The sequence below is a fragment of the Ambystoma mexicanum genome, chromosome 2q, assembly GCF_040938575.1.
Source record: "Ambystoma mexicanum isolate Mex_15411 chromosome 2q, UKY_AmexF1_1, whole genome shotgun sequence".
Taxonomy (NCBI): domain Eukaryota; kingdom Metazoa; phylum Chordata; class Amphibia; order Caudata; family Ambystomatidae; genus Ambystoma; species Ambystoma mexicanum.
In genome coordinates, this window is record NC_090924.1 from 1440823670 (window position 1) to 1441112027 (window position 288358).

At 48.1% G+C, this 288358-nt stretch overlaps 1 protein-coding gene and 1 non-coding gene across 4 annotated transcripts; one reads left to right on the top strand and one right to left on the bottom strand.

Annotated features, from left to right (window-relative positions):
* Positions 1–100221: 100221 nt before the first annotated feature.
* On the bottom strand, positions 100222–228674 carry LOC138570249 (zinc finger protein 850-like). 3 transcript variants are annotated; one of them, XM_069649000.1, is made up of 4 exons: positions 228287–228674; positions 209557–209629; positions 145793–146072; positions 100222–121316 (listed from the first exon to the last, which is right to left on the bottom strand). In XM_069649000.1, exon 4 carries the CDS (start codon positions 120427–120429, stop codon positions 117961–117963), a length of 2469 nt encoding a protein of 822 aa, XP_069505101.1. In that variant the 5' UTR covers positions 120430–121316; positions 145793–146072; positions 209557–209629; positions 228287–228674; the 3' UTR covers positions 100222–117960. The 3 variants fall into 3 exon arrangements, with proteins under 3 accessions (XP_069505101.1, XP_069505100.1, XP_069505102.1); XM_069648999.1 differs by having other exon boundaries at positions 145793–146749; XM_069649001.1 differs by lacking the exon at positions 145793–146072.
* Positions 228675–231833: 3159 nt separating this feature from the next.
* On the top strand, positions 231834–231984 carry LOC138570651 (5.8S ribosomal RNA). The gene has a single exon (XR_011303687.1). It is a non-coding gene; the product is annotated as a 5.8S ribosomal RNA (ribosomal RNA).
* Positions 231985–288358: the final 56374 nt, after the last annotated feature.

Below are 288358 nucleotides of genomic sequence, written 5' to 3' on the forward strand. Positions count from 1 at the left end.
AGCATCGAGGTAGTGCATCAGGTCACCACTGGGGTGCAATGGCGTGATGACAAGAAGGGCTTGGGTTGGGTGTGACCTGGATGTCAGAATGATGGCGAACGTGTCATAGCGATGTTAGTGTACATGCAAAACAGCCCCACACATCAGTAAAACATGACCTATCCCAAAATGCAGTCACTGAGTAAGTCACCCCAATAGGGTACTACTATAGCAGTAATGACCTAGGAGTAATACTCTTAAAACCAATGCACGTTAGGTTCATATGATTTTAAGTTTAAGATATGATGTGAAACATTTAGAAAACTATACACATGGAAAATATTAACGTCAGCCAATAAAAAAAAAACACTACTGTTTTTATTTTAAAAAGTGACACATAACAAAACCGCTTCTTTTACGTTAGCTTTACTGTTTAGAAAGCAAACGCACACACTGCATTGGGTTCTCAAAGGGTGACTCCTGTGGGTGTGCTGGCTTAACTATGCCAGTGGTTGCTGGGGAGTAACAGCATGCATATCCCAGGTTACACAGAAAGTGGGTAAAACATAGAGCAAGAGTTAGTGGCCAAAAGCGTTAAAACAGCACAGGTCAAAAAGAAAAGAAAGCCACTGCAATGACTCGGAGCCCGGCTGAGCTGTTCCTTTCCTCTTTTTCAGCTTCCACAATCGCCAAGTTAATGTTTTACAAATGTAAATGCAGACGAAGGAGAAAATCCAGACACTTGCAGTTCCCTTCCAATGAGAGGAGCCGTGGCCCAACAAGCACAGTAGAGCTCTGGTTCTCCATAGAGGACACGGACATCTAGGGATGTTCTAGTTGCTTCGTTATTGAAGTTCCAGTACATTATATTAGGTTTAACTTGTCAAGTACATCTGAGCTTGAGCCAACATGCACCGGCATCCTCCCAGGTAGGCTACATCTCTCCGACTGACTCACTCAGAACTCTCAACCATACATCAACATTCTCACAAGCAGCATTCTATGTCACTCACCCAACATTCTACTCATACTAACAAAAGCAACAGAGAAACCAAATCACTACAATCACACGTTCCAAGTCCTCACAGGCGCTCCACCCACTGTGCCGTTGCATAGGGTTTCCACAAAAAAGCGCACAGAAACCCACACAAAGGCGGCTATAGAGGGTTGGAGTGCTACGACCACTGCTTGTAGGTGCACTGCTACAGGGCCCCTCTTCCAGGACCTCTGTGAACTATAGTATTCGGATTTACATGTTTTATGTTATAATTAGCTTTGTGTACAGTATTCTGTTACTAGGGTGACCAGATTTTCCAGACAGAAAACCGCAACAGCCAATAACACAAAAGGACGACCCCACCCGTGGCTCCCCCTCCCTGCCCCATGGGCCATCTCACAGTATCTGCACAATCATTGGGAGTTTTGACTGTTGATAAAAGCACATGACTAACAAAGGAGCTGCTGTTCTCTCTGACATTTCATGCCTCACTATTTGCTTCTCAGCCAGTCTGTGGAAGCGGTTCATACCCATGGGTGTTTCCATCCTGGAAGGCTTGGGGTTCGACCCCATTCTCATATGAAAAAATACCCAAAAATATCATAATGTATGTTTAGTTCATAACTGTTGCCGATTAAAAAAACCGGACTGTCATCCCCCCTGCCCAAAAGCAGAAAAGCATTTTTAAATCAACCCAGACAGAGGGCTCCATTCTGGAACGACTTGGTACCCCTTGTGTGGACGCTGCAGAACTTTAATATACTCACTTTCAGGTTTTCACTGCAAGTATGCTCACTCCAATGGCAGCACGTATTTCTTATGCACAGAGCCCTTATATTTGCTGCATAATCAGCTAACTCTAAGTGTGCATATGGGCTGAATAACACTATTTGTCTGGGAGGATAGCTCACAAGTTAATCACTCGTCTCAGACATGAAGCCAACTTGCACCTCACAACTCAAATCCTGCCAGGGTCTATCCAGTCCTTCATTCTTTGGTGGTTCATTAATCAGGCAATAACACCTATTATCGCAGTGCTTTGAAGGAGGAGGAATCTGGTATGTAAAGCTATATAAAACATGATATTATTATTTGTCAACCCTCAGTTGAAAAAATACTTAAGACGACAAGACAGTATAACAGTGTATTTTATTTTATTTATATCGCGCCGCAGCAGCCCGGGGGTATCGTGGCGCTGTTACAGAGGATTCAGCTTGACAAGACAACAATAAGACAATGAGTATGTGGGACATAATGCTGCTCAGGTTACATTTAGCGACGTGTGGTTGACATATAACAGGTCATGTATTAACAGAATAGTGAGGTTTTTAGCATTTTGCGCAAGGCAGGGTATGAGGTCTCATTTCTTAAGGCTGTGGGCAGGGAGTTCCAATTTTTGGGCGCCAAGTGTTGGAAACTGGCACCTCCAGCTTTGGTTCTCTTACAAGTTGGTACATAGATCTGGTTGGTCAGGTGAGATCTAGTGGGTCTGTTGGAGAGGTTACGAGTGATTCTTTCTGAAAGGTAGGGTGGGGCATTGGAGGAGAGGAACCTGTGTGTTATGGCCAGTGTTTTGAAAAGTAGAGGTTCTTTTACCTGCAACCAGTGTGCCTCTTTTCTGGCCTGTGAAATGTGTTCCCTTTTGGGAATACTCAGGGCTGCCCTAAGGGCGTTGTTCTGTGTGGCTTGAAGTTTGTTGATGTTTTTTGCAGAGGTGCCCAGGAATAAGGAATTGCAGTAATCTACTTTGGCTCTAGCTATGGATAGGCAGTTTTTGGTCGAAAGGTAGAGCCTGACAGCATTAATCATCTTGGTAGTGAGTTCTGCCGATGGCGCTATAGCATTGACCTGGCGTGACATGGATAGGGATGAGTCGAGGTATATTCCTAGGGTCTCCACCGCTGCTGAGACGGTGATAGTAGAATTGTCGATGATGAAGATTTGTATTGTGGTGGGAGCTTGCTGAGTGTGTCTGTTGAGCCTACTATGAGGATCTCTGTTTTGTCCCCGTTTAGGCAGAGAACGTTGGCCGCCATCCATGTCTGAAAGGCAGAGCTGATCTTGGTTAAGGCTGCAGCGTCTTTTTTCGTATTCGCCTGTTAGAGGGAGTAGTACCAGACTGTCATCAGCGTAGTTGGTATATGCTATGTCGTGTCAGTCCAAATCATTGAAGAGCGGGAGGGTGAAGATATTGTACAGCGTGGGGGCTGTGCAAGAGCCCTGTGGGACGCCGCAGTGGATGGTAGTGGGAAACGCGCATGCTGAGCCGGAGAAGACTTTCATGAGCTTACCATTTAGGAAGGATGCTATCCAGGAGATTGCCTCTGCAACAAGGTCAAAGGCAGCGGACAGGTCTAGGAGGAGGAGAAGTGCTAGCTTGCCTTGGTCCATGATGTCGCCAAGTTGTATTTTCAAGTCGAGTAGGGCGGACTCCATTCTGTGTCCTGGACAGAAGCTGATTGTCTTTTACCTAAGATATGATTTTCTTCTAAGTATTGCTGGATTTGCGAATATGCAACCTTGTCCAGTATCTTAAGCAGGAAGGGGACAGTGGTGATGGGCCATTAGTTATTGGCTATTTCCGGGTCCAGCATGTTTTCTTTTAGAAGGGGGCGCACCCAGGCTTCTAGACTTGAGGAATAGTACGAGTATTTCTGCACAGTCTTCGATTAGCTTTGCCGGGCAGGCGTCTCCTTTGCAGTTGGAAGGTTTAATTTTTTTCATAATGTCTATCACTTCAAGTTCTGTGATTTCCCTAAATTTAAAGAGCGGTATTGGGTCTTTGTCACCCAATTTCTTAGGACTGGGTAGGTCACAGATGTTGTGGTTGAGCGCTTGCTCTGTGTTGCATGTTCTGTTGATATGTTGTGAGAGATTCTTATGGTGCTCGTGAATTTTCTTTTGCAAGAGTTCGATTTTGTTTAGTAGTTTGTATTGTGTTGCACCATTTTTGATCTTTGATGATGTCAAGTGATTTGGTGGCTGGGGTAGACAGTTCTTAGAAGATTGCGAGTAATTCTTTGGATTCTGAGGTGGCATTCGTGATTTTGTCATTGTAGGAGGCAGATTTAGCTGTGATTATAGCTTTCTTATATAGTGTGGCAGATGCTTTGTAGGATGATAGCGTGGCTGCGCTAGGGGTATTTTGCCATAGTTCAGAGCTTTGCGTTTTTGGGTGCAGAGTTCTTGTAGTTCAGGGGTGAACCAAGTGATGGAATGTTTCACCTTTTTAGCTTTTTGTTGTTTTAGAGGTGCAATAATGTCGATAGCGGTGCTAATCGCGGATTTGAAGATGTCCGCCAGTACTGATGGGTCTGAGGATGTGGAGATGTTGGAGGTGAGACTGTCTAGGTGGGGTAGGATCCTTTCTTTGGTGATGTTTTTTGCACTTCTCGCTGGGGCCGGGGGAATGGGGGTGGGATTTTTGGTGCTGGTTGCAACAGTAGGGATGAAGAAGTTTATGAGGAGGTGGTCAGATTAGGGTGTGGGTGTGATGGAGCTAATGTCAATGTTGCAGTTGTGGTCAGCAACCCAGTCGAGGGTATGACCTTTGCAGTGTGTGGGTGCTAAGACTTTTTGAACGAATCCTAGTGCTTGTAGAGCTTGCGCCAGAGCTTTGGCGGGTCTATCCTTCCTGTCGTTGAGACCTAGGTTTAAGTCGCCTATGAGGGTCGATTTGGTTGAGGATTTTAGGTTTTCAGCTAGGAGGCGAGTGGTGTTTGCATGAAAGTCTTGTAGTGGGCCTGGTGAGCGGTAAGCAAGGTTGATGGTGATGGTGTTGTTTGGTGAGAGGGCGATCTTTACTCCAAGGGAGTCGGTGTTCCCTCCTAGATTGGTGGGGGTTTGTCTGATCTCTAAGTGGTATTTCACTATGAGTGCTACGCCTCCGCCTATGGTGGTGAGTCGGTCTTGTCTAATGATGGAGTATCCTGATGGGATGGCAAGTGGCAGTGCTGGCCTGGCTCTGCTATGACGCCAGGTCTCAGTGATGGCAAGGATATCTAGGTCTAGTTTGCAGATGAGTTTGTGGGTTTTGGTGGCATGTGCAGGGATAGCGTGGTACATGAGGGGCCACTTGCTCTTGGGATAGGAGCCCTATTAAGAGCGGCTACTCTTGGAAGTCATAACTGACTGCAACACCCACATGATGGAGCCCCACATCCACATCAGCCAGTTACTGTTTTTTATCCAATCAGTAGCAAGCAACTATACTTCACATTCTGGGACTTGTAGTTGAAATGTTCCGATTACCACCTGCCAAAACCACGGGTCACAGCAAACAGAATTCTGCCAAACACACACTGCCTCGGCCGCTCTTACCCTACTCTGGCTACCTGCCACCCGACAGAAAGGTACACCCAACACAGAAGGAAAAACAGCAGCACCCACGCACATACAGTGCCTGTCCTACTAACGCAGGCAGCATGCAGAAAGAAAGGTAAACAATGCATGACAATGATACGGACGGTGACCAACTTTAAACAGAGAGAGGACAGCTTGTTTCGGCACGAAGAAGAAAGTGTGTGTGGGTGTTGGCGCCTGCAATTCGTACCGTGAGCAAACAATTGATCTAATATGTGAAGGAGCAAAATAAACTAGGGCAAACAAATCCAGCACATCAATACATACAATTAAACTAGGTCATACGGTTCAATTAGCGCATAACATTCAAAGCAAAATACATTGTTAAAGTAGGGCAAACCATTCATACAGCGAGTCAATATTTAATCTACGGTACTATTGAAATTGTGTGAATGTGAGTGTTCAATTGCGTGAGTGCTCAAATATGCGAGTGTGCAATTGTACGTGTGCCTGTGTGCAAATATGCGAGTGTGCAAAAATACAAATGTGCAATGTGTGAGTGCACAATTTATGAGTGAGCATGTATGAACAGTTACCCAGATGAGTACACAATAGCATGCAGTCCCCAAATTGGAGCGGGAGGTATAACTCAAATGAATACAATGCCGTGAGCGGGCGGGAAAGACCACTTACCGCAAACCACGTACTCCAGGCACAAGGCGTGAGCAGGACCCTACGTGCACACAGAAGCCCTAATGTTAATGCATGCAATTGCCCCATATCAGCTGAGTATAATAGATCCCAATGTTAGGGCTGGGTTTTCTTCTTGAGACTTTTTGTGCCAAGATATCTGAATATAATAATGGTCTTGTTAAGGATTTTAAAGGGGCGTCACACTCCAGACAATGACTGTTTCTACTGGCCAGGGATGCAGCGCACAATTTAAACACTTTCACTTTATTTATTACGAATTCAGTTTGAGAAGGCACCCAACCTGTCTCACACACCCCTTTACAAGTACCCTTGGTCGCAATGGACCATGACCCAGGCCGATGTGTAATAACAGAATATTTATTTATTTTAATTTTGAATAAAAAGCAAACACATTCAACATAGGGCAGCAATCACCAGTGTGATGATAATTACACTGTAAAATGATAGAGCACACTTAGTTTGACCTTTTAACATAAGATGCACAATGCACAATTGAATTAAAGCAAGATTCCTCTTCGGGTAGTATTTTCAGATAGCACCACAGTTAATGTTTTCCCCTGCAACACTCCCTCAAACCCCTGTTAACCAGATTTTGTGTGGGTACAAAGGAGTAGGAAGGAGTCAGGTATACTAGGCAACAAACAGAATGAAAGTCCGACCTTCCAACTCTCAATGGGAGGCAAAATCGGATTTATAACCCTTGAAATTGAGCAAAATAGCACTCAGAATGACTAATTATTTGTTTCACATCTGCGGTTGAATGAATAAGGCAAAAATGAGTATGGCTGAATCAAAGTAGTAAGAAAACTAGCAAACTACAAGGCAAGGTACTAACAATGGGCATACAGTGTAGAAAACCGACTTTGAAAGGAAAAAATAGTGCAGCAAAATCACACGTGGGGATATTACAATTGATTCATTTCACGATTTTGAAATAGCAAAACGGTTTGGAATTTGGGCTATACAGGCAAAATCGGAATTCGGTTTTGATGCTAAAGTACAAAGGAACCTCACAGGTATGACATGAAAGTGGAAGGGTGATTCTGGATGGATGACAGTATGGGATTCTTAAAGGGAAAGGAAAAATCAGCTTTTTAAAATGAAAGCAACTGCACAGGGAAAATTGGTTTGAAAAGGAAAATGACAAGTTTTACTGAGACTATATTTTAGTGGCTAGAAAAGAGGAACGCTGCACGCGAAACAGGTTACTTTGCAATTGCAACCCCTTTGTTAGGCAGAAACCTGTGCAGTTCCCTTAGGAACCACTGCAAAATGTTTAAGACTACAGGAGTTAGCAGTAAACCCAATTGGTAGCAGTCTGCACCACCCAGATTTACCTGGTGGCTGTGGCTGAGCAGTCAGACTTCTCTCAAGAAGAGTTAGGCAGTATACAGAGCATACACAATAGGGTAGGTAAATACAGTAGAACAAGCAAACACTGACCAGAGCTTTGGCGTAAAAGATATATAATTATTTATTTAAAAACACATCTATAAAAACACACTGGCACTAATATCAAGCAATTTCAAAACACAGTTACTAAAGTATATACACTCCCTTCGCAGAATATTAGACAAGTCTTAAGTAAAGCACCACTTATTTTCAGACAGCGGTGAGCGCTTAACGCAGAGGGCACTCTAATACTTCGGGTACAAGGGAGGGAAAGGCAGAGCATAAATTGAAACAGATCCCAACACTTTCAAAAGAACACAGCAAGAGAGGAAGGCAGAATAAAACTGAAGTTAGAGTTTCAGAAAGCCGGACCCGCTTTAAGAGGATCAGAACGAAATGTGTCCAAGGTCGCACGGTTGAAAAGTGCACAATAGTCTCGAAAAGGTTCAGAAAGGAGTTGGACCAAAAGAAAGGGACCAGTTAGATGGTCAAGAGACCAGCCCAGTCTAGAAGGTTAAGGATTTACTGTCACCTTGTAGCAATCTATAGAAAGGGAGGCCAGGCGGACACAGTACCTTGAAATGGTGAGAACACTCCAGCGGGGGCAGTTGTTCCTGGCAGCGGTTGCGAGTCGGTGCTTCGTCCGGCAGAAGAGAAGATCTCGTCGGGGAGGAAAGCAGAAGGTCGTTGTACTGCCAGGGAACAAACCAGCCGCGGAGTTTCTCGATTCAAAGGAGTGGTCCTTTTATTCGCGGTTCAGTGGTAAGTGGCTATCCGGTTGCCGGGGTGCTTAGCACAGGTGATTCGACCACTAGACGTCCTGGTAGGCGAAAAGGAAAGCGAACTGGTTGTCCCCACCAGCTCAAAGGGAAGAGACTCTCCGGCAAGAAGATCTCCTCTGTCGTCGGGAAGTGGTGAGACGGTTCAGCAGGGCTCCATCAGTGGTGTCGTCGTTGCAGGTCGGCTCAGCTTCTCCCTCTTCGGATTTTCAGGTCCTGTTGCGATTTCTGAAGTTCCAGTCCCCAAAGCCCTGCTTTTATGCAAGAAACCCCCATTCATTCAGCCTAGCTGTCAATCAAACATGCTAAGTGGTGAGCCGGCCAGCTCACCACTTGGGCCAATCACACAAGAGTGCGACTCGAGTTGCCAAGGCTGTTACGCTCACCTGGTGTCCACGGGGGCGTTGATCTGGACCGGCCTGATGTTACTTCTTCCAATGATACATGGAGCGCCGAGATGACGGAGTGGACTGGGCCACCCAGCTTGGTCTGTGTGGCTCGTATGAATACTCTTCTGTAATGCAGAAAGGGGGATTAACCACCTGTGAGGTTTAAGCTTAACCCCACCTTCTCCCCATGAATTACTTTGGGACTCCTTTAGATTCTCACCTGATAATCTGGAAAGATGAACTCTCCATCCTGCTTCAAGTGCAGGGGCGCGTAGATGACCAGTTGCCTCACTGGTGTGGGAAGTTGGCGAGTTGCAGACGGTGTTGACTCCGTAGAGGTAATAGTTATTAAAGAGTTCAAAATGTCTGGAATTCACTCTGTCCAATTCCCCCAGGTTGCCCTTATGGATCTGGAAAGAGTTCACGTGGCAACCAGAGATGCGCAGGTAAGTGTTTATAAAAGCTGTTTCGGAATAAAGAGGGAAGCTTGCTCTAATCTGTGGTCTTTTCCTTTTCAGGCATCCATTCAGAGGAAGATCCGTGGATGAAGCGTTTACCGCAACCGGGTAAGTCTGTAGCGGAATGTTTCCCCATAGGGGCCGGGGTGCGGCGGATATGCAGAAGAGGTTGCGCCGACCCGAGATTAGGTGAGTATCCCCGGTGATCTCAAGTAAGTCTTAATATTTGCCTTTGTTGTCTTAGATAACTCTCTGTTGCTCACCTTATTGTTATTATGTCCATAGGTGATGAAGAGCGGCCGTGAACTGAAGATGCGCGTGATGGAATGCTGAAAATGGCAACAGGTGAGTTCAGCGCGGCGTTGCAGGAGATGCGGCAAGAGCGTCTAATGGATTCTTTCTTCCAGGTCCAAGTCGGGAAGATGCAGGATTCAGGTGAGTATGAATAAAACTCTTGCTCTAACCTTTCCTTCTGCTTTCCTTGCAGGGTTCAGGAGCTCCGGAGTGTAGACGGGCGTGGCAGAAGACTGGAAGCTGCTGCAGGCACGGTGAGCGTTACGCTGCTACTGCAGAATAACGCGAAGCACGTGTGGCTGTCCGGGCGTGGCCTAAATAGCTTTGGAAGAAGTCCCAGGTAAGTATTCTTCCACTGCCCCACCGAGGTAAGAAAATAGTCCCTGCATTAAAATAGTCCCTCCTAAGCCTCATTTGGCTTAGGTCTTCATGCAGCATGGTCTGCATCAGGTGAGTAAGCAGCATGGTCTGCTTTGGGTAAGTTATCATAAATGAGCCTGGCGCCTATGGCCCCAGGACCGACTTTGTCCTTATGAGCCTGGCGCCAAAGGCGCCAGGAGGGCACCCAAACAGCCCCTAACTGGGGCTTTTGGGCATGCTCCAAATGGCGTGATGCCTGCTTCCGGGGCTGCTGGGCATGGTCTGGTTTCCCGGGGGCAGGCATCATGACAAAGGCAACTCAGCCCAGGGTGCCTAAACCCCCTCCCACGCCCCTTGTGGTACCCAGACAGAGTGGCACCATTTTTGGAGGCTTCTGTGGAGAAGCCCGCCAAAAAGTGGAACAAAGGGCTCGACTTGGGTTGGAGTCACAGAAGAGAACACAAACGCCATTTTTTGAATCGAGTTCTGGCATAAATTACCAACCAGTGAATTAATATTAAATAAATAACCCAGCGGTATGTTCGAGGCTATAGGAATTTAAATAATTAAAGTTGGTAGCCTCGTACAATGGGAAAATCCCATAGAGGTATATTCGCGGTCGAATATAAAAAGTAGTATCCACTGCCACCAGCCAAAACTCGACCAGGGGGGACGGAGACGTGCCCCCTCGAATAACAGACCCCGGGGCAATCGAATTGCCCCGACCAGTACGTCCACAATATGATGGTTTGTACTGGTTTCTGTTCATCATTTGGGACTAGTAAAGCCAATGGTGACTTTACATGCCCTGGGAGACAGTAGTCAGTCCCAGGGTATGGAGTCTATGGTGGGGTGTCACTATGACACCCCTGTGTCACTGCACTGAGGGTGCTGTGTAACACACATAGTAAAAACACATGAGACCCTATGGAGTAAAAGACCCCATAGCCCATACAACACATTAAAAGTCAAAGGAACCCCTCAAATCTTGTCCAAGAGTGTGAGGAAAAGAGTCTCACTCTTGGCAGGAGAAAAAAACAAACTCCAGAAATCCAGCAAAGCTGCTGGGGGACTCACTAGGTTAGGAAATTCAGCCTAAACAGAGAATTCTCCAGAACACCCTTCACGTAGTTTGTCTCTTTAGATGGGAATTTAATTAATTTATTCCAAATAGTGCTAAGGACTTATACAACAGACTGAAATGATTGGGAAAGAACAGTGCTAACACATGGAGATCACTACAGAATTTCCTAAGAACAGGGTACACAGAAGATTCTGACAATTCTAAGCATTTTGCTAGGGCAGTTATAGGATTTCTATGGGATTGGACCTAATACAAGGTAACAAAGCAAGGAAAGGGAAATACTCACAAGAGGCACTTGAATAGGGTAGCTTGAACAGCGAACCGGGTTTCTGGGCAGCCAGGCAAGATCTGTCACTGCGCAGCAGGCTCTACTAGAAGGGACAGCTGGGCCTAGTCTGGTCACTGGGTAGCGAGGTGCATCAGCTGGGCTCTCCTGGAAAGGGACAGCTGGGCCTAGTCTGGTCTCTTGGACAGCGGGGTGCATCAGCTGGGCTCTCCTGGAAAGGGACAACTGGGCCTAGACTGGTCTCTTGGACAGCGGGGTGCATCAGCTGGGCTCTCCTGGAAAGGGACAGCTGGGCCTAGACTGGTCTCTTGGACAGCGGGGTGCATCAGCTGGGCTCTCCTGGAAAGGGACAGCTGGGCCTAGTCTGGTCTCTTGGACAGCGGGGTGCATCAGCTGGGCTCTCCTGGAAAGGGACAGCTGGGCCTAGTCTGGTCTCTTGGACAGCGGGGTGCATCAGCTGGGCTCTCCTGGAAAGGGACAGCTGGGCCTAGTCTGGTCTCTTGGACAGCGGGGTGCATCAGCTGGGCTCTCCTGGAAAGGGACAGCTGGGCCTAGACTGGTCTCTTGGACAGCGGGGTGCATCAGCTGGGCTCTCCTGGAAAGGGACAGCTGGGCCTAGTCTGGTCTCTTGGACAGCGGGGTGCATCAGCTGGGCTCTCCTGGAAAGGGACAGCTGGGCCTAGTCTGGTCTCTTGGACAGCGGGGTGCATCAGCTGGGCTCTCCTGGAAAGGGACAGCTGGGCCTAGTCTGGTCTCTTGGACAGCGGGGTGCATCAGCTGGGCTCTCCTGGAAAGGGACAGCTGGGCCTAGTCTGGTCTCTTGGCAGCGGGGTGCATCAGCTGGGCTCTCCTGGAAAGGGACAGCTGGGCCTAGACTGGTCTCTTGGACAGCGGGGTGCATCAGCTGGGCTCTCCTGGAAAGGGACAGCTGGGCCTAGACTGGTTTCTTGGACAGCGGGGTGCATCAGCTGGGCTCTCCTGGAAAGGGACAGCTGGGCCTAGACTGGTCTCTTGGACAGCGGGGTGCATCAGCTGGGCTCTCCTGGAAAGGGACAGCTGGGCCTAGACTGGTCTCTTGGCAGCGGGGTGCATCAGCTGGGCTCTCCTGGAAAGGGACAGCTGGGCCTAGTCTGGTCTCTTGGACAGCGGGGTGCATCAGCTGGGCTCTCCTGGAAAGGGACAGCTGGGCCTAGTCTGGTCTCTTGGACAGCGGGGTGCATCAGCTGGGCTCTCCTGGAAAGGGACAGCTGGGCCTAGTCTGGTCTCTTGGACAGCGGGGTGCATCAGCTGGGCTCTCCTGGAAAGGGACAGCTGGGCCTAGTCTGGTCTCTTGGACAGCGGGGTGCATCAGCTGGGCTCTCCTGGAAAGGGACAGCTGGGCCTAGTCTGGTCTCTTGGACAGCGGGGTGCATCAGCTGGGCTCTCCTGGAAAGGGACAGCTGGGCCTAGTCTGGTCTGTTGGACAGCGGGGTGCATCAGCTGGGCTCTCCTGGAAAGGGACAGCTGGGCCTAGACTGGTCTCTTGGACAGCGGGGTGCATCAGCTGGGCTCTCCTGGAAAGGGACAGCTGGGCCTAGTCTGGTCTCTTGGACAGCGGGGTGCATCAGCTGGGCTCTCCTGGAAAGGGACAGCTGGGCCTAGTCTGGTCTCTTGGACAGCGGAGTGCATCAGCTGGGCTCTCCTGGAAAGGGACAGCTGGGCCTAGTCTGGTCTCTTGGACAGCGGGGTGCATCAGCTGGGCTCTCCTGGAAAGGGACAGCTGGGCCTAGACTGGTCTCTTGGACAGCGGGGTGCATCAGCTGGGCTCTCCTGGAAAGGGACAGCTGGGCCTAGTCTGGTCTCTTGGACAGCGGGGTGCATCAGCTGGGCTCTCCTGGAAAGGGACAGCTGGGCCTAGTCTGGTCTCTTGGACAGCGGGGTGCATCAGCTGGGCTCTCCTGGAAAGGGACAGCTGGGCCTAGACTGGTCTCTTGGACAGCGGGGTGCATCAGCTGGGCTCTCCTGGAAAGGGACAGCTGGGCCTAGTCTGGTCTCTTGGACAGCGGGGTGCATCAGCTGGGCTCTCCTGGAAAGGGACAGCTGGGCCTAGTCTGGTCTCTTGGACAGCGTGGTGCATCAGCTGGGCTCTCCTGGAAAGGGACAGCTGGGCCTAGTCTGGTCTCTTGGACAGCGGGGTGCATCAGCTGGGCTCTCCTGGAAAGGGACAGCTGGGCCTAGTCTGGTCTCTTGGCAGCGGGGTGCATCAGCTGGGCTCTCCTGGAAAGGGACAGCTGGGCCTAGACTGGTCTCTTGGACAGCGGGGTGCATCAGCTGGGCTCTCCTGGAAAGGGACAGCTGGGCCTAGACTGGTCTCTTGGACAGCGGGGTGCATCAGCTGGGCTCTCCTGGAAAGGGACAGCTGGGCCTAGACTGGTCTCTTGGACAGCGGGGTGCATCAGCTGGGCTCTCCTGGAAAGGGACAGCTGGGCCTAGACTGGTCTCTTGGCAGCGGGGTGCATCAGCTGGGCTCTCCTGGAAAGGGACAGCTGGGCCTAGTCTGGTCTCTTGGACAGCGGGGTGCATCAGCTGGGCTCTCCTGGAAAGGGACAGCTGGGCCTAGTCTGGTCTCTTGGACAGCGGGGTGCATCAGCTGGGCTCTCCTGGAAAGGGACAGCTGGGCCTAGTCTGGTCTCTTGGACAGCGGGGTGCATCAGCTGGGCTCTCCTGGAAAGGGACAGCTGGGCCTAGTCTGGTCTCTTGGACAGCGGGGTGCATCAGCTGGGCTCTCCTGGAAAGGGACAGCTGGGCCTAGACTGGTCTCTTGGACAGCGGGGTGCATCAGCTGGGCTCTCCTGGAAAGGGACAGCTGGGCCTAGTCTGGTCTCTTGGACAGCGGGGTGCATCAGCTGGGCTCTCCTGGAAAGGGACAGCTGGGCCTAGACTGGTCTCTTGGACAGCGGGGTGCATCAGCTGGGCTCTCCTTGAATGATTGGGATTGTGTGGGGTTCTGCCTGGCACTGGAATCTGGGCTCTTACAGGATGAATGGGGAATGTCTGGATCTCTGGATGCTGATTTATGAATGCTGGATTTTCTTGAATGCCGCTCTGTCGGATTTTCTGGAAGGTCTCTCTTGAGATTTGAATGTCTGCACCTTTATAGGCCGGATGACAGATTATTTTTACTATGTGGGCAGAACTAAGCTAGACATGCCTCCTAAATCAGATAGGTCAGCCTAAGGAAGTCGCCTCCTACCAGTAGGCAGATTGGACTGAAGGGAGTGACTCAGTTTTATGGTGGGTGTTTTTTTAAAATGTGCTTTGTTCTACCAAAGTTACTTTTGCCAAAATCAGTTATGGAACAAAACACTCATATTTACAAATGTCATCATCAGGAAAATTATACGGGCAGATTCCATATTTTACAAGACACATGCTGATCCAAATCCCCAGACGGCGCATTGCTGTTTAGTCATTCTGGCAATGTTTCGCCAATTCCATGGAAAGTATTTCACCTAAAATTCTACAATTGCATATATGTATACATATTGTCACAGGGCTTGTTCTCCTTAATTTTCAAAACTGTACCATGTATGCTTTTCCCATAAAGGACATTTCACGGGCGTTTGCGTCCCCAACATGCTAGAAAAAGCTACAATGTCTTACTTTAATGGCACAATCCTGACATTTGAACGGTCATAATTTCACTGTTTAAATGTCTTTTAATATGTCTTTTGATTACTGAAATAAATGCCATGATCTAAACAGTCTCTGAAATCATATGGGCTGGCTTTGTTTTCCAAATATAGGCAGTCTTTCCAACCCCCAGCCAATGTCAGGCTCTGCTCAGCTTAGCCCAGGGTTGCCATGGATTCGCCTTTCAAGTCCTTCAGTTTGAGTTGAGGGGCGGTGTCACCAGGCATTCACACCTGTGTGCCAGGGCATTCCATTGTCTCATGCTGAAGCAATGCTGCACCGTCTGGCGAGGTCGCTAGATTCTCCAACTTAGCCCATTCATAGTTTGTGGGGGAAATTCCTGTTCCAGGAGGGTTTAGTGCCTTTGAATTTCCTGCCCAGGCCCCTTTTTTCTGCTGTTTTCAAACGCACACATTTTTTTCCCCTACTTTCTGTCATAGAAACCAATTCTTTTTGGTCCTAAATATCATGTATATTTTAATGCAAAACCCCATCTCCCATCACATTTCTATGCAAGCACAGGGCCTCATTTTAACATTTCACTTTCAAAAGGCATTTTCTTGTTTGACAAAAGTACCCTTTTACACGTGGGTTAATTTTTCTTGGATGTTACTTTACAAATGTGGTTTTTCCTCATCTTTATTATGAACGTTATTTATAGCCCTAGTCAATTTCTAATACACAGAAATCTGTTCAACACAAGGGTTCTTTGAAACTGACATCCTGCAAAAGGAGAAAGAGAGCTTTTCATGAAGAGTTTGTACCATGTTAGATTGTTGCAAAAGTAAAGCACTTGCCGTACGGCCTGGAGTGAATTTATCTGCTATTTCACAGATTTTCCTTGACACATGCCTTTCAGGGAGGACTGCCCTCCTTTTCTGGAGTATAGCCTGAAGATAGATGGGCATGAATATGTCTTACTGGAACCCACTGTGTAATTGTCATGATTCCTGCCCCTCATGTCCCCAGCCCTCCAAGATGTCAGGCTGGAGCCAGGCCACAATCACCTACATGGCCCTCAAGGGCCTCTCCATCCCTCCAAAGACCTACGTGGAGTCAGACTTGGCGCTTGTGGCACCAGACTCACTCACTCACTCCCATAGATAACATTGGGGATTGGACTTGTAGTGCATTGATGGGGACAAGATGGATGCCCCCACACATTTCGGTTCCCAGAACTGCATGTGCAGTCTAGTCTTTTGGGTGTGGTTCAGCCCAGAGGCACCTTGGATACCCAGAGACTATTTAAGCCACACCCAGGCTGAGAAACATGCTTTGCGTATTCTTCACCTGCAGCGTGACACTGACCGTGTTCGAATCGGTCTCCAGTAGGCCTGCATCTTTCTTGTGCGCTCAGCTCCTGCAAGAACAAGAACACGGTTATGAACATCCTTATCTTGCGGCGCTTCTGCCCATCAGTCATTGCTCCTTCTGTTCTGCGGGCATCTTCGGCGGTGTCATTCCCATCCCAGCACGCCGCTTCCTAAGGAAAAGGGAAAAGAACAGCAAAAGGCATTAGTAAGCATTCTGCAAATCTTCGCTTATTTTTAAATACTGTACGAGCTTCAAACGCTTACCTGAATCCCAGCCGCTCTGGGGGAACTCTGTCTCCGGAACTTCTCATCAATCTGCAAGAGGGAAAAGACACTCCAGGTTAGTGTGGAAACATCTAGAGGCGCCGCATACTGCGCTTACCCACCCCATTTTTTCTTCATAACCGGCATCCATGCTGAAAACATTGCGGCACCTAAAAGACACAGAAAGAGAACTCAGTTCAATGCAAATATGAAAGGGGTGCATCGCGCTCTCACTCACCTTCAGCGCTACTCATCTCAGCAGCATGCCGCCATCCCTGGATGCTGCCATCATCTAAGGAAGGAAAGGAACGAAGTTAGAGAACTGTTCAAAAGACTAATTATACTTACCTGTCGGACTCTTGCCAGTGAAATAACTAGGCAGCAACAAGCCCGCATCAATCAACGCGCCCCTGTGCTGAAGGCAGGACAGAGAGCACACTATCCAAGAAAACAAGATGAGCTGTGGATCAAAGGGAAGGGTTGGACCCCGGGGAAGAAGGGGTTCAAGCACACAGAGACAATAGGGAGTTAAACTCTACCAATCCTGTGTTTCAGACCCAGTCTCCAGCCGAATAGCCTCCAGGGAAGGGTTCGAGGTCGTAAAAGGTCAGAACAGGCTGAGTGACGTCCCCGTGGATACCAGGTGAGCGTTACAGTAATGTTGAAAACATGGAAATGGCATCTGTGCAAAGCCATTTTAAACGCAGAACATTTCCTTTGTTCTAGTTGGAAGTTATAAGCTGGCAGCATAGCAGCTCTGCACTAGGCTGCTTTTGAATAATTCCTTTTGATGCACATGAAGAAAATAACTTGCAGCAAATCTCGGGGTGTTCCGTTTCATCTCGCCACATATGTGCCCGGCAAAGACAGCGCAGCCGTTATTCGTGTAACCGCAAACGCAGTTTTGATGCAAGGGAATAGCGCTCAGCAGAGCCAGCGCAGCCATTCTGCTTGTAACTGCTGAAAATGCAGTTTGGTAATGTAGTGCTGGGGCCTCCCTCTGGAACAGCCTCCCTGCCACTCTAAAACGTGAGGAGAACCATCTCCAGTTCCAGAAGCACCTCAAGACCTTCCTCTTTTCTTCTGCCTTTGCTTCCCCTCTCCCTTGCTGATCTGTTCTCTCTTGGCACTGTGCACCTGGCAACCCTCTGTCCTCGGGCCCAGGTACCTGCTCACCCTGCCACCCTCCGCACTGCCTCCGGGCCACCCCTTGAACTGGGGTCTGTATCTGTACCCATACAGCCCCCCCGTTTTCTTTTTGCACTTATCAGACCTACCCTGTCTGCTGCCTTAAACCTAGCACTTGCAAATTGCTGGCTGCACTACCACTGTTTGTTGCCTTTATTATTTATTTATTGTTATTTATCTGTTTGTCCTCTGTTTTGAACTTTCCACTTTTCCTCCCTTCCATGCACATTTCTCCGCCCCCTCTCCAATGCATTTGTGCGTTCTCAATGTCACTGGGCCGAGTAAGATCGCTGTTTTGCTCTCCCCTGTTCCCCTCCCTTGCCTTGTTGCACTCTGAAACACTTGTGTACGAGAGCGATAGAAATAAAATATCAATATCAATAGGGGAGTTCTGCTGGGCTGGTAAATGTACCCCACAGTCTCAACCTTGCTCTTCTTTTAAGTGACCTTTTTTGGCATGAGGTGAGCCGGAGAGTGCAGAAGACGTACCACAGCAATTCTCTTTGGAGGGTGTGAAAAGATCCAAATGTCAGTGCATATTTGCTCATGCTATGCATGCATGCACAATCAACCACAGGCAGCACAAAATCCATAACACATGCGAACACCAAAGCTGATTTAAAACACCTAAAATGTCAGGAAGTTGCAGCTCAGTCTGTATATGTAACTGAAGTTGCTATCTCACCTGTAATCACTTTATATGCTGCACAATTTCACAGTAATACACATTTTAGCAGACACCCACAATGCTGCAGTAATGCACATTTCCCCAGTGCGAACAACGCAGCAGTAATGCATGGAATTTGCTCAATGGTCAACCTTTTGCAATAATGCACATATGAACTCAATGTTTACAATGCACAAGGCTTTTTTCGACATACATGCAGGCACACAGACGGGTACAGAAGCAGACCAGCACACACGTCAGCAGGCAGTGATGGTCAAACTCTCGCTGAGGCAAGCATTCAGAGTCAGACACACAGTGAGGAAGGCAAACATGCTCACATAACCCCCTCATCGGAGCTGCCCGAGTGCCTGCACCTAGAGCCAGAGAGGACACCAATCACAGTACCCAGCATTGCCTTGCACTAGAACAGGAAGACACTTTCCTCAGCTTCCTACACTGCCATATACTTGAGCCTGAGAACAGCTGCATTGCCACCTTGCACTGTCCTGCATCTGTAGCCTGAGGACAGCTGCATTGCTACCTTGCACTACTCTCATCGGTAGCCTGTGTCCGTACCCATGATTGCCCTGCACCTGGAACAGGAGGACATCTGCCTTAGCATCCTGCCTTGCCATATCATTGTGCCCTAGGACAGCTGCAATGCTACCTTGCATTGCCCTGCATCTGTAGACTGTGTCTGTACCCAGCATTTCCCTGCACATGGAACAGGGACACAGCTGCCTTAGCATCCTGCATTGCCATATCCTTGAGCCTGATGACAGTTACTAAGCATTAACCAAGAACTTGTCAAAATACCAAGTGCAGTATTGGACTTGAGAGCCTGGAGTCACTCTCCCAATAGCCCCCTCCTATGCCCAGCCTCTGGATCATCGAAGAAGCCCACTCAATTATACAACTGTGACCTAGATCCCCTTGAAGTGTAGCACTGCCATGCACTTCATCTCAGAAGCATGCATTACCCTGAATCATTGAGTGTTAAAGTCTCTTCACCAATCACCACCCTGTAGTTCGAGCCTTTCATCGCAGGCGGCAGGCAGTATTATTGCCTTGAGGAGGGAGGCCGCAGCCAGGCCGGCCTGAGGCTCTGAACTAAAAAATATACTTGTTGTCGTATCTGGTCCTGTCCCTGGTCCGGAAAGAATCCGAAGATAGATGATAGATCAGATCACAGGCAGCACTGCAGCAGTGGCCGTGATGGTCATGCGGTCACTCAGTCTCACGTTCACTCAGTCTCTGCTGCTGCTGCTGCCTGCTGGCCTGTGCTGCTGCGGTGCCCTGCCTGGGCTGCACCTTGCTCCGCACAGCACAGACTGCCTGCAGTGCCCACCCAGGCCCAGTGAGTGCCACCACACTGCCTGCTGCTGCTGCAGCGCGCAATGCTGCCTCTGTGCCTTGGACGGTGGACACACTGTGCGATGTGACTCTGACTGTCTCTGACCCCTTGTCCTCGAGTCGTTGTCGACTGTGAAAAATTCATGGTGCCCGGCATTGAGCAAGAGGCCCATATATTCCTCCTAGCCTCCTACCTCCTCGACTCACACCTTACACGTGAGTGACGTCAGTACATCATGGAATTAACCCTCCTCCGGCTCCTCTGACCTCCTGGCAGTTGGCGCTGTGGAGTCTGTGACGGGCGCAGATGCCTGCATAATCATTTTTATTGGTTATCCCTTGTACTTCCTGCAAAGTTGAAAGCAAAAACTACCTTTCTCTCACCTCTCCCTCCGTTTCCTCCTACCTCTCCCTCCGTTTCCTCCTACCCCTCCCTCCTCCTACTCTGAACCTTCTTTCCGACTCGAGTGATGAGTCTTTGATAAATTGTTATGCGATGCGGCCCAGCAACCCCCCACCCCTGGAAACCCTGCCCAGCGGCAGTGGGTTCCTGGGCCGGCCGGCGGTGTCTGTGTAACATTTAGCAACATAACATTAGCATTTAGCAGAAAGCTGCAAGGCAGGCAGCATAAGCATAGATAGCACAGGTAGCACTTTTTGTCAATTATCTCGAGACAATTGACTAAAGTGCTACCTGACTGCCCGCTGGCACTTACGGCCGCCTGGCCCAGGCTGACTGGCGCCACGCCAGCCCGGGCTCCAAAATGCCTGACATTTATTTCCCAGGGGCAGGGCCTGCGCTGCAGTTAGCGGGGGGCCTTGCAAGGCGAGCCCGGAGCTCTCCCCCCCACCCCCAACAGTGGCCGCGGCCCGAATGAATGAAGCTGAAGAAGCATGATGATGAAATTTGAAAAAGAATTCAATCAAAGCGAGGTAACAACGTGTTAACACACATTGTTACCTTGCTTTTATGCTGCCTGCAACACACATTTATTTTCAAGTACAACAGCAAAAAGAACTTCCCAGGGTGGCTAGAATAAAAACAGGCCCTCAAGGTCGTTGGGCCACCGGCCAAAAGGCCGATAATGCCAGACCAACACTGCTTGGAAGCGTGGATAATGTACAGGCATCAAACTTTAAACAAGGAGGTGCCAATCTGAAAAATCTGTTTACACAAAGCCTCCAGTTAAAAGGAGGTTCTAAAAGCCAAAATAAGAAACTGCAATCAACTACAAATATCTGGAAACCTACAGGACTAAAAACGCAGGACCTTTTGAACGAAAGGCGCTTCTTTTATCAGAAACAAAAATCAGGGTATGGGAGAAATAGTGAAGATATCCCGCATACTAAACTATTTGGTACAACCAACGGCCATTTGGAGAGCAAAGTCTCTCATCAACTTTTATTGGAAACCTCTCTGGTCGTGGAAATGGCAGGTGACGTCTTTTGGAGGCAGTCATCAGGAGCACTTAATGGAATTGCACAGTTATCAGAGCCAATAGCACAGATATCAGAGTCAGGCATTACCTATGGAGTCCACACAGAACGGCATAAAAGGAGCTCATATAAATGCCCAATCTATGGTGGCCCATGCCACAGAAATAGCCGAGCTCATCTTAACAGAAAAAATGGACTTCCTTGCCATTACTGAATCCTGGCTTCACTCAGCAGCTGGCACAGCAATCATGTTAGCCATTCCCGAGGATTACACTCTTCTAAGATTAGATCGCATTACCTCCCGAGGCGGTGGCATTGCCATAATTGCAAAATCTAGTCTAGCATTGAGACTCACCCCCCCCCCACTAAAGGTAGACTCGTGCGAATCCCTCACTGCTAAACTGACCATCTCAGACACCCAGACTTTATCCATTCACCTTATTTACAGACCCCCGTGCCCACTCGGCTCTTTTGAAGATCTGACCAACATCCTCTCTGACAACCTCAAAAACTCCTCACTATGCCTCCTCCTAGGAGACTTTAACCTTGGATTTAAAGACCCTTCAGATACCAACACCACACAGATCAATCATTCCCTCGAGGAATTAGGGTATACCCAAAAGGTAACAGGTGCGATCCATACCAAAGACTGGATAGCAGAGCACAACTGCCAGACCTCCATCACCTCCATAGCACCGCAGCCTTGGTCCGACCATTGCCTGATCTCCTTCTCCCTAGAAGCTGCAGCTCCCTCACTCGCCGATATCATAGCTCCCGCCACTCACACCAGAAACAAAACGAACATTACAGCTGATAAACTCACTCCCCTGATTCTTCCCACCCTGAACTCTCTACCTGTTCATACAAACCCATTTACCTTGGTAGAAGAATACAACAAAGTAATGCTATCTGCGCTAGATGCCATAGCACCTTTGAAAATCAGAAAGAGCAAACCGAAAAAAACATGTTAATACATGGTTCTCTCCTCACCTAAAAGCAATCAGACTACAGAAACACAAGAGCGAACAAATCTGGAGACCAGAGCCGTCTGACACTAATATAAACAATTTTAATAAATTAGCCTCCCTCTGCAAAAAAGAAATCATGCTTGCCAAACAAGAGTCATACAACATGCGCCTCTCCCAAGCCAACTCTAACACCAAAGAATTGTTCACAATCCTCAAAGAAATAGAAACGCCCATCCAAGCTCCTGACACCTGCCTCAGGGATAAATACTGGTGTACCAGCATACAGAGCGCCTTATTTAACAAGATATATAAACGCTTCCTTTTCTACCGGCATCATTCCTAACAACCTGAAACAGTCGCGGGTCCTACCACTTCTCAAAAAACAATCTCTTGACCCGTCTATACTTACTAATTACCGCCCCATCACCACAGTCCCATTCCTGCTAAAAATCCTAGATAAAATGGCGTATCTCCAAATCCAGCAATTTCTGGATGGCAACCACCTTTTAGGAGTACATCAGTCAGGTTTCAGACCTTTACACGGAACGGAAACTGCGCCTATCAACCTTAAAGCACAAATGGATACCCTGAGAGACAATGGCAAGACAGCTCTACTACTGCTACTTGATCTCTCAGCGGCGTTCGACTTGGTCGACCACAGGATTCTCTGCAAACACTTGGACTCCGCTGCTCACTTCTCACAAGAAGCCATAGGTTGGATTCAGTCCTTCCTGGACAACAGAACAATGCGGGTCTTCTCACCCTTAGTAGCTGCTGACCCTATAACTATTACCTGCGGTGTGCCCCAGGGCTCCTGCGCTCACACACGTTGTACAACATATTTACAAAGCCCCTTTTTGATGATCTAGATGGCCTGGGTATCACCTACACTAACTACGCAGATGATACTCAGATCCTCATCCCGTTGACAGGAGATTATAACAAGGATTTGGCCTTTGTGAACAGAGTGTACCTCATCATCCAGGCATGGATGGCATCCCATGGTCTATGACTGAATGATGACAAAACAGAATTCCTCATCCTTGGCACCCCTGATAACCTTAATAAATTAGGCCACCATTATTTAAACTTCAAAATTGACAATAACATCATTACAGTAGCCAAGGAAGTCAAAACACTTGGTTCTACTTAGACTCCACCATAACCGTCAAAACAAGTGAACTCCATGGCCTCAACTACTGCTTACACTTGCAAGCTGCCAAACCATTCCTCTAATCCAATAACTGCATCCCCCTAGCAAGACTAGATTACTGCAATGCCTTATATGTATGTTCAGATTCTGCAAAATAATGCCTTGAGAGCAGTCCTCAGTATTCCCAAGAAAGCCCATATCTCCGACCTCAGGAGATCCAACAATTGGCTCTCTACTAAAAACAAAATTCATCTTAAAACAGCATCCCTGACACACAAATGCCTACACCAAGCTGCCCCACAATACCTCATCGCCAGATTCTCGAGACAATCCTCGAACCTCCCTGCGAGAACAGCCAACGCCAATCTCTACAGATGCCTAGATTTAAACATACGAAGACTGGTGGAAGTAGCTTCCCGTTCAAAGCTGCCCAATATTGGAACTCGCTCCCACCTACCTTTAGGGATGACTTACCTTATCCACGCTTTAGATCCAAGCTTATCCAGTGGATCAAGGAACACAACATCTGATTCTCTACCACACTTTCTCCACATCCTTTCCCCTGTTTGCACATATTGTATATAACTGTCTCTCATTATAAATATTATTTATAACTGTTTTTGATGCTTTTTGCTATAATGTGTACATAGTGTATGATATTTCACAGAAATGTAACCAAAGCTGAACAACCCTCTTCATGCCTCTTGCGCCCTGATACACTTCGGTCTGGTGTGCGTTATAAATAAACAAACAAACAAACAGATTCCTTTTACCTCAGACCAACCCCATCCAAAAGATCGGTAGAACGAAGATGGACCCAGAGTCTGTTGGAACAGACCAACAAAGTCGCCCGAGAATCCCCCACCAACGACATTTTCAAGAACCCAACAAGGAGTCCATACAAGAGGGAGACGGGACTCAATAGAAGATTCCCATGAGGCAGGAGGGATAATAATTGACATCGCCGCAAAATCAACTCGAACTGACGAAACGAACCCTGTAAGAGAACAAGTGGGCTGCTCTCAAGGAACATCGAGAGAAGTTGACTTTCTAGTAACCTCAACATCAATATTGGCACCATTCATGAAATTGTATGAGCAAATGGGAGATCAATTAAAAGATCAAAATATGATGCTAGTAATGCTTCAATGAAAGATGGTGTACGCAGAGGGGTTTGTGACAGGAATTCATCACGATATAGACAATAGTACAGCGAGAGTATCCACCCTATTCCACACCATACTTGATTATTAAGGAGAAGCAAACCAGAAGAATGCCCCGAGCTTTTGACCTGGCAGAGATGCAGACGTCAGAAGCTATGGTCACAAAGCACTTATCCCCTATGGTGACGCAAACTGAAATTGAGGGAGCCTCACTCGGACCCGCAGGAAATCTGGTGGAGCCGGGTACCCAGGAGGCTCTAACACGAGATCCTCAAGCACCGACAAATGCTAAACTACATAAACAAGATGTCACATCCCAGTCTACCACTGTAGATGAGAACGGGAACACCCGTGATCTCATTGAGATACCATCAATTACAGAGAACAGAGGAGTAATAGAGTCCTTAGAACTAACAGGCAACCTGAATGCAACCTGAATACAAGAAATAAAATAAAAGAAGTAACCAACACCAAACACCCCCAGAAAATGTGTGAAATCTTCACTAAATTAAAAATGTCGCAAAAAGAAAGAACAATACTGGGGGTCAGAGATATACAGGAGGAACAGAGAACTAAGAAAAGAGGGATGCGGGACCAGATAAATCCTGTGAAGAAAACCAAGAATCAACCCTCTCAATTGAGACAGAAGTCGAATCGAAGGAGGGTGTTTATCATAAACATCACTTTCCCAAAACAAAATGTTGGTATGAGATCTACGAGTGTAAACAAATTGAAAATGATGGAAATCACCAAACTGGTACACATTGAACAAACGGTAAGGGAGATGGATACTCCGCAAATGAATGGTCGACCTGCTGGATCTATCAACATACACAATCTCGGAGTACGATGAGGTCACAGCTATATGTTCTGAGACCAAAGAGCCCACAAATGACCGAGAGACGTCGGACAGTGACTCGAATACGACAGGGGTCCGAGAGCCAAGATTGACCAAGAAATCAGAAGGTCTAAAAGATCTAAAACAACCACAAAAACACAGTTCTCATACAAACTCTTGTGTGAGTTCGCAGGATGATGCAGTACTTGAAATTTCAAAGGAAATATCTGTTCCTCCAAGAACTAAGGGTGTGCGACTCTGCGATGATGAAGATCCAAGTCTGACGATAACAGAACAGGAATACCAGAAGACCCTGGCTGGATTTGGTCTTGTAAACGTAAGGAAGACGACCACAAAGTTGAACAAAGTTGACAAACAAAGAAGGCGCCCATCTAAATTGGCATATGAAATTTGTAATAAAGACTCAGGATCGAGTAAAACCCAAATCAAAATGGCACCTAGAAGGATCAGGTACGAATCGGAAGAGAGAATCACTTCAACTAAACATGTTTTATATGTGACATCTCCTTTAAGAATCTCTAGAACGAGGAAGGGAACACCGGAACGCAGAGATGGAACGGAAACTTCATTAAACAAGACCTATGAGAGAACTGATAGAATCAAGAACAGAGATCAAGTGAAGTTCACTCTACGTTTGGTACTAGAGAGAATGATCCCACTGAATGATGGCTTAATTTTGAACAGGGGGTATGGACCAAGGCCGTTAAGCCAGCGGTGCGGGCTGCACTCCCAAACACCACTCGTGGTGTATAGATTCAATGTAGTTCAAACAGAAGGTGACAAACTTCCATTAGTTCACTGCAAAGTACGATAGTTTAATTTTTGATTTTTATCTTCAATATCATTAACTGTACATCTTAAAAAAAGCAGATGCGCAGGGCGAGCTCAAAAAATTGGCCAATGCATTTCAGAACTATATTTCTTCGTCAGGGCCAGCTCTTTCTCAAACTTAATCGGATCCGAATGCCTAAAAAGTTGAGCAATCGAATCTGTTGGGTAACCCACAATCATATAAGCAAAATTAGTTGGTTAAATATACAACAATCATGAAGCAAATCCAATAAATCATAATAGAGCAAGTAAATAAAGCCATCAACATGTACATCATTATGTTTGTAATTTTTGAGTTTTTTCAGTATGTCGGGTATGGGTACATCATGCCCAAAATGGCGGTATGAATGCACAAGTTCAATCACACAATTTGGGATGAACAACAAGGGTTCCAACATATACCAGGAGAAAAGATATTTTTACAAATGAAGGTGCATAAGAATTTCAACACATGCCAGTGGAGAAAAAATAATAATAGCAATAGAGAGTACATACGTATAATCCCATGATATGTGCGTGATGACCGATTGCAGGATCACAGCAAGAGAAGAAAAAGGTAGAAAAAATGACCACAAGAATGCCACATACTCTTCCTCCTTATTAACACCATGTTATATTGAAAAATAACCTACCCTAACCTTGCCGTGGATACAGCATGGGCTGTAAATCTCTACCCAAATCTCCAAAGCAAAAGATTCCTGAACGGCGTTTCTGATCGCGTGCAGACTCTTATCTGGAAGAGACATGCAACGCGGTTAGCAACGTGAGAAAGTAATATATTTACAAATAAGCTCCAGACTCTTATGAGCACCACAGTACTCGGTCATGCTGCTCGACGCACCTTACCCGAGTGCAGGGAGAAAGAAAATCGGCAGAAGATGCCACTAGGACGCGTTTGCCGTCGCCATGGTGTTATTCACTATGTTTGTTACATGTTGCCCAGGCAACGTGTAAAGCCGCGGATACCGCAAAACACCGGCGGCCATATTTGAAAGGCTACCGGCTTGGGTTATTCATACACCGTACCTCGTATAGTATGTGCTTAGTGTCAGCTGTGTCAATTAGTCTATACTGTCTGATTAAATCATGCCAGTTCAGGGTGTAAATTATACGAAAAAATGAACATAATTAAAGATATGAAAAAAAACAAGATAAAGATAAAACATTGCAATGACAATCATAAGAATTGCGCCTATACTATCCCAAAACCGATGGCCACAGAGGGGACCGGCACCGGTGAGACTAAACAAATTGTATAGTTCCCTGTTCAGATTCGTAGACACTCTATGTTGAACAGGGCCATTGTAATTAGGTTACTCCACCACGTCCCTATCTTAAAATCTTAACAAAGGACGATCTTGTGACTATCGAGTTCCTGGAAGAGGAGAGGATGGATAGGGTGTTTCTCTATCCATCGACTCCACTGATAAAACAACTGTTAATGGATGAGGCACGTCAGCTGAGGCCCATAGGATTTAATTTAACGGAACAAAATGTTGAGATCCCAGAGACCCTGCAAATAACAAGTCGAGAGCCAGAATCATCACGAGCTACGAGACGTGAATTAGATAACAAAAAAACACAGCACATTAATCGAGACAGAGACAGAAGATTTAAAACATCACGGGATCCCACCGGGCCAAATGTCAAGGAAAATGGGAAGACATGAAAAGACAAAGAAGGATCGTAAGAAAACTGGAAATGGTTAGCGGGGCTACTGCCCGTTAAAATTAATAACCCATAATGCCAAGGAAAATTGGAAACCAGGCGGTTCACATTGGCAAGCTGGAACACTAGGGGGTTCTCGCATCTGTTTGCTAATGGTGATCTCTCAAGAGGGAACTACGATGCAATTTGTCTACAGTAAACGTTGCTAAGAGAACCCCCAATCTTAGAAGGCTACACAGTTCATCTAAACCCAGCTATAAAAGGAGTTGGAGGTAGACCTCTGTCTGGCCTCTCAATAGCCATTAAGAACTCTCTACATTCCACATTCTAGAAGAGTTTAATCCTAATACATACGTCCAACTGTTGGTGGGCAGGGTATCAAGAGGGCCAGATGAAGTTGAGAAAATACTCTTCTTTATAACCTTGCACTGGGATGCAGCAATTAAGGAACTAAGCAACTTTCCAGAGCAAGTGGTCGGCTTCATTGATAACCAGAGAGAAAAATGAAAAGACCCTAATTTCTTTCTATGTGGAGACTTAAACGCCCAATTGTGTGATAAAAACGGACAGGAAATTGAATAAGATCCAGTAATAACATCAGAATCGAGAAGAAGGGGACAACTGTGGAAAAACACCATTAATTCTAGAGATATACTGATTCTAAATGGCAGTACTGATGGGGATACACCAGGAAACATAACCTCGAAAAGAAATATGGACAGTTAGATCATTGACTACATCTGTGTATCTCGAAATCGGATTATGGCAGCTCAGACCTTGAAAGTTGAAGAGAGGTCTTCGAGTGATCACAATCTCCTAAGCCTGACCTAGGCTTTCTTAAACCAGAACAGGGGACAAAAATATGGTGTTGATCCAGAGGTGAATCCCGGCAGAAATAGACTGAGGATTGGAGTTAATTAAATCTCAGATTTAATGCGAAAGCTCAAATCAGTCATACATCAGACAACCATGCAAAACATCAGACAACCACGCAAAGAAGAAACCAAGCAGTAGACTACACAGAGCTGTTTAAAGCCTTTGAAATCAAGAAAGGGAATATGGATAAAACTATTATTTGTCATTATCATGTTTTTGATTTAGCAGTCTGGGAAAAAAAAGAGAACCATTAGCCAGCGTATACACAAATAAAAAAATAACAAACTTCTCTTAATGTTATGATGTAGAGCAAGTTAAACAAACAACTACGATAAGAAAGAACAGTGCATGGGATCAACTAGGCATTAACATATCGTTGGTTCAGGAATCTATTAACAAACTAAACAACTTGAGAGCCCCGGGGCCTGACCGTATTACCAATGCCCTTTTAAAGCAAGATACAACGCAATGGTCGGTATTCCTAATGACATTATTTGACTACATCATGAAATTACAAGCAATACTAGCTACATGGAAAACAGCAGTGATTATCCCGATTTATAAAAAGGGCCTTAGATCAAACACAAACAACTACCGTCCAATAGCGTGCTTGACGTGGCCGGCAAGGTCTTTGCTTCACTCACTTTGAAGGACTTGGTGCAGTGGAGTATCAAATGCAACCACAGAGATGACTGGCAAGCCGGGTTTGTTAAGGGTGTAGGAACATCACTAAACATCTTGATTATCGACATCCTTAAGGGCCAAGTGGAGAGAAATAAAGGGAAGAAAATCTGTATGGCATTTATAGACATCACACAGCCCTTTGATACTGTAAACCGACCAAGAGTATGGAATAAATTTCATCAATGGGGATGTCCGAACAACACACTGGAAGTAATTCAAGATCTGTACTCAGACACCTCAATGAAAGTAAGAATGGATAGATCAGGCATCCTGTCAAAGGATATTCCTACCAGCAAGGGGCTAAAACAAGGTTGCCCACTGGCGTCAGAGTTGTTCAACTTGTTTATATCTGACTTTGAAGACACCTTTGAAAACATTTGCTGTTTCCCACCGAAGATAGGGAGAGTTGGAGTAGATAGAGTATTAAATGCTGATGATGTGGTGTTCCTGGACCAGACACCAGTAGGCTTACAGCAACAACTGGAGGTGCTACAGAACTATGTGGAGGTAAATGGCCTCATAATCAATCCATCCAAATCAAGGATCATGATCTTTGAAACACCTACTGGGCAAAGCCATAAAAAAAACCTAACACAAGGCATTTAATGGGTAGAAAAATCCTGCAGGTTAAGAATTTTTTATACTTGGGACTATGCTTAAATACAAGCAGAGGCGATGCCCCAAGATTAGAACTTTTGAGATCTAAAGCTAAAAATCTAACGAGCCAAGGAAGGCTACTGTTGAAAAGATTCTGTGGCTTCTCAACGAGTCTGCTGATCTCGTTCTATCGCATGAAGGCTCTGCCGATTTTGACATATGGAGCGGAAACCTTTTTCACCTTCAAGGTGGACAACTGGTCAAGGATCTAGGGAATATTCTGGAAAAGGGTACTCCATTTACCAAAAAGCACACCTATGCAGGTATTTCGAACGGAACTAGGCTTAACAGTAATGAAGACCATAGTGACCTGGAAATCCCTATCCTTGTACCGGAAATGTATGGATGAATCCAAGGGAGGTGGCTTTGCTGCTCTTAGGGAAGCACTGGCGAAAAACAATGAAGAGACATTGTCAGAATGCAAAGTGATTTGTCAAGCAGATGTTGCTGACCTGGGGGAATCTGACCAAACCCTGTGGGAGAACCCAGACAAAGTAAAATAAAAACTGTACATACAGGACTGAATCACAACCCAGGAGGAAAGAGAGACCTTGAGACTCTATGGGAAACCTTTCCAAGAAGTGAGAAAACTGAATTCACTACCAAAATACCTTGAACTATTCCAAAAGTGCTCTTACAGAGATCAATTTATGAGATTCAGATTGGACCTGTTACCAACCATAGATATACTGATATACTGAGCCGGAGAAGAAACAGTGCGATTGGAACAACTTGTGGACCATGCCAAGAAGAGAATTCCTTTGCTTCCGTTTTGCCCCGTAATGAAGGACAAAAGACAGAGCCTCATGACTGAAGTTACTAAGAAATACAGCTCTAGATCAATGGGAGATTGGTGGCGAGAGCTTTTATTGGGGAATCAAATCCCACTCACCTTGGCATTGGAGAAATTACTGATGCTTTACTTCACCAAACACCAACAGTGGACTTGAAAGAAAGAATGTATAGTTTCATGAAGGAAATGGCAAAAGGTTTTCTGTATTTTAGAACCATATAAAGCCAATAAAATAAAAAATAAATAAATACATTAGAGTCAGAAGGGCTCAGTGGCCCCTGTCATTGCCTTTTTTCTTTACTGTCCATCGTTGATAATCCTGAGTTCAAAGATTACGACTCGCAAGAATGTTTGTTACAGCCATTCTGAACCAAAAATTAGGTACCCGTGGATGTGAATTGATTAAGAATTGTCTGGTGTTATGATTGATCCATTTGAGATCTTCTGCTCTCTCTAGTAACTTCTCTAAGTTACTTCTGGTTTCCTCTGTGGGATCGGTGTCTAGTGGGGCATAGGTGTTGGTGTCATTGAGTTGTCTCACACACTCTAGATCCCAGTCATTACTGTTCAATAGCACAAGGCCTCCTCCTTTGTCAGCTGAACAGATGAAGGAGATGAAACAATTACCATCTGTTCAGCTGACAAAGGAGGAGGCCTTGTGCTATTGAACAGTAATGACTATGATCTAGAGTGTGTGAGACAACTCAATGACACCAACACCTATGCCCCACTAGACACCGATCCCACAGAGGAAACCAGAAGTAACTTAGAGAAGTTACTAGAGAGAGCAGAAGATCTCAAATGGATCAATCATAACACCAGACAATTCTTAATTCACATCCAGGGGTACCTCATTTTTACACTCTACTGAAAACACACAAAGATCTGTCTAAGCCACCAGGAAGACCAATAGTGGCAGGGATGAATAGTATCCTAGAACCTTTAGGGAAATACATTGACTATTTCTTACAACCTATTATCCAAAAAAACAGTACTTACATCAAAGATACTATGCATTTTTTACAACATCTAAGAGGGATACTATTCAATCCCAACAATATCTGTTTCACAATAGACGTCAAGAGTCTCTACACATCTATCCCACATGATTTGGGCAGATCAGTAGTGCAATGGTTACTCCTACGAGAAGAAGACATACCGGCGCAGAAAGAATTCATCATGGCACTCCTAGAGTTCATTGGCAATAATTCATATTTTCAATACAAAAATTCATATTACTTGCAAGTTGCAGGCACATAAATGGGGGCCACCATGGCCCCCCTTATGCGAATTCTTTCATGCACAAGTTCGAGACTGAACATGTACTCCAGAACCACCATTGGCACAGAGATCTAGCTATATGGATCAGATATATTGACAATATTTTTGGGGTCTGGACGAGCACAGAATGTGAACTATTAGCATTTTTCAGCTTCCTGAACAGCATTGATCCGAGGATCCAATTCACACATGAATACTTCCGAAAAACTATACATTTCTTGGATGTCAAAATCAATATTACTGATCACGGATACCAAACCACAATTTTCCGCAAAAACACAGATCGTAATAATCTCCTACAAAGACTGAGCTTTCATCAACCTAGTTTAATAAAAAATCTCCCTTACAGCCAAATGATACAGGTGAAAAGGATTGTCAGCGACCCCACATACTATCAAGAAGCAGTTAAAGAGATGGGTGAAAAATTCATAGAAAGAGGATATTCACAGGAAGAAGTTGAAGCGGCAACTACAAGAACAGCCTCACATAATAGAGAAGATCTGTTAAAACCAAAAGCGAAGACAGAATCAACACCACCTCTAGTATTTGTTTCTAAATACTCTAGACAAAGTAGCCGCATCAAAACCATAATCAAGAAAAACTGGAACACAATAACTTGCGACCAGAGAATAGAACATCTTTTCAAAGAACTCCCTACCTTTGCTTATCAACGCAGCCAAAATCTTAAAGACAGACTAGTCAGCACTAAACCACCACATAAAAAGAAGACTACTCAACGTATTGGAACGTTTCCTTGCTTGAATTGCAGCAACTGTAATTACATCATGAAAGGTGAACACAATCAACCACCCATACTCTGGAGAGAAGATCAAACTTAAAGATTACGCCACATGTGAGACACACAATGTCATCTATGGGATCAAATGCCCATGTGGACTTTTTTACGTTGGCCAAACTCAACGCACAGTGAAAGTTCGGTGGAACGAACATCGATCCTGCATAAGAAATCGCACTGCAAACTCAGCAGTAGCTAAACACTGGCAGGATAAACAACATAACTTGGCCCAGATCAAATTTGTAATTCTAGAAGTGGTCCAAAGACTCAATAAGCATGAGAATCTACAGAAAGGATTGGACCAATGTGAAACATTTTGGATTGATCGATTGAACTCTTTGACTCCCAAAGGGATCAATGAAGAAATAAATTACATGTGTTTCCTTTAAATTTAACATTTTGCAGTCTTCTCCATTTGAATATTTGTGGGTTGGAATCCACAGGACAAAGAACATTTAGTTTTACCGTTGCTATATTTAGCATTACTATCATGTTTGCATTATTATCATATTCCCTTTGTTTATCTGTAAATACCCATCATGGAATATGTTACAATGGTTTTAGCCTCATGTCACTCACTGTGGACAGTCTGGACTGTATCTAGCCTAGAGTTCATTGCTTACTTTGTGGTTATTTACTCAGGCATTTAGAGTTTTTGGCTCGACTGTGCCGCAGTCTTATGAAAACTTCACGATAACATGACACAGGCTCTTTGAGGTTTTGGCTCGACTGCGCTACAGTCTTGTGAAACTTTCAAATGGCTACAATACAGATTGATCAAAGGATCTCCTTTTTATCACCCTAATAGACGTCCATAGGCACCTCGCGCCTCCAACAAAACGCACGACCCACTAGTATGCTGTTTACTGCCGTTGCCAGGGAGACAGTTCCGCCCACCTGTTTCACCACAGCTGGGTGGGGCCCGAGGCGAATGTACAGCAGCAACGCTGCGGCGCTTCGCTTTGCCCCAGTCTCCATGGCAACCCATAAATGCTCCTGGAGTTACTCGCGCTCTCACGGGTGCGTTTCATTTCATGACCACGTCCATGATGAGAAAGGTAAGCGCACGAACATGGTGTAGATCAGAGGACCTATGCAGACCTTTTTCACTTACTCACAAGCTCCTATTCTTATTGACCGGAGTGGCAACTTTACGTGTGTTATATATGCAAGTAGAAGATCCTTTTTGACACATAAGGTACAGCCTCTATCCTTCTGTTTGTATTCTATGCGTCTTTACTTAAATTACTTTACTGACATGAAGTTATTTCTTTTCCATAAACCGATATATTGGGACACACTGATGGACATTTACACGATCGGTATGGAATTTACCATTTCTGTTCATGTATCGAATGTATTGGTATCATGTTGTTGATTTTACATCCTACATGGTAACAACAGTGTATGTTGGTCAGAATTGAATTGGCTGATTATGTACAGCCCTGAAGAAGGTTATTAACCGAAATGCATTGGCATACGTACAAGAAATATTAGCCATGATATTTGCCTGGCCTCATTGAATATGACACAATAATATTCAGTGAGAATAATACAGAGGAATGTGAATAAACAATTCCTTGGTGAAAACCTCAAGTAATGGGATGTTGAATTCTTGATGTTTTGAAACTATATAACTATAACTTTATCTACATGTGCAGCCTAGTTTGGGCCAACTGAGAGCACTGTGTTAATAGGGTGGATTCACTCTATTTTCCTTTGTTTCACTGTCTTTTGGTCCTGATGCCTTAGGACCTTTTTCCACTGGGAGCTCCAGGTCAAAGCAACCTAAGTAAATTTGAAGCAATTTGTATACATTAGTGAAACAAATGAAACAACTGACGGAGTGCCCACCTATTTCTTGCACTCCTGTTATGATTGCCATCCATACAAGAGAGCTACTGCATGCATTCATCATCCTGCAGATCAAGCCCACCCCTCCTTTCTGCTCCATGAATAGCTAGACTTCACCTTCAGTTCTTACCCAACAAACCGCTGCATCCTGTGGTGGTCCCTGGGGATTCTGGGAATCTTCAAGAAGACAGTTGAGGTACCTGTGGTTCAAGACCCTTCTCTCAAATGAAATGGCAGCCTCTTAACCAACACCTTCCCTATGTTCAAGGTTTTATTGCACAGAGCTTCCTGGTACCAAGGCAATGCGCAATGCAGAACCGGTAATCAGGATCGATGGCTCTTCATTTTTCTTTTTTACTTTTTGGCAACTGCAGCTCCCTTGCCCATTTTACCTGGTGCTCAATCTGTGGCCGCAGTCACAGCTTTTGACCAGTGTTCAGCTAATGTGTCCAGGTTCCCACCAAATTGATTAAAATATATTGTGGCTGTTATCAGTGTTGGACTGAAGCATACAATTGTCTAGGACACCAATGAAAGTGTCCCACAGTTGCAAATGGCAATTCATTCCATTTGTGACAGACTGAGCACAAGAGGGGGTGTGGGGGTTTAATAAAATGTTAATAGAAATAGTGTATTATAAAGAATACTTATTCAGTGACACTGATCAAAACTACTAGCCGCATGGTGAAGTAACTTAACAAAAGTGGCCCACACATACATTTTGCGTTTTTGGTTTGGGCATTGCCATGTTGGCCTATAGGTTAGTCAAAGCCTGGCTGTGTTGCCCTCCTTGGAAACGACCTCCACAACACTCTTCAGAGGCTGGCCAAGAAAAGAAAATGGCTTCCCTTTGTTTCCAGCTGCTCATTAACATTCTCTGAGAGATCACTGGCTCTTGCACTGGCAGTGATTCTAGAGGCTTCCATTTGCAAAGGCCTGTGCACAGAGTGTTTTGTGCCAGGATACTTTGTTTCGGTGAACCTTTGTTGCCGGTCCGTCTGATGTCGAGTCTTTCTACCCTGCCAACTGCTTGAAGGCGGTGCCTAACTCCAGTGGCGCAAAACCATTGAACTGAACGGGCTTCAGCCCACCAACCCTCCCATAAATGTGCTGCACAGAGTGTTCTCCTGGGATAGTGTGGTGTACTCGTGAAACTCTCTCCTTCACACTTGCAGATTAATGCATTAACACAGAGGTACATCGCTATCTCACCAGAGAATAAGATTGGAGCAGGAGGAGGCAGTGTTCTGTAATATTTGGTATTCCCATACCGATCCGGTATCCCCTGTCTTCGCACCACAAAATGATTTGCCACTTGGCTTACTTATGACAACTTATTCTAAAGTCACTTGCGTGGTGCCTCCAAGTATCAAAGACTGATGATGCTCCTTGCAATGTGCTTTCTGTGAAATAATTTCTGTTGGTGCAATCCATATGCAAATCATGAGATGTGCATGTATTTTGCACCATAGCGCCTGGACAGAGCTCTAATAGATGAGCTTTACATCAGCGGCAAACTCAAAGACAGCCTTGTGTTTTAATGCAAAGCTTTCTCTCAGAATGAACAGTGTTTTATCTATTACAGCAATGGAGGCCGCTCCTCGGTGCTCTGCTGCTTATGTCTGTGACATCTCGGAAGAGGGGCCGGTGCTCAGGTTTAATGCAGCCAATCAGCGATGAGCCGAACACAGCCGAAGATCAGGGAATACCGGATCGGTATGGGATACCAAATATTACAGAACACTGCCAGGGACTGGGGCAGAACTGGTGGATAGGCAAAGGCCAGTGCAGTGCCAGTCATGCCACTGTCACCAACGGTGGCGTGCCGACACTGGACTCCGCTTGACAGTGCCGGGTAAATAAAGTGCTGCCTAGCCTGCACTGCACTCAAACATGCACAATAGGGCTGGGGACAGCTCCAAGACCCTCACCAGACTCGTCTATACCAGAGAGGCTCACTGTGTACAAAGGTATGGGTGGAAGTTCGCTGTGCACGAAGGTATGGGCGGGAGCTCTCTGTGCACAAAGGTATGGGCGGGAGCTCGCTGTGAACAAAGGTATGGGTGGGAGTTCGCTGTGCACAAAGGTACAGGCGGGAGCTCGGAACTGCACAATACCAGAGAGGGCTCGCTGTGCACGAAGGGATGGGTGGGAGCTCGGAACTGCACTATGCCAGAGAGGGCTTGCTGTGCACGAAGCGATGGGTGGGAGCTCGGAAACTGCACCATGCCAGAGGGCTCACTGTGCATGAAGGTATGGATGGGAGCTCGGAACTGCACTATACCAGAGAGGACTCGCTGTGCACAAAGGTATGGGTGGGAGCTTGGAACTGCACTATGCCAGAGAGGGCCCACTGTGCACAAATGTACGGGTGGGAGCGTGGAACTGCACTATGCCAGAGAGGGCTCACTATGCATGAAGGTACGTATGGGAGCTCGGAGCTGCACTATACCAGAGAGGCCTCACTGTGCACGAAGATATGGGTGGGAGCTCGGAAACTGCACTATACCAGAGAGGCCTCACTGTGCACAATGTATGGGTGGGAGCTCGGACCTGCACTATACCAGACAGGGCTCCCTGTGCATGAAGGTATGGGTGGGAGCTCGGAACTGCACTATACCAGAGAGGGCTCCATGTGCACAAAGGTACGGGTGGGAGCTCAGAACTGCACTATACCAGAGAGGGCTCACTGTGCACAAAGGTACGGTGGGAGATCCGAACTGCACCATACCAGAGAGAGCTCCCTGTGCACGAAGGTATGGGTGAGAGCTCGGAACTGCACCATACTAGAGAGGGCTCCCTGTGCACGAAGGTATGGGTGGGAACTCGGAACTGTACTATACCAGAGAGGGCTCACTGTGCACGAAGGCGTGGGTGGGAGCTCGGAACTGCCCTATACCAGAGAGGTCACACTGTGCACAAAGGTGTGGGTGAGAGCTCCGAACTGCACTATACCAGAGAGGCCTCACTGTGCATGAAGGTATTGGTGTGAGCTCGGAACTGCACTATGCCAGAGAGGGCTTACTGTGCATGAAGGTATGGGTGGGAGCTTGGAACTGCACTATGCCAGAGAGGACTCACTGTGCATGGAGGTATGTGTGGAATCTCGGAACTGCACCATACCAAAGAGGGCTCGCTGTGCATGAAGGCGTGGGTGGGAGCTCGGAACTGCACTATGCCAGAGAGGGCTCGCTGTGCATGAAGGTATGGGTGGGAGCCCGGAACTGCACTTTGCCAGAGAGGGCTCCCTGTGCACAAAGGTACGGGTGGGAGCTCAGAAGTGCACTATACCAGAGAGGGCTCACTGTGCATGAAGGTACGGTGGGAGCTCGGAACTGCACCATACCAGAGAGGGCTCCCTGTGCATGAAGGTATGGGTGGGAGCTTGGAACTGCACCATACCAGAGAGGGCTCGCTGTGCACGAAGGTATGGGTGGGAGCTCGGAACTGCACCATACTAGAGAGGGCTCCCTGTGCACGAAGGTATGGGTGGGAGCTCGGAACTGTACTATACCAGAGAGGGCTCACTGTGCACAATGGCATGGGTGGGAGCTCAGAACTGTACTATACCAGAGAGGGCTCACTGTGCACGAAGGCATGGGTGGGAGCTCGGAACTGCCCTATACCAGAGAGGGCACACTGTGCACAAAGGTGTGGGTGGGAGCTCCGAACTGCACTATACCAGAGAGGCCTCACTGTGCATGAAGGTATGTGCGGAAGCTCGGAACTGCACCATACCAAAGAGGGCTTGCTGTGCATGAAGGCGTGGGTGGGAGCTCGGAACTGCACTAAGCCAGAGAGGGCTCACTGTGCATGAAGGTATGGGTGGGAGCCCGGAACTGCACTATGCCAGAGAGGGCTCGCTGTGCATGAAGGTATGGGTGGGAGCCCGGAACTGCACTATGCCAGAGAGGGCTCACTGTGAATGAAGGTATCCGTGGGAGCCCGGAACTGCACTATGCCAGAGAGGGCTCACTCTGCATGAAGGTATGGGTGGGAGCTTGGAACTGCACTATGCCAGAGAGGGCTCACTGTGCATGAAGGGATGGGTGGGAGCTCAGAACTGCACCATGCCAGAGAGCGCTACCTGTGCATGAAGGCATGGATGGGAGCTCAGAACTGCACCATGCCAGAGAGCGCTACCTGTGCATGAAGGCATGGATGGGAGCTCGGAACTGCACCATGCCAGAGAGGGCTTACTGTGCACAAAGGTATGGGTGGGAGCTCGGAACTGCACTCTGCCAGAGAGGGCTCGATGTGCACGAAGGTATGGGTAGGAACTCGAACCTCCACTATGCCAGAGAGGGCTTACTGTGCACGAAGGTATGGGTGGGAGCGTGGAACTGCACTATGCCAGGGAGGGCTTGCTGTGCACGAAGGTATGGGTGGGAGCTTGGAACTGCAGTATACCAGAGAGGCTCACTGTGCACGAAGGTATGGGTGGGAGCCCGGAACTGCAGGTGTGGTGGAACTTGGAACTGCACTATGCCAGAGAGGGTTTGCTGTGCATGAAGGTGTGGTTGGGAGCTCGGAACTGCACTATATGAGAGAGGGATCACTGTGCATGATGGTATGGGTGGGAGCTCAGAACTGCACTATACCAGAGAGGGCTCACTGGGCACGAAGGTATGGGTGGAGCTCAGAACTGCACTATGCCAGAGAGAGCTCACTGTGTACGAAGGTATGGGTGGGAGCTCGGAACTGCACTATACCAGAGAGGCTCACTGTGCACAAAGGTATGGGTGGGAGCTCGGAACTGCACTATGCCAGAGAGGCCTCACTGTGCATGAAGGTATGGGTGAGAGCGCAGAACTGCACTATGCCAGAGAGCTCACTGTGTACGAAGGTATGGGTGGGAGCTCGGAACTGCACTATACCAGAGAGGCTCACTGTGCACAAAGGTATGGGTGGGAGCTCGGAACTGCACTATGCCAGAGAGGCCTCACTGTGCATGAAAGTATGGGTGAGCGCGCGGAACTGCACTATGCCAGAGAGAGCTCACTGTGTACGAAGGTATGGGTGGGAGCTCGGAACTGCACTATACCAGAGAGGCTCACTGTGCACAAAGGTATGGGTGGGAGCTCGGAACTGCACTATGCCAGAGAGGCCTCACTGTGCATGAAGGTATGGGTGAGAGCGCGGAACTGCACTATGCCAGAGAGGGCTCGCTGTGCACAAAGTTATGGGTGGTAGCTCGGATCTGCATTATACCAGAGAGTGCTCACTGTGCACGAAGGTATGGGTAGGAGCTCGGAACTGCACTATGCCAGAGAGGGCTGACTGTGCACAAAGGTGTGGGTGGGAGCTCAGAACTGCACCATGCCAGGGAGGGCACACTGTGAACTAAGGTGTGGGTGGGAGCTTGGAACTGCACTATTCCAGAGAGGGCTCACTGTGCACAAAGGTGTGGGTGGGAGCTCAGAACTGCACTATTCCAGAGGGGATCACTGTGCACGAAGGTGTGGGTGGGAGCTCTGAACTGCACTATTCCAGAGAGGATCACTGTGCACGAAGATATGGGTGGGCCAGAGCAGGCTCACTGTGCATGCAGGTATGGGTGGGAGATCGGAACTGCACTATACCAGAGAGGACTCACGGTATGGGTGGGAGCTCGGAACTGCACTATACTAGAGAGGCCTCACTGTGCACAAAGGCGTGGGTGGGAGCTCGGAACTGCACTTTGCCAGAGGGGGCTCTGTGTACGAAGGCATGGGTGGGAGCTCAGAACTGCACCATACCAGAGAGGACTCCCTGTGCTTGAAGGTATGGGTGGGAGCTCATGCCAGAGAGGGCACACTGTATGGGTGGGAACTCGGAACTGCACTATACCAGAGAGGCCTCGCTGTGCACGAAGGCGTGGGTGGGAGCTCGGTACTACACTATGCCAGAGAGGGCTCACTGTATGGGTGGGAGCTCGGAACTGCACTAAGCCAGAGAGGGCTCACTGTATGGGTGGGAGCTCGGAACTGCACTATGTCAGAGGACTCACTGTATGGGTGGGAGCTCAGAACTGCACTATATCAGAGAGGCCTCGCTGTGCACGAAGGTGTCGGTGGGAGCTCGGAACTGCACTATGCCAGAGAGGGCTCACTGTATGGGTGGGAGCTCGGAACTGCACTAAGCCAGAGAGGGCTCACTGTATGGGTGGGAGCTCGGAACTGCACTATGTCAGAGGACTCACTGTATGGGTGGGAGCTCAGAACTGCACTATATCAGAGAGGCCTCGCTGTGCACGAAGGTGTCGGTGGGAGCTCGGAACTGCACTATGTCAGAGGACTCACTCTATGGGTGGGAGCTCAGAACTGCACTATATCAGAGAGGCCTCGCTGTGCACGAAGGTGTCGGTGGGAGCTCGGAACTGCACTATGCCAGAGAGGGTTCACTGTATGGGTGGGAGCTCGGAACCGCACTATGCCAGAGAGGACTCACTGTATGGGTGGGAGCTCGGAATTGCACTATGCCAGAGAGGGCTCACTTTATGGGTGGGAGCTCAGAACTGCACTATGCCAGAGAGGACTCACTGTATGCGTGGGAGCTCGGAACTGCACTATACCAGAGAGGCCTTGCTGTGCACGAAGGCGTAGGTGGGAGCTCGGAACTGCACTATGCCAGAGAGGACTCACTGTATGGGTGGGAGCTCGGAACTGCACTATGCCAGAGAGGGCTCGCTGTGCACGAAGGCGTAGGTGGGAGCTCGGAACTGCACTATGCCAGAGAGGGCTCACTGTATGGATGGGAGCTCGGAACAGCACTATGCCAGAGAGGACTCACTGTATGGGTGGGAGCTCGGAACTGCACTATGCCAGAGAGGGCTCACTGTGCATGAAGGTATGGGTGGGAGCTTGGAATTGCACTATACCAGAGAGGACTCACTGTATGGATGGGAGCTCGGAACTGCACTATGCCAGAGAGGACTCACTGTATGGGTGGGAGGTCGGAACTGCACTATGCCAGAGAGGGCTCACTGTATGGGTGGGAGCTCGGAACTGCACTATGTCAGAGGACTCACTGTATGGGTGGGAGCTCAGAACTGCACTATACCAGAGAGGCCTCGCTGTGCACGAAGGTGTCGGTGGGAGCTCGGAACTGCACTATGCCAGAGAGGGCTCACTATATGGGTGGGAGCTCGGAACTGCACTATATCAGAGATGACTCACTGTATGGGTGGGAGCTCGGAACTGCACTATACCAGAGAGGTCTCGCTGTGCACAAATGCGTAGGTGGGAGCTCGGAACTGCACTATGCCAGAGAGGGTTCACTGTATGGGTGGGAGCTCAGAACCGCACTATGCCAGAGAGGGCTCACTTTATGGGTGGGAGCTCGGAACTGCACTATACCAGAGAGGCCTTGCTGTGCACGAAGGCGTAGGTGGGAGCTCGGAACTGCACTATGCCAGAGAGGACTCACTGCATGGGTTGGAGCTCGGAACTGCACTATGCCAGAGAGGGCTCGCTGTGCACGAAGGCGTAGGTGGGAGCTCGGAACTGCACTATGCCAGAGAGGGCTCACTGTATGGATGGGAGCTCGGAACTGCACTATGCCAGAGAGGACTCACTGTATGGGTGGGAGCTCGGAACTGCACTATGCCAGAGAGGGCTCACTGTGCATGAAGGCGTAGGTGGGAGCTCGGAACTGCACTATGCCAGAGAGGGCTCACTGTGCATGAAGGCGTGGGTGGGAGCTCGGAACTGCACTATGCCAGAGAGGGCTCACTGTGCATGAAGGTACGGGTGGGAGCTTGGAATTGCACTATACCAGAGAGGACTCACTGTATGGGTGGGAGCTCGGAACTGCACTATGCCAGAGAGGACTCACTGTATGGGTGGGAGGTCGGAACTGCACTATGCCAGAGGGGGGGGTCACTGTATGGATGGGAGCTCGGAACAACGGGCTGTTATAGTGACACTTTCTATCAGGAAATACCCATTGCAATGAGAGAGGATTATTATTCCTCAAACATGAGATATATTGTGTGCGTGTTTTATACGGCATGTGTCTGCATGGCTTTCTTTTCCGCGGTGCAGCTGGGGCAGCGTGTGTGGCATACTGAGTGCACATGAAGGTCTGTAGTGGGTACGCACATGCTGACACCACACTGGCGCCTCCTTCCGGCTATATGAAGGGCAGCTCAAGCATGTCCTTTAGTGGGTGCGGGGACCATGCCTGCAGCTGGAAAACCCAACCTGCGTATATTTTACCAAACATGTAGCGTTTGATGAAAGTTTTGTTTGTTTTGTTTGAAAATAAACCTTTATAACATTTAAAACAAAGACATTTGACATCCCATTTTTTGGGTTCCAAGTCATAGAGAACCTTGTTGGTCCTTTATACTTTTTCACAGTTCACTGCCAAAAAATGCCATTGCAGAATCAATGTTATCTCCCCATTGTCTTAGTCCTACATTAGAATTTTCTCCATCATTTTCATGACTGCTGGAGCCAGGCCATCTTTTGCCACCAGTGCTCAGCTGATGGTGTCCTGCCAGTTCTTAGGTGACTGCTTAAGTAATCAGTTCTTGGTTCTCACATTCTTCCAGTAGATGAACTATGGATTGACTCGTGCCTTGGGTAGCTGCCTCTGCAATATCTGCAGTGCCTCTGATCCTTGGGTAACTGCCTTTGCAATATATGCAGTGTCCTTGATCCCTGGGTAGCTGCCTCTGCAATATCTGCAGTGCCCCCGATCCTTGGGTAGCTGCCTCTGCAATATCTGCAGTGCCCCCGATCCTTGGGTAGCTGCCTTTGCAATATCTGCAGTGCCCCTGATCATTGGGTAGCTGCCTCTGCAATCTCTGCAGTGACCCTGATCCTTGGGTAGCTGCCTTTGCAATATCTGCAGTGCCACAGATCCTTGGGTAGCTGCCTCTGCAATATCTGCAGTGTCCCAGATCCTTGGGTAGCTGCCTTTGCAATATCTGCAGTGCCTCTGATCCTTGGGTAACTGCCTTTGCAATATATGCAGTGTCCTTGATCCCTGGGTAGCTGCCTCTGCAATATCTGCAGTGCCCCCGATCCTTGGGTAGCTGCCTCTGCAATATCTGCAGTGCCCCCGATCCTTGGGTAGCTGCCTCTGCAATATCTGCAGTGCCCCTGATCATTGGGTAGCTGCCTCTGCAATCTCTGCAGTGACCCTGATCCTTGGGTAGCTGCCTTTGCAATCTCTGCAGTGCCACAGATCCTTGGGTAGCTGCCTCTGCAATATCTGCAGTGCCTCTGATCCTTGGGTAGCTGCCTCTGCAATATCTGCAGTGCCCCCGATCCTTGGGTAGCGGCCTCTGCAATATCTGCAGTGCCCCCGATCCTTGGGTAGCGGCCTCTGCAATATCTGCAGTGCCCCCGATCCTTGGGTAGCGGCCTCTGCAATATCTGCAGTGCCCCTGATCCTTGATTAGCTGCCTTGGGAATAGCAACACCTCCTCCGTGGGGAGCACATTGAGACGTGATCTCAAGAACAGGTCACGGTGGTGTGAAGACGGGGATTTGGAGAGGGACGCAGGGAGATTGTTCAATGCTCTTTTCTCATGGGCTAGGTTTAGAGCACGCTTGTATTTTTGTATTGTATTGTTTATTTATATAGCGCCTATACACAGGACATCATTTCAAAGTGCACAAGGAGGTTGGGAACCAGGGGGAAAAACAACACAGGCGGATTAAGTGCGTAAAGTACATTTAACATTTGAGACACAGCAAAGAGGCCTGACAGCGATTCTGCAGTTTTACCAGTGCAAAAAGGGAGAAGACAAGGGAGGACAGACGGACGATCTTCCGGCACGGTGCATTTGGATTGTGCAGGGGTTCAAGTGCACCTAGTCGGTGGAGACTGGGGCAAGTGCAGAAAGAGCAACTCTCTTGGGTTAGGAGGGAGCGAGCAGAGAGCAAGGTTAGCAGGGTAGAGGGAGAGCGTAGGAAGAGGAGAAGAGAAAGGTCTTGAGGAGTTTGCAGAACTTAAGAAGGTGAGGCTCAAGACGGAGGGTGACAGGGAGGCTATTCCAGAGGGAGGCACCTGCTGAGGATAAAAATCTCCCTCCAAATCTCTGCTTGGAGAAGCGGCTCACTCGCAGAAGGATGGAGGTAGAGGAGCAGAGGGCTCACGAGGGACAGTATTTAGGTAGGCAGTGTTGAAGTTAGGTAGGTCCCAGGCCCCAGAAAGCCTTGTGGAGAATGCTTAGGTTCTTGAACTTGATCCTTGCAGACACGGGAGCTAGTGAAAGGATTTCAGCACCAGAGAGATGCAGTCCCTGGGCTTGAGGCCAAGGTAAGTCTTGCGGTTCCATTCTGGATGAGTTGCAGAGGGCGCAGGGCCGAACAAGGGAGGTTGAGGAAGATGCTGTTACAAAGGTCCAGCCTAGAGAGAACCAAGGCTCTGGAGACAGTGAGCCGCTGGGAGAAAGTGAGAAAAGGTAGAGTACCTAAGAGGAGATGTAGCTGATAGTTAGACTTAGAGATGTCAGTGATGTGAGGGGAGAAGGAGCGATTGGAGTCAAATACAAGCCCAACGTTTTTTGCCTCGCAGGTGGGTGCGGGCGCAGGTCCAAGGGAGGCCGGCCAGAGTGAAAGTGTAAAAACAGGAGCAGGGGTCCCAATGCGAACTATCTCAGTCGTACTGGTGTTGAGGCAGAGATCGTTTGCAGCACACCATGACTGAATAGCGTACAGGCTTCAGATATGAGCGTGGAGGAGGAGGCGGCTGAAGGTAGCCTGAAGGATAGCTGCGTGTCATCCGCATAGCACTGGAAGTTAGAGATGAAAGTGGCAATCACAAGTGCCAAGGCAGCCATATACACGTTGAAGACCCAGGGGGAGACGTTAGATCCCTGTGGAACGCCACAGGTCGAGAGAGCAATAGTCAAGAGCAAGGCTCCAAGTTCCACCTGTGATGGGCGGTCAGAGAGACAGGAGATTAACCCCGCCAGAGCTTGACCTGTGATTCTCAGGGTGTCACGGACACGTGCGATCAAGATGTTATGGTTAACCGTATCAAAACTGTGTCTTTCATTCTGCGTGTCAATCCAATCCTGGACTCGTAACTTTGATTTGATTTTGTCCGGATTATTTATTAATGTGTCGATGGAATCTTCCAGCATCTTTAACCAGCTTTCACATCTTTTGTACACACTCTTCTAAGGCAGTTTGCTGTTCTCACCATCTGGCTTTCCTACTACTTCAATAGGAGGGAGATATCCGGACATTTCGAATTTCCTATATAATTGCAACAATTTCCATAATAATATAGAGCTCAGAGATTGCAGTCCGAGCTCATATCTCAATATTACAACTGGTAGACATAAAGGAAGTCTCAGTACCCACTTCCAAATTACACCTCCTAATCTGTTCCATATTGTCCAGGGTAAATTCAGAACAGATTCAGCTCCGTAGGTTGACACAGGTATGACCTTTCATCACCTGGTGCACTATCCTTGGTGTCCCACCCACAGGGCTCGGCCTTGTCCCCCATGCTTTTTAACATTATATTCAGCCGCTGGTTCACCTCATGCGTTCCTTCGGTTTTTGCTGCTACTCCTACACTGAGGACAGTCAGATTCTGGTCCGACTTGACTGTGACCAAGCCACGGCAGCCGTTGAACTGCGTGTGTGCCTGACGGCAGTGGGAAGCTGGATGAGTGCGAAATGGCTTCAGCTGAATGTGGATAAAACTGACCTTCTGGTGGTGGGTTCCCCTTCTTTGGCTGCTTTGTGGACCTCTTCCTTTTGGCCCTCCACGTTGGGTGATCTTCCCATCCCGGTGATGATGGTCAAGAACCTAGGGATTCTACTGTCATCCACTCTATCGATTACACCTCAGGTTAGTGCGGTGTGTAAATCTAGGCATTTTATGCTGAGAGTTCAGCAGAAAGAGCTCTCCTTTTTACCTGCACATCTACGACCTATGGTTGTGGCTTCATTAATCACTAGTCGTATCGACTATTGTAATGCGCGCTATCTAGCACAGCCTCTGGGCGCTATACATCGCCTCCAACTGCTGCAAAGTTTTGCAGCCAGGGTGGCAACAAATTCCCCCTATGGTCCGCACATAAATCCTGTGCTCCGGGTCCTTCATTGACTCTCGGTTGCACAGAGAATTAAGTTTAAATCCCGGTGCCTAGTCCACCAGGCCCACTATGGATTGGGGGCTGAATATCTCCAAGCTAAATTCTGCCCCTATATTCTGGGACAGGCGCTGCGCTCTAGCAATGCAATTTGGTGGCGATTCCTAAAGTGCGCCTGGGTTGGGGGGGGGGGGGGGGGCGAGCCTTCTCGTTTGCAGTGGCTCGATTGTGGAATGGATTGCCTTCTGACCTAAGAAGCACCACGAACCACCTTCAGTTTAGACGTGCAACAAGGGCATAGGGGCAGGCTGCGTCCTTGCTTTCCTCGCACCAAGATGCCTGTGGGTGAAAGTGCGCAAATAACCTAACATATGACCGTCTGTTTATAAAATGTGATCAGGGGAGTTGGTCTGAATTTTCCACATCTTTTGTTAATAGTTTCGGCTTGTGCTCTTAGGTTCACCATTTTTTCTCTTAGAATGTCCAGCTATGGTTCTTCTGTTAGGCACCTATTTATCAATACTCCTAGATATCGCATTGTATTTGAGTTTTTGGTGTTGGTCTTTCCTATGTACAATGTGAAGACTTTTTTTGGTTTATTTATGAGGAGCACTGAATGTTAAAATGTTTGATGTTGTAACATTCAAACACACTTTTCTTTTTTAGTGTAGTCCCAGAATCCACTTCGGCTTCTATGTAGCCCTATTGATTACCAAATGGTCTGTGTTGGGGAGAATTCTCCAGAATGGCTAATTTCCCTTAACTACTGAATCCCTCAGCAGCTTTGCTGGATTTCTAGGATGTATTTCTTTCACCTGGTAAGAATGTGAGCCCTTTTCTCCCACCCTTACATGTGTTTTGCTGTGTGTGGTTTTATTTTTTTAAATCAAGTTTTTATTGGCATTTTTTTGGTTATTACAATCTGCTTTATCAATATTCTCCTCCAAAACATTTTAACAATAACCCTTATTTCCCCCTCAGCCCCCACCCTAACCCTCAGCTGTTGATCGAGCGTTGGCATCTAGTTTCTCCCACAGGTTGACAGAGAACGTTCATGGTCAAAGACTGACATAAAATTCTTGTGCACAAATGTCTTGGGCTTAGCTTGTTGGTGCCCCTGTGGAGGGGTTGTTTGCCAAATATCTCATGCCTTTAAGGTGTCGACCCATGTGCTCCTTGGTGTCTGGGTAAGTCCCAAGGAGTGCCTCTGTCGCTTCAGGTCGGCGCTCATACTTCTCGAAGAAGGGGAGCCAGAGTTCTTCAATGTTTGACCTTGATTCATCGAGGGCGTGTGTCAGAAACTCCATGTCATAGATAGCCCGAACCTTGGAGACCCAATCTCTCTCCCCCGGCATGTGTGGGTTCTTCCACTTTTGGGCTAGGCAACACCTCGCCGCCACCAGCATAACCTGTAACATGTGGCCCTGGGTCTCCTCATGGTTATCCCCCACATCAATCCCAAAGAGGAGCAGCCAAGGACAGAGGGGCCTGCTGATTCCGTCACCCCCTTTGATCCAAGATAGGGCCTCTCCCCAATATGTTTGTACCTTGGGGCATGCCCACCACATGTGGAAATAGTCACCCTTCATTTTACGGCATTTCCAACAGTGTGGGTCATATCCCGGTCTCATTCTGGCGATCCTTTGGTGGGGATAGTGCCATCTGTGTAGTACGATTAGAGCTTGGTGTCGGTACTGAAGCGAGGTCGTTGAGCGGTGGGCTCGGATGCTCATCTTAGACCACCTCTTATCATCTATTGCCCCTCCCAGGTCCCTCTCCCATTGTGTCCAGGCTGGTGGAGGTTTCTCAGGGGCCGAGAACAGAAGGAGTTTGTAGAGGCGAGATATGACCCCCCTGGAACTCCGGGTGGAAATGAGCATTTTCTCGAAGTCTGTTAGGTCTCTTCTAAGTGTGTCACCCCATGAAGGCTCAGTGAGAACTCCCTTGAGCTGGAGGTAACGGAAGGGTGACAGCTTGCCCAGCCCCAGCGCCTCCTCTAGGTCCATAAAGGATCCCCCCCACCGACAAGTGACCCACCTTGGTGAGTCCTGCTTCGTACCATTGTTGGTAGGCGGCTGGTTCGGCCACCTTGTCTATAAAGGGGGGGGCCCATATGCAACTCAGCGGAGAAGGCCAAGTGGTGAGCCACCTGTAGTAGCCTTCTTGCTTCCAGATCGACCACAAAACCCCCAGCACTGGGTGGTGTAACGCCCGTCTTGGAACATGTGATCTTGGCACCCACAGCCATTCGTCCAGCGTGACCGTGGCGAGTAACCTATTATCCATTGCCACCCACTGCTTTTCTGTCCCTGGGTTGAAGTGGTCCGTAAGAATTCTCAGTTGGGCTACCTTATAATATGTATCAAAGTCTGGGAATCCCACCCCTCTGTCCTCCTTAGACCTTGTTAAGACCTCGTATGAAATCCTGTGCTTCTTGCCCGCCCAGAGGAATCTAAGGAGAGTGCGTTTTATTGGGGTTAGAAAGGTCTTAGGCACCTGGATGGGAAGCATCTGGAACAGGAATAGGAACTTGGGGAGGACTACCATTTTAATCAGGTTGAGACGCGCCATCCACGAAAACCCCGAGCCTCCCATCTCTCTATATCCCTTTTGACTTCTGTCCAGAGTGGTGTGAAATTATTAGAGAAGAGATCCGTGGGGCTGGCTATGACTCGGATTCCCAGGTAACGAAACCCGTCCCTCTGAAGTCTAAAGGGGAGCTCTCCCACATATTCTGTCTCAGTTTCCAATAACTGCCCCCCTATGAAAGCCACCGATTTACCCAGATTAACCTTGAATCCCAAGAGGTCACTGTAGCACACCAAACCTTGCAAGATATGGGTGACCGTTTGTGAGGGTTTAGTGATGTAGAGGAGTGCATCGTCGGCAAATAGGCTTATTTTACAGTGGGAATCCCCTATCCGTACTCCATTGATTGCTTCATCATTCCGAACAGAGACCGCCCAGGGCTCCATGACCAAGGCATATATCAGGGTGGATAGTGGGCAGCCTTGTCTCGTTCCTCTTTCTAGTGGGAAAACCTCCGATTCAGTTCCATTAGCGACCACCTTGGCCGAGGGAGTGGAGTATAGTGCTGACATCCATCCCAGCCACCTTTGTCCATCCCTATCGCAGAGAAGACCTCCCCCATGAATCCCCAACTAACCCTGTCGAAGGCCTTCTCTGCGTCAAGTGATAGCAGTAGGGCACCTTCATCCCTGACCATCTTTGGATTTAGTACATGGAGGGTTTTGCGCATGCTGTCGGAGCCTTATCTATTGAGGATGAATCCTGCCTGGTCTGGGTTGACCAGGCGGTGTAGGCATTTCTCTAATCGGGTGGCCAGGATCCTGGCAAAGATCTTAACATCGAGGTTCAGGAGGGAAATGGGCCTGTATGATCCGCAGTCTGTCAGGTCTCTGCCCGGTTTGGGTATTACTGTGATGAGCGCCTGCAGAAATGTGGGAGGGATTGTGTCTTGATTTCTAATTCGGTTGAACAGTTTAGCTAGGGGCTCCTTGAGGATGGGTTGGTATTGTTTCTAGAAATCCACCGTGTACCCATCTCCACCCGGGGCCTTCCCCACTTTTAATCTCTTAATGGCGGCCTCGACCTCTTCTCCCGTTATATCCCCCTCCAGTTCTTGTAGTTCCACCTCAGTCAGTCGGGGTAATGGGTGTTCCGCTAGGTATGCCTGGATCTCCTCCACTGATTCCCCCCCTGCTTTGTGTAAAGCTTCCTGTAAAAATGTGCTAAGCATCTCACCATTTCCTCCTTTTCGTTGCGCACATTGCCCCCCTCGTCCCTGGTGGGTCCCACCCTTCTCTCCATTCTACATCCCCTGGCTCTACGCGCCAATAGAGTCCCCACTTTGTCCCCCCTTTCGTAGTATCTTTGGCGTGTGTATCTCAATTTCTTAACCACCTTCCCTATGAGGACTGTGTGCAGTGCTTGTCTTTTCTCTTGCATCTCTACCAGGAGGGTCTCCCTGTTTTCCCCGGTGAGGTCGAGCCTTGCACGGAGGGCTTTCAACTCTGCTCGTATCCTGTTTTCAATAAGCCCTCTCTCCCGCTTGTGCCTGGAGCCTTCGGCTATAAGGAGACCTTCGCCTTCGCCGCCTCCCACACCGTCACCATGTCTGTTTCTCCATTGTCATTTATCTGAAAGTAGGCTACCATCTTGCTTCTTAGGTAATCTCTGAATGCTGGGTCCCTCAAGAGTATATCGTTACAGTGCCAACGTGAGGATCTCGGGGACAGGGGCATTGACCAACTTGCCACCAGTAGCTCGTGGTCCGACCATGTTATTGCTTCAACCCTTGGGAGCAAGGCAACCCTCCACCCTCCTCTAAGGTTAGGAGCAGGTTGATTCTCGTGTAGGTGTAATGTGGGGAAGAGAAGAAAGTGTATCCCCCAGGGCCCGGGCAAGCCGCACGCCATACATCCACCCAATAGTGTTCTTTTAGAAGGGTCTGTAGTGCTAGATTGTCTTTGGTGACCCCTTTTGGCCCCACTCCCCTAGCCATCTACCAGTCCAGTTTGGGGTCCATAATGAGATTGAAATCATCACCCAATATCATGGCCCCTTCCGCCCATCACCCCAAAGAGCTGGGACAGGAATCGTATTTGTCCTGAGTTGGGTGCATAGAGGGTGGCCAGAGTGATGCGTTCAAGCTCGCAGATGCCTTTGATCCCCAGGAATCGCCCCCCAAAGCCCCTCTTGGTTTCTATGTTAGTGAGGTGGAATGTCTTGTTCAGAAGTATCCCCACCCCTTCCTTCTTTGAACTCCTGTGAGATGCCCAGAAGTTGCTCCCGATTTCCTTTCCTCTAATGGGCGACTCTTTCCCCTGTTTGTAGTGGGTTTCCTGTAAGAAGAGTACCATTAGCTGTTGTTTGCAGAACATGTTACTGGTCAGGGATCTTTTGTTTTGGGAATTTAAACCCTTGACACTGAGTCTGCCTATCCTTCCTTCAACCATTGTCGTCCTTGGTATCGTTCTCTTTCTGCCCCTTCATTTGGTTTCGTTGTGAAGCACGGAACCCAGGCTCAATCTGGCTGACCCCCCTTCCCTTGACCCCCCCTAGATGTCTCCCTCGTACCCCTTTCATTGATCTTCCCCCACCCTCTCGCCCTCTCCCACCCCAACCCCTGTTTCCACCCCCCCCTTTTCCTCCCCCATTGTAAGGCGTTCGTCTACATCCCCCAACACTTTGTCGGGGTTGGTTAACGAACCACCAAGGTCTCTACCCCAGCCCCGGGTAGATTAAGGTATGTGGGGTTTCCATCCCCTTCATCGTGGGTAAGGTGATCCCACGTTATCCACGACGTGGGTGTCCAAAGCAGGATCTGTAGTTTATAATCCCCTCCCTCTGCTCATATTATAGAACTTATACCTTTTATGTGAGACCGTGAACAACCTGGTCATCTTCCAGGTAACAACAACTGGCCTCATAACCTTGAGTGCCAAACATAGTGCCAACGTGGGGTGTGGCTATAGAACCTCGGGGCCCTGGCCCAAGACAACGTGGGAGCCCTCACTTGGCGCCGTCATCCTGAAAAGGAACTTGACCTGTTCCTGGGAAGTAGTACCGTGGTCCCTTCAAGTGTCCCTCAGAGGCCGTTGATGGATGTCTGATTTTTTGGAACTTGCGGGCACCCTTAACTTTCACTTTACCACTGAGGTTATCCAGTCTCCCAGGACCCCGTGGAGGGTCCCGCAAGTCTCCCTCTCGGGTGCCTGAGTAGCCGGCCCGTTCGCTCACCAGGTCCTCTGTAACACGTTGGATGTCCTCCTCGGAGACCAGGTGATGTCTCTCCCCCATCCATTCGAATGCCAAGTAGAAGGGGTGACCCCAGCAGTATCTGACACCCACTTACCGCACTTCTTCCTCATCAACAAGGTGAGGGCTGAGAGGTCCTGAAAGATAACCTTACAGTTCCCATATTGGATGTTTCCGAGGTTCCTGGCTTTCTCGAGGATCTTGGCTTTGTCCTTGTAGAAGTGCAGCCGGGCCAGCGCCGAGCGAGGACCCTTACCTCTCCCCCTCCAGCACGGTGGACTCTGTCAAGTTTAATCTCCCCATCGGCCTCCGCCCCTAGGAAAATTCATATAATGTCATGCACCTTGCCCTCCAAGCCCTGTGGGCTTTCGCCCTCGGATTCCATCAAACCAAAGATGCGTAGGTTATTTCTCCTCTCTCTATTTTCCATGTCGTCCACCTTGAATCGTAGTTCCTCCTCGCGGTGTTGTACCTCCTGGAACCTCACTTCCATTTGAGTCCCCAGGAGCGCTGTGGAGAGCTGGTTGTTTTCAACTCCTTCGATGCGATCTTCCAGGGTGGTGACTTTTGTGGTGAGGTCCGCCAGCTTGGCCCCATGTCAGTTCTCATTCCTCTGATTTCTTCTAGGATTATTTGGATGTTATTCGGGATGGCCCCAAGATCCGGGGCCAGCACGGATGGGCCCCCGGAGGCCATCCTATCCTCAATAGCCTGGAATCGGTATCTAGAGAGGGTTTCCCTCCAGTTCAAGGGAGTTGTGCCTGGGCTAGGTGGCCGGGGTGGCAGTTGTGGTTCCACGGGGAGCTCCTCAAGGGTGTCTCCTTGGTGTAAGGCGTCGGGGCGCCGCACTCGTGGGGGGCTTCGGGGGTGGTATGACGCGTTTGGCAGGCAGCTAAATGATCTTGTAGTGTTCGCGTTTGGTGTCCCCAGGTGGGGCCTGCGATTTCTTATTATAGCCACTGGTGGGCCCCTAGCGTGTACCTGGGTCGGTGGGGTCCGCAATGTGGATGTGGGGGTTGCCGGTCGCAATCAGGTGGGCCCACCCCACCTGGGTCTGGGCCCGTAGGCACGTTGAAACCCCGCCTCCTGATGATGTCCCAGATATGTCCCCCCCTTATGGTGGTGAGAGGGTCGCGCTCCCGCGACAGCCCCGGTCGGGGGGACTCGGCAGGGTTATGTGGCTTGCTGGCGGTGTTGTGTTGCTCCTGTGGCTGCCCCGCGATCAGTGGGGCATGTGGGGTGGCAGTCCCCTGAGAGTAGAGTCCCAGGTGCAAAACTGTGCGCTGGGGGGTCCTCGTGTGGGCACTTTAAGGGTGTCTGCAGGGCAGCGCCTGCATGGGCTGCAATGTAGCCTTAGCAATCCAATGTCCTGTTGGGGCAGCACCCCCCCTCTCCTCAACTTTCTCCTTAGGGTCATGTGCAGGGGGTGTCTGGGCGCGCTCCCGCGTTGTCCCAGATGGTGATGGGCCCCCTTGTGGGGGGAGCGAGCCCTCAGCTGGTGTGGTGGGGGGAAACGTAGGCCCATTTGCGTGGCACAGAGCGGCGGCGTTGTGGGACGCCGTTCACGGGTCTTCACTGCCACCTCCATAGGACTGTGGATGCAGGTCTCAGGCGGGTGGGGCCCCTCCAGGAGCGGAATGGGCACATACACTGCAAGCTGCTCCAGCTGCTCCAGTTGTTTTCACGCTGCAGGGCCTCTTATCGTTCCGCTCGCGCTGGCTCGGGGGTGCTGGTGACCAATTTGTTTAGAAGCACAGGGGCTCTGCAGTCCTGCAGCGGATGCCGGCATCGCTGTGCGTTGCCTGAGGCGCGCTGGTGGGGGAGGGGGAGCTTCACAGCTCCGTCAATGTTTCTCTGCTTCGGGGCCACCTCCAGGCTTGGGGATTTTTTCCTCTGGTGCGGTGTGGGTTCGCCGATCAGGGTTGTGTGCTCATTAACGGGATGGAGCCCGTTCTCCGTGGTTTCTCCACCGTTTTCCCGGGGCTGGTTGTGGAGCTAAAGGCTCAGGCAGCCATCATGCCTGCGCCTCCTGCTGTGTGTGTTTAACATTTTTGTGTTCATAGACTGTGCAGCCTCACCTACTCCATAGGCATAATCTTTTTACTGTGTGTTACACAGCACCATCAGTGCAGTAACACAGGGTTGTCTTTTTCAGACTTCCCAAACTCAGACTCCATTTTCTGGGACCGACTACTGTCTTTCAGAACATGTAAAGTTGACATTGACTTTATTAGTCTTTTTAAACTCACAGACCCAGTACAAATTATCTTACATAGAGTTCTGGAAAGGGTTAATATTTATCCCTTTTTATCTGTTTCCATGGAACATTGTTTCGTTCCCTTTTCATTAAGACCTGGCTGGTGGCAGTGGTATCTACCCTATTTTTCCTACCGTGGTTATTTTAAATAGCCTTGGTATTGTTTTAGGCTATCTTGGTAGCCTCGAACTTAAACCCGCTGGACTATATACATTTTTATATGGTTTCGGCTGGGTTTATTCGCCATTTCTTTTTGTAAAAGTCTTTCTCGTGTTTTACTCTGCGTTCCAAACCAGGTTTGGTTCCTTTGTTCACCGACCTTTCGCAGGCTTCTGCACAGAAACCCTCTTTAAGCGCCTGAATGTCTGAGGGGGACAGGATGTGAGGGAGGGGTTTGAGACTCCCAGCGCAGGGTCTCCTTGGAGACCCATGTCACACGCTGGTATGATTGGCTGTGGTGACTGTCCCGGCGGGACAGCCACCCTGCTGTTTGATTGACAGCCTGGCTGGGTGAATGGGGGAAAACTGCATAAAAAACAGGTCTCTGGGACTGAGAAGGCCGATTTGCCACTGGATCGAGAGAACCGAAGAGAAGCTGACAGACGAGGACCTCTACCACGACTGAACCTCCCGGTGAAGCCCTGCTGCGGGTCCGAATCTCCAAACTTCGACGACAGGGAAGATCTGCAAGGAATCTTCTCCCCTTGAGCTGGTGGGAACAACCAGTTCACCAAACTGCAAGTCAGGCCTCCCTCCTCTGGTCGAATTTGCTGTACAGAGCTACAGAGAACCGGATAGCCAGGAGGAATGGACCCTGCTTGCATTTTAAGGAGTGCACCTTTTATTCGTTGCTTTGCTCCGCTGCTGGTTTCTTCCTTGGGCAGTGCAGGACCCTCCAGTCTTCCTCCTTCTTGTCAGTCTGACAATCGCTTCAGGAACCATGATCCTGCAGGACCTGACAGGAACGTCTGCCGCACCTACAGCAGTCTTCTGCAGTAAAGGTACTGTGCTAGCCTGGTTGTTCGTTTCGTACAGCCGCGGTGAAAGTGTGTGAAATCATTCACCAATCCGAGGGCTTGTCCTTCTCTATTCTTTAAAGTAACATTTCGTCTGACCAACTTCGTTCTGAACTCGGCAAAGACTTAACCGCGAACTACCCTGAACTGTGATCCTCTGCAAAGACTTTGGTCCATTGACTTTGGCCCTGGTCTCTTGATTTGATTTCCTCACTGAAGTTCCTTTTTCTAGATTGCTCTGCTTACTTACTTGTTGGTGCTGCTCAACTTGTGTCTAACCTTGTCTTTCCCTCCCTTTTAAATTGCTGGAGTACCATTTTGCTCACACTTCATTTTGAGCTTGACTTGTCCAGAATCTATTGGGTGGGGTGTAGTATATTAAGAGTGTGATTTTTCTACTGCTTTACTTTGGTGAATTGTTTTACAACTGATGTGTAAATAAATGTATATTCTTTTACTCAGAAATCTTGAGTGAGTGTTTGTTTGAATCATAGTCATTGCCGTCCTTTGTGTAACTATTGATACTGCTCACTTGCTCTTGAGATAAGTCTGGCTGCTCAGCCATCGCTACCACTTTACTGTGTAGTACAGGCTTGTACCAAAGGTGAATTTGCATACGCTATCGAACGCCTGTTCAGATCTATAAAGGTCATGTAAATGTGTGTTTTTGTTTTGTTCGCTTTTGCTTTCAGCATGTTCAACAGAAAAATATTCAGACTGGTCCCCACACCCTTCACAAAACCCGTCTGCCTGGAAATCAAGCATCCTGCCTTTTTGGCCAAGGTTTGCAGCTCTCCCAGCAGAGGTTGCACAAATATCTTCCCCAAGATGTTAACCAGGATGATGGGGCAGTGGTTTTACGGCTTTACTCTGACACCCCTCTTGTAATTTGGAACAATTAGGGTAGTTCTCCACGAGGCTGGGACACCTCTTGTTCTTGCAACTTGCTTAAACCAGATGTCTGAGAACTCGGCCCAAAGTTCGGGCGCCTCCTTCAAGATGTGATTTGTGAATCCATCTGGACCTGGCACCCTAGAAAGACTTTGTTTATTATGGAGATTAGGTTCTCCTTGTTCCATATTATTCGACAGATATCACTGTCAGATTTGTTTTCCGTTATTTTTGCTGCTTCAACTTGGGAAAACAAGTTTGAATAGTGAGCAACCAAAGATGTTTCAGATACTTGGTTGGTCATGGCTTCTGGTTGAAAATGTCAGTTATTGTTTAACAAGTCCGACAGGCCTCAGGTGTTCTTTTGGCATACCATTCTCAACATGGTTTCCGCATCCTGTTGGGCTTGCAAGGCTCTGGAGGCTTTCATCCAGTTTCTGTACTTTTGTCTTCATTTATCTATTTTGTGTCTATTGGCTTCTCTGCCCTCGTTTTTTTAAACTTCTCAGATCCCACTTTGGGGCTGTCTTTGCCCCAGTTACTTCCAAGTTGTACTTGTGTCTGGGTTTAAACCATCCATCCCCATACCTTGATTTGGTTTGCCTAAAGTCAGTTAAAAGTCAGCCATACTCTAGTCTGTTTTGGGGTTGATTCAGATGGTGATTGAAGTTGGCTATGGTCTCGAGCATGTCCCGTGGCTAATTCTGAGCCAGTTTCTTCCCTGTGCTACCTGAAGTTCATTCCCAATTTTCATAATCTTGGTGGTTGGTTTATTTAAACATTTGATTTCAATAAATCATGATTGGTACCGTTTTCGCAATCACTTCGAAGCTAACCACTCGTTCCCATACATCTAGAGAGACAAAACAATAGTCCAATGTCGCTTTTTGGGATCCCCTTCTCCATGTTGGTTGGGCCGGTACGTCCCCTCTGGTCTGCCCGTTCAACATCCTTACATTTCTGGCTTCCACCACTCTTGTCCATGCAGCAGCAAGTCTTGACAGTTCCAAGATTGATGTACAGGGCCTGAGGACATCTAGGATGGTAATATTTAAATCTCTGCAGATGAATATGTGATGATTGTCAATGTTTATGGTTGTCTCGTCAATCATTTTCATTACCTCATTGATAAATCGCCATTATCAACACTTCAAGGGATTCCAATATAAATATGATAATCACTTCTTTGCCCCCAGTTTCTACTATCAGCACCAGTATGTAAGGATTGTGATTTTGTACATCCATCACTGACAACCCTGTCCCCACCTTTATTAATGTTTATAAACCTAAATGTTGGCGACCTGTTGATCCTTTCGTAGCAGCATTCAAGTGGCAAGTATAGCCTTCACACTGGGATACCATTCTTATCCAGGTTTCATGAAGACACAAGATTCCATAGGCTTCCAATTCCATATTGTTATAAATTAATAAACCCCCTGTTGTTCCAGGAGTCTATTTGTAGATGGGCTCCATTGTCTCTGGTTTGGCATTAGTTCTTTACAGGAGATCCATGTGTGCCTGCTAGCCATGACCAATCTTCAGTCGTCGCCGGTCTACTTCTGCCTTGCTGCGCAGTTATTAGCATGCCTCATTGTGCAGGCGAACAACCAACCACAATTTTGAGGGGCTTAAAAGTGCACAACTCCTGTTCTGACGTATCAGACTTGAACTGCAGTAGACTTTCTTGAGCTTGATAGGGCTCCTTTGTAATTTTGGCGTCTTGTTTAGGTTTCAACATGATCTTCTCTGTCAGAGCCCTCTCTCAATTCAAATTTGTAATCTTTGATTTTGCCCCATTGTTGCGCTCTTTGTTCCCCCTTATTCCGATTTTGCGCCAAAGTCTGAAAGGAGCACTCATACATTGAATCTGATGCATTTGTTGTATTAGGGGTTTCTTCTCTCTCCGTGTGAATTAGGGTAGCCTCTGTGTACAGGGGTAGATGTTTGTTCGTTGAACTTATTGTTATGGAATTCTCATCCTCTTCTTGTAAACATTCCAGTAGATCTGTGAGGTTGGGATCTCTTTCAATGTCTTCCTCACTAGGATCTCGGATCTCTGATGTAATTGTGCTTTTAGGTATCAAAGCTTTTTCAGAATTCATCTTTTTCATCGATACGATCATTTTGGCGCTTGCATTGACATTTTTAGTTCTTGGAGGAGTAGTTAGATTACACATAAAGGCTCTTGAACTATTTGATTTAATTTTTGCGGCCAATGGAATGTTCTTGAACTTTTTCTGGAGTTGTTTGTTTGCGAGTTTGTGTCGAGGTTCTGTCCAGTAATTGATTTTTCCAAAGTAAATAGAGCCTGCGGGCTCTGGCGTGTTACAAATAAATATGGAAAAGATTTTATGGGACACTTTAGGGTCTACTTGTTCTCTTGTTGTGTCCCCCCCCTCCCATCTGGCAGCACTGCGACAGGTCTGATTTCCATCATCTCGCTGGGTCTTCTAATCTCATCTTGAGCCTGGGGATATTGTTGGATAATCACTACATTTTCTTGACTCCGAGTCTCAGGTTGATTTGCCGCATCTGTGGTGTTAACTTGATGTCCTTCCTCTGATAAGTCTGTGATGATTTAAGGGTAAGTTTGTTTTACCCTTGTCTGATTTTTTTGCAACTTCTCTTAATTTTCGACTTGTCAGGGGTTGATCTCCCTTCACAGGCTTGATCCAATTTCAGCTGATGTACCCTCTTTGAAATGTTTCCGCATCCACTTGCAATCGCCTAGAAGTGCTTCCATCATAGTGCTTTTATCAGTGGTCTCTCCTCCAGCCAGATCACTTAGCCTACTTTGCCATTGCGCTGACACTTCAGCCTCTTTGTTTAGACTGGTTTGGACCGGGGCTTTGAACGTCTCTAGAAAAATCCTTTTAGAGTGTAGCATTGCTGTGAGGGTGGATTGGTCTCGTAGTGCCTCATTTAAAGTTTCATGCAATTTGGTGAAGGGTGCTAAGGAATTTGAAAGGGCCGCCAGTATGTTGGTTTGAATAGTGGTCATTGCTTCTACTGATAGGCTTGCCTTCAAATTTGGTCCTGTAGACGCACAGATTCAAGGTTGATGTTCTCAATAGACTCAGTAGATTGGTCAGATGTTGAAGAGTCTGTCACACTTTCTTCTGGTGTTTTATGGTGTTCATACTTTTCACATCTTTCCCATCCATCGTTTGTTCTAGTTGATGGAGTGAGGGCGGGGGCCATAGGCACCTTCCACGGGTCCTTTCCCTTGTAGGTTATATTTGAGGTGTTCTGGTCTGCTTTTTCTGTCTTCTCCAGATCGTGATCATGCTCCACAGTTTCTGGAGCGGCCAATCTCCTCCTCTTTTTTGGTCTTGGTCTTGCTTCACTTTTAGTGGGGTGGTTCATATCGTTTTTAATGGAGGCACTGTTCTGTTTAAGTGCATCAATGTCTCAGTTCCATCTCCCTATTTGAAACAACTGCAGAATCGAATCCGGGTTCGTCATTGGTTGTACATTTTGTGCTTCCATAGAAAGAGAGGAGTTGGGCCCTGCACATTGACTTTTTGTTGCCCTCTCCAGGATCGCTGTACTTGACGCTGATCTTCTGTGTTGTGTTGGCAGCTCATCTTCAAGCACTTCAGTTAGAATTTCTACCCCCAAATTCAGATCTATAGGCTGGGGGATTCTCGCCTTTGTCCCACCTTCCCGTCTTTTTGGTAGTGCTCGCTTTTTTTTCAATTATTGTTTTGTGAGCATTTGATTCACTTAAAGCTGTTGCCACTTCCCACAGCACGATTACCTCCCTATTATCCTGGACAGTCGTCAGATTACAAATGTGGACAGGATGTAGATCTGGAAAAGGGGTATTACCTATCATCGCTGTTTTGTTCCCCATAAATAGCGGTCCACTTCGAGGAGAGTGGGGAGGAGGAGAGGGAGGTAGGCAAAATTACCTCAACGTCACTTTCAGCTGGTGGAGCTGCCCCATCTAGAAGTTTCATTTGATGTCTAGCCCGTGGTCCAGCCCTCGGCATGAGGTTTTCACGAGGGCTGACAACTCAGATGTTATTGCCTAACGGCAGTTCCAACAGTCCCTAGCCCCACAGCAACACCGTAACACTCTGCAAAACACTCCAGTCCCAGTAGAGTAGTGGTAGAGTGGCTCCTCCTCTGCTTCAATAGACAACGTGAAAAGACCCAGCAACCTCTCGCAATTACAGTGTTTCTCAGGTGCCACAGTAACACTCTGCATCACACTCCATCCGTTTGCTGAAGGTTTTCTAATTCAGAAGGGCAGCGAAAAAAGATGTTTTTCTGGTATAATCAATTTTGGGTGGTGGAGATTTGTATCCCTGAAGCGCATCCCCGTACCTCTCAACTCGCACAGTTTTGGCAGCTGCACCCTCCCAGGAATTGGTTCAATCACCCGACAAGCCTTTAATCTGTCTATTCATTTTAATCGGCTCTCACACGTCTAACGAACATTTTGTGATTTCACCCACCCTCAGGACCGGAGAGGTTGAGATGCATACATACCTGAGCACTGAGTCAATATATCATAAGGACTAGGAAGAGAGGCTTTCATGGGCTGTATTGCATCTGCCGCCCTTCCTCCTATTAGATTCCTCCAGCCCAGATCCAACAAACCCTCTGTACGTAATCAATCCTCAAAGGTCCCAAACCCAGTTACACCCAAAAAGCATAACACCCAGAATACTTCCTTCACCGGTCTCAATTTGAATACTCCCTATACTTCTTTCCGTTCCTCTGATTATCATTTTTCGTATTCCCAACCTGATCCGACAAACCACGGATTCCCACAATCCCTTTTGTTCATGTTACGACCCCAGCTATTCCCGTTTTCCCCGCAAATCCTACCGATCCCGTCCCTCTGATTGTCATCTTCCAAAATCCGAACCTACTATGACAGAATGCTACCGTTCCCACAATCCCTTATATTCTGTTCTCCAACCCGGTCATTCTCGTCAATTTAACAAACTCTCCAAAACCTAACCTTCCGAGAGCACCCCAAACACAAATACGAAGGCCATAATTCCATGTATCACCTCTTTCCCTTGTGACTCTGTAGGATGTTTGGAAACTCTACCAACCACTTTTTCAGATACTCCAACCCCTTCCTTTTCCAACATAAACATTGGCTTACGGTCTTGTAATAGAACTGTGTACCTGTCATGTCCCGACTGAATGGTCAGGCAAAATCAGGCAATTAACTAGAACAACACACCTGATGGCCCTTCCTTTCCCCCACAAAGATAAAAGGTGGCGCAGGAACGCGCAGTACTAGCAAGGCGCGACAGCTACCACGTGGCAGTTCAAAAGAAGGAGAAAGGCGGCATGAAGCAAGATGGTGGAGAGGAGAGAAGTGACCTTGCCATTTTCATCCCAGGCCCGCTGAGCCTTCATGGAAGAGAGCCTAACACCATGAACAATAGCACACGTGTCCATCACAGATGTCCACGGTACATGTGGCAAACCTATGCCGATAAGCAGGTGCGACGGAAGCTCCCACGCCCGTGGTACCGACCTTGATGCCAGAGAAGCCAAAAGCCAAGCAGTTTGCCACAGCCGGTGAGTCAAGAGGAGAACTGACAAGAACCGGGCTGTGATGAATGAGAATCTCAAAGTGGCAAGTTTTGAACCAAAGTTGATGAACTTGAATTAACTGTTAAAGGTGTGAAGGGGAGACCAGCTGCAGAGGGAAAGCGGCACCATGTGGGTGCTAACTCAAGAGACTCTGGTGGAGCCCCATATGAAAGAAACTACAAGTACAAGAAGGCATAGGAGGGCCGGCGAAATAGGTCAAAGTGGTCATATAGAGGGTCAAGACAAAAATCCTTGTACAATCAAAAGACTTTGATCTACAAGCACTGTGAAAGAAAGGGAAGTGAATCCCAACAATATTGGACAAATGTGAATGTGAAGTAAAGAGGGGTGCGAGCCCGACCGAGGGAGATCCAGGGGTGAAGCCATCAACCGAGAAGATAAAAAGGAAAGAGGGGTCCGAGCCTGACCAAGGGAGAGCCAGGGGTGAAGCCATCACCCGAGAAGATAAAAAGGCAAGAGGGGTCCGAGCCCGAACGAGGGAGATTCAGGGGTGAAGTTGTCACCCAAAGTTGTTTGATAAAGGAACTATGGTATATTGTGAGAAACAATTGAGAAGGGTTGACGCCTAGAAAAGGGGGGACCCAGGGGTGAACCTATCACCCAGCGAACCTTGGAAAAGGACTTTCATTTGCTAAATACATTTTTGTTTAGTTGTTTGAACACTTTGGATCCTCGAAGGCAAAAGACTTTCAAGTGAAACGAGACTTGGCCATCGAAGGCCCTGATAACTGAAAGCACGAGGGTTGAAAGCTGGGAAAGCCTGAGAGTGTGTTTTGAGAGCTGCCATTGGAACGGTCTTCTCGTGCTGGAGATGCACGAGACTGTACTGTGCTTCAAACTCCCATTTTACCTAGTTTCCAAAACGTGGGAAGGGAGACCCAGACTACTGCATCCTGACATATTATTTGAGAACACTTCCCACACCCCTTTTTGTATTAGTTGTGAGGTTTGGCAATAGGTTTCTTAGTATAGGCCCTTTTTGTTTTGACACAACACTACTAGGACTGCCTTATTTTCATTTGATGTTTGATGCTTGCTCCCATCTTAGATTTAGGTTTAGATTAGGTGTTTTTCCAACCTGCATACAGCATTTCATTGTTCAATAAACACCTTTGAACTTCGGTCTACATTGAAAACTAGAGTCAAGCAATCCATTAACCTTCGATATCACTGCCTGCCAATAACGTGCAACAAGAGAGCATCCCCACAGTTTGTGCCTAATCCCTGCCAGTCCTGTCCCACATCGGGGGCAGTCCTCATTCAGGTTGTTGTTCATAGCATGCAATTTGACCGGGGTCACATAAACCCTATGCAGGATGTTAAATTGGGCCAGTTGTAACTTAGCATTCCTCAAAACCTTCCGCATAAAATTCTGTCCATTCCCCCTCCGAGATCTGACACCCCATATCCCTCTCCCACTTACTCTTGACCACCAGCTCCCTCAAGGGGAATTCTCTCTGTATTGCTGATGAATTCGAGAAACATTGGCCATGCCATCATCCTTTGTGAGCAGCAGCGTTTCCCAAAGAGATTTTGTCAGTGTTATTGGTATGGGCGGCGCTTTTGATGACTTCCACTACAGATGGCTCTGTCAGGGCAGAAATCGGGGCATTAAGAAGCGATGCATGTTGCACGGGTGATCCCATCTGCCCATCGTAAGCCCCTTCTTCTCCAGAGTTAAAGACCATTGTGAACCGTTGTGGTGACATATGCTGATTTTGAATAGATGATCACATGACAATCCCTTAATGCTCAAAGCGCCTCCATGAGCTCTGATGCTTGTGCTGAGTAGCATAGGTAGCCTTTTCATTACTAGTGTTCCATACTCCCCCGCTTCTAAGCACACCACTGCCGCTGCAGTATGTCTTTGTCCTGTGTCCTAGTTGATTGTCGCTGACCCGTCAACAAAGAGAACCTCACCCTCTCTTAGTGGACTATCCTTGGCTTTGGGGATGTCATGGGTGGCGCAGTCATGTTGTTGTAAATCTTCATCTGTGCACAGTTATGATATGATGCTGAAAAAGCGTTTTATCGAGTGTATTGGACATACTTATATGCTGTGTTGGATAAAATGGGTCTAGGTATGGTGTTTATATCCTGGATTAAGTAACTGTGTTCCGGACCTACTGCAGATATAGGTACAAATGGTTTGAGATCTGGCAAATTTCAGTTGAGAGGGGAACTAGGCAGGGGTGTTTTATTTGTAATCGCCATCGAACATCTAGCAATTGCAATTAGACAAGAGAGGGTTATAAAAGGAGTGAGTTTTGGGGGAGTAGAACAGAAGTTATGGCTATATGCTGATGACTTGTTGCTGGTAATGAAAAATTTGGAGAATTTGTTGCCCGCCTTAATGAGGATTCTTTCACATTTTAATACATGTTCAGGATACTAAGTCAACTGGGCATAATCAGAGGTATTACCCTTGACAGTGACTTGTGATAAGCAATGGGTTACTTCACTTGGATTTAGATGGTGCTCAGATAAAATGAGATATTTAGGAGTCTGGCCCAAGGATAGCGGGAATGGTTCACGAAAATATGAAATAATTAAGTAAGGGATTAAGACAGGATTTGGGAAGATGGAAAATATTGAAACTCCCGTTATAGGGAAAAGTGAATGCACTAAAAATGAACTCCACGCCAAAGATAGCATATGGGCTGAGTATGTTACCATTGAAAATAGGCCCAAGATATTGGAAGATATTTACAATACATATTTCTTTATTTTCCACCAGCCCCCTTATCGCCACCATCCTCCCATCTGCATCCACTGTGGACTGTAGTATCTGGAATGGTACATGAGGTGCTACCCAGGTGATCACCCCTCTAGCCTAGGCAGAGTATGTTGCACCCACTACTGTCCCCCTCCACTTCTTCCGGGCCACTTCCAGTTTTTCTCTCGTGAGGTGGGTCTCTTGTATCAGTGCTATAGCTATCTTCTGTCTGCGCAGGTACATCATGACCTTGTTCCTTTTTAGGTAGCTATTGAGCCCCCTGACATTCCAAGTGATTATCTTAAGGTCCCCCATAATCTCTTCCCATCCTGTCCCTCCCTTTGTCTATCTCCAGGCTTGTTCAGAGGCCCTCGCTAGTATATGTAAGCTTGTTCCCCAACCTACCCCAACATGTCCCAACGACCCCACTCACTATGTCCATCCCTCCATCTCCCTTCCCAACCCCAAATCCCCACAACCCCTGCCCCCTCCCAACTGTGGCCCAGCTCCATCCCTGGATCTCAGGCTCCCCCACATATAGCCCCTTTCTCAGCGTTGCCTGTACTTGGGACCCAGTGGGGAGATGCTGCCCTATCGCCGCACCTACTATTACACCTAACGGGGATAGAGTGCATGTACCCTGTGGCTCCGATTTAACTATAATTCGCTGCGCTGTGCATTCCATGTCTAGTCTACTCGCCGCTATATTCCAGTCCTCACTGTCCACTTGGCGAGTGCATATGGCAGGTAGTCCCCATGCTTCCACAACCCAGTCTTAACAATTCCTTCGCCTTTTCAACTGTAATGTCTATCGCCCCCATCATTCGCCCACGTGACGCCGGATCACTTAGCCTGTCCATACACGTTCAGCGGGGACGTGTATGTAGGGTCGATTGCGATGGCGGTCGCTGCAGATGGGGAGTCGTCTTCTCTCTTCTTCGTGTCACTCCGTGCCTCTCGCGGCCTACCACCAGCCGGCACCTCTCCTGCGTGCGGTCTCGCACGGAGGGTCTCCCCCCCTTCGTCTCGTCCTCCCGGCACTCGGTCTCGGAGGCAGAGACCCGGGCCGCAGCTGGCAGCGGGGGTCTGTCTCCCCCGGGGTGTCGCCGGATCACTGGGATGGACGCTGTGGGCCCTTCTCTCTCGCCTCCGGAGACTATGCGCCCTCCAGCGGTGCGTCTCAGATAGGACCGGCGGGCGCCACCATTTTGTTGGGCAGGGGCCTCCTCTCTGTTCGCTTCGAATAACCGTTATCCCCGTCCGATTTTCATGCGGAAACTTTGTCGAGGGTAGGGAAATGGTTCTTCCCGTAGCTACTTCAGGCCTGCTTGTTCAGCTTAAGTCGGCCGAACGATTCGGTCCGTTGTAGGATCTCGGGCAGGAGCGCGAGGAGAGCACGTCGTCACTCCATGCGCGCTGGCCAGGCCCCCGGGCTTCTTTAGAAGGGGGTGCACAAGAGAGTGCTTAAGGGGGAGGGGAAAGTTCCACTGGCAAAAGAGTGATTGCAGAAATCGGCCAGGGTTGGAGTAGGGGTGTCAATGTGGCCCTTGATGGTTCTAGATGAGCAAAGGAGAACCTGCTTTGACAAGACTTTCACAGATTTGCAGCCGCAGACAGGAGGGTGGTCTAGAAACATTGTCAGGGGTGAACAGGGGAAAGGAGGATAAAGGAGGAGGAGAGGTCAGCCCACTCAGAGAGGAAGAGGGTGAGCTGGCCAGACAGCCTGTAGATAGTGGCCACAGTGAGAGAGAGGCCAGGAGAGAGAGCGATCCTGCAGACCAGGTATTCAAAGGAGGATTAGTGCTGCATTGGAATGATAGAAGCAGGGATCCACTCAAGGCTACACCCCCACTGGGACGGTTGGTTCTGGGTTCGGAGAGGATCTTGAAGCCATCCGGAACGAGAGTGTTGAAACTCGTGACAGAGCTAGCCGTGAACCAAGTCTCGGTGAGACCGAGTACATCCAAATAAAGATCTTCCAGGAGATGGCAGATGTCAGAGGAGTGTTTGACAGATGAACGAGAGTTGAGAGTAGCAATGTGGAGCAGGTTGCCACATTTGAAGGACTTCCGGTGAGGGGTACAGGCCAGAGATACACCCTGTGAAAGTGTTGGAGGTGCCCAAGGATGGGCAGAGGAGGAACGAAGAGAAGACAGGGTAATCAGAGAGGGAGAAGAGAGTGCCAGAGGGGTGGCAGAGGAGGGATGCAACAGGGTGGCCATAGAAGCAGCAGGGGGTGCTGAAGAGGTGGCAGAGGAAGAAGGCAGCAGAGGAGCCAGAGAGGAGTAAGGAGGGATAGCAGGAGAGGAAAGGAAATTGATATGGATCAGGAAGCATCTATCAATGGTCTTAATAGAGTGGAAGGGGGCCAGGAGGGCCTCCCACCGGGTGCCACTATTAATGGGAAAGAGGAAAAAGGGGAGAGAACAGAGACCATATGGGGGGTCTATAGGCCTGGAGAGGGAATGACAGAGTATGGCAGTAAGGGTCTGTCTGGAGGAATCACTGGTATAGGTATCAGCAATAGGGAGGCCTGGGTTGGAGACCAGGATGTCCCTTTTGAGCTTCTTCCTGCCAGACTTAGTGAGAGGGTTAGGATAGTCGATAGAAAAGCAGTTACAAAAGATAGGTGAGACAAAGAGCACCATAGGGGGTGCAGGGAGGAAAGGGGGGGATAGGGAGAAGGAAGCCCAGGCAGGTGCAGGGGAGGGGAGAACACACAGGGGGAGCAGACAGGAGGCAGGCACAGGGGGGACACGACAGGGAGGGTGGCACAACAAAGAACAGCATACCTACAAATCAGATACAGTACAGAACCATCAGCAAAGAAAAGAGCACAACAGGGAACCTAGAAGTAGAGAATGCAGATGTAGTATAGAACCAATGCAAAGCAAAAAGCACAACAGTGAACCTGTAAGTAAAGACTGCAGATGCAATACAGGACCAAAAGCAAAACACAGAGGTCAGCAGGGAACCTGGAAGTGAAGAATGCAGGCAATTGCAATGTGATGCCACAAACCATGGTGAGCAACACAATATCAAGAAATGTAGAGAGTAAACACAAAGTCAATACAGTCAACAAGGCACAGAACACAACAGGAACCTTGAAGAAGGATGCAGGCAAAGTAATGCCAGAAAAATAGTGGAGCACGAGACAGTGTCAGAATAGTACACAATAAATCGAAGAGAGAAGGGCTGAGATGTGATAGAAATAAAGGGAAATGCAGGGGGTGGGGCGGAACAGGATACAGGGACCTACAATGTGAGGGAGCGCACATGGCTAGTGAAGCAAGGGAGCGCACACAGCCATGTTGTGAGGGAGAGCATGCACACAAACATTATGAGGGGACCTACGCGTCTAGGTTAGCAAGGGAAGAGCATGCAACCAAGTTGTGTGGGAGCCCATGCATGCGAACAGGATGAGGGGACTTACGATGCGAGGGAGCGCACATGGCTAGGGAAACAAGATGGCGCATGTGGCCTGAAGTTGCAGGGAAAGGTATGCAGCCTGAGTTGGAGGGGGTGCACAAAGTTGGTAGACGCAATTGCGTCGGGGTGGGAGGATCAGTTGCAGGGGGAGCCACGCGTATGCAAGGGGGGGGAAGGGGTGCAAAGTTAGGGGGACTGTGTGGAGTGAAGCAAAGCCAACACTTCCTGAACCTTCCTACTTGCACCCGCAGACAGGAGGGTGGGCTTGTCCACGATCACAGTTTGCACTGCTACCCCATTGCCACCAAAGACCTGCATCGCTCAACACCACAGACTTGTCCTGTGAGGGCTTTGCCATAGAGGGTGTGAAAACACCCAGATTTGACTTTCCCCGAAGTCGATCCCGTTCCATTAAGAACACAGCAGGGTTCACTGTTTTGTAGCTTAGAACATGGGCTTGAGATAATAATCTCGTAAGCCGATGCTCTCTGAATGGTGAGGGTGGACTTCGATCTTTCCAGGATTGCAAAAACTCAGTGCTCCACATACATTGTTACTGAGAACCCCATTACAATTGTGGAGCTTTCCTCGATGGCGAAGGCAACTGCAGCGAGAGCCTGTTCGCATGCGAACTGTCCTTGCATCACTGAGTCTAGTGTACCACTGTAGTAGGCCAGTGGCTTCTGGCCTCTTGTACTCTTCTGTGTCAGGACAGCTGTCATAAGTGTGCCATTTTAGTGTGAAAATATGTAAAATTCCTGCGTGTAGTCTGGGGTGGCAAGAACTGGATCTGTGGAAATCACTTTTTAGGTAATTGAAACTTTGCACCATGTCTGCTGTCCATTCTATTTTATGGCTGCCTTTTTGTGCTTCTTTGAGGCCCTCTAAGCGTGGCCTTGTGTTAGCTGCATAGTCCAGAATACAAGCCCTGCAGTAGTTGCATAACCCCAGGAATGTTTGCATGTCTTTTACTGTTACTGTAACCGGATTAGGCGCGGCACACACTGTCGCGGCACTGTCAGGTATAATTCTCTGGCAGTCTGCTGAAATGAGCTGTCCTAAATAGAGCACTTCAAGCTGACAATATTGGAGGTTGGCCTTATCAACCTTATAACCCTTGCAGGCTAACAGTTTTAGCAGGGTAATAGAGCCTCTGCAGCCGTTCTACTCAGTTTCACTGCTCACCAATACGTTTTCTACGTACTGCATGACCGTGCTGGGTACATGGATGTTACCTAGGTCTTTGTGCAGTATTCTGCTGAATATGCAAAGACTCTCGCAATACCCTTGGGGCAAACGAGTGTGCTCATAGCACTTTCCGCCATGTGCAAATGCTGTGAGATACTGCGAGTCTGGGTGCAATGGTATTGAGAAGAAAGTATTCTTTAAACCGACCACTATAAAGCACGTCGCTCCTTCGGGGATGCTGGACAAGATGGAGGCAGGGTTTGGAACGAGAGGAAATTCCTTCTGAACTACGTCATTGAGGGGGCAGAGATCCTGGATCATTCTCCAACTACCCCCCTTTGCCTTTCTGACAGGGTATATGGCCGTGTTGCATTGTGAGGTAGAGGGCACTATGAACCCTTGGTGTAACCAGGTCTGTATGGTGTCCTTTATCCCCCTCTTCTCCTCTCTCCAGTGGGTACTGTTTCACTTTGGGTTATACTGCTCCATTTTTTAGTGTGATTCTTACTGGGATCACTTCTTTTAGGAGCTCTCCATCGTGTGGGTTAGTTGTCAACAACTGTATAGGCACATGTTGTAAGTCGTCCTGGGTGAATGGGAGCAGTGTGACAACGGCCATGAGGGGGCTCTGCACTCTCCTATACTGCACCATGATACCGCAGGGGATGCAAATCTCAAGTATCATTTCCACGTCATTAGCATGGTGCTCAAAAGCAGGGCTTTGATTAGGCCGGGCTGGGCCCCAGCCGGCTCCGAAATTTCGTTTTGAGGCAGGGCCCTGCCAGGGCCCACTAATCTCCCCTGGCAGCCCCGGCCACTACACGAAAAGTCATTTTTTTTCTACAGCCTGAAGCTCTCGCTCGTGTGCGAGAGCTTCAGGCTTCAGAAAAAAATTCCTTTCAGCCATAATGGTGGCGCCACACCTACGAGGCATCCCTTTAAGCAAATGATGCCCGTGGGCTGGTGCCACCATTATGGAGACAACGTGAGGCCACTGAAAGCAGAGGCCTTGCTTTCTAAATAATGAAGCTCCTGCGGATTTGCGGGGTTTTCATTCTTTAGAAAGCAAGGCCTCTGCTTCCAGTGGCCTCACCCCTTCAGCCTTAATGGTGACGCTGCCCCTCCCCAGCTGGCGAGGGGCAGTGCCACCATTAAGGCTGAATAGGCGAGGCGCTATCCCCTGCCAGGTAAGCCTATGGAAAATAAATGCAGAGATCAGGTGCTGATCTCTACAAAAGGCTGCCTGGCAGGGGTGCCAGTAGCCCATTGAGCTGAGGCACCCCCCGTCGTTAGGCTACGGCCCCTTGATGAGCCCCGGCTCATTTTGTAGTGATATGATATGATATGATATGGTATTTGTAACGCGCCTATACACAAGTGTTTCAAGGCGCGACGAGGCAGGGAGGGAGGGAAACAAGGGGAAGACGGACAAACGATCCTACTAGGCCAGGTGTCATTCAGATCGTGCAAGTGCAGAGGTAAGGGGAAAAGGAGAAAGTGCAGGGGGAGGAGGTGGGGGGAAAAGTGCAGTACAAGGTAAGTGGCGTAATAAAATAATAAATGATAATAAATAAAAAGGGCCAGCTGGTGGCAAGTGCGAGGTAAGTGCAGAGCAAGTGCTGGGTAGGGGGCTGTAGGGATACAGTGACAGTCTCACAGTGCAGGGGGAGCCAGGGGGGCAGTGCAAGTGGAGAGTGGCTGGGCCCTGGACCGAGGTCGCTGAGAGTGGCCCAGATGCAGGTTAAGTGTAGAATTTAGTGGGGAGTTAAGCAGGTTTAGCAGGGGAGAGGGAGAGAGAAGGCAGAAGCGAAGAGGAAGGTTTTGAGGTGCTTCCGGAACCGGAGATGGTTCTCCTCAAGTTTCAGGGAGGCAGGCAGGCTGTTCCAGAGGGAGGCTCCTGCTGCGGAGAGAGATCTACCCCCAGCACGTTGCTTCGAGAAGCGGCTGACCATGAGGGAGTTAGAGATGGATGAGCGAAGGGCTCGTGAAGGAAGATATTTAGGAAGAGAGAGTTGAAGGTATTTAGGCCCCAGGCCCCAGAAGGCCTTGTGGACAATGCAGAGGGTTTTGAACTTAATCCTCGCAGCCACTGGGAGCCAGTGAAGAGATTTCAGTCCTGGAGAGATACGGTCCCTGGGCTTGAGGCCAAGGACAAGTCTCGCAGTTCTGTTCTGGATAAGTTGCAGAGGGCGGAGAGTGGAGGCAGGGAGATTAAGATAGAGGCTGTTACAGTAGTCCAGCCTTGAGAGAACCAGGGCTCGGGAGACAGTGAGCTTCTGGGGGAAGGAGAGGAAGGGAAGAATACCTCTGAGGAGGTGCAGCTGGTAGTGTGATTTCTTAGAGACATCAGATATATGAGGAGAGAAGGAGAGTGTGGAGTCGAAGATGACCCCGAGGTTTTTAGCCTTGCAGGTAGGGGCAGGAAGGGGGCCAAGGGAGGCCGGCCAGAGAGCTGCAGGGAAGGAGGGAGTGGGTGCGCCGATGAGTAGAATCTCAGTCTTACTGGCGTTAAGGCAGAGGTCATTGGCGGCACACCATTCCTGGATAGCAGACAGACAGTCGGAGATGAGGGAAGGAGAGGAGGAGGCCGAGGGTAGCCTGAAAATGAGCTGGGTATCGTCCGCATAGCACTGGAAGTGGGGGCAGAGGGCGGCGATGCGGTGGGCAAGGAGTGCCAGATACTGGTTGAAAAGCCAGGGAGAGAGGTTGGATCCCTGGGGGACACCACAGGTGGAGAAAAAGATGTCAGAGAGGAAGGAGCCCATTTGGACCTGGGAGGGTCGACCGGAGAGGAAAGAGGTCAGCCATGCCAGAGCCTGACCAGTGATACCCAGGTTATCACGGAGACGGTTGAGCAGGATGGCATGGTTGACAGTGTCAAAGGCAGAGGAGAGATCGAGCAGAATGAGAACACAGGGAGTGTTGGAATCGAGGTTCAGGAGCAGGTCCTCACGGATGTTCAGGAGAGCAGTTTCCGTGCTTCTGGCCGCTCTGAAGCCGGATTGATGGTCATGAAGATTACCAACAGATTCAGCATGGAGGTTAAGCTGGGAGATGGCCAGTTTCTCCAGGAGCTTGCCCAGGAAGGGAGTAATGGAGATTGGGCGATAGTTGGCCGGGCAGGAGGGGTCGGAAGAGGGTTTCTTGAGGAGGGGGTGCACAAGGGAGTGCTTGAGGGGGGATGGGAAGACTCCAGAGGCGAATGAGTGGTTGCAAAAGTCAGCCAGGGCAGGAGCCAGGGAGACGATGTGGTCCTTGATGGTTTTGGAGGAACAGGGGTGAACCTGTTTAGACGAGGCTTTCATAGATCGGACTTGTCTGGAAACCTCGTCAACAGAAAAAGGTGGAAATGAAGAGAAGGAGGGCGGAGGGGCGGCTGCAAGAGAGCAAGAGGAAGAGCCGGGAAAAGAGGGAGGGAGGAGAGGGGAGGAGAGTGAGGACAGGATGTCCTGAGTTTTTGAGATGAAGTGAGAGGCCAGTGCAGTGCAGAGGGCCTGGGAGGGGACAGGAGAGGTAGAGACTGCAGCAGGGTTGGCCAGCTCCTTGCAGATTTTAAAGAGTTCGGCCGAGTTGTTTGATGCCTCAGAGATGCGGGCTTGGATAAGGGCTCTCTTCTTAGTGAGAACGGAGAGCCGGTATTGCCTTTGGAGCAGGCGGCAGGCCAGTTTGTCAGAGGATGAACATGAAGCACGCCATTTCCTCTCTGCCACCCTGCACTTGCGTTTTAGGGTGACGAGATCCGAGTCGTACCAGGAATTACATTTGGCTTTGGGCTTCAGGCGGATTCTCATGACGGGGGCAAGGATATCGAGAGTATCAGATATAGAGGAATAGAGCATGGAGAGGGCTGTGTCGGGGTGGGAGTCAGCCGAGGGGGGAGGAGGGGGCGAGAAGGTGGCAGCGAAAGCCTCAACTGACACGCGCTTCATGGGTCGGATGACCGAGAAGGTGGGTGGCAGTGAAGAGGGTGGCTTTGCCTGTGGGGTAGGGAGGGAGAGGAGGGAGGATAGAAGAAAGTGATCGCTCCAGGAGAGAGGAGTGGAGATAGGGAGGGAGAGGGGAAGGTCAGAAGAGATCAGAGCATCAAGAGTGTGCCCTGCAGAGTGAGTAGGACCAGAAGGGAGAATAGAGAGTGAGAGAGAGTTGCAGAGTTCGCGAAAGAGACCAGTGGGGGGACAGGAGGCATCAAGGTGGATGTTGAAGCCACTTAAGGCACTGCTCAAAAGGTTCTGCATCTGTCGATTCATTGAGGGGTACAGTGGGATAAATTAACAATACCGTGCACCACTGGCATCCGTGAGTGTCTGTACCTAAGACCACAAATCTCTTGGCTGATACTAGCAATCCCTGCAGATCTGGGGACAGTATGGTGCCTGCCACTAATTCTGGGGACACTACAGGGTGGAAAAATCAATCAGTTTGCACTCTCCAGCAGGTTTTGTTAATTTGTGGCACTGCTTGCACAAGCACTGTTATGCCGTAGATGAACATATCTGGGTCAACGGGGATGCCCCGCACCACTACGTTACATGCCATGGTGTGCACTACGAGCATCGCCCTCATTGAGCACATGCCTGGTGTGGTGCAGACAATGCTGTTGTCCGTAAATGAGATCGTCATGTTCAACATGCTAAGCAGATCCCTGCCGAGCAAGTGGTCAGGAGAGCTCTCAGAATACAGTAGGGGAGCACGTACTACCCTTCCCCCACCTTTACATCTAAATCCTTTGTATATGGAACTGTTAAAACAGCCCCAGAGAATCCCTGCGTGTCGAGAGTTTTGCCAGATAGCAAGAAGTCACCTTCACTGATACATGATTTCTCAGCACCTGGATCCACCATAAAGATGAATTGTCTGTTTCCTATCTCTGCCCCCAACAAGGGTTCCGCTTCTGGGTTAAGGATCATTGACAGGACTGGCGAGAAGATCACAAGTATCACAACCAGTGGGTGACCAAGACTAGGGGACAGGGGATGCCCAACTCCTGGCCAGAGCAGGACTCCTTGACAGAAATCTGCTCAAACGCATCTATCTTTTTGACAATTAATTATTAAGGGAAACAATTGCAGAACAGAAGATGATATTGAAAATGTTAGAGTATTCAGAGGATCACAAGGGGCGAAGGAGGGAGCACCCAATGATAGTAAAAGTGCCGGGCTGAGTGCAAATGAGAAGGGCTCTACGGAAACGAAGGAGATATAACCTTTAGCCGCCTATCCCACAGTAGGATACACAAACCCAACATATGTGCCAACAGGTATGAATGTATCGACACCAGCGACAGCACCCATTCCCCAATTGCAGGACATGCAAGTGGTCTCTGTGGGCTGTCCTAGTCAGGGTAGGTGTATGTTCCTGGGAACGAGAAAGGGTTTCTACCCACCACTGTAGCCCCTTGAAACAGGGCCACTGTGCCATTGGGCGCGCTACTGAAGGCGTTTGCATTTCCCACCTGCTGCATGTTAGGGTGGGGCTGGTAATGTTGCATTGCCTTTTGGGGGTGTCGTGGCGGGGGAGGGTCTGGGATCAGTGGGGATAACTGAGTGTAAGCTAGGTGAATCTCATATGGTATTGAAGTCATTCTGGGCCGGTACTTGAGTGGCCCCTTAGGGTGGTGGGCCATAGTTCTGCTGGCCATAACTGAACCCCATACCTTGTCTACTCCTGCATTCCCTCAAGAAATTCCCTTACTTTCCCACAGGTCCAGCATTGCCCCGTTCATCCTCCTCTGGGTCCCACTCCCCCAAACCCCTCTCCCCTTAATCCTCAGAACCCACCTCGTCATCACTGCTGTCCTTGCCACTCTGGCCCCTGGAATTGCAGGTTTCCGCCCACCATCCTTGCCCTCCTTCAGCTCACACTGTGGCCATTTTGGAATTTGTAAGGCTAGGGGTATATCCTCCCTCCTCTATCTGGGTGGGCGTTGGTCCGATGCCACCACAGCTACTTTAGCTAATTTATTCTGTACCAGTTTCGCTTCCTCTGCCTGTTGCCTCTGAAGTGTTCCTTTCTCACGCTCTTTTATTCTCCTACAATGATGCACTATAATGCTTTGAATTTCAGGCCACCCCTTCGCCTCGACCCCTAGGATCTCGTCAAATGCCTTTTGTACTTCTTTGTGCAGGCCTTGTTTTACAATAAAATCGAAGAATGGTATTGACTGGTCCCAGGCGTTGCCCGTTTCAGCCCTCCACATCTCTTGGACCTTAAGAATGAATTGCGCTGTATCATCATCGCCCATTGTACATTGCATGATGGACTGCAAATCTGGCATGTCTGAGAACGCTCACTGCAGCCCATCCCAAACATTTGCTCTAATCTGGTTAAACAATGCTCCATCGTTAGCGTCATTGCTCAGTGTTACTCTCGAGAACCCTGCCTTTACCCACACATTGGCAGCCTGATCCCCAATTACTGCCACCAATAGACTTGTCATGTCTCCTATTGCTAAAGGTGCTCCCGCGGAGTTCTTTTCAAAAGCATATATCAATTGCCCCACACCCGCTGTTAGTGCTGGAAGTGTCTTTATTAGGTTATTCTTGTCCATCTGTGCCCACAATGCATATTGTGGTCTCCCGGCCCACTTGTGTATTAGGGGCAATTGCATTTTCAATCTGTTCCTTGCGTCCTTGGTTGCCCTTCCCTTTTTCCTTGCTACTGCAATCTGGCCAAACCTCTCCCTCAACCTGCCGTCCCATAAACTCTCCACCCTTGGGGTGTGTTGAGACGCATGCTCTGCCTTTCTATCTTCATCATCCTCCACCTCATCGAACTTGCTCCACTCGTCTCCATCTCCCCTACTGCACCCAACATTCTCATAACCTAAATTGTCCGTGTCACCATCACGCTGCACACGTACGTCTTTCATGTGTGCGTTTGTCTGTATTGAATAAAAAATCTCCTGACTTCCACTCATCCATCGCCGGTCACACAGGCGAGTCTGCCTTTGTTGCGTCACATACCACCCGTAGTGTAGCTAGTTCTGCTTGTGTTGATGCCAGTGCTATTTCTAGATCTCTTGGGCTAACAATGGCGTGTGCTGTGACCGCTGGAGGGGAGACATTTGGGGAATGGGTGCTGTCGCTGGTGTCGATACATTCATACCTGTTGGCACATATGTTGGGTTTGTGTATCCTACTGTGGGATAGGCGGCTAAAGGTTATATCTCCTTCGTTTCCGTAGAGCCCTTCTCATTTGCACTCAGCCCGGCACTTTTACTATCATTGGGTGCTCCCTCCTTCGCCCCTTGTGATCCTCTGAATACTCTAACATTTTCAATATCATCTTCTGTTCTGCAATTGTTTCCCTTAATAATTAATTGTCAAAAAGATAGATGCGTTTGAGCAGATTTCTGTCAAGGAGTCCTGCTCTGGCCAGGAGTTGGGCATCCCCTGTCCCCTAGTCTTGGTCACCCACTGGTTGTGATACTTGTGATCTTCTCGCAGTACAACGGTAGGGCCTTGCTTATGTGCTCCAGAGGCGTATCCTCCCCCACCATGGTCGCGTCTCCTGCGTGTCTGCTAGTAGAACTACGCCTGTACTAATCCATCACATTTATGCGGTTAAGAAGATGTGGTCAAAAACACAGTTCAACTCCCCCTCCCTTTTTGCCCATATCAAAAAAATAAAAAAAGACTTGCTCTCCATCTTTCTTTTTTCCTTCTTCTACCACCCCCCTGATCCCTTTTCGGACTCCTTTCTCACACAAACCACAATCTCCTTGCACGCACTTAAACAACACAACGCCTCCTCCCTACAAAATAAAAAATACACGAATAAAGCAAACTACAATAACAGGCTAAAATAACAATTGCTACTTCACCCGAGCTCTCTAATGATACTGCGCTCCTATGTATTTCCTCTTTTTGTCTCCATTAAACAATGGTTGTGGCGCCACCTTCTCCCCTCACTCGGGGAGGCTCCCTATTTTCCTGTTTCTTTATTATTCTCCTTAAAATAAGAAAAAATAAAACACACAATAAGCTGTATACATGTCACGCTTCCAATTGCATTCGCCGCGTGTTCACTTTGTTCATACATCTATCCCCAACTTGTTATCCCTTGCTAGACCTGAACGCCTCCGTTCACAGGGTTCCAACACCGGCCCCCACCTCTCCTTGGGGTTGCAGCCCACCCCAAAGAACCAGCAGGATTCTGCAAAGACGACCCCTGCATGGCCACAGGAAAGTATGCGTTTTTGGGGCTGCTCGCTGTCGGTGGGCGCGGCCCTTCCTGAGAGGTTGCCTGGATACCTGCGAAGGCCCAGGGAGTGCTGGGATCCCGCCGGGGCCAACAATTGAAGGCAAGCCCTCTGTACGTACATGCCAAAAAAAAATACAACCCACTAGGGAAAAAAGGCCATGAGATTTCTTGCAAGGATATCAAGTTTTAATCGTACAAAAAGTAAAGGGGCAAGCAAAGGACTCCGCTCCACGATAACGTTCTGCCAGAGTTTGCATGAGCAACACTTTATAAGGGTACACAGCATCATCAGTGACATTATTACATATGGTAGGGCTCAGCGCGGCTGGTTGATTGGACCCTATACATAGGTCTGCTCCATAGGGGAAGCCAGGCTAGGATTGGCTCCATTCTCGTCCATCTGTCTTCCCTCACGCGGTGTCAACTGGGCTCTTTCCCGAGACTGAAGGTCAGGCTTTTCACATGTTACTGTTTCAGGGTTACAATTGTACAATAATGCCACAACATTATTATGACATGCACCTGAGAGACTTGAGCCCTGGCACAGGGGGAGGGGGGAGAACATGATCACGCTGACCCACCCATTTTTCAGTCAGTTCATATCGCACTCTCTGCACCCAAGGCTTCCACCCTCGTTTTGAACTACAATGTATTCCTCCCTGTACCTTGTACTACAAAAGGGTATATTTATGGGATAAGGGCAAATGGTCGTGTTCGCTTAGATATTTTATGGCCATTGGTTTTATTGGTGGTGGTGGTGGTGGTCTGGGGTAACCCACTATCGCGGAATGCATGGTTCTTGGACTGGGTCAGTGGTGGGAGCCATTACTCCTTGTGGGCTGGGTGGGGGTTGGAGGTTTGCTGCTGCCCGGCTGTGATGAATGTGTGCCGCGAGGAGCCTGGTGCTGTCTCATGGCATTGCAGGCTCATATCTCCCTGGGATAACAAGTATTGAAACAGAACAAGTTCATCTGCTCCCTGAGTTGGAGCCTGGTCAGGTTTCTTCGTTGGGCCAACATTTTTCTGCGCCCCCATGCAGGACTGACTGTCTATCATAATGACAACATGGCGTCTCTTTATATGCGCGCACTAAGAATATTGTGTTTTTACTGAGTTTCTTGGCACAGCTCGCCACCCCCTACCCCCAGTGCATCACACGTCCATCTATGGCACTCGCCTCACTCTAAAGAGCCCAGGGGGGTGGGAAAGGCTAATTTCCTTGCCATCACCTGCCAGTCCGATGCCACTCATGTGATCTTTGGCCTATTATCCAACACCTTTATTGTGGCAGCTGATCAGCTTGCCCCCTTAAGAAGTAGAGGCCCCCAGCAGGGGCCACGCAACCATGGTTCACAGAGGATTTTTGAGCTCTGCACCTGATGTGCAGACAGCTTGAGAGTAAATGGAGACCCTCTTATGCTCCGCCGGCAACACTTGTGCTGACCCCGGCCATGTTGCAGTATCTTCTTGCCATTGCTAACACCAAGCAGTTGTACTTTGCTTCTTTGATTGAGACTGCTCTCATGAGACTGCTCTCAATCAGCCTAAAGAATGATTCAAGGTTGTCTGTGGCCTTTCTTCAATTACCCCTGACCTAGCGCCTTCTTCACAGGATCTCTGCGATTCTCGGTCTTCGTTCTTTGGTGATAAAATTAACATCATCAGGTCCAAAATTAGCTCTGGGCTGCCACGTCCACCTGAGCCTTTGTTGTCTTCTGCAGGGCCTTCTGCTGAGGCTTGTTGGTCTACCTCCCTCTTTTCTTCCACTGAGGTAGCGGGTACTATCTCTAGATTTAAGTCTTCCTTTCCCCAAGATCTGATTCCACTTAGTATTATTCAAACTACTGCACTGCGCCCCATTCATCTTCTGACCAGCACAGTGAACATTTCTCTGTCCACTGGTCTGATCTCAGTCCTTCTTAAGCCTGCCACTGTCAACCAACTACTGAAAAAACCCTCACTTGACCCTCTGGCTCCAGCAAATTTCTGGCCTATTTCTCGTCTTCCCTTTGCTATGAAGCTTTTGGAATCTTTGGTCTGTCCTTTGCTTACTACTTTTGTCAAAGAATCTTTTTTTCATTCTTCTCAATCCGGTTGCCGTCCGGGGTGATGCACTGAGCGTGTGCTGGTCTCTGCTGTGGATGATCTAGCACATGTCTATGACAAGGACGGCATCTGCACTCTCCTGCTGCTTGATTTATCGTCCACCTTTGACGCATCGATCATGGAATCCTACTGGGTCGCCTGGAGGGGTCGTTCTCTCGGGCAACGTCCTGGCCTGGTTCACTTCTTTCCTCATGGACCGCCGTCAAACTCGGTCTCTTCCTCCTTTCCTCTCTCAGGCGGCGGACCTCACCTGTGGTGTTCCTCAAGAGTCTGCTATCTCCCCGGTCTTGTTCAAGGTTTACGTTCAACTGCTGATCAAACTGATCTTCTGTCACGGCTTCCTCTGAATTCGTATGCAGACGATACGCAGATCCTGGTTCGCCTTGACCTGTCCATCCCCAAGTCGGCAGCCAGGTTTCATGCCTTCACGCCCCAGTGGTTTCTGCACTTGCACTCCTCCATGGACTATGGCAGCTCCCTTTTTATGGCCCAGCCCACTTACATCTTATAGCGACTTCAGGTTCTATGGCTATATCCTCTCCTCTTTGCTGTCACAACTCCCCTATTCTGATCGAACTTCATTGGCTCCGCGTGATTAAGCGCCTCCATTTGATGTCCGGCTATCTGGCTCATTGTGCGATTTACGGACTTGGTGCTGACTATTTACAGGCAAAATGTAGCCCTATGTCCCAGAAAGGGCCCTGCGTTTTTCCGATGCATGTGTGTAGCCCATTTCTATGGCAAAATAAAGCCACATTGGTGGTAGATATTTTTCTGTGGTAGCGGCTGGGCTTTTGAATTCCCTTCCTCATCCTCTCAGGTCCACAGTCAACCATCTCGCTTTTTGTAAAGCTCTGAAGACTTTTCTTATCTAGTTGGCTCCTCCATATCCACCTGCTAGGTAGCGCCAAGATGCCCTTAGGCGAACGCTGCACTCTACAAATGTCTTTCAAATCATGGTACTCGCCCAACTACTCGCCAATGCTAGTGGGCTAGTAGATTTTGGAAGCCATGCATGGTATACCGCCATTTGGCAAGAAGGTTATACTGTAAAAAAAAATCCATACTGTGTCACCCTGAGTGCACACCATGTGACTAGGCCGATTGGGCGGGTAACATACCAGGTAACTTGCCAATCCAGGAACTGAGAGCCACGTGTTAGAGGGCACAGATAGATTAGGGTGTGGCCAATTGGTCAAGGGACTATAGGGGACTGGTAGTCTGTATATAGGTGGTAGCCAATGAGGAAGGGTGAATAACACTGTATATTGTTTACATCATGAGCAATGATTTCATTTCTTTCCTTAAAAACCTTGTACTTGCAATAAAAACGAACAGAGAGCTGCATACAAAATAAATCTTGTTTTCCTTTCAAAGTGGTGCATCAGGCCTTTTTCCCCTAGAGGAGTGTTTTTATTGTCTGGTGGTCTTGGCTTACAAATTTGATGACCTAGACGTGATCGCAGACCCTCCACGGTGAAGGAGGATTCCTGGCAGCACATCCGGAGAGGCCATGCCCACCTGCAGTGATCAGTCCCCTGTGCACAAACTGGAGAGGTTTACAGGAGCCGTGTTGCCTGAATTCCTGGATGCTCTTTGGAGCGGGGGCTGCTCCTGGATTGTGCAGCCCTTGATGGGACTCGAGACGTAGGAACTCGGGAGAGCATGCAGATGCAAGTGCTCCTTTCCAGGGGAAAAGAATAAGGGGATGGGTTGTGAGAGTGCAATGAGTGGGTGTGTGCTGATGGTGAAGTGAATGTGGAGTGGAAAGACCATGTGGCAGTATATATGTTTTTAGTTATATGGATTGATGGCATGGTATATATTATGAGGTAAAAGGATAATAAGAGAGTAACAGGATCCTCTCCGTTTGGGTGCAGAAAGCAGCGCTGCAGAACAAAGAGTCAAAGAGGAATATGTGTAGAGGCCCAGTATAAAGAGAGGGCCCGGGATCTCTCCACCTGATATAAAGGGGGCGTGAGGATGAATAGTCGTTTTTTGGCGTTTTTATTGTGGTGGTAAGGATCGAAGGGGGGTCCAGCTTTGTTGCATATATATATAACTTTGTGGAATGACAGTAATGCGTGCATGGTTGGTGTGAGAGTGTGTGGACTATAGTAGTGTGCGTGAAGAGTGACAAGTGGGGAAGGGGGGGGACACAAACAGGAAAGGGGTGGGAAACAGGCGTTATGTCAACACTGGATTAATTTAATAAAATACGAGCGAGAAGGGGCCACCAAAATGGACCCATCAACTCCACTGGAGTATATGTGTACGGCTTTGTATCGGGAGAAAATTATGAAATACCATAAGGAGTGGGTGGCTGAGATGAGAAATGTATAAGCCATGACCAGAGCAGGGAACAAATAGGGAGGTTTTGGGCCACATGTATTCATTTTTGGCGGCCAAATATAAGGGGAAGAAATTGAAGACCAGGAAGGGGGCCCTAGATCTGTGGAAGATTTGTAGGATGCAACAGGCCCCATAAAAGTAGAGATGCCTCCATCCACTCATTTTTAGCCCGAGCATCCGGGGGTGCCCTGTCCCTCAGAGCGCAATACCTACAGTGCATGCAGCGGCAGGGTACACAAATACTTTTAACGTACCACTGCCTGCCACGGCCCCTACGCCTTCAGCGCCCACACTATGTGAATATCCCAAACCCTATAGCATCTGCTGCTGCTCAAACTCAAGCAGACAGGGACCCAGAGCTGAGGCCACAGAGGTATTTAGAGGTAGCTTCAAGGAAGACCGGAGAAGAGTTAGCAAGGTTGAGGATGGACAGAGGAGACGGGCAGAGAGCCCCTGTTGCACAGTTGCGGAAGAGGAAGAGTGGGACATTCTACCAGCCCCGCCCATTATATCTCTGCAGTTAGAACGTTTGTTGGGGCCCAGATTGAGATTGTGGCATGGCCGCATGGCGGTAGTAAAAGTGAAATGAGGGGGGAAGAGGAAAGACGACCGGGAGGCCGATAGGGGCACAATTCCTGTTATTACGCAAAGGTCATGGAAGGGCACAATACGTACCCTGGCCACACATGGAGAGGAATAATTTGATTAAGACGTTACTGCCCCTTACCGCAGACATGGGTAAATGGATATACGCCTTTGAAAAACAGCCCGCTGGCATTACACTAGCTGTGGGCGATATGATGAGTTTGTTCACTGCAGTATTAGGAGACCAGGCAGATGACATTTGGGTCAAGGCAGGGTATCCTAGAGTACAAATAGGGGATGACGGCCATGACGGGGCCGGACACGCCAGATCATTCGATATTGGCGCAAACTATGCCCGCGACAGAGTGTTTTGGAGTTTAGGGAAATGGAGGCTGGGGCGCAGGACTACATTACCCAGCCACCTCAGGGCTAAGGTCATGCTCGGCAGCAAAGATAAGCAGGAGGCATGCTTCTGCTGGTGCTTGTGATTGCACCCGGAAGCACTCATGGCATGCTATCAGCCGTCAACCTGCTGCAACTCCCCAGGTAAGCTGAATCTGGATGTTTTGCATTGTGCTGTGTTTAAAAATTGAGCCTTTTATTCCCCCCCCCCTTCTAGGAAAGTTGAATCTGGGTGTTTTGCATTCTGGTAACTGTGGCACTGTTACTAGGTCTCTTTAGGCTCCCTCCCACCCTACATCCCCCCACAAGGCGTGCCATTCACTGTTGAAGGTTACTTGTTCTCCCCGTGTCTTCCTTTGTCGTCACCCTAGCCTCTCCCTCCACTGCGCATCCCGAGTTGTGTGCTACAGGGCTGTGCGTCTCTCGCCCTTCCCTCAGGCCCATCTCTTCCCTCTTTCCTCCTTCGCACCCTCTATGGTGCTCTCCATCTCTCCCATCTTCTCTAACTGGTACTCTATCTCATACCATATCCCCCTCACTAAATCTGGCAGGAAGAAGCTCAAAAGGGATATCCTGGTCTCCAACCAGGCCTCCCTATCGCTGCTACCTACACTCACGCTTCCTCCAGACAGACCCTTACCGACATCCTCTTTGGTCCCTCTCCAGGCCTATTGACCCCCATATATTCTCTGTTCTGTCCCCTTTTTCCCCCTCTCCCATTAATTGTGGCACTCACTGGGAGGTTCTCCTGGCCCCCTTCCATTCCTCCAAGACCATCATTAATGTCTATCTGAATGGCACTGTCTTGGTCCAGGGCGCTCAGCCCAATCTCCTCCTTTTCGATAGGCAATTCCTGTGTCTTATCAACTTCCTTCGTTCTCCTGTGTCTCCTACCTACACCCCTCTGGCTCTTCCGCCACCTCCCTCTTCCGGCACCCCTCTGTATCCTCTCTGTCTACTCTGCCATCTCCTTCTTCCTCCTCTGCCCACTCTCGGGCCCCTCTACCACACCTGCAGGGCGTACCCCTTGCCTGTACCTCTCCATCGCTACTCTCAACTCTCACTGTGCTGTCAAACACACCTCTGACATATGCCTACTCCTTGAAGAACCTGATCTGGATGTAATCGGTCTCACAGAGACATGGTTCACAGCCAACTCTGGCACAAGTCTTGCCACTCTCCTGCCGGATGGTTACAAGACCCTCTATGAACCCAGAACCAACCAACCAGGAAGTGGAGTAGCTCTGATATTTCCGAAGTGGATCTCTGTTCTGTCATTCCTATGTAGGCCTACCCCTCCTTTGAATGCCTGGTCTGCATGCTCTCCATCTCTCCTGGCCTCTCTCTCTTACTGTGACCACCATCTACAGGCCACCTGGCCAGGTTGCCCTCCTCTCTGAGTGAGCCGACCACCACTCCTCTCTCCTTGCCTCTGCCTCTCAACTTTTACTTGGAGACCTCAACATCCATCTGGATGCTTCTAACCCCTTCTCAGGGCTCGTTCACAATCTCTGCGACACCCTTTCTATTCTACCTTCGGGCCCAAATCACACCGCCAGGCACACCACGGATGTTCTCATCTCCTCTGACATTCCCCTCTCAAACCCTTTCACCACTCCTCTCTCCTGGGCCAACTACTTTCTTCTCTCTTCCCATTTGATACACTGTCCCCCAGGTGAAGCCGACCCCAGCACGGCCACCCACCTTCTCGTCCATACGGCCCATGAAGCGGCCCATGAAGATTGCGTCAGTGGAGGCTCTCCCCTCCTTCTACGCCTGCGTCTGACTTCTACTCTGACACAGCCTCTCTCTAACCTATATCTCTATATCACTAACACTCTTGATGGCCTTGCCCCTGTCATGAGGATCGGTTGGAAGTCCACCTCCAAGTGCAAATCTTGGTATGAATCAGACCTTGCCACCCTTAAAAGGCAAGTGCAAGGTGGCCAAGAGGAAGTGGAGGTCATCAGGCGCATCCTCTGACAAACTGGCTTGTCACCTGCTCAAAAGGCAATACAGACTCTCTGTCCTGTCTAAGAAGGAGCCGATATCCAAGCCTGCATCTCTGCGGCCTCAAACAACAAAGCAGAACTCTTCAAAATCTGCAAGAAGCTGGCCAATGATGTTGCACTCTCATCTTCACTGTTACCTCCCAGCACTCCTGCTCGGCACTGGCCTCTCACTTCATCACTAAAACTCAGGACATCCTGTGCTCGCTCTCCTCTTCCTCTACCTCTCTTCGCCCCTCTCTGGCCGCGTCTCCCTTTCCTCCTCCGTTCTCCTCTTTCCCTGTGTTCACTCCTGATGATATTTCTAGACAAGTCCGATGTATGAAAGTATCGTCCAAGCAGGTGCTCCCCTGCTCCTCCAGAACCACATCAACGCTATCGGTCCAGCCTTGGTTGATTTCTGCAACCACTCTTGCCACAGGAACTTTTCCTCACCCCTAAAGAACTCCCTTGAAGAAGCCTTCTGCTGATCCTTCCTCTCAAGCAAATTACCACCCGATCTCTATCACTTCTTTCCTGGGCAAACTCCTTGAAAAGCTGGCCATCTCCCAGCTTGCTCTACACCGGATCTGTTGGTTGTCTCCATGACCATTATCCTGGCCTTGGAGCAACCAGAAGCATGGAAACTGCTCTCCTAAACACTGTGAAGACCTGCTCTCAAATCTGGACTGTAGCCTTCCTTATGTCCTCATCCTCAATCTTTCCTCTGCTTTCAACATCATCAACCATGTCATTCTAATCAATTGTCTCTGTGACAACCTGGGCATCATGTATCAGGGCCTAGCTTGGTTCATTTCCTTCCACTCCGATCGACCCTCCCAGGTCCAACTGGGGTCCTTGCTCTCAACCACCTCTCTCTCCACATGTGGCGTTTCTCATGGCTCCAACCTCTAAACCTGGCTCTTCAACCATAACTTGGCACCTCTGGCCCATCTCATCTCTACCTTCTCTCCTAACTTTCAGTGCTATGCGGAGGACACTCAGATCTCCTACAGGCTAGACTCTGTCTTGTCTCCTCACTCTCTCATTCTTGATTCAGGAATGGTGTGCCTATAGCGATCTCTGCCTGAACGCCAGTAAGACTGAAATCCTTCTCATTGGGACCCCTGCTCCAGCTTTCCGCCTTTCCCTCTGGCTGCCCTCCTTGGGCCCTCACTTGCGCCTTCCTGCTAGGCAAACACCTCCGTGTCATCTTCGACTCCACCCTCTCTTCACATCATGGACGGCTCTAAGAAGTCCGGTATTCTTCCTTTTCTCAGTTTCCCCCAGAAGCTCACTTTCTCCAGAGCCATGGTTCTCTCTAGACTGGACTACTGCAAAAGCCTCTTTCTGAATCTGCCTGCCTCTACTCCTTGCCCTTTGCACCTAATCCAGAACAGGACTGCAAGACTTGTCCTTGGCCCCAAGCCCAGAGATCTTATCTCTCCACCCTGAAATCTCTCCGCTAGCTCCTGTTGGCTGGAAGGATCAAGTTCAAGACCCTCTGCATTGTCCACAAGGTTTTCTGGGACTGGGGACCACACTTCATCCACCTCTCTTCCTAAACACTTTCCTTCTCAAGCCCTGCTCTTCCACCTCAAACGCTCTGCGGGTCAGACGCTTCTCCAGACTAAGAGTTGGTGGCAGATCTCTCTCCTCGGCTGGTGCCTCCCTCTGGAACAGACTCTCTGCCTCTCTCAAACTTGAGCACGACTACCTCAGGTTCCGTGAGCAACGCAAGACCTTTCTTTTTGCATCTGCTTTTTCTCTCTCTCTCCCATGCTGATGTTCTTGCCTGCTGCATTAACTGGTGCCTGGCCTCCTTCTGAACCTTATAGGAGTGGGGCCAAGGCTCCTTCATGACCAATAGCCCTATGCACTGCCTCCTGGCCTACAGCGCACTAGGGACTGTATCTGAAACCCTACAGTCCTCTGCCTTCTTAGAACCAGCCACCCCGGCGGCACTTACTTGAGCTATGCTATTGCACTCTCCCTTTCCCTCCCCCTGGTACTTATCTCTCTTCCCCCTGCGCTTACTCAATCTGAATGACAAAGTCTAGTAAGATCATTTGTTTTGTCCTCCCTAGTCTCCCCTTCCTTGTCTTGTCGTGCCTAGAAACACTTGTGCACAGGTGAGTTATCAATGACTTATCATACCAAGTATTCTTCGTGGATGGGTTAGCGACCATAGACCAGGACACAGGCAAAAGGCACCGATGCACGACCATGGTCCGCTTAGTAGAAAGTATGAGGTATTGGTTCAGAAAACATTGCCCATGCATTACTCTGCCCAAGATGCACAGCTAATTGCCCCAATTGAAGCGCTAGAAGCATCCCACGGGTGCCGAGTGACAATATACTTTGATTCAGCGTACATCACCAGCTCTGTGCATTCAGGATTATCTTGATGGAAGAGGATAGGGTTTCGCAGGGCTGACCGGTTCCCACTAAAACATGTGGCACTAGTAGACAGATTGATGTATGCCTTTCGCAGCCAAAAACTTGTCGCAGTGATCAAGTGCGCCGCCCATACTAATAACACAGACCTAATTTCCCTTGGCAACGAGGTGGCAGGTCAGGCAGCCAAAGCAGCAGCATATCTCCCAGTGCCAGACATTGCAGCCTATCCAGAAGTATTAAGTTTGCAAGTGCAATTAGAGGTTCCATATACTGCTGTACCAGTCACTCAAATGAGTGAAATACAGCGACAGACACCCCAGGAAGAGAAAGAGTTGAGGCAGAAAAGGGGATGTATGCCATTCCCTACTGATCTTATCAGGAGACAAGTCATCACAGGTGAAGTCGTGATTCCCAAAGAGTTGGTTATGGTTGCCTTTGAGCAGCTGCATCACCTAGCACATGTGTCTAAACAGCATATCACTGCAGAAATTCAGGAGGATTGGTTTGTCCCAAACCTGCAGGAATGTTTGTGTAGCCAAGTGTACTACATGGCACCTGTATAACAGGGAGCAAACACCGAGGACACCCAGTGGTACTTTACCCTGCCCAAGTGGACCGTTCCGTGAGCTCCATATAGATTTCGCTGATATGAGGAAACGATCCAACACCTACACATCCCTCATTGTCATTGTGTGCACATACTTCCAGTGGGTTGAGGCAGGGCCATGTGCACATCGAGGTGCTAAATCAGCACCAAATTTCTAGCTCGAGAGGTGTTCCCCCAGTGGGGAGTGTGCGAAGTACTTAAATCTAATAATGGCACTCACTTCTTCAACAAGCTTTTTAAAGAGATCACTGCATTGTTAGGCATAAGATGTACTCCATTTTCCATCCTCAAGCCAACGGTATTGTTAAACGAATTAATGCACTTTTGAAGGGGAAGTTGGCCAAATTGTGTGTGACCTTCAAAAGGAACTGGGTCCACTGTCTTCCCCTAGCCTTGTTCATTTTGAGAAAGCAACCCTGCAATGATCATCGCCTTTCAAGTCAAGAAATTTTGACGTGCAGGAGAATGCACATGAAACTTTCACCTACACATAATGCATCTGGAGTTCACAGATTTACAAGTATTTTGGTGGGGGAGAGGTGAAGGGAGAGATGGGAGGGAGAGAAGTGTAAAGTGTGGTGAGAAAAAGGTCACACAGAGAAAGCTTTGCAGTAAAATGGATGCTTTGAAGTGAATGGACAGGAAGTGGAGAATAGAATGATCAGAAGAGGAAATAGGGTAAGATGAGGATAAGGCATCAGAAGGAAAGGATGAGGAAATGAGGTTGAGAGGGGAACCGGAGATGTGAGAAGGAGGACATGGAATTTGCTGCCATGACGGTATACACTTTACTGAAACTTAAATGTGCTTCCATCTACATGACGTGACATACAATAATTATTGGGCACTCAGATGAGCATCCTCCCATTCCATCAAAAGAGAAGACCCTGCTGCAAGTTAATCTTGCAGAACAAAATAATTAAATAAGCGGATACAGGTTTGATGTAGACACAAATATAGATGGTTCAACTGCAGTGTCTTCTGAAACAATTCCTATTTTTTTATAGATTCATTTACACTTAACTGAATCCCTTCTTGGCACTCCAAATGTTGACACATAAGCACAGTCAGAGAAAATGATTTGCACAGGATCACTCATTAGTTAGGTGGTGAAGATGTGATTTCAACATGGTCCGATATTTAGTTACCCAGTTCTAATTGATACAACTATGCGTTAATGTCTTTCAAGCACTAAAGGTTTACCCAGTTTATAGCAGTGGCTTGAAAAGTCTCAAATATATATTCCGCTTTGTAGTCAGCTGATAGCCATGTTTCAGTGAGGAGAAGCAAGTTGCTGCCTCCTTCACTCAGGAGTTCCATTGTTTCCATTTTGTGCTTTGCTGTTCACCGTCAGCAGTGCAACCGTCAGCAGTGCAACAGGTATATATGTCTTGAAACCAGACTCCCTATTCAGCCGTTCTCAGACATATATACTCAGTGTACTGGTCTTTATTCAATTTTCCTGCTAGGTGTTTTTACACCCGAATCCCTATTCAGCAGTACTTAAACACCTAGCTACTCAAACACCTAGCTGGGAAACAGAAGAGTAGTGCAATGAATATATATGTCTGAGAACCCCCAGACAGGGTTTCAATGTTTAAGAACACCTCGCTGGAAAATAGAACATATATAGTTGGACAACAGGTATATATGTCTGAGTTCCCTGCATAGGGCTTCAGCCAGTCGGGTGGCTGGAAAAGCAGGCGAGAACACACTGCGTACCACACACATTTACCAGGCACCCAAGGCCCTGGAACACTGCCACCGCTACGGAAATGGACAAGGCATTAAGTCCCATTTCCTATGGTGGAGGCCATCTTGTTTTTTGTACAACGACAGCTATCGTGCAATATGTGTGCAGCCCATCTCCTGAAAAAATAAACTATCGCACCCCGAATGAACCTCGGGGTGCGAATAAAAATACCCCCCGACGGGGGACTGACATGGCCAGTAACAGCCCACAGCAATTGCTGAGGCTCTTGCTTCACATGGGCCTGCCTAGGTTCAGGCTAACAGGCTGTTGCCGGCCATGTCCGCCAAACGATGTTGGGGGGGGGGGCAGCCATAGGAACATCTGGCTAGACAACAGAATAAGAACAGTGAAATGCGTATATATGTCTGAGAAGCCCTAGATAGGGCTTAAATGTTGAACACCCAACTGGAAAACAGAATGAAGAACCGTGCAACATGTATGTATGTCTGTCTGAGTACCACTGCATAGAGCTTCAATGTTCAAGAATGCCTACCTGAGAAACAGAATAAAGAGCATTGCAACATGTATATAATACAGGCCCCTGTTTAAAATCTTGGAGGCCCTGGGCATCACCAACTATGCAGATGATACTCAGGTTTTCATCCCCCTTTCGGGTGATTATCTTTCGGACTTGAACACCCTACACTCCATTTACTCAACGATCTGATCTTGGATGGCAGAGAACTGGTTATGTCTCAACAGTGAGAAAACCAAACTTCTGCTAATTGGTTCCCCCTCCACCTTGGGTAAATTGGACAAGCAATACTGCTCCTTCATCATTGATAACATCCCTATCGCTGTCTCACCAGTCATCAAGACACTGGGCGTGCATCTTGAACCCAACCTGACCATGGACAGACAGGTTAATGCAATTGCTTCCTGCTCAGCCTACCACTCCAAACTCCTTAATGCAGCCAGACCCTTCCTCTCCCAACAGATTTACCTCACCATTGCTAGGCTAATCGTTGGTACTAGGCTGGACTACTGTAATGCCCTCTTTGTAGGGACCTCCCGCAAGAATCTGGCCAAACTTCAACTAGCTCAGAATAACGCCTTGAGGACCACAAAGGGCATCTCACGAAGGGACCATATCTCGGAGGTCAGGAGGCAGGTCCATTGGCTACCCGTCAAGGAAAGGATCATCTTCAAAACCCTTGCCTTGACACACAAATGTCTCCACAGCATGGCTCCCCCCTATCTAGCACAAAGAATTATCAGACACACACAATCTAGACCCTCTAGGGTGGCCTATGCTAACAGAATCACCATTCCTCTTAAATGTAGAATGCGGGCGGGTGGCTCCAGCTTCCCATCTATGGCACCCACCTTCTGGAACACTCTCCCGTCCCAGATTAGGGTGATTGACTCTCATGCAGCCTTCTGGAAAACCATTAAAACTAGGCTCTTTGTTTGAACGGGCTTTTTATCTTCTGTATGTATCGCTGTTATTCATCTAAGTAACTGTCATCAAATGTATTGCACAACGAAACATACTGTACCAAGCATTACCCTGTTGGGCCGCATTCTTGTAACCCTGAATCAAGCCTTCTTACGTTCCTCATAGCGCCTCGATGCCTGTGGGCTGCAGCGCGCTTTATAAATCCAAAAATAAAAATGAAAAAAGAAATAAAAATATCAGTCAGTCATTCATGTTTATTTCCAGTAAAAAAAATATCAATAAGGGTTTGGCTGTAGTTCGGTAGTAATTCTGCCAAACCATTTCCACTGCTTGGTCTCCCAGACATACCACAGGATTACAAGTGGTGGGATGCCGGTGTAAATCCCCAAGGTCGGATTGGACTGACCTATAGGGCAACAGGGCAATGCCCGAACCATAGCAGCGGCAGCCCACACTTAGCCCCAGTGGCCCCATCTCTAAATAGCACCTCACAACCTCTCTCAGAGCTTCCGCACTAGGAGCTGCTAACCCACCTCCCCCTTTGTGCATTTTCTTGCAATCAATAACAGATGTTTGTGGGTAGGAAAGGCAGCGCCTGCTTTACTAGGCAGGAGGTAACTTACAGGCAATCCATTTTTATCACACATACTCAGTTCTACACTGAGCATGGGGTCCTTACAATTACTGTAGCCCCACCCTAGGTAACCTGCACTTCTGCATTGCTTGGCCCCTTCTTCCGTTTCCCTGGTCACCCATCCTCTTACGCCCTTGTTAGTTTCCCAGATCTCCCACCCCCTAATGATCTTACATCGTTTTTCCAGTTCATCCCCACCTCTTGTTTATTTCCCACATCTTACACCCCCTTACGCCACTGCTCAGTACTCCGGAACTGTTACACCATACCCAGTTACCTAAGCCTCCCAGCCTCTTACTCACGACTAGGTTTCCGAGGACTCTGGTTCTCTTACCCAAGTCCTTGGTTTCCGATATCATGTGCCCTTATCTTCCATTACTTAGCTTACCTGGTCTCCTGACCACACACTCTCACTTGGTTCCCCCGACCTCATTGGCAGTCTACTCGATTCCCAACCGCTTAAGATGACCAATTTCTATTTTCCAGCCTCTCTGACCTCCTCCATCCCCAACTTCCCTCCCCATGCCCTTTCCTTCATTTTATCTATTTCCTGCCCTCTTCTTCAATTTGTTTTCCCTGTTGTTCACCCCAGGCCCAACTCCCCATAATCCTTGTTTCTCCCTTCTTTACTTGCCCTCACCCGCTAGTGCTACTATCTTTCCCTACTCCTCCTTTCTCCATTCCGTATGCCCTGTGCCTTCCAGAAGTTTAGCCCCCAGAGCTGTTGCTTTAACGTTATGACTGAACAGTCCCTTGTGGTCCCTGGCAGCACTTGTAGCATGGACACACCAGGAACCTCCACTGCGATGGGTCTGCAAACGTATAACGAAACACATGAAAACATAACATCTCTCCAACTTCGTTCCTGGTGTGGGCGGGCAGGTTTCGTTCCTTTCAGCCTTACACTCGTGAAAAGAGGATCAGTTGCTGCAGCAAATCCTATATAAGCCCTACCTAGCCCTGCCCTTTCCGTGTCACCCCCTGCCGCCCCCAAAACCACCCATCTCCTGCCCTGTGGCTACACCCCTTGCCCCACGCCTCCCCTTGCAACGCTTTTGCCGTTGGCCCCCCGGGGTCATCCAGTGCCCTCAGAGGTGGACCGCCAGGGGGGGGGGTGTGCGTCGCTGCTAGCGCCGCGTACACCAAAGCCTCGCGCTGCTCAGTGCATCCACCAGCATAGTAGCGACAGCCCACACTTCGCCCCAGTGGCTCCATCTCCAACTAGCACCTCACTACTTCGCTCTGAGCTCCCGCACTAGGAGCTCGCAACCCGCCTCGCCCTTTGTGCATTATCTTGCAATCAATAACAAGACACATTTTTTTGGTAGGTGGGAAAGGCTGCAGCTGCTTTATTAGGCATGAGGTAATTTACAGGCAATCTTTTTCTACTACGCATACTCAGTTCTACACCGAGCATGGGGTTAGTTACCTGCACTTCTGCCTGGCTTGCCCCCTTCCTCTGTTTCCCAGGTCACCCGTCCTCTTACACCCTTGCTAGTTTCACAGATCTCCACCCCCTAACGTTCTTCCACTGTTTTCCCCAGTCCATCCCTGCTTATTTCCCAGATCTTACACCCCTTACGCCATTGCTCAGTACTCCCAGGGCTCCTGACCTGTAACACCATATCCAGTTACCTAAGCCTCCCAGCCTCTTACACAAGACTAGGTTTCCGAGGACTCTGGTCCTCTTCGCCAAGTCCTTGGTTTCTGATATCATGTCCCCTTCTCTTCAATTACTTAGTTTCCCAGGTCTCCTGATCTCACACACCCTCACTTGGTTTCCCCGACCTCATTGGTGGTCTACTCGATTCCCAACCGCTTAGGTTTACTCATTTCTATTTTCCAGCCCCTCTGACCTCCTCCATCCTAAACTTTCCTCCCATTGCCCTTACATTTTTTTTGGGCCCCCCCCCCGCAACCCCTGTTTTTTTGTGGTAAAAACCACATTTTTTCCATAAACGAAAACCCCCCAAAAAAATGTAATTCAAAAAAAAATTAGATCCTTTTGTTTTCGGTCCTTTGGTGTCGATCCTTTGACCATTCGACCCTTTGTAGTCGACCCTTTGACCGGACACCACTCTACTCTTAAGAGAACATGGGGCAAATAGTAGACCCTACCTGCTTGTCCCGAGCCAGCCATACTCTGTGGCAATGAGCCCTCCTAACCTTACTTGTTTCACACCACCCAGAAAGTCCCTATTCTTGTTGGGAAGCCAACACCGCTTCCCTCATTGTTGTGTACCAGTGACTGTCCTATTCTACCCCACTTGTTCACCTTCCCTCTCATCCTCTGTACTTCCTGACCGACTACCAACCCTGTGCTACTATCCTTCCTAATACTCGCATGACCCCCCCATCAGTGCCTCCTGCCCCCGCATAGCTTTGGCAGCCAGAGCACCCCACTCCCTTGCAAATACTTGCCTTGGGGAGAAAGGGATCCAACTTGTGCGCCCTACACTAAACACTGTATACCCAGACAGCGTACGTTTTTGGCCACCGCGTGAGATGGGAAACATGATTGCTGCCTTTTCTCCTCAGGTACAATAAAGCTGCAGTACCTACATACTCTGTTGGGTGGACACTACCGCCAAGTCATCTGTACGGCCTACCCTTTTGCTGTGCCTTTGGACCCCTGGCCCTTCCCCAACCTTGCTAGTTTCCCTGCACACTTATACCTTTATGCTCGCCATCCCCTTCCGTCTCCAGCCCCAGTTCTGTCACTTTATTTTACCTCACTTTACTTTACATCACTTTACTTTTAATTCACTTTACTCAATTCCCCATTGCCTGGTGTCTCTACGGCTTACCCCTCTTCTCCCCCAGCCCCGAGCTCCTACATATTCCCTGTTCTCAAGTGCCTTACTCTATCCTCTAATTCCTATCCCCAGCTGCTTTGACCTGTACTCATTTTTGCCATTCTCTGGACCGCTTACGGCCTTCCTCTGTTACCTAAGTGCCTGGATATCTTACCCAATGCCTATTTCACCCAGATTCTTGCCCTCTACACCAGTGCTTCACCAGTCCCTGCCCTGACGTGCCCCATGTGCCCTGCCCTTGTCAATTCTCCGGTGGCTTGTAATCTTCCCTCTTGATTGATCACTCCCCCCGTGGCGTTGCCTTCGTCCCCATCGTTCCCCATATCGTTGTCTTCTTCTATGCTTTCCTTGCGTCCCAGGGTATCGGTACCGCTCACCTGATCCTTGTGTTCTAGCCTTACATCCCTCTTCCTGCAGCCTTTCTGGTTTCCCTGGTCCCTACCGCTCTCTTACCCCTTTCCCCGTTTCCTTAGTTTTCAACCTCTTTGTCCTCTACAACCTCCCCCAGCTGACGTACTGTTTTGCCGTGCCTTTTGACCCCTGATCCTACCCAAACTAACTATTTTACTTGCACATTTCTACCTTTTGCTTGCTAGCCCCTTCCACCTCCTGACCTAATTTTGCCAGTTTACCTTTTGCTACATCAGCAGCATTGTTGTGCCCTCACTGATGTTAGTCATCATGTTAGACTTCAGTTCCATCAATGCTGATTCGGTACTGAAAGCTGGCCTAAAACCAGACGGACCATCATTCAGAATCGGGTAGTCTTTTATGTGGCACACAAGTTGTCCATTATCTTCAAAATGAAGGACGAGTTGGAAATCGGCTGATAGTTGGTAGCAATTTTGGGGTCCTGATCCAGGAACCCTTCAATCTAGTGGGGACCCTTCCCTCTTTAAAAGAAGCATTCACAATCCTAGTGATCAAACTAATCAGAAGCTCAGAACAAGCCTTAATGGCTGTAGCTGGAAACTGATCCCCCTTTAGAGATGGATGGCTTGAGTTTGGCAAGAATAGTGTGAAGTTCCTCTTCCTTAATACTCCTAAAGTTGAACTCATGTATAGTCTGAGCCAAGGTAGGATTTTCCCTCAATAGATCCTTAAGGGACTCAATTGGCCGTGTGTTTAAGGTTTGTACAATGCCGGTTTCCATTTTTTCTGTCTTGAATACCATCGCCTCCTGATCTTTACAAATAGCTGCTTGATATTTGACCTCAGATTTCTCCAGTTCCTTAATGATAGCAAACATTTCTTTAGAGTCGTGTTGAGCATTTTCAATACGTGCTCCATAGGAATTGTATGGTGGTCAATTTAAATGCATTGGCCACCCCTGGTAGGCGATCCTATCATCTTCCTCAGACTATTTCCACTATAGAATCTTTTACACTCTTAACATCTTCAGGGCATCCGAGAACCAGATGTTTTTAGGGTGGTTAGTAACCTTCCTGTTTTTTGAGGAGCTATCGCATCCATAGCTTTGGAGAGGGTATCCAAAAGGGAGTCGGTCATAACGTTCACATTCCTGAGAGGCAACATATCCCAGTCCCTCAGTGATTACGGGTTGATCCTCTTCATGCTTCTGGAGATAATCCAGTTTTGTTTTGGTATAATCCTTTTACACTGGCTCAAAATGTCTATACTGAATTCAATGAAGGCGTGCTCCGACCACGGGCATAAGGAAATGTCAGGTATATTGATCTTCAGATTAAGTCAAAAGACCAAATCCAAGGTGTGACCCTTAGAGTGCGTTGGTTTATCTATATGTTGTAGTTCGCCCTAAACTATTCATGAATCTAACAAGTTCCCTAGCCGCGTAGTCTTTAGGGTCATCCTTCCAGAGATTGAAATCACCCATTATCAGCCATTTGGCAGTACCCTTAAGTTGGGACAGAACCAAGCTATTCAACTGCGATACAAAATCTGGCATAATGTTAGGGGGGTATATATCAACATAAGATTCATCGTGGTGGAGGCATCCATTCTAATTTTAAAGCAAAAAGTCTCACACTTACTAGGACCTTGTATATCAACCTTCCATATGTCTAAGGATTTCTTAAATATAATTGCCACTGCTCCTGCCCCCTGGTTCTCCCTGTTGGCACATAAGATAACAATCTTTGGAGGTAGCGAGTGACAGGGAGGGGCTAGCAGCCTCATGCATCCACGTCTCAGTTAGGGCCCAAATATCTAGATCTCGCTCAGATATGTATTCCGCTGTTTCCACAGCGTGTTTAACCATTGATCTAGTGTCAAGTAAAAGAACTCGGAGATTCCTACAATCTCCCATCTGTAGATCATAGACTGTTTTCATTATGAAAGTAACCATTTTTTAATGTTCTTGGCCTTCTGAGCGGTGGGTAGCTCACGGGGGGTGGGAGTGATACTCCCTGACCCAAGACTGATACTTCTGGTGTGTTTCTGGGTCAAATGCACCTTCCATGGTACTAATAGGATCCAGAAGGACTGCAAACTCATTCAGTGCCAGGACATCGACCGTTTCCTGTGTGCTGTCATTTAACGGGGTGGCGATACTCTGATCCTGGGAGTAATTTATCTTACTACCCACACTGAAATTTACCATGCTTCTGAGGTCCGACACCGATTTACAGGGATCAGAAATGGTTCTGGCTGCAGCAATGTACTTTGTGACCCTCTACCAACCTTGCGCGTAAAGCTTTCCTCGTTCTGCCATGACCCCACTGCCTGCCCCACCCCAGACCCCTAGTTACGCCGGCGGGAGCACCACACTCGCCTGTATACGCTTACCTTGGGGAGAAAGGGATCCACCAGAGCGCCCTACAATAAACCCTTGGTACTAACATGACCTCCCCTCCTCTTGAATTTGTGCCTGCCAGGTTCCCCAAGTGTCAGATAGGCCGATACACACACATGGCATCCGTGACCCTGCAGGAGGTTAAGCTGCACAGGTTGCCAACATATTTCTTTTATCAGTGGCAGAGCCTATCATATGCCTGATGGAGCCTTTCCAGCCCCCAGGCTTGCAAAGCACCATTTACCTTGAGTAGGTGGGATGGCAAACCTGTGGATGATATCGGGTGCTGGGAGGATTCAATAATCCACGAATTTAGCTGATTTGCTAGAGGTTTAGGTTCATCATCAGGTCAGAAGAGTCATGGTGGGGTTAGTCATTTGTTGTTTTATTATAGTTGTCAACAAAAACACCAGAGCAATCCCAAAACACTAAGTTGGCAGAAATTGCCAGTTTGTTCAACATAGGTGAGTGCACACAGCCGACGCGTGTTTCGACCTAAGTCCCCATGGCACCCAGCCCCAATGGCACCCTGACTCGGGAGGACCACCCATCAGCTATATCCAGAGCTTTATCTCTACTCAATTCGCCCTGAAAAAGACTCTTCTGACCTAAACCTCTAGCAAATCAGCTAAATTTGTGGATTATTGAATCCTCCCAGCGCCCGATATCATCTACAGGTTTGCCATCCCACCTACTCATTCAGCCAATTGGGAACCCCGGAGTTGGTCCCCAGTCAAACCAGGAGTAAGGCCGCGGGCCAACATACAATTACTTCATAAACAAGGTGTGCAGTAGACTGGGAGTCCCGACCCAGATAACTCCCAACACAGCTGTAACCACCATTTACCTTGCACACCTGTGACGTGCAGGAGTTTTTACCATTGTTGTTGAATGAATATTGCATTACATCCCCCTGCCCCCAAGTAAAATTGTGGCACAGTGTTAAAACAGCTGGCCTCTTTCCTTATCAAAGGACACCACTGGACGCAGTGGCACCTTACAGCTGGATGTACCCATGCAGCACGGCGACCACATTGTGCAAAACAGACCATGGACATGACACCACTTGTTACTGGAGAGGAAAGTTCGCCACGCGAAGGGGTCAATGCAGTGGCCTGGCCAAATGGGGATGCATGTTGTGCCCCCTGCTGCCTGCAAACCATCCCATTTCCTGCCCTGCAGCTCCACCCCTCCAGTTGCAATCCATTTGCTGTTCGCCCCCCCCCCCACCCCTGGGGCATTCCACATAGCTCTCAACTCACACGCTTTTGGCAGGTGTCACCCGCCTTGTAAATGGCAGACTCATTTGCCAAACCTCCTGCACGCCCATTCGTTTCAATGGGCCTCTCACCTGCCAAAATTGAAATCGGGTGTTTTCACCCGCCTTCGCGACACAAATGGTTGAGAGCTATGCATCCCATGCCCTCAGACCTGGACCCCCAGGGGTGGTGTGCGTCGCTGCTGGCTCGGATGACACCAAAGCCTCGCGCTGCTCAGCCCATCCACTGGTAAAAACGCAATATGCTTGTCTGGGCCACATTTTTGGTGCATGTGGGCCAGTTTTGATAAGTTACTTCACCATGCGGCTAGGAGTTTGGACCAGTGTTACTGCATAAATATTCTTTAAAATGCTCAACTTGCATCACATTTCATAAAATCCTCACCCTTGTGTACTACTCAGTCTGTCACAAATGGAATGAATTGCTATTTGCAACTGTGGGACACTTTTTCATTTGTGTTCTCGACAATTGCATGCCCCAGTCCGACAATGATAACCGCTAAAATATATTTATCAATTTGGTGGGACCCTGAACACAATAAATGTACACTGATCAAAACCTGTAAGGGAGCTGCAGTTGGCAAAAAGTACAATAAAAGAAACATGAAGAGCCATCGAGCCGGAATATGGGTTCTGCATTGTGAATTGCCTCTATACCAGGAGGAAATATGCAGTAAACCTTGAACATAGAGAAGGCGTTGGTTAAGAGGCTGCCATTTCATTTGAGAGAGGGGCCAAACAACAGGTACCTCAACTGTCTTCTTGAAGATTCCCATAATCCTCAAGGACCACCACAGGATGCAGCGGTTTGTTGGTTAAGAACTGAAGATGAACTCTAGCTATTCATGGTGCAGAAAGGGAGGACTATCCCTGGGCTGCAGGGTGATGCATTCATGCAGTAGCTCGCTTGTGCAGTGCTGGTGACCATGCAGTGTTTGATGTATTCCACCTACAGAATGGCATGCAAACCCTATGCATTCTTTATACAATTTCCGCTGAAAAGGATAGTGTGAAATGTGCAATTTTTGCTAATTATTTTGACAACATTCTCGTGGTTGGGGAATCCCCCACCAAACCTCACTAAGGTTCTTTTTTCATGCTTGCTTGCAGCAGTTATTTGCATTGTTTGCATATTTGCATAAACCTTCACTCGACCCGATATTAATAAGCGCTATGTATAGCATAAGAGTTCTTCCAGGATGAGCTATGAGTTGGGATGAGGACCGGAGGGGTCAGGAGGTGAAAAAGTAATCCATGTATTCCAGGTTTCTCTCCTAACACAGCTGTCTCGAGCCCTAGCCAGAGGTGGGTCTGGAGAACCTTACTTAAACTTTCTGTGGATGGCATATTAAAGAAGAGTGGCACAAACCTGAACTCTGGTCTTAAGGGACGAAAAGAAAAAATTTGATCAGAGATGGGCCGAACTTTGTATCATGTTCTACGATCCCACAGATGATAGCACATGTCAAACGGAAAAGAGAACACACAACTACTGACAGGAAACTAAGCTTACATGGTTTTTATTAAACAAAAGTAAAATATAAGACTATTGCATAGAAATTGGTTCAGAATGGCTGTAACAAACATTCTTAGGAGTCGTCGTCTTTGAACTCAGGATTATCAACAATGGACAGTAAAGAAAAAGGCAGTCACAGGGGGTCACTGGGCCCTTCTGCCTCTTTTAGCATTTAGGGCTGCCTCCCTTTGCCAAGTGTCCCAAAGGTCCTCCTCTTCAATGGGGCTCGCCTTCTCTCCTCTTCCGAGGCCTAGGGGCTCTCCCCTCATGGATCTTGTGACCTACTCACTCGTCCTCACCTATGGATATAGTGCTGTGTTCACTCTCCCAGGGATATAGTGCCCTGCTCACCAATCCACACCAGTGATATAGTGCCCTGCTCACTCTCCCAGGGATATAGTGCCCTGCTCACTCTCCCAGGGATATAGTGCCCTGTTCACCAATCCACACCCAGTGATATAGTAACCTGCTCACTATCCCAGGGATATAGTGACTGTTCACCAATCCACACTCAGTAATATAGTGCCTGGCTCACTAGCCCAGTGATATAGTGCCCTGCTCACTTTCCCAGGGATATAGTGCCCTGCTCATCAATCCACACCCAGTAATATAGTGCCCTGCTCACTCTCCCAGGGATATAGTGCCCTGCTCACCAATCCACACCCAGTAATATAGTGCCCTGCTCACTCTCCCAGGGATATAGTGCCCTGCTCACCAATCCACACCCAGTGATATAGTGCCCTGCTCACTCTCCCAGGGATATAGTGCCCTGCTCACCAATCCACACCCAGTGATATAGTGCCCTGCTCACTCTCCCAGGGATATAGTGCCCTGCTCACCAATCCACACCCAGCGATATAGTGCCCTGCTCACTCTCCCAGGGATATGGTTCCCTGCTCACTCTCCCAGGGATATAGTGCCCTGTTCACCAATCCACACCAGTGATATAGTGCCCTGCTCATCAATCCACACCCAGTAATATAGTGCCCTGCTCACTCTCCCAGGGATATAGTGCCCTGCTCACCAATCCACACCCAGTAATATAGTGCCCTGCTCACTCTCCCAGGGATATAGTGCCCTGTTCACCAATCCACACCCAGTAATATAGTGCCCTGCTCACTCTCCCAGGGATATAGTGCCCTGCTCACCAATCCACACCCAGTGATATAGTGCCGTGCCCACTCTCCCAGGGATATAGTGCCCTGTTCACCAATCCACACCCAGTGATATAGTAACCTGCTCACTATCCCAGGGATATAGTGACTGTTCACCAATCCACACTCAGTAATATAGTGCCTGGCTCACTAGCCCAGTGATATACTGCCCTGCTCACTCTCCCGGGGATATAATGCCCTCTTCGCCCCCCCCTCATTGGAGCAGATTCCACTGTTAAGATTCAGGGGGGCTCTTCTCCCCCTCACTTGAGTAGACTCCTCTTCTAGTGTTTCAGGAACTCCTCTCCCATTACTGGAACAGACCCCACTTTTGGGATTCAGGGAGTTCCTCTCCCCCCTCAGTAGAGAGGACCTCACTTTGGGGGCACAGGGTGCCCCTTCTCCGCTCAGTGGAGCACACCCCTCTTTCGGGGTTCAGGGAATTCTCTCCGCCTCACTGGAGCAGACCACTCTGGAATATGACATTTCTTGCAACTAATACGAGAAAGCTCTCAACACATTCACAGAGGTGCTGGAAGTAAATTAATTTGTAATAACTGGATATGATTTTAAACAAGTCGGAGAAATACTGAGCACTCAAAAATCATTACATCTCTAATGCAAACATACATGCTGTATAAATCATTGTACATTATATACAAAATCAGATTAAGTTTATTTCAGACATTACCATCATGTATAACATCTTTAACAGCATCTTGAACAGATAACCATTATCTATGGGTAATATTCAAATACAAGATTAAAAAAAACACATTGGTAAAAAATGTTTACAAAAGTTAACAAATGTAGTCTTTTGAAATTCTTGTGAGATAAAACCGGTGTAATAAACTTGCTTCTATCAAGAAGAGAGTCTTCATCCTACACACAATTGCAGAGAAGGGTGCACCAATTTTTCGGGCAAATCCCATTTGAAACTGTAAGTCGATTCTCTGCACCATACTTAAGTACTGACATCTGTACGTAAGCCAATCTAATATGCTATTTCCTGCCACCAAGAGGTACTGAAGTAAATTAATGTGTAATAACTGGATATGTTTTTAAATACATACAATTCAGGGAAAACCTAAGCCCTCAAAAATAGGTACATATTTATAAAAATATGAATAACATCCAAAACCTGTAAATTCAGTTTATCTACAATACTTAGATTTGCTGGGAAAACACCATAGTTCAAATCACACAAAAATTGCAATGTAATTGAGGTCGAATTGAGAATAACACTGTTGAAAGGGATGTCAAAGGCATCGACACATTTCTGAAGCCAGGCAAATTAAAACTGCAACAGAATAAAAATATCTATCTTCAGACAACACCCTGATTGATAAATTAATCCATAAGACCTTTCTCACATTGCCCCAGTAATCATCTACTCGAAGTTCTCATTACATTTGTTTGCACCCTGTCAAAAATAGTTTCCCAATTTTCCTGGATTTCGAACAATTTGATATACATTTTTAAAGAAGATTCAACCAACCACAGTAGGAATCCTCTTTAATACTTAAGAAAATGGGAGACAACTCACTTTCATAGTTTGCATGTACCTTACAACACTTGCCAATTGCACCACTTTGTATCGCCAAATATCCCCATAGTGTGGATTCGTGGTTTAAGAATGTGATAAGCTGAATACATATCTAAGAAGTTATTAAATAAACATTCTATGAAGCATGTGCGCACTTCTGAAACAAGATTGAATACACCAGCCTAGTTTTCTTTTTGTATTTAACATGTTTACGCTCCCTGCTCTGATAGAATTATAAACCCATCTATGCTTCATTAGCCATTGGCATACTAATTCCTATAACGTTCTGTGCATATGCAATGGTTTAACAAAGTGGGTTTTCATTTCCACCACCCACCCGTAAAGCTGTATTAAAAAACGAAATATAATTTTCTTCTCACAGTCAGTGAACTGATGATGTTTTTCTCTTATGTGAGGTATCTGGTGTCAGAATAAGAGTTTAGCTTTTCTGCCATTCAGTGCACCAATAATGTTTTTCTCCTGTGTGGTGTGGGATTTCACATGTGGGTTCAGATTGGTTTTCTGATTGAAGAGGTTTTAATTTTTGTGCGTTTTTTCATGGCGAGTTGGTTGCCTTCTTTTACTGAAGCTTTGCTGATATTCAGTACACTATTATTGGTTCTATGCATTGTGGGTTCGTGCATGGTGAGTTTGGTGCCTTTTCTTGCCAAAACCTTTCTGATCTTAAGTACACTGATAAGCGTTTGCTCCATTGTGGGTTCTTGCATGTTGACTTGGTTGCCTTTTCTGACTGATTCTTTTCTGATATTCTGTGCACTGAAAAGCGTTTTCTCCATTGTGGGGTCTCATGGTGAATTGGCGGTCTTTCTGACGGAAGCTTTTCTGATATTCTGGTCACTGATAAGTGTTTTATCCATTGTGGGGTATCATGTAGAGTTGATTGCATATTCTCACTAAGCTTTTCTGATATTTAATAATAATACATTGTACAGATAATGGATTCCCCACCCCATTGCGACTTCTATATCAATATTGGTAATTTGAATGGGTGCAGAAATCCCATATAAACAAAAATGCTTGAACAAATCAACCACAGTCCATAGAGTAATAAAGTCTCTGAAAAAGGCTTAGCCAAAGTCCATAACTAGTCTCTGCAACATCCAATGAGGTATAGGCAGTCCCTCCAAATAGGAGCTATCACTGAACTACTTCCTCTTTCTTTGCAGCTCACAGCAATAGATAAGTGAAATTTTTCTTACCGTTTCATTACCCGTTACTGTTTATTTGGCATTACTATCCAGAGCCTTCATGCTCCGATTATGATAATAACTTTTTATTAGACACTCAACTGCATCTTATGAAATTATTTCCTCACCATTCGTTTTTCCGCTGTAATTCTTGCGGCCTTATCCGACATCAGCTGCTGTCCTCAGAGGGTGCTGGAGGCCTCGCATTTTACATGTGGACATTGCAGCTGTTCTAATCTGCATTCCTGGGGTACGAGCTGGTGCCGGAGGGCTTGCATTATACATGCTGAGCCCCCGGCTTCTGTTTCACGCTTCCGCGTGATTTTGTCTTCCCCTTCTCTCGAGCCCCTCCTTCCCACACCCGTCTCTTACCTTGGCGCTGGGAAAGAGGAGGCCGCGCATTATGCGTTACCTCAGCTGAGGCCCTCGCTCGTGGCTGCAATATGCCAGCAGAGGGAGCCTTTACTCGTTTGGTCCTTTTCCTCGCCTCCGGTGCTCGGTGACGCATTTCCTTTGATTCAAAAGATTCTAACAGGCAGCGAGCGCCGGAGACACCCGTAAAAGAGGATTTATCTCCAAATGTATTCAATTTCTGCTAACCTTTTTTTTACTATATATATATATATAAATAAAACACGAGAAGGCTTCTTTTATTCCCCTGATAGACAATTATACTGAAACAAGAAAAAACAAACAAAAAAAGGGATTACATATAACAAACAAAAAAAGGGATTACATATAAACAAATTCAGGAATATATATGGCGGCACAATACACCCCCCAAACTGATCCGGAATTTGTGGAGGAGGAGCGATATGAAGAGCAGGATATGGCTTTGGCAGACAGTTTTAAAAGAGTGCTTGGCTCCTCAGTGGAGACTACCATTAAAAAAGCAGTGGCAGACATGCTGCTACCTATCCAACTATGTCTGGACAATATGGAGGCACACCTAAAGGGAGCACCCCTGCAGGGCAAAGAGAGCTCAGAAGAGGAAGAGTGCTGCTGAAGGGGGTAGTACACCGGCTAGAAAGAGAAAAGAGGACTCTCTGACTGCCCAGAGCCAGTCAGAATCAGCCTCAACCTCAGCCACGACCGCCATCATAGATGCCTTCTCAAGGCTCAAGAAAACCTTTTTGACCAGGAAGGAGACTCCTTCCGAACCAAGACCCTCTCACCCGGAGGAGGATAAAGTGGGTGCTAGACCCTCGAGCCCGGAGGAGGATCAACAGGGCACGGATGATGATGAGAATCAAGGACGGGGATCACAACGATGATCAGACTCTCTAATTCACAGAGGATGAGGAGGAACAGGACGCAGGATCAAGACCCAGCACATCTGGAATGCGGCAGCCCCCATTCCCAAATAGCAGCCTGGTGAGCATTATGCTCTTGAATGTTTGTTCCTGAAGAATTGATTAACCCCAGAACATCAGACTGGGCTCCGTCATCCAGGGTTTTGGAGTACATCAAAGACAGGCTCTGCCGGGGGGGGCGCTGTTGAGAAGCCCGAAAATAGCTGCCTAGCTGTGGAGCTCCGTGGAGCGTGGACTCAGATCCGGCCACATTGGCGGACCGCGCTGCTCCAATCACCCTAAATTAACCCAGACTACTGCCGACATCATACTGCCTGTCCCGATCTGATTCCAGCTACAATCGGGCTCTGGGGGACCCGCTGTGCCTTGTTGAAGTTGGGGCCTGATCTTCGGGCGGACCCCGGCGCTGTCGGAGACCTGGCTGGAGCCGCCTCTGCGGGAAGCTGTGCCGCTCGTCAGTGGCGCGCTTGGATTGTGCCTGCCTGCCCCGGACACTCGATCCTTGTGGGCGGCTGTGATTGTGTTACACAACCCCCTCCCCCCCGCCAACTGCTGCACTGGGGGGCTGGGGCCGCGCCTGGTCTGGTGGTCATGACCGCCCCTCCTCCCTGCTGTGCGGTGCTGCGGCCCGGCCCTGCCTCCCGTGTGAAGGTGAGTGACTACTGGCGGAGGACCGCCTCTGGGACCGCCGCGCCTGGTGGTCTGGAACCGCTCTGAGCCCCCACACATTGGACACCGACGGCTGCAGGATCCAGCAGCATACCCCGCGGGCCGAGGTCCGTGCTCGCGGGGCAGGTGAGGAGCTGGGGGGGCTGACCCCCATTGACTCTCCCACATTGGCCATCCACGCGCTGCTGCTCACACGCGGGTGCCCTTCCGGCGCGACGGAGGCGCCACGGCTGCCCCACTGACTGGACCAGGCTGCAGGTCCTGGCACACCCGACCCCTGGGCCCCAACAATGACTGTGGCTTGATTGTGTCTACAGGGCCGCGGGCCCCACTTAGTACATCCACTCTTCCCCAGGACTGCCTACAGCCACACCTTATCTTGGCTACTACGCCTCTGGCTGGTGGGCACCACACTGCTTCGCCTGCCAACAGCCCTGCTATATCCGGCTCAAGGGTCCAATGTCAACCGAAGCCTGATTGTGGTTGCAGGACTGTGGATCCCATCTACGTTTTCATCTGTCAGCTAAGGTGCCCACAATAACACCGCCTCTTTAACACTGTGTTGCTGATCCGGCAGGCACCACACTTCACCAATTACGCCTAACATCGCCCTGGCAGCGCGATGATGCAACTCGTCATTGCCCTGACATCCTTAACGCTGGAGGGCTGCACAAACTACTGACCCCATTGTGTCCATATTGCAGCCTCACCATGACTTAAACCCTGAATACATCCGCTGTGCCACTGGCTACCCCTACTTCTTCTCTACTACACAGTCCTGCGGCCACTGGGCACCAAAACTTGGTGCTACACCCCTGCTCTTTACGCTGCGCCATCCTCGACTGCTTCGGCACCCCCTACCACACTTGTAATGTCTAACAGATCCAGAGGGGCCAATAAGGTGGGCGCCATGGACAAAATTGCAAAGGCTACCCAAGAGCGGACCCGGGATTCGCGACATCCGCCCAGGAGGACCCTGAACCCAAGCCTCTCTCCAGTGCACGGACCCCGACCTCACTGCGATGATGGAATCAATGGCCAAAAATGTTGCCTCTTTCCATGAGAAACTGGATGATATAAACGCCAACGTTGCATCCCTCAAATCACGGGTTGATCAAGCAGGGACTAGGATCACCAAGACGGAAAATCGAATTGGGGCAAATGAGGAGGGGCTGCAGATTCTGCAGGACATGGTGGCCACTCTGACCCGAGATATGAAAATGGTGAAGGCGAAGTGTGGTGACCGCGCAGGAACAACCTTCGCATTGTTGGGGTCCCTGAAAATGCCCTTAAGGGGCGTATGGAAATGGCAGTCGAGAACTTCATTAAAGATCTACTGGGTGATCCCGCCCTGTCCCCATACATCACGGTCGAACGGGCTCACCGGGCCCTATCACCACGCCCCAAACCAGGAGACTTTCCCAGGCCCATCATCGCTAGAATTCTCAACTACAGAGATAGGGACCTTATCCTTCACCTGTCGCGCGAGAAAGGCGACCTGCGCCTTGACTCACACACCATCCGTATATTCCCCGACTTCTCTTTTGGGGTGCAACAGGAGAGGTGTCAGTTCCTAGGAGTCAAGAAACTGTTACGAGAGCGCAACGTCCCTTACGCAATTCTTTTCCTGGCCCGGCTCAAGATTACCTTCAAGGAAAAACAGTACTTTTTCACCGTCCCGGAGGAAGCTGTGAAATTTACAGAGTCACAGATACCACTTCACAATCCAAATGGAGACCCCATGGTCGATGATTGAGCCTCAGCTACCTAGAATTTATGTAATCTGTTCACTACTGCTTGTTCTTCAATGTGCTGATGGTAACAACATCTTACTGGTTCAACTACGCATACACATTTGTCACTTGAGACAATCACACCTGGCAAGCGCCCCACCAGAGGCCATTAACTGTTCCTCACCATACAATGCCTACCTGTTGACACAGGCTCATACTTGCTCTTGAGGCTTAACCAATTGCTCCCATGTCCCTGGGTACTGACCACTCATGATTGGGGCGTTCTGTCCCCGGACCAAGCCCCTCTTACCATGTCCCTGGTGGTGTGGGAAAAATGTGATTACTATGCGTTCCATTGACCAATGTACCGCTTGATACTCTGTGTCATTTGCATTTGTTTAGGTGTCCACCACACGGCAACAGCGCACCCCACTGCGATTGCAATGTTCACTCTTGTTAGATTGATGTTGGGTATTGGCCCCAGTTGGGCCATTAGCTAGGCGGACCCATGTTGGGACTCTCCCGCTGACCCCTGGTTCATGGGGAGTTCTGCTTCTGCAGGGAGGGGGGAGGCTGGGAACACTACCTACCAGGAAGGGGCGGTAGGGTAAGGGGGCAGGACTGGGGTGAGAAATGTTATTGGAAAAGGCAGAGGCAGACTGGCAGATCACATGGCATCGGGGTGCCCCTCAGAGCGGCAGTCCCCGTGGTAAACATATTCTACGACAACAGTGGTGGGATGTACCCTAGACACCTAGAATGCCTACTATGGTGATGTCCTGGAACATTCGGGGCTTGAGTAATTACACTAAGGCCCGTAAAATCATGGTCTACGCTAATCGATATGGATGTAAAATACTACTCTTGCAGGAAACACACTATACGGGCCCTTTGACAAAGTGTATGGCGCCATCTTGGGGTCCCAACAGGTATTCTACCTCATACTCTTCCACTCGGGCCAGAGGGGTGCTGACAATGATTCACAAATCACTCAAATTTGTACTTCACAAGAGCTACATTGACCCGGAGGGTAGATATATTATATTACACTGGGCAATTGCTAATAGAGAATATCTCTTGGTGAACACTTATGGTCCTAATGTAGACTCCCCCGATTTTGTAGACCTGGTGGCATCTATATTGCTGGGCTATGTGGGGGTGCAGATTATCTGGGGAGGGGATACGAATTTCATACTGGACAGAACAGGCACAGCTCCCAGACTACTGTCTGGTCCAGCACGTAGACTGCTAGCACACAGCGCAACGCTCGATATCCGAGATGTATGGAGGACATTACATCCGCAAACACAGGAATATACCCACTACTCTTCAGTGCACGCTAGTTCCTCCAGAATCGACATGTTTCTGCTGTCAAGCGGAATGCTGGGCAGGGTGGAGGAAACACAAATACTTGCTCGCACTCTGTCGGACCATGCCCCAATCATGCTATCCCTGGAACTGGGAATACATGCCCCTACCATTAACACTTGGTGATTCAAGTCTGCCGCCCTGCAGGATATTGTGTTTAAGGCAGACATCCTTGCTGACATCCAGTCCTCCTTTGAGCATAATACACCCCAGTCCACTACCATGGGAGTCCGATGAGATGCCTTCAAAGCCTTTATCAGGGGAATGTCCATATCTAAGGAGGCGGGAGTGCTCCAAACTAGAAGAACAGCCCTCGGCCGCTCTGAAGCCAGACTACGCGAACTAGAGCGGGCAACCCGACATCAGTTGACCCTGCTACCCTCTCCCAAATTAGCGAAGCACTCCAATCATTTAATGAACATGCCACCAGGGAAGTCCCATACTTTAGCCATCCACAAGCTGCGCGGATGTATGGAGAGGGTAATAGACCCAGCAAAACACTGGCTGCTCTGACAAGGGGGAGTGGGGCCAAACTCAGATCACTTGTGTCAAGGATTGCTGGGGTGCAGTACTATGGTCCGACCAGCAGATCGTAGCAGTCTTTACAGACTTCTACACAGAACTATATTCCCAACCCCCCGAACATAGTGAACCCCACATGAGGGACCTCCTCGAACAGATACCCACTACTTGTATTTCCCCCGCAACCAGAGACCAACTAGATTCCCCAATCCTACTAGACGAAATAGTCAAGGCCATATCCAGTCTCCCTAAGGGTAAGGCGCCGGGCCCCGACGGGCTCACGGCAGAATTCTACCAGGAACACGTAGCCATACTGGCCCCTAAACTACTTGAAGTATGGGACGAGTCGCTCTGGTTAACGACCCTTCCCCCCCCATCACTACGCGAGGCCGTCATAATGGTGCTACTCAAACCCGGTAAACCCAGCGATGAGTGCGGATCCTACAGGCACCTCTTGCTAATGAATCTGGACACTAAAATCTTTGCCAAAGTAATAGCTAACCGCTTCCTTCCAGTCATGACATACATGTTCCATGACGACCAATCAGGCTTTGTACCAGGGAGATCCACTTCCTTTAACATCAGTTGGCTGCTCAAAGTGATGGCACGGATTGATCTGGGCATGAATGCAGTTGCAGTCACACTTGATGCCCAGAAGGCATTCGATATGGTGTCCTGGAAGTACATGTGGCTGGTACTGGAAACTATGGGCATCAGGCCTGACATGATCGGATATATTAAGTTACTATATACTTTCCCAGTGGCCAGAGTTTGAGTCAATTCCCTTACGTCGGGCCTGATCCCACTCTTCAGAGGCACCCGAAAGGGCTGCCCGTTCTCCCCAATACTTTTCGGCCCGGTGATAGAGCCAATGGCCGACCACATTAGGGCGCACCACTCACACAGGGGGATACGGTTGAAAGACACTCCTGAGATTATTTCGCTATATGCGGATGACGTATTATTGTTCATCAGAGACCCCGCTATTCACCTCGATCCAATTTTACACGACAACACTCGCATAGGTACACACTCTGGATTCACCATAAATTACACCAAATCTGAGCTCTTTCCCCTCACCAGTTCCACCCAACAACCTGCCACTGAGTATACACTCTGCTGGTCGCCCGATGGGATTAAGTACCTAGGGGTCCAAGTGTCCCTGACCAAGGACACATTGCAAGCAGGCAACTACCTGGCCGCGGCACAGCAGGCTGAAGCCAAAATGGCATGATGGCGCTCCCTTCCACTGTCACTTGCCGGGAAACTCTCACTTATTAAGATGGTACTGCTCCCCAAGCTGCTGTACATATTCAGTAATCTGCCCGTCTGGCCAGGGAAGAAATATTTTACAAGACTGCACAAATTGTGCACACCGTTCTTATGGCACTCTGGCGCTGTGCGCAAAAAATGGTCTGGGTCTGACATGACACTCCCCTACGATAGAGGGGGGGGTTCACTGCCCCTGACCTGCTGCGGTACTGGCTTGTGGCACAAGCGCAATTCACTTCGTATTGGTATCCTGGGCCCCCTCTTCGCCCCCATGTCAAGCTGGAAATTCTGGCGGCAGCAGGCAACAACGTAATGTCATTAATACTACACCAGCAGTATGTACCGGACTCGCCCATTGACCCGGTCCGAACCACTGTGCATGCTTGGGGTCGAATATTTAAGGCTTGTGCCGAACAGCAGCCATACTACAAGTGGCTCCCCGCCTGGAGATTTCCCGGGCTGGAACACACACATGACACAGCCCTGGCGCGACACTGGGAGGCCCTGGGGTACCTCGCTCTAACGGACTTCTACCCGGATGGGCAGTTTATAACTCCAGAGACGTGGAGACCGGGCCATTCAGGTTCGGTATTGGAACTTCTGCAATTCTATAAACTCTGCGCCGCCTTCCGAACTGCTTGGCCTGGTTTTCCTAAAGAGCCCCCGGACTCCCCAGGGATCGCCTACATTGCTAATTCGGGTGGCGCCCGTGGGATGGTCCCTTCACTGTACAAGCTTTTGCTGATGGGTGCCCCACTCCAACCCTCCAGGGCCCGGGATGACTGGGCGACCGAGCCGGATTTGCAGCTCACTGACCACTTATGGGGGAAAATGTGCTCACACACTAACAGAGTCTCCCTCAACTTTCGCTACCGAACCATGCAATACAAATTGTTAAACAGACTGTATTATACCCCGCACAGGATTTCCAGGTTTGCTCGAACCACCCTGCAACCCTGCCCTCGCTGTGGTACAGAGGGCGCTGATCATTTACATATGTTCTGGGAATGCCCGAGGTTGGCAGAATTCTGGGGCAAGATCCTGGAGACACTATCTGAAATCTATGACACTGTTTTTGACCTAGACCCGATGAGTGTTTTGTTCGGGGTGTGGCAGGCTCAGGGGGCCACATTTCTGAATGTGAGCTGCATAGTGGCCAAGAAGTGTGTTCTACAGAACTGGAAGAGCTCTTCTCCCCCCTCATTCCAGAAGTGGTTAAACCTACTCACCTGGTCCTGTAATTGTGAAGAGGAGTTCTTTAGTATGATCCCAGCTCGCTCCCGCCCTAAACACATTTGGACTGCTTTCACCAGTTACCTGCATAGCCTGGACGAGACCTCCTCCGTAGATAGTCCCTCCCAGACCTCTCATGAATGTCCTGACGCGTTATGATACACCGCGATGCCTTATTCCCCACCTGTTGTTACATCATGGTCTTTTTCTACCACTGTATTTATTTATGCATGTATTGAACTCACTGGTTGCTCTGATGTATGTGTATGCTATATGCCTCTGCCAGCAAAAAGAAATGTTTTTTTTTTTTTTTTTTAAAAAGACAGGCTCTGCCAGCCCCTGGATAAAGAGGTCCGGGCCAAGCTAAAAGCGGAATGTCCCCATCCCGAGATCCCAGAGCTGAGCTGGATGCATAAATGATCACCTTCCTGGTTAAGAACAGCAAGGACCCCAAGAAAGGCATCAACAGAGCCTGCAGGTCTTGTCAGGACAAAGTCCTAGACATTACAGGTCCTTTAGCTAAAATCATGGACCTCGCTGAGAAAGCCCTGGACACAGGGAAACCAATTGACCCAACCACCCTATCAGGATGGCCTCAACGAGCCCTCTGCTTGCTCGGTAATGCCAACTGCGCTATTTCAGCCGAACATAGGAAGGGCATCCTTATGAAAATAGACCCTAAACCTGGGGAACTCGCCACTCTGAATCAGGCACAGCCGCACAGGGCTGTTTGGCGGCCCTTCGTTAAGGAAATGTCAACATTTGTCGCACATTCACTGCTTTAGATAAAGCACAAGCCTCAATAAAAAAAAAAAGTTCTCTACTAAGGTTTTTACCTCGGGCTGGACGAGGCAGGGGCCACTCATCCTTCGATAGAATGTCCCATCAATCAAGAGATCAAAATTACTACTGCCAGGACAGAACAGACACCTTTTTCCCTTCCTGAGGAATTGGAAGGGGCCGCGGCTGGAGAAGACGGCAAGATACCCAGCACAACAGGCTCCATGTCAGTGGAAACAAGGCAGCGCCGCAAACGCCCATAGGAGGCAGGATAGCTCTCTTCATGCAAGTGTGGGACTCCTTATCAGGAGATGCCTGGGTCAGAGACACCGCAAGAGGGTTTTGCTTAGAATTTCTTGCCCAGCCTTTTCAAGCGCACCTCGCCGGCACAAATCGCAATGTCGTACGCAGACGCCTTAGCGTTAGACAGCAAAGTCTGCAGTCTACACCTAAAGGACGCCATATGCCCATGCTCAGATCACAGCAGATTCTTCAGCCCAATATTCCTGGTGCGCAGGCAGCAAAAAGTTCACTGTGTAATAAACCACCAACTTCATTGTCTACCGCCATTTCAAAATGGAGGGAATTCACATGCTCAGGGATATTCTGAGACCAGGCAACAGGCTCATTGGCCTAGACCTAAATGATGCATATCTAGCAGTGCCCATCCACCCAGCACATGCGAGTTACCTGAGGTTAACATGGACGAATCAGGACTGGGAATGCACAAGGTTGCCCTTCTGGCTCTCCTCGGCACCTTGGGGCTTCACCAAACTCCTACAGCCGGTCGTAGTACATCTCAGGGAGAAAGGCGTGAGGTTTACCATATACCTCGATGACATCATACTCATGGCACAGACCGAGGACCTGGCAAGTCATCAAGCCCAGCTCACCATAGACCTATTTCACAACCTAGGTTTCCTCATCAACTGGGAGAAATCAATCCTCTCGCCCTCCAAGAGCCTGGAATTTCTGGGGTTCATAGTGGACACTCAGAACTCACAGCTCCGTCTGCCAACTCCCAGGATACACTCTACTCGGTGATCGATCCGCAGTCTCCCTCATAGAAACGCCATCTCCCTCCAGGAGTTGGCGACAGTAATAGGTCTCCGGTCATCATCCATACAGGCAATATTCCCCGGCCTGCTACATTAACGCGAATTACAGAGACTGAAAGGTCAGCATCGGAGACGCAACCTCTCTTTTGCGCCTAGCCCTCTAGCCCGAAGCAAGAACAGAGCTCAACTGGTGGCGCACACACATGGATGCCTGGAACGACAGAGCGATCTTCGGTTCGACTCCCGACATAGTGATAGAATCGGACGCAAGCTGTTTAGGTTGGGGAGCAAGATGCGGCTCCGTGGCCACGGGGGGGACATGGTCTTCCCAGGAGCTAGAGATTCACATACACTGCCTGGAGCTTCTTGCAGGCTCCTTCATAGTGCGATCTTTCGCCAGAGGCAGAGTGAGTTGTTGTATATTACTCAAGATGGACAACATTTCTGCCATGAGATACATCCATCATCTGGGTGGCACCATATCGAAATCTCTAGCAGAACTAGACAAGGATTTTTGCCATTTCTGTCTGGAACACCAGATATTCCTAACAGCGGAATACCTTCCAGGGCTAAGAAACAAGGTGGCAGACTGGCACTCTCGGCACTCGGTAGACTACAGCGACTGGAGACTCGCCAGAGAGATCTTCATGCGCCTTCAGCAAACATGGGGTTCTTTGTCCAGGGACCTTTTTGCTCCTCACCTCAACACCCAGCTCCTGGAATTCTACAGCTGGAGACTGTATCCAGCGGCCACTGCGACAGACGTCTTTTGACAACGGTGGACTGGGGGGGTTGCTTATGCCTTTCCCCCGTTCACTATGATAGCGAGAACCCTGGAGAAGGCCTGCCAGGAGCAAACAGAGCTAGTCCTCATAGCCCCGGTTTGGACCTCTCAGACTTGGCATCCAGTTCTTATGAAACTTTCATCAGATTTTACAATCCTACTACCCCAATCTCTGAATCTGCTGTCGGGTCCGACAGGTCAACGCCACCCCTTCTCCTAAGCGGGTCGTTGACCGTACCAGGGCAAGATGGAGGGTCCCAGCATTTCAAGCAAGGCAGTCAGTCTTATTGAGGAGAGCTGGGCTCCCGCAACTTCCAAGAGATACGCTAACTCTTGGAGCACCCGGACACGCTGGTGCTTGGAGCTGGATCTCCAACCAGTTTCAGCACCTGTAGAAGAGATTCTAAATTTTCTAGCTTCACTAGTAGAGTGCTATCTGGCTTACAGAACAGTGAATGCTCATCTTTCTGCAATTTCAGCCATGCACGATCTTGTGGAAGGCTGCCCAGCAGGGGAACACCATCTCGTATGCAGACTGCTTAAAAGGTATACGTCTAACAGTACCACCTCCGGCCCGCTACAACAAACTGTGGGACGCAAATACGGAACTTAACTTTTTTCTTTCCTGTCCTTGTAAAGAGGAACTATTCCGTACAGCCCTCTCGGGCAAGCTCACTATTCTACTATGCCTAGTCTCCTGCAGAAAAGTATCGGACGATACAGCTCTTGACCTAGCAGGTAGGACTTTCTCTTCAGATGGAATAGGTTTTCACATATCCAGAAGAACCAAGTGCCACTCAAGAGAGATTTCATATCCGGCCTTTAGCGAGCAACTGAAACTATGTCTAGTAAGATACCTGAAGGTCTTCCAAGAGGTGAATTCGCCTCTCAGGTCCAACAGCACAGGGCAGCTCTTGAGGTTTATGGTATTTGCATCTACAATAATGCATTGAAATTACAATCCATCTAAAAAAAATCCAACGAATGTAAATGCATCTAAATGCTGTCTTTTGAATTAAAAGTACATATCCATCGAAAATAGGAATGGACAAGTTTCGATAGATATGTACTTTTAAATGTTAAAGATAGCATTTCGATGCATTTATTTTGCACGTTATAACATTACATGGAGCTGTCCAGTCCAAAATCTTTTAAGTATTTCGGCACTGGCCAGCCTCATGAAACGTTTTAGTGCTTATTGTTTATTGTGGGGGTTCCCCCCCAACCTCCAAGGGCAACCCCCTAACCCAACCCTAAATCTAACCCTTAATCCAACCCTAAATCTAACCCTTAATCTAACCCTAAAACTAATAACCCAACCCAAAATCTAACCCGAAATCTAACCTGAACCCTTAATCTAACCCTAGCCCTAACTCTAAAAATAATCCTACCCCCAACCGTAACCCTAATCCTAAATCAAACCCTTAATGTAACCCTAAATCTAACCCTTAATGTAACCCTTAATCTAACCCTAACCTAACCCTAAATTTAACCCCACCCATAATTATCCATCGAAATTATCCATCGAAATGCATTCAATGAATATGCTTTTCGATGGAAAAGCAATTCAATTAATACATTTCAATGTATATGTATTTGATGAATACATTTTCGATGGAAAGTCCAGCTACCGCTCTTGATAGCACTCTGTAAACCACATAAAGCAGTCTCCACCCCTACCCTAGCTCCCTGGGTACGCTGGACTCTCACATAAGCAGGAATAGATACCAATCCGTTTGGAGCACACTCAGTGAGAGGCACTATGTCCTCCAAGTCCTTTCAAGTTGGAGTCCGATTAGAGGACATTATGAGAATGGCCTACTGGGCAGGAGAGTCCGTTTTCAAACAATTCTACCTAAAACCGGTAGAGTAAACCGCAACTGTAGTGGTAAGTAAGTTTTAAACTAGCATAATGGGAGCCTCCAGTCTTGACATAGAATAAAGATCCAGAATAACTTTTAAGAAAGTCTTGATTCTATTAAAGACACAGAGGCAAGCATTATCCCGCCCAATTAAAGAAATTAAACAGCACAATAACGGGAGGGTGCACAGTTATTCAATCTGCTATTCTGAAAGTTACGATTATTCCTCTTTCATAAAGAACGTAATTTCTTTCCATCCCACACATCCAATAGGGTTATTATGCACACCAGGTAACCCTGTGATGTTTTCTCATTTTCCGAAAGGGACATCGGACAAGCCCTCTTGACCGGAGAGGAGTTTCAACAGGATGTCCACAGCTGCAAAGCACTGCCGCACACACATCCATTATTCGTTCTTCATGGTTCGCAGTGTCGAAAGAGGAAGTGGTTCAGTGATAGCTCCTATTTGGAGGGACTGCCTATACCTCATTGGCTGTTGCAGTCACATGGTGCAGTTACTAGTTATGGACTTTGGCTAAGCCTTATGGGAAACAGAATTTTTTCAGAGACTTTATTACTCTATGGACTGTGTTTGTTTATTATGTTCAAATATTTCTGTTTATATGGGATTTCTGCAACCATTCAAGTTACCAATGTTACCATACCGCACGTGCAAAAATCTTGCTGCTGAGCTTCTATTTGGATTTAAAATAAAAGAAAGACAAGCATAATTCCTGCTCCATATCTTTAATCGAATCAACACTTTCGTAGAAGTTATTCTGGAAAATCTTTATTTTCGCATGTTGAGTTGGCTGTCTTTTCTGATATTTAGTCCACAGTTTTCTCCATTTTGGGTTTTCTCATGGTGAGTGGTTAGCCTTTTCTGACTAAAGTATTATCAGACATTTAGTGAACTGGTAAGTGCTTTTTCCATTGTGGGGTCTCACTGAGTTAGTTGCCGTTTCTTACAGAATCCTTTTTGTTAATTAGTGCACTTCTAAGAGTTTTCTCCATTGTGGTTTCTCTTATGGTGAGCTGGCTATTTTCTAACAGAAGCTTATCTAACAACCAGTGCACTGTTATTTACTTGTCTGTGTTCCTCATGATGCGTCACATTGCCGTTTAGACCGACGTTGTCCTTGCATTCAGTGCCTGATGAGGTTTTTAGTCCCATGTGGGTATCCTTATATTTGCTTAGATCTCTTTTGTCAGTGAAGTCTTTCAGCTATTTAGAACAATGATAAGGTCTTTCCCCAGTGTGGGTTCTCTTATGTACAGTTAGATTGCTCGTAGATTTGAAGGATTTCTGACATTCAGAGCACTGATATGGTTTTTCCCCGGTGTGGGTTCTCTTATGTTGAGTTAGAGTGGTTGTTGAACTGAAGGATTTCTGACATTCAGAGCACTGATGAGGTTTTTCCCCAGTGTGGGTTCTCTTATGTTGAGTTAGATTACCTTTAGAATAGAAGCATTTCTGACACTCAGAGCACTGATGAGGTTTTACCCCAGTGTGGGTTCTCTTATGTTGAGTTAGGGCAATTTTTAGGCTGAAGCTTTTCTGACATTCAGTGCAGTGGTAAGGTTTTTCCCCGGTGTGGGTTCTCTCATGTAGAGTTAGAGTGCTTGTTGAACTGAAGGATTTCTGACATTCAGAGCACTGATATGGTTTTTCCCCAGTGTGGGTTCTCTCATGTGTAGTTAGATTGCCTTTGTAATAGAAGCATTTCTGACACTCAGAGCACTGATAAGGTTTTACCCCAGTGTGGGTTCTCTTATGTTGAGCTAGAGTGCTTGTTGAATTGAAGCATTTCTGACATTCAGAGCACTGATAAGGTTTTTCCCCGGTGTGGATTCTCTCATGTCTAGTTAAATCTGTTTTATAAATGAAGCTTTTCTGACACTCAGAACACTGATGATGTTTTTCACCTGTATGGGTTCTTTTATGCAACGTCAGGCCCATTTTGTGACTGAAGCTTTTCTTGCATTCAGTACACTGATAAGGTTTTTCTCCTGTATGGGTACTTTTATGGTTGGCCAGAGTCCTTTTATCAGAGAAGCTTTTCTGACATACATCGCATTGATAAGGTTTTTCTCCTGTGTGGGTTCTTTTATGGTTGGCCAGAGTCCTTTTATCAGAGACGCTTTTCTGACATACATCACACTGATAAGGTTTTTCTCCTGTGTGCGTTCTCTCATGTATTGTCAGATGGCTTTTACGGTGAAAGCTTTTCTGACATTCAATGCACTGGTATGGTTTGTCTCCTGTGTGGGTTCTCTCATGTTGGGTCAGATGGCTTTTATGACGGAAGCGTTTCTGACATGTTGTGCACCAATAAGGTTTTTCTCCTGTGTGGGTTCTTTCATGTAGTGTCAGATGGCATTTATGACGAAAGCTTTTCTGACATGTAGTGCATTCATAGGGTTTTACACCCGTGTGTGATCTCTCGTGTGCCATTAAATGGACTTTCTGTCTGAAGCTTTTTGGGCATTCTGAGCACGGATATGGTTTTTCCCCCGTGTGTGTCCTTTCATGGATAATTAAACTGCTTTTATCCCTGAAGCCTTTATGACATGTTGTGCACTGATAAGGGTTTCCTCCTTTATGGTTTTTCTCATGTAGTGTCAGTTGGCTTTTAACACTGTAGCTTTTCTGACATTCAGTGCATTGATAGGGTTTTTCACCTGTGTGCCATCTCTCATGTATCATTAGCTGGGATTTTAGATTGAATCTTTTGGGGCATTCTGAGCATTGATATGGTTTTTCCCCAGTGTGTGTCCTTTCATGGATAGCTAACCCGCCTTTATCCCTGAAGCTTTTCTGACATGTTGTGCACTGATAAGGGACTTCTCCTGTGTGGGTTCTCTCATGTTTGGTCAGTTGGCTTTTAACACTGTAGCTTTTCTGACATTCGGGGCATTGATGGGGTTTTTCACCTGTGTGCCACCTCTCATGTAACATTAGCTGGGATTTTAGATTGAATCTTTTGGGGCATTCGGAGCATTGATATGGTTTTTCCCCAGTGTGTGTCCTTTCATGGATAGCTAAACCACCTTTATCCCTGAAGCTTTTCTGACATGTTGTGCACTCATAAGGTTTCTCTTCTTTGTGGGTTCTCTCGTGTAGTGTCAGATGGCTTTTATGACGGAAGCTTTTATGACATGTAGTGCATTCATAGGGTTTTACACCTGTGTGTGATCTCTGATGTGCCATTAAATGTACTTTCTGTCTGAAGCTTTTCGGGCATTCTGAGCACTGATACGGTTTTTCCCCAGTGTGTGTCCTTTCATGGATAGATAAAGCGCCTTTATTCCTGAAGCCTTTCTGACATGTTGTGCACCGATAGGGGTTTCCTCCTTTATGGTTTTTCTCATGTAGTGTCAGTTGGCTTTTAGCACGGTAGCCTTTCTGACATTCAGTGCATTTGTAGGGTCTTTCACCTGTGTGCCATCTCTCATGTTCCGTTAGTTGGCTTTTGTGACTAAAGCTTTTTGGGCATTCTGAGCATTGATATGGTTTTTCCCCAGTGTGTGACCTTTCATGGATAGTTAAAAAGCTTTTATATCTGAAGGTTTTATGACATGTTAGGCACTGATATTTGTTTTTCCCATTGTAGCGTCGCCCAGGTAGATTAAAATTGTTTTTCAAACTTAACCTCGTCTGAAATTCAGGGCATTGATATGTACTTTCTTCCATGTTCAGAATTTAATGCAGCTATTATTTTTTGTTTGAAGCTTTTCTAACAATTTAAAAAAGAAATTTGTATTCTGGTTTAAATTCAAAACTTTCACAAATACAAGCGAGTAATACATTTACTAATATACATTACGATAATATTCTAACAAATGGAGCACTGATAAGGTTAATTTGGGAGGATAATATCAAACAAAATAAACGGTCACCAATTACATGTGCACCTCGATGATCATATCATGTTCAATATTAAACTCTCATATTCTTGGATATATTGCAGCGTACCCAGAATCACTTCTTTCAGGATGTTATAGGTTGTCACAAAGGCAACCGAGGATTTGCTGCACAAATTTCTTGATGCATTTCAGTGTTGCTCTGCTCATGGAGGGCCGAACTGGTTTAGTGACTAAAACATTTCTTACAGTGAGTGACACAAGAAGGATTTTAATTGGCTTTTCCATGCATTGGGTAAAGAAAACTAAATGTAATCTTCAGATTTCTACTCCCATGTACCATCACAAATAATTTACAATGGAGGGATTTTTCAAGGGCAATGCATAGATGTGTGTGTCCTTACACAAACATAGTCTTGTAAATATTTCAACGTGACTGTTGGCCGATTCCTTCTTATAATTAGTGCTTCCATTGGACCTACAGATGATCTACACTTTGCTTATAAGACCTCAGTTTTCATTAATTATCACAGTCTGATTGCTGATATTTTCTCCACTACCAGTTTGTGACCACCTCAGACTTCTAAATATGGATGGTGTAATTCTGAGATCTTTATGACAGATTCACTTCTTTCATGTAAAACCTTTTTATGGTGCTGGTTGCTCAGGAGGTGATCCCCTATAACCTCTCGCTTTTTCCATCCATGCTTTTGTCACCTGTAAAATCAACGAGAGATGCATTTTGTTGATGTAAAATAGGGCATAGAAATTACACATGTGCTACGTCAGTGTAAGGTGGGAGCACTAGCAGAAAAGATGCAGTGAATCAGATTTTGAGTTTCCTATCTGTGCATGGCTTATTATACATGTAGCAGGATTGAGAGCAAATTCAAATGAAGATGGTTTCTAAAAATGTGATTCATTTTTGGATACAGCTAAAACATTCGACCAACTGTGTGAAACTGTAATATGGACGCAAGCATACAATTTGAATACCTCAAACATCCCATCAGAAGGGCCAGAGTAAAACCGTATTCTTTTGCAGCTTTTTTATACACGTTTACATTTAAGGAATTCTTAGAAAATGCATTGTACATAATGAACTCTTAATCTACCAGTTTTAGTGAAAAAACAGAATAAGTGTCATGACTCACCGTCAACCCCCCCTACATAGTGCACTTTCTACCATCGGCAACTTCCATTCTCATTCACAGACATCTGTGCCACATTGACCACATTGAGACCTTCAAGGCAAACCTCCAGCCCGTGAGCATTCTATCCCTATGCCCCCTCCTCAGAGGAGAACAATGTTTGCATCAACAAGAAGACTGCATTCAACAGTCAGCACCCACCTGATGTATCCACACCAAATATGCATAACACATCCCCCAAACACCCCCCCAACGAATTTTGTAGGGCTTCACTGCTATGGTCTGCTTTGATAAATGCCAATCACATCAAGGCATGGATCTTTGATCACCTCCACCAGCCACACAGAGACACCTTGAGTGACCCATCATCACATGATGTTCGACATCTTACCCCACAACATCACATGGTCCTATGGATCGTATGAAACACGGGAAATGGCTGACAAGTAGCATGTAAAGTTATATTATAAAATCCAGTTACGACTTGTAAAAAAAAAAAAATATGTTTAAACTCTTTGTCTCATTTTTTATCATTTGATCATTTTAGATTTCTTCTTACCTTGTTATTAATCATAACATATTTTTCTGCATATTGGACTGGAAGAAGGTGGATGACCTCAGATTATCATCAGGACTGGATATTTCGACAAGGTTCTGGGCCAGTTAATAGCTTGGCAGGTACATCTGCACTGACATTGGACTCATACAGAGATGTCGATCTTAGTGAGACTGTGCTCCGAAGGGGAGCAAAACATCTTCCGAGGGATTGTCAAGCTCACTGTGCATTTGTTCTTAGGATGCAGTTTCCTTCTCATCATCACATGCTTACCTGTAATCGTTGAGTTCTGGTGGGTGGGAGCAAGTTGCTGCCGGAATGTTGGAAGACGGAATAGTATTAGTTTGTCTGTTCTATTGTTTTGCAATGCAATAAACTGTCTTCGTTTAGTTTATTTGCTTGTATAGCGCACCTAACCCATAGGTATCTGGGCGCTTTTGCTTATACATACAGACAGGAAGTACAGTACAAATGTTAGATACATATAGGTAGAACATTACGGTAGAAATGGGTAGGCAGATTACTTGTGTTACAGATCATGATAAAGTGCCTGGCAAAAGATATGAAAAAGGAAGTGAGACAGTTGCAGAGAGGACAAGTGTTACCTTCAAGTAGGTAGTACAATACAGGTGATCCATAGATGGCGGTAGTATAATACGTTAGAAGGAGGTAAACAGTTGACTTGAGTTACATGTCAAGCTGACATACCCGACAGGAGATATCAATACAGAAGTAGATACAGATGCCAAATAGCGGACTGGAGTCGCAGATGCCTAGTGTTACATATCTAGGCAGTGACCCACATGTGCGCATGTGAGGAGATCTGAGGTAGTATGTAGTCCTTAGTTTAGCTGGGAAAAGAGCCAAACTTTAACCTTGTTTCTGAAGGACAAAAAAGGTTCAGCTCTTAACGCAGTAGGCAGGGAGTTTAGGACTTGGATGCTAGGACTGGGATGCTAGACCCACCAGCTTTTTGTAATTTGTATTTAGGAATGTTACGGCAGTGAGAATAGTTGGATCTTGTAGGTCTGGTGGATTGTTTTCTGGTAAATTTGTCAACCAGATAAGTGGGGGCAGAATTAAAGAGGCATTTGTGGGTAATCACTAGTGTTCTGAATGTGATCCTGTCTTGTATTGGGAGCCAGTTAGTGTTACGTCTTACTTGAGTGATGTGGTGGGAGCGGGGAATGTTTAGGGCAGAAATAAGAGCGTTGTTTTGCAACACTTGTAACTTATTCAGATTTCGCTTACCAATTTGAGAGTATAAGTGCTCTAGCCAGGGTGATACAGCTGTTGGTAGAAAAGAAGGGCCTGCACGCATTAATTAATTTGGAGGTATAAACTGTTGCTGAGTCGTTAACCTGTGGGGAGAGGGTGGAATCCAGGTATACTGCTAAAGTTTTGACGTTGTGGGAGATCTCCCATTGATGTTGAAAGAGTTGTATTGTGAATCTAATTTGTTAAGTCGCGGTCTTGATCCGATAGGTAGTCTCTCAGTCTTCTCATCGTTGAGGCATAGACCATGATTGGCCATCCATACCTATATTCTGAGGTAAGTTTCATTCAGTTGTTTGGAGTCTTTGTCATATGAACCTGTGAGAGTGATGAGAATTTGCGTGTCATCCACGTAATTCGTGTAGGAAACAACCAAGTCGTCTAAGTGGTGAAACAGAAGCTTAGTAAAAATATTGTAAAGGGTCAGAGGGAGAAAGGAACCTTGAGAGCATCCACAGGGGATTGAGGCTGGTTCTGCTGAAGCCGTTGATGCGAAAACCATCATGGTTCTGTCTGCTAGGAAGGACTGAATCCAGGCGGCTGCTCTAGGAGAGAAGGAAGCTGCTGTAGTCAAATGTTTAGTTAGGATACTGTGGTGAACTAAATCGAAAGCTGCCGATAAGTCGAGCAAGAGGAGTAGGGCCGGGTTTCCATTATCTTTGGATTCGTCCATATGGATTTTTAAGTCCAGGAGGGCTGTCTCTGTACCGTGTCTAGGTCTAAACACAGATTGTTGGAGGCCTAATAGGTTGTTTACTTCAAGATGGTTTTGAATTTGGGTATACGCCGCTTTCTCTAGTATTTTCAAAAGGAAAGGTACAGTGGTTATGGGTCTGAAGTTAGTGAGGAATACTAGGGCTGAGGTTAGGTTTTTTGAGGAGTGGCATGACCCAGGCGGCTTTGAGATTGTTTGGAACAGTGCACGATTGGAATGAGGCGTTAATGAAAGTTGTGATGAATGGAGCAAATTCCTTCGTCCCCTCTAAATGATAGTTGGTGGGCAGATGTCGCCTTGACATCTGAAGGTTTTAGGCTTGCTATGATGGCTTCTACTTCTTTGGTGGTGACCGGGGTGAATTTGAATAGGCAGCAAGGGGAGAGGGGAGTGATGGGAGTCTCGCAAAAATGTTGAACTTGATGTAAGGCTGAGTTTTTTTGGCTTTAAATTTTGCTTGTAATGGGGCGATTTTGTCTAGTAAGGCTTTATAGATGTTGGCACACCAAGAGGCATCTTTAATGCAGGATTCAGAGCCAGGGAGAGGAGATTCCAACTCGCTCAGGATGGTGAGTAGCTCTTTGGAGCTAGACTTAGTCTTTAGAATTCTATCATTGAAGGTGTCGCTTTTGGTTTTCAAGATAACTGTAGACGTTAGATACCGTAGTAAAGTTTTCCTTGTTTTGGGCAGTAGGTTTATTTTTTTCCAATTAGATTCTGAAAATCTTTTGGATTTTCATAAGGCTTTCGGTTCAAGAGAGAACCACTTGTTTAGGTGCGCTGGTGGTTTTGCTTTTCTCATTTTAAGAGGCGCTATTAAGGCTTGGAGTACGTTGTGGTTATATAAGTCCACCAGAATGGTTGGGTCCTTACCAGAGTTCTCATGAAGGTCCGTGACGGGCTGAAGTAGGTGGAGTAGGTTCTCCAGCGTGAGCAGTCGATTGTTGCGGGTTAAGGCAGGAGGTGCTTGTGAGTCGCTAGGTAGAGGGCGGCTGGTATCCTAGATCATAACCGAGGGTGGCACCTGAACAGGATCCGACAGCCTGCCGGAGGACTGCGACCACTGCATCTTGAGAGCCCACTGCAGAGATCTCATCCGCAGCCTGGCCTCTGGCACCAGGTGAATGCAGGATGCCATGAGGCCGAGCAACCTCAAGAACTCGAACGCCGGGAGACTCTGGGCATGTTGAAACTTGTGCACCATCTGCAGCATGTGATGAGCCCTCACCTGGGGAGGCGAACACTGCCCCAGGAATGTGTCGAGCACTGCTCAGATGTACTGGAGCCACTGGGTAGGTGTCAAGTGGGACTTCTTTAAGGTGAGGGAGAAGCCCAGCTTGTGAAGGGAGTGGCAGGTGACTGACAGATGATCCAGGACTTGCTCGGGAGAGCGCACCCTGATCAACCAATCGTCCAGGTAGGGGTAGACGTCAATCCGCCCTTTCCTGGGATACGCTGCCACCACCACTATCAACTTGGTGAAGACCCTCGGGCGGAGGTCAATCCGAACGGCAGGACCCGAAACTGAACATGCGAGTTGCCAACCGCGAACCTCAGGTACTTCCTGTGCTTGGGATGAAAGTAAGCATCCCTGAGGTCGAGAGACACCAACCAGTCCTGAAGTTGAAGGGCCTGGAGGACTTGAGAGAGAGTAACCATCTTGAACTTGTCCTTCCTGAGGAGCTTGTTCAAACCACGCAAGACCATGATGGGTCTCAATCCCCCGTCCTTTTTCGAGATAAAATAATATGGGGAATACCATCCCTTGTTCCTCTCCACTACAGGCACCAGTTATATGGCGCCTTTCTCCAGCAGGGATAGGATTTCCTGCGCAAGGAGCGGATCCGGACTCTTCAAAGAGAGCTTCCCCGGTGGATATTCGTGAGGCCTCTGCCGGAAATAAAAGACAGTAGCCGTGGGCTATGATCCTCAGAACCCCCACATATGAAGTAATGGCACGTCATTCTACAAGATGCTGCGCCAGCCTTCCCCCAACCGGCCAACCATGGGACATGGCCTCATGACTGAATTGAAGCGGCTGCAGCAGTGTCTGAGGGCAAAGAGGCAACTGCCCGAGCGGCTTTGGCACCTCGAGTACCTTGTTTTCCACCTCTGGTACTCCTACGTTGGCCCCTTTGACTGGCAGCCCCCCTCGATCTACCAAAGGAAGAGTAGTATTGAAAGGAACCTCCCCTCCATTGCGGTCCTCTAGGACAAAGAGGCAGAGTTTGACGTACTGCAGCGCTCAACGACTTCGCTGCAGCTTTGGAGGTCTGCAACCTCTCAAGGCTCTTGTCAGTCTTGCTGCCAAAAAAATGGTCACCATCAAAGGGCATGTTGAGAAGCCGGGACTGTACATCAGGAACAAACCCCAACTTCCGCAACCACGCAAACCTGCGCATCAGGGTGCTCACCGCAATGGGCCGGCTGACACAGTCTGCCACGTCCAGACCCGACTGAACGGATTCACACATGGCATCCTTGCCATCCTGAACGAGGGCAAGAAAACCATCCCGTTCCTCCCCTTAGGGAATATGTTCAGCCGCCAAAGAGAAACAATTCCATAAAGTGTGAGTGAATCTTGCCAAGGCACAAACGGAGTTGGCTGCCTTTAAAGCCATATCCCCAGATGAAAATACTTTCTTCGCCCAACCGTCAAAACGCTTGTCATCTCTATCAGGAGGGATGGTAGGGTACGCCGCCTGCTTCGCTGGGGCCGTAGCCGGCCGCACCACTAAACTCTCCGGAGTGGGGTGCAAAGACAAGTAGGCGGGGTCGCCACTGGCTGGACGGTATTTTTTCAGAAGCAATTTATTCACTGCCGGGATACTCTCCGGAGCAGTCCAAGCCGCTGCCACCCTTCTTTGTAAGGCCATATGAAATGGCAACATCGGGTCAGTGGGTGGACCTTGGTCCAAAATATCTGTCAGGTCATCCTGCAGAAAGTCCACGGGTGGAGCAGACCACCCCAAGTACTCAGTCATCCTCGACATGAGACGCCTGTACGACGACTCGGCATGAGTACCAGGCTCAGGCCTGCCAAATTCAACCTCCGGGGAGGTGTCCAGACCACTGGCGTCATGCAAGGATTGATGCAGGTCTTCCATCTGGCTATGACCAGACAGCAGTTCGTCAGGAACCTCAGGAGGGACAAATCCCTCAACATCAGACCCTTCATCCACCTCTGAGATATAGTCCAGAGGCTGGAACAAATCCCTGTATGAGGGCACAGAAAAAGGTTCAAACACAGGCCTCACTGACTTACTCAGGGCCTTCCTCAGGGTTTCCACCGGTCTCCGGGGTACCTCCGATAAAGACTCCTCAAAAGGCGTCAAGAGCGTTGACGGAATCGGCATCAACGTCGAGCGAGGCGCCGGTGGCTTCGACAACGGCTTCAAGGCCGGAGCCCCGAGCGTGTCCTTTTCGATGGCCTCGGCGCCGACGGCGTCAATGACTTCCTCGGAAGCGGAGCCTCGAGAGAGAGTCCCTTGATGGACATGGCGCTGATGGCGTTGACGTCTTCTTAGAAGACCTCACAGGCTCAGACGGTCTCAAGGGTGTAGAGGACCGGGACCTGGAGCGGGCATGGCTAGAGAGCCACCTTGTCCGATCGGGACCTCGGCGGCTCCCGATGATTTCCTTGCCAGCTTCTCTCGAAGGCGCGGACGGAACGGAGCCCTGCGATTCAAAAATCGCCATCATCTCCTTGTGAAATGCGTCCCATTCCGCCAGAGATGAATGCTTGTTGGGACAAGCTACCTGCCGACTGGCGGAGTCCTCGGATGATGACGTGGAAGGCGACCGGTGACGGTGCTTCCGAGAGTGCCTAGAAGAGGCAGAGGAATGGCAGGAACCAGTCCGGGACCGAGACCCCCTGAACTGACGCTGAGGCGGAGAGTCGCCCCTCGAATTGTCAGTCAAAAGCCCAGTGGATTTCGACTTCCGGGGCTTGGAAACCCTACCTACAGTCAACTTCTTCTTTCGCTCCCGCAAGGCCTTCGACGTCAAAGACTGGCATTCGTTGCAGTCATCGGTGGCGTGGTCCTCGCCGATGCACCAGAGGCAGATGTCGTGCGGGTCCCTAAGTGACATCTTGGAACCGCAGCCGCGGCACTTCGTGAAGCCCGACCTCGGGGTAGAAGACGACGAAGACATGATACTTCACAAGGAAACCAAGTACGAAGAACCGATTCAACAGTAGAAGCGAGGCGTGCCGAGATTCCAAAGCGAACACATTCACGGAAAAAACAGAACTGAGGCTACGGGCGTCGGGCGTCCTACTTATAACGTCGGCTCGACGGAGGCCCTCGAGGGACAGCGTATCGACGTAGGACTCTGATGCCGAAAATTTTCAGAAGCAGCACAGCTGTGGTGATTACCCGTTATAGATGTGGAATACGTCGGAGGACACAATCCCTTCGAAACCAAGCTCTATGAGAGTGTTCTCCAAGGCCTACACAACACTATGGATGAGAACGCCACAGACTAAGTTAAAATCTCCCAATAGCATGATTTTGGAGCCCGGGTTGGTGTTCCAGGTAAGAAGATGTGTGATGTCACCATCAAAGGAGGAAATAGGGCCTGGGGGTCTGTGCACGAGGTGGAGGAGTAAGGTACGTGCTGCTGATAGAGGGAGTTTGACGGAGAGATGTTCTCCCGAAGAGAAAGGTTCATTAGAAAATTCTGTAAGGCTGAGTTGGTTTTTAGCAATAAAGGCTACTCTACCAGAAGTTTTGTCAGTTCTGAAGATTGTGTAATTATCGGGTAAAGCTAGTAATAGAGAGGGGCCTACTGCTGGGTGTAACCAGGTGTCTGTGACTGATAAAAAGTGGAGTAGATGAGGTCTGCTATGTGTAGCGTGTGAGCAACCAAAGACCTGGCGTTAATGAGGGCTCCTTTCATGTGAGGTGCCTCAGCTGGAGGAGTACCTGCGAGTAGAAGTATGGGAGACTGAAGAGGTGAGGTAGTGTTGTGAACATTGTTGACTAATGTTGGTTTTGTAAGTGAAGTCTTGTAAAGTGGGCTAGTCATGTGGGGCGTGCAAGACAGCCATGTGTTCCTAGTGCAAGATCCTAGCCTAACATTTCTGAGGCCAATGGGGCATGGTATGTTAGGAGTGGGCAGAGAATCTTAAGGTAAGATCCATTGAGTACGAGAGGGGGCAGTTGCTACTAGCTGACTTCAATGTTGGAGGTAGGTGGGGTTCGACTAGAGGAGAGAGGAGGAAGGTCGGTGCTATGGAATTAAATAGGGGTAGGAGGGTGGCCATATTGAGAGTAACTGCCCGAAGGCTGGCCATGAGAAACAAGGGGGGTAGATAGCTGGAGGCTGAGGACCTAGTGATAGGCGGCAGTGCAAGTGGGTATTCGTGACTATAGGAAGGACATGAAGCCTGAAGGTAAGTCGTCTGGTTGAGTTGTGCACTGAGGGGAGGGTGTGTCCTAGGCTAAATGCGATGACAGTAGTATAGGCTAAATGATATTCGTAGGTGTAAGCAGGTCAGCAACAGGCTAATCCGTGGAGAGACAGGGAAGCACTATGTGAGTGGTGAGCGGCCGGGCAATCATGCAGGACTGCCTGCTAGGCAAGTTAGACGCTGGGTACAGTGTTACATACACATGTCAGACCAAAACACAATCAAGAAGCGTGCCGATTAGTTCGGTAGACTAAAGTTTACTGGTTTAAGGGCTGGTATACTGTCACCTACCGTCACTTATAATCTGCTGATAAATCCGGGAGACCAAGTGGTGATCATGGTATTACAGTTTGGTGGTATCCTGCCAAGTTTACTGGCAGGATACCACCTACCTTATGAGGCCAAATGACTGTTAGTAGCGTTTTTATTTGAGCCACAGAGGGGACTGTCTAACAATGAAGCTGCAACCTTGGGCACAAGTGGGAAATAAGAGGATTGGCAACAGGCTCAGCAAAGAGGTACACAGGTGTGTAATGTGAAAAGTTATATCTTTAAAGGGCCATGTCTGGTTGCGATTAATACGCATATATGTGCCTGCTATCTACATATATATTACACAACACTGTCAGTGAGTCAGCCAATGCATGCAGTCAGCTATTTGAAAACGGGATATGTAGCCATGAGAGCCATGGCTTCTCACAGCAGTCAGTCAGAAACTCTGGTAGGTAGCTTCTAATAGGCAGAGGGTGGGCGCCTTCGCTGGCAGGGTCCGGACACTGAAGCAGTGTGAATGTGTTATGAGTGAGTGTTTTCCCCTTTCACATCGGCAGAACCTTTCAGGGGTCACTTTTTCCTTCTCAGGGTCACTTGGCAGAGTTTTCATGCTCTCTTTTCCTTATGTTTTTCCTCCTCAGTCACTGCTCGACAAACTGATCAACTCATTGATCCAGGTACCAACCTACAGATGTCTACTACATTGTCCAATCAAACTGACCAGACCCCAGTTTCACAGGGTCATTGAACTCATTTGACTCCAAAAGGAACACTATACCCCAAAAGCCAGTTCCACAACAGTTGCCCCTTCCCCCATACCCATCTCTGGATTTACAATATTTTCCAAACCAACCCTTACTGACAGATCCGCCAGTGTATTCTTCCACTTAAGAACCTGGGGAGATGTCCACCCCAGCATTTTCCCAAACTACTGGGGCCAAATTAAAGAAAATGTGCACAAGTGCAAAGCTGCACCGCAAAGTTTGCCCTATTTTTACTTTTCTGAATTAACACTAGGGAAAACTTTGCCCTGTAGCAAAAATGCTGTTAAAATGTATATTGTTTGCACTAGGGCAATATTTGCCATGGTGCTTATACCATGTCAAACTGCACTTGTCATGGTGCAATGGTTTTCCAATATGTTTCCGAGCTTTTAGAACTGGGGCAAACTTTGCCTTAGTGCAAACATGATGCAACTTTGCACTTGTGCAAAGTTTGTGTAATCTGGCCCCTGCTGCTTCTCCTGTCCCAGTGTCCATTACCTGAGGAGGTACCAACAACAGAAGCGAGGCACCTGTAAATGTTCTCCCATCAAAAAACTACCAGGACTTTCCACCGATAGTCAACATGCACATGCATCATCACCAAAGGATCTGGTAAGGAATTTGCAAACATAAGACAGGAACCAGCGAGATTTGCTGAAAAATTGGAGAGTTTGGCAGATCAACAGGCATGACTATATATTGTACATGCAGCTAGTCTAGAACAAATGTTCACGCTCTATCAAGTTAAATACAAAACAGTACCCTGATATTTTCTCTCATTAGTAGGAATATTTCCACTATGTAAATCATACAACTTTGTTTGATGATTGTTAAGATGATTTGTTTTTCCCTCTCTTTGCAAACTAACTGTTCTATAACCTTATCTCTGAATCCTTTTTTCTCACTGGTCCAACTCTTTTCTACTTGTTTATTTAGAATTGGTCCAATATATATTTATGTTTTAATGTATATGTTTAATCAAAAATGTCTCATTTTTTTTTCAAACCAGATCGACTTTGCTGTATGAATTTGTTTTCTTGTCCTTCTCTAATTGTTTGTATTAATAATAAATGCTGATTTAATTGTAATTTACCCTCTCTGTGTTGTTCCTATAGTGACTCTTCGAGCACAGAACAAATCCCTTTCTTAAACATATTGAAAAACAACAATAAACTAATATTGTTTAATATGTGTATCCCTTTTTGTAAGTTAACCAGCGAAAAATTGCAGATAACTGCTCCTAACAATGTATAGCTGAGGGCAGACCAGACGGGAGGCCAGTGGCTGCCAGAGGATGGGGGCACACTTCCTAGAAACAAGAGGGAGAGTCTTGAATACCATTTATGAAACACCCCTACGAAAGACTAGGCAAAAACACATAATTGTTAATTGTAAGTATACAAAATGGAATCATAGAGGTTTTTTTCAACATTCAGGCATAATAAAACCAGCTGACACTGCAGAAAATGCAGCGGTCAATTCCTTGGTTATGGAACTGCACTCGAAGTTGCAATGTCAGCTCAAAATAAACTTTGTTGGGCTGCTTACAAATCCCTTGTCTGAACTGGCTATGGTAGTGAATCACTACCTTGTGTGCCAGGAACAGAAGGAAAGAAAACACTGAGAACAAGCTCATGGCATTTTATTTGCAGAGTCCTCAGGGGCAAACATTCCAAAAGGGGGTGACTTAAAGAGGGAATACAAGTGGGAGGGTCAGTGCAAGAGGTGATCATTAGGGTAATGGGTTTCAGAGTCCTGCAGCTTGTAAAGTTTGGAAGCAGAAAGGTCACTGTATGAATGAATGCCCCGATCTACCTTAGCAGTATTTTCAGCCCCCTGTGACAGATCGAGGGAATTTGTCCCTACTCCCCAAGAAGGAGCCCGCCTGTGAGGTTAGGGAGGTGAGCCCGCTCCACAGCACCCTCCCTAAGGGTGGAAGCAAGGGGGACCTCACCAGGAGAGACTCCCCCTTAAGGGATAAGGATTCCCGTTCCTGTGAGGAACTGCCTAAAGCTGTGCACACTGTAGCTAGAAATGTTTGAACAACAACACTGGGACGAAGAAAAATGTAAGATGTCATTATCACCCAGAAACAGAATATTTCCCTTTAAATGGAATTATCCAATCCACTATGGCGATGACTTTGAATAGAGAGTACTCAACGAGAGGAGAGAGAGAGAGAGAGAGAGAGAGAGAGAGAGAGAGAGAGAGAGAGAGAGAGAGAGAGAGAGAGAGAGAGAGAGAGAGAGAGAGAGAGAGAGAGAGAGAGAGAGAGAGAGAGAGAGAGAGAGAGAGAGAGAGAGAGAGAGAGAGAGAGAAAAATGGCAACGCAGGCAAGGGACAGCCCCTAGCTGTGTAAAACCTGGAGGAGGCAGAGTAGGCGTGAGCCGTGCATCTTGCAAGTTTCAAGCTGTCACTGTACAGAACAGATACCACTGCATGCACAAAGCAACACGGTGTCCGGTCACTCAGCAGTATACCGGGAAGCCGCAAGGAGAAGAGTAAACCTGAGGAAGAAAACGTTGGCAAAGGCAAGCCAACAGCAATTTAAAGCAAGAGGGAAGCTCCCAGAGAAATCAGAATCCCGAAGACATTCTCCTTCACAGTTGGAGGCAACAGGGATAACGGGAGGCTCAGAGGGAATCATTATACCATGCAAGAAACTCGTCCCAGTAAGATTCACGACAAAAAGTTGAACATGAAACTGATGAACTTAAAGTGTTGTGATATAAAAGAAAAAAGTATTGAAAATCTTGATAGTGAAAGAAAAGGACAGGGCATAACAATATCCTCGGAAAAGGGTCAAGTACCCCGGTAAGGCTATATACAAGGAGGAGAGAAAAGCTAATAGCCCACTTGAAAGAGTTAGAGACTGATCCAAGAAATAACGAGAGACTATTTGAAGATTATATATTAATAAGGAATCCTAAGACTGGTACCAGAAGTACCCTCAGGAGAAGGGAGCCATTCTCATGATCTAAGTTAGTTATCATAGTGGTACGGTCAGTTAGGCTAGTTTGGACAGCAACTTATTCCTTTGGACATTCACAAATGACTGGCAGGCACTTTAGCTAGTAATATAGGTAGGGACCACTGTAACGACTGCAGGGGGGTGTCTGTACTCCTGCTCTCTATATGGCAGAGGAGAGGCACAGAGGACCCCAGCCAAGAGTCTCCATTTGGTAAATGTGGGCGAACAATCAAGACCTAGCTCTCAGGAGGTGATGCAGGCTGATTCTTAAGTACAGTGTAGTCCCCAAGCACCCACAAAGGAATGTCCACACCCTATTTTAGTGATAACAGTCTTTATATAAATAAGGTTCAAGGTTATATACACAATCACCATAACACTCTTTGTGCTCAGGTTAATCTAAAATGCAAATATATACAGTTGTAAGTGGTACCACAATTATACTTGGATTCCTTTAAAATGCATTAACTGTACTCAGTTCAAATGTCATACAAATCAGTTAATAATGTGAACAAACAATAGACATAGGAGGAAAGCAGGTTGGTTAAAACAATAGGCAGAATACTGGGCCCCTGCCACTAGGCACAGTTCTGTATGAGGATCCCCCCACTTGGGCAACCTGTAAATAAAAATATAAAACCAGTCCAATCTATATATTGTGCAATATGAGTCTCATTTCCTTCTAAATAGTTGTACCACCCCAATGTACCTGGAATAGTATATTTTGACGTTGGGTCGTCGACTGATCCTTCTTGAGCGGCTCCCTTTAATGCAGGAGCCATGGATCGTCGAGATCCCCCGAAGAAACGAACAACCAAGTCGAGGCAGCAGCTTCGGTCCTGGCGGTCTGTGGGGACGAGGCGTGCGGTGCACCTCGACGGCGATCGTTCTTTGCCGCAAACAGTCACTGAAGAACTTTGGCCCCGCAAGGGCGTTCAGTCGTCCGGCGTCCCTGCGGTCTTTGGGTGGTGGGAAACCCACCGACGGATGCTCCTTGGCACAGCAGCGACTTTCTCCGGCAGGACAAATCGGTCGACGGTGCAGACAAGAGTGTCCTTGGATTCAAAGTGTCTTAATCAGTTGGAGCGCTAAGGCACCGGTCGTCGGCAGCTTGGTGTCAAGTGGTTCCCGCTTCTGGGCAACACAGCTTCAACGGGCCGCCAGTGGTTATAGCAAACCTGCGAACCCTGGTCAACGACGGTGGACGGCTGTCTGATGCTTCTCTTCGTTCTCTTCGGCAGTCCCCGTTTCCAGTTGGCAGTCTGTCGAGGGTCTGTCTTCCAGGGAGCTACAGCGAAGGTTAGCGGTGCACAATGTTCCCTAGTAGCTCGGGAAGAGGTCTCCTAGCCAGGTTCTCTCTTGGATCAGTTTCAATGGCACGGTAGCGTTCTGATTGCGGTGACGGTAACAGCTTGACTAGGTCTTATGTTGGACACGTACTGCCCTTCTCTTAATGACCATTTGTCATTTAACAGCTGTTATGTGCAGCCCTTTCTCCGGACTGCTCGAGACCGCCCCGTCTCTTTCAGTGTGTCACTCTTGTTTACTGTTACATTACCTTGGCAACGCTGCACTCGTTGGTACCCACACCAAGATGGACGACGCTTTTGGTGCTCTCACGTGCATGTGCGGGGTTACCAAGACGACGCTGTAGTTTTGGGAAGCTCAGTTACTTCGCTCGCACAGCAGCGGCGAGATGTTCATTGCGTGTTCGCATTGGAAGGTATGCATTTTTTGTTTCCCTGAAACCAGTTACACGTTGCAATAACCTGGTCCACGTACCTCGCTTGGTTGAGACTTTAGTATTATATTATTGTACTCGCTTTTATTATATACCATGGACTTTACTGTACAGCTAAACCTTACCGGTATGTGTTGCTGCACTCGTGCAGTGTTCTAAAGCCTCCAATTCCCCTTGTTCATGCGGTTTACTTGCATTTGTTCGCACGGGCTAATGCCTAACGATTTGTCGTAGTCTGTCATTGTTTACTGTCTGTCTGTACTTATATTCTAAATCTCTCTTTCTCTTCACTATGGACTGATTGCCCGTTATTGGTGGGCTTAATAGCTTAACTTTTGTCCTTACCTCCATAGATACCCCAACATACTGTGGTTTTTGGCTATCCGTTGTTTCTTGTCTGGATTACCTGTCTGTTTCCTGGCACTTATATCAGCAAGGTTAGTGACTCTGACTCGTCTCGCTATGTTAATTGACTTCATGTAAATCAGAGAGTTTTTATTGAAATATCTTCTTTCTTTCCTACCCCACAGAGACTGTGCTAGAATCTAATGTTTATGAAAATAAAAATGAAGTCTATCCCCTGAAGATGGTTCCATGAACCGAAACGCGTTTGTCTTATTCGGGTCACACCTGAATATGAGACTTCATTTACGAACTGTTGAATGATCAAATCCATACATCTAGAGTTTGTTTGCACTGTAACTATTATACAGCTTTACAACTGTGTTACTCCTTACAAGCTGTTTTTTGTAAACGCTTGTTGCTCTCACCTTTGTTATATTGAATACCTACAAGTGTCCTTTCCATGTGCAAATAGGGAACACTGATTGTACTACTGTTTGCTTACTAATGTACGACTTGTTGGACTCAGAAGATTAAAATCCATAAGTCAGCTCTAGTGTTTTCGTTCTGATTGTTCTATCGGTTTGACCTCTATGACTGTATATTTTATCCTGAATAATACTGCCAAATGCTCTAAATGACCCTTTCTGTTGCAAATAAGAAGTTCACACGTTGTTAACGCATCGTAAAATTTACGCTTCTTTTGGCACCAAATGTTTAATGAATTTAAATAGAAATAGAGGGATATCTTTTCCCCTATTGAGTGCATCTGGGCTTGCTGTGTAGCAATACACAGCTTTGGATTCTTTTGCTTTCTTCTGTCCCAAGTGGCCTTGTGACGACAGCCCGATTGCACCATAAGACTGATTGTAATACTGAACACTACCCTTTGTTGATACATTTTTTATTTATAAATCCTACTACTTTCAGACTTTTTACTTAACCTGTCTGTGCACCCCTATACTCCTCTTTCAAGGTAACAGCAGTCAACCTTCTTCTTCGGACTCAGCTTCAGCTTCTGAACGATTTCTAGCAGTGAGAGGCCCCCAAATATACTGTTCTGTCTCTCATTCACTCTGCTGGGTCACACAGGCAACCAATCACTCAGAAAGGCATTCAGCAGGCTGGCAGCCAATCAGGCTTACAGTGCATTCAGGCCATTCTCTTTCCTCTCACACACTCACAACAAGGAATATGTATTGGGACAAGCGCCCAGCCATTCAGCACTACACACTGCATTCATACCAGTTTCAGTTGCGGGCAGGGCTGTCTCAGTCTTTGTGTCACTTAACAGAAACTAGACACCCATAACAAGAAGTGCTTATTGGTCATCCACTCCATTCACCCAGGTCCCACCCCAAGGATGTACTCACAGTATACAGTCACTGGGAAGGCTCCAGCCAGTCTGGCCTGGACTTCCCCATAATAACGTATATGGAACTTCCATCCAACAGCCAGTCAGGGGGAAGGGACAGAGGCAGGGCTTCCCAGGACTTTGGGGAAACAAGGTAACAGGCAATAGAAAGAAGAGGCCACAGGGACCATCTTGTTTCCTATCAGGAATCAACTGATTCCAATGGCAGGGCCTGGGTATCCCCAAAATGGAGGATACTCAGAGCACCCGTCAAATTCTGCATGGAGCTGACACCAGCCCATACCCTGCTCTGCGGGTCACACACGTGCCCAAAAACATACACTAGGGGCACAGGGTGTAACCCCACCCATGGGTGCTATAAGGGTATCCCAATGGTCTGTACATCAAACCAAAAAGAGGAAGAGCTGCACTGCCAGGAGTCCCACATGGACTCCCGGGCAGAAAACAATTCAGAACACACATGAAAAAGGACTACAGAACAAGGACACGGAGGCCCTGTCCCTCCGATGCATTTCTAGCATCACAACCACCCATGGTTATTTTTCAATTAATAAAACCATATGAAACATGTCCTAAGAGTATCCGTGCCCTTCTTCCTATTCGACCTACTCCACTCATGGATCATCCTTGTTCCCAACCCAAAATGCACAAGGATTTACACCAATTATGTGGTGGTGCTCATTGCCTCCAAATGAAGACTAGAATTGACACCGCCTGACAGACTCTTGGCATGAATCCACTGGAGTAAAAAGGTCCATATGTACAGTGTAAGGGAGGAAGGGTCTCCCAGGCCCCCTTCATTCCTAATAACGCACATAATATGCTCATTCCGCGGTTGACAGCGCCCCTCTGGCCAAGGTGTGAGGTAGCCATTGAATGACACAACTGTGCATGGGCTATGAGCCACGAGACTCCATTTTGTGTTAACTACCAAGTCCATTTTCTACTAGGCCACATGTGAACGCTGAATGCAAGCCTGCACCTCTCCCCTTCATTCTCCGCGAACAGCCAACACTCCAATCCCACACCTCCTCCCCTCTGCCATCTCCACAGCTGTCCTATTCTCACGGAAGCTTGGGTGCGAAGTGTAGCAAGCTGAACACTGTATCTCTCCTCTTTCTTTTACATCATTGCCCTGTGTGTGACCAGGCCAGAGCCTGGTCCTGGAAAAAACCATCCGTCTCCACAAACCTGCCTCTGCACCAGCAGACCCCTTCTAAAGAAATATAGACCACCAGCCCCCTAACCCCACACCTCTTTTGATGTAATAGTTACATTCCCCTTGCCCATGTGCCACTCTAGTTCACCCCATATCACTAATCCCCTGTGCCCTGTTAGGGGAATTTCTGAGGGTCGGCAGAGCCGTACCTGTGGTCCGCGGACCTCCAGCTCTCGGAAGGCCCCAACTCCTTCCCATGACCCAAAGGAGTAGAGGGTCCACACAAGAGCAATTAGTTATTGCTGTTTATTCAGACAAACAAGCAGGAACAAATACATGGAACCTAAGGTCCAGGAAACTTCTTGGAGACGTCGGGCTCGCAGGCCCTTTTTCTACCCGAGTGACGCAACACTCTGCGTCACCTGAGAAACTCATCCCTGAAACCTATCGCTACTCCGGGTTGGGTCCCCGAGTAGTAGGTCTCGTATAGGAGCATATAGTGAACAAGATTTTATTGGTGGATCAGAGGTCAGGTGTACGCTTGGTTTGTCCCTAAAACTCCCTACTCTAGAAATGATACATGAAGAGGGTTAGTGATTGGTTATGTGTTAATGTTGTCAGTGGTTAGCCCCCCCCCCCCCCCCCCATGTCCTGATTGGTCCATCAGCGAGTCCCCAAGTCTGGGACCACCGATGTTCCCAGCCCGCGATATACCTGGTGGTGTCAACAAAATGTGACTATGTGTTAGTGCGACACAATGACAGGTTCTGCTAATGCCGTTAGAGTGCCTCTTCCCAGCACGGACTGTATATGGATTGTTACAACCTTGTTGCAAGTGTGGTCCTCGACGTGGGACAACTGTGCTTCTCCAGTCTCCGGGCCTTGGCATTTTGTCAGTTCAGCCATGTCACGTGTTAGGAGACCGTTGCAGAGACTGAATTACAATGATTTGTTTTGTATTTTGCTTGGGATAATCATGGCAGCGGCTGGTGTCACCTTGGCTTGGTGAGCGTGGAATGTGGGTTGCAACATTGCGACCTTGACTGTGGTGGCTCCTGCCATGGCTGTTGTGCGTGCTCAGCACCTTGTAGCTCAGGGGTCTCTGTGGCCATCTCTGGCCTGTCAGCTTTCTCCTGCGGCCTACCTCGGCTTAGACTGTGCGCCTAACGTAACATCCATAGTGTAGGGGGTGTGGTGCTTAGCGCAGTCCCTTTTTTGGTCTGTCCATAGGGTCCCGTCCATAGGGTTAGTCGCATGAAGCCTCTGCAAGCATAAACACTAACTCTTCCGGCGTCTTGTGTTTCTGCAAAGCGGTTGCTGGCCTGTGTGGAAAATAATAACGATGCAACACGTGTGTGTGCGTGTGTGCGTGTGCGTGTGTGTGTGTGTGCAGTCCGCTAACTTATAGCACTGTACAATTTCTTCGTGTAGATTGGTGTATGAGTGATCCAGATGTGCAACGGCACATGTGTTTTCCGTCTACCGTGGCTATGTCATCTCTAACGATGGGCAGCTTTGGCTTGCAGGGGCGTTGTTAGTCGAGCTGGTCCATGTAATCGCTTCCAGCTCGGTCTTGGTTCCCGTTGCGTGTCTTGAGCGGAATGTGTCTAGTTGCGGGAAGGCCTGGTTTAGTGGATGGAGCATGTTCATGGTGCGTGTTGGCATTAGGGTCAGTGGGCCGAGGTGCAACCTCGTGCTGCCGGTGGTTCTTTAGTCGTGACGTCATCTTCCGGATTGGAGGCATGGCCTGGGGGAAGGGGCACTCCCATTTCTCCTCTTCAGGCTATATATTCTTCTTGTAAAACACCCGCGTTAGACTCAAAGAGATGCTTGATTAATGTGTTTTTGAAATATTGCGTTAGATAAGGCACCTGGGCCAATATACCCTCACTCTTGGTGGCTCAGGTCAAATGCTTAGATATATATTGTGTATTGAAATATATGTATAATACTAAAATGTGTGCGGCCAAAAGGACAAAGAGTTAGATAGAATGAAATACAGCAACATGGACATCGCCTGACCCTGCACCCCTCCCAGATGAGCCCAGCTGACCTGCGTGCTCCACGAAGTTACTAGTCCGGAGCTGACCAATTCCGGAGCAACACCCCTACACAAAAGATACTGTCCAGTCCCCCTTTCCCAATGAGCACAACTTACTGCATCTACTATAGTACATGTCATAGATGACGTGTTTTTGTAATATAATGTGTTTTCTGTTGTTTGGGCAGAGCATGCTCGGAGTAGCAGAGACCTCTGCGTGCCCCATTTTAACTTTATATAAAGACTTATCTTTTACCTCACTTGCACTTGGTCCTGGTCCTGGTCTCATTCCCTACTGGGGTGTGTCCATTAGTGTCTATTTGGTTATTTCTTTGTAATTGTGGGGAATGGCAGCTTTCATTTGGTGACCCCGACGCAATAGCGTTCCTTCCTTACTTTTGGTATGAGACGTCCCCCAGCCACAGCAGCGAGATCCAGGGCGCCCCCGTCAAGGCTGCCCACCTACGGCAACTGGTACCCTTAGAAGTGCGCACATTAGGACATAAGGTACCACAGGTCCCGGCTTTGTAAATACCCAGCTGTACTGCTCGCCAGAGCTGGGTGTGGCCATTGAGAGTGGGGCGGGACCTTGACAGACTGGGACTGGAGGCTCTCCGATCAATACAGTCTCGCGAGTATCAAGTGCGAGAGATCCTAAAAGAAGGTGGAGGGAAACGGGAAGGGAGTGAGATAGAGGTGTGTTAAGAATATCTGGTGGGGATAGAAGCGTGGGACTTTTCTTTACTGCCCTTTTCTTTCGCATATGGCCATTAGGATTTTATTATAAGAGGTTAAGAGGTGAACAGAGGTACGGGAATCTATCTCGACGATTACAGGGATTAAAAGGTGACAAAGTGAATAAAACACGATTCTCGTATAAGGAGAAGTCGGAGTCGTTTTTAGAAACCTTTTTTTATATTTTTCTTCTTCCTTTCTTGTCTCTGAGAGGGTGATCCAGGAGGGGCCAGGACAGGGGTGAGATTGTGGGTGTAATAAGGGGGAGGTGGGGGGCTATAGGGGACAGGAGGCAGGCAGGGCCTATGTTTTAATGTTCATGTGTCACGTTTTGTTCTTTGTTGCATGATCTATGTTATGTATGTCAAACGGCCAATGTCTTGTTTAATTTTTGGTTTGAAATTGATAAAGTGTGGCATTTGATGGTCTAAGAAAAAGTATCTTGCGAAAAGCATTGCTATAACTCTGTTGAAAAAAGGTTTTTTGTTCTTAAGAAATTGGTTGAAATTGCTATTAGATAGTTCATACTCACACCCCATAGGTCACGATTAAGGCACGATGGGGGCAGAAACACCACTTATGCATATATGTCAAAGCTTACTGGGGTACAGTGAAAAAATTAAAAAATACCACGAACAGTGGCGTACAGAAATGAAAGGGGAAGATATGCCCCAGGTATGGCCTGAAGGTGGGTCTTTTGAAAAGTCAGTACTAGACATGATAGCAACATACTTGACCATTAAACACAAAGGCAAACAGCTCCAAAACAGAAGAGAAGTGTTGGATTTGTGGAGATTATTCAAAGAGATACCCCCAAGTAAGAATAAGGGCCAAGGCACGTCACCCCAGGCATTCAACAGCAGTGAGGGTGAAGGGGAGAGTAAGGAGAAGATAACCGAGCCTACAAGAATATACCCAATGCTAACGAAACCTGCAGAGGGGATATAGTGACCCCATGTATGTACCAAAGCCAAAAACACCCCACGTGTCATCAACTGCCCCACACCCATACGATCCAAAAGGGTCATTTGGGTAGATGTGTACCACTCCGTTAAATATAGAACAGCTCACACAGCACCTAGAAACGCGATTAACTCTGACACAAGCAGAACTGTGACACAAGCAGAACTAACACGGCTCAGAGGGATATGTGAACAGGGTACGCCATTACAGAAGAGCGAGCAGACCCCGTCACCACAGATGCCCCGTACCCCCGTAAACATAGTGGGAGAAGACTGGAAAAAGGGGGAGATTCTATTTCGCATTAATGATGCCCCCGCCAGAATAATACAAGTAGAGCAAGGGGAGGAGCAGGTGAGTACGGGGCAAGAGAGTGGGTCATCTGAAAGGGAGGAGGAATACTGGAGCGATCTAGATGAAAACGAGGAGGGCGATACAGCAGGTGAAGTGTTAGGTGAGGTGTCACTGCTTAGAGGATCAGCACACGGCGAACAAGGGGAAGAGGAAGGATGGCATCAAGGGAGACTAAGAAATAGAACAGGAAGGGTGGTGGCAGCACGAAAAAAGGGAATAAAGATGCATGCAGGAAAAGGGAAGAGTAAGTTACAGATGCCATTGATACATAAGGGACCGGGAAGGCCGCATTATGTCCAGTGGGCACAGATGGACAAAGAAAATCTATTGAAAATATTACGTCCACTTTCAGGGGGAGCAAATAAATGGATATACACATTTGGGAAAAATACCGCCAGGGTCCCCCTAGCAATTGGTGATGTCAAACGTTAGTTGGTTTCTGCAGTGGACGATCAGGCTAATAGGGTGTGGGCGAAGGCGGGGTTCGCTGGGGTCACACTGGATTGTGACCGCCATGATGGAGCATCATTTAACACATTGAGAGCCCGAGTACATTCCCAGACACTCCCGATTTGCAGTTAGTAATGCAGTGCACCATGGGTGAGGACGAAGATGCTGCGACTTACATTCTTCGGGTACAAGATATGTGGAGGACAGAGACAGGCACGGCTTGGGATCAATCCACCTCCCTCCTTTACTTCATAATTAAGAGGGGCCTCACAAAGGAAAGGCACTTGATAACATTGCAGGGATAGACACCAAAAGGGTGGCCAGAAATACAGAGCATCATAGTGCAACACTGTAGGAGGATCAAAGAAAGGGAAAAGGTTGGCAGACGAAGCAAAGTTAGTAAAAATAAAATTGGTGAAGGTCACAGCAGTAGCTGCTGCCCTCCCCGCAGAAAGGCTTGGAGATGGGGAGGAGGGGCCAATAGCAATACAGGCAAGAATGGCGACAAATTGGGCAGTAAACAGACAGGAAAAATGGGCTGGCGAAGAGCAGTATGGAGGGCCACAAATGCAAGGAAGGCCCGGAAGAGGAGGACGAGGTGGGTACAGAGGGTCGAGAGGGGAGTATGGAGGTCAGGGGCCCAGAGGAGGAGGGCAAGGAGTATGTTGGAACTGTGGTAGATGGGTCAAATTTTCAAGAGAATGTTGCAGCCTTCCAATGGCACCTTACCAAAATGAACAACAGTATGGCCACCCCCACCCAGTCAGCCCCTACGGCTTACCAATGGGTGGATATAGACACAAAGAACAAACAGATCCCCGAGATGCATATGAACACAGAGCACCCCCACAGGGTACCCAGAATTACCCACCACCACAGAGTCAAATGACACCCGCACGCGGCAACCCATTCGCCACCACAGCAAATGGCGCACCAACACCATTCAGAGGGACAGCAGTGTTGGGAGACCATGCTTTCCACAATAATGAAACAATGGGACATCCAGCATAGACCAGCCCACAGAGAGCACTTGCGTGTCCAGTACTATCGACGACCCTCCGCGCAGTGAGGAACCACTGGTGGGGGCGGAGATCGGAAACAAACAGTTCATCTTTATGGTGGACCCGGGAGCGGAGAAATTGTGTCTAAAAGAAGGCCGGTTTCTGATTTTGAATTAAAAAAAATGGAGACACAGGGGTTTTCTGGGGCTGTGGTCGGGGTTCCATACACTGAAGATTTGGATGTAATAGTGGAGGGAAAAACAGTGTGGGCACCCCTGTTGTATTATGATGACTCGCCCATACATTTATTGGGGAGGGACCTCCTCAGCAAGCTTAATATGACCATCTCCTTTACGGATAGAGGAATTGTGTGTTTGTGCAAGGGATACAGGTGTTGGCGAGAGTAGTGCCAGAAATAACGCGCCAAGAGTGGCGAGTATCATCAGAATTTGTATATCACCCCATGGCAGCCCCAGAGGTGGTGCCCGGTTCGATAGTGTCCATAGATCTGCATGGTATTCAAGTATCCGCGCGTTAATAGGAATGGACATGGATGAGTTTTGAGTGGCAGACAGTGCTGTGCATATACACCAATGTAGCACTACGTGACATATCAGATGAGGAGCTGTTCACTGACAATGACACTGATGGAGAAATAATAATGGAGATTTCCATCCAATGTGTGATAATGATTCAACGCAAACAAGTGCCGACATCCCTCAGCCATTGTCAGTGCACCGCCAGCATTTTTCGACCAAGACATGAAACAAGTACCTTCCATCCTGTGGACCACAGGGCCCCACGATGAAAGACTCCTGCAGGAAGTAACCCCTGTTAATCTCAAGCTCAAACCAGGTGCAATACTACCCCATGTAAAACAATACCCACTATCAAGAGAGGCTGAGGAGGGGATAAAAAACAATACATGCCCTATTAGAGCAAGGGATAATTGTACCATCAAATTCACCATGTAATACTTGCATTTATCCGATTAAAAAAGTGAAGGGCGGGGCTTGGAGGATGATACTGGACCTAAGGCCTCTTAATGACACCATACAAAAGGAATTTCCACTTGTCTCAAACCCTACATCCATCCTGTTTAGAATACCAAAGTCAGCAACATGTTTTACAGTGGAAAACTTTTTTTCGGTACCTCTGGACCCAGTATCACAATACCTAACAACATTTACCTTGGGGGGAAAGAGATATGAGCATTGCCGGTTGCCCGAGGGATACTGTGAAAGCCCAAGTATCTTTAACAGGATACTAGATGAAGACCTCAGAAACATTGACACCAAGATCACTATTATTCAGTACGTCGATCTGCTAATTTGCAGAGAGAATGAGGAACAGTTCAGGAAGGATTCAATAATATTGCTCACCCTGCTAGCCCACAAGGGGTACAAATTAGACAAACAAATATTGCAGTACTGTTTAACTGAAGTGTTGTATTTGGGACAACACATATCAAAAGATGGTAAGAGAATAATACCAGACAGCAGCAGCAGTGCACGCAGTCAGCAAACCCAGCACAGTAAAGCAAATGCAAAGGTTCCTGGACATGTGCATTTATTGCCAAGCCTGGATATTGGACTATGCGGCATACACGAAACCCCTATTGCATGCACTAAAAGAAGCACACAGAGAAAACAACATTAACATGGACTACTGAAATGAGCACAGCTTTTGACACATTTAAAGACTTGATTTCACAGCACCTGTTCTAGCAACTCCCGATTATGACTGAGTTCTACCTGCTCTCACACTGATGGAATGCTAATGACAGCAGTACTAACACAAAAAATGTCACGAGGCCACAAGCATTTAGCCTACTACAGTGGAACACTTGACACGGTAATGCAGGATTACTGTCAAATCTTGCAGCCCTGGTTCCCTTTTCCAACTCCTCCTCACCTGAATCTCCATCGAATTCTTCTCGGAGATCCGTCTTCTCTTTCTTTCGTGACTTTCTGATTTCTTTACTCCTTTGATGCAAGTACGGGTGTGACTCCCCGGAGGCCACTGTGACCGGATAGGAACCAAATCCCAGGAGCCAACCCGCTGTTCCAGGGAAAAAGCAGTAGGCAGAAAAAACCCTGTGTGAATGGTCTTCTTCAGGTTGGATAGATGAGTAGAATCGAGACCCGTTCCTTCTTCGGTGAAGATGATCGAGGAGCCGGTGGTGCCGAAGGTACTGAGGCACAATAGAAGCACAGGAAACTGGTCAGAAGGTAGAAGAACGCCAAGGCAGCGATACCACGAACTGATGAATAGACTAGAAAGCCTTTAACAAGAGAGAAGATACTCCAGGCGAAAGAAAAGGAGTGAAAAGAAATTAAATGGAAGTCAGAAAGAAAGATAAGCAAGGTAAAGCAGGTAGGAAAAGTACAGGGACTGAGGAGTTAAGAACAACCTCAAAGTGCGATTAACAGGGATCAAACCGTTAGAGAAAAATAAGCTACCCAAAAATAGTACGTTTACCTCTGTGAAAGAATATGAATGCAGAGAGAGGAAAAGCTATAGGAAGCAATAACAGGTAGCGAAATATACAGGAACACAGCGCTGGAAAGGTACGAGAGTACTAAGATACAACGCATCGGAGCACTGGTGTGTTGTGCGTAAATACGTGCTGGCGGCCATCTTGGATAATGCATAGACCGCCACACGAAGTTTCCAGCATCCATGTTAGGTGTACTTCCATCAGTTCCAAACCTTCCAAGGTCGATACATTACAGTTACTTCGCATGCAAATAGGCTCCCGCAGCTATCACGTTCGCGATTGAGACAAGCGCCACAATTGTAATGGGATGCTCAGTGACGTTGTTCGTTGAACATTCATTGTTTGCCATCCTTGAAAGATCAAAATCCACACTGAAAACACAGACAGCAACAGCATATGAGATGATTCTGTCCAGCCCAAACATACACATAGTGTGGTGTAAAACAGTAAACCCAGCAACATTCCTTACAGAAGCCAGCACTATAGAAGATATGCAAAACCATGACTGCGCCACATACAAGGGAAAGGATGATGACATGCCCAAAGCAAACGAGAATGGCCATGAGGAAGGAGAAGTATTTTGTAGACGGGTCAGCATCAATAAATTCAGAGACAGGAGAAAAACACATAGGAGCAGCAGTAGTGCGACTGGAAGAAGGGGAATATGAGACAATAGTGCAAAGGAGGTTAGCAACACACTTTTCAGCACAAGCAGCAGAATTGGTAGCGCTAATTGAGGCCATCACACGGCAAAAGGGTGTGCAGCAACTATTTACACAGATTCAGCTTATATGACCAGAACATTAGACAATGGGGGAGGAGAGGGTTCAGGAGGGCAGATGGGTCCCTGGTACAACATGCTAAAAGAATAGAAGCATTAACAGAACGAACAATGGTGGCCCTGGTTAAATTCCAGACCCACACAAAGAATAATGACGTCATCTCCCCGGGAAATGCGGCAGCGAACGCTGCCACCAAAGAGGCAGCCTACTTAGGAAAGGAGGTACAAGGGGAATTCATAATAAAAGGAAATGTAGAGGAAGAGAAAGGCGATGGTTACAACTCAATGCCAATTTCACAAATAATTGATTTACACAAACGTGCTCCACCTGAGGAACAGGAACTATGGACTAAAAGAGGGTATACCCAGTCATCCACTGACCTCCTCTGGCAGCAAAATTGTACAGGAAAAGTAATAATGCCTGTGGAGTTATTATAGCATCCAGCAGCTGCACTTCCCCGCACACACTGCAAAGCAACACATAGCAGCAGACATACAGGAGAATTGTTTCGTGCCAGGGTTACAGGAACCCTTGGCACAGCTAGCAATAGAATGTACGTGTCAGGCATACAATTCAGGAATGACCGGGAACATTGAGAGGGACACTGCCCCGCCCCATCAGACCACTCCGTGGACTGCATATTGACTATGCAGATATGGTAGAAAGGTGTAATGAAGCACAATATCCGATTGTGGTGGCCTGCCCCTTCTCATGTTGGGTGGAAGCAGGACCGTGGGCCCACCCACATGCGAAATGCACAGCGAAATTCTTAGTGAGAGGTATTTCCCCGGTGGGGGATCTGTGATGTCATACGCTCCGACAATGGGACGCATTTCGTCAAAGTTTTATTCAAAGCGGTGACTGCACTGCTGGGGATTACACACACACTGTGTTTGATTTATCACCCGCAAGCTAACAGGATTCTAGAAAAAAAATCAACGGGCTCCTTAAGAGCAGATTGTCAAAAATGTGTCACATCCTAAAGAAAAATTGGGTGTACTGCTTGCCGTTGGCTCTATTTGAATTGAGAAACCAGCCTAGCAAGGACCACTACTTGTCACCCTACGAGATAGTGACAGGGAGGCACATGCATACCCCAATATCACCACTGAGGAGAATATCAGCTGCACACCGAACAGCCACAGTACTGGGTGAGGAGTTTCAAGATTACCTGAGAAAATTGACTAGAGCAGCAAGGATAATAGCAGAGCAAATAGCCCACCCTTTACATGGGAAAGTGAGAGTGACACAGTAACTCCAGGAGGAGACAGCCCAACCGTACAACTAATGCCTGGGGAGACGGTATATGTGCGCAGTTTCGTACGGCGATGGAATGCTCCACGATTTCATGGCCCATATGATGTACGCCTACTGCAGTGAAAGTAAAAGGGCTGAAATACTGGATCCATCTATTGGACGTGTGAAAAGCACATGATAGTGTTGTAATGGGAGGGGAACAGAATGCTAAGGAAAGAACAACGCAAATGTAGCATTACTGATCAAGCAGTAAATGATATAGCGCTAGATGAAAAACAGAAATGTAAAGAGCAGCGACAAAACTGAAATACAATAAATGAAAAAAGAAAAAAAAAAAAGATGTAAATGGAACAGAGAAACAAATGTATATAAAATTGATCGATGTCCGCACAATGCATAGCTCCAATCTTTATAATTTCAATAATTGTTTCTGGTTCCTTCTCACCCCCCACTCTCTCTCTTTCTCTTTCTCTCCCTCCCTCTCCCTCTCTATCTCTCGCTCTCTTTCGCTCTTGTTATCTTTTACACCAGAGTACAATAACATGAAAATGATTACGTAAAAAAAAAAAAAAAAAAAAAAGTAAAATGTACAGTGGAAATAAAATAGTGTGTGCTTAACCCAACTGTATCTTACTCTGTAGGTTCAGCGATAGCAGAAACGAGGGCCCTCAATGACAACGACTCTACAATAGATAGTAGTAGGAGAAATGTTAGCAATACTAGGATGTACTCTTGAGTGTAGACTTTGTTTTTCTGCAATTTTGTTTTTCACACTATTATTTATATTGGGCCATACCTTGCATATATATTGATATAAAAGAGGGGGAAGGAGGAGTAAAACTGACACAAGAAGGATCCTCTTAATGTGGGACAGTTTCAAATTAATATGGGCCAACAATGTTCCCACAATCCTCACTACCCTACACAAGAATAAAACGGTCAGGGCCCCACTGATGAACTACTCGATAGCTGACTATTATGAGCATGAATTTAACGTGTACGAGATGAATGATCTCAACCCTTATGCATTTACATTGCCATATGATGATCTCTATACAACCACACAAGATACCTTAAGTGGTGATTATGTAAATGATGAAACACAGACCACCACCCCGGCTCATGATAAAACGGACGGACAGCAAAGTGATGGGAGGGGGGCGAGGGTAATAACTGGAATATTCCCAATCCGATACCAGAAACTATTAGACATACAAAGTGGTCCGGGGGGGAGCAGAAGATAGAAAGGGGGGCAGGATGGAAAAGGTATGATGAATATCATGGTCTAGGTTAGGATACAGTAGAAGATCCACGTCACCCAGACATGAGCACAATGGTGAAGCAAGCTACCAACGAAAGCTGGTATGTGTGCTCTTTGATTCCCCAAGCCTCGGGGACCCCTAAAGTGTTGTTAGTACAGGCACAGGAGGCGCCTATTTCGGAGGCCCAGTGTCCGATTCACCTTGCACCTTTTATTGAAGATACTTGACAGAATTGCCTATACACAGATTCAAAAATATCTTGATCTACACAAACTACCAGGGACTAGACAATCGGGCTTCCGTCCCCTACATGGGACAGAAACTGCCCCGATTGATTTAAAGACACAGATTGACGAGCTGAGAGATAAAGGGAACACATCACTGCTCCTATTACTTGATCTCTCAGCGGCATTTGACCTGGTGGATCAGAGGGTCCTCTGCAAACATTTGGACTCAGCACCCCACTTCTCCACTGAGGCTATCAAATGGATAGAATTGTTCCTGAGCGGGAGAACTTGGAGGGTGTTCTCCCCCCTCAGCAGATGCTGACCCCTCACCGATCCTTTGTGGGGCACCCCAGGGCTCTTGTGTTTCCCCTACCCTATACAATATATTCACCAAACCTTTGTTCGATGATCTAGACCTTCTGGGTATCACCTACACCAACTATGCGGATGATACAAAGATTCTCCTCCCACTTTCTGGGGATCACTGCAAGGACTTGGCATTGGTGAATAGGATATACCTCATCATTCAGGCATGGATGGCGACACATGGCCTATGCCTGAATGATGACAAAACGGAGTTGATAATTCTAGGTAATCAGGCCAACATTGTCAAATTAGGTCACAAATAATCCTCTTTCACCATCGATGGAAACGTCATTAAGGTCTCCAAAGAGCTAAAAACCCTGGGCTTCTTCCTTGACTCTACTATGTCATTTGATAAGCAGGTGAAATCCTTGGCCTCTACTACTGCTTATACATGTACGCTTATTAGAGCCGGCAAGCCATTCCTATCAAATGAAAGTTGCATAATCCTGGATAGAGCGTTAATTCTATCTAGGTTGGATTACTGTTATGCTCTTTACAGTGGTGCCAATAAAGCTATCATTCAGACATTATGAATATTGCAAAATAACGCTCTAAGAGCTGCTCTAGGCATGAACAAAAGAGTCCACATTGCCTCAACTAGACACCAATACAAGTGGCTATCCACCTACAATAAAATACAGTTAAGAATGGCCTCCTTGACCCATAAAGCCTTAAATGATGCTACTCCTAGTTATCTAATAGACAAACTAACAAGAAGAACCTCTAGCAGGCCCATAAGAAGCGGTAATGCCAACTGCCTTGTGGTTCCAAGATTTAGGCTCACCAAGATTGGTGGCAACAGTTTTTCTGTTAAGGTTGCCAAACTCTGGAACTCCTTGCCCCATGACTTGAGTAGACCAACCATATTTACAATTTAGAAGCACATTTATTACCCTGCTCAACCCGACTGCAAGATAGGTACGCCCCTTCCTTTTGCTTTAATTGTCGCTGCCCTTCTTGTAATTAAATTTCTGCAACTGTAAAGTATATTCTCTGTATATATGATTTGTATATAATTTGAACTCCTTCCATATCCCTTATTGGGGAGCACTCCTACTTGTACATGTATGTGCTCATACTGTTAATTACTTGTAAATATGTAAGCCATGTATCTTCTTATTGCTGCACCCTGTTACCTCTGGGTTTGGTGCACATTAAAAATAAACAAACAAACTGTGTAGAATTAAAAGCACCAATCATCTCATTACAAATGCTGCAGAATGAAAAAACCTGCTACAACAAGCCACAAGGAGTGATCTGCATCAAAGAAACCTTTTTCATGATCCAAGGGACAATGTTTTCCGACAACAAGTGGCAGGAAGAACAAGTGACGTGCAAGGCAGAGGCTTTGCGAGGACTGTCAGACGAGAAGCTGCAATGGATCGAAAACACATGCACTCCAAACTGGTCTCAGCACAACGCCAAACTAACGTGGTTAACAGCTCTCGAGACACCGATCAAGGTGCAACGCTAAATATCATACGAACTTTGCTTCCACGGAGAAGGGAAAGTGCCCTTAGGAACAAACAAGAACTGTAGCAAAACTTTCATCATTGCAGACATGAAAAAAGGAACAGCAGCTTTAATGGACACTTACTGGGTATGCAGCAAACAGGCGTATTTGCACCTTCCGCAGTCATGGAGGGGCACCTGCGCTCTGGCAACGCTGCACTCAGCCTTGATGGGGATACCAGAAAGCCACATCCGAGGTGAGAGGGTGCCAGCAAAGATGTCCCAGGCAGCCCAGTCAATGACCGAAGAACCCCCTGCATAGGACGTCTTATCAGAAGAGCAGCTACAAAGCACAGTATCCCGAAAACAGAGATCACCAAAATATATCTCCGCAGAATCCTCTGAACTTTTGGTGCAAATACCTGACAAGTTTAAGTTATTTACTTCAGCAGAAACCTTCTTCGCGTCCCTCGTTTCAAGCATCCAAGCTCGAGCAAATGCGAAATGGATACAAATCGTCCGCTGGGAACTTATCCAGCTATTCAACGACACAGAAGAAGGATTCAATGTCATCAAAGTGGAATTGCAAGCCCTGCGGCTGATGACCATGCAGAACTGCTACATCCTGGACCTTCTAACTGCAATGGATGGCGGTATTTGCCGAAAAATTGGGAGTGCATGTTGCACTTTCGTGCCTTCTACCGATGCAGACAATGGGACATTATCACATGCGATAGCAACAGTGCAGCATAATCTCGGAGAAAGAATGAAGGAAGAAGGAGGAGTGAAGTCCAGCACATGGTTCGACAACCTGTTCGAGTGAGTCCCGTCGTGGCTTGGGATGGCCGTGAAGCTGCTGATACCCATCTTCGTCTTTTACTCACTCATTTTGTATGTGTGCCAATTGGGACTTAGGTGCTGCGCGAAATCCATTCCTAACAGTGCAATGATGATGGTGACAATGGGCAACGCAGCAGGGGTAATACAGGCAACACATGAATCCCAAGTTCAAACAGGAGAAGATTCGAAACCAAAATATAGAATGACTGCTATATACAACACTGGATACATGTAGATCCGCTATGACACACCACAATTAAAGAACCCTGTGAATTAGAATGGTACGATGAAGTATGGGTAGATCTGGAGAGGGACGGGGCTGCATATACATGCCCTATACCCCAGATAAATATGCACAAGCAGGGGAGAGCCTTAGGGCGGTGTGTCGGGCCTGGATGCCAAGAAAGGGAACCACGGCTTGGGATGAAGCAATAGCTGAGGAAAACAAACGAAATGTTTGGGAGAGTTGCAATATTCGTTACTTAAGTAACAAAAAGGGGAATGTAAGGGAGGAAGGGTCTCCCAGGCTCTCCTTCATTCCTAATAACGAACATGATATGCTCATTCCGCGGTTGACAGTATACCTCTGGCCAAGGTGTGAGGTAGCCATTGAATGACACAACTGTGCATGGCCTATCAGCCACGAGACTCCATTTTGTGTTAACTAACAAGTCTATTTTCTACTAGGCCACATGTGAACGCTGAATGCAAGCTTGCATCTCTCCCCTTCATTCTCTGTGCTTAGCCTGCATGCCAACCCCCCCACCTCCTCCCCTCTGACATCTCCACGGCTGTCCTGTTCTCACGGAAGCTTGGGCACGAAGTGTAGCGAGCTAAACACTATCTCTCCTCTTCCTTTTACATCATTACCCTGTGTGTGACCGGGCCAGAGCCTGGTCCTGAAAAAAAACATCCATCTCCACAAACCGGCCTCTGCACCAGCAGACCCCTTTAAAGAAATATAGACCACATGCCCCCTAAACCGTCACCTATTCTGATGTAACAGTTACATGCCCCTTGCCCATGTGCCACTCTAGTTCACTACCATATCACTAATCCCCTGTGGCCCTATATTCTTTTTGTACTAACAAAGAGTAAAACACCCGTGTTAGACTCGAAGAGATGCCTGATTAGTGTGTTTTTGAAATATTGTGTTAGATAAGGCACCTGGGCCAATATACCCTCACTCTTGGTGGCTCAGGTCAAATGCTTAGATGATATATATTGTGTATTGAAATATATGTATAATACTAAAATGTGTGTGGGCAAAAGGGCAAAGAGTTAGATAGAATGAAATACAGCAATGTGGACATCGCCTGACCCTGCACCCCTCCCAGATGAGCCCAGCTGACCCGCATGCTCCACGAAGTTACAAGTCCAGAGCTGACCAATCCATGAGCAACACCCCTTCCCAAAAGATACTGTCCAGTCCCCTTTGCCCAATCAGCACAACTTACTGTATCCCCTATAGTACACGTCGTAAATGACGTGTTTTTGTAATGTGCATTTTCTGATGTTTGGACAAAGAGCGCTCTCGGAGGAGCAGAGTTCTCTGCGTGCCCCATTTTAACTTTATATAAAGACTTACCTTTTACTTTACTTGGTCCTGGTCTCATTCCCTACTGGGGCGTGCCCATTAGTGTCTATTTGGTTATTTCATTGTAATTGTGGGGAATGCCAGCTTTCACCAGTCAGTGCATTTTAGAAGAATAGATCTTTTGATGTTTGGTAGACAAAGAAGCAAACAAATAAGCTGTATGATCTGATTGTTTTTCTGTTGTCTATTTGTCTTATACTACATATAAAGCAGTATTTCCAACACACTTGTACAACATCCTATCACTACACTAGTATCCTTTCCCTTCAGACGATTGACAGATTCATTTTTTCTGAGCCACTCTGCCCCCGTTAATTTGTTAGGTGGAAACTTGCACAATGTACTGTACCCCAGATGCAGTATTTCCAGACATGCACAACAACCACTAACAAACTGTAGTAATGCCATGAATAAAGGCCTGACAGTAAATTCAGGGGTGGGGTTGCACTCTGTATGCCATCAGCCCAGGGAGCATATATATACAGATAGGGAAATATCACAGGATAGCACACTTGGCAGGGATGCCCCAGGTCGGGCATGCACTGGGAGCCCCACTTTGAACCAAAGTCCAGCACACCACGAGTTAGGGAGGAGGGAGACAAAGCTCGGCTGCGCCTCTCTGGCAGACCGAAGCAGCTGAGACAGCACTGTGTGGCATAATGACAGAGTTGTCCCAATCCCCAATCCCACAGGCAATTGGGGGTAGAGGGGAAGTGGGTCTGAGCCAGAGAACCCTTCGCATAGCCACGACTGCCCTTTGGCAGGTGGCTAGGAGAACGAGACAACAGAACAGAATGGTGTTCCTGGAAGAACCAATCAAACTAAGTTTCTGCATCCCTGGGAGCTGTCCAGTTTTCAGAGTATCCGCCACAAGGTTTGTGAATGCCGTTATTCGGCAGGTGCCGTGTGAATGTATCCCTTCCCACCAGAAGCAGGGTGTCTCGAGTTTCTTTCGTAATGGTGCTGATGAATGGCAGAATATTGAAGCCCCGGAGGTCAGCACAAATGTTATTTTACTAATTGCAAATTGTACTCGAGAGGTGAGAAGCAACGTGGCACCAGATGGGGAGGCGAGGAGTTGGGATACTGTTGATCTACTTGCTTCATTCACGTGCTACTAAAATATGTTTTTAACTCAGTTCCAGTCCACTGTTGAGTTTGATTTTTTTTTTTAATTCTCTTTATTGAATTTTCCAACAACTTTAAGAATCCCCATAACTCCCCCCCTCCCTCCCATCCCCCCGGTGCTGTTCCAAAGTCTCCGTAGCTCCCTGTCACCACAAAGTGTCTAGTCGGGGTTATTCCAGAACCAAAAGTCTTAAACGTTGCGGGCGCCACCCGATCCTGAAATCATCTCTGAGAAAGGAAAGGACCTCACCCCACTCGCCCGCAAAGTTTTGTATTGTATTGTTCATTGCATAGGAGGCCCATTCCATCGCTACTATCACCCAGACTTTACGCAACCAGTCTTGAAACATTGGTATGTTCGAGCTTTTCCATCTCTGGGCTATGATGGTCATTGCTGCCAGAGTGAGCATCACCCTCGCTCTTTCCCTGCTCCTCGAACCCGCCGGCCCTTCTGCTGGCATCAAGCCTAATAGTGACCATTCCGGGGGTATGCCTCCCTCCGCCCCAAACACTTGTTCCATCGCCTGCTTGATGTCTCCCCAGAACGGGACTATTTTTGGGCATCGCCACCAAATATGTTCTGCAGTGCCCTCCTTGCCGCATCCCCTCCAGCAAGTTCCCGACGAATCCGGGTAGATCCTGCGCAGCCGAGCTGGAGTATAGTGCCACCCATATAATATGTTATACCAGGCCTCCCAGGTTTGAGAGGCTCTCGCTAGTTTAGGGATCTTCCTCCATAGATTTTCCCACTCCGTCTCCTCTATTTCCCTGCCCAGAATTTTTTCCAACCTTCCCATATATGCCCATTGCGGCCTCGGGGTAGCCTCATCCAAGATCTTATAAAGCTGCGAGATAAGGCCTTTCGAGCCGTCGTTGGTCATCAGGAATTTCTCCAAAAGGGTTGGTGGTCTTGTAGCCGCCTCCTTATTTATGGGGTATAGAAGCCAGTGTCGCAGCTGTGAGTATCTCAGCCTTTCACCTTCACCCAGTGCGAAATCCCTTTTACAATCTACAAAAGAACTGATCTCCCCTCCTATAAACATGTCCTTCATCCAGCGGCATCCTCCCTCCCGCCAGTTCCGGAATGCCCCTCTTTCCTACCCTGGGGTAAAGTCTTTATTATTGAAGATGTGTGTGAAGGGGGACGGGTAGGTTGTAATTTCCTTACGTTGGACCTGTCCGTCCCAAATTGTCTGCAACTAGTTTGGTGATCGTGCTCAGGTACATATGGCCCGGACGATGCTGTCTGGGTAGCCACAGAACCTCCCCCAGTTTGTGTCGCGTGACCGCTCTGTCCATCTGAACCCAGTGTTTTCCTTCCCCCTCCCGGAGCCATTCCCTAATCACCCTCATTTGGGCCGCTTCGTAATATTGACTGATGTTGGGAAGAGCTAGTCCCCCCCCCTTTTCTCAGGGCTGTAAGTTGCATCCTACTCACCCTTGCCCTTTTTCCCTCCCATATAAACTCGTTTGTTACCACCTGGAGCTCCTTAAAGAAGCTGGCCGGGACTGCTTGAGGGATAGCTTGGAAGAGGTAGAGCAGCCACGGCAGTGTAACCATTTTAAGTGCCTCTAGCCTCCCCAACCAGGAGATCCGCAAGTTCCGTCTTTTAAGGAGGTCTTTTTTAATTCTTTGCAGGAGTGGGGGGTAGTTTGCTGCATACCATCCTCGTAGAGCCGGAGTGATTCTTACCCCCAGGTAGGTAATTCCCCCCGGTCGCCAGGCGAAGGGCGTCGTCTCCTTTAACTCCTCCCTCTCTACCCTTGCCAACGTCAGGTTCATCAATTCGGAATTATGCATGTTAATGCGTAATCCGGATGCTTCCCCAAAGTCTTCTAGTAGTAGCCTGCATTGCATACTCGACTATGAGATTGGTCAGGGCAAGCAACATGTCGTCCGCGAAGGCCGCCACCTTGTGCTGCCTGCCCCCAAACGGTATTCCCGGTATTCCTTCGGATTCCCGAATTGCCTGCAGGAGGGGCTTCAAGTAAACCACATATAGCAGGGGCGAAAGGGGACATCCCTGTTTTGTACCTCTTTGGAGTTGGAATGATCTAGTTAAAGCCCCATTAACCACCACCCTCGCTCGCGGGCCCTCAGTTCGCCTTGACCATCTGTAAATAAGCGCCTCCTGGCCCCATTTTTTCCATGGTTTTGAAAAGGAAGGACCACTCCACCCGGTCAAATGCCTTTTCAGCGTCTAAGGACAGAAGTACTGCCAGTGTACGAGTCTTTTCCGCCTTTTCCACCAGATGGGCCACCCTTCTAATATTATCCGCCGTCTGCCTCCCCTTCACGAATCCCGCCTGATCCTGATGGATCAGATCCGGGAGAAGCCCCTCGAGCCTATTCGCCAGGATCTTAGTGTAGATTTTTGCGTCTACGTTAATAAGCGCTATTGGCCTGTAGGAGGATCTTTCGAGGGGATCCTTGCCCTCCTTCAGAATCAGGGAAATCTTGGCTTCTTTCATGGGCGTGGTGATTTGCCCACTACCTAAAAAAAAGAGTTGAAAAGGTAGGTCAACTGTGGAACCAGTACTCCCGCAAAGGTCTTATGAAAGGACGCTGTGTACCCATCAGGGCCAGGGACCTTACCTGCGGGCAGCTTCCGAATAACGCCCCCCTCACCTCCTCCTCCGTTATCTTTTGTTGTAAGCCAGTCTGGGCGTCCCCCTCAATTTTACGCATGTTAACCCTTTCCAGGAATTTCTCTTGGGCTTGGCCGCAGGGGTGCTGTGAAGCATACAAGGTCTCGTAAAATTCAGCCATGGCCTCTTGGATATCTTCTATTCGAGTAACCCTTTCCCCCCTATCTGAGTTTAGAGCCGTGATTGTGTTTCTAGAGGCAGCTCCCCGAAGGAGGCGAGCCAGCAGGGTGTCCGCCTTATTCCCTCTTGCATAACCTTTTTGCCTCACGAAAAGCAAGGCCCCCTCTGCTTTTCTGGTCCGAAGGATCCCCAATTGTCCTACTGCTCTCCTGTAGTCCTTCTGGTTAGTCCTGCTGGGGTTCGCCGCTACCCTGCCTCTCACTTCCCCAACTTCCGCTTCAAGGCCTGTAGCGGTTTCTGTCTCTGTGCCTTAACTGCTACAATTTCCCCCCTCAATGTGGCCTTAAACGCATCCCATCTTATATCCTCACCCGTGTCCCCTCTCTTGTTGTTATCAAAGAACTCTCTCATTTTGCCCTCTATCTCCTCCCTTACCACAGGGTCCCTCAGCAGGTGTTCCGGGTATTTCCAACCCCACAGCCCCCTCCTCCTCTTTCCCAGTTCCAGCTGCATCGACAATATTTTATGATCTGCTATTCTCATGGGCCCAACCTCTATCTCTTTGACCTTACCCACCAGATTGGCCGAGATCCAGATGTTGTCAATTCTGGACTGGGTTGAACTTCGGAAAGGAATGTGTAGCCCTCCTCGTCCCCTTTCAATTTCCTCCAGACATGCCTCAACCCTACGCTCTCCACTTTGTCCCGGAGTTCCGCTGAGGCTAACACCCCTCCCCCGCGGCTTTTAGTCCCTCCTGGCCTGTCTTTAACCTTGTTCCATGCTATATTCAGGTCCCCCATTATGATCATCTACCCTCTTGCCCAGTCATCTATTTTCCCCATGAGATCGCAGAGGAAGGAGTCCTGCCCTGTGTTGGGCGCATAAATCACCCCTATTGTGTACGATTCTTCCGCAATTGTGCCTTTTACCACAACAAACCTACCCTCCTTGTCCTTTAGGGTGTCCTCCAAGCGGAAGTTCACCATGCCCCTGATGGCCAGCAACACCCCCCACCCGCCCGATTTCGTGGGACCAGACGCCTGAAACACCTGATCAAACCATCTCAACCTTAAGCGACTCTGGTCCTTGCGAAGCAGATGTGTCCCATGTAATCCCAAAAAGTCTGGTTTTCCCCGCTTCGTAAGTTGCTCCAGCTTTTTCCTTTTCAGCGGGGTATTGAGGCCCCTAACATTATGCGTTACCCACTTGAATTGTGATTAGACACTTGTCCCCGCCGTTCAAGACCCACCAGCAGCTCCCCACCCCGCTCATTTGCCCCATGTCTGTTACCCGGGTGCGTGGATCACTTCTAGTTCGCCCCTCCTGCAGCACCGGAGGATCCCTCCCCCCTTTTTCCCCCGCCCCCCTCCCAACCCCTAATGACCTTAAAACTTGCTCCACCCGCTCCCCCCCCGCCTAGGCTTCCGATCCCATGATGTTTGCTCTTAGCGCCCTCTCTCCTCCTCGTATTCAAAACAGCCTTTGTGTCCACCACCCTCTGAGATTATTCAAATACCCGAATAGTTCTCCTCTGGTCCAGATCACTCCACTGCTGCTAGCTCCACATCAGCTCCCTTCCCGGGGGGCCTCCGCCGCACGGGTCTCCTCCTTTTCCCCTCACCAACCAGTGACCATTCCCATGGCCTGGTTCGGACACCACTTCCCGCCTCCGAGGAGACGCTCGGGCCCGCCACCCTCGATTCCCCAAACAGCTCTTGATCCAGTTCAAGTTCAAGTAGGTCCGCTCCTTCCTGCACCGTGGTCATCCGCTTCTGAGAACCAGCCCAATCGAAGACAAGTCCAAAAGGGAAGGTCCACTTATATCTAATCCCCTTTTCTTTAAGCTTCAGGGTGAGGAGGCTCCATTGTCGCCTCTTGAGCAGGGTACAGTTGGCGAGATCCTGGTACAGTTCAATACTTTGGTCGTTAAAGGATATCGGCTCTTTTTGTCTAGCAGCCTTGACTACTGCCTCTTTTTGAGCATATCTTGTGAACGCCGCTAACACGTCCCGCAGCCTAGACTTCGGGTTCCTATTGAGGAAGCCCACTCTGAACCCTGTCCAACTCAATCTGATCAGGTGAAGGCTCGCCCAGTAGCTCCGCAAAAATTCCTTGAACCGTTTCCTTCAGGTCCCTATCTTGCACCGTCTCCGGCAGGAGCTTCAACCCGATGTTGATCCGCCGAGACCCGTTTTCCATGTCTTCCATTCTTATTTCCAAGTTCTGTGTTGCTGTGTCGAGTCTCCCAATAGCTTCACTGTTCTCTGTGGCCTCTCTGCCTATCTCGTGCAGGCCTTTTTCGACTATGTCCGTTCTCTCCCCCAGTTGACCCACTTCCTGCTCGATTTCGGCCAGCACCTGGTCGATGTCGGACCTCATTAATTGAAATTGCTCTTGAAAGGTCCCCTCCCCCACCCCCCCAAGGATGCTTGGAATGAAAGCAGCTCCCCGTGCAGATCCTGGCGTGAGATCTGTGCGGACGCTTCCAGGGTCTCGGCGTGCTCCTGCTCCATACTCTCCCCCACCCCCCCCGCCCTGTGTGGCCCTGCGTTCCTTGGCTGCGTCCTTGCTTGCCCAGAGGGCCATGATGGGGCCTGAGGCGTCCGCCTGCGACTGACTGCTCTTATTGGCCTTGCTCTTGTTTTTAGCCGGGATGATTGTGGCTTGAAGGCCGGAGGGTCCCCTCTGATCCTGCCCGTGCCTCCGCAGGGAGTTACTCCTGACCAGGCCTGAGTTCCTTGCCTCGCTGTTCCTAACCAGGCCTGAATCCCCAGCCCTGCAGTGCTTAACGTTGCCTTTGGGCCTGTTGGGGTTGCGGGTAGTAGGACAGTACCTCCGTGAGGCCGCGCGGGGTGCCGACGCCAGCCCAGCATAAATGTCCCTCGGGCCCCGCTCCCCTCGCCACTCACCGCACTGCTCTGGTAGTATCCACTCGCCGCCCGGGGCCGTACTCCGCTTCACAGGCCGGCGTTTCTGCCCGGAGCTCGCCGCCGCTCCAAAGTGCCAATAGCAACTCCGCCTGTGTGTCCCGAAGGTGCCTCCTTTCCCGGGGTCTCCTCCTCCTCCTGCCCGATGGTCGGCGGGAGAGCCCGCTGTGCGGCCAAGAGCACGTCCGCTCCCCCGAGGCCGCGCCACTCTGTGCGTTCCCCGGCGTGAGGACGGGGACGGGGCTGCGATCTCTTCCCGCCTGCAGCGCCCCTCTCCTGCCCAGCACAGTAGGCTTGATGCGTCTCCTTTCGCCCGCGGGCCACCGATGCGCGCCGCGGTTTTTTCCCCTTCTCCTGCTGGGTGATGTAGCAGCTACGGGTGATTGAAAGTACGGGGGAGCGCTGGCTGCTGTTTTCCCGAGTTCCTCAGCTCATAAGGGGTGGTGGAACCGCTTAAGTGAGTTGGAGGTTCTGGAGCGCCGACGACACACGTCTACCTGGTGTCGGTGGCCATCTTGGAATCTTCTGTTTGATTTGTGCTCGCCCAGCCATAATAAACACAGTTAATTCTTGCCGACTGTGCTCCTTTTTGAATTACAATTTTATTGCGGGTCTAAGGAGGACCCCTTATGCATTTTTGGAGGCCCCAGCGAGATCCTCAGCCCTACCGGTTAGCTGAGGGTATCCGGGCCGCCATCATGGGGGGCATGGGTCTGGCGACCGCAGACCTGACAAAGGCACATCACAGAGGAAGCCCTGCAGACACCGAGTTCACGAAGGTCGGCCTGGTCCAGAGCACCGCCCACGCTCTGTGGGAGAGGTGAGCCCGTGTTGGACACTCGTTTCCGAGGGGACTCGAGGATCTACAGGACGTGAGAATAACTGTGCAAGAAAGCACTGCATAATGGTTGCATGCCCACGGCACAGGGAGGGATAGATTTGATGGTGTCTAGGACAAATCCTCAAGGAGGGAGGACGATCTGCCTTAGTAGTGTTAGAATTTAATGTGTACCACCCAATAGGGAGTGGACACGAGTGTGGGCATGCTGCATTAGAGCAGGAGAGGTGCGTAGTAAGAGGTGAACCCTGTTAGACAGGAGTTGCGCGCTGCACCGGCAAATGTATAATTGCGTCATTGGGGTAAGAGTTGTACCTTTGGATTTCTTCCATTCTGGGGGTATAGAGAGGGACACGTGTGTGGTAGTTAGTGATGTCTTATAGTGTGGACCCATGGTGGAAGGGTCAACACCAGGAGGTACTTCATGTAAAATAGTGTGCTTGGCATTGTTTTGGTGGGCGTGTATAGACAGTGCGTAGGAGGCACAACGCTTATTTGCTCTAACATAGGAGACGGTGAGCCGGTAGAGAGGGCCGTTGGATACCAACACAGAGTGAGTGGACGGGCCTGTCGAGAGGGCCAGTGTGATGAGTGGAGTGCTTTGGTGGGCCTGTGGAGAAGGCCAGAGTGAATGATGAGAGCGGCATGATAAAGAGTAAGTGTGTGTAGTGCAATGCAAAGGGGTAAAGAGGATACAAGTGGGAAAGGGCAAGAAACAGTAATTGGGATATAGGGAAAGGGCAACAAGGAGTTGGTACGATCTGCGGTGGGATATCAAAACCCCAGGGGGAAATTGTAGGAGGGGATAGTGAGAAAGCAAAGGGGGGAAAAGGACAAAAGACACATGGAGGGAGGAGATGCACGCAAAGGAGGAAAGGAAATATATAGCGTATATAGAAAGGAACACATGACAGCAGGTGGATGCACTATTCAACGAAGCGGAGAGAGTAATAGAAGAGGAGGCACGAAAGAAAAACAATGGGGACAAGGGGGACTGTATCAGGGAGAATACAATTCAAATTGGACTCTGGAGGGGATGAAGGGAAAGAAAAGGGAAGAAGGGGGCGAGGCCGATGCATCCTCAGATAAGGAATTAATAGGGGCAGAATGGAGCGATGGGGACAGTGACAAATTAGTACCTGATAGGGCGAGGAGATGTGGGGGAGGAAAGAGTGAGAGAGACAGGATAGTGATGGAAGCGGAAGGGATTGGTCCTACTCCCTCCACAGCAGAGTGGGGAAGGTAAAACTAGGGCCAACACAGGCTACCAAAGGGGATGAGGGAATAGGATCAGGACAAGGCAAATGCCATTGCTGCAGAAAGGAAGGGGGGACGCACATTATGTACCATGGCAAATGATGGATAAGGACAATCTAATATTCAGCCTGCCCTCCCTCCTGCAGCGGCCAGTAAATGGATACAGGCGCTTGAGAAAAAGATGGCAGGGGTCACATTAGCAATAGGGGACATGAAAAGTGTTTTCGCGGCCATCTCTGGGGAGCAGGCAGACAAAATATGGGAGCAGGCAGGGTACAAAAGGGTGAAATTAAGCACAAAAGCCCACAATGGAGCCTCATTTAATAACTGTTGAAAATGCTTTTGGAAGGTTCTGAGGTGTATGTTTTCGAACAGTTACGACTTGGGGACAGTATTGGCCCATAAAATTAAAAAATTACCATTGCCAGTAGGTGCCACACCTGTGAACACAAGCGACGCAAAGGTCCTGGGATGAGTGGGTACCCTTGTTTTACCACATCCTGATAAAGGGACTCCCGCATAGGTACGGGCATCATTAGATAAAATTGTGGGTATGAAAGCTAAGGGCTGGTCAGAGATACAAGCAACGATAGTTCACTATTGCAAATGAAAATAAGAGTGAGAGGCAGGCATCTGAGAATGCCGCAAAAGAAGAAAACAAATTGGTGCAAAAGAAACTGGCAAAATACACACTAGAAGGAGCTCTGCTTGGGTCCAATGCAGCTGCGGTGGTGCCCGCCTAGCAGGGTGTGTTTCCCATAGGGAACACACCACCACAAGGTGGGGGTACGTGCAGCCACAGTATATATCTCAATGGGGAATACCCTAGCAAGGAAAGAATATGCACATGGGATACTTTCCCATGGGGAGAGGGTACCAACCGCGGAGAAGAGGAGTATATAGAGGGGTAGCATATAAGGTTTTTGGAGAATGCCTTATATGCCAAAACATGGGGCATGTTGTGCGCACTTGTCCCTTTGAACATCAGGCTCAAGCGCAAGCAAACCAACTGGCTCAGCAGCAGGGAGTGATGACAATACTGCCACACTAGCAGCAGGTGCAGCCTCTCCCAGCTTCGATGCCGCAGGGCCATGTACCCAAGCAACAGGGAGCAACACCGGGGAGGGGGGGGTTTGGGGGGGGGTTCAATAGAGGGAGGTGCAGGCACCTCAGTTGTAGCACAGACACTAGTAGTGGCAGCTGAGGGTACGGTGCTACTAGGGCAGAATGTGGTACCCCATTATGCCATAGTAAATGTTGTCAGGGGAACCATTTCCCTTGCCAGGGAAACACGCAACAATAGGGGGGCCCACAGAAAGCTCCAATGCATCCAGTCCTAGCAGTAACCAACGGCCCTGAAGAGGAACCCGAGGTAGCAGTGAAAATAGGACCCAGGGAGGTTTCCTTCCACATAGAATCAGGAGCAACACAATCCTGTATACAAGAGGGGGGTTCCCATTAACAAACAAGGTTATGGGCAAGCAGGGCTTTTCCGGGGTGGTGGTCGCAGTCCCAGTCACAAAAGGTTTGCCACTAACAGGAACACAACACATCATAGCCCCACTATTGTACACCAAAGACACTCCCATCAATACTCTGGGAAGAGATTTACTCAGCAAGTTGAATGCCACAATATAATTCACAGAGAAAGGGATGGTATGCAGAACTCCAGGCATTTATTGCACACGTGTGGTCACGCTCTTACTAGCGCACTCACATAAAGCACATTGCGAGGCCAACCCATGTACCAAGAATGTTTTTGTAGGGAGTGGGGATACTACTAGCATGTGTCCCTCGGAGTAGAAGGGAAGGAGTTCTGATTGGCCTCAGAATTCTTGTTCATCTCACAGTGCCAAAGGGAGGACATGAAAGGCACGACACTCGTGTTACACCTAGAAGAGGTAGTGGCACGCCAAGATATGGTGATCCTATATGGGAAAGAGAATGACAACATGGAGTGGTGCACAGTGCTTTGCATTACCCAACACTAACAATAACAGCTGTTCTCCGATGAGGAGGAAGAGGGAGAGATGGTATTTCAACAGCAAATACCATGCCTAGTGAAAGTAGTGGAGAAGCTAGTACCACTACTGACAACTGGTGAAAAAAGGGAGCGCCCATGCAGACAAAGACCTTAAGAGGGTCCACGAAAAATGATGAACTCAAAGGGCCCCATGATGTAGGGGTACTGAAGGAGGAGAAAATAAAATTGAAGGAGGGAGCACTGCTCCTCTGTGCCAAAGAGTATCCATTATCTAGAGACACGGATGATGGAATATATTCTATCTTGCATGCACTACGGAAGCAGGGAATAATACAGGCATCCTCCTCGCCATGCAACACAGCCATATACCGGATGGGTTTTGGTGCGCTTTATAAATGCAAAAATAAAATATAAGGATGAGTCCTGGAGATTTATACCAGACGTGCGCCCTTTAAATGATGTTGTTGAGGCCGAATTTCCATTAGTATCAAACGCTGCCACAATATTGTGCAACATCCCAACACAGGCAAAGTACTTCACAGTCATCGACTTGTAGACTGCCTCCTTTTCCATTCCATTGCACCCGGTTCTATGACCGGGTATACGTATCAGGGGGACCAGATTTGAGCACACTAGACTGCCCCTGGGGTACTGCGAGTCACCAAGCATTTACAATAGTGATCCAAATGGACCTGAGTAACTTACAGATGACAAGCACTGTGATTCAGTACATTGATGAGCTGCTAATATGTAGTGAGACGGAGGAAGAGTGTAGGGCGGACGCAGTGCACCGGTTGACCTTACTCATAGAAAAGGGATACAAGGTGGACAAGGCAAAACTACAATACTGTCGAGAGAAGATAGTGTACCTGGAGCAGAGAATATCCATTGAGGGGCCCAGGATAACACCACAGCGGGTGGAGGAAATTCATGCAACCGCACCACCATGTACAGTAAAGGAAATGCACACATTTCTCAGGTTATGTAACTACTGCAGGGCATGGGTCTTTCATCACTCAAACTACACCAATCCCTTGCTACAGGCCCTGAAAGAAGCACAGAAGTAGAAGGGGGATGGGGAGGCAGAGTTAAAATGTACTTCAGACATGAAAGCCAGCATTGCAGAACTGAAAGAAGCACTAGCTCATGCCCCAGTATTGGCCACTCCAAAATATAAAGAAATATTCTACCCATTATCGCACTCCAATAGCTCAGTGATGACGGTGGTCCTCACTCAAAAGAAACCATTATTATATGCATGACACTGCAGCACACATGGACTGAATGGATAGCAGACAGTCAGAGATGAGAGAAGAAGTAGAGGTGGCGGAAGGGAGCCTGAAAATGAGTTGAGTGTCGTCCGCCTAGCTCTGAAAGTTGGGGCAGAGAGCAGCAATGCAGTGGGCAAGAAGTGCCAGGTATTGGTTGAACAGCCAGGGAGAGAGGTTAGATCCCTGGGGAACACCACAGGTAGCCATAGAGATAGAGGAGAGGAAAGCCCCAAGTTGGACCTGGGACTGGGAGGGTCGATCAGAGAGGAAAGAAGTTAGCCAAGCCAGGGCCTGATCGGTGATACCCAGGTTATCACAGACGGTTGAGCAGGATGGCATGGTTGACCGTGTCAAAGGCAGAAGAGAGATCAAGTAAGATGAGGACAAAGGGGGTATTGGAGTCAAGGTTGGAGAGCAGGTCTTCACAGATGTTCAGGAGAGCAGTTTCCGTGCTTCTTGCCACTCTGAAGCCAGACTGATGGTCATGGAGACAACCAACACATTCAGTATGAAGATTAAGCTGGGAGATGGTCAGCTTTTCCAGGAATTTGCCCAGGAAAGGAGTGATGGAGATTTGGCGATAGTTAGCTGGGGAGGAAGGGTTGGCAGAGGATTTCTTAAGAAGAGGGTGCACAAGGGAGTACTTCGGGGGAAAAGGAAGACTCCAGTGGCGAAGGAGTGGTTGCAGAAGTTAGCCAGAGCAGGTGCCAGGGTGTCAATGTGGTCCTTGATGGTTTTGGAGGAACAGGGGTGAACCTGTTTTGACAAGACTTTCATATATCGGACTTGTCTGGATACATCGTCTGGGGAGAACAGGGGAAAGGCAGAGAAGGAGGCAGGAGAGGTGGCAGCAAGAAGGGCCAGAGGAAGAGCAGGGAGTAGAAGGTAGAGGGATAGAAGGAAGAGAGAGAGGACACGGTGTCCTGAGTTTTAGAGATGAAATGAGAAGCCAGGGCCGTGCAGAGGGCCTGGGAGGGGACAGGAGAGGTAGAGACTGCAGCAGGATTGCCAAGCTCCTTGCAGATTTTAAAGAGTTTGGACGTAAAGTGGTGAAAAGACGTAGGTTTCACAATGCAATTTTAAATACACTCACAATGCAATTTAAATACCGGAGAAAAAACATCTAAGTCTGAGAGTCCGGTAAAGTGGGGAAAGGCCTAGGTTTCACAATGGAATTTTAAATACATTCACAATGCAATTTAAATACCAGAGAAAAACACACCTCATCAAGCATAGACCCAAACACTGAGAGGAGGCATACAGGAGCAGATGTATTTATTTTTACATTTATAGCAGCGCGCCAAACCCTCAGGCATGTAAGAGGCTATGGCAGTGATTTCAAAAGTATCCAGTAAAGTAGGTGCAGATGGAACAGCGAATTAGTGATTACATGACAGTACTATCAGTGGGGTTAGTATAAATGAATGCAAACAGACCGTGCATTAGGTAGTGCGGGTGAAGACAGAAAAATTAAAATGACACATTGAGTTCATTAGGGCAGTAAACTAGGCTTTCAATGGTAAAATTAAAGATAGCAAAAAGGCAGCAGATTCAAAATGCATTAAGCACATAGAAGATGACCCATGATATATGAATTGCCATCTGTGTCATTTTTGCATTGAAGAAACTAACCCAGATTAGTTAACTAACCATCCCTATTAAATGATACCCCATTAACTAAATAGTCCTCCTGATTAACATTGCAATGCAATCACAGATGGAAAATTCAGTTTTATTTTTTTTCTCTTGTACTGTGGAAAGGAATGTACACTGGAAAAATGTATGGGCTGTCTTTTCCATTCAGAGAGGTTATTGTTCGCGCAGGAAGCAAGAAGAGATGCATATGAGCTCTCGTTAGGGATTGGAGAGAGAGGGGTCAGAATTCTGGAAGTTGTTGAAAATGTAGTTTTGAATGACAGAGAGGTCAATAGAGGTGAGAGAAAGGGTGGGGGTTCTTCTGGTGGCTGGCTGTTGAGGGAAAGATCATAGGGAAGCGCTGAGCTGACCCGACATTGAAGACTGCTGGGACTCCAAGGCCGATTTCGGTGGCGCGAGAAAGCAGTGCGGAAGTTGTAACACTTCAGTACAGATAACCCACGACAGAAAGGGAGTTTTCCAGACAAAGCACATAAACCTCATAGTTCAATGTAGATAGTTGTAAAACATGGAGGAGTGTGGACGATTTACTGCAGTTCCATCAGTTAGTACAGGGGTCATTTTAAAAAGAAAATGTTTGATTTTTTCTTTTACATATGCTCAATGACAAAGGACAGAAGATAAAGTTACAAATATTTTCCATGTACTGCAATGCATGTTTATATTTCTTCTCTTAGGTACCCACGGCAGTGCTGATGCATTGGTAAGAATTGGCAAATGTATTGTGAAATGAATTATGCTTTTATTGTAAGTGACGTGATTTTTTTTTCCAAGACTTTATTAATTTAATACCTTACATAAACAATAAAAACAATACATTAATACAAATGTACAAGGTCATACTCATTCAGATACAAATTCGTAGACATATTTAAAAGGAATAACAAAGAAGGTTAGAACTCAAAGAATAAAATAGAAGGAGAAGGAAACAAATAAAAGTAAGAAAATCCAACATCAAAAGAATACAAGAATCCGAGAATGCGACTAATGAAAAGATCATTAAATGCCCCCAAATCCTCTCATTTGTCAAGCTGTTTCTTTGCAATAAAGGGCATTTTCTCTCTTCTTGACAGAAGAGCCAGACTCTGCAACCAAACGTCAATACTGGGGAAGTGTCACCTTTCCAAAATTTCAAAATTGTTTCTTGGCAAGGAGGAGGGCTCTATATGCCCAGAACATTTTACAAGTAGACAGTCCAACACCTAATGAAATTAAACAAGTGGATATCTGGGTATAGCCAGTTCCATAACTAATTCCATTCTCTGAAAAACACCATCCCAGAATAGCTGCATCTTACCACATTACCATAACATATGGAGCGTAGTTCCCATCTCTCTTTTACAGTTCCAACATGTGTGTACATTACATAACTTGCTCAGTTTCATCTTTCTTGGGGACCAGTACAGATAATGGTAAATTCTTTGTTGCGTGTATCTCAGATCTAAATCCACTTTGTATTTAACTGGACCTGTACAAATGCGGTACCACTCAATATCTGACAATAAGTAACTCAGATCTGAGTCCCAATTACCTCTACCATGTTGTGATGGCAACTGAGACACCGAAGGTGCAATCAATTTATACAAAGTAGATGCACATAAAGGCGTGGCCTTTGAAAGATGTAAAATCGTAGGTGAAGAGTGCAACATCGCATTCAAAAGGCGAAAAAAAGCACAGCGAAAAGTTCCCATACAGCATTATACCGACAAACTTCAGATGCTTTCAGCTTATATTTAAACCACAGAAACTCCAAATCAACCATACTTTGGCCATCATAAACCTGTCCAATTTTCCAGATACCAGCTCTCTGACACGTAATGCATGACAAAACACGGTTATTCTGTTTTATGGCCCGATTCTTCCATAAGCTGGAGTCTGCACACAACAAATATTTCTCATTCCTAATATCAGTACAATTATGCCATTTTCTCACAACATGCTTTACAAAGGTTGGAGTAATGCCAACAGGCAACCTCTTATCCATGAACAAAAGAATATCCAGAGGGATGGGAGAAATTGAGTCCCTCTCAATTTCAGTTTCACCTACATAATTAATGTGACCAGACCACAACCAATGGTGTAACGTGCGCAGAGTAAATGCAGAATGGTAACGTTTTATGTCAGAGTAACCAAAGCCACCCAACTTCACTGATTTCTGGAGGACATCTTTCGGGACACGCGCCCGGTTTCCTTCTCCCCACCCAAACTTATCCAAGGACTTATTAATAATCTTTGAAAGTGGCAGGGGGGGGCATGCTAAAGACATACAAGAATTTTGGAAGGTTGGACATCTTCACTACATTAACTCTTCCCCATAGGGACCGTTTTAGCTTCTCCAATCTACAGCAAAAACTATCTACTTCTGCAATTTTCAGGCGAATATTATGCGCAAGCAAGGACTCAACATCCTATTCACATGGATACCCAAGTATTTAAGATCTAGGTTTCTCTATATTTTGCATTTCTCCAAGTTTTGTGTTTTGTAATCTTCTCTAACTTGAATCCCAAGATGTTGCTGAAATTCACTGTTTAGAATAAATGCTAAAACTTTTTGAAGGTGTCATTTGTCACTAGCATGAGTTCACTGCTCGGCACAATAGAACCTGTTTTTTAGGCTGAATTGGGTAATTTTTGCTCTCAAGGGCTGGTCCCGAGGAAGATTTTCCCCATTTCAAGACAACTCCTAATCATAATGGCGAGAGGTTCAATGAATAAATCAATCAAACAATAACGGTGATAAAGGGCAACCCTGCCTAGTACCTTTCAGGATCAGAAAACACTCAGAGCGACTCCCATTGACAGCTACAGTTGCCTTTGCATCGCTATGTAAGGCTCTAAATAATCTAAGAAAAAGCGGCCCACAATTTATTTTAAGCAAAATCCGACACAGAAAAACCCAGCTTACTCTGTCAAAAGCCTTCTGTGCGTCAATACTTATTGCTGCATATGCCCCCGCAGAGTGTCTTTTAAGATAAATTACATCAAGCAACTCCCGCAAGTTATCACTACTACGCCTACCACACATAAAGCCAGTTTGATTCTCATGAACTAACTTTGGAAGTAGGCTGTTTATCTCCTAGCGAATACTTTTGCCAGGAGTTTCACATTCACGTTTAAAAGTGAAATTGGTCGGTAATTTTTCACATATCGAAGGATTCTTACCTTTTTTAGGAATAACCGTTATTAAAGCGGTTTGCATTTATTCAGCGACTGCCTCTCTATCCAAAATTTCTGCATACAATTTCACAAGGAAAGGTGACAATCTCACTAAATGTTTTGTAAAACTATTGGGAAGCCATCCAGGCCAGGGCATTTACCGCTTGCTGATGTATTGATAGAGTGTCATTTCCTCAATTGTTATAGGTGCATCTAAACCCAATCTATCTTCCTCATTCAGACTCGGCATTTCTAATCTATCAAGGAAAGCATCAACTTCCATCTCAGAACCGTTTTATCATTACAACATAACGAGGCATAATATTGCCTGAATTCCTCGCAAATGTCTACATTCTTCCTCTTCAATGATCGGAGACGCAATTATTCTATTCCAGGCAGGCGTTCTTGCTAGCAAACCGTATTCAGCAAAAACAGAATAATAGGCAAGTTCTTTTTCTTGTAGATAAAGTGACATGATTTTACCATTCATAAAAAGTGGTAAAAACAGAATTGGTGTAAGATTTTCTTATGTCTCTGGTGATTATTCTCTGGCTGAGGGGAGTTAATTAGGAAGCGCTTTAGTGCATGCACCATAGTGATAAAAGGAGAAATAAAAGGAGAAAACAAAAGCAAGTCAGAAAACTGGTGTGTTTGTGTGAGTGTGTTCAGCTGTGCATACTTGGAGCTGGACAGAACCGTTTAACACGATAGGCTGATGTCGTATACAAGTCATCAGCACAATATGTAGTAATATTTTGTTCCTGATAAATGTATAAGGTTCAGGTATACATGCTTACGATCAACCCTAAAACAGAGCATAATTATAAAATGGGGAAGGTTTGTCTCATCATATAGGGCAATGCTATTTATATGCTCACCACTAATTTACCACAACGCAAAGATACCGTCAAATTACGTAATAGTTCTATGACAAAATATCCCTTACATATATGGTGCCTTGGCCCTGTGGGAAAAGACTATAAGGCAGCTACTGGGCGTGGCAAGTGTGTTCCACACAGCATTTAAAGGGAACTAATTCTGTGAGATTAGTGTAGCGCTGCACACGGTCATCATGTCTCAAACTGAAGCCATATTTCCTGAACTGGTGCAATACCTGGAGGCAAAGTTATTGTATTGTATTTATTAAGTTTATATAGCGCGTTACTCCAAAACGCTGCACATTTTAACAGTATACATGTTACAATAACAAATAAACAGTAGAAGCAAATTACAACTTGAATCAGACCAACAAAACAGTATGTAGAGCAACTAGACAGAAGGGAAAAGGGAGAGTAGTCCAGTAGAACTGGGAGGAAGAGGGAGGGATGGGTAGGAGGAGGGGGAGGAAAACGGAAGGGGTAAATGCGTGAGAATGGGGAGGAGGGAAGTGGAGGGAGATGATCATGGGGAAAGAGGGGGGAGAAGTGGGAGGGGTTTCAAGGTGGGGAATGGAGAAGGAGAGATTTATGGGATGTGCGCATAGGGGTGTGGGTCATCAGACAATGTCATCCTTTGGCGTGACCGCATTTGTGGAGAAGTGCAGAAAGAACCATTGAGATTATTTAGAGCTACAGACAAAAATGCAGAAAAAGACGGCTTATTAAGGCCTGCGCCAAGACCTGGTTTCTTTTAAATCGGTCTCTGAGAATGCAGGAGAATGATGCTGGTGTAATTAACAGATTACAGATGAATTTAGATGAGACTGATGAGCAGAAGAAAAATCTAAAATCAGAATTAGAGTCATGCCATAAAGAAATGCAATCTAAATGCAGTGAATTAGAAGACAACTGCCTCAGAGAAAGAAACTATTTGAGGAGAGCGAGCAAGAGCTAAAACAACTGAAAGGGGTGGTATGCGACATCAGGCAAGATAAAGAGGATGTGTATTTGGGAGATGCTAACTCTCCAAAAGCACAATATGGAGAAAGAAAATGAGTTCCAGGCCATTGATCAAGAAATGGCTAAAATGTTACAGGCAAAGGACAAAAGGGACAGGGAATTTAATCAATGCCAAATGCAAATAAGTGAAATGCAGGATGTGATTAATAAGATGGGTGATGAGAATGCTTATCTGTGTCAGGAAACAGACTGACTGAATGAAAAGTGCAAAGAGTTGTAACACTGAATATGTAATTTCAAATCTCAGGCCAAGCAACAAGGCACCACATTCAATGGTATTGAGGTTAGCCCCACTTTTACACAAGGGAATAATATACCGTTGGCTATAACGGTGGTTAGGCTTGGTTGTAATGCATGGGGGGGTTTGACTCACCCACTAGTGGTTGCCATCAGTCCTATACACCTGAGAAAAGGAATGAACAGAATAATGCAACTCCAAATATAGCGCCAAGTAGCCCTATTACAATAATAAAATCAATCAAGGCCTTGATTAAACCATTTAAAAAAGGAGGCGATTGCAGCATAGAGGATCACTTGGAAACAGTGCAGGATATGTTTAAAGCTCTACAAATACTCCGGGAACAATAAAGACAGTATTTTCACCTAACTCTTGATGTTGCTACTGCGAGCATTATCAGGGGTCTAAATGAACATGAAAATATGTCATGGGCAGAATTTGAAAAAGAGGTTAGACATCACTTCTCCTCATACCAGTCATTGCAGGATGCAAAAAAGGCTGCCTATACCATGACAGCGAAGCCAAATGTGTCACCTCGCCAATTTCTCCAAGAATTAAAAAGAGCATTTGGAGAAGTGCCTTTGGAAGTGCTGTCGGCTGTGGAGGCCCCAAATTGCTGTCTTGACGGCGAAAACTTGACTTTCTCCTTTAACGTTGTGGAAGCGGTATAAAATGAACTTAATGGACATAGTTCAAGGTCTTTTCTAAAGCCTCATGTTTACCACTCAAGAATAATAATATATATCCCTGTATTTTACTTTTAGTGTGTTTGGGAAGATAAGCCATGCCCACTTTCCCAGAACCCCTCTTAAGGCACTGGCCGCACGCATTTGGCGTGCGTGCATTTGGAGAAGTGCCTTTGGAAGTGCTGTCGGCTGTCTGCGGGTTAAAATATCTCCCCCCCTCATATCGCATTACAGCTTGTTTTTCTCTATGTGATCATTCGTATCCTCATCTTGTGACTCACTGCTACTTTTGTAGAGCACTATGCTAATCCTTTGATTCAGTGCAGAGCATGTTTGATAAGTTTCACTTTGACGACTAAGAGTGAGGATACGTTTAGCATCAAGCGATCTAGAATATTCTGGTTCAATATTGTGCAAACGACAAACTGTAGCAAATTTTACGAAACGGTGATGACATTACGAACAGGTATGCTGGCGCAGGAGTGCTCTAGAGAGGCTATTAGAACGCCAAAACTGTCCTCTCAAAGGATAAACCTAGCGCGAGCCAGTAAAGCGGCTTCTAATATACGAGCCTGTGCTGTTATGGCGGATATAAGAAAATACTGCGCGTCTGGAGTAAAAGTGGGAGAGGAAGTTCAAAAAATGCTGCCGAGTGGGCCTGGTGGGGATCTAGCCAGGCGGGAACTCCCGTCTTTTAATATAGAGGATGGGGATGACCCTCTGGCTGCTTCCCTACCTGACTAGCTAATTGCAGCTGAAGCTCTTGCTCTGACAGAGCAGGAACAAGATATAATAGGGGAAGGAAATCCCCTGAAAGCTATGGCAATGAACCAAGAGGCCGCAACAAGTATTTATGATGTAAATAAAAAAGTGAGTGATACAACAGCAATAGCCACTATTGAAGGAGGTTGAAATAATAGACGCTAGGAAAATGCTCATGATACCACCGACTAGTTCGCCAAAAATGCAAAGCTAAGAATCTGGAAATAGTGAATGCACCTGGTCAGCGTAATACACAAATATGCCCACGAAGATTCTATCTGTAGTAGAGGTACCTGAGAGTAGTAATGTGCTAACTTATAATATCTTCGATATAAAAAAAACAAAAAATTGACCCTAAGTTCGAAAACAACAATGCAGAAGTCAAAAAAATGTTTCTCTGTACCAAACACTAAGATCACAGGTACTCGACAATTTATTTGTTCTTTAACTACGCCAAAATTTGCCACAGCCCTTGCTCGCACGGCAATTGCTAATAAATATTGCAATGGGATATTTTCAAAAACAGGGCAAGGTCCTCAGAAACAAGCAATGTCAGCAGCATTCGAACCATTGGACGATCTAGTCCTATTGGCCAAGCAACAAAGGCAAGGGGCTGTAGACATCACACAAAGTGATGTAAGCAAGTCGCATTCTATTTCGAAATCGAATAACACTGCTGAAACGCTGTCAAATCAAATATCTAGTGATTTAAAGTTATCTGTTAAAATGACATTGAATGTGCAACCAGGACGGAGTTGCAAGGGGGGACAGGGCAATACAGCAGAGTTGACACAGGAGAAGACAATAACCATGGACAAATGGAAAACAGAAATGGAGCAATCATTAAAAAGAATTATTGCCCAAGCGAATAAACAAGAAAATCATACATCGAATAGTGAATGTATTTCGATGCAAGCACTGATAATGAACAATCATGATTTCCAATCAAAAGTGCAATTTCAATCTAAAGTAAATCAGGCGACTAAAGGCGTTTATCGCACACAACAGAGAGATATGACTTCAAACTTCTTAACAATGCAGTGTTGCCGCCACCCTTATCGTAGTTTCGACCTGAACAGACAATCAGTGATGAACATATTTGCTGATGTTTCAGCCCTTGAGGGAACATGTTCGGGGGACATTGATCAGATAGAGTTTGTACATAAAAGTGATCTCTCCGTAGTAAAACTGTGGATGAAATCAAGTTTTGTTAAAGATGTAGTGTGGCAGGCAAGTGATGAATTATATCAACTAGGCTTTGTGTTGCTAAATCCATCATCTGCTGATCAACAACAGCCACCAACATTGAAAAATCAGTACATCTCAAGAGTCAACCTATACAATAAAAACAGAACACAAATGCACAGGCGGTAATATCGAGAGATGATGGACAAATGTGGGATGTTGGAGAAATGAGAATTAACAAAAATTAACTAGATCATCAGGTGTGAACTTTCTCCCTAGCCTCTTTGAACACACAAGGCTTCAAGCACCTCACTCAGTCTAAAGACAGTATGTTGATAAGGTATGACATAGTAGCGTTTCAGGAAATATGGCTATCTACAGTCCCTATTTGGGACAAACACTCGGTATTATTGGTTCCAGCCATTGTGCCAGTTAGGGAAAGACTAATGGTAGCGCTAAAATCATCTCCTTACATACAGATTGAGCCATGGTACTCCCCTAACAGCTTCCTGTTGATGGTTAAAATAATAATCCAGTTCTCAAATATGGCTTTAATAAATGTTTACTGGTACCATGCTGCGATAAATGATAATGATGTTCTTGATGGTATGGATGATTTACTAAAATGATCAATATTGTACTCGTCCTGTGAGAATGTAATAATTACAGGTGATTTAAACATAACTTGTATAGCTCAAGAGGGAAAGCCTCTAACGCAGGCAGCTGCTAGATGGAACTCCTTTTTGGAGGAACGTCAGTATCTGGGATTAAATGGAACCAAAAAGGGAGATATTCCTCCCAAAACTACCTGGCATAGAAATACTCTAGCAGCGTTGATTGATTACACCTTTGTTGACAGAAATTTGTTTAACTATATAACTGAGTTTCAAATAATATCGCAAAACAAAAGTGACCATGACATACAATCCACTCAATGGTCTTGGTGTGTCCAAACGAAAATCCAAGAAAAATCACTAGCATGTAATATGAATTTAACTTCTGCTCAAAATAGATTCCATTGGACTCCATCTTCCTTGGAAATCTTGAATACAAATGTACAATGGTCACTAAATTACGATCTTTACAATGGCTCTGAGATGCTGACCTCTTATGTCGATGAAATGCAAATGTTTATTGTAAAAAAAAAAATCAGGAAAAAAAATAAATCCATCCAGTAGGTACCTACCTATTGCATACATATGATCATGAGATTGCTCTCCAAAAAACTCAATTTAGAGCTGATAAAAGGAAGCTTCTTAAAGTAAGCTTGCCAGAGTGTTTGGCAAAATTGAAGACTCTGAAGTCTAAATATAAAAACTGGCTGAGATCAAGGCAAGCCTACTATTCTTAGAGAGGCACAGCTCCTCCCTACTGATGAGGTACAACCAGACCGAAACATGTGTCTGGGGATGCTGTTGGTACTCTTGTTCAGAGGAGAATTGCCTAGCATTTCGGTGCTGGACTGCCCCAGGCAGGACAAAGACTGATATGTTTGGGATATTTCTTCTCTGTGAAAGATAGTGAGCTAAAGACTCTGGGTAAGTCTCTCGTAACCAGGACTAATGTCTGGCAGAGAGACTCCCAGGACCCCCCTTGTCAATAAGCCTATACATACCAGCGGGATGCAGAGTCTATGCTGATGAGTTTGTAATCAAAGAACTCAGCTAGAATCTGGGCGCATCTAAAAGACACGCAAAGTAAAACACAGATGATGAATCAAATAAATCCGATTCCACAGGAAGTCTGGGCGTCTTTCTACAAATCCCTATATGCTGACACAAAAAGCAGTATATTGGAGGATACTGTAGAAGAGAGACAAAAAGAAGCTCTAGCCTTTGATGTTGATGACATATCGTTATATATATATCTAAATTATCAACATCTCGTGCACCGGGTCCGGATGGATTATCGAATTTCATGATAAAAAAAAACCTGAGGCGTGGGCCCAAATTCTTGTGCCCATATTCAATCCAATCTTAAGAACTCGGAACATTCCTAGCTCATGGAGAAAATCCATCACTATCCCCATCTATAAAAAAGGGGACAGTGTAAATCCAGCAAACTATAGACTGATATCCCTTTTGGATATCCCGAGTAAGATTTTTGCACAACTCATATTAAGAGATCTTAACAAGTGGCTAGATGAAGTCGGATTGAGGGATCCAAATCTCCAAATAAATAAAAACAAACAAAACAAATCAAACTGGTTTTATGCCAGGCATGGGTATAGTTATTAATCTCCATATCCTGGAAGTCATAAAGGACCAAGAACAGCAGAAGGGACAGTTAGTGTATATGGCCTTTACTGACTTCCAGGCTGCATTTGACTCAGTTTGTAGGAAACTTTTACTAAACAAACGAAGGAATGCAAATTGCCCAAACTATCTGATGCATTGGATAGATGAACTCCACTCTAAAACAACGGTACACATTAGACTAGCCTTAGATGGCACGTTATCAGATCCAATTGAGACCTGCCGAGGTTTAAAGCAGGGGTGTATTCTGGACAGTACACTATTTAGTTTCTTTATGTCAGCTGTGCGTTATGATTTTTTGGACACAAGATCTGATGCTCCACGTATTGGCAGTCATGTGGTCCCCTGGTTGTTTTACACGGATGACCCTGTGTTTTTAGCTAAACCACCAGGGGGCTTGCAAGCTCTCCTATCATGCTTGAATAATTATGCCGAGACAAATTTACTGAAAATCAATCAAGCAAAAACGTGGGATACATAATCTAAAACAGTGGCATATGCAGAATGAAAATATTGAAATTGTATCTGAATATAGGTATTTGGGTCTAACCATTAGTGATGATCCTTGTGAGAAACCATACTTCAGAGAACTGGAGAAAAAAAAATGAATACGGGCATAGCACAGACAAAAATTATACAGGCAAAATTCAGGAAATTCTCGTTGTCACCAGCCATAAGATTAAAGAACAGAAAGTTACCCCAATAGTGACCTATGGGGCAGAATCGAGAGGTATAGTTTCTGAAAGTGTATGGATAAAACTGGAAGGTTGTTTTTGGAAGAAAATATGTGGTCTCCCAATGTCTGTATCAGTCTGCTTAATTAGACATGAAATAGGGCTACTATCTCTGTATGCTATTTAAACATGGAAAGCTTTGGCTTTATATCGGAAATATTTGATGGCCAGTAAACAAAATGGAATTTCAAAATCGTGCGATGGCGAAACTGGTTAAAAGTCATAATGGAAAGTGCTGGTATTGATAGAGATCTTTTAATCACAAATCCTGAGAGAGCTAAAAACAAATTGTGGCTAAGGGATTGGATTGAAACTAGAGATTCATGTATGAAATTAAGAGTATTCAAACAACAACCGTTTGCAATTAAAAAACTGCATATGAGTGAAAGATATCTAATTAAATTTCCTGATTCTAAGAATAGATGTGCATATATGAGAATAAGATTGAACATTTGCCTTACGAATGAAGTTTGTTGTATGAGAAAAAAATACTATAAATTCCAACTGTAGATTTTGTCTTATACCTGCAAAAATTGAGACTTTGAAACATCTGATTTCTGAATGTCCAGCTTTAATCAACCAAAGATGTGCATTGTTTAAACATACGTTTGAGAGCTTCCGTATGATGGATGCGGAAACGCTATGGAATATTCTGTATAATAGTCAATCGGTAAAGATGAATATTGCAATGTTATTATTTGTTGAATCTCTAAATTTGATGAACCACTCTGATATTGTTGATCATAAAATGATACAAAGTATCAAATAAGTATCATACTAAAACAGGAGAATAACATATCTGATAAAAGAAAAGTTGATCTGTGGATGAATTATGTATTCCTGCATTTGTAATCAAGTTGCATTTTGTATTTTATGTCCAATGACTTATATTTTAATATATTTTCTACTGCATATTTCAGTGTAACCATTTTTTATCAATTGAATTAGGTTTTATTTTTGAATGGCTGTATTTTTACATCCATATCAAAATAAATAAAAAAATAAAAATAAAAAAATGTAATAGAAAGAGCATTCTCCCTCTTTGATGCATCTTTTAGTCCTAATTCGACTGAATTTAGGACAGCCTACTTTTATGGCTTACAAAAAGACATTATATGACAGTTACTCTGTGAGGTCAAGTACTGTCAGAGTGGAGAGGTAGATAGAGTCAGAGGCAAAATCAAAATCTAAAAAGACTCCAAACCAATGGTAATGGAGATAAAATCTGCAAAAATGGCACTTGAATCAGCCCAAACTCGGGTCAGAAATAATATGACATCTGATCAAAGAGGCGCGCCACAGAGGCTGCCATCCCAAACACTGATGTTCCAGTCACATGAGCACTATAGAATATTATATTAGTCCTAGGTATATGCAAGACAGACCTTGGGTAGGATACTGGCCCGATATGCCAGGCATGAATAACAATCAAAGGCAAAATCAGGATCAAAGAAACAATGGTCCATACCAGACAGTGGGAGCACAGAGCAGATTTGACCCCATCAATATGGTATATGGCAATAAGGACAGACCACGATATGTGGATCGGTTCATTGAAAATAGAATTCAGAATAGGGAACAGTTCCCACAAAATGAAACATGAACTATGCCCCGTGCCACTATAATCAATCACCACCACCAGTGGATCACAACCAAAGAATGGTCACACAGCGCTCACCACCTCCCATGGATCAAGAGTTCAGAAACAACTCAAATAGAAATCAATCTCCTGAGAGATACCAGAACAGATTCAATTAGGGTGAAAGTAACCAGTATCGGCCTAGGCCGCAAAGAGAAGATTCCAGGGAAATGGACAGATTTCAATTTCTTAAGGCCCAAGTTAAAATGTTGTCTGAACAAATAGGAAAACTCTGTTCAGTGAAAAAACAGCCATCACAAGGAGGGTGCAGAAGGAAGGTCGCAGAAGCGATCTGGTTCCTTCTGACAACAAGTGACTAAGTACTAATAGCCCCTGCAATGATAAAGGTAAAGAATCCCATGAACCAGCTTTGTGTAATGGCCCTGAATTGCTTGCTGATTTAAACATGAAGATGACCACAAATGAGAATAAGGCAGGGGCTGCACACGCACATAAGAAGGAGGTTTGGTTTAATTTAGAGTTGAATCAGACTATAGAAATATGTGCAAATGAAGGACAGGGTAAAGAAAATAAACAAGACATGTCAAAAGAGCAAAAGAGACCGATTTAAAAGAGACTTCACATGCCATGATAAAACACCTGATGAAGGGGTAGGTTTGATTGTTAAAATATCCTCCCTTGATAGCCAAAATGCCTATGAAATGCAGACAGAAAAAAAATAGTGCTCAAAAGGAGGGTACAGCCTAGTCACCTGAAGTGTATTTTGAGCCACACATATTCCAAGACACTAAGCAAACAGGAACCACACAAGATGTAAATAAATATTCTGAGCAAAAAAATGACAAGTTACCACATGATTTTTGTGAGGGTGTTCAGTCAAAGAACTGCAGTGTGAACGCTGATGGTCCCCAAACAGAGGGGCGAACAGTGGCTACACTAAAGATGACTTCTGAACATGGATAGATAAAGATTTTCAAAGTGAAGTGGGCAAAATGGAGGGAAAGATATCTTTTCACTTGCCCCTGTGCTTGGCAAAAAGTGAGAAGGGCCTGAGAAACGCGAGTCCTGAAATCAGCAGAAATTCACACTTTTTGTGTGTATTGGAAAAGGTTGAGGAAATGTATTATGCTCCCATTACTGTTGAAGAGAAGTGCAATGCGTTTGCAATGATTGACACAGGTGCACAGGCCACGATCATGTCCAAAGTGTTGGTAAAAAGTATCGATGAAGGGAGATCCCCACAAAATCACATCAAAGTGAGACTAAATGAAGGCCCAGTACATAATTTCAATGGTGAGGAGATACCTATCGAAGGTGTCACTGAGGTGGACATAAAGATAGGAAAACACAGTATGAGACAGGAAGTATTGATCACATCTATCAGTGGAATCCCATTCTTGATGGGAACAGATTGCCTGAAGAGGTTGTCGACCCTCATTGAAGGGGTAAATGGAGTTCTGTGGTTTCTAACAAAAAAACCATTAAGGCCTATGAAAGTAAAGTCACAAAACAATAGTATGAATGAATGCCATACTGATGCTAAATTAAATGATGCTAGTGTCACCGTCATCCTGATGTGTCAGGGTGAAATGCAAAGTGAAAAAGAGAAGCAATCCCTAGAAATGTATTTGGAGCCTAGAAAGAAATGGCAAACTGAAAAGATGAAAATACATTGCGCTTTTAATTAGAAGAGAAGTGCAAGTGGAATTGTATCCCTGAGGTAACCACAGAAAAACATATTACAACCCTTTCTGAAATACACATGGGAGATGAGCAGCCATGGATCCATATTGGTGTAAATGGTCATTCGGAAATGATAAAAGCCACGTTAGCACTTGAACAGGAAAGGAGTTTTATTAATGAGAAACTACTCCAGTGAATAATGGAAAGGGAGGAGATCCCAAAATTCAGAATTAAAAACCAACACGTTTCTGGGGGCGATGATCCGGAAATTGGGAATAGAATTGTAGGAAGATGCATGCTAAAAATTGCATTGGCACGAAAATTATCTGTCACAGATGTGTGGATAGTGAGTGGCACACAAAATGATTTTTATTTGGGAAATTACATCATGCACAGAATGTGTATGGTGTTGGATTTCCTTAATCAAAAAGTGTGGTCCCGGCTAGGAGGACCTGCACCTGAATTTGAGGACAAGAGACAGGGTTATCATTGTGCGCAGTTGGTGCCGTATGAAATTGAGCTACAGGTGAAGAAGGAGGTTACCATTCCTGCATTCACCAGACAAGTCACCATAACACTAAAACACAGAAATGGACAGCAGATGAAGGATGCTGATGCATTTATGTGCATAAATGAATCCATGAGGCAACAGGGTCTAGAATGTGAATGTACACCAGTGGTGGAGATTGGGGATGGGACCATCAAAATTATGGTAGATAATAAAGGATTTAATATGTATTTAGAAGAGAACTCACGAATGGCAATACAAAAATCACATTATACTGCAGATTTCAACAATACAGTGATTGGGAACATCCGTGAGAGATATGTAAATGCACAGGGACTGTTGCCAGAGTCTCTGGATTCTCAACCTAAAGGGATATGCAAAAGTCAATCGGTGTATCCTTATGATTCCAATGAGACAGTGTGCTGTCACCAAGAGAATTGCATATTATTTGATTTAAGTGAAAATGAAAACAGAAAATCAGCCTATTGAAATGGAGGCTGATATTCCAAAGTATTTAAAGGTGGCAACTCTTTAAAGAAATACAGCCACACGGTTAGAAGAGGGCCCAGAGGATCCTCCATTGGAGGATTTTCCAGGGTTTTCAAAAATGGTAGAGGAACAGATTCAGGCTGCAGGTGCGTGTACCAATGAAGAGGATGGGAATGAGTCAAGAAAAATATTCACGGAATTTAAAGACGTTTCTGCCAAGGACCCTTATGATTGCAGCCTAACTGATTTGCATGTTGCCACATTACCAGAGGGATATGGTAGAGATCTGGTATTTGTGCGTCAATATCGGTTACCACTGGCATGTTTGGAGTCATTAGCGGAGATAATAAACTTAGAATCCAGAGGAATTGTCAGGCTCATTCATAGTGCTTCAAACACTCCCATTCTGGGCATGTTAAAACCAAATGGTTAATGCTGTCTGTGTGCAGACTTGAGAGAATTAAACAAAAGAGAACCGTTGTCCGGTTGGCCGCTCCCATTTATTGATTAAGGCCACGCACAGGTCCATGGGTCAAAGGTGTTTACCACGTTAGACCTTACAGCTGGATACTGGTGTGTGCCACTAGCTGAAGACACACACAATTTGTTGATTTTCATTTGATAAAACTCAATATGTCTGGTCCAGAACACCGTTTAGGTAAGTCAATAGTGGGAGTGAATTTGGTATATTTTTGATAAAAGCACTCCCAGATGCAGCAGAAAGGGGAACAATAGTTTACATGGATGATGTTCTGATTAAAAATAAAAACCTAAGGAGTAATTTTAATGAGATTAGACATGTGCTTGGCCAATTACAGAAAGCGGGAGCCAAAGTGTCCTTACAGAAGGCACAGTGGTGCAAAAAGAGTACATTTCTTAGGCCATGAAGTGACTGAGTATGGATTGAATCCACAAAAGAAAAAGGTGGAAGCAATACAGAAATTGAAAAATCCTACTAACTAGAAAGGGTTGAAGAGTTTGTTAGGGATGACAGGTTATAAACAAGAAGTTTATTCAGAATTACGCTGAGATCATTCAACCTTTAACTAAATTGCTGAAGCAGAGTGTACCATGGAAATGTGAAAAAGAACAATCTGAAGCGGTAGCTAAATTGAAAGAATGTCTCATTAAGGCGCCATGTTTGACCTATCCCATAAAGAATCAGGATTTCTTTGTAGAAATAGGATTCACTGATCAGTGTATGTCAGCTGTGTTATCTCAAAGGCATGATTTAAATCATAACACTATCACCTATGCGAGCAAGGCGGTATCTCAGGTTGAAACTAAATTCAGTGAATGTGAAAAGGCTCTTCTGACCACTGTCTGGGCGTTGCAGCATTTCCATCCATTATTCAGGGAGAAAAAGTAATTACTGAAACAAATCATCAACCGTTGCAATTCTTGCAAAGTAAAAGAATTAGATCAGGTAATCTGGCACAGTCTAGAATTACTTCCTGGACATTGGCATTACAAGGATTCCCTGTGTAAGTAAGATATGGACATAATAAACAGAGCCCAGTTGCCCAAGGGCTAGCAGTACTAGATTATTGTGCAGGCGAATGTACCTCTGATGAGACAGAGGTTGAACCCACTTTGAATGAATTTGAACAATCCCCACACAAAGCTTTTAATGGTAATGTGTGCAAGGATCTGCCAACAGTGTATGTAGATGGATGCGCATATCATGTGGAAAATGATATAGAAAAACAACTGGTGGCAGGATTAGGAAATGTATGGTTGAGGTGAGACGACAATCCCAGTATAGGGATGAGAAATGGAGCCAGGAGCAGCCAAATAGCAGAGTTAGCTGCCATTTAGAAGACCGTTGTTACCACAATTGAAAATAAATTCAAAGAAATTGTCCTGGTGATTGTTTGCGATTATGCACGAAACTATTTTGTGGAGCATTTACCTGGCTGGAAGGAGAAAAGTATGCTCACATATAAAAAAAATAACCCCTTAAACATGGGAAAATGAGCCAGGCTATAGATAAATTAGTATCAGAGAATAATTTAATAATTCACTGGAAGAAAATGCATGTACATTTAAAGACACCAGTGGAGGATAAGGAGGGAAATGACAAAGCTGATCAATTAGCCAAGATTGGGGCTGTAATTGGAGAGTTATTCCCCATTGAACGCCTGATTGGTGAACACAGGTAGATGCGGTTACACGCTCCAAATCTCCAAAAGAGATTGAATGGCCTGTGGTACAATGGAGTTATGATACGCCAGATCAGGACCCGATTAAAGCACAAAAAGAGGACCTGGTGTTAGGTGTATTTTATAATCATTTGGTAGATCCAGGACAAAATCCTCTATCGAAAACGATTGCAAAGGAAAGGAAGAGCTCAGAGTGTTGTTAAAGAACAAAAAGAGAATTAAGCTACAGGATGGTTTGATGATTAGGGAATCTGTAACGGGTCAGGTACAATGGGTGGTACCTCTATAATTCCGAGGGCTCATGTTACACCATGCGCACAACGCAATAACTACAGGACACAAGGGTTCACAAAAAACTTAAGAAATATTGAAGGAAGGAATATGCCTACTGGCCACATATGTACCAAGATGTGGAACTATACACCAGAGGGTGTCTGGTATGTGCACAATTTAAACCTGCTTCACCTATGCATAGAGCTCCATTAATGAAAAGAGGTTTGACCCTTCTATGGTCAGATTTGCAAATTGTCATGATGCCTACCCCCGGGCATCCGGATCAAGCCCATCAGCCCCGGGAGCAGGCATCCAGACATTTACAAAAACCCCAGCAGCCCCAGCTAGGGGCTGTCTGGGTTCAGTCCTGGCGCCGTAGGCACCAGGCTCATAATAAAAATCAGTCCTGGCGCCATAGGCGCCAGGCTCATAGACATTACTTACCTCATGCAGACCATGCTGCAAATAAATCCAAGCCAACGTGAGGCCTGGATGGGACTATTTTTTACTCGGGTGTGGTCCTGGGGAACTTCTTTCCTGGGACTACTTTGGAGGCTATTTAAACCACGCCCGAACAGCAGCACATGCTTCTTGTTATTCTGCATCCAGCAGCGTGACTCTCACCGTGCCTGCAGCCAGCATCCAGTCTTCTGCCAAGCCCGCGTGCCTGCAGCCAGCATCCAGTCTTCTGCCACGCCCGCCTCGAATCCGGAGCTCCTAGAATCAAGAGGAAGAAAAGGTCAAGGTTACAACTTATTTCAAATTCCTCACCTGATACCGGATCCATTTCATCTCCGACCTGGAAAGTACATCAGTCCTGCACGCGTCGCTTCGCCAGCTCCAGCACGGCGCCATTCTCACCAGTTCTCACAGCATCTTTCGATCCGGCACCGTCTCCATCATTTCTTCGCCGTACTCCGGCGCCTAGGGGCACAAGAATAACAAGGTGAGCCAAGGGAATCAAATACCTCTTACCACCATAGACTTACCTGATTTACCACCGGCGGTATTATTCTCCATATCTTCATATGCCGCATCTGTAAAGAGGGAGAAAAACAACACGTTAATGCATGCAATAGTTACCGGACAGCGTTGGGTAACACAGACTCTTACCTGAACGCCAGCAGCAGCTACGAGACCTTCTTCTCACAAACTCAGTTGCAACTTAAGGAAGGAAGGGGACAAGAGTGAACATCGGGCACATTGAACTCTTTGAACTTGATACTTACCAATCCTGCCTGGGACTTCAGAGTCAATGCTTACTGTTATCTACGCACCCCTGCAAGACACGCAGGATGGAGAGCTCATCTTTTACAAACATAAGGTGAGGTTACTAAGGGGATATCGGAGGTGATTAGTGGGGGAGAGCGAGAACAGTTGGGAGGCCATCACTAAAACCCACAGGTGGCTAATCCCTGTCTCCACTTGCAGAAAAATACTTCTTCGGGTCCAGCTAGGCGGGCCAGTCCAGACAGTCATCTCTGCACTACGCATCACGTTGACGGAGACCGCAGCTGTCCGGGTCCGATCGACACCCCTGTGGGGTCCAGGTGAGCGTAACACAAATCGACTATGTTGGGCCCGTAAAAAAAACAGCCAGGGGAAATAAATATTTATTAACTGTGGTATGTCCAATGTCCAAGTGGGTGGAGTGCATTCTCGCACCAGATGGAAGTGCACAAACAGCAGCCACATTATTGGTAAATCACATATTTTCAAGGTTTGGATTACCCCAAAGGATAGAATCAGACAGAGGAAGTAATTTCACTAGTGCCTTGATGAGCAAGGTGTGGCAGATATTGGGGGTAAAGAGGAAACTGCTCCTTTTGGGATCTACGTTTACCTTTAGTATTAATGGCCATTAGATCGACCCCTGCTAAAGCAACAGGCATCAGCCCTCATGAGATATTGATAGGAAGAAAAATGGTGTTGCCACAACACTTATTATACAGGACACACGAGCATACACTTGAGAGTGCATCCACAGTTCACGAATATGTGGAGGAATTGAGGAAGCACAACATCAACATGCATTTGCATTTGTGCAGAGGAATCTGGAGAGAGCCGCTTATTATGATAAAAAAGACATCTGTCAGAGAATACAAAGTGGTTGATCAGGTGTATAAATACCATTTTAGGAAGAAGAAACAAACATTCTAAGTTTCTTGCGACATGCAAGGCCCGTTTGAAATTGTCGATAAAATCTCCCCTGTAGTGTATACAATTATCAAGAAGGAGGGTGAAATGGTGACAGAGCCATTTGTTAATGTCAACCAAATTAAACCCTGCCACCCAAAAATGGAGGTGAAAAGGCTTGAGCGAGTTGAGACTAGTTGAATATAATAGCTGCAATGAAAATAAAGCTGACTGTGTAATTAAGGTAAACACGCCTAGTTGTCAGGAGCAGATTCATTGTACATGTGACACCGTGATATGAGATCATATGTAAGGTAACATACACAGGATTTCACTCTATGAGTAAACAAATATATGGCCTGGTAAGCAAGTAGAAGTGAACAGAGCCATATGTAACGTGTACAATTGTGCATTATTTACACAAAGAAGTGCTGAACCAAACTGAGCCATCATATGGTTGGGTAGTAGGTTTTTCTGCATGGGCTTTAAGTAAATGATGAGATATGGCAAGGGATGGTAGAGATGTGAAATATTATAGAAGAGCAAGTGTTTTCTAAGAAACTTATTGTGATGCATAATGTAAAATGTTGTCTTGTTTTTCCATAATATGTGTTTCATTGCAGGTATCCAAAGTGGCAAATCCAGGGAGCCATGGTGTTTAAGCATTCACACTATATTTTCAGACATTGTAGTAGAAGTGGGATAGGCAATTGTTTTATGCTATGTACTTAACCTGTCTCTTTTTTATTCACTTTAGAAATCACTAATGAATTACGCTGGCTGGGCCGGTTCCTTGGGACGATGGACCATTAGAGGCTACAGGATCGGAGACCACGGCAGAAAGCCGCGGGAAAGCCCCCGGACTGAAGAATGAGGGTGAAAAGTCTACCGAGAAAAAAATGATGACCAGATCTGAGAACTGGATACTTACCGTGCTACTCATAGTGGGCGTATCAGGAATTGAAGTCGCAGGAGCACAGGTCATCGTTAAACCCGGACCGGCATCTGGGATTGCAGTGGAAGAGGCACCTGGATTCATCCTGGGAAACAGAAGGCTGGTGTACCAGAATATATACATGAACATAAACCCTGATGTTGTGGTTGAGAGATGTAATTGCATCAGATCAAATAAGGGAGTGGTTGGAGCTGCGAAAAGAGGATGCCCGGCAATCAGTCAGAGATATTGCCATGCAGTTGGAAAAAGCGTTTGTAAATTCATCTGATGTAAAAAAGAAGGGGGAAGCGGGTGGCAGTTTTGCTTGTGGCCACTGTGGTGATGACTATTATTGGCGTTGTGGTGGGCACGACAAGGTCTACAGCCAATGCAATTTCTGTGGGAACATTAAGTGCCAAGGCGCAGCAATTGACTAATGATTTAGACATAATTCAAAGGACCTTAGATGAAATTAGAGGCGGACTGCATGAACAGGTGAAATTTGTAAATGAGACTGCTATCATATTGAATGAGCAGGCTGAAATAATGCAGCACAGCAGAAATGTTGTGGTTAAGCATGACAGAATATTGAGTGACATAAATCTAATCAATTCTGTTGATAGGCTACTGGAGTAGTACATGGGAGACGTTCAAAATGCGATATCACAATTAATTCAGGGGTTTATACCGTTGTACTTTGTGTTCTCTGAGATCATCAATCAAATGATAGCAAAAAACACGCAAATAGAAGTGGAAATGGTACAAATCAAGATTGCATTCGAGATGGGGAGTGCAATACCATTGTATGTAAATATGGAAAGAATAGAGGTTGGATTTTTTTTATGGATTAAATATATTGCTCCTGAACTCATACCAGACTAAACTGGTACACAATGTGGGATTTTGGCAGAATGACATATGTCAAGATTAAAACCCCCAGAGGTGGTGGCATTTCAGTCCTGGGAACCCGATGTTTACTGGATTTCAAATTTAGATACATGTGTAAAGTTTAAGGAGCAGAATTACATGTGTCCAGGTAAACCATTTGCTCCTGAGACGCAGCAGATGCTATTTGCGGGTTGAAACCTGGGGGTGTCTGGGGGATGTGAAGTGGTCATTAGTAATTTGGGGATTGAGGAACGCAAGCTAGGCTAATTAAAAATAGGTGGTTGTGTAATTTTTCAAAGAAGTACTTACCAATCATCCATCTGAATCATAGATCTTTCATTGTCAAACAATTAAAGTATAGTGTGTTTTACATATCTATTCTGAAGGACACCATTTTGTCAATAGGGGGATTGACTTTATTCCATGTTGCTGATGATTTGTGGGAGGGCAAAGTGGAAAATATCAAGTTTTTTCAGAGGAACTTGTTCCCCATCGACCTAGATGTCGAATTTTTGTTGAACCACAAGGAAATACACATTGTCAGGATGAATTTAAACAATAATAATATTACTGTGAATAGCCTGGGCCGAATGGAAGTAAACACATTCAACTGGGGGACCTGGGTGTAGAGAGGTGTGGTGTTTCTGGCAATATTAATTGTGTTAATGGGGGGATGGCCGATTGCACTTACCATTAAGATGAGGATGTTGGTCATGCTACTGACAACAATGGGAAAGGAGAGGTGCCCTGTGACAAGCATTTTAGCAAATGTAATTATTATTCCTCCTGCTATGCTGTCATGAACGGACACAGCCGCTGGAAAATGAGGGTATGCAAGAGGCTATGGCAGCGATTTCAAAAGTAGCCAGTAAAGTGGGTGCAGGTGGAAACAGCAAATTAGTGATTAGATGACAGTACTTTCAGTGGGGTTAGTATAAATGAATGCAAAAAGAGACAGCGAATTAGGTAGGGCAGGTGAAGGCAGAAACATTAAAATGACACATTGAGCTCATTAGGGCAGTGAACTAGGCTTTCAATGGTAAAAAAATGATTGCAAAAAGCAAAAGATTAAAAATGCATTAAGCACATAGAAGATGACTCATGTTATATGAATTGCCATCTGTGTAATTTTTGCATTGAAGAAACTAACCCAGATTAATTACCTAACCATCCTTATTAAATGATACCCCATTAACTAAATAGTCCTCCTGATTAACATTACAATGCAATCACAGATGTACTGTGGAAAGGAATGTGCACTGCAAAGATGAATGGGCTGTCTTTTCCATTCAGAGAGGTTATTGTTCATGCAGGAATCAAGAAGAGATACATATGAGCTCTCGTTAGGGATTGGACAGAGGCCAGAATTCTGGAAGTTGCTGAAAACGTCTGAAAAATGGCAGAGTTAGTTTTGAATGACACGCAGGGGAGTTAAATAGAGGAGAGAGAAAGGGTGGGTGGTGTTCTGGTGGCTGGCTGTCGAGGGAAAGATCAGAGGGAAGCACTGAGCTGACCCGGCATGGGAGGCTGCTGGGACTCCAAGTCCGCCTTTCGGGGGCACGAGAAAGCAGTGCAGAAGCTGTAACACTTCAGTACAGATAACCCACGAAAGAACGGGGGTTTTCCAGACAAAGCGCAGAAACCTCATAATTCAATTTAAGTAGATGTAAAACATGAGGAGTGTGGACGATTAACTGCGTTTCCCAGCAGTTGGTACAGGGGGTTATTTTTAAAACAAAATGTTCAATGTTTTCTTTTACACATGCTCAATGACAAAGGACAGAAGATAATGTTACAAATATTTTCCATGTACTGCAATGCATGTTTATATTTCTTCTCTTAGGTACCCACGGCAGCTTTGATGCATTGGTAAGAATTGGCAAATGTATTGTTGTGAAATTAATTATGCCTTTATAGTGAGTGACATGATTTTAACACATTCATAAAAAGTGGTAAAAACAGAATTTCTGTAAGATTTTATGTCTCTGGTGATTATTCTCTGGCAGAGGGGAGGTAGTTAGGAAGCGCTTTAGTGCATATACCATAGTGGTAAAAGGAGAAATAAAAGGAGAAAACTATAAAAGCAAGCTAGAAAACCGGTGTGTTCGAGTGAGTGTGTTCAGCTGTGCATACTTGGTGCTGGATAGAACAATTCAACATGATAGTAGTCTGATGTCGTATAGAAGTCATCAGAACAATATGTGGTAATATTTTGGTCCTGATAAATGTATAATGGACAGGTATACATGCTTACGGTCTACCCTAAAACAGAGCATAATTATAAAAGGGGGAAGTTTTGTCTCATCATATAGGGCAGTGCTATGAATATGCTCACCACTAATTTACCACAACACTAAGATACCGCCAAGTTATGTAGTTGGGTAATAGTTACAAGATGTGCGATGTATAATACTTCAAAATGCAAGATAAATTAGATTACATATGACATGTGGGTCATGCATAGCAAAGTCTGGCATATCCGCCCCTCATGGTGCGGGGGCGATCTACATCAGGCAAGCAGATGCATGGGTATCAGGATAGGGTAAATGCAGAGTCTGGCAAAGCTGCAGCTCATGGTGCGGGGGCTGCATCGGGCAGGCAGATGCATGGGTGTCGGTATAGGATAAATGCAGTTTTTGGAGAAGCTGCGCCTCATTGTATGGGGGGCTGAATCAGATATGCAGGTACAAGGGTGCGGTATAGTAGCAGCAGCAGCAGTTACAGTGGGGCTGAACTTGGCCAATCCCAAGATATTGCAGGGTGTAGCATTAGGAGCACATGAAGTCACCGTGGGTTGACAGATAAAATAGATGCAGCAGTATTACACTGTATTTGTACATACAGTCAAGTAAGATTGGATGGCAGAGTATTTGGGTTGGGCGAGATAGTATAGGGAAGCTCAAGTGTGATATGAGCCCAGACATTGCAGTAGGCCTAGGCGTCTAAGATAAACAAATTGCAAGCTGTGACCATATGGCATGAATCGCAACATTTAATTTACTATGCAAAAAACGATTATCGGTAAACAGAACAATGCTGAGTAGAGAGCAGTTTTTGTGAGCATTTTAAGTTGGGAAGCCGGTAACTTAATATAAATGTTAGACGTGTCCTTGATGCTGTGCGCCGCCATTGCTAGGTGGTGATCATCACACCCGAGGGGTGGGCCGTTCGGGCGAGGCCAGTATACTACCAAAATGGGAATATGTAATAGCGTCCCAGGTATGGTTGCCATCTCACTATTCAGCACAAGCCACTGAGTTAGTGGCAATGATAAGTGCATTAAACACAGAGGAGGGACATGCAGCGAACATATTTTCCAATTCTACCTACGTAACATCTACAACACATTCAGGATTGGCACAATGGGATGCAGGAGAAGAGATGGGTCCCCGGTACAACATGCAGAATATCTCAGCAGTTGATAGAAGCATTAAAACTCCCAGAGGAGGTGGCAATAATAAAATGTGCAGCCCATACAGGGGGACAATACCAAATATCTTTGGGGAACGAAATTGCCAACAGAGCAGCCAAAGAATCAGCCTACTTACCAGAGGGAAGCATCTTCCCAGAGGCAAGAAAAGGAAAACAAATGATGGCGGGGGAAAAAGGGAAGGGCAGGAAAAAGAGAAGGAGGAACGTTTTAATGCAATAATAATTGTTCAGATAATAGAATTACAAGGAGAGGCCCCGAAAGAGGAGAAGGACTTGAGGATACTGTGAGAAACCCAATGGCATTCTCACACCTATTTCCTAGGATCTTCTGTTCAGGTGGCCAGGGAAGGGCCATCGCTTTTGGATCCCGACACTGGGGGTGGACAAGTGAGGGAGGATCACCTGGTTAGAGGGGCCCTGGGGACTGGGAAGAGGGTGACAGATGGTGAGACACGGTATTCCCCTTTCCTGAAGATGACCCCATCTTTCCCCCCTCCGCCTTTATAGGCTACTGTGACTTTAAGGTTTAAGTTATTGTTATGCTTGAGCTAAAACATGGCGCTGGTGCGCAGTGTATTCTGGGAGCACTCAGAGCCATAATGGATATTTACTTCATGCCGCAGTGAAAAGCTGTACTCATTTTGCTGAGAGCTAGATTTACTATGCTGAAGAAAACATGTTGTCCAAACCTGGTATGCAGTCAAGGACATTCTGCTGGGAAAGCTGGCTTTGTTAAGTCCTGTTATGAGTTATGGGACCGTTTTCCGTGGCGCTTGTTTTTAGAGGAGGGAAGCACTTTGCTCCTTGAAGTTGCTGTCGGTTGACCCAGCTGGCAACCAACGGGTGCCCATCAATGTGCAAGTGCGTTGCAAGAAGTTTCTAGAAATTACCACCCCTTTTTGAGGAGCGCATATATGCAGAACCCCTTAACGGTCAGAGGGGACCTCAGTCGGAAAGTGGACGCTTCCGTCCAGGATACCTGTGGGCTTTTGTGCTCTCGGCCTGGCTGTTATCGGGGTCTTCCAGCCACTTCTGGCGAGATGAGGGATCCAGTTACGCCCACAGTGATGTATTTTCTTTTGAATTCTGTTTCTTCTGTGATTTATTTCTGTGTTATCACTTGTTGCTTCCAAGCTCTGAATAAATAGCCGTATAAGTGCTCATTATTGTCTGAGTGTGTGTGGTTGCAAGTCATTGCGTCTACCTGCGTTTAAAGTATTGGCTCCGTAATTGCACTGGTGATTAATGACTGTCCGTGCACTTTGGGCGAGCAATACAGTTACTTAACTGTAACTATTGTTCTCCAGCATGGGTCTGGCATGGATTCAAATGCTCACGAATAACAAAGACAGCAGTACGGGAGGTGGCAAGGCTCAACAAAAGCAATGAACTCTTACTTCTGGAACAGACTCACCTTAAGTGAACAGGTTGCGTAGCAATGCTTGGCCGACTCTGGACTCCTCCCTGAATCCCTATCAACACAGCAGAGCTTCGTGAAGGTGTGCGTGGACTTCCACGTAGCAGCCATGCAGATGTCCAGCAGAGGCACACCAGACAGGACTGCCGTCGTCGCAGAGATCGCTCCAGTGTAGTGGGATCTCGGTCAACCGATGGTACTGCATGATGCAGCTGGAGAGTCATCTTGAAATGGAAGCCTTGGACAAGGCCTTCCCATGGTTCACAGGACCAAAGTTCAGAAACCGTTATGAAGTCTTTGGAAAATTCTCTGTGTGCGTCACGTAGAACTTCAAGGCACGAGCAACGTCCAGCGAGTGCAAGGCCCTCTCCACCGGTGACAAACATTTCGGGTAGAAAACAGGTAACACCAAAGGCTCGTTGAGGTGGAATTTTGACAGAACCTTTTGCATGAAATAGAAGTGTGTATGCAGTACCACCCTTGATTCGTGGAAAGTCAGGTACGGATGCTTGCGTGACAGGGCCTGGTTCTCACCTACACGTCTGGCAGAGGTGATGGCCAGAAGGAAAGCTGTCTTGCAGGAGAGAAACCTGAGTGGGGCCTGATGCATCGGCTCGAAGGGGGCCCGGAGGGAAGGATTGGAAAAGGCCTTTGAGAAACTCCTTAACGAGTCTGTGGAACCACAGCAAGGATCTCCCCGGGGACCTGGTGTAGCAGGAGATGGCCACCAGATGTACCTTCATGAATGCGTAAGCCAGTCCAGCAAGTATGGAAGGATCGGATGAGCCGTGACCCTCAGAAGGGTAATCTTCTGCGACCGGCCCCACATAGCAAAACGCTTCCACTTATGGCGGTAGCACTTCAAAGTTGACGAAGCCCTTGCCTTGGAGAAGACCTCCCTGCTGTCCACTGGCAACTCATAACCTTCCAAATCTAGGGCTGCAGGAGCCAAGCCTTCAGGTTCAGAGACACTGGTGGTGAAGGATTGTGCTCCTCTTTCTGGTGAAAAGATCCGGAACCACCGGCAAATTGACTAGAGGCGCCGCTGATAGGCTGAGAAGGTCCATATACCAAATCTGCCTCTGTCACACTGGGCCATGAGTATCATCTTGCATTCACACCGAGTGTGTTGATGGCTCGTAGCATGAAAGGGAACAGAGGACCCATACAGAAACAGTCCTTCCCACGGGAAGGAGAACGCGTCCCCCAAGCTCCTTGGCTGGTGGAATCTGCTGGCAAACTTCTGGCATTTGGAGTTTGCTGCAAACAGATCAATCTGAGGTTTGCCCCATTCGACGAACAGGCGGTCGACCTGATCCTGACGAAGCTCCCGCTTGTGGCAGGAGCGCAGTTTCCTGCTGATGGAGTCTGCAATGGTGTTCTTGTTTCCTGCCAGATGAAGAGGGATTTTCTGAGATGGTAGGAATGACTTGAGGGTCCAGGACACTGCCCGTGGCTCAAGGATGTTGATATGCAGATCCTTTTCTTCCGGTAGCCACAGGTCTCTGGCATACAGACTTCAGGTGTGCGCTCTCCAACCTTCCAGGGAGGCGTCCGTGGTGACCGTATCCAGGTGTTGGGGGTTTGAAATCCAGCACCTTGAGCAATGTGGGAACTGACCCCTACCCTCCCCAACCACTCTATCGCCAGTCGGAACTCCTCTATCTTTTCTGTGAAACTTCCAGATACCTGTATTCAACAGGCATCCAGGAATTCCTGTAGGGGTCGCATCTGTAACATGCAGAGACGAAAGAGGTAGATGTAGGACATCATACCCAGTAACGACTTCATGTCCCGCACAGTGGTCATCTTCGTCAACAATAGTCGTTGCACCTTCCCTTGAATGGCTGCCAGCCTCTCTTCCGAAGGCGACTCCAGGCAAGACACCTTCTTGAGTCTGGCGCAGAGGAACAGCGCATGCTGCATTGGTGTTAAGCAGGGCTTTGGATAGTTGACAGAGAATCCCAGATCTGTCAATAGTCAGACGATCGCCTTTGTGTGTTAGTAGGACAGCTCCCACGAGCGGGCGAGTATCAGCCATTTGGCCAGGTATGGGTATATGTGTATGCCCTGTAGATGGGCTGCTACCAGTGCCAGGCATTTTGTGAACACTCTTTGGGACGACATCAAGCTGAATAGTAGGACCTTGAACTGGTAGTGCTGGCCCTCCAACATGAAGCATAGGCATTTCCAATGTTTCTTGTGACTGGGGACGTGGAATCCCCTTTTTCCAGTTGTGCTGCAACGTGACCATCCTGAATTTTTGTGACCAAGTATTTGTTCAGACGTTGTAGGTTCAGGATGGGTTTCCAGCCTCCTGTCTTCTTTCTGACTAGAAAGTATCTGGAATAGACTCCGGAGCCCCGGTGCCGTTGGAGAACCAGGTCCTCCGTACCCATATCCGTCTTGATGGCCTTGTCAACAGCCTTCCCAAACAGATTCTCCCCATCGAAAAGCATGTCCAGTACCTTCCCCTGAAGTTAGTGGCCTTCATCTATCCCTGCCGACAAAGGCAGCTACTGTGCCCCATCTGTCGGAACCCTGGTCAGCGACGTCCACTGCCACCGTGATGGCATGGTCCGAGGCCACTTCTCCTTCCGGAGAGCAAGGGCTTCCATTTTCTTATCTTCGGGGAGGAACTCCAGAATCGGTCCTTGCTTGAACCACAATTCCCCGTCGTACCTGGCTAGTATGGCCAGGGCGTTGTCCGCCTTAATTGTGGACGCCCCTGTATGAATCACTTTCTTCCCCATGGCGTCCATCCTTTTATCCTTTTGGTGTCTGCAGGGAGTGACGATGATGAGCACGCGGTAGCCGACTGACTCCTCGCGGCAGCCGACACCAACGAGTTTGGCGATGGTTGTGATCTCAGGCACTTGGGTACCCTATGCTTCTTCTCCAGCCTTTCCCGTTTGGTTGTAGCCGTGCAAGCGTTATTCCAAAATATCATCCAGAAAGGGTACTGTCATGATGGTCTTCCTTTTTGCCTCTCCCCTTTGATACAAGAAGCCCTCCTTCTTGGTTTCCTTGGGCACCAGCTGGAATAGCTCGCAGGCCCTGGCGATCATGGAGTGGAACAAACCCACCTCGTCTGGTGGGGAGACCCTATGCGGAGCATCCAAATGCGGTCATTCATTGTCTGCTGGGAGCAGGCCTTCGTCTTTATTGTAGTCTTGGCCGTGACTGTATCTGTCCCTGTGTCTGGGTCCGCTGGGGGCGTTAGGACCCAACGCAACGTGGTAGAGGAGGTTGATATGGGGACATCAGATGACGCATTCTCTTTCTCGTCGGCGGCTGCACTGGGACCTCTGGCGCTACAGGTAACAGTGCCAGGGGCATCCTCATCTGGATCTCCAACATCAAGGTGTGGAGAGTCGATAGGATGTCCTAGGAGATGTCCCTCGGCTGAGAAAACAGAGAAGGAAAACGAGGGCCCTGCACCGTCATCGCCGTCCTCGTGGATTGTATGCATGTACTCTTGATCCTCGTCGTCCGTGGACGAGACCTCTATAGGTTGAGCGGCGACCTGGGAGGACTGGTTCAGGGCCTCCTCATCCCCGCCGTTTTTTCCTCCCTGGGGGCCTAATGCGGGACCTGGGCCCCTGCCTTAAACCCTTCTGCGGTGCCTGCAGCCTTTGCCAAGGCCTCTGTGGCGGAGTCGCATCAAGGGGGAAGGGACACTATCTACGCCGTGGGAGCCACCCTCTTAGGATCGGCGCCTGTAGCTGCTGTGGTAGTGGTAACCTCCAATAAAGTCCCAGAAGAAGACTTTGACTGTGACGTTGAGCCTGTTTGGGCTGCACAGCCTTCTTTTACTCCGCCTTTGGATTATTGGATTTCTCCCGCAGCTCTGCCGGCCTGGATGACTTGCTCTTCGAAGAGGAGCTTGATGGCAGGCTGGCTATGGAGGCAAAGGTTGATGTTAATCGCACCCTATCCACTTTGGGACCCGCATCAGCGGCGAACCCGGTGGACTAGAACGTGCAGAACTTGGCATATCTTGGACCCCCACGGATGGGGCGCCCTCAAAGGACTTGGACGACCACTCTTCTGACCAGCCGGACCTGGAGGAGGCAGGACCTTGCTCGGAGCACGTGCCAGAGGCCTTGTTCAAGTTAAGCCATGCCGCCAGCTTACTATGCCTGTCTTTTGTCGTCTTCTTGGCGAGACCTAGGCATATCTTGCACTCCACGTCCTTATGGTCCGAGTAGAGGCATTGTAGGCGCTTGTCTTCTACAAACACATTCCGTAGTCCGCACTTGATGCAGGGCCTGAAGAGGGATCTTCCCTCCTTCTCCTCAGTCATGGTCAGAGGGTGTGAAGTAGGCCCAAGATGGCCTTCTAGAAAGAAGCTGCTGAGGCAAGCTAGCGAAGTGGGCGCAAAAGCGTAGAAAGCAAGCTAAAGCCAGAATCAGGCAAGAGAGCCAGTAGGAAGTATGGGTCAGACAGAAAGAGCCGCTATGAGGAAATACAAATATAAAAAGAACCCTGAAAAGAAGTGAAAGTCCTAAAGTATAAGAAGGGGCCAGAGAAGTGCCTGGAACACATGGAAGTGAAATTCAAGAGAAAGAAGAGGCTGCGGGCTGAACCGGGGGTAACTGGTTGCGTAACCTGTAATGGGTGGACTGTGTGGTCTAGAACTGCGTCTAGGCCAGGAAACCCTGACATATCGAGACAACGCTGTGCCAAGTATAAAGAGCCACTGGTTGCACGTCCTGTAATGGGTGGATCGCGTCGTTGGGTGGACTCTGTGGTCAGGCAAACTGTGCCACAACCAAGGGGCTCTAACGAAAGAGCTGTCAGCTGAGAGGAGCCTGTGAACCATGTTCTGTGTGGAAGAACTGTATTGAGCTTGGGGAAGGGAACCCCCGAACCTTGAGAGAATACAAGACTGTTTCTTGGGAACTTTGTGTTTTGTGAACTTTTGTCAGTTGAAGGTTTCATTAACTGGTGCCTGAAGCTTGGGGAAGGGTGCTCTGAACATCTTACGAACTTTTGTGTTGAAACAGAACTTTTGCATTGCAAACATGTATTGAATGAAACCAGAGACTAAACCACCAGAGGGTACAAGTCTTGCAAGATCCTGTTATGAGAACTGTATCCTGACTTGGGGAAGGGAGCTCGCAATTGCTCCAGACTCTACGTTAACCACATCTGAGTTGATCCATCCCTTCAGTATAGTTTTTCTCTTAGTTGTGAGGGCAAGCATAGTTTTGGACACAGACAGACTTTTTGATTTAGACTTACAGACTTTGACATTCTTTTGTTTCTTTAGGCAGGGAAATCCTGCCATAGCGATATGGCCCGTTAAGCATTTCACCCATCCTGACCAATCTAATAAAGATGTTCAAACTGTAACACCTGTGTCTGTGGGCCTCATCACGAGTTGGACAAAGCGGTAAAATGTGGCGGTAACGCTACTACTGTCGCATTTACTGCTCCACCCAATCCCGAATTAGGGCAGAAAGTGGGAGGTTTCTGGTGCTATTACCGCCTATGCTATTATCGCTAGTGGTAATAGCGCCCCCCAACCCGATTGGGTACGATGGACCCAATAGGAATGGGGACGTACCACCCCCCCGCAAGTCATCAACTCCGACCCTAATAGCTAATAGCCAATAGCGCCGGACAAGGCTGTGGTAACGCTATTAGCGTTGGGCGGTATCCTGGCACAATTAGAACCAGGATACCTGCCGACTCCTGATGAGACCCTGTGTCGCTCTTGATACCATCCCTGTCTCACAATACAAAAACAATGTTCTCTTTCCCCAACAGACTTGATATGGAGACAGAATAGTATGGGAACACCAGTGATGCCTCGGAAATTGCTGACCTTAGCTCTCGAGCAATTGCATTTTCCGAGCAATGTAGCCAAAGAAAATATAGCATCAGAAAGAAGTGAAGGATGGCATGTGCTAAATCTGCATGAGCGAGTGGCAGAGTTTATGGGGAACTGTGTGGTCTGTCAATAGTTTTTGTCTGTTCATACATTGAAGACCATCCAATGAACGATACCGCCACTGGAAGGACCCTTCCTGCACTTGCATATTGAATACATTGATATGCAAGAAAAGCGCTCGTCCTACAAATACTTGCTTACTGTTGTCTGTCCCCTCTCACGTCAGACCCGCAAAGTCAGCCGCCAAATTCTTTTTGAGTGGTATTGCCAAGGTGTGGAATATTTGATGAGATATGGTCAAACACAGCATTTCACCAACAAACTTTTTAGGGAAATAGAGCACCTTTTAGGGATAAAACACTGGATTTGCATAGTGTATCGGCGCAGGCGAAAAGGATTGTTGAGAGGATTAATGGTTTGCTTAAAGAACGCTTAACAAAGCTAACCTCTTCTCTGTGCCAAAACTGGTTTCTTGTCTCCCCAATGCTCTTTTTGCCCTTCGCAATTCACCTAGTGCATTTCCTCATTTGACTACACATTAAATTATAACGGGTAGGAGGATGCATGAGCACGTTCAATATCGGGCTAACACTACCTCAGAGAGCCTCCGAGATTAAATGGAAAATTATTTAACAGAAATGGCAAATGTACTCAAATACATCTCCCGCCAGGTTCAACAACCTAACTACGTGTCGGCTGAACAACATTGAAGTCCACAAAAGTGCCCTCCTACAGGACGACTATTCACACGCACAGCCTTGCTATCCTAGAGACAGTTCTTGTCTGTGATGTTGTAAGGAAGTAGAAAGAACCCTAGTTTTGCGGGCCATTCGAAGTTGTCTACGCAACCCCCATGGCAGTGAAGATCAAGGAAAGGAGGGCATGGATTCTTATCACAGATGTCCGCAGGGACCACAGCAGTACAACGTAAAGACACAAGAGAAGTGTCTCCTAATGGGAAGTATTACCCAGTTATCATTGACTGTGTACTGCTATAAGACTCTATAGAAGAGCAATAAATGAAGAAGATGGGCAGGATAATAGTAGGGCGGAAATGGGAGAATAAGAAAACTTGATGCAAATATAATAGGGTTAGGATTGTTTTGTTTCTGTGTCATCTGTCTGCCCTTCCTTTTCTGGTTCCTTATACATAGGGGTAATAGGAGTACTCTGGTCAATGGTGAAAGGAAAACATGCACAAAGAAAATAGTATGGAAGAATTTTATAGCACCATTGGGGATGGGGAGACCTTGCTTCCAAAAATGTGTGGTAAATAGAAATGGAAAGTGGGCCGAGGAAGTATCCATGCTGTGTGGGCTCACTCATCCCGCACCTCACAGGTATGCCAAATCGATTCCTGCCACAAGAGGTAACAGTGGAGGAAGGGGGATGTCTGATGCATATGTCTGTGCAAAAACAGGGGGCTGCTCCAGTGGCACATCGTAGAAGTGAAATGGATAGGCGAAGGGGAGGAGGTGTATGCAGACAACTATATAGAACTAGAAAGTATGGCCCTGGAAACAAATACAAAGCATACGATATTAAGAGTATAACAGAGGGAAAAACAGGTGGTTACTACCCAGAAGAGAAAATTCTGCAAGAATTCAACAGGACATGATATACCATGGTGCCACACCAGGCCCTTCATGCAAATACAGGGTTCGGTGTATCACAAAGGGAAGCAGGAAAGAGGGATGGTACAGTGAGTGCAGAAGGGCTGCTGGGGTTGAGTGAGAGAGTGGTGAAGAAAAGAGACCTCAGATGTAGGAGAATATGGGATGCCCATGTACATGCCTCAACATGGCTAGATGAAAAACATTGCCCAGTTTACATTAAATCACTTAGAAAATATTGGGCCTCATAGGTTTGCCGGTCCGGTAGTAACAGTGCCAGTAAACTACCAGTGCCATTACAACCGGACCGGCAAACTACGAGTGATGCTCACGGGTGCTTTTTCGCCTGCCCGGTATGACCCGGCGGCCGTACCAGCACCCGCAGGCTGAGCATGTCGGATGCACCGGCACCATTTACGAATGGGCAATTACCAGGACCGGCATGGCCGTAATGACCCGGTAATTGCCCATTCGCAGGCGCCGGAAACAAAATGATACCGGCGGCAGCAGTGTCGGTTTTTCCGGCACGGCTACCGCCAGTATCGTAATGAGGGCCATTGTCTGTGTTTCAGAGCAAAGGGGACGGTGTCTCTGGGAGTGAACAGTGGCTGCAAAAGGACAATGAACATCGCAGCGCTGCAGAAAGGGACAGCGGTAGTGATGGACTTTTGGTGGACCTGTGGGACCAGAGCATACGCCAGCTACCAGTGCCCAGCTGCCACCAGAGCGGGGAGGAAAATGTGCACTTGTGACCCTCCGCAGCCCTGCATTGGTCATGCCCCGAGCAGATTTAATGCCATTGAATGAGCCATCCACTCAGAAATGGAAGAATAACGCAAAAGGCCAATAGAGACATGAGAAGAACAAATGATGACGAGAAGGAAGAGCGAAAGCAACTACGCAACAGCCGAATCCACCCAGAACCTGAACGCTATCCCACCAGATTTGAGACTCTTTAGCAAAGCATCCATGTTTTTCAGTTTTTCCCAGGGTGCAAAGAGCCACTAATGCAAAGTGGATTCAGAGAACAGGTTACAAGCTGCTCCAATTGGCCAATGCGACCGAGAAAGGACTGAATGCAGTATGGGAAGAGCTCTGCTTCTCATGGCCCTACAAAATCGCTGTGTTTTAGACCTTGACTGCTATGGAAGGCAGCGTGTGCCACAAGTTTGGGAGCACAAAAATACCAGCCAACAATGCTGCCAATAAGGCACTCACGGAAGCTGTCGAGGAGATTTGTATTTATTATGTTTTGTATAGCTCTTTACTCCAAAGCGCTTTACATTATAACAAGATACATAGAAGACTATAATAGTAGAAGCAATTTACAAGACATGAATCAAACCAACAAAACAGTGAGTAGAGCAATTAACCTGCAAGGGTAAACAAGAGAAGGAGGGGGTGAGGAAGGGAAAGGAGGAGGGAGAAAGAATGGGCATTAGGGCGAAGATGCAAGGAGGGGGAGGAAAGGGTAAGAGGGAAAGGAGCGGGTAGGGAGAGTTGAGTAGGGGGAGATGTGAGGGGGAAGAGAGAAGTGAGGAGGGTATAAAAAGGTGTCAGGGTGGGAAATGGAGAAGGAGAGATTTCAAAGGAGCACAGAAGGAGGAAAAGGTGGGGATGGAGCAGATAGAGGCAGGGAGTTCTAGTGCAGGGGGGGGCAGAAGCTGAAAGGAGTGTAAACGGTTAGAGGCACATGGGGAAGGGGGAACAGTGAGTAGGAAGAGATCGGCAGATCAGAGGGAGCGGGAGGGGTGTAGAATGAAAGGAGAGAGGAGAGATAAGGGGGAGAAGATCGTGAAGAGATTTAAGGACAAGACAAAGGAAATGAAATTGAAATTTAAGTTGGGAGTGAAAGGGAAGCCAACCAAGGTAAGAAAGCGAAGAGGAAATGGAGTCATGAGGAGCAAGGAGACAGAGGGTACGGATGGCAGAGTGGTAGAGAGATTTAAGGGGGTCGAGATGAGATGCAGGGAGTCCAAAGAGGATAGAAGAGGCGAGAGAAGATGAGGGAGGAGATTAAAAGTTTAGTGGCATGGAAGGTGAGAGAGGAGCGGACTTTACGAATGTTGAAAAGGTGGTAGCGACAGGCGTGAGAGATAAGATAAATATGGTGGGAAAAGGAGAGGGAGGAGTCAAAGTGAATGCCTAGATTGCAAGCATGGGCAGAGATGGGGCGATTAGAGGGGGGAAAGTGAATAAAAGGAGGAGGAGAGGGAGGGGGAAGAGTGTGGAGGGAAAGAATAAGACTTCTGTCTTATCAGTGTTGAGAGAAAGAAAGCAGGATGACATCCAGTTTTTAATGGCAGTAAGACACGAAAAGAGATTAAGGTGGAGGTCAGGAGTGAAGGAAGCGAAGGAAAGGAAGAGTTGGGTGTCATCAGCATGAAAATTGTGAGAAATACCGAAGGAAGAGATGATGGGAGCAAGAAGAGAGGTGTAAAGAGAAAATAAGAAAGGGCCAAGAACAAGCCTTGGGGTACGCCGTAGAACAACGGATGGGTGGAGGAGGTATGACCGCCCCAAGAGACAGCAAAAGAGCGGGAAGAGAGATAAGAGGCGAGCCAGTTGAGAACAGAGCCTTTGAAACCAAAGGAGGGAAGAGTGTTGAGAAGTAAGGGGTGATCGACGGTGTCAAAGGCAGCAGAGAGGTCAAGGAGGATGAGGACAGAGGATTGCTTAGAGTATCGAGCAGAGATGAGGGAGTTGAGAACATAAGTGAGAGCAGTTTCAGGGGAGTGTTTAGGTCGGAAGCCAGATTGAGAGGGGGAAAGGAGGGAAAGGTTAGTGACAAAAGCTGAGAGCTGGGAGTAGACTAGACGTTCAAGTAATTTAGAGAGGAATGGGAGAAGCGAGATTGGGCGGAAGTTTGAAGCAAGAAGGGGATCGGCAGAAGGTTTCTTCAGAATAGGTACGACTGTAGGATGCTTGAATGCGGAAGGCAAAGTGGCAGAGGAGAGACATGTTTAAAAAGGAGGTTAAGTAAGGAATGAGAAGAGGGTAAATCTTCGGTATAAGGAAGGGTGGGGAGAGGATCAGAAGGGGCTGCCGTAGGATGGGATTTGGACAGATGGAGGGACACATCAGAAGGGGAGACAGGCAAGAAGTCAGACATGCAAGCTAAAGGGGGGTGGGGGCAAGGGAGGATAGGAACCATACATGAAATAATGATAAAAGAAACACACAACACCACGTCAAACTCCTGGCTTGACTCATTATTTGCCTGGGTTACAGATCGGCTGGCAGCAACGTTTAACTGTCCCTGTGCTCATTGTGAAACTCGTTGCCACCTGTGTCGGTTGGTGGGTCATCGGCCAGTGCAATTGCCACCAGAGAAAAGCACATTGCATAAATTCTGCAAACAAAATTGAACTTGGTAAAGAGTTAGATGGGGAGATTCCAAGGGTGAATGAGAGTGGTGTACAGTAAATGTTTGTTGTAGTGCCCCCACCAGATCCACCAGATTTAGTAAACTACTGTAGGGGAGGGTAGGTCAATAGGACCCCCCCTCCCTCTGCATGTCCCACCCTGGTGAAGGCTCATGACTCGTCGGCAGCCCACTGGCCCCCGGGCCCAGGCGGCAGGGCGGTTGCAAACCGACACGTGAGGCTGCACCACCACGTTATGTGGCAGAGCACAGACGCCATCTTGTATTAAGCCAACCCCATCTTGCTAGAAACTTTAAGATCTAACCCAGGCAGAGCCAACGTGCACACAAAGCTGCAGATGGACCACCACTCGACCGCCCACACTCCCCCCCCCCCCACCTCCCACTGCATGGTAGATCCGCTGAGGACTCGTTCTCAGGAGCCACCAGACACGAACAAACAACAAAATAAAACACTGTAGCTGTTAACCTTCCGCAGTACATCATTGCCCCAGCCATGAACGGGAACATTAGGAAGTAACTGAAACCAGCCCCAAACCTGCAGGCCCTGACCCTGTACCAAGCCCCCAACGTTAGACGGTGTGGCGCCTCACACCCCTACCTACCCCGAAAACTCTTGCATTGTGTAGAAACCATTCATGTAATGTATATAATGTTGACTAACGTTCGCTGCTAATGTGAAGGAGAATGTGTAAAGAGTAAATATGCAACCGATATTGTTTATAATGTAGAGACGTACAAAGACTGGCTAGCTGATAACAGTATGTAATAACGTGTTGCCCTCTTTTATACATACAACTGCCTAACACTACCTCATGTTCGTATGTCAACTGTAGATGTGAATTGTTGTGCTAAAGAATATGGTCCCCAGTTAATATTCCTTCTAATGCAAATGCATAAAAGTCCTTCTAGAGACCCCACGTGTTGTTATTCGCCCCTCACCCACGGGACAGTATACCGCCATGTGCAAGATGCCGCGCACAGAGTTGCAAGGCCATTTCCCCCTCCTCCCGCCCAGGCCCTCCAGAGATAGCTGGTGTTCAAACAGCACAGCCTCGCCTCCCCTCCCCTCCCGACCCTGCTGGACCCATTTCAAGCATCCGCCTCCCCCATGTCAGAGGCCACCACAGCCCGACTCCATGACTTACGAGCTACCTGGTCCTAAATCCCACCGTCTCTCAGGCACCAGTCACACGCCCCCCCACGGGCTAGTGGTACCTCCATCGACCCCAAGTTAATTACCCTAAAAAGGGGGGCGCCCACACGTGTACCAACAGATCGTAATACCAACCCTCACCTAAACTGCCAAGACAGGGTGGTCAAGCGACCCCTCCCATGCTCCTGACTATGCACATGAGACCAGAGTGTTTGAACCTAAGGTATCCTCCAAACTGATGTATTTAGACACTTCAGATCGCATATCAATGTTCTGTCCACATATTGCTCTAAGGTCAGCGCTTATAAGAGTTGCAAACCAACGGAAAGCATAAAATGTGACGAATGGGTGGGAATGTGTGGCCAAAAGGGCAAATGTTAGTTTAGTTATCAGTCATCGTTACAAGGAATGTCCGGCCTGGCACTCCACCCGATGAGCCCAGCTGACCTTCCAACCCTACGTGGCGCAGCACCTACGTCAGCCAATCCTGGAGGAGCAGCCATCTACTGTGTATACCCCCTAGACATCACCATCCAATCCCCACGATTATGTGTCCCCTACAGCTTGTGTCACGCATGACGTTTTTTGGAAATAAGTAGGCCTGTCTTTGCTATTGTCAGACAGAGCACTCTCTGGGTTTGCAGAGTCCTTTGCATGCCCTATATTGATCTATATAAAGTTCTTGTGATCTCACCTGCACTTGGTAGTGGCCTCATTCCCCATCTGGGGTATGTCCTTTATTGCCTCTCACTAAGGGGGGTGCGTTTCTGGGGATGCTTACATGTACTACTAAGCACTTGGGACTAATGCTCACTCAATGGGGAAAAGATACTAGTGTTTGGAGAATACCTAGAAGGGTACGAAGAAGAAGGGGACATGAACAGGGTCAACAAGGAAAAAGGTAAGGCTATGAGCGGGAAGGAGAGGGGAATGTATTAAAGGTGCTAATTCAGCACCAGATAGGGGGGGCGCACTTACCACCTATGGGAGAAAGCAAGAGCGGAGGGGGTACCTCCTGGGGGGGAAGACACGGGCACACTAACGAACTGTAGTAATGCCACGAATAAAGGCCTGATGGGGAAATGCAGGGGTGGAGTTGCACTGTGTATGCCATCAGTCCAGGGAGCATATGTATACTATTACGAGATAGGGAAATATCCCAGGTAAGCACACTTAGCAGGGATGCCCCTGGTCGGGCCTCCCCCGGGACACCCACTCTAAACACATGACCAGCACACCACGAGTTAGCGAGGAGGGGGATGAAGCTCAGGCTGTGCCTCTCTGGCAGACCAAAGCAGCCAAGACAGCACTGGATGATATAATAACAGGGCAGCAAGCCAATCTCACTGGCACTCGGGGGTAGAGGGGAAGTGGATCTGAGCCAGAGAACCCTTCGCATAGCCATGACTGCCCTTTGGCTGGTGGATATGGGAAAGGGGAAACAGAACAGAGTGTCGTTCCTAGAAGAAACAAAGGAATGGTACGTTTCTATGTCCCTGGGAGGTGGCCAGCCTTCAGAATATCCACCACAAGATTTGCAAAGGCCGTTATTCGTCAGGTGCCATGTGAATGTCTCCCTTCCCACCAGAAGTAGAGGGTCTTGTGTTTCTTTCACAATGGTGCTGACCAATGGCAGAATAATAAAGCCCCATAGGTCAGCACAAATGTTATTTTATCAATTGCAATTTTTTCTCAGGCGGTGTGAAAAGCGATGTGGAACACATGGGGAGGCCATGAGTTGGGATAGTGTTGATCCGTTTGCTCCAATCATGTTCTACTAACATAAGTTTAGCTCTAAGGATATGATGTAATTTAGCCAAAGAGTTTCTTGAGAGCCACGGAAAATAGATTTCAGAGTTACTGTTTCTAATGCCCTGGCCATAATACGTGTAGTATAAAACGAATGTTCACTTTGTGCCTGTGACAAGTTAAGGGGAATGCATGTTAAAAGCTTGCAGTTGCCGAGGTCCTCCATGTAGGTCCTTTCCTCTAATGTCTTGCTGTCTCTGCTCATCGTTGCCAGGAGACGGGGAACGAAACGGAGAGCGAGGAGAGCCGTTACAGCTGGGCCTATTGATAAGAGTGAGAAAGCAGAGTTCTTCAGTTAAAAAGTTGCGCTGTTGCGCGAAATCAAGTTGTTTGTCTAACTAATGTTCAAGCGAACGTTGTTGCTTGCCACTGAAAGGAGATCACCTCCCCGGATTGGAGTGGAGGAGATGTGAGCGAACGAGATCGCTCCAGTTTGAAGATTTCCAGAATCGGTCGGGATCGTGAACCGCCGGGAATCTCCGAAGCAGAGTCAACAAGGAGTAGCCTGTCGGAGGCACATACTTAGAAGCTTGTGAGTAACAGCCGTCTTGTGCCGCGAAAGTGTCCCAGTTAATATCCGTGGGTGTGAAAGTATTTGAAGCGGACGAGTGAAGGAAGTGACTGACCCCGCTGTGAAAACACTCATCTTGACGCAGAAGGGAACCATTTGCTCAGCCACTAGCCGGCACATGAATTTATAGATGAATGACTGCTGAAGATGCCAGAGTTTAACGGCTCGTGTGCTTTCCTACCACTGAGGACACGAACGAACAGTGAAGGAAGGGGAGGAGCCTAAGAACCAAGTGGGACCCAACCTGTCTAGAGGTATTAATCAAAGAACTTTGGAGGAGAAGGGACTACGAAAACTATATGGAATAAGTGGGAGTCCCAGATCCGATAGCTGTTACAAGAGAAAGACAACAATTGTTAAAAGGGATATGTTTCAGCCAAAATACAGACTACATGAACTTTAAATCCTACTGTCCTGAATATGTTTCCGCCCTAGAGGGAAAACGTCACTGGAAGCAAGACCCTTGTTCAAGTAAGCATAAAGAAGAAAACAGATGTACTTTGTGAGGTAAAGCAACCAGAGTTGTGCGGACTGAATAAACAAAGGGAAACCACAGAGGCAGAAAAACTTGAATAGACTGCAGGAAAAAGTGAAAAGGAAAAAAGTCTGAAGCTCTACTCAAATTGACTAAAGAAGAGAAGTGTAAAGGGAGGAAGGAACAGAATTTCACCAACATTAAAGAAAGATAGAACTTACCTTGAACATTCCAGAGTGATCTCCGAGAAACTGCGTACCAAAAGGCTCTTCTTCTTGAAGACGTATCCTTTACCTGAAATATATAAGATAGAAAAGAAAACTGTTAATACAGAATTGGGTACTACTTTTAACCCAAACAAACTACTCTCCGTCTCAGACGTTTATTTCATCTAAGAGCTAATTCTTTACAGTGCCCAGATGTCAGCTCTCATCAATCAGCTCCAGTCCAGTGTTCTGTTTCATATGTGCGCACCAAGCTGTAATAAACCGTAATAATGTCAATGTGATATATGCTAACAATTCTGTTATTCATTATTAAGGAAAAGGGCCTAGCATTCCCCATGACTACAGGATTAACCCTACCTACTCTAAAATAGCTTGGGTGTTCGTTGTCAGGGTAAGGGTCAAAAGAAAGGGTTTCTGTCTTCTGTCCAAAACCTACTCTAACCCATCCACTAAATTACCAAAATAGTTCAGCATTGATAGCCGTACTACCGCGAGAATGGATCCCTTCTCCTTGTGAACTGGTTTAGTCTTTTCCATACGTTTCTTCAGCTTCCGATTTAACAACGGGTTCTTGGGCAGGAGAATGACAACCTCCTCCTGACCCACCCAATAGTCCTCAGAAAGTCTCTTTAGTTCCTCCAACAGAGCTTTACAGATTTTTCACAATTCCTTTCCCACACTGTCTTTCTCTATTAACGGCTCTAGCGGCTGTTCTCCTCCTCCGTACTGCTGTTTATGTGACTACAGTGACGAGGGAGCATATTCCTGAGGCATTACTCACTTAGTTTTTATTCTTTTTAAACCTTTTTATTTGCATTTCAACACAAAACATTATAAACAACAACAAACACAACACTTCTAATGGCACTTTTTAACGTTGGAGTCCTTATTATTCCTTATCTGCTCGATTCATGGCAGGGCCCCTTTTCCACTGTCCGTAATGTTCCTGCACCACCTTGTACATTCTGCCCGGGTATGAATGGGCAAACCTCCTCTCTCTCTCTCTCTCAGCTCCTTTTGGTTCATGGTCTCAGAGCTGCCTCCATTGTCCGTTAGTTCTGTATGAGAGTGAGGGGTCCCCAGGCCCCCTCGCACCGTACACTCCTCAGTACAAGGCTTGGACCACGTGCCTCTGATAGTGGGATTGCCCCTTGCCCTTATGTAAAGTTAACCATGGTTGACTGCTGCATAGATGGGACTACTGAGCAGGACACGGGGCATCCATCTTTTGTGCCCCCTTTCGATTCCATCTTGGGTAAACAGGCCTCACTGCGATAGTACAGCAATGCTCAGCTCCCCTTCCACCGCAGCAGCCAAGGACAGAGACACACACACACACAAGGCACGCAGGCAGCTGGCTGGCCCCCACCCTTGCACTCCCCGTGCCAAGGAAAGCTCTGCGCTCCCATTCTCACGCTGAAGTCGGAGAAAGTTGCAACAACCAACATGATAGTTTTCTTCCTCTGAGATCACTGCTAGCATGAGAACCAGCATGTGAACTAGGATGAGCTAAGCACTTTCTGCTTGTACGTCCCCATAAACGTGCAAGCCACCCACCCCCATTTAGAGCAATTTATTGCCATCCTGACCCTGCGCTCCCTGTAAGGTATTTCTTTCAAGTGCCAGACCCTCACCTGTGCTGCGAAACCCACCCAACACACCCACTACTATCCTTAAGCATCTTACCACAATATATGTTTTTACTTATACTAATAGGTCTAAAGCTTAGGAGATATGTGAAACACAGCTTGATTCTTTTTACATGCACAATAAAGGTCAAGGCCTCCATTAAAACCACGAATGACCCAATTGTACTGACAATAATTACTATGTGTAACTTGTGTAGAAATATGAAAAGTAGCATAAGATGTTTAGATAATTTGTTATTTAGTGTTTTTCGAATGCAACATATTAGCTTAGGTAGTGACCACAGTGACCGGACCCTGACCTGCGTGGAGCACAAGATTTTTGACGTCCGTCATCTCGTCAGCCACTCAGCCAACCAGAAGGAAGAGATGCCACCCACACCTACAGCACCACACCGCCTGGCCAATCGGGTCCATTTAGTTTTTGTTAGAGTTACTTTAATTGATATATACGAGTATGATGTAAATGATTGGTAAGGGTTCTTTGGGTTATTTCCTAGCTGGAGAAATAAACCATCCTTTGAACTCTTGCAGCCGGGTCTCTGTGCCTTCTTCCCCCGACAGGGGTGAGGTTGGTTATTTTATTTTCTCTCACACGTAGTAAGCCGGGGAAAGGCACCTACAGTTCTCAGCCCGGGCACCTGACTCGCTCACGCTGTCTCATTGCTTCCGAACAGTTCCTGCATGAATGAGTTCCATGCCAATATCTTGGCCCCGTTATTGCTTTCCCCTCTCTGTGTCACCCTTGTCCATACTGATGTTTCGGCTATTGCCCATTTGTTCAGATCCGCCCACCACCCCTCCATCGAGGGTTCCGTACTTGTATTACACGCCATTGCTATGCAGCGTTTTGTCAGTATTATCATCAAGTCTTTCATTTTGCCAAGTGTGTTCTCTGCTGGTCTCCCCTCGGAAACAGGCCCAGCAGATAGGAGGCTGGCGATCACGCCTGCACCTGGATACCTCCTTTCAGCGCTCTTTCTTTGATAGTGTTCTAAATGTTTCTTATTCTCGGGCATGACCAGAACATATGCACCATATCTGCCAGCTCCTCCGCACAGTGCGGGAAGCTCCAGGCCTGTTTTCTCCCCATAATCGACATCCTGTTCGGCGTCAGATATGCTCTATGTATGAGATAAAGCTGTACCTGTCTGAACCTTGCATTCCTAGACAATTTCTTTGGATACCGGAGGGCCCTGTACCATTCCTCATCTGTGATGGGTTTCTGGAGGAGTTCTTCCCATTTCACTCGTGCTCGCAATTCTCTCCTGTTTTTGGCTCCTAGTAGTTGTTCGTAGAGCCTGGACACTTTGTGTCCCCCTTCAGAGACGTCATACCAGGAGTCGAGTGCCTCCCCTGTGTCGTCGTCCTCCTGTAGGGTCTCCCACCATTTCCTTATTGTCTGGACCATGTTGTTATACAGTATGAATTGGCCCTTGTGTATGCCCTGTTCCTCTACCAGGGTCTGGAAGTCTACCTAGTGGCCATTTTGCCACAGATCTCCTATTTGGGCTAACCCCTTGTCCTCCCACTGTGTCCTGAATGTTGCCAGGTTTGCGATGCGGTCATCACCCAGTCCCGCAAGAGGAATTTGCCTGGAGCAGCGGTCTCTTATGTCTTGGATTTTCCATGCTCTTTTCCATAGGGCTCGGCCCAGCTTGACCATGTTGGGGAGAGTTCTGGCTGAGGCCACATCCATCCACAAGAGCTCTCTCAGGTAATATTGCTGCAGCAGCGATCTAAATAGTATCAAATCTATGGATATGTCCACGGCACCACGAATTGTAGTTGAGCTGCCAAGTAATACCGCTCAAAGTCCGGGAGCCTGATTTCACCCCCCCCCCATTCGTAGTCTCTTTGTAGTGAGGTCAGTGCTATTCCGTTTCTCCCTCCGTCCCACAAAAACTCCCTTGCCATGGCATGTAACTGTTTTTAAAAAGTCCTGGGGATGTTGTAGGGAATGTTAGTAAAGTAATACAGAAAGCGGGGTAGGACTATCATCTTCAACAAGGCTGCCCTCCCTATGGGGTAGTGTCCTCCAAAACTGCGTGGCCTTCCCTATTTTGTCCAGGGCCACCTGTGTATTAACCTTATGTGTCTCTTTAGTGTCATGGTATATATGCACTCCTAGATATCTAAAAGTATGTGGGGTCCATGTGAGGCCTAAATCCGGTAACCAGTCCGGTGTCTCGCCTCTCAGGCTCGCCAAGGGGAACAACAAGAACTTTCCCTTGTTGATAGTCATTCCCGACAGCCTGCCAAATGCTCCCAGGGCTTCAAGCTGGTCCGGCAAGTGCGTCCGTGGGTTCTGAACATAAAGCAGCAGATCGTCTGCATAGATTGATATTTCGTGTACCTTCCATCTATCACTATTCCCCGTGTCCTTGTACTCTGCCCTTAGGAAGGCTGCAAATGGTTCCAGGGCCAAGATCTACAACATCGGGGACAGCAGGTATCCCTACTTTGAACCCCGTACTATGCTCCACTCCTCCGAAACATGTCTGCCTGTCTTCACCCTCGCCTTTGTGTCCTTGTATAAAAGCTTAATCCAATGTAGGTACCCTTCCTGTATCCCAAAGGGGGCGAGCACTCCCATGAGCCAGTCCCAATTCACTGAGTCGCGATGCCACTGCGCTTTCCCCTTCTTCCTGGTTCGTGTTGTCTAGGACGTAGTAGAGTCTGCAGAGATTCCATGTTATATTCCTTGCCGGTACATACCCAGTTTGGTGTGGGTGCACCAGCGTGGGTATAACCCTTTTGAGCCGGTTTGCCAAAGCCGCTGTATCTTGGAATCCTGGTTTATCAAGGAGATTGGTCTACAGGACGCACACTCCAGAGGTGATTTCCCTGGTTTTAGTATCGATACTATTACTGATTCCGCCATGCTACTCAGAAGCCTCCCTCTCGCGTATGCCTCTTCCAGTGTCTCTAGCAGCCACAGAGCCAGGGTATCCTTGTATTTCATGTAGAATTCACCTGGTAACCTGTCGGGCCCCAGGGATTTACCAGTCGGGAGCTGGGCTATGACCGCCGACAGCTCTTCCACTGTGAGAGGGCATCCAACATAAGGGCCTGTTCCTCCGTTAGTCGGTTGCGATTTCTGCTAGAGCATCCGCTATATCTCCCTCTTCCGCCTCCTGGACCCGGGAATATAGCTTCTCATAGAATCTCGAGAAGACCATGTTAATGCCTTCCTGGAACCTAATCACCTCTCCCTTAATTGCGTTTATCGGCTCTCGCTTACCCTCCTGCCTGGTTAGCCAAGCCAGGAGCCTGCTGGGCTTGTTCCCTCCTGTGTGTAGCCTCTGAATGTATTTACCATAATCCAGCTTCCCCAGCCTCTCCCAGGTTGCCATACACTTCTGTCTCATGGTAGTGGGCCTCACGGTTCTGTTCCCATCTCACCTGCTCGAGTTTCTGCTCTTTCAATCTCCCTTTCTATTCCTTCCAATTCAACCAAAATCTCTCCCCTGAGGCTCCCTGCCTTCCCTATTGCCGCTCCCCTTACCACCACCTTGAATGCCTCCCAGACCGTCCCGGTGCTATCCACACTCTCCACATTATGCATGGAATAATCGTCTATCGTGCTCTGGATATGTTCCTGGAACTCCCCCGTCCAACAATGCTTCCGCCCTCAGTCTCCATGTGGGTATGGGGGCTCTCCTGTATATGTGTGCCCATGTCACCCCTAGCGGTGCATGGTCGGATAATGTTTGTGCATGCATGTGTGCCTCAGTAAATTCTCCCAGTGTCTCCTTGCCCGTAAACAGATAATCTATTCGGGTGAATGTCCCATGCGGGGCGCTATAATGAGTGTATTCCCTGCTGCCCATATGTACCTTCCTCCAGACGTCCTCTAGCTTGAGCTGCTCCAGTATCTTCCATAGCGCTCTGGCCAGTGGCGCTGGTTTCTTATGCTTGGTGGCCAACCTATCCAGCGGGGGTCGAGTGTGCAGTTGAAATCACCAGCCCAGATGATCGACACATCCCTGTATGGGGCTATTCTAGGTGTAAGTGTACTGGGGAACTCTGTTGCATCGTGGTTAGGGGCGTACATGTTCACCAGGCAAACCTCCCAGTTCTCCAGCATACCCTGTATGATCAGAACTCTGCCTTCCACGTCTCTTTGTTTTACGAGCTGGAACGGGATCCTCAGGGCATTCCATGTCAGCACTACTCTTGCGTAGTTAGAGTACGTTGAACTATATACTTGGCCTCCCCATTTCTTGGCTACCTTGGCTTGTTTGTCCGCCGTCAGGTGAGTCTCCTGTAGCACTGCTCACTGCTATGTGGAATTTTGCCTTATTTAGCCAGGCATAGACTCTCAGCTTTTTGATGTATGCGTTTAATCCCCTGACATTCCATGTGACTACATTTAGTACTTCCTGGCCCTTGTATTCGCTGTGTCCGGCGGCCCGTACATTCCCATGGGCTCATGAGCTGTTATTCGTCCAATGTCGGGTGATTCCGGGCCGGTCTATATTTTCCCCAATTCGTTGGGATGGTGGTGGTCCTTCCCCTCCCTGTTGGTCTCCTCCCATACTTGTGTGTGGGCTCTCGTCTTCAGTGTGTCTCTGATTCTCTGCACTTGGGTGCAGCTCTGGCCACTCTCTCTCTAGTCCTCTGCCATGTTCTGGTCGTTTCATGCTTCTTCCTCCTCCAGTGCCTTCTCCTAATCTAACTAACCATACAACTCCTATAACTATAAACAAACGCCCTGCTCGGGCTCCACCACTTTCGAGGTGCTCCCCTCCCTCCCGTGGGTGCACTCGTTGCGGCGTGGTGCCTTGAAACTGTTCTCCTCTGAGGTCGCTTTTGTGGGACTTAGCAGCCTACTTCAGGGGCTGTGGGCCCCCGCATCTAACTGCTGGTTTGAGTCTCTGAACTGTTACTCTTTTATCCGATGCGCTTCTTCCCGGGTCATCAGGGGGAAGGGGTTCCTGTTGTCCCGCTCATCCCTATCTCTCAACTGTGGGTTCCCTTGTTGGTCCATCCATTCTTGGGCCTCCATCGCAGTCTCAAAAAGTATGTTCTGCCGTTATGAAGCACTTTTGGCTGGGTATAGCAGCATGCATCTTACCTTGGCGGCCCCAAGGCGTTCCTTTGCGGGCCAAAATTGTGCTCTGCGCTTTTGCACTTGCGCCGTATAGTCTGGGTACATAGTTATTCTAGCAGCATTTCTTGTTATGACCCCACCCTCTCTCGAAAATGTCAAGATCTTCTCTCTATCCTTGAAGTTCATGATCTTTGCTATCATGGGTCTTGGGGGCGCCCCGGGTCGAGGTTTCCTGGTTAGAGCCTTCTGCGCTCTCTCCACTACGAAACCCTGGGACAGGTTCCCTGCTCCCAACTCTTGAAGCAGTAGGTTCTCTATATTACCTGTGGAGTCCCTGCCTTCTTCTCCCTCTGGCAGCCCCACTATGCATACATTATTACGTCTGGCCCTTCCTTCTGTGTCCTCAGCCCTCTGCTCCAGGGTTCGTATTCGGTCCAGCGCCTCCGTCATTTGGCTCTGGGTGGTGGTTATGTTTGCTGTATTAGTCTGCACCTGCTGTTCTGCCATGCCGACTCTTTCTGGCAGGTTCCTCACATCCTGCCGTAGGAGGCCCACATCCACCATCACTGCATCCATTTTAAATTCAAGCAAAGTTTTCAGTGCCGCTATGGCTTCCAGAACACGTCCCTCTTCTTTTCCCTTCTCAGTCTGTGCAGTTTACATTGTGCTGGAGCCAGCTTCCGGGGGCCTCCGCCTGGGGCGCTTCTGCTTTCCGGGCAAATGTCTCTGTGCTTGTTTATTTTCCCTTCCCCCCCCCCCCCACCTTTCTGACAGGTCTGTGTCGGGGGTATCTCGCCTCCTGTGCCAGGGCCCCAGTCTTGCCTCCTTCCCGCCGCCACTGGGCCTCCTGTCCCTGTATATCTGTGCCTTTTGTCTGTGTCTTTAATACAGGGCTCTCTCTTTATCTAATTGCGGATTATTTATCATGGGCATGGGGACTGCGGCCTCGCCGTGCACTGTTGCCTCCTGCTTATGTCTCCAGTGGCCAGCACCTCTAGCACTGAAAGGTGAGCCCCCTCGCTCCAGCACGTCTGTGGCTCAGCCCACCTTGCTCCAGCACGTCTGTGGCTCAGCCCACCTTGTGAGTTGGGAGCTACTGTGCTCCAGGGGGCATGTGCTCCATTGTCTCCCTCAGATGTGCCTTTTCAGTGTCCGCTGTGGCCCCTGGTACGCAGAAGCTGTGGCTTCTCACTTAGACCTATATGTCTAGCCAGACTAGTCCGCCCTATTTGTTGATACGGCCCAAAGTTGCGTGCACCGCTGTACACAGAAACCCTTGCTCCCGTCTCAGCGTTATTGCGGTTGTCCAGTTGTCGTGGGTTTATGCGTGTTCGTAGGCTGTTTCCCTTAAACGATGCGTGGTTGTGCACCGGTGGGCTGTGGCCACTCATGGGTTTGTTTGCCTAGCAGTACTGGTCCGCCTCCTCTGCTGGTGCGGACCCTTGGCGTACGTATTAGATGCTGTATGACCACACTCTTCGGGGTCTCCTCCCTGCTGCGGCCCCCTGGCTGCACCTCAAATGTCAGTCTGTTTCCTTACAACTTCGTAAGCCGTTCGGGTCCAGGTGTTAAGAAAGGAAGAAGGCAATGGATATGGCAAGGGAAATGTGCATGGAATCACACAGTGAACTACTTTGAATCTAACAACGTGCATACAATACCCAATACTAGTGTATACTAAAACCCAGGAGTGCAAACAGAGTGAAACTATAATACCAATATATGAAAAGGGATGTGGGGTAAGCACTTAGAACCTCCTTATGACTGAAAGGAAAGTCGGCAAACTCCTTACCCACTATGCTATTACAGATACTGACAGCGCTAAGCCCACGTAGAGGGCAAGCAAGGACAGGATCTGTGAGCCGACACTCTGGATGATACTGAATAAGGAACTTAGAAACAGTACTCACGAGGAGCGGAAAGACCACTTGAATGTCAGTAAACCCACGAACCCCGTTGATCAAACAGGGACCCTGAAGGCTATAACAGCAATGGGTGGAGGAAACTAAATACATAAGACCCTAGTCAAGGGGCAAGTAGGAATAGTGATTTATAGAATAGTGAGGAAAACAAAGGGCATTCACACTGGGACTAGTACAACAGCACCCCACACCTAATAATCAATGGGAAATAAATGCAGAAGTGCAATGGAAAACATGGAATGGATCCCAAAAGAAAGTAAGGATCAGGAGCAGGGAAATTAATATCACAAAAGGAAACCTTTCCCACCCATCCAAGGAGAAAAGGCAGGAAGCTAAATCTATAAAGGGAAAGACTAATGCATCAAGTTTTGCAGTAGCTAAGGACAGCTTCAAAGAAACAGAGAACACAGGCAAATTGGGCAGCATCAAAAGGGTAAAGCACAGAGAAAGGCTGCCTGCAGACAGAGGAAGACAGAAAGGGAAATCCAGAAATCAATTAAGCACATAAATTCGAAATCCAGGGCAGAGGAACAAGAAACAGGAACTAGGAACCAGGCACAAAAACTAGGAACCAGGAACAAGGGACCAGTCACAACAGTAACACTGCAACAATGACCAGCACTGGACTGAAGTAAACTGAGGCTTTTAAAGCTCCTTAACGAGCACACCCCTCAGGTGTGCCGCCTGCTGCACCTGCAGCCACAGGTGTTGCCTATCCTCCACCCAACCTTGTCCTGCAAGGGAGGAGGTGAGGCATAGAGCCAGGCATTCTGGGAAGCATAGTCATTTGATTAACGTAGCATGCTGGCTGACAAAAACCTGGAATGTATCCGGAAGGGAAGTAACTTGGAAAATAAGGTTTTAGCGCTCCCAATTCTTCACAGCACTGTAGCATAAGGTTCGGGGGAAATGTCCAGTAGGGAAAAAAAACCAAAACATGCCCCCAAGTGACGGGAACGGGAGCGAAGGGAGCGAGCCGTGACACCAGGCCAAGGCCCCAGCTCTCTCTGTGGTCTCCTATATGTGGCCGTGCCCCGCCTGTCTCCTCAGCACTGGGTATCCATTCACTCGGTCACCTGGTGGTGGTTTTGTCTTCGCTTCTTCCCGCCGTGGGCCTCTGCTCTTCTTCTATGGGGGCCCCGCTAGTCCTTGCAGCGCCTCCTCGCCTCTCAGGTCATCCTCCGGTGCTGTCGTCCCTCTGCCCGGATCGCCGCATCGGTTGCGGCACCCGAGCGACCAGAAGGGATCCATCCAGGGCCTGCACGTCCTCGTCCTCTGGTGCCTGCTTGTGGGTTCGCAACTCCGAGGCGTAGAGAGTACCATCTCTTGGGAGTTTTCTCTCTGCGCCCTGGGTGTCTCGTGGGGTCTGCTGGCTGCGGCTGCAAGAGTCTCTGGTGCCCTCTTGCTGGAGAGTCCACGCCGCCGGTGGTCTTCCACGCTGCTGGCGCCCACCGTGTGTGTATGATGTCCGCGAGGATCTCTGCCCGCCGAGCACCGTTGGCCAGTACCGTTGGATGGACCACCTGTTTTGCCTCTTCCTTGCGCTCGACGCTCCATCCTTGCAGGTGGCCTTATCTCTCTGGCAGTACCCCTTCTCCAGCCCGGACTGCCGCGTCCGCCATTTTGTGTGCCAGCCCAGTGGTTACTTTGGCCGTCGTCCTGGGCCAGTACCGGTCCAATTTCCTTCGGAACTGCGACCAGCTGTGCCCCACACCTTCCAACACCTCTCCTGCAATTTTTATACGGATTATCACCTTCGTTGTCCCAGCTTCATTGGATCTTCGGTCGGATCATGCAGGAGCCTCGGGATTCCGCTCCTAAAAGCGTGACCGACAAGCCATGCCCCCATTCTTCACTTTTTATTCATTTTACTGTCACCACTGTGACAAGGAGTCACTCTAGATGCTCTCTTCCTTTTGGCTATTTTGCTGACTAATTGTAACAAGGACGCTTACTTCCCAGGGTTTCTTCTCTCAGACTTCTGTTAGTGTCGCTGCTGTGACAAGGGAGGTTACTCCTAAGTGTTTCTTCTCTTTGGCTTCTTTTAGTGTTTACACTGTAACAAGAGGGATTACTTGTGAATATTTACCCTCTGACCTCTCCTAAGAAGGAGACTACCCCTGAATGCTGCTTCTTTCCGACTTCTCTTAGCATCACTATTATGATGAGGGAGATTACTCCCGAGTGCTTCTGCTCTCTGGTTTCTCTTAGGGCACCACCGGGACGAGGGAGGTTCCTCTTGTTAAACTTTAGGCTTTGACCGCTTTGCCAACGACAACTGTAATAAAGAAGACTATGCTCAAGTGTTTCTTTTCTTTGGCTTTTCTTAATGTCACTACAGCAATGAGGGAGATTATTCTCTGTGGCTTCTCTAAGGGTTATCACTGTAAAAAGGAATATTACTCCAGAGTGTTTCTTCTCTTTGTCTTTTAGTGTTATCATTGTGACAAGGGAGATTACTTCCAGACTCTCTTTCCATTTCCATTTTGGGGTCTGACTCATTTGCTGAACTACTCTCTGGACTGGTCGAGTCAAAAATGTCACCATCCCAATTATCCGGATCCCAGTCCACATCGGCGGTAGCGATTACAGCTGCCACCTTTCTTTGGTTGATCCTGCCCCGTCTTTTCCTATACTTATACCGGGCTACTCTGACTGCTGACCTCTCGGCCACAGCCTGGTATGTGTCAGCCTTATCTTTAAAATGTTTCATTTGAATCTGCTGTATTAACGCAGTTTGCCTTTCTGCAGCCAGCTCTCTTTCCAATCGCAAAATCTCATTTTTCATTTCCAAATTCCTTTGATGTATTTTCCTATAGGCATGCAGGAGGACCCAACCCCGCCTAACCAGCGCAGCACATTCCCTTCCCCTTTCCACTGAAACTTGTTGTAAACACAACATTACATCAGACGGATCAGCATCTCCCAATCCCTGATCCCATGTTTCACTTAGCCCTGCGCCGCATGCCCACACCTGGGCCAATTCATCATATGGGCTCTTAGCCCAGCCTGGAGTGATAACATCAGAACATTCACCGCCAGCGGGAGCGCTCTTTTTCCTGAACAACTATTCATCATTACAATACTGTACAAAAGCTCTTTCTATATATATATTTTTTTTCCTTTCCAAACTGCAGTCACTCACGCAGGCATGCACACACCAAAAAAAAAAAATAACTACTTAACACAGTTCAACACTCGCTGCCAAATTACTTTCGCTTGCAATGTAAACAAAGCCTATCTGCGTTCAACCAGATTCTTTAATATTCGGAACAATTCATCACAAATATCCTGTTCGTGACGCCAAAATGTTTTGCTCGCCCAGAGTGCAAGGACAGTCATTAATCACCAATGCAATTGCAGATGTCACGCTTACCGGGAGACCGGGGTTCGTTGCACGTGCTTTCCCTTCCTGGCGCCTATTCGCGCTTCCGCGCTGGAGAGGCGCCGGAGGGAGAGCTTTGGGGACTCAAGCTGCAGCTCCTCGGCGCATGCGCGGGAGACCGCGATCACGGTTCCGCGCATGCGCCGTGTATTGGGCACCCGTGATTGGAGGGGCTTGCTTCCCAAGCCTCGCACTGGGTCCGCCGGCGCCTGGCGACGATCAGCTGGCGTCCCAGGCCTCGCGGACGCCGGCGGCCCATAAAGGGAGAGTGAGGATCAGGAGCAGATCGCGTCTCAACGCATTCTGCTCCTGATCGTGTTTACTCGCACACCTTTTGCTCCAGCGCCAGTTTCTCAGTTCAGCCTTACCTGGGGTTCTCCTCTCCTGTTCTCCTTGGTCCTCATCTTGCCAGCTCCCTGTCTTGCCCCGGTTCCCTCTGGATTCTCTCTTTTGTCCCTTTTGGGTTGCAGGGGTTCTCTGCCTTCCTGGACTCCTCTCCTTGCCTGGTCCACGTCAGTTTTCCCTCCTTCTGCCTGGCTAGGCAGCCCTGCCTTGATTTTCCCTTTTCTCCTGCTCCACGCCAGCCTGTGTTCTGTGGGCCTCCTTCCAGTGTCTTCTCCTGGTGTTCGCCTCAGCCATCCTTGGACTCTTGAGCTCTCAGCGTCCAGCACCTTCCCTGGAGTACGCCCTGGCCATTTCTTGGACTCTTGAGCACCACCACACGTCTCGGTCCTCCCTGGACCTTGGAGCTCCATCGCCTCAAGAAATTGTTCCTTCAGCCTCTCCTGCCTGTGCCTGCACAGTCCTGACGTCACGGTAATCAGGAGAGAGCAGCTCGTGGCGTTGGGAATCGGTCCATCTTTTACCCAGTACCCATTCTGGGTGGAGGAGAGGCTGGTTCCTCGTGTAACCAATTCTTCTTGTCGGTCTGGCTGCCCAGTCGAGATCAACCAAACATACAGGTACGCAACATTCTCGTGACTCACACCTTAACAGCAGAGTCAATACTTTAAACGCAGGTAGACGACGCAATGACTTACAACCACACGCACTCTTAGAAAATAATGAGCACTTATACGGCTATTTATTCAAAGCTTGGAAGCAACAAGTGATAACACAGAAATAAATCACAGAAAAGACAGAATTCAAAAGAAAATACATCACCATGGGCGCAACTGAATCCCTCATCTCGCCAGAAGTGGCTGGAAGACCCCGATAACAGCCAGGCCGAGAGCACACATCCCACAGGTATGCCGGACGGAAGCGTCCCCCCTTCGACTGAGGTCTTTGTACTCGTCCCGTCTGACCGTTGAGGGGTTCCGCATATATGCACTCCTCAAAAAGGGGTGGTAATTTCTTGAACCTTCTGGCAAATGCACTTGCGCATTGATGGGCAACCGTTGGTTGCCAGCTGGGTCAACCGACAGTAACCTCAAGGAGCAAAGCGCTTCCCTCCTCTAAGAACAAGCGCCACGGAAAACAGTCCCATAACTCAGAACAAGACACAACAAAGCCAGCTTTCCCAGCAGAATGTCCTTGACTGCATACCAGGTTTGGAAAGCATGTTTTCTTCAGCAAAGTAAATTCAGCTCTCAGCAAAATAAGTACAGCTTTTCACTGCAGCATGAAGTAAATATCCATTATGGCTCTGACTGCCCACAGAATACACTGCGCACCAGCGCCATGTTTTAGCTCAAGCATCACAGTACTGTCCCGGAAGAAACCAAAAGGGCCTTAATGTTAGACGAATGGTGACATCACAAGGGCCGGGACTGACATGCAGATAGAAGAAATGACGACCAAAGAATGACACAGAGACGTAACGCCATGAATAAGGATATTGAGAACCTAAGATAAAGAAATTATGTCCAAATGTAAGAGAATGAAGATGTAAACAGGATGAAGATAGTCAGCCAGTTTATGCTTGTAACTGCAAGAAAGCAAAGAAAACAGTGCGGCTTGTTATGCTAAGTAGAATAATAGTGCGGCAAGCACAATTATACATAATCTATCTCAAAATGAAGCACAGTATTATAAGTGTAACTTCACTTTGTAAACGAAGCAGAATCAACTCAGGTTACTAAAGGCCAAATGAGCAGAGGTTCATATTCTAGCACAGCTGAATCGAAACTCGGCAGATGCAACTCGTGCCAGGAGAGCCACGGTCATACTAATAGAAGGAACGAACAGTAGCCACACATAATTGAAACTTAATAACAGAATATCCTGTCTCTGAAAGGTAAAGATAAGAAGCATAGGGAGGTGGCAAGCTGAATAAGATCAAACACACAAATTAGACAAATTCACAGTGCGGGAAGCACGTGTCCAGCCGAGCGAGAAGAAGCACTGGCATCTGCCCAGGCAGAGATATCACAACTTTTCCAGACAGAAGATGCAGTTTCGAGGCCAACTACAGTAAAATAATTGACATATAGTTGCTCAAGCGATGATTGATTGAAACTTTAATTGGAGGAAGGCCGGGTAACTGGGGGGCACTCTGCACCTGGCTGACCATTTTGCGTGCTTCTAAGCAAAGTGGAAATGTATGTATAGGGTTGGTGCCAACCCAATGACAATGGACCAAATAATCTAGGGTCCTATAGTTAGTAGAACCAATGGGACGTCGTACTCTTAGTGACGTCTACAGTAGTCATTTTGTAGGAAGGGCTTAGATGCCCACCTGACAGTGTTTTACCCAATCCCCTCACTCTGTTAACATATACAGATATAGCACATATATTAAAGTTACCTTTTCCTAACCAATAGAATTGCATATTAACTTTTGAGTGTTACATGTCAACGATGACGAGTTTTGAGCATAAATGTTACAACTTGTATGAAGTTAGTTGGAGTTGAAGCGAGAAGGACGATTGCATCACTGCTGATTTCCATGACTCCCCGTTTTTTGTCATTAAACACACTCCCTTTGCCAAACCATTGAGTTGTCCTTATTGATTGGTGTTGGAGTAATAAATCTGCACCCCCATTCATCTCAAGGGTGCAGCTATCTCGTATTTAAGTACTTCGGAGCAAACCTCGGCTCTATGGGCCAGCCGGGGGTCTCCCCAGTACAGTCTCAAACACGCTCAGTTGAATTACAATGGGTGTGTGTGTTCATCAGTTGGCTTGAGGTGCCAAACATAGCTCCTAGAAGCTGCTTGTGTAGATTATGTAGAGACTGGACTGCTGTTTGGAAATTACCTTTGCTTTAAGCACACAATGGGGCACTGTCTATCTCCACACGCAGCACAAGAAACGCCAATCACAAGATAAACGTTGGGCCTGAAACTGGAAAAAGGGAAGTACCCAAGAACCTGCGTGCAGGGCCAGGTCTTGTCCCCCCTTTTCTAAATGAATAATTGACTCTGTAACTCATGTCTCAGCAGAGACGGGATAAGGATGCCGAACCACAAGTGCACAGAGCAGAGAACACACAGATATGGGAATGACACAGTGGTAAGGCTCGGAATTAACACATTCCTTCATAGCCCTACCTTGCTCTGACCACAAGAAACACTTCCTGATTTGCCAGTGAACTGGTGCATTGGCCGCTCACAGCATATGCAGAAGGTCCCTCAACCACCCCCAGACTCTGCCCTGATGTGGGGCTTCAAGGCAAATGCTAGCTCTTATTTAGACCGGTACCATGCCACTAAGACCACCCCAAGTTTGCAAGGTGGCACACTGTACAGTGACTACTGGTTGTAAGGATATGTGTGCTTACTGGGTACATGCAGGGTACACTAGTGGATGTTTCTAGGAGTACAATTGTATACAGATGACAGCCATTAAAAGGTAAAAGTGTTGTTTGGTTAACAATGTCTACAGGTGGCATATAGTATAAAGTGGAGGTATTTTAAGGGAATGGGTGTCTACATGTAACACACAGTGTAGGTTGTTTCTGGAGGTACGAGTTTTAGAGGTGGTGAGCCATGTGAAGTACTTGATTTCTGTGGGTAACAATGTATGCAAGTGGAATGCAGTGCTCAGGAGAGGCTATCCCAGGGGTAATGGTGCATGTAAAGATGATGCAGTGCACACAAGCGGCCATCCCTGCGGTAATGGGGCATACAGGGAAGATGCAGTGCACAGTAGAGGCAATCCCTGAGGTAATGGTGCATACAGGGAAAATGCAGTGCACAGAAGAGGCTATCCCTGGGGAAATGGTACATACAGGGAAGATGCAGTGCACAGAAGAGGCTATCCCTGGGGTAATGGTGCATACAGGGAAGATGCAGTGCACAGAAGAGGCTATCCCTGGGGTAATGATGCATACAGGGAAGATGCAGTGCACAGAAGAGGCTATCCCTGAGGTAATGGTGCATGCAAAGATGATGCAGTGCACAGAAGAGGCTACCCCTGGGGTAATGGGGCATACAGGGAAGACGCAGTGCACAGAAGAGGCCATCCCTGGGGTAATGGGGCATACAGGGAAGACGCAGTTCACAGTAGAGGCAATTCCTGAGGTAATGGTGCATGCAAAGATGATGCAGTGCACAGAAGAGGCTACCCCTGGGGTAATGCTTTATACAAGGATGATGCAGTGCACAGAAGAGGCCATCTCTGGGGTAGTGGGGCATACAGGGAAGATGCAGTGAGGTTATCCCTGGGGAAATGGTGCATGGAAGAGGCAGTGAAAAGAAGAGGCCATCCCTGGGGCAATGGTGCATACATGGAAGATGCAGTGCACAGAAGAGGCTATCCCTGGGGTAATGGTGCATACAGGGAAAATGCATTGCACAGAAGAGGCTATCCCAGGGGTAATGGGGCATACAGGGAAGATGCAGTGAGGCTATCCCTGGGGAAATGGTGCATGGAAGACGCAGTGAATAGAAGAGGCCATCCCTGGGGTAACGGTGATGGTGCATACAGGGAAGATGCAGTGCACAGAAAAGGCTATCCGTGGGGTAATGGTGCATACAGGGAAAATGCAGTGCACCGAAGAGGCTATCCCTGGAGGAATGGTGCCTACAAGGAAGACGCAGCCAGGTGTTTCTAGGTGCCACAAGGGAGGGTAGACACAGGGAGGTACAAGACAAACGATCCTACTAGGCCTTGTGTCATTCGGATTGTGCAAGTGCAACAAGGAGAAGTGCAGGGGGAAGAGGAAATGGGGCAGTGCAAACAGAGCAGCATGGCTCTATGTATGTGCAGCCAGGACAGCGCAGCTCTGGGTAAGTGCAAGGTGGCTGCAAGGCAGCAGGGGGATTCTAGGGGTTACAGGTAACAGCCCCTAAATGCGCAGTAGGCCAGGAGGCAGTGCAAAGGCAGACTGGTTCTGGTACCCAGTGAGTCTCTGAGGGAACCAAGCAACCAGTCAGTGCAGCAGAGAGGTAATTTACCAAGGACATCACAGTGAAAGAAAGAGGCTGCTTCTAGGGCTGAGGTTTATACAGACGGTGTACAGAGTACAGAACAGGTTGTTTCTATGTGTGCATGTACAACAGGGTTATTTACAGGGTAACAGGTTTAAAACTAACTGCAATACAGTTCTGCAGAAGAGACAAGAAGGCACAGCTTAGAGAGAAACATAAGCAGAGTCAACCATAGCTTTATTTACACACACTTGGGCATGCGGGCGCTCTCCCTTCACCAACCTATGACACCAACAAGCAATGAACTGCAAAGAAAAGCGTCAATCCCGGTCACTGAGTCCTCGCCAGTGTCTGTCTAATTCATCCAGGAGGTGCCCCAGGACTCACATTGGGAAAGGTTAGGCCCCAGCTCAGCTGCTCTCAGGCTCCCCCTAATGTGCCACAAGAGGAAAGGTCAGGCCCCAGCTCTGCTGCTCACCCTAATGTGCGCCAGGACTCACAAGAGGAAAGGTCAGGCCCCAGCTCTGCTGCTCACCCTAATGTGCCCCAGGACTCACAAGGGAAAGGTCAGGCCCAGCTCTGCTGCTCACCCTAATGTGCTGCAGGACTCTCAGAGCAAAAAAAACAGGACATACAAGGGGAAAGGTCAGGGCTCAGCTCTGCTACCCTCATGCTCACCCGGATTTACTCCAGGATGCACAACGGGAAAGGTCAGGGCTCAGTTACGCTACTCTTGGCACACAACAAATAACCAGGACTCACAAGGGGAAAGGTTAGGGTCTAGCTCTGGTGCTCTCATGCAAGTACCCAGGACACACAAATGCAAGCGCCAGGTCTTAGCAGTTCTGCTTTAGTGCTCATCTGGAAATGCTACAGGACACAACAAGGGAAAGGTTAGGGCTCCGCTCTACTGCTCCTGTACTCACCCAGAAACACACACGGGTAAAGGCATGGTGACTCAGCTGTGCTGCTCTTGTACTCACCCACAGGCACACAAGGGTAAAGGTCGGGGCTCAGCTGTGCTGCTCTTGTACTCACCCACAGGCACACAAGGGAAAGGCTAGGGCTCAGCTGTGCTGCTCCTGTACTCACCCAGAAACACACACGGGTAAAGGCATGGTGACTCAGCTGTGCTGCTCTTGTACTCACCCACAGGCACACAAGGGAAAGGCTAGGGCTCAGCTGTGCTGCTCCTGTACTCACCCAGAAACACACACGGGTAAAGGCATGGTGACTCAGCTGTGCTGCTCTTGTACTCACCCACAGGCACACAAGGGTAAAGGTCGGGGCTCAGCTGTGCTGCTCTTGTACTCACCCACAGGCACACAAGGGAAAGGCTAGGGCTCAGCTGTGCAGACAGACACACAAGGGTGGCTCCGCTGTGCTACTGTTGTACTCACCCAGAGGTGGGTAGAGGCTACACACACGGTGAAAGCTCAGGGCTGAGTTCAGTTGTGCTGCCCGAGTTCTCACCCGGAAGCACTCAGGGCACACCGGAAGAGAGGTCTGGCCTCGGCCCTGCTGCCCCAGTGCTCACCCGGAAGCACTCAGGGAACACAGCGGAAGGGAGGCCTGGCCTCGGCTCTGCTGCTCAGTGTGTTATGGGCTGATTACTCTGAACTTGTAGTAAAGACGTGGATGGGTTCAGCTTTCTTCTTCTCCATCTCCAGTTGTGGGGCCCCTGGTCTCTGTCCCTGAAGGCAGGGGGCGGCTACAGGTCTCTGGTAACCAGTGGAGCAGCCTGAGAGCGAGCTGTCCACGGGGCAGCGACTAGTTCCCATCCGAGAAAAGGACCATAGCAATGGCCCGCCCCCTCTTCTTCACGTGACCGCTGATGTCACCTGTATGATTTCCGGCCGGAGCGGAGAAGCACTTCCGGAGCACGTCCAGTGAGCACTGCCTGAGCAGCTCGGCGGGGGCGGCAATTCTGAGCGCCCTTGCTGCCACCGATGCAAGTGCAACCGGACGCTGGCAGCCTTTTGCTTGCAGCGGATGGGGTGGGCATTTTCTCTGGCCACCCTGCCAGCCTTTTATTTGCAGCGTTTAGGTTGGGCATTTTCATTGCGACGGCGGGAATGTTTCTACGGCTCTGGCTGTAAATACAATTGCCATTTTCTTCTGGATACCGTGAACGTTCCTGCAAGACGCCCGATTTCGATAGGGGAGCGGGAAATTACATTTATTCTAAAAAAAATCATGCTCATCTATTCAACAAGGAGACAGTGTATGATGGTGTTTAGCTGATCAGTAATTTAATGTTTCATGAGCGTGTGATTATTAGGATGGCTGGTTTTAGAGGAGGTTGGCTAGGGCTACCTGCGTGTGATTCGGGATTGCCACGTAGGCATTTGTTGCAAGGGGGAAGTGGCATCTTGCTATTTAGAGGGAGGATGGGGCATTATGGTATTGGCCTAAAGGGAGGAATTGGGCATCTTTGTGGGGTCTGAATGGTTGCATAGGGGCATGCTGTGTGGGTCTGGTGGGATGGAGCACATTTTTGTGGATCTGGAGAAAGGGGCACATTGGTGTGGGTCTGTAGGGAGTGAAAGGACATAGTGGTGTAGGTCTGGGGAGAGATAGGGACAATGGTGTGGGTTTGGGGAAGGGTTGGGGTACATTGATGTGGGTCTGGGGAGGGATGGAAGACATAGGTGTGTTTCTGGAGGGAGGCATGGGTCATCTAGGTGTGGGTTGTGAAGTTGGAAGTGGCATCTTGGTGTGGCTCTGGAGGGAGGTGGTGGGGGCACATTGGTGTGGCTTTGGAGGGAGGTGGTGTGGGCACATTGGTGTGGATCTGGGCAGAGGGATGGTGCACGTGTGTTTCTGGAGGGAGAGATGTGGCACAGTAGGTCTGGAGGGTCGCGTGGTTCAACTAGGTCTGGGTTGGGAAGTGGGACGGAGCATCTTGGTGTGGCTCTGGAAGGAGGTGGTGGGGCAAATTGGTGTGGGTTTGATGGGAGGGACGGGGCCATTGGTCTGGGGAGGGATGGCCGCATATTGGTGTGGGACTGGAAGGAGGGGATGGATCACATTGGTGTGGGTCTGGGCGGATGGGGGCATACTAGGATGGGTGGTTTTAGAGGGGATTGGCTGGGGCTATCTGCATGTGCATCAGGATCGGCACATGGGCATCTGATGCAAGGGGAAGGGGCATCTTGCTATGTGGAGGGAGGATGGGGCATTATGGTATTGGTCTAGAGGGAGGGATGGGGCACCTTTGTGTGGTTCTGGGAGGGAGGGATGGGACATATTGGTGTGGGTCTGAGAGGAAGGGATGGTGCACATGGGTGTGGGTCTGGAGGGAGGGATGGGGACATTGCTGTGGGTAGGAAGGGAGGCATAGGACACATTGGTGTGTATCTGGAGGGAGGGATGGGGCACATTGGTCAGAGGAAGGATAGGGGCATCTTTCTGGAAGGAGCATGGGCCATCATGGTATGGGTCTTGAGGAGGGGATTGGGCATCTTGGAGTCTGGGTCGGAGGGGGCATTGTTGATCTGGAATGGAGGGACAGGGCATATGATGGGGGCATGTCAGGGAATGGTGGAGCATGTGGGTCAGGGCTGGAGCACTCTGGTGGGAAGGAAGGGGGCATCTGGGTGTGAATGGAGGGATGGGGTATGTTTGTCTGGAGAGAAGGATGTTGGTTTATTGGAGTGGTGGGAGTATGTGTGTCGAAGGGATGGGGTAATCGGGTGTGGGTATAGAGAGAGAGAGCGAATGGCGCGATCCGAGTTGAGTCTGGAGGTAGAGGTGAAGCATATGGGTCTTGATCTGAGGGGTGGAGCATCTTGGTGTAGTTATGGAGGGACGGAGGTTAGTGTCTTTGTGTGGGTTCGGATGGAGGGATGGTGGCATGCAGGTCAGGAGGGAGGTGGCATTTGAATCTGGAACGTGTGTTTGGAAGGAGAAATGGGGCATTTGAGTGTGAATGGTATCTGCTTGTGGGTGGGGGCATGAATGATCATTAAAAGTGGAGCAGCGGGAGGGAGATCCGTGGGCCTGACCTCGGTTGCATCCCAGACGTGCAAACCACAGCCCGGGGCACCTCTTGCAGAGCAGTCCGGTGCGCGTGGTCAACCAGGCACCAGGGAGCGGGCATTCCCTTCCACCGGAGAGGGGTCAGCGACCCAGCAGATGGCTGGGGATGCCTGGCAGGGTTGGGTTAACATGCTGGGGATGTCCCCAACCACGCACCGGAAAGGGAGGCCTGCGCAGCCCCTCTCCTCACTGAGCACGCCTCTGCGCTGGCCGGGGGCATGTACTCCTCTCTCTGACCTGCCGGCGGGTGGGCATTGGTGGGCACACCCCAGTCAGCAGGGAAGCCCCAAGTGGGGGCAGCCGGGAGCCGAGGGAAACCTGACTGCTCTCAAGGGGCGCCTCCCCAGGCAGACAGGGGCCAGGCATGAGCCCTGAGCCAAGGTGCAGCTGGCTTAGTTGACAGTGGGCGCCAAGGTTCCAGCCGCCCACATCTGTGGGTGAGCGATGGCCAGGCCCGCTGGAACAGTGGGTGACCTTCCCTCTTGCCCAGGTACCTGGAGCTGGGCCCTATGCGGCCGGGCTGGGGTTTGAAGACTCCAGCGGTCCCACCTGACCCTCGCCCCCCCGGTCTGTGCTGTCTCTGGCCCGCCTCGTTGTCTGTCTCCCAGCCCCCCCCCCCCAAAAGGGAAGTGGAAGGGGTCGGGGAAGGATGAGTGGATCGGGCGGGGTGGGCAGGTGGCCGAACGGCCTACCTCCATCCCCCTGGGAAGCGCTGTGCTGCTGCAGGGGGCGGTCAGGCTTCCCAGGCTGAGCACCTTTTTAAAAAAAAAATTTTAAACCACAATGGTTTTGGCCGACCTAGACAGGGCGCTGGGCTGTCCTGCCAGAGGCGGCGCTACCTCCCCCGCCCTTTCCTGCACGGGCAGGGTCAGGCTGACATCTGGAACAAAACAAAAATGTGCCTGTGACTCTTGGCAGTGGATCACTCGACTTGTTCATCGATGAAGAATGCAGCTAGCTGCAAGAATTAGTGTGAATTGCAGGACACATTGATCAACACGTTGAACGCACCATGTGGCCCTGGGTTTTTCCCGGGGCTACGCCTGTCTGAGAGTCGCTTGTACATAATAGCCCCGGGGTTCCCTCCCATGGGCGTGGCTGGGGCTGTCGCAGGGACCCCATTCCATTAATCCCCCTTAAGGTCAGACCCCGATCAGCACCATCGCTGGATCCTTGGATCTCGCGCGCAAGCTCATTGCCGACGCATCCTGGCCTCCCAAGTTTCCCCGCCTCATGCTGGTTTCGGGAGGGCCGGGTGGCCGACGCGCCCTGGATGTGGTGGTGTTACGCTCACCTGGCTCCCACAGAGGTGTCGATCTGGACTGGACTGCTGCGGTCTCCACCAGATGTGACGTGTACGTCCGAGATGACGGACTGGACTGGCCCACCTAGCTTCGTTTGCTTGGCCCGTAGGAATATTTGCAAGTGGAGAAAGGGAATTAACCACCCATGGAGTTGAGCGTAAATCCCCCCACGCCGCTGTTCTCCCCACTGATCACCTTGGATGTTCCCTCTTATAGTCTCACCTGATGATTTGAAAAGATGAGCTCTCCATCTTGCATTGAGCGCAGGGGCGTGTAGATAACCAGTTGCTTCACTGGCTCGAAGGAATTGGTGAGTTCCAGGACAATATTGACTCCGATATTCCCGGCAAGCCGCCGTAAGTATGTAGTTCGTAAGAGTTCAAATGCCTGACTTTCACTCTTGTCCGATTCCTTGCAGGTTGCAGCTTGACCCTACTGAAGAGTTCCTCGTGACAACCGGTAATGTTCTGGTAAGGATTTGTATTATCCAACACAGTTTGATAAAATAATGTCCATATGTAACCTGTTGCTTTCTCCCTTATTCAGGCGCTGAGAAAGTATGAAGTCTCGGGGAATAATGCCTCCGGCGGTAAAATCAGGTAAGTCTTTTGTGGTGGTGGAGGGTTCCCCTTGTTAGTCCCTTGTTTCACCTTGCTGTCCTTTTGTTTCCCCTTAGGGGCCGGGGTTCGGCTAGGATGCAGTGGAAGCTGCGCCGACCCGTGAAGAAGAATAGTACCCCCGGTGGTAAAATCAGGTTGGTCTATGGGGGGGTATTCCTCTGTGTATTCCCTTGGCTCACCTTGCTGTTCTTGTCTTCTCCTTAGGTGCCGGAGTGCGGCGGTAACATGCAGGAGGATGCAGTGCAATATGAAGATGCTGCGAAGGCCGGTGAGTTCAGCGCGGCGCTGCAGCAGGCGAGGCGACACGCATAAAATATCTTCTTTCTTCCAGCTCGAAGGCGCGATGGATCAGGAATTCAGGTAAGGATCAAAGGTATTGCTCTTGTTCTAACCTTTTCTCCTTCTTTCTCCCTTTTTCTAGAAGCTCCAAACTCGAGGCGGGCGTGGCAGATGACTGGATGCAGACTTGCAGGCACGGTGACCGTTACGCTGCTGGATGCAGAATAACGCGAAGCGTGTGCTGCTCTTCGGGCGTGGTTTAAATAGCCTCCAAAGTAGTCTCAGGAAAGTATTCCTCCCCAGCCCCACCCGAGTAAAAAAATAGTCCCTAGGTAAAATAGTCCCTTCCAAGCCTCGTTTGGCTTGGAGCTCTTGCAGCATGGTCTGCATCAGGTAAGTTTGCAGCATGGTCTGCATCAGGTAAGTTTTAATCTATGAGCCTGGCGCCTATGGCACCAGGACGGACCCTCCATATGAGCCTGGCGCCAGGACTGCACCCAAATAGCCCCTAGCGGGGTTGTTGGGCTTGCTTGGGGTAACTTGATGCCTGCTTCCAGGGTTGCTGGACTTGGTCTGGGTCCCCGGGGGTAGGCATCATGACAGGTGGCGGCGGTGGCAGCAGGCTTTAAAAAAGCCTGGCACACCACCCTACCCCAGGGCACCTGGTCGCACAGCCGTCTTTGGTGTCCCACGGCTGCTGGCGCAGGATGACCATGGAGCGCGGACCTCGTGACCATGTGGGCTTCGGTTGCAGATTGGGACAGAGCACACTCGCCAGAGCCACAGGGCTGGGGCGACCCCCCCCCCGTACTGGCCCGAGGCCAGCTGCCCTGAGCTTTGTGCTCCCTGACCACAGCCTCAGATCAGATGTGGTGATCTGCTGAATTTAAGCATATTACTAAGAGGAAAAGAAACTAACCAGGATTCCCTCAGTAACGGCCAGTGAAAGGGAAGAGCCCAGCACTGAATCCCCATTCAGCGGCAGACGTGGGAAATGTAGCGTATAAAAGACACTCCCCGGCATCGCTCAGGGGGCTCAAGTCCTTCTGATCGAGTCTCACCACACGGATGGTGTTGGGACGATAGCGGCCTCTTGCACACCGGGATCAGGTCTTCTTGGAGTCAGGTTGCTTGGGAATGCAGCCCAAAGCGTGTGGTAAACTCTGTCTAAGGCTAAATACGGGCGCGAGACTGGTGGCCAACAAGTACCGTAAGGGAAAGTTGAAAAGAAGTTTGAAGAGAGTTCAAGAGGGCGTGAAACGGTTGAGCGGTAAACTGGTGAATCCTGTGGGCAGACTGCACAGACCCCAACACGGCAGGTAGGTTGGTCACCTGGAACGGTGGAGGCCCTTGCGGGTCTGTGGCTGTTGGGGAGAATTCTCTGTTAAGGCTAATTTCCCAAACCTAGTGAGTCCCCCAGCAGCTGTGCTGGATTTTTGGGGTTTATTTTTTCCTCCTGCTAAGAGTGAGACTCTTTTTCTCCCACTCTTAGGCATGATTTGAGAATATCCTTTGACTATGTAATGTGTTTTATGTGCTATGGGGTCTTTTACTCCATAGGGCTTCATGTGCTTTTGGTATGTGTGTTACACAGCACCCTCAGTGCAGTAACACAGGGGTGTCATAGTGACCCCCAAACATAGACTCCATACCCTGGGACTGACTACTGTCTCCCAGGGCATGTAAAGTCACCATTGGCTTTACTAGTCTCAAATTGTGAACAGAACCAGTACAAACCATCATATTGTAGAAGTACTGGTAGGGGTAATTCGATTGCCCCTGGGTCTGTTTTCCAAGGGGGCACTGTCCAGTCCCCCCTTGTCGAGTTTCTGGCTGGTGGCAGTGGATACCACGCGAAATATTCCACCGAAATATTTCCTATGGGATTTTCCCATTCATTTTAAACGCACCACTTTTTGGTGCAATGTTAAAGATACCGCCAGGTTATTTATTTGATATTTATTCCCCGGTTGGGTCTTTTTGCCAGGACTCGGTTTTAAAAGGGCGTTTGTGTTCGCCTCTGAACCCAAGTCGAGCCCTTTGTTCCACTTTTTGACGGGCTTCTCCACAGAAGCCCTCCAAATGGTGCCACTCTGTCTGGGGTCAACAGGATGTGTGGGAGGGAGATTAGGCACCCTGGACTGAGTTGCCTTGGCAACTCAAGTCACACTCTTGTGTGATTAGCCTAGTGGTGAGCCTACCGGCTCACCACTTAACATGTTTGAGTGACAGCTAGGCTGATGAATGGGGGTTTCGCTGCATACAGGGCTTTGGGGACTGGAACTTCAGAAGTCGCCACAGGACCTAAAGAATCCGAATAGGGGAGAAGCTGAGCCATCTACAACGACGGTGGAGCCCTGCTGTACGAAACTCACCACTGTCCCAACGACAGAGGAGATTTTCTTTCCTTTGAGCTGGTGGGACCAACCAGTTCGCCTTCCTGGATCGTCTCGTGGTCGAATCGCCCGTGCCAAGCACCCCGGCGGCCGGATAGCCACGCTTCACCACTACCGCGAATAAAAGGGTAGTACCTTTTAACCGGGAAACTCCGCGGCTGGTTTCTTCCCTGGCAGAGAAACGACCTCCAGCTTTCCTCCACATCGAGATCCTCTCTTCCTCTGAACGAAGCCCCGACTTGCACCCGCTGCCAGGAACAACTGCTCTACAATAGACCCTGCCTTTCTTGACTTGCTGTGGTTTCTTAAAAGTGTTGGTACTGTGTGATTTTCATATTCTGCCTTTTCTCTCCCTTTTTAAACAAATTATTGGAGTGCCATCTATGGTTACGCGCTCACCTCTGTTTTTCTAAATAAGTGGTGTCTTAACCTAGACTTTTCGAATAATTAACTAGGGAGGTGTATATACTTGTGTTTGAACTTCCTTGACATATTAGTGCCAGTGTATTTTTACAAGTGTGTTTTAAAATAAATAATTATATACTTTTATACCAAAGCTCTGGTCAGTGTTTGCTTGTGCTACTGTATTTCTAGCCCTATTGTGAATACTCTATATACTGCCTAACTCTTCTTGAGAGAAGTCTGACTGCTCTGCCACAGCTACCAGGTAAATCTGAGTGGTACAGACTGCTACCAATTGGGTTTACTGCTTACTCCTGTAGTCTTAAACCTTTTGCAGTGGTCCCTAAGGGAACTGCACAGGTTTCTGCCTAACAGCGGCCTGGGCACATCCAGCCCCAGCAGGGCGCATTTCCTCTGTAGCGGTGCACCACGTCTGGCTGGGAAGCCCCAGGGGGCAGGTGACTCTCTGCTCCAGCAGCGAGTGTTACAGCCCCCTGACAGTTTTGCTGTGTCCACAGGGCTGAGGGAGATAGACCGCCACCACGCACTTATCCGGCAACCGTCCTGGCCCCTCTTGGGGGTCGCTAGAGTGGCGACGGGAGACAGGGCTCCCGATGTGACTGTGATGGACTGCCCTCAATATACCCCGACCACGTGGTGCTGCCGGGCGGGGAGGCCCACAAAAGGCGCCAGGGGTCTGAGGTGATGTCGGTTAACCAGCCGAACTGTCTGGAAACACTGACGGAGTATAACACGTGCCCGAGTCAGAGGGCCGAATGAAACCCTGTGATGTAATGATGTTGAGGACCGGTGCTCGCCGATTGCAGTGGCATCCTGTTGCGGTGGGCCCTGCACTGACCCGTCTCGCCCGCTCTGTCAGAGAGATGATGCATGAGCGTGTGTGATAGGACCCGAAAGATGGTGAACTTGGCCTGGTGGAGGTCTGTAGTGGTCCTGATGTGTAAATTGGTCATCCGACCTGGGTATAGGGGCAAAAGACTAAGCGAACGATATAGTAGCTGGTTCTCTCCGAAGTTTCCATCAGGATAGTTGGCGCACAGAAACCCCAGTTTTATCTAGCAAAGCGAATGATTAGAGGTCTTGGGGCCAAAATGATCTCAACCTACTCTCAAACTTTAAATGGGTATGAAGCCCGGCTCGATGGCGTGGAGCCTGGTATTGTATGAAAGTGCTCAGTGGGCAACTTTTGGTAAGCAGAACTGGCGCTGCAGGATGAACCGAACCCCGGGTTAAGGCGCGGGGTGGTACCTAAAGCCTGTGCCCCTGGATGGTGGAGTCGGGGCAGGCCCGGCCGGCCACTGGGCCAACTGGCCTGGTAGTAGGCCCAGATGGCCCAACTTGTGGCTGGCGGACCAGATGGGCTGAGTTGCGGCTGACTCCTGCATTTGTCTCCGGTCGGGTACAGTAGGCTTAATAGTTGGCGTGGAAGTGTCTCCCCGGCCCGAGTGCGCAGTGGTGGTGCCAGAAGCCCAGGGTGGAGAAGAGAGGCAGCAGCTTAAGTACCCACCCCAGAGCACGGTGGTGGTACCTTAGGCCAGTGCCCCGGGAAGGTGGGGGCAGGCACGGCCGCCGGGCCATCTGGCCCGGGGAGTAGTCCCAGATGGCCCGAGTTGTGGTTGCCACAGCTGACTCCTGCATTTGTCTACGGTTGGCATGGAAGTGCCACCCTGCGGCTTCCAGGGCGGCCGTGACGCCATTACTGCTTTAGTTCAATGGCGTTCGTGGGTTGCACCCGGTCCTCGGGCAAGTATCAACCATGTGTGATCAGGTCCAAGACGAGCTGCGTGTGTCAAGGGGTGCCCCGAGCGGGTCCCTTTCCTCCGCGTGGGGGTAAATGCGCTCGCAGTGGCCGGCCCTGAATTCCACAGTATTTGTGGGTTAGTGCCGGAGGGAAAGGCTCTAATGTGGTGGGAGAAGCTCTGAGGGGGGGGCCCGGCCAGAGCTCCAGGGCGAAAGCCCCCGAACCCAGTGGTAGTCGCAGGGAGCCCTGGTGGGGTTCCCATCTCTCCCCACAGGGAACATCTCTAAAGGGGCCCTGCTAAAGCTCCAGGGTGGCTGGCGAGGCGGGGGGGGGGTCCTGGCCTTGGGCACCTGTCTCATGTCTGGGTTGACTGTCCCCAAGCCCGGTGGTGATCGTGGGGAGCCATGTCCCTCTCCGGAGGGTAAAGCTCTAATGTGGTTGGAGAAGTTCTAAGGCAGCCCGGGCCAGGGCGGCCGGGGCTGCTGCCCCCACTGGCCTTGGGTGCCAGCCTTGTGCGTGTGGGTCGAGTCCCCAAGCCTTGCGGCAGTCGCGGGGAGCCCTGGATGAAGAAGCTCTAAAGGGGCCCTGCTAAAGCTCCAGGCTGGCTGGGGTGTGCTGGTCCCCCAAGCACCCAGCCTTGGGTACCTGTCTCACATGTGGCTCGACTGTCCCTCCCCGGAGGGATAAGCTCCAAGGTGGATCTAAAACCTCTTGCGTGGAGGGGGGGAGAAAAACTCTAAGGTGGCCTGGCCAGAGCTTGAGGATGACGATTGGTGCTGGCCTATGCCTTTGGGCATCTGCCGGTCCCCTGTCCTTTGTCAGATGGGGGGGGGCAAAGGCCCTTCCCGTCCAGTCCCATTGGAATGCATTGATCTACCAGATAGCCGCTCTCCGAGCCTGGCCATCTGGTCATTGGCCAGAGGAATGTCTGCAAGGACCAGATGGCTGGGCTGCTCTCGAAGTCCAGATGGGCGTCAGTTTGAAATTTGTCTCCAGTTGGGTCTATAAGGAGCCCAACGCTTTTGCTGAGAGGTCCCACTCTGTCACTCTTGGTACACAGATGACAAAACGTAGTCACCATCATCCGGATTACTATAGACTGGGTAAGAGGGACCTGTCTGCACTCCTCTTGGTTCTCGCTGCCCTGCTCCATGGTGAAACCCCGGGCCGGTTGGGGGGTGTGCCCCACGCAATGCACCAGCATAGACTGGCCTGCTGGGGGTGCTCTTCCGAGCACTCCATGGGATCGATTTAGTGCACTTGGTCCGTCTAGGGTTGGACTGCATGGCCAGCCGCGGCTGTTTCAAGCAATTTGCTTCCACCTGCCTTGGGACCGTGTCAATGGTGTGCTTCCCTCGAGGAGGGCCCCCTCGTGTGGGCGGCTCTAGAGCGAAGGCCGAGCAGCCCGGCAACTCCCCAGTGGTCAGATCAGATGGGATCCCCTCACAAGCACCAACACGGCCCCTCCTCCACCAAGCACTTTTCTCCAGCAGTTCAGAACACACGTTGGCTGCTGACCCTCTCTGTCGCAATACCATTGGCAGCGTGCTGGCAAACCCCCCTACCAGTTCATGTTGTGCCTGGCCTCTCCCACCCACCCTGTGGCATGGCGGAGCAGGCCCGGCCGCCGGCGCCATCGTGACCAACCTGTCCACCGGACCTGCACACGTCTAGGGATGCTCTTTGGCGCTCGGGTCCTGCAGACAGCTCCAGAGGGTGCGAAGGTTGGCTCTGAGGCAGTCTCGCGGCTACCCCCGTTGCCACCCTCCAGCAGGTGCGGCTACCTCATTGATCCTGCCAGTAGCATATGCGTGTCTCAAAGATTAAGCCATGCATGTGTAAGTACAAATGACTGGTACAGTGAAACTGCAAATGGCTCATTAAGTCAGTTATGTTCCATTGATCGCTCCATCTGTTACTTGGATAACTGTGGTAATTCTAGAGATAATACATGCCGACGAGCGCGGACCTCCCGGGATGCGTGCATTTATCAGACCAAGACCAATCTGGCTCGCCCAGCCGCTTTGTTGACTCTAGATAACCTCAGGCTGATCGCACATCCATGTGATCGCGACGTTGCATTCAGATGTCTGCCCTATCAACTTTCGATGGTACTTTCTGTACAGGACTCTTTTGAGGCACTGTAATTGGAATGAGTACACTTTAAATCCTTTTAGTACCCATTGTAGGGCAAGTCTGGTGCCAGCAGCCGCGGTAATTCCAGCTCCAATAGCATATATTAAAGTTGCTGCAGTTAAAAAGCTTGTAGTTGGATCTTGGGTTTGAGCTGGCGGTCCGCCGCGAGGCGAGTCACCACTGCCTGTCCCAGCCTCTTGGCGCCCCCTTGCTGCTCTTGACTGAGTGTGCTGGGGGTCTGAAGCATTTACTTTGAAAAAAGTACAGTGTTCAAAGCAGGCTGGTCGCCTGAATACTTAAGCTAGGAATAATGGAATAGGACACTGGTTCTATTTTGTTGTTTTTCTGAACTGGGGCCGTGATTAAGAGGGACAGCCGGGGGCATTTGTATTGTGCCACTAGAGGTGACATTCTTGGACCAGCGCAAGACGAACCAAAGTGAAAGCATTAGCCAATAATGTTTTCATTAATCTACTGTCATTTTTTGGTTGTTGGTCTTCAGGTCGGCCACTCTGTCAAATTCCCTGGGAGTGCTGTTAACCTCCGGAGGGAAGTGTCCATGTCTGTTAGCACAACTAGGAGATCGTCGGCAAATGCCATTGCCTTATGGTCTTCCCCACCGAATGTAATCCCTTTCATTCCCCTCTCCTGTCTAATTCTAGCTAGGAAGGGTTCAAGAAGGTTTGCGTACAGGAATGGTGACATGGCAGCACTGCTTAGTACCCCTAGTGATCCTTATCGCCTGGGAGACATGCCCATTGATAGCTAGCCTGATAAGTGGTGCTCCATAGTTGACTTTTGACCAGGTGGAGAAGGCCCGGGCCAAACCCCATAACCACCATGGAAGCAAACAAGAATGACCGCTTGACACAGTCAAATGCCTTCTCTGCGTCTCGTGCTAACACCCCCTGCCCTCTGGACTGCCCTGTTTGACCTCTCTATCAGGTGGGATATTCGCCTGATGTTGTCAAACGTTTGTCTCCCCTTGACAAAGCCTGCTTGATCCAGGTGGATCAGGTCGGTGATTACTTTATCCATTCTAGATGTTAGAATTTTTGTAAAGATTTTGGCATCGAGGTTTATTAGGGAGATAGGAGCTCCAGAGGGTTTGTTTCTTGTTTGGTTTAGGGAGGAGGATTACCTTGGCCTCCTCCATGGACTGGGAGATGCGGCCCGTATCGGAGAAGGAGTTGAACAGGGATGTCATTAGCGAGACTAATGTGGTATGGAATGCTTTATAGAATGTCGCGGGGTACCTGTCCGGGCCTGGGGCTTTATTTGGTTGTAGCGATTGGATCCCTGCACGCACATCGTCTTACGTAATCGTCCCTTCTAAAGCGTCACGCTGGCTCTGTTCTAATCTTTTTAGCCAGCAAGATATTAAGAAGGCCTTTTGGAGGTCACTCTCCGGTGCCTCCGTAGAGTAGAGGGTTGTATAGAACTCTGTGAACGCCTGCAGGATCTCTTCTGTACGTGTGGTTTCCTGTCCCTCCACCATCTGAATGTGGTGTGTTGTACCTGCCGCCTCCTTCTGCTTAACCTACCTGGCTAAGAGCCGGCCTGTCTTGTTTGCCTGGAGGTAATACTTCTGCCTCAAGAATAGGAACAATTTTACTGCTTGTTTAGCTAGAAGGATATTGATTTGCCCTTTGATATGCCTATACTCCCTCCTGATCATTACCCCCCTGTCTGTCTCCGTTAACCCCCTGTTCTAGGTCCACCTGGAGGGCCTTCTCGTGTTTGGCTCGAGATGCCTGCTTTGCTATGAGCATCCCCCGCATAGTTGCCTTAAAGGAGTCCCATACTACATGTTGCTGCACCTCCAGGTTCTTATTTTCCCCAAAGAAGTTGCAGATGGACTTGTGTATCTCGTCGCAAATGACTGCATCAGCAGATGTCAGGGGAACCTCCACTCCAGAGGCCCCCCCTTCCCATTGGATTTCTAGCTGCAGGGGAGTGTGGTCGGGCAGGACTATGGTTTCCCTTTCTATGATCCGTACTTGGCAAAGCAGTGTCTCCGAAACCAATATGTAATCAATTCTTGAGAATGTTCGGTGCACATGTGAGTAGTAAGTATACTCTTTGTAGTCCCCTTTTAGTTCATGCCATGTATCTGCTAATGCCATTCTGTTATGCTAGCCTGTAGTTTACTAGATGGGCCTTTAGATGTGGTTGTCCTGTCCGCGGATGGGCGCCACGCCAAGTTAAAATCCTGTCAGTATTAGCTGGTTTGTTGTTAACTGGTCTAGCTTCTCCAAAACCCCCTGCAAGTATTCGTCCTGCCCTGAGTTGGGGGCATACACTGTGGCGATTGTGAGAGGCCACCCCCCCATTGTAGCTGGACGAAGAGGAATCTACCTTCCTTGTCGGCTTTTGTGCCTATTATTTCGATGTTGGGTAGGTGTCTAAACGCTATGAGGACCCCTCAAGCGTTGCTCTTGTCGTTGGCTTGCAGTACCTGGGAGTACCCTCTCAACTTCATTCTGAGTCTGTCTCGCTTATGGATATGGGTCTCCTGGAGCGTCACAATGTTGGGCTTGGTATCCTGGAGGAGGTTCTCCAGTTTCCGTCTCTTAAGTCGGTGTGTTTAGTTCTCTAACATTGAGTTTTAGTATTTGGATCCCTACCCATACCCCGTTACGTCCTAAGAGTAACCATGTCGAAACGATCCTCCTCAATTTAAGCCCCCCACCCTCCCTATCGCCCCCTCCGGCTGGACTCTGCTCAACTTCCCCCAGGCCGTAACGTTGTCCTAGGTTGCTGGATCACGTTCCCATCCCAGAGAATAACTGCGGGAAGAGTCATTCCTCTGCTCTCCCCTGTTTCCAAGATCCATCACCCCCCCGTCCCAGAGCCGACCCTTGGGCTGACATTCCCTGTGTAACCCCACTTGCTCTTAACCCTTGTCTTGTGATCCCCCACCGCTGCTGTTAAGTGGGCAGCCTATTCAGCCTGGGGCTTCGGTTGCTGCCCCCCGCAATTGTTTGTGTCTTGTCTTTGACATCTCTACTCTTCTCCACTCCCAGAGCTTCTCTTGGTGGCCTTCATGTTCTGGCCTCCTATTATGTCCTCGCCCTGCATCCCCTTCTTCAATATTCAGGATCTTGGGTCCCTCATCCAACGTAGTAATGTGTTGTTGGCGCCCTTCCCACTTGAAGACCATTCCAAAGGGGAATGTCCACCTGGATCTTATCTGGGATTTGGTCACTGGGCCCATTTTAGTATGGATTTGGCCAGGTCCTGGAAAAGTTCTATGACCTCGCTGGTCACTTATCAGGGTTGCTTTCCTCGCCACTTGGAGGATACATTTGTTTTGGTTGTATCGCTGTAAAGCCATCGCCACTTCTCTTGGCCTGGCCCCGGGTTCTTCTCGCTGCGGACCATCTATCTATGAGAATTTCTCCCCCAGCCATGTCCAGCAAATCTTTGTACACATGCTGCATTGTTTCCCTGAGGTTGGCATCTTTCTGGCAGCCCCTTCACCCTGATGTTGGACATTTTATTTCTCTCAAGGGCCTCCCGGACGCATCCACCCTAGCAGAAGTATTTCTGGAAAACATTATTAAGCTGCATGGCTTTCCATCAGTTCTGGTCTCCGATCGAGGCAGCCAATTTGTATCCAATTTTTGGAGAAAATGTTGCGCAATGGCACAGATTGAGGTCCGGCTATCCACTAGTCACCACCCCCAGACAGACGGCCAAACCGAGCGGAGCAACCAGACCCTCAAGCAGTATTTACGGTGCATGCTGCACCATGAATTGAGAGATTGGAAGGACTTACTGTGGATAGCCGAGTATGCATATAACAACTCCGTACATTCTAGCACGGGCCAAACACCTTTTTACACCTTGTATGGCAGACAGCCACGTACATCAGAACTTGACCTTCCTGCCAGCTTGGAAATGCCTGCAGTAAAGACTCTTCATACAACCGTCACTCAGGCGTTCAGAAAGGCGAAGGAACATCTTATTCATGCCAAAGAAAAACAAAAACACTTCGCCGACCAGCATTGGAAAAAGGCCCCAGACTATCAAGTAGGAGACCAGGTTTGGTTAGCTGCCAAATTCGTACCCATCAAAGGGACCCAGACCTTCCATCCTCGATATTTGGGACCCTATACCATTATGGCAATTATCAACCCAGCAGCCGTCAAATTGGATTTACCACCTAATCTACAAATACATCCGGTATTCCATGTGTCCCTCTTAAAACCAATGCAACCCGGTACACAAATCAAGACACCACCTCAACCTATACTAATAGATGGAGAACCAGAATTCGAAGTCAAGGGCATCCTGGACTCTAAGTACTCTAGAGCCAAGCTGTACTATCTCGTCGACTGGAAGGGGTTTGGGCCTCAACATAGATCCTGGGAACCCAGTGAGAACATCCATGCGCCACGGCTGATCAAGAAGTTTCATCAGAACTTCCCAACTAAACCTGGACCAGGCAGGAGACACACCTTGGGAGGGGCCTTGGGGGGGAGGGCTGTGACGACCCTCAGCCCTGATCCCCACTGGCAAGCCCATTGGCCAGGTGGAATCGGGGCTCGGATCACTACTAAGGCCTGGCATCCACTTCAAAGCACCTGAGAAAAGGAGAAAGACATCATTAAAGGAGGTAGTGGAGACATTACAACCACAAAGTGCTTAAAGAGTTACCTGGTTGGTTGCTTTTCGGCCGGCATAGCTCCGGAACTCACCGCAACCTACGAAAAGAGAAAAGCACAGGTCAGTGAGCACAAGACACTGCTGCGCTACGCAAAGAGCCTCCTTACCGCATCATAGCGCTATAGCGCGCCATCATCTCCCGGTAGGAACCAGCATATCCAGTTCTCCAAGCGGTCACTCCGCGCTCCTAGGGAGATAAAAAAGAGACATTTAGAACAGAGAAAAGGCATGCAAGAATTACGACGCCATCAATCGCAATAAGACCTACCTGAAAGACATTACAAGGGCAGCAGTCAGTGAAGTAACTGGACCGCCCGCGCCCACAAAAGACAACGCGCCCCTGCTCAGAGAGCAGGACGGAAAGCCCACTGATTCCGACAACCAGGTGAGAAGAGAACCTGGAGGCGCTGGAAACACAAGGGAGGTGGGGGAAAACTTACCTTGGTCACCCATTCCTAATATAGTCTTCATTTCTAGGCGGAATCCCATCGACACCGAGACCACACCAGGGAATCATTGGGAAGGGCACCAACGACCAACTGGCTGGGTGGCGTCCCCATGGATACCAGGTGAGCATAACAGCATCACACCAACACACACACCCTAAGAACACACCCAAGCTCACTCCGATACCCTAGCCCACCCCATACCCTATGACACCCTGATCACTCGCAGCCCGGCTACATCACTGCAACACATGCGGCTCACGCCAGCACTCCAACCACCCTTGCGTACCCTAGCAAACCCTAGCTCACTCCAGCAAACCTACCACACCCAGGAAACCTAGCCCAGCCAAGCATTCACCCCAATGAAAATGCAATAAAAACAAGCACAACTCATTCAACATAGCTCATCCCAGCAGCCCACCTATCCAACCACCGCCAAAGAACCCCAGAAAACATGTGTTCACCCCAGCGCCCCATTCTCCCCAGTCACACAACCTCACCCGACCTCACACACCCCACCAAACTTCAACAAACCACTTTGCTGCATCCTACACAAGCTTACCCAACAACGTCACCCCGCCCTAGCTCCCCAGCATAACACCGACCCACCCTAGCTCTCCGCAGCACGCCACCCATCTACCCTAACTAATCCCTGTACAATACAATCCTCCCTAGCTCCCTCCAGTACATAAACCTCCCGACTTAGCTTGTCCTGGCACAATACTTATTGTAGCTCACCCAGGGCACCATAAGCTGCCTCAGCAAACCCATCCACACACCAATCCCAGCTTGCTTCAGTACACTCCTGACCTTTCCTCTCTCCAGCTCGTCACCCACCCTCCCTAGCTCACAACATAGCTCACCACAAAAAAAACATTCCACTCACCCTAACTCTTACTAGCATACAATCTACCCGCCCTGGCTCACCTGTGCAGTACAACCACCCTCCTCTAGCTCTTAGCAACACCCCCTGCACCCTAGATCACTCCAGCACAACATCACAATAGCACCCCATCTGGCAACTCAAGCTCACCAAAGCATCCCATCATCCAAGCATCCTATCCACCATAAGCTTCCCCAACACGGCACACATTTTGATTCATCTCAGCCCCAAGCCACTCACTCTAGCTCACCACAACACAGCAAAGCTCATCAGGTACAACATCCACCGACCGTAGCTCACACCAGCAAAACGCCCCAGCCTAGCATGACACAGACTAGCACGCCGATCCTAATTTACCCCAGCAAACCATCCATCCTAGTTCACCCTAGCCCCACACCCACAAGAGCTATTCCCACCAACCCCAACCGCCTGCCCTAGTTCACCTCATCATCTCACTGGACCTAAGCTCATACCAGCATCCAGCCCACTTAACCTAGCCACCCAGCATCTGAACAAGCTAACATAGCTTATCACAGCACATCACCCACCCACCCTAGGACACTAGAGCAAATACCAACGTCACCGGGGCTCATCCAAGCACCCCACCGTAACTCACCCCAGCACAGCAGCCACCCAGCCTAGCTCACCCCAGCAGCCCACCCACCCACATAAGCTCACTGAGCTGTATAGCCAAGCACCCAATTACATCCCAGTACAGGCTCCTCTCAGGACATCACACACCACCCTAGATTGCATCTTCTTGATGCCCGCCCACTGCTTCAACCGAGCAAACCCTAGCTCACACAAGCATCCCATAGCTCACACACGCATCCCCTAGCGCACACACGCATCCCCTAGCTCACACACGCATCCCATAGCTCACACAAGCATTCCATAGCTCGACCGAGTACAACACACACCCAACTGAGCTAAAAGCAGCACACTTTAAGGGCCTCATTACAAGTTCAGTGGCACGGCAAAAAGTGGTAATTCCATTACTGCCACCTTTTTGGGCGGTAGCAGAATTACCGCCATTTTTCACAAACAACTGAATTATACATTTGGATATAAAGTGGAGGATTTACCTCCAGCAACAAATCCGCCGCTGGTAAATCCACCACAAATCTTCATGGAGCCCTGTGCACTACACGCACAGGGAATTACACCACATTACCACCACTTGTAATCCCATAGTGCATTCAAGGGACCAAGTGGTGGTAATGGTAATGAAGAATAGGGGCCACATAATGAACACCAAACATGTAATATGGCCCTTTGCACCCACATTAGCACAGCCCAGCAGCCCACTCACCACAGCGCTACTCCCAAACCAGGTCACTGTAGCACCTCCTCCACCAACCCTAGCGCCTCCAAGCACTCCAACCTCCCACTCTAGCTTAGACCTGGCACCCAACATGCCCCAGATCAAGCCAGCACCTCAGCCACCCCAACACAGCACCGACCGACCGCAGCTCACTCGCCGCAATGCCCACTCACCTAGGTCACCCCAGCATAGCGTCCACCAATCCTTGCACAACCCAGCACAGCACTGACCCAACTTCTGTTTACTGCGATAGTTAGCTCCGGACCACAGATACCAGAATGCATTTGGTGGGGTACCCACATAAGGGAGCACATAAAACATTGCACAGTGGCTCCCGAACCGCAGGTCAAGCATGTCTCAAACAACTTGTGGTGAATGGTGTAGGTTGTCCAATGGTTAAGGCACAAGGTTAAGGAATTTAGGGCAGTAAACAGAGGCAGGGGACTGATGTGTGAGATTTCAGCGCCAGTATACAGGGCACAGCATAGATAGAACACGAACTCTGGGTGCAATGAAGCGTGATGTTAATTAAGAATTGTTGTGACAAGCACTGGGCATCGTAACTGTTGTAATAAATGTATCTGGAATGAATTAAAAAGAGTTGAGCATTGTGCACCGTGACATGATGTGAATGCACGACCAGGTGGTTGCGAGCTGATCGCTTGTAGGGAGTGCATTAGCTCCCAGAGCCATCTTGCCCTGAAGAGGAAACTAAAAGTTATGCACACATTGTTAATTATTTAACGATCAACGGGATTAAGTCATTATCCCGGCTCAAACACAAGCGAAGAACACAAAAGTATGCCAGCCAGGTAACACAATGGTGTCCCCTCCAAAAACATCATTTTTTTTTGCAGATAACCTGATTACTGGACAATTATCAACACACTTGTTCTGTGACCAAATCGTACAGTTTCTCCTCATGGTGTATGAAATGGTAGGACGATCCTATAATTTTAGGCAACCGCGCGTTGCACCCTGGAACTTGGAGATCCATATTAAATTTGACATATAATAATTACTACGAGCTCCAAAATGCAGAAGCCTGTAGCGCTATGTAAATGCAGAAATGAATACTAAAAGTGTGCAGTGGACCTCTGCTGCACTAGTCTGTATGCAGACCTGTCCACATTGACCTCTTGGTGGCCCCCACACCTAACACCTAGTGGTGAGCCCCCCAACAGCCATGGTGATTCACCGGCTTGGGGGGAAGGGATGCAGGCAGCTCCAAGGGGAAGGGGCACCTGGTAAATGGGAAAGTGTGATAAAAGGGAGGGCATGCTGGGGTGAAGAGGATGGCAGGAGGCAGAAGGACATTGGCCGAATACTGGGGCAAGGTGTGAGGGGCTGTCCAGAGGCAAGGCTGGATAGTGGGAGGCAGATAAATGCTTATATGCACAGGTTTGGGGAGTAGTAGCCCTCTTTGTTTGCTGACTTGAACGGTGAAAGGTGTAGAGTCCATGAGTAGAGCTGCTGCTGCCTTTCCAGGTAAGTTTGTTCTTAAATACTTTTGCTTTTGTTTCCATTTTGCTTACTTATGGCAACTTATTCAAAAGTCACTTCCATGGTTGGAATTGTGCTGTAGAAAGACCAGGGCATATTGCCTCTGTGATGTTTGTGTGTCCCCCCACCTGCCCCCAGCCCCTCTTGCCCCCAGGAAGCTCGTTTTACCGTAAGATGGCCAGAGAGAACGCTGCCATTAGTGGCCCTCTGCTGCACCAGTCTGAATGCAGACCTGCCCACATTGGCCTCTCAGCCCTTGTGGGTGTTTCTCCGTGCCCCCCTGGGCTCTTTCACACATGCGCGCATGCTCGCATCCATCCGCTCACCCCCCTTCCCGCCCCCACTGCAGTACATGCCCAGGTTTCCGTATTCAGAGAAAGCTTTGATGTTTAACCTGCTGAGGTCGATAAATGAGCACCATACTCTGTTGGTAATGAGCAGCGCTCAGAAGTCTGTAGCGCTATGTAACTGCAAAAATGAATACTAAATAAAGTGTGCAGTATGTGCGCATGCTCAGTCATGACTTATAGTTAAATAGTGGGGGCAGGGCCGCTGAAATAGCAGAGGCATCTTTATACAGAGGAAAGCAGTAGGGGCAGGGGAGGGGGCGCTAAGGGCAGTGTTTACACACCTCAACCATTTTTCACCGGCCCAGGGCGTGGGTTAGGGGGTGCCCCCGCCTTAGATCTTGTTTTGTGTGGTCAAGGCTCAGTGCTGCCCAGATGAGCCATCTCCCGCAGCAGTAACATGAGGCGGGCAGGGCAAAGCATGCTGATGTCCGGGAGAAGGGAGGGGGCTCCTGGCATTCCACAAGACCCTCATTCATGGGGGATCTGGGCTGGGCCGGGGGTCTCATCAGGAATGAAAGACAGAGAGGCAGGGCCCTTTTGTTGGAGGGGCGATTTTCTCACACCCAGTCTATATTTACACAATAATCTGCTTTCCTCATTTTCCTCATTTTGCCATTGACATGCCCGCCCCATTAAGAAATTACCTGCAAATAAAACGCCTCTTTGAAGAAAGCACATCAGTGTGTGAGCTGCCGTAGGAGGGCACTCTGCAGCCCACCCACGTGTGACAGCATACTGCCGGGAACTAACAGGGTCTCAGTCCCCGACTCTTTAAGCAATGCCCCCATCTCTCTATAGGCTGCTACTTCCTAAAGCGCCTTGAACATTGCCCCCTCGGCACACACACGCTGGCTGGGCATTCGGAAACCTCCACCGACCTCCGTGAGTATCTTGCATCGGGAGAGGTTTCAATCCACTTGGGTATGTCATCAAACTGAAAAAAGAGGAATTGTTTCCATAACCTCTTACTCCACTTACCCCACTTTCCTGGTACAAGGGCAAATGCCTCCTCGTTGTAGGATTTTCTGATGGGTAGGAATAAATGACAGGTCAGGCTGTCAGATTTTCCTACCCCGTCACTTTTTCCTACCCCTGAGTGGGTTGCCCAATGCCTGCTCTCTGTAGGATTTTCTGACGGGTAGGAAAAAATGACAGGTCAGGCCGTCAGATTTTCCTACCCCGTCACTTTTTCCTACCCCTGGGTGGGTTGCCCAATGCCTGCACTCAATAGGAATTTCTGACGAGTAGCAAAAAATTACATTACAATTCCTGTCAGATTTTCCTACCGATAGGATTTTCTGACAGATAGCAAAAAGTGACGTTACATCAGGCCTCGTCAGGGGGCGTAGCGGGCCGGGCGGGAGTGGAGGGGGGGGTTATGCCATTCCCCCTCTAGGAGCCGGCTCATTGGGCTACAGGCACCCCCTCCCGGCAGCCTTCTACAGTGATCCTCTCTCCCCTGGAGAAGAGGCTGCTGATATCTGCATTTATTTTATAAAGGCTTGCCTGGCAGCTCGGGGACAGTGGGTGGTGCTTCCCCTCGCCAGGCACGGGCAGTGTCACCACTGAGGCTGAAAAGGTGAGGAGGCTGGGACCAGAGGCCTGTGTTCATAAAGGCAGAAACTACCACCAACACCAACGAGCAGGAGCGTCAGGATTTAGAAAAAAAAGGCCTCTGCTTCCAGTGGCCTCACCTTTCACTCCATAATGGTGGCGCTAGCCCTCGGGCATCTCTAGTGTGATGTTTCCGTGAAGTCTGCTCCGTGTCACGCGAGGAGTGGCAGGCCTGATCACAGGGTTTGGGGAAGGGAGGACGCGGATAAGGAGGATTCAGTTGGTACGAGGAACCCGAATGATAAAGACACATGTCTTACCTTCTGTTCAGTGTCCACTATTTGTTGTGACTAAGGAGTCATGTGGGGGAATGGAAAGGTGCCTGCCTGATATCACGCAGGATACCAAATTGGTGACAAAGAGGTCGGCCTGTGCATGCTGAGATCCCAGGTTGGGGGATCTGCAGGAGGTGGCATCTGGCATTGCAGGTTGGTGTTTTCGGCAGGCAGGGCGCCCCGAAATCCTTGCCGCGTTGCAAGATGGCACCAGAGCAGAATTCAGGGTGGCCCTCATGATGTTGCAGAAGGGAAGTCGCTGCACGACGGGAGAACGGAACACAACAGCAGGAGGTGCGTCTGCCGGTCCGGGTGTATGCAACACCTGAGCTGCTTACGCAGGCCCTCTTATCACACCTGTGTGCGATCATCAAGCAGAAGACTCCTCATCATTAAAGGAATCGTATCGGCATAATCAAGATAAGTGTGGAAGTCTGCGCGCTGTGAGCAGGAATACATTGCTGCACGCTGAGAAGGAACTGAGCAACGCTCGTGCAGCCAATACAGCAGCTCTCACATCACCATTAAGAACACTATAAAAAGAGTCAGAAGTGTGGGGTGTCACCCACCCGGGCGCATGTTATCTCCCAGGGCTTGTGTCTCATGGCCGTGACCACGTGACTTGAAGGAATAAAAGGAATGAGCATCCTCCCACTCATTAGTCTTAGAAGTAACTGAATATGCAGGCTGGCTGAAGGCCTGCTATGCAGGGCCCTCTACTAGGACAGTGCCCCTGCCGGGCAACACTGTCCCTAACTGCAGCTATCCTTGGTGGTAGAGCCCCTGCAGGGCAACTCTACGTCTGGGCCCCACAGAGCCCCTGCTGGTCAACCCTGCCTGGGGATGCCGGTGCCCGGCGAGGGTGAGAGGACTGAGAGTGGAGAAAGTTGGAGAAGTAGGTGCATTTAGCAGAGTTAAGACAAAAGTCATAGAGGGAGTGATAGTAGAAGTAAGCAGATTGGTTGGGGGTGGTGGGGTGTTTGATCCAGGAACGTTCAAGGCGCCTAAGAAGGCGGCACATAGAGGAAAGATGAGCTGATAGCCAGGGCTGAGCAGGTCGGTGAGAAGGGAGGAATGAGGAGAGAGGGTAAAGATGATCAAGAGTAGAGCTAAACTCCTCATCTCCTCCCTCCTCTTCTCCAGACTTCTCTACTGCTCTACTCTTCTCTTTGGACTCCCCTCCTCTCATCTCTCCCCCCTCAAATCTGTCTACCACTCTGACATTCGCTCCCTCTGCCTCCTCTCACCTCACAACTCCATCTCCTCTTCTCTTCACTCACTAGGCTAGCTCCCATTCCACTCCCAGCTCAAATTTAACTTCCTCTGCCTAGTCTTCAAAGCCCTCTATGGTCTTACCCCTCTGTACCTCTCCTCCCTTCTGTCTTTCTATACTTCTTCTCGTTCTCTCCATTCTTCAGATCTCTTCCTTCTCTCTACTCCACCTCCCACCTGTGCCCCCTCCCGTTTCCGCTCCTTCCAACTTCTTGCTCCTTTCCACTGCAACCACCTTCCTCTTCCCGTCCGCTCCATCACCTCCTATCCCTTATTTCGCACTTCACTAAAATCCTATCTCTTCCACTCTCCCCCCTAGCACCAATTGTTTCCTCTCTCACCAACTACCCCACCTCCACCCTCTCCTCCTACCTTCTGTCCCTCTATTAGTACTTAGCCTCATCATAAATGTAAATTGTTTGTTGTACTGTTTTCTGGTTTAGTTTCATTGTTAACTATTGCTTGTTGTATTCACTTGCTCCTCTTGTAAAGCGTGTTAGATAAGGTGCTATATAAATTAAAATAAATACAAAATACAAATACAATGCCGGCACTGTCATTTGGTATTGGCCTGGGTGCCCCCAGGCCATGGAAGAGCCTGTGTGCTCATGGGCTGGCAGGGTGCCCTCTGCTGAGGTATGTCAGCTGTGTGCCGGCAGCATGTCTGCTGGGAGCCCCAGGCCTTGGTCCGCCTGTCCTGGGTGCCCCCAGGCCAGGACATAACATTGACGATGAGGCTTGAGGGCCCCTGTTTCCCCCCGTACTGCCGGTGGCGTGTTCGTCACGACAAATGGAGGAGGAGCCTGCCTAACCGCTGTGGCTGTCTGAACCCTGCAAGGGTTCTACGGTGGGTTCGGGAAGGAGAAAGAACATAAGATGGCGAGCGGCCTATGCCACATGGGGGAAGTGGCCCTGCTGTTGGGCTCCAGCCCAGAGCGAAGAAGAAGAAAGCGGCGTGTGCGGCTGGACTCGGTGGCTGCACGCAGAGCAGTGTGGGTGGCTGACCCTCAGCATGTCCGCCTAGATAGGAGGCAAACGCTCCAGTGAGCCCCTGCCCCCACAAGCGGTATCATCAGCTGGTGTCCTGCCATGCTGCCGGGGCCACCAGCGCGCTACAAGTCCAACTGACGCTGTGAGCCCTGTGCTCCTGACATCAATGAATGGGGAGGCGCCCCATGCATCCCCGGGCACTACAGCAGTGAGTCATGCCATGCTCCATGCCAGAGCATGGTGAAAAAGATAATGCTCCGGGTTGGAGCACGAAAAAAAAAGAACAAGGTGCTGAGTGCAACATGAGGGTTTTGGCCCGGTGGAGTGAGGGAAAAAGAATGCTGATGTGCTCCCAACCGGAGTGAGAAGAGAGAACAAAGCGCCTCACCACGACATTGTGATGGCAAATGGCACGTTCCACGCTGGGCACAGCTCCAGACCCCAACCGCCCCCCGGCCAGAAGTGTATGCAGTGAAGCGCTGCGTGCTCCGTAAGGTGAGTTAGGTTATGGGCCCCTCGTCAGATCCCAGGCTCAGCGGTGGTGGCTCAAAGGAGAAAGAAAATGAAGAATGGAAAGGGGAACAACACAGCACGGGGGGGTTGAAGCTCTCCTGAGTGCTTGTGCGCCTCCTAGGCCTGTGGCCCAGACACCCTGCCATCTTTATCTCCCTGCCAGCAGCCTCCATGTGGAAAGGGAAGTGTAAGGAGTGGCCTGTCTTTCCGCCACCAGTACCCTGTCACTCGTTACCTCCACTGTATATGAACTAGGCCGATGTGGCCCCTGGCCCCCCCAGGTGCGGCTTTGCTGGACCCTGAACTGTGGTGTGCCTGTCCTGAATTGATACTTGTGAAAGTATGAACTGGTTACCCGCAACTCCACTAGGGCATAAGATGGTCTCCGTAGACATCCCCATGAAGGCTGGGAGCCTGCAAACCTCTACTTGCTTTAAAGCGCCGAGTCAATGGGCTATGTGAAGTGGGTGCCCCCAGCCTTGGTCCGCCTGGCCGGTGTGCCCCCATGTCAGGATATAACAAGAAGGACAGTGAGTGCCCTTCTATTAAATATCATACCTCAGCCAGGGAAAAGTAACAGAGTATTCTACCACTACCAAGCACAGGATCACCATGTCAGAGGATGAGGATCTGGCAGTGCCTGTTTGGGAGAATTCTTCAGAATGGCTAATTTCCCTTACCTACTGTGTCCCTCAGCAGCATTGCTGGATTTCTAGGATTAATTTTTTCACCTGGTAAGAGTGTGAGCCTTTTTCCCACTCTTACATGTGTTTTGTTGTGTGTGTGTTTTACAATTTGTGTGACCTTGGACTGAGGAGCCTCACCTACTCCTCAGGCATCATCTTTTTACTGTGTATTACACAGCACCTTCAGTGCAGTGACACAGGGTTGTCTTTTAGACTTCCTACCTTTGACTCCATTTTCTGGGGCCGACTAATTTCCCCCAGAAAAGATAAAGTTGCCATTAATTTTATTTAGTCTCTTTAACCACAGGCCCAGTACACCTCATCTTACATAGAGTATTGGAAAGGGTTAATATTTATCCCTTCTTGTCTGTTTCTCTTGGAGCATTGTTTCCCTCCCTTTTCATCAAGACTTGGCTAGTGGCAGTGGTAACTACCCTATTTTTCCTACCGCAGTTATCTTAAATAACCAGGGTATTGTTTTAGGCTATCTTGGTAGCCTCGAACTTAATTACGCTTGACCATATTGTTTTTAATATTGTTCCGGCTGGGTTTAGTCAAGTACAAGCTGTGCAAAATTGGGCTACCCCTTCTACTCAAACCCAAGTGAGAGCTTTCCTAGGTCTCACTGGGTATTACAGGAATTTCATAGAGGACTAGGGGACCATAGCATCTCCTTTGAATGTGATCTCCTCTCCAAAATTCGCTAAAAAGGTTAGATGGAATGAGGAGTGCACTCAAGCCTTTGAAAACCTGAATAAAGCCCTTTGTCAAGCTCCAGTCCTAAGAGCTCCTGATTATCACCAACCCTTCATTGTGCAGATAGATGCATCCAATACAGATATAGGTGCAGTCCTTAGTCAACTGGATGAGAAAGGTAGGGAGCACCCCATTTGCTTCATCAGTAGGAAACTGAAGGAACCAGAAACAAGGTGGGCAACCATAGAGCGTGAATGCTTTGCCATTGTGTGGTCTTTGAAGAAGTTTAGACCATACTTGTATGGATCTACTTTTGTGATTCAAACTGACCACCAGCCCTTGAGATGGTTAATGCAAATGAAAGGGGAGAACCCAAAACATCTAAGATGGTCAATCTGCCTGCAAGGGTTTGATTTCACCATTGAGCACAGAGCAGGATGTCACCACCAAAATGCTGATGGTCTCTCTGGGATGTTTTTAAATGACTAGAGGCATAGATTTGTCCAGGAGTGGATTAAATCTTCCTGTCCCTTAATCTGGGGGGCGGGGGGCGAGTGTTAGGGAGAATTCTCCAGAATGGCTAATTTCCCTTACCTACCGAGTCCCTCAGTAGCTTTGCTGGATTTCTAGGATTTATTTTTTTCACCTGGTAAGAGTTTAAGCCTTTTTCCCACTCTTACATGTGTTTTGCTGTGTGTGTTTTTACAATTTGTGTGATCTTGGGCTGAGGAGCCTCACCTACTCCTCAGGCATCAACCTTTTACTGTGTGTTACACAGCACCTTCAGTGCAGTGACACAGGGTTGTCTTTTAGACTTCCCACCTCTGACTCCATTTTTTGGGGCTGACTACTGTCCCCCAGAAAAGATAAAGTTGCCTTTAACTTTATTTAGTCTCTTTAACCACAGACCCAGTACACCCCATCTTATATGGAGTATTGGGAAAGGGTTAATATTTATCCCTTTTTGTCTGTTTCTCTTGGAGCATTGTTTCGCTCCCTTTTCATCAAGACTTGGTTGGTGGCAGTGGTAACTACCCTATTTTTCCTACCGCGGTTATTTTAAATAACCAGGGTATTGTTTTAGGCTATCTTAGTAGCCTCGAACTTAAAGCCGCTTGACCATATTGTTTTTAATATTGTTCTGGATGGGTTTAGTCGCCATTTCTTTTTGAAATGTCTTTCTCGTGTTTGTCTCTACGCGCCAAACCAGGTTTGGTTCCTTTGTTTGCCGTCCTTTTGCTGGCTTCTGCACAGAAGCCCTCCTCTAGGCGCCTGAAAGTCTGGGTAGGCAGGATGTGAGGGAGGGGTTTTAGGACCCCTGCCGTGGGTTCCCTTGGTAACCCAAGTCGCACTCTTGTTCGATTGGCTGGGTGACTGTCCATGCCAGGACAGCCACCCTGCTGTGTGATTGACAGCCAGGCTGTGTGAATGGGGGAAAACTGCATAAAAAGCAGGTCTCTGGGTCTGGAAAGGCAGAGTCACCACTGGAACAAAAGAACCAACGAGGAGCTGACAGAAGAGGACCCCTACAACAACTGAACCGCCCGGTGAAGCTCTGCTGCAGGTCTGAATCTTCAGAATCCAACGACAGAGAGGATCTTCCAGGAATCTTCTTCCCTGAGCTAGTGGGACCAACCAGTTTGCCCAAACTTCAAGCCAGGACCCCTCCTCTGGTCGAATTCGCTGTACAGAGCTACAGTGGGCCAGATAGCCAGGTAGGTCGGACCCTGCTTGGGATTTAAGGAGCGCGCCTCTTATTCGTTGTTTTGCTCTGCTGTTGGTTTCTTCCCTGGGTAGTGCAGGACCCTCCAGTCTTCCTACTTCTTGTCAGTCCGACAGTCGTTTCAGGAACCGTGAGCCTGCAGGAACTACCAGGAACATCTGCCTCAGCTACAGCTTCTTCTCCGCTTTAAGGTACTGTGCAAATCCGGTTGTTCGTTTCGTTCAGCCGCGGTAAAAGTGTGTGAAATCTTTCTCCAATCTGAGGGCTTGTCCTACTCTTCTTTTTGAACTAACTTTTCTGCTGACCAACTTCGTCCGGAACTCGTGGCACGAACCTTACCGCAAACTACCCTGAACCGTGTGATCTTGAGCAAAAGACTTTTGTCCTAGTGACTTTGGCCCTAGACCTTTTTTACCTGTTTCTATCACTGTAGTTCCTCTTGCTCAATTGCCCTGAGTACTTACCTGTTGGTGTGGTCAATTTCTATTAACTTTGTCTTTCCATCCCTTTTAAATTGCCTGAGTGCCATTTTGCTCCCACTTCATTTTGTGAGCTTAACTTGTCTGGAACGTATTGGGAGTGGTGTGGTGTATTAAGAGTGTGATTTTTAAACTGCTTTACTTAGTGAAATGTTATACAACTGATGTGTAAATAAATGTATATTCTTTTACTCAGAAACCTTGAGTCAGTGTTTGCTTGAATCATAGTAATTGCTGTCCTTTGTGTAACTATTTGATACTGCTCACTTACTCTTGAGATAAGTCTGGCTGCTCAGCCATCGCTACCACTTTTAATGTGTACTACAGGCTTGTACCAAAGGTGAATTTGTACTGTCACTTGTAGTCTTAATTGTGTGTGGTGTTCCCAAGGGTTACTACATATAATTCTGCCTAACACCTGTCACGCCACCAGCAGTTCTGCCCTCAAGGCTGCAAGACAATTTGATTACACAATTACCCACTCATTTTGACCTGTCTACCTGGAGAAGGTAGATGAGAGACTTTCAGATCTACATTAAGGCCATAGGACAATTTGAAGTGGACAAAACAACACAGCCTGCAAACCCTGTCGATTGGCCCAGATGTGCGCAGCAATGTGGACAAGCTGCCAACTGGAACCTCAGACAACTACACCAACCTCAAAACAGCTCTCACTGATTATTTCCCACCCCACACCAATGTAGACTATGAAAGGCACGTGTTCAACACAACAGAGCAACTCAAAGCGGAGTCATTATAATCTCATGGGAAATCGCAAAACGTCCACAAATTAGAGACAATGCCACCACTGAAAGGCAATGGAGAACTGTTCTGCTATCACTGTGGGTATGAATTTCTTCACGAAGGTGCTTGCCCAGCCATGGGACAACAATGCTCAACTTGTGGGGGGACAACTACTTCAATGCAGTTTGTAGCATGTTCCGCAGCCAGGCACGTGGCGAAGAAAATGGTGGAAGACCAACACAAGGCAGGGATAGACGCATGCAAATTCCCCCCGGAATAGTGGGCCAACAATATGGCCACCCCATCAACAGTACAGAGACAGAAGGGAAGAAGGAAAGCCACAAGAGAGAGCACCAGTTGAATGGCGGTCGTACAAATTCAGACAAAGACCCAAAAGATATGTTTGGTACCTAGTTGAACAGTCGCAGGAGGACATCAGATCCAGTGCATCATCAGAAAAAGACTCGAGAAGAAGAGAACCCCCTTGAGAAGAGCCACAGAAAAAGGGCTACCTCTACGCCCTGGGAAACCCGACAGCTAAAGAACAAAGTCTGATACTACTCCTCCAAGTGAACAATATGGCGGCTGCATTCTTAGTAGACACAAGCGCTACAGTCAATGTCATCAGCGAAGAAGTCTACAACAACCTCCCACATTCTCCCCGGCTACAACCTGCAGAAATGAACATCTACCCATATGGATCAAACACTCTACTACCATGCAAGCGATACTACATGGCACAGTGCAAATACAACACATAGACAATAAGGATACCCAGGTATGTACTGGAGGCCGCAACCAACAGTGGGTGTATCCTAGGTTTTAAAGCCGCTATAGACATGGGTATCATACATGTACTATACAGACTCATGCCTCACAAATACTTAGATCCTTCAGCCAAAATAGAGCAACTGTTCCCCACTCTGATCAAATATCTGAGCAAATGAAAAAATCACCAGATCAGCCTGCACATCACTCCACAGGTGCCTCCAGTGGCCCAAACTGCAGTGCATTCCTGTGAAGATTTCCATTTATTCCTCTATGGGAAACCATTCACTGTGGTTACTGACCACCAGGCCCTGCTTTTCATTTATGGGAACCCTCAAGAAAAAATTGCCCCTAGAATTGCACAATGGGGTCTAAGACTCCAAGACTACAGTTTCTGCATCATTCATCTTCTTGGGAAGGATGACAATCCTGCCAACGTACTATCTGGACATCTGCGTTAAAACTCCATGCCTACACCTTCGATTGCAGATACATATATGAATTACATCATACATGCAGCTACCCCGAAGGGAGTTCACCTGGCACATATTGTACAAGAAACTGAAAATTATCTGGAAGCGCAACAAGACCTCAGTAGTTTAGCGGCAGTGAAGGAGGAACTGGCCAGGTCAAAAGAAGGGCTCTTACTCAAGAGAACCAAAATCGCCATCCCCCGATACTGCAAAGGAAGATCCTGGAGCTGGCGCATGAAGGACACTGTGGAATCGTGTTCACTAAGAGGATGCTATGGCAGAAGGTATGGTCTCCGCAGCTGTACACGCAGGTGGAAACGCTCCTCAAGTAATGTCCCACTTGTGCAGTCGTCAGCCCACACGACCTGAAAGATTTCACATGACAGATCTACCAGAGAAAGCATGGGATGAGATAGTAGTTGACTTTTTTGGACCCCTTGAGGGAGAGGAGTACATATTTGTGGCAATGGACGAATACTCTCGATTCCCAGATCTGCAGCTGGTGCACTGCACCGCTGCATGTCACACCACACCGGCGCTGGACAGGATGTTCAATGCATATGGGATACCGAGAGTAGTTAAATCTGACAACGGACCCCCTTTCATGGGGCAGGACTTTAAAAAGGTTGCAGAATGCATGGGTTTCACACACAGACGAGTCACGCCGTTATAGCCGCAGTCCGGTGGACTGCTTTATGAGCAACATCAAGAGAAATGTCCAAATTGCACGCCTGATGGGGGAACCTGTTGAAAAGATATTATAGCAGATACTTATCGAGAGATTATCGTAACACCCCTCACAGCGCCACTTGGAAAGCTCCATTGGAAATGATGTTTGGGCTGAACATACACACCAGGAATCTGCATGTCATGGTTCCAGGAGAGGGCTATGAGGGAGACACTGAAATGCGGGAGCATGACAGGTGTGCCAAGGAAAGTATGAAGGAGCGAGCTGATGTAGCCCAGAGAGCTTGTGGCAATCATCTAGAGGTGGGGCTTGTTGGGATCATGTGCCAGCTCCAGACCCATAAACACACTGCCACTTTTGACAGTGAACAGCGTACTGTCACCAGGGTAAAGGGGTTCCACCGGCTTGTCCTTGTACTTCTCCTTTATATTCTCTGCCTTCGTTTGCTTTCTTGTCTGGCCACACTACGCAGACTTTCCCCAGGCTGCTCGTCCTCGGCACGGGTGTGCTCGTTCTCTTTCCGCCGTGTGGCCACTTGCTGTTTTCCTTTTCGGACTTCATCAGTCTTACCGACTGATTTTCTGACTATACTGGGCCTTCTTTTCTACAGCACTCCCTGTGCTCTGAATTCCGCAACTCTTCGCGCTCCCTTTTCCCTGCATTCTTACCTGTCTGTCTTCCGCTCGCTGTCGAGCATTTCCCTTATATTTCTACCCGCTCCGGATGTCTGTCTCCTTCTCCAGTATCCAGTCGGATCCTTCTCGACAAAGACACCCAGAGCCCTGGGTCCTAGCTACATAGCACTCCATTTTCCAGATTCCTTTAAGGCGCCTGCATCTATCCTTGACAGAGGTGGAGTTTGTTGTCTATCCTTCAGCAAGCTGAGGTGCTTGCAAGACTGTGGGCTGTCATCCTAGGAGTCTAATGTGGGAGTCCTCCTTGCAACCTGTGGCAGTTCATCCCAATCAGCAGACTGTGAGAAGATACCCACATTCCATCCATACCAGGGTTTTTTGGTGCCTCAGAGCTTTTTACCTGGTTGTTGGGCTTGCTCCTTAGGGTTCCCTTTGGCTTGGGCTTTTCTCCCTGCCAAGGTGGCCTGAGGGGGAGCTCGTCCCTACTTGCACGACAAGAAAGAAAGGAAGACCAAGGAAAAGAAGACTAAGGAAGCAAAGAAATCAAGAAGAAAGGAACAGTCTGAATCCCAAGACAGCTCTTTGGAAGAAAGAGGTGAGGAGGAGGCTCGGGAGGGTTCGCCGATTCAAGCCACATTTCAAGAGGATGCCCGGGATCGTCATGGCAAGAACCCAGGAAGAGGACTCTGATCCACAGGAGTGGGATGCCCCTTACAAAGAAGGAAGATGGAGAGGACTCCAGTGAGGAACAGGTCAGTTCACCCATGAGGGCGGGTTATTTTCACCAGCAGTCCAACCTGACAGAGAGACCCCTGCGGGCAAGGAACAGGCCCCAAAGACTCATAGAAGAAATTGATTGAGTAACAACGTTTTGTTGAGTAAGGGGGTGTTGTGATGTTTCTGTGAAGCCTGCTCCCGTGTCACATGAGGGGAGGCAGGCCTGATCACAGGGTTTGGGGAAGTTTTGGGGAAAGAAGGAAGTGGATAAGGAAGAGTCAGTTGATGCGAGGGACTCTAAAAATAAAGACGTGTGTCGTATCCTCCATTTGGTGTCTGCTCCTTATTTGAGTCATTGGTGTGACTAAGGAGTCATGTGGGGGAATAGAAAAGTGCCTGCCTGCTATCGCGCAGGATACCAAATATTGCTTGTAGGGATGCCTTGCAGGTGCGGTGCCACCATTATGGATGATATGGTGTGTAGCGAAAAGGCGCAGAACGCAAGCAAGACAATAAAAGGACAGATGCCCCACCTACACGGGACAGCCGGGACAACCCATCCACATAAGCGTGTCTGTGTCTTATTTACTCCCATCACCTTTCCAGAGTGGGAAGGCAGGGCTTCCGGCAATATCACACTGGCGACGAGGATAATTTCCAGATCCGTTTGGTGTGCCTAACATTCATTTCCCCTGCCACTGAGAGCAAGCGGCCAAGCCGTAGCTCCCATGGATACCACGGTGCAGAAGGCAGTGTGCCGGCAGCCACGTGGGTTCAGCCCGTCCACGACAGAGAAGCAGGGGGAGAAATGCAGCAAGCCCTGCCCCTCTGCCACAGTAAGTGAGAACAGTCCCCCCCGGTGGGCGAAACACAAAAAACAACTGCTCAAAAAAATATAAAAATAAAAGAAAACACTACTAAAAAAACCAGCTAGCCACACACGCCACCAAAGCACACCAGTAACACGTGCTAGGAGGAAAGTTGCGCCCATCGCTGTGGGGAGCACTGAAGCCACACTCTGAGATAGTGTAAAGCTCCCAAACAGGGGACTAGAGAATGACTACCAGGCAGCAAGGACCGTACTGAACGGAAAGTTTTGCTCCCAGCTCAACCAAGACTATGAAAGGTTCAAAGTCAACCTAGCAAGACAGTGGCTGGCAAATTCCATTGACGAGTTCCCCAATGAGGAGTTTTTGGTGAGACAGCAAGTTATCCACAGAATGTCCTCTGAGAAATTCCGGAGGGACATCCTATCAGAAAGCAACATTCCCCTGGACCGCATTCTACAGATGGGACGCCAAAGATAGTGAACTGACTGTCAAGCAGCCGCGATGGAAGCAGCCCTCAGCGCCTGCCAATCGATGCAGAAAATCCTGTGCCGCCATTGCCGTGGTAGAGACCAAAGGACGAGCACCCAGGCGGAACCCTGTCCTACCGCCCCGACCAGCACACACACAGCAGTCATGCAAATGGTGTAGGGGCCGCATGGCACTGTGATGAGCCCTGACCAGCCATCAGACCCACATGCTGAAAATGTGGGAAGCTAAACCACTTTGCCTTGGTCTGCCTCAGTTCCGGCCAGCAGGAGACCTCAGAACCCCACTCATGTGAACAGCCCAGGCCGAGAGAAGGTCGACAAATGAGCCAAAAAGGCAAGGCAAGGACAGTTGAACATGGAGCACATGCCAGCAGCAGTGACAGCGAGGGGAGTGGAGGCTCAGAAAATGAGTCGTTCCGAGAACAACACACCCCACGCCGCAAACATCGAAGTGAAAGGGTGCATCTCATCTCTGCGGTGGAAACACAAAACAAGTCAAGAAAGAAGTCACGCAAGTCTCAGCCTACCTGCACAGTACTCATGAACAACACCCCAACTAAGGTAGTCATCGACACTGGAGCAACAGTGAATGTGATCCCAGTACAGAAACTAGAATCAATGTGCACCAAACCAACAGTGCAGCGCAAAACTGTTTGCCTGTATGCATACGAGAATGACACACCCCTTCCTGTGAAAGGTCATTCAAAGCAAACATTGTATACCATGGGGAGGCCTGCCGGACCAGGTTGTACATAGTGCACGCCAGCGTATAAACACTGCTGAGGTGCAGAACGGTGGAAAAGTTGAAGATCATCCACTTCCCCCTCCATCTCCAGCAGCCGGAAGTCAACAAAATCATTGCCAAAAACCTCAATCTATTCAAAGGGATCGGCTCTTTGAAGAAACAGACAGTGACACTCCATATCGACCCCACCATTGAACCCAAAGCTGTCCGGCATCGTAGGGTCCCTTCCACCTCAGGACAGCCGTTGAGGAGGAACTCAACAAGCTGGAATATCTCTGCACTCTGCATCATAGAAAAAACATCTTGGCCAACACTGTGGGTCTCGCCCATGGTAGTCCCACAAAAACTAAAGCAGCAAAACACAGTAAGAATATGCATCGACATGAGGCTGCCGAACCAAGCCATTGGGCGGGAGCAGCACATTACCCGACGATCGACAAGCTAATTGTGGACCTCACCGGCTCAAAAGTGTTTGAAAAATTAGACCTCTGATCTGGCTATCACCAAATACGATTAGTGAAGGAATCCAGATATATAACAACATTTTCATCACACCTAGGACTCAGGTAATACTGTCAACTCAACTTTGGCATCTTGTCCACGGCAGAAGGGTTTCAAAAACGTACTGCAGGATCTACCAGGCACAACGAACGTTAGCAATGATATCCTGGTGTATGGCAAGTCCACAGAAGAACACATCTCACGCCTAGCGGCAGTCTTGCAATGGCTAGAATACTCTGGCCTCACGCAACATGCTCAAAAATGTGAGTTTGGCAAGGCTGAACGGTCTTTCTTCGGCTATGTTTTCAATGCCATAGGGGTGTCACCAGACCCAGCAAAGGTTGAGGACGTGCAAAGTACCGCCCCCCCCAACATCAGTAACAGAGATTCGTAGCTTCATGGGAATGGCCTCATACTGCACCCGCTTTATACCAGACCTGCCCACCATTGCGGATCCACTCAGACACCTGACCAGAAAAGAGCTTCCCTGAAGTGGGGGCCCGAACATGAGGACACATTTCAGCGTATCAGGTCGTCCCTTCTAGTCAACACCACCATGGCATTCTTCAATACAACATACAAAACAGAGCTCCTAGTGGACGTGAGCCCAGTGGGACCCAGAGCTGTACTAACACAAGTTGACCCAGAGAGGAACACACACCCTATTGTGATCGCCAGTCAAGCACTGACCAGCACCGGACAGAACTACACCCACATCGAGCAGGAATCCCTTGCCATCCTGTGCGGCTGCTTCCACTTCAAGGTATACTTACTGGGGCACTGTGTGACAATATTTACAGACCACAAACCCCTGATACCCACCGTCAAGAGGTTGGCCCCACACCCGCCGGCCAGGCTAGAACGCTGGATGATCCAACTCTAACCATTTAACATTGAGGTAGTGTACCACCCGGTAAGCGACTACTCAGAAGACTACCTGTCCCAACACCCCTGGCCAGCCACACCAGAAGAACAAGACAGCATGCACGAAACCCACAAACACGTTTGTCATTTAATCACATGCGCCAGGCCAAAAGAGATGAAACTGGAAGAAATCATCAAGGGAACAGACCAAGAGCCTTGCCTCCAGCAAGTCAAGGAATCAATCATGTCTGACAAGTGGAGGAACCTGCTTGCAGGAGCAATGAATCAAACACCAGAAGCCCAACAACTACTGCAACATCTACCAGGGAAACGGCATGAACTCTCAATATCACCTGAGTGGATCATACTAAAAGGACATTGGATTGTCCTACCTTTGACACTATAAGAGCGAACATCGCGCCTAGCGCAGGTAAGGCATCAAGGCATCACCAAAACACAGGCCTCCCTCAAGTCCAGGTTCTGACTGCCCAACATCCAAACAAAAGTCACAGCCCTAGTAAGTGCATGTGCTGCCTGCCAAGCAACGCAGAGACGAAACCCTCCAGAGCCCATTGCGAGTCCTCCTCACAGCCAACAGAGATGGGACGCGATAAGCCTAGACTTCTGCTCGATAGCCAATGAGGCATACCTACTCTTCGCCATCGACGAGTTCAGCAGGTACCTGGAAGTGGAGCAAGTGCGATCCACAGATGCAACCTCTGTCATCACTGCCCTGGAAAATATGTTTGCAGTACACGGCATACTCAACAAAGTCAAAAGCGACAGCGGCCCGCCGTTCAAAGGGGTGAGAGCTCCTCAACTGCCTAGAAATACCTGAACATCCAACATCACTGCATCACCCCATATTGGACCTTAGCGAATGGAGATGAGGAACGCTTTATGGCATCGCTCAACAAAGTTATCCACATTGCGAAGGAACAACAGACGTCATGGCTTCCGGATGTATACCGGTTCCTACGAACATACTGACAGATGCCTCATTCATCAACCCACGTCTGGTCAGCCGCACTGATGTTTGGGCTCCTAATAGAAGTAGGACTGCCTGTCCACCACAGCTGGTCTCTCCCAGAACCAGACAGAGAATTAATTGAGAATCAGAGACACGTCCGAAACGACAGAGAAAGCCGAGCCCGACGGGCCATCAACAGTGACCTGAACCCCGGAGACTGAGTTATAGTCAGAAACTGGGTACCCCAAACCAAACTGGCTCTCCAGTACGAACCGACCCCAAGAAACACAGGATGGTGACAGCCCAGCAAGGATAAGACACTGTGACAAGAAATGTCTCCCACTTACAGAAAGGTGCCGCTAGCAATGTGGAAGGAGCGACCCCCCTCGGCTCCAGACGGATCCCTACCTGACCCTCAGGAGACGCTGAGCAGCGTGGGCGGTGATGAAAGAGATATGACCACCATCTGCCCACTAGGTGAGGTGAGCGATGGCGAACAAACACAACAGGAGTCAGACCCAACCCTGACACATCGACCGCAGTGCAACAACTCACGCTATGAGCTGCAGGAGAGACCCCAAACATAAATGAGACTGAGGAGGTTTGTTCTACACAGTGGGCCTCATTCCGGGTAGGGCGGTCAGGGATACCGGGCACCGGTAAGGAGACCGGTGCCGGTAATCCCTTACAGCCCTACTATGAGGTCCCTTAGCGGGTCTATTCCTTAACGCCTGGTCTGACCAGGTGTTAAGGACGGGACCCGTTAAGGGACTTCAGAGCTAATAACGGTACCGCAAATTGCGGTACCGTTATTAGCTACTTCCCCATTCCCATTGAGCCCTATGGGGGTTCAAATGAGAATGGGAAATGCTTTTTTCAATGGGGACTTACCAGTCCCACAAAGGTCGGACTACACAGGTAAGTCCCCATTGAACGTGACCGGTGCCGGTACCGTTATTGGAGGCAGTCATGGCGCAAATAGCGCCATGACTACACCTCCAATCTCGGAATGAGGCCCAGTATCAACCAACAAACTGTAAGCTAGCAAAGCATCCCAGAACTGATGTAATGTATGCACACTGTCGCACTACACAAGTGTATGGAAATTGCCATGCAAGTTCGGGAGGTATGTGGAGTGTAGAGAAAAGGCCCCTGCGGCATTCTGACATTGCAGCGTCAGAACACAAGCAAGACAATAAAAGGCACGGAAGCCCCTCCAAAACGGGACAGTCGGAACCACCCAACCACACAAGCGTGTTTGTGTGTTATTTACTCCCATCACCAAACGTCCCTCGCCGGGGCCTCCTTTCCAGAGCAGGAAGGCAGGGCTCCCGGCAGTACCACAGATGAAAGGCATTTTTTTCTGAACGGCGAGAGCTTCAGGCTTTAGAAAAAAAAACCTTGCCCTGTAGCGGACGGGGCTGCTAGGGATCAGTGAAAAGCGGACGAGGCTGCTTGGGAAGATCAGTGAAACCCGGCAGGGCCCCCGCCTCACAACGAGATTTCTGAGTCTGCATAGCCCCGGTGCACTTAAAGCCCTGCTTGCGGAGATATTACAGAAACAAGGAAATCTATTGCTAAAAAAGGAGACTTGATATTGTTTTTGTAGGATATAAAATTATGAATACAGGCTGAGCTCTCCCGAGTCTGAGACTATAAATCATTCACAAAAAAGGTGCGTACATCAGTGGTGCAACGTAATTGAGCCAATCGGGCTGCAGAACCCCTCCCCACCCATTTCCCCTTCGGAATGTGAGCTGAGAGGTGAGGCTTTCACACTTTCTATTTTTGTTAGGCTGAGAATGGAGGGAAGCCTTTCATGAAAATTGCTACTTGGTCTTCCCTTCCCGCACATTATTTGCCCTCCCCTCAGATGTGATAGAACGCATAACATTGTTATATGGTGGCTCGCAAACGTGGCAGGGGGCTGCTCATGTGGGCACTTGTTTTTTTGAGAAGTGTATTTGCACAAACGCAGAAAAACCTTAAAGCTGCTAGTTTCAGCAAAGGCTAACAAAAATCAAATGAGCCCTTCAGCCCACTCCCCACGGATGCGAGCCAATATATAATCATGTATGTGCTCTTTCACATCCGAAGGGGAGGGGGCTGATGTGTGCACTTGCTTTTTCTTAAGCAGAGAGATGAGGGAAGCATTGTTGCATGTTAGCTCATTATGTATTAGTGCATGTGAGTAAGTAGTGTGTACACGTATTATGTAATGTGTTTGTGAAGGAGTACACGAGGAATGGAGGGCTGGGTGCGTGTGTGAATGAGTGTCTAGGCCTCAGCGAGGTCTAGGATGTGCAGGAGTGGCCCAGGCACGCCTTTCTGTCGTGAATCAGTGTGTCTATTAGACGCCATGTTATGTTGCCACAGAGGGGCAGTGGCAGGCAGGGTCGGATTGGCCCCTCGGCCTTTCGGCCCGTGCCGGGGCCAAAATCGTCACTGTGGAGTGGGGGCTGGTTTCTGGCCATGCCTGGGCCGGTTTGGAAGAATTTTTTTTTTTACACATTTTCAAATGTTTTTTTTTTTTTTTCAAAAAGCCTTTCATCCTTCTTAGTTTGATAAATGAGTACTAACACTGGTTGGGTGAAATTGTATGCATATTTGTTCTATAAAGAAAGAGCTTTAACATAAGTGCTATACAATAACATATTATCCTTTGGCCTTGGAAGTCTGCTTGGATTCACAGTAATTTAGTGTAGTTAGGAACAATGCTATTTGATGCCACTTCCTGTTTTGTCAAGGGGTGAAAGGACCTGTTTCATCGCTTCCCCCGGATGTCACTTTGTGGTGGGGTCAAATGACATCACTTCCGGTGATGTCATCCGAAGTCAAGGGTCGTGAGGCGAGGGGTGGGACACTTTTTTGAGGCGAGAGCTGTGCCACTTTTTTTGGTTGACCTGGACGATTTCTTATACCAGTCTGACCCTAGTGGCAGGGGCAACGTGGTCCAGGCCGCAGGCTGCAGCTGTCTCAGTGAGCGTGGACTGCCAGGGGATTCCCTCGAGCAAAACGCATGTGCCCCTGAGCAGTCCTTGAAATGATAAAGCACTGCTCTTGCATCCAGCACGGTCGTGGCGCCAAACCACAAGACCGTCACTGGCAGTGGGTCAGAGCGGGGGCTGAGGGGCACATACCTTTTTCTTTCAGCCTGCGCCCTCTTTTCACCCTGGGCGGGTCTCCTGACAGGCGGCGAGCACTCTTGTACGACCTGCGCTCAGTATAGGGGCAGACCAGCTGCAGCCACAGCAGGAACCCAGGATGCATGCAAGGCGCGGTAAGCCACCTCCGGCGGGCAGAGCCCTTGGGCAGGACACGTCACACAGATGCTGGAAACAGGGTGCCAGGCTTGTGGCGGAACGGGACACTGCAGCGGGCAATGTCCACATGGTTTGTCGGCAAGGACGCCACGCTTGAGGCGACACAGGATGCTACAACGGCATCGGGGAATGTCGCAAAGGTCCCCTGGCACCCTGGATACGACCATAGAAGGGTCAAAACAAGGGGATGTGACCTCGAGAGAACTTCATCTCGGTGACAGTTTTGATCTGTCAGTGGGGGATGTTGGATATCGCGGTTTGAAATGCTTCTTGATCTGTGTTCTTGTCACAGTAGAGACCGCTTCACAGGGTCATCGCTGTGACGGGCCATGGGTAGCGGTGAAAAGGATTTGCAGTAATCGTAGCGGTATCCATTCAAAATATCTGAAACAAAAGAGAGTGGCAAATTTCAGAGTGGACAAAAACACAGAAAATCACTGCAGCCATTAATGAAACAAATAAGGATTAGTGGGGTAAAGAGATTAAAATGGTTCGGGTTGGGGTGGCATTTTAAGGGTTAATAAGCAGGAGGATTGGGCAAACCCCCAAATTAAAAACAACAATGAAATTGACCCTTGATAATATAATAAATGTGTATGTTATCTTTAAATCCAATCACTTGGTTATTCTCACCGACAGAATATTGTGCTTACTTGGGCCCACCCTGAACAACCCTTGGGATTGAATAGAAAAGGCAGAGCCTCCAAGGTTGCTCCGCCCAGTTTCTGAAGTCACCCCTCCCATCACGTTAGGCCTGCCCCCTAAAAGTTAGGATTCGTTGCAACCCTGGCATACAAGTCCTATTGCATTTGCATTCCTGGATCCGGAGGCCTGGATTAATTTTGGTGAAATCCAGTGTTGGGGAGCATTCTAATTTCTGTGTTAATTCCCTTCTACCTTATAGACCCGCAGCTCTTTTGCTGGACTTTAGGACTGTACATTTTTATCGTGGAGAGAGTGAGACCTTTTTCTCACTCTCTCACGTATTTTTCTCTGATTGGACTCTGTGTTTCTTTTGGGGTTTGGAGTCTCACACACTCCATAGGCGTCACCCCTTTACATTGTGACACACAGCACTCTCAGTGCAGTGGCACAGAGAAGTCCTTTGGATGTCTCTAAGGTTTAAATACATTCTCTTGGATAAACTACTGTTTTCAAGAGTAGTAAAGTGAAATTGACTTTACTTACCTTTTTCTCTTTGTAGACCCAGCACACACTATCTTACATAGTCTACCTTCTCAATTTATAATTTTATGTTACCCTAACTACAATTAATTACTGGTGGCATTGTTTTATGTTTTCCTACCATTGTGAGTTTTTACCGCAGGCTGCATTCGCAGCTGCAGTATTGCAACCATGGGTGCTCATTTTGTCAAAATGGCACTGGTCTTCTTTTTTTGCCATTTCTTGTTTGTAAGGTCCTTCTTGAGATTTACTCTGCGCGCCAAACAGGTTTGGCCCCTTTGTTCGTTTTGTCTTTGGCGGGATTCACTGGTGAATGCGCCTCTGGCTCCAGCGTGTCTGGCAGGGTAGGAAGCATGGGAGGGTCCTGAAACACACTGTGCTTAGTCTACTTGGTCACAGGAATGCACCCGACAGTGATTGGCCAGCTGGCTGTCCATGGAGGACAGCTACCCTGCTGTGTGAGTGACAGCAGCTAGGCTGTGAATGAATGGGAGAGAGAATTGTATAAAAGGCGAGGACTTTTGCAAGGAAGGCAGAGTCGACCACTGGACGAAGGAACCGAAGAAGAAATTGGAAGACAAGGTTGCTGCTCCCTCCTGGACTGCTGGTTTGCCTGGTGAGGTCCTGCTGCATTGCTGAAGCTCAGAATTTCTAATTGACCAGAGAAGCTCGGAAGGATGACTTCTCCCCTTGGGTTGGTGGGACCAACTGACCCCAAGATGAACTTGATTGGAACCCCTCTCCCTGCTGGCTGTACTTCTTTGCTGCTGCTGGAACACCAGAAATGAGTGCATAATTTTTAAGCCAGACCTGAGCTCCAGGAAGATCCTCCAGACTCCCTTGAAGCTGAACTAGCCAAGCCTGAGCCACCTCAACAGAGTGCTGGACTCCAGAAGCAAGGAAAGTCCACAAGGTTTCCAAGAACCGTGGTGGTGCTATTTGCGAGTAGCTGAAACCGTGAAGTGCCGGTCATCTGGAGTGTGCCCATTGCTGCTGCCGACCTTCAAACCGTAGTGCAGGAGTCCCCAGGCGTCCTCCCTCTTGTCACCACGACTTAGGCCCAGGGATAAAGGATCTGCAGGACTGCAACAGGAACAGAAGCCAGCTGGAACCTTTTCTTCAGACACAAGGTACTGTGTAACTAGGGGTACTTACCTCTTGTTGTGTGTAGCTTGCCTGCTCTCACTGGAGACTTGCATGTTCTGCCCTTTGCAGAGTTGCTTGCATCTTTGCTGTTCACAAGCCTCCCAACTTGTGGCCCAACAGTGATTTCTTTTGCAACAAAACTCTCTTTTAACATTGTGCAAGACATTTGCCTTATCTTCAAGAAGTGTCTCAGCTCCCCTAGACTTTGCTCAATTGACATTGGCTGTCCTGGCTCACTGAAGACTCTTCTTACCCTCTGACCTTGTGTTGATCTGTCCCTACAAAAAAATCATACATACTTACTTGTATAGCTGGGAAAGGGTTAACCTATATTTCACTGGGGGACTGAAAAGGGCTTACCTGTTTGAGAAACGTGTTAACCTTGGTTTCCTCCCCTAACCTTTTGCCATAACTCCAGTATTGCATTTAATTGTTAAAGTGATAAATCAATGTCCACAGTACCCTAGTTATTGAAGTCACCTGAGGGTGCAGGAAGTGTGTGTGTGTGACATACCAAAAGGATATCTGCTTAATTACTTGACCTGAAGGAGTGTATTTTTGAAGTGTATTTTATTGTTGCCAATTGCCCCTTCTAAAGAAGGCTTATTTTAAAACTGACTGTTAAATTAATAAATAATTATTTTATCAATAGACCTTGAGTATAAGTGTCATTTGAATACCTGTCACTGTGAAACTCTATGTTGCAACCCTGCAGCTCACATTGACCCCTCTTGAGATAAGCCTGGCTACTCAGTCACTCTACCAACTTGTGTAGGACAGGGCTATACCAAAGGTTAGGTTACCTATTGCCAAGAGGACAAGGCTGGTGTAGTCTCCCACAGGGTTACTACATACAATCTTGCCTAACAACCAGGACTAAAGTTAATCCAGGACTAGACATCCCAGAATGCAAAGTAAAAACGAGCGCTGGCAAAGGCAACAGTTTTGTCTCTTGTATAGGCACTAGCCAGACATACAGCAACGACCTCCATCATATGCTCAAATTCATTTGTCATTTTGTGACTGTTGCCGCTCAATGGCAGCCTGGGTTTGGAGGTTGGGTGGGGACATGGTGGGTTGGTGGTGCTTGTTGCTAGATGGCGCTAGAGTGGACTGCAGGTTATGGTTGGCAGGTGAGCACTGGTGCGAACTTGGTGTGCCTGTGTGAGCTAGGCCTATGGCGTTGAGCGCTAGGATGAGCTACAGCAGGCGGGGCAGCTGCGTTGAGCTAGTTTCAGTGGACAGGGTTCTCAGATCCGCTAGGGTCTGTGGGATGCTTGGTGAGGTAGGATGGATGAGGTGAACACTTAGCATTCAGGGGTTTCTGGAGTGCACTGGGGTGGGTATGAATCCTACAGTTAAGGGGTGCACTCTGAGGGAGTGATGCAAAGTGAGAGTGGGAGGGAAGGGTGTGGGTTCATGAGTGGTTAGGTTGAGGTGATGTGGTGGGGCGAGTGGGTGGGAGAAGGTAGTGGAGTAATGTTGGTTGGGTTGGGTTTTGAAGGATGGATTTGAGGTTGTGGATTGAGGTTGTTGCACTAGATGTGATGTTATGTGGTGGTGAGTTGGGTGAGGTGTTGTGGTGAAGCTGGCTGAGTACAGTGATTGGTGAGGTGGTGTGGTGAGGGGGGTGAAGTGGCAGGGTTGGATTAGGTGGCAGGTTGATGATTGGTGTGTAGTGTGAGGTAATGGGGTTGGGTGGGGTAAGGTGGTGTGGTGACAATGGGTGGGTAAGATTATGTGGTAGAATATGGGGTGTCATTGATGCCAGTTAAGATGTTGGGTGGATGGCTAGTGTGATGACTTGTGTGGATCCATGAGGCGTTGAGGGGGAAGGTGGGATGAGGTTGAGGTGGTGAGATTAATGGATGAAATGAGATGGAGAAGAAAGGTTGGGTGGGTGTGGGTGAGGTGGTGAAGTTGCTTGGTTCTGGAGAGGTGATTGGTAAAAGTGGGTGTTAGTGTGGTTTTTGGATGTAGATGGTGATGTGAGCTTGTGGGTGTGATGCAGTTAAGTGATTGTTTGGCTGGGGTTCTGGGGTGGACTAGGGTGACTCGGATCATTTGGGTGATGTGAGGTGGTGGTGTGAGTTTGGTAACGCTGGGTACATGAGGTTGATGTGGTAGTTGAGATGGTAAGTAGATGTTGGGTGGGTAGGATGAGGTAGTGGGGTGAGGGTATGTGTTCGGGTTGGTGGAGACTTGAGATGGGTGGTTGGGTGAAGAGGTGCACTGAGTTCATAGGCACAGTGTAATGTACTTTGGTAGGGTATGAGCTTTGGTGAGCAGGGTCAGTTGCATTATGTAGCATGGTTGGGTGTAATGAGAGATGGTGTGAGGGTCTGGGACAAGTTTGTGAGGTGAGGGCATGTTGTGTGAGGTGGTGGATTGAGGTTGGCGGTGGGGAGAAGAGAAGTGGTGAGATGGGGTGGTGGGTGGACATTGGTTAGAGTGAGCTGATGGGGTGATGTGAGGATGGGTGGGGTGAAGTGATGAGGTGAGGTTAGTGCGATACAATGAGGGGGTGTGGTGTGATAGGGTGGGCAGTGTGAGGTGAGAGCGTGTGGAGTGAGGTGGTTCTGTGAAAGGATTAAGTAGAGGTAGTGAGGTGGTGCTGGGTTATCAATATGGGTGTGGTCAGGTTGACTGGGGTATAATGAGGTAGGTGTGGTGGCATGAGGGTTTGGAGTGCAATAAGCTGTTTGGGTAAGGTTGGGTGGGTGGTGTGAGTTTTTGCTACCATCCCTCCATTGAGCTGGTAATCACTGTTCCTTCCAAAGAGATCTTTGCTAGCTTTTTCTAAACACGCTTGGCTTCTGCCTTTTGTGCCTGCTCCATGTTCTCTTTTTCCTTTTCTTTCACCCTCTTAAAAAAATGCACAAAATTGACTGCATTTCTAGCCAAACCTTGGATTCCATTCCTACTACTTTTTCAGGATCATGCTGGACTCCTTTGTGAAGTCCCTTTTTTAACAAGTGGTAAAAATAGACACATTCTTATCCCATGCTTCTCCTGTCTCTGCACTCCACATCTCCTGAATAAACTGGATATGTGCATCTGGATCATCATCCAATTGCAGTTTTAGCCAAAATAAAGTTTATATCTGGCATATCAGGATACATAACAGGCAGTGCCCCCATACCTTTGCCCTGTAATTATTGAAGGTTGCTCCATCATTGCTGTTCATATTCAACTGAGCTCCCAGATACCCTGATTGCCCCCAAAGCTCATCTGCTGTTCCCCCATTAGAGCCGTGAATATGTTTTTCATGTCCCCAAAGGTCAACATGACATGGGCAGTGTGCTTCTCTAATGTATAAATCCACTTCCCCGCCCTGCAGTGAGCAAAGGCAGTGTCTTTATCAAATTATTTTGGTCCATGTTTGGCAACAGGACGCCTTTCACTGGCCCTTCTAGAGCAACAGAAATTGAGTCACAATCACCTTTACTGGGGCTCTCTGCATCTTTCCCTTGCTGCTCCCTATGCCCATAAGAGTACCACTGCGTGTTTTATGACCCTGTGGTGTGATCTCTGTCACTAATACTAGAGCGTGAGGTGGGGCTACCGCACCCTGTTCTCCCTGCTCAACATCTGATTCCCATCCAGCCTTGTCTTTTGCTCACAAAAAAAAGAGTTCCAAACTGGTGACCTGGAGCCACTTTGCATTTGCGATAGCTTGAACACCAAGCACCACGAGACAAGAATTTCTCAGTCTGGCTGAACAGTCAATACTTCTCCGGAATGTTCATCAGAGCTTCTGAAGATGTAGTTGGACTGCTTGTTCCATTTCAATGGTTCCTCTTCTTCACGGTCAGATAAAGTAATTGAATAGTCTCTATTTGATAACGCAGGTGACATAAGGGGCACAGGGAACAAAGGAGGCACAGTGGTGGATTTGGTCATCAGGCAGGCAAGAACCAAATGTTCTTTAGGGATGACAAGGACAGGCACATGTAGCATAGTGAGCCTGCACACACCTTGCCAGGCTGGAGGTAATTATCGGTAAGAGAACTTTCTACAAGATCAAAACACATCAAGAACTGCAGATGTTCCTCCAGCCAGATCAGCGATGTGAAGCATGCGGCTGCAGTTCTCATTTGAGCCAACATGCACTGTGCCATCGCCCTTAAAATATAGAGAATAAAGTCTGAGTAACTGGGTCTTGACAAGTTTCTTTGGCTCCTTGAGCTATGTCAAATATTTCAGATCCTTTTTCATGCAACTCTTCACTCCTTGCTCTCATCAATTATTTACTATGATGGACCCTTGCAAGCTCAACTGGAATTTTTGCATGTAACAAACATTCTTCTGCTATTTATGATCTATGGTCGAGTATTCCATGCCAACAGGTAGGATAGAGGCTGTGACTGATTGCCCTTGGAACTGCCCTCAGACTCTGCGCAAGGTTAGATGCATCAAGACAGTGCCTCTGCTAACTCTATCATGTCTTGAAAAAATAACCTAGGGACACCAGAAGCATGGGGAATAAGAGAGCAGATGTAACAAGATCCTACCGATCTCTCTCTCCCACCCTCCTCATGTGTCTCTACCAAACATTGGGCTTCATTCTGAGTTACCCGTTGAAAATCCATTAATACCAGCCATCTGGTATTAGCATTTCCCGCTGGGCGTGCAGCAGAATCCCCACCGTACTACAAGTACACCGGCGCGTGCACAAACCCATGCCGGAAGCGTTAATACTGGATTGCCGGTATCAATGGATGAATTGAGAAAACATCTGGCATTAGCAGACAAGAAATGGCATCGCTACCGCTTCTGCCAAGAAACAGCGTTAACCCCAGATTAGCAGTAATACCGGCGCCGGTACCTGATGTGCCGCGAAAACTGGAAGTAGGCCACCAGCCATTACAAAAACCAAAATCCACCTCAATCCACTGCACTCTACAGCCACCCAGGCACATAAATTCCAGAAAATCATGTCCCAGGAATACAGTATCCAAGGCAAGGACCTATGCCAATGCAAACACAAGTTTGCAGACGCTGAACTGACAACCCTGGTGGAGATGGTCCTGCAGTATGCTGAGGAGCTGTTTGGAGCAAGCCAGCGTAAGACAAACTGCCAGAGGAATAACATCAAATAGGGTGAGGTGGTGGACAACGTCACAGCTGTCGGGACCATCTCCCAGGCGAGAAAGGATTGCCGCAAGAGGTGGGACGACCTCAAGGCCACGGATTTGGGTTGTTTGCCCATAACCGAAAGGTTTACGGCTGAAAAGACTGCAGCTAACTTGACCATTATGGTCAAACAACCCATACATTAGGAATACATCCCCATCCCACCCACTTACCTATTGGCGGCACACCTCCTTCGATGCTGCCACCGACTCCCTTGACTCCCTTCAACACTGGCTCTCTGCACTTACATGCTTGGGAACCAGTACTGCAGGGTCCTTTCCTTTATTTATTTATTTTATATTTTAAACATCATTTTATTGAGTTACACTGGGACACCCCCCATCACCTCCATTCCCATTATAGCGAACAAGGGCAGCGGGGGACACCCCCACAACCCTGTTCCCCTTGTTTGCTATAATGGGTTCAAATGGCATATTTGATTGAATTTTTGGTTGTACGGACTTTTCATGCAGCCTAAATTCAATCAAACATGCCATTCAGTCTTTTAATTTCGGTCTTTTTGGGTAGTTTCCACAGTCACAGCTGGAGGCACCAAGGAGCCCCTGTGACTCATGCTGTGGGAGGAGCGCCTGAGCAGCATCCTGCACATGGAGGGGATTGAGGGCATTGGAGGCCAGTGCAGGGACACAAGGAGAAGGTAGTAAGTACAAGTGCTTGTACATGAGCGCCACCCCTTTTGCATGTCTCCACCATCAGGGCGCTGAGCAATGGACAAGCCAAGGGGCCTAACCCATGGCATGGAACACACTGTCCACCCTTCGATAGCTGTACCACTGCGATAGACACACAGGAATGCACATTGCACACATCCTGCATGTACCCCTCATCCATGAATCCCATCCCTGCAAGGTCATCCACATAAGCAACAAGACCCACCTGAGACACATGTCACCAACAACACAGTTGCCCACACTTCATGTGATGTATATAATACATGACTGAGGACATGTGTGGCAAACAGCTGACATCTCGTCTCCCCAACAGGTACCCACTCCACGGACAGCGACGAGGCAGGATCATTGCATGCACCCACCAGGAGATGCACCACACCTGGGCAGCTCAGAAACACTGCTGGATGCCGCAGGCAGCATGACTGTGGGGTGACACCAGCACAGCCACCAGTGAAAACAGCTGCAGGCGCCCAGCCACCACCACCCCAGGCAGTACCAGGCCAGCCTCCACCACCTGCAGTAGCATCAGCCCAGCCACCACCACCACAGGCAGTACCAGCCCATTCACCACCACCCCAGGCAGTGCCAGCCCAACCTCCACCACCTGTGGCAGCGTCAGTCCAGCCACCACCTATGCAACCTGCACACACTGCTGTCATGCCCTATGACACCACAGGAAGCGAGAGTACACACATGACACAGGACAGTGCCCATGCATGCACCAGCACCCCCTGCCACATAGCCGCATACAGATGTTGCATGTGGATATTTCCGAGGAGTCAGACTCAAACGCTGAACAGCAAGTAGGCATGGACTCCTATGAGCAATATGAGGGTGACACTACACCTGGATTCAGTCCAGGCACACCCTAAAGCCCACACAGCCCGCAACCACTGCCAGATAGTAACCTCCGTGCAATGAGGGCACAGCTGGACCAGATCGAGCGCCAGCAGGGGGAAATACACACAGTGGCTGGTGAGCAACTCACAGAGATGTGCGAAATCTGCAATACCATCCAGAGGAGCACCCACCGCATGGTACACATACTCGGACAAGCAACATCTGACATGGTGACACTTGGGCAGAGGGTGCGCAAGCACACGGATGCCTCTTCTGGCGCAGCACAGTCCCTATCACAGGCCAAGCAGTTGACATTGCAGTACATCTGTGCCTAGAGTTCTGAGCCCTCATCCACCAACATGCCCACTGAGGGCCCACTAGAAGGCACATCAAGGCGAGGGTCCATCCGCCTCCTCAGCACAAGGCTCCAATACCCAGACCCCAAAGCCAAATGTGCCCAGAAGTAATGCATGGACTTGGTGGTCACGCTGATGCATACTGTGGGTAGGGTGTTTTGGGAGATTTTGGGTGGGTAGGGTGTTTCTGGTCTGGGTGTTGGGATGGGATGTACACTGCATGATCCAGAATGGTACTCCAAATCATAAAAAGAGAATTCACACTTGCAACCTTGAATTGACATCAATCTTTGTGTGCATGCATTCATTGTATGAGATGAACAGTGAAGTGCGCATTGCCCAAGTAAATGGCAGGCAGCATCAAAATAAATTATCAATCAGCTCCTGGCTGGTCATGCGACCCTGTCTGGACTCTGCACGTGCAGTAACCGCATGTGTGCCATCCGCATGCATGTCTTAATCATCCTTGTGTGGACATGTCCATATCTGGGGTAGGGGTATGTTGCGCTGAATGCAGATGTTATGCAACATGGCGCATGCCAACATGATCTTGCTCACCTTATCTGGCCTGTACAGATGGGCCCCCTCAGTACGATCTAAACATTGGAGGCATGGCCACGCCAAATATGCGCTCAATTGCCATCCTAGTCTGAATGTGTGAACGATTGTATGCCACCTCCTCTGGTGTTTGTGGATTCCTTACTGGGCTAATCAACCATTGGAGCTGCGGATATCCGGAGTCACCTGCAAGGGGGACAGACAGACATAGGGCATGTCAGTGGATACAGTGGAGGAGTGTACCTTTCAAGTACTGTGACAATGGTCAGGGTAAGTACAGTGCCCATATTCAAAATCATGTTACATCTTAAGGCATGTGGGTCATTGGATGAGTGGTGTACATTCCTGTCAGGCCTGTCATCTAGGTACTACGTAGATACCATGTTGACATGATACTACAGGATGGTGTTTGCAGGCCCTACACTGACAAATGGGAAATGGACAGGAGGGGCACAGTACTCACACCATGGTTCGGTTCATGTACATATGTACACTGTACCTTGTGGAATTCGGAGCTCAAGGTTTTGCAATGGGACGTGCCTGTGACAGAGGGGAAGGGCAGATGGGATGTACAAGTGCTCTTGTGTGCCCGGAAGTGGTTGCTGATGTGTGCCATGGTGGGGGACACTGGCTGGGTGCTAGGCTGGGGTGGACACAGGTGTGGTGCTGGGGCATAGATGTGAAGGTGTGGGAGGGTGGTGGTGTACAGTAGACAGGGTCCTGGTGGCCTGTGAGTGCCATGTGGCCACAGGGCACATGTGTCAGTGGCAGAGGGGTGATTGTCAGGCGAGGGTGAGTGGTGAGGAGGTAAGGATGGCTATTGGGACATCCACACATCACTTAATGGTGCTGTCTGTTAGGGCCAGGGGACATTACAGTGAGCGGGACCCCATCCGGGGGAGGGGGAGCACATCATCAATGATGCACACATGCCACATGAGTATGGGCCATGGTTGTGAGCACACAGGACTGATATGGCTAAGATGCCATGTGTTTGCCTACTGAGGTGTCACCTGTTGCTTGCCATCTGGTGCACGTCTGTAAAATGGAAAGGTACTGCACTGAGTAACACAGTGTGTGCCCCATTTGTTGTGCTTGCTGTGCCATGCTGTGGTGCTCTATTTTTGCATGTGTCGCTGTGCACACACTGTGTGTGTCTATGGCTCTGCATCCCATGCTGACGCACAGTACCATGCATTACCCCTGATTCACTTTTTTCATCATGTGATGGGTGCCCCTGGTGTATGCATAAGTTGCCATTGGTACAGGGGTTTGTTGTGGCCTGTTTATGTTGAGCTCATCGTGGGACTTTATCACTCCCATGCATATGTACTTGGCTCTCCTATGCACCCATGCCTGGCTACGATGATAGCTCATGCTCATTGTGTGTCTCTCACTGTTGCATTGTGGTACATGTGGTCCTGTGTGTTTATATGCCTATTTGGGTAGCACAGTTTGGGGATCCAGTGCTGCTCCTCATTTAGGGTCACATGACGGAGGGGAACACCCTCTGAGGTTGGAGGGCTGGATGCAGGGGAAATTCCCAGCAACACTCATTGCCATTGTGTCTACCACCCCCCAAAATCCTGTCTCTGTGTACTGTGATTCCTACTCACCCAATGCCCAGGTACGTTGTCCTCTGTGCCTCTCCATGTATGCTGGCAGTGTGCTGTTACGCAATACCATGGCTGGCATCATGTGTTCATCCTGGAAACTGGGCACAGAAGTGTGTGATCATGAAGTCGGCATCACAGGTGACCTGGACGTTCATTGAGTGGTACTTTTTCCGGTTCCTGTATACTTCCTCCTGGGCATGGTGAGCAACCAGCTCGACACGCGTAAAGTCTAGTGCTGCCGCCACATTGGGCATGCCTGCCATGGCGTATAATCTTTCCTTGTTTGTTTGTTTGTTTGTTTGTTTATTTTATTTATATAGCGTGCCTGACCCTTAGGTATCTGGGCGCTTTGAAGAAAAGAAAGTGGTTACAAGTTACATGTTACCGTCCTTTAGAAAGGTACAGAGGTCACTTAATACATGTCACAATCATTTTAAAAATACACAGGTCTCACTCAATGTGAGTGGATTTTACAGGATAGAACATAGGACATAATATACTAGGCATTACATCAATCCATGCATGAACAAGTGAGGACACATATAGGCAATCTAGGTGCAAGAGGCTTGGATGGATATGAGGCTAGTTCTTATTGATTAGCCAGGTGATAACACCGCTTCTGAATGTATCGAATACTTGGATGTGTTTAATGTCCTGTGGGAGTGTGTTCCATAGTTGGGCGGCCAGGACAGGGAAACTGGAGCTGCCAGCTCTTTTGAGGCTGAATCTTGGTACTAGGTGGCAGCAGGTGTTAGAGGATCTTGTGGTACGGGTGGAAGATCTCAGGGTGAAGTTGTCAGTTAGGTAGGGTGGGGCTTTGTGGTTCAAGGCATTATGGGTGAGGCAGAGAGTTTTCAAGTTGATGTTTATCTTTTATGGAGAGCCATTTGCAGAGTTTTCTAGTTGCTGATATGTGCTCTCTTCTGGGTATATTTAGGGTGGCTCTAAGAGCATTATTTTGCAGTATCTGCAGTTTGTTCAGGGTGGACTTATTTGCACCTAGGTAGAGACCATTACAGTAGTCCAGTTTGGATTGTATAAGTGCTCTGGCTTGTATGAGACAGTTATTAGAAGATAGTGAGGATCTGCACGCCCTGATCAATTTGCCTCTATAGGCGGTAGCTGACACGGTCATGTTTACATGTTTAGTAAATTTGGAGTTTGCATCAAATTAGAATCCTAGAGTTTTTACATCTTTGACAATGGGTATGCTGTTTCCACCTATGCAGATGTTAGTGTAGTTAGGGCTGAGTTTCCGTAGGTTGATGTGTGATCCGACCAGGAGAATCTCGGTCTTATCATCATTCAGGCAGAGGCCATGGAGAGTCATCCATGCCTGGATGATAGTGTAGATTTCATTGATCCGGGCTACATCTGTGTCATATGTACCTGATAGGGGTAGGAGTATCTGTGTGTCATCTGCGTAGTTAGTATAGGACACCCAGATGATCCAGTTTTATCACGGTTTGTAAAGATATTATACAAAGTAGGTGAAACACATGAGCCTTGTGGCACGCCGCAAGTGATGGGAATGGGGTCAGCAGCTGCCGAGGGTGAGAAGATTTGCATGGTCCTGTTATCAAGGAATTATTGAATACACTTGATAGCTGTGCTCGTGAAATGGGCTGCCGATGCAAGGTGGTCACAGAGTACCGTGTGGTCGACCAAGTCAAAGGCCACCAACAAGGAGGAGTAAGATGGCCGCTCTACCTTTATCTTTTAGATCGTCAATCTGGCTTTTCAGGTCAACGAGAGCAGTTTCGGTACCATGTTGCGGTCTAAAGCCAGATTGACGTGTTCCAAGTAGTTTGTTGGTCCTGGATTTGCAAATATGCAACCCTGTCTAATATTTTTAGAAGAAAGGGGAAGTTGTAATTAGTCTATAGTGTGTGGGTATCGATGGATCTAACATTTGTTTCTTGAGTAGGGGGAGCACCCGTGATTGCTTTAAGTTGCACGGTACAGAGTTACTGGAGAATGATGAGTTGATTAATTTAGTTATAAAGGGGGCCAGATCTCTGGCCGCATCTTTTATGATCTGAGCTGGGCAACTGTCACCTTTGCAGTTGGAGGGTTTCAAAGAAGATATGATTTTTTTGTACCTCTGGTACTGATACCTTAGTGAATTTAAAGCCTGAGTTAGGGGTTATGGGAGCAGGCGTGTTAAGATTGAGTAGAGTACCAGTGTTTATTTGCTGCCGTTTGTTGGCTATTTTAGTCTGAAGACCGGAGATTTTGTTGGTGAGTGCATTTTGGATGCTGGTGCACCAGTGTTTATTCTTAATGCAAGAATATGCAGGTGGGTTAGGATTTTCCAATTCTCTTAAGATGTTAAACAGTTCTTTGGAACTAGAGCTAGCTTGGTTTATCCTGTCATTGAAAGTTTTTTTTTTCGTACGGATGATCTCACTTCTGTATGTGGCTGTGATATTTGCTAGGTTTGTTTTATTCTCAGAGGAATGGGTATTCTTCCATAGCATTTCATGTTTCCTCTTTTCTGTGCATAGTAGTTTTAGTTTGGGGGTGAACCAGAAGTTCAGATGTGCTCTAGGTTTACCACTACGCATTTTTAGTGGGGCTATAGTATCTATGGCTTTGATCATAGATTAATTGTAAAGATCTACCATCATGTTCGGGTCATTGGTGGGGAGTAGAGCATTGATTAATGGGATTACTAGAGGTAGGATGGCTTCAGCAGTAATATTACGTTTATTTCTGGTGAGACAAGGTGGTGCACCTGGGCTTTTTATCATCTCTAGATTATTAATGTTGAGCTCAAATGATATGAGGTGATGGTCTGTCCATAATAGGGGTGATGACTCCTTTAATGTGATGCTGCAATTTAGGTCCACAATCCAATCAAGTGTCCTACCTTTCTCGTGGGTAGGCTGGGTGATTTTGTGTAGGAAGCCATGTTCTGACAAGGCATTAGCTACAGATATAGCAGGTCAATCATTGGGATCATTGTAACCAAGGCATTCCTTAGTGGCATTCTCCTGTGCCAGGTGGTTTGGGAGTTTTAAGGAAGGCATTGTATCAACAGTAAGACAAACACAAGGGACCACAGTTCAAGGGTGTTTATTGAACTTCAACAAAGGTATGATAAATGCCTATCTAATCCTAAATATACAGATGGGAGCAAGCTTTGACCATCAAATAATAATGATGCATTCCTAGGGGTGTCTTGGCAAAATAAAAGGGCCTGTACTAAAAAACCTATTGCCAAACCTTAGCTCTAAATGCAAATAGTGTAGGGTAGTGTTTACGAAAAAGAAGGAAATAAGTGTTCACAAAAATGATATGTCAGGATGTTCAGGCAATTCGCTTCCCCATGTTTTCAGCACGGGACAAGGTGGTAGCACAATCTCTGGCTTCTTTAGCATGAGGATAGAGTTCAATAATTAGCAACAGGGCCTTCTGTGCCCAGGTCTCTTTGCCTATCAAAGTCTCTTCATGCAGAGAGCCTGATATTATAAAACAATTAAAAAAGGGGTCCTGCTCACTGTGTTCAGAGAGGCACAGCTCCACCTCACTGGTGAGGCCGAACAAGGCTGAAACACGTGTATGGGGTTGCTGTTGGTATTCTTGTTCTAAGGAGGTTTGCCTGGTATTTCGGTGCTGGACTGCCCTTGTGGGCGGGACAAAGACTGATATGCAGATGGATATTCCTCCTTTGTGAAAAGTACAGTGAAGTAAAAGCGATGGGTGTGGACTCTCAAAGTGGGAAAAACCACAGAACATGTTATCATGCAATGTTCTTTCTAGAGAGGGGCGCCTGCTACCTTTTCTGTACTCAATTCAGGTTATTCACTATTCACCCTGGATCCCCCTCAGCTGGGCTCAGATCCAGTTAATACAACGATCATCACTTTGGATCCCCCTTTTCCAGGCTCTGATCCTCTTTCACAATGTTCATAGGATATTCCTTCTTGGGTGACTCGCGGTTCACCCCGGATCCCCTTCAGCCAGGCTCAGATCCCCTTCTTAGTATAATTAGTCTTCCTCAGCTGGGTTCAGACCAATTTCAGTTAGCATCAACTATCGAAGACTTTTGAATGTTACATAAGCTTCAGACACTGTTCTCTTCAGTTTTCTCTGTACAATGTTGCTGCTTGCAACCTTGGCTTTAAACCAGACCGCTCTGGTTTCAGTCTCACCAACTCCCAGGCTGTGCTGACTTTACTTGTGCTGCTTTGTTGTAGGAGACAAGGACAGTACCATGGCGGCAAACAACCCTTTCCGTCTTGGCTATCGATGCAGGAGAGCCCTGGTACCTCCGACACACAATCCAGGTTTCTTCAGCTTTGATTGCGGGTCTTATGTTTCTTATTCAGGAAAGCTCATGAAAGTAACAGTCTTTCTCTGAAAAGGTCAAGGGCACTTTCCTCCTTGCAACCGTCTTCAGTCTTGCCATCTTTGTCCTTGTATTAAACTGCCATCTTGGAACTGCTTCGTCCTTGTGTGCTTTGCTTGCTCAGATTGTGCTTTTGTGCTCCGCCTTTTAGCCGTGTGGGGAAGTGTGATGGAAGTTAGGTGTGTGTAATGACCAGTAATTGCCTGACCCTGCCTGACAATTGTATTGGGACATGTCAGGTATACGGCTCGGGTGGTAGGCCGTTTTCTCACAGTGAGTTGTGTGTGAGAAAGTGTTCATGTCGGAAAAGGGGGCGGGGTGGAGTTCCTAGGTATCCACGCCATCCGGTGTCCCAATTCCTCTCCCCGAAGGCCCCTCATCCAGGTTATCCTCTTGCACTGGTGCACCCCCAGGACCTGGATCCAAAAGTGATGCCCGTGTCCTGACCACCTGGATGACAGATCTCCGGGGACTTACTCTGGTGTAATCCCATCCATTCCATATCCACGTTCCCAAGGGCCATAAACTAACGTGGTAGCAGTACGGATGGTTGCAAGATCCAAACCAGTTCCGCTCCAGATTTTCGGACGATCGGGCATCCTCCGCCATTAGCTGGAAGATCATGGAGTTTCCTGTGGAGAGCGGCCGATAGAAATAAACTTGCAAGAAGAATCGAGATGGTGGGCAGGTCTCTCTTTGAAGAAATCCCTGCTCGGTTTCCACGGGCGATTTCAGACGGAAGGCGAAGTTGTCGAATTGGAGGAGGAGTCGATACCGAAGGCCTCAAGTTGATTAACGGATGTAAGTAGACTAAGGGAAATGGCAAACTAAAGCAGAGGGTTTGTGATAGTTTTGAGTAACAGGACATTTTGGGGAGATAAAATAAAACCTGAGTATACTATTTCCAGGGAGATAGAATAATACTTCTCAAATTACGAATCGGAATATTGAGAGAGAGAGAGAGAGAGAGAGAGAGAGAGAGAGAGTATATGCACAGTCAGGACTGTGAAAGGTGACGTCTTAAACCCTGTACCGGGTAAAATAAATAGAGGCGAGAGAAGTATACCCCTTATTATAAATGGTTATTAATGAAGGGAAGGTGATCACAGGGATTATTAATGTGTGATGTGTTAATATTCTAAGTATTATGTGTTGTGTGATGTTTTCAAAAAGTAAAAGAGCTGTGAAGTTTTGAAAAGAAACAGTGTTTCTAGTTAAGGTGTAATAAACAATTGGCGCCAATCACAAGACAGATAGGTTGCTAGAACAGAAAAGGATTGAGCGGCGATTGATGGTGCTTGCTCGTATTTGTTGTTTTAAAACTTAAAGTGGTGACTTGATTTAGATGAAAGGTCTATTAATGGTTTGGTAAGTATCGACAGTCAAGTGTGACTTGTCATTGTGGAGGACACTGCTCTCATGCCTCTTTGTAAAACACTGCCAAGACATGCACCCAAGTTCAAACAGTACAGTGCAGAATGGGTAAAGGAGACAGCCGATAACATTTTCATGCCATGGCCTGAAGGGGGATCGTTGTCAAAAGCAGTGTTACAACACATGAATACATCTGGGGAAAAAAATTGAGCAAAGACTGGCAGTTTTAGAATTATGGAAAATGCCAAGAGAGGAGGATCCACCGCAAGAAGAGTGGATGCTTAATCAGCATAAGGGGGCGGGCAATGAGCCCTTGGCTCCCGTTACTCTGCCTGAAATCAAGAGGGCAGGTATAGATGAGATAGGAGTTTATCCTTTAAAGGAATTGAATGCAACAGTGGGGTATAGTAATCTGACATGTGAACCCACCCACTTATAGTATTAATGGTATTCCAGAAGAGAGCAAAAGGAAGGAAGACGCTTGTAAGTCATACGAGAAAAGGAAAAAAAGGGCGAGAGATCGAGTATATCGATAGATATAGATCGTGAAATAAAAGGATGGAAAGGAGAAAAAGAGAAGGCTGACGAGACAGCCCTCGGACAGAACAAATGGATGGGAGGACAGATACTACTCAAGTTAGATGCTAAAATTATCAAGGAAGTGAGGCAAAGAGAAGACAAGGACGAGCAAGAAAAGAAGGAATCGGAACGGGAAAAAAGATTGAGGGAAGATGAGTAAGGAAGAAAAAGCAGAGTCCAGCGGGAATAGTTATATAGGGTGGAACAAGAAAAAGATGAAAACCCGGCAGAGGAGCAAGGAAAGTACAATAGTAAAAGGAAAAAGTTAGAAGAAAGATAGAGAGAGGAGGAGAGAGGAAGCACAAAGGGTGAAAGACAGAAGGTTACAGAGAAGGAGAGAAGAAGAAGAACATAGACATGAGGTAAGAAGGGAAGAACGAAGGCAGGAGGAACAAAATGCTAGAAGGCATGCAATAAAGCGAAGAGATGTGGGTCAAGAGATAAAACAGAATTGAAGGCAGCAAGGTATGGATACCATTCTCATTCTTAAAGAACGAATGAGACCAAGTCCGGAAATACGATGGGACAGAACGATAGAGGTTCTTCCGATAAAAGAAGTAGTGTTGGAAACACCTAGGGTGGCAATAGAAGAGGTAAGATATGATGCGGAAGGCATTGAAGAAAGGATCGATAAAATATATCAGCAACTCAGACGGGATAGTTCCTGCTTCCCTCTCCCTACCACCGTCTTTCCTCCCCGCACCACCTATGGTGCTCTCTGTCTCACCTATCTTTTCTAACTGCTTTTCTATTGACTATCCTATCCCCCTCACTAAGTCTGGCAGGAAGAAGTTCAAAACCCAAGCCTCCAACCCAGGACCCCCTATTGCTGATTCCTCCAGACAGACCCTTACCAACATACTCTTTGTTGTTCCATCTCCAGGCCTATGGATCCCCCATATGGTATCTGTTCTCTCTTCTTTTTCCTCTTCTCCCATTAATGATAACACCCGGTACGAGGCCCTTCTGTCCCCCTTCCACTCCTCTAAGACCATCATTAATGTCTACTTAAATGGCTATGTCTTGGTCCAGGGCCCTCAGGCCAATCTCCTCCTCTTTGATAGACGCTTCCAGCACCTTATCAACTTCCTTTCCTCTCCTGCTATCCCTCCTTATCCTTCTCTGGCCACCCTTTTGCCTCCATCCTCTACCACCCCTCTTGCACTCTCTTCTCCCTCTCTGACTACCCTGCCTTCTCTTCCTTCCTCCTCTGCCATCCTCTGGCACCTCCAACATTTCTGCAGGATGTACCTCTGGCCTGTACCCCTCCCCGGAAGTCCTTCAAATGTGGCAACCTGCTCCACTTCGCTACTCTCAGCTCTCGTTCAGCATGTCAAACACTCCTCTGACATCTGCCATCTCCTGGAAGAGCTTGATTTGGATGTACTCGGTATCACCAAGACTTGGTTCATGGCCAGCTCTGTGACAAGTTTTGACACTCTCCTTCCCAATGGCTACAAGATCCTCTCCGAACCCAGAACCAACCATCCTGGCGGGGGTGTAGCCTTGATTTTCTCAGAGTGGA

Excerpts from the sequence above, each read along its gene's own strand:
- LOC138570249 (XM_069649001.1), bottom strand. The coding sequence starts at position 120,429 with ATGGAAGAAAGTACATATCAATGCCCTGAATTTCAGACGAGGTTAAGT.